Source organism: Girardinichthys multiradiatus, chromosome 6 (genome assembly GCF_021462225.1).
Source record: "Girardinichthys multiradiatus isolate DD_20200921_A chromosome 6, DD_fGirMul_XY1, whole genome shotgun sequence".
Lineage (NCBI taxonomy): Eukaryota > Metazoa > Chordata > Actinopteri > Cyprinodontiformes > Goodeidae > Girardinichthys > Girardinichthys multiradiatus.
The window spans coordinates 20,647,901-20,871,987 of NC_061799.1; the positions used below are offsets into that span (position 1 = coordinate 20,647,901).

The following is a 224,087-nucleotide window of genomic DNA, read 5'->3' on the forward strand; positions in this document are numbered from 1 at the left end:
TTGAGCTCCCTGACAATAGTCAAGGAGAAGCATCACGTCTGCAAGGGTCTTTAACTGGTCAATGTTGTTAATCAGATCCCTGACTGCAACGATCCCCTTCACCGCCATTACATGCACATTAAACATCACTAGATCAATAACTACATTCACATAAAATAGCAATGACATAGGTTTGATTGAAAAGATGTTGGAAAAAGTTTTATTTTGTAATGCAGTAATTTGTTTTTTATAAATCTTTCAATATACATGCCAAATTTTGAATTATTTTTCAACGCATAAAAGAGAACATAATAAAATATTTCAAACATTTTCTTTATGTTAACTCTATAATGATATACCAGCGCTGTATGAATATCTGCAGTATAATCTCTGTCCTTCAGCCAGTTGAGGGCAGATGCATCCAAAATATCCGCCTCTGATCATATCTGACACGCAGCGGAATGGGATAACCTCCCTAAACGGACAGGATTCAAGCATACATATTTGCATTCATCATTCAGAAGTCAAAAACTGAGAATTATGTTTTTAATTTTCTTATGCAGTTTGTTTGTGTTACACAATTTGATGTGATACAGATAAGTAGCTGTTTGAGGAGTTTAACAAAAATGGAAGACATTCTCACTTTTGTCTATTTGAAATTTTGTTTTCTCAAGGGTTATTAATTGTCAGTTTTCATTTGTGTAATCACATGCTCCTTTCACAATCTTCCAGGGTCTGAACAGATTGTTTTTCATCTGGAGAGATCACCATAGGTATGAAAAACTGATAAATATGGCTACTTGTACTAAAAGTATTTTTTGTGTAGCTTTTGTTTTCACAAATATATTTAAAAAAAAACACTAATATTTTCTTGTGGCAATATACTTCCTTTTGAGCTGGGAAAAAGCACAGAAAGGTTGATAGTGTTGATTCCTAGACAGCACTATATCCAGTGAACTGAAACAGGAGTATGATTACATAAAGAGATTTTGCTTCATTACTAACAAGCTGCAGATGATTTGCAAACACTGACATCTAGTGTTGCTGCTACTGCTTTCACTCGTTTTGGGAGATTCATCATTTGCTGAAAATTGCAATGTCACACAACTGATTTTCCAGCTGGCAAAATGAAATATAGAACTGAGCATCTAGAACAATATAATCTACCTTAAAAACTAAAACAGTTTAATTTTTATCTTATCTACATCTTTAGAATAGGACTTACTGTGTGTATTTACAGTATTTTATTCTTTATATTTACACTGACTATAAAACATTGATTCAAAGGAACATGTTGGCTTTCTTTGCAACCTTTCTCCAAACTGACTTTTGATAATATCTTACAGAATGAGACTGCTGTTAATTACATTGATTTTGATTTAAATCAAACTGTAAGAAAATTGCTTTAACCATCACAAATTGAAAAACACTTTACTGGATTTGAATCTGAATCTCAGTACTTGAAATGTTTTTTGGCTTGTGTAATTATAAAAGATGAACTTAGAATTAAAAAAAATAGAAAACCTTATTCAGCAGCTGTAATTGAAAGCAGTCAATAATAAATCCAGAAGTGTTACTATTCAGATTAAACTTTGAAAACCTAATTCATTCTTTAATATTCTTTTTAGAGAATAAGGACTTTCTGGTGGTGTCTGTTTCATATAAGTCAGACATAGTTATCCTGCCATGAACTTTACAATTTAACATTAAACTTCAAGTAATGCCCAGTTTATTCAGGCTGAAATACAGGAAAACAAATTACAATTCAAAAGGAACCCAGAAAGCAGAAAAAATAAAAAAATAAAAAAAATAAAAAAAGGCCACATGGTGGCAGAATGGGACTGAGATTGGAAATATTAATGACTGTCAAACACAGTCACTTAAATACAGATAATTTATTAATGGGTGCATTTATGCTACATCCAAATTACCTCATACTTATTCAAGTGCAAAAAATGTAACAAACTTAAAACAGTGACACCATATAACTGTAGCTCAAAACAAAACAACCAGGACATCAAAACAGAAGCTTGAGTGCTTCACTGAGGGATGTCTTCCATTATTCTGACCTTTTCTGGCCCTTTTTCTCTTTGTATCCGTCTGCCTTACTCAGGCACAGGACACACCTGCAGGAGTCACAGGAAACAAATCAAATGGATAAATATGGTGCAAAATGTCCTGTTTTAAAAGAAAACATTGTTTTTGTATGAAATAAGCAACAAAATACAATTCTACAATAAATAACAAGGACAATTTATACATGCGTTTATAAATATCTAAAATTAGTCAAAAATCAACCTGCAGCCAAACAAAGTGTAGAATTTCTTCCCACAACTGTTACTGTACATGTCATGATGCGGTTTAGGGTCGGACCAAAGTGCAGACAAGAACTTGGGAGGCGCATCTGAATTTATCCTCGTTTTATTTAGAGGTTGCAAGGTGAGAGCAAAAACGTAGCAAAACACACTGCAGGTGCAAGACTACAGTCCAAACTTACAAGAACTCTGCAGGTTACTCAAGGCAAAAACGTAGCATAGTTTCCAAACGAAGCATAGACATGGTAGGGAACAGGGTATGACAAACAGGAACCAGCCACAAACAATGACACAAAACCAACTAATATACTGAGGGATAACAAAGGGCAGGTAATCAAAGAAACAGGGAACAGGTGTGACATGGAGGCAGAATGGAACAGGTGAAACAAATACAAAGACTGAGGATGGGCAAAGTAACTAATAAACAGAAACACAGACCAAGCAAACCTATAGGCAAAAATAAATAATCAAATGGGGAATAAGGAAACTAGAATAATCATGAACTAAAGTAAACAGAGAAACTAGAGGGAACATAGGAACAACAATAACAACCTAAGAACAAACAAAGATCCCATAAAGAAAACCTGAATACAAAAGTAAACAAACTTAACCACACTGAATGAATTAACTGGAAAGGAAACAGAAAATAAACTAGTAAACAAGAAGAGTGCAAAGGAACAATTTACCAAAACATAATGAAACACACAGATACCAAAAGAGAGATTAAACTAGAGAATACAAGGAAGACAATTAACTATAATAATTACCATAACAATAATACTAATAATGAACCATACTAGGCCATAAGAAAAACATAAAGAAACCTAAGAGGAAAAACACTAGGAGGCGGTAGAAGGAGCAAAGGAACTAAACAAACATGACTACAAAAACCCAAATAGAAACATCTAGACAAAATAAACCATCACATGAGGCAATAAAACAAAGTCCAAAATGTCACACCGTGACAATACATTTTCATTGCACTGTGCTGTTTTGGAGCTATTAAAGAGGACCCAAGAGGTCTAAAATGCTATTGGTTACACCTACCCCTGCCTCCTGCTGTCTAACTGACCTGTTGGAAGAGGCTTAACACCCCACCCTACCCGCCCCCCTTCTCTCCTCTCTGTAGCCAAGCCATTAGCCATGAATTATGGTGCTGCTACCATCACGGCCAATTGTCTGGATGAGAAGCAGACTCTGCCTCACTTACCGTTGTGTGTTAGCTTGTGCCTGAACAGCAGGTTCAGGATCATAGTTTTTTAACCGCTCGTTGGTTCAGGACAGATGCAGGTAAGCAGATTACTTTTCTTAAGAAAAAAAGTAGGTTTATGTATAGCTGCCTATGGATTACAGTCAGTTTTCCATTTGTCAGATTGCCCTTACCTGCAAGCAAATTTTGTGTGGTTTCCATTGATAGAAGATAGATATTAATCTAATTTGCCTCATGTGAACTGGAAGAAAGCTTATGTGCATGCAAATTATGTTTTACACTCAAGCCTATAGATTTGCTTTGTGAATTGACTTTCCTAATACAGGACAACTGGTAAATTTGTAGAGGGAAGGGAACATCAAAAGAGAGAGAGGAGAGAGCAGCATCATTTAGCAGAAAAACTCATCTAACATATAACTGGGATGCAGATGTGATGGTGGGGTGGTGCGGAGACTGGACTCTGGGACACATTTTCTGACACTGCACTGACCAGTGGAGTAAGTGTTCACCAATGATTATTTTGCTTCTTATCTGGTAGTTGTAACTAACATTAGGCAGCTGCAGAGTTTTTCAGCCCTAACTGTTTGGTCAGCTATGTAAGGCAAACAGACAAATTAATTAAAGCTCCCAGTGCAAATACAGAATATTTACTCTGTGGGGCCTGGTTGTAATCTAATTGCTTACAGTTTGCATATGTGTATTACATTTTGGGAACATATATTTTGTTATAAACATGATCAATTAGAATGATGTGAGAACGTAAATGCATAACAAGATTTTTATTTTTGCTATGGTCACATTTAAAAGTTTCAGATCATCAAACAAAACAAACGATGATAAACAGAGTAAATACAAAGAGTTGTTTTCGAATGATGAATTAATTTATTAAAAGAAGAAAATTCAAACCAACCTGGGACAATGTGAAAATATAATTGCCCCTGTTGTTAATGCATAAATTAACTTTAATTAACTACATTTTTTGGTTCAGTTCTAAAGTCCACACCCAGGCCTGATTATTGCTTTAGCTTTAGAATCATTAGATCCATTAAACAATTCTTGTATGACAACATGAAGTAAGCTAAAATATCTTGAAAAGCAACACATCAGATATCAGTCCGGGAAGGGTTACAAAGCCATTTCTAAGGATTTCAGACTCCAGCAAACACATTATCCAGAAATGGAGAAAATAAAATGGTGGTGAACCTCACCTGTAACATCGATAACTGATTGAATTAAACTGAATTTAGTTTCATATAGCGCCAACTTACAACAAATCCCCAACACTTTGGGAAAATATTCTGTGGACCAACGAGACAAAAGTGGAAGTTTTTGCAAGCAAGTGTCCCATTACATTCGGTAACAAACTAAGACAGTATTTGAGGAAAAAAAAAACATCACACTGGCAGCCAAACTTGGTGGTGGTAGCATGATGGTCTGGGGCAGCTTTCCTTTATATATATATATATATATATATATATAAATACTTGAAATAGATGGTTTTGGAGTGGCCTAGTCAAAGTTTAGTGTTGAATCCGACTAAGATACTTTGTTTTGAAATAAAAAAGAATGTTGCAAATTCAAAACCCACCCATGAGCCTGAATTAAAACAATTTTGCATGGTAAGCTGGGCTACAATAATGCAAAGCTATCTTAAAGACTCATCGCCAGTTATTGCAAACACTGGATGGCAGCCTTGTCGCCAGGAGGCAAACTCATTATTAGGTTTAGGGGGCAATCACTTTTTCACAAAGTGCTAGGTATGCTTGGATAGCTTTTTCCCCTGATAAATGAAATCATTTAAAAACTGATGTTTCTGTTTACTCGGTTTATCTTTGTCTGATATTAAAATTTATCTGATGATCTGAAACTAGTACATGGAAAAAAAGGACAAAGGAAAAATTGGCAAGGGAGCAAATACATGTTTCACTGCACGGTAAGTAGAATTTATTAAAATGTGTAGTGGAACTGGTCACAATCCTGTCACTATTTTATGTGTTCAATAATCTTCCACATGATCACAACCACTTTAGGATCTAATTATCTTTGTCTTACAAATACTCATTACTTCATCATGTAACCCAGAGGGTTGAGACTAAGCACCTTACATCATGGAGTTGTCCATTGTAACTTGCATTTATTCTAATAGCAACAGTTCACCTCACTTTAACAAATCAGGCATTTATTAGCTTGTTATGAGCTGAGAGAGCAGTAGCCAGATGGTTACTGTTGATCTTGTTAGAAAGGTAGATGTGAGAAGACCATTACCTGGATCACAGCAAACACACACACACCACTAGGCAGGTGATCTATACACCCATCTCAGCATCTGTTGCTGCTGAAGATCTTAAGTGGTAGATAATCCTGAATAATTCTGTACACCATGACAAAAATGGAAACTTCGTGTCAATAGGAGTGAAGAGTGAAGTTGAGACCATAGTTGCAGGCACACATGGGTTTGCATACTAACTGGCCAATGATTGCAAAGCTGATGCATAGGGTAATAAGTGAAGACGTTAATGATTGACCAAACCTGTTTTACACACTCTGTCAGAGCTGGTTGCTAAGAGCTGCAGAACAGGAGACAGCATGGTTGCATGTCCAATAGCTGATGTGTACCTATATAAACCACCCTGGCCTTCATAATCATGTCAAAAGTGAGCTTGTTTATTTTTATGCTCTTAACCAATGCAGCAAAAGCCTGGTTCAGATGAACAAAGATCATCATGATTGTTTATTAAATGGAAAATTACATATTTTAAATGAACGCTCACATCGTTCTCATCCTGTATCCTTACTGAGCTTTGTGGCTGTGTTTCAGTGCTCTCAGCAAATTGAAGGTTTTCTGGCACTGAAAAACATGGTTGGACTGAGAAACCGTTCTACGTGGGAACCATTGTTACTAAAGGCCTCCCACATCAAGTCCTGTGCCAATGGCTGCTCCATGGGCATAACTGCACACCTCACATATGCCAATGCTTACACAGAATCTGTGGAAGGTGAGTTTTTGGTACAGGTCTCAGAGCCAAGGTTAGTGTTGCAGTAACCATTTCTAGGTTTTGTGGTGCAATGAGATGTTTTTGTTTTTTTGTTTAAAAAAAGACTCTTCTAGAAATATGAGGAGGAACTTAGTAGAGATACAAAGATTGATCCTTGAGGAACACCTCAGATATGATCTGCCCTATAACGGATGTTACAGTATATCATTTAAGTACAAAACATTGAAGTAAACATGCTTTACAGAAAAATGAATAACCTTTTTACTTTCAAACTGATACGTTTTTACATCATGTAAAAATTTGCCTGGAGATCCTTTCACAATCTAGCGTTGCTGTCCCTCTTTATTCAGGTGTGTTTGTGTACCCTCTCGAGGAAAAAGAGGTTGTGGTGGGCTTTGAGGCCACGATTGCGGGACGGCTGGTGGGAGTGCATATCCAGAACAGAGGGAAGCTGAAGGACTGCTGTTTGGAGTGCTGCCCTGGATCTGTTCTTGATGGACTCTGCGGGAGCAGCCAGGAGTGGAGCTGCTGCTGCGGGATGTCTGGTCTGGACATACAATGCACCAACGGTGAGGACGTTGGAGGATAAGAGGAGACAGTAAAAGACAAATTTATTCTGGAGGTTGTCATATATTTATCTAAAAAGCTTCATGCAGGTCAGGGAACCTTTGAAGATGTTCTTTGGTCAACCGACACCATGCTGAAGAATCAAATTAATTTTCAAACATTACTAACAGATATGAGAACATTTTCATAAGTAATTCAACCTCATATAAATCAAGACCTGATAAGAAGATCCAAACAAACTTTTTTTAATGCCTCCAGCTATAACTGGTATCTCTGCTGGGCTTTGCAATGCACTGAAATAATCTGTAATTATTTCTAAGGAGTGTAAAAATGTCTTGTGTTCCTGTGAAACTGTAATTCCACCTTAAATCACCTTGAGTTCTGAGTTGTTCTGTCTGCTGCTGTCAGTTATTCACAACAATAGCTCTGAAGACCAATTCACAGCATATCTTTAGTGTCCTGATGAGGGAAGAAGATTTTTGTTCATGACTTTATTGTTTATTGGCCCCTCAATGTGGTGAAACCCTCCTGTACTTTTATAAGAAAAACAGTCCCAAAGCATAATGTTTCCATCTCCGTGCTTGGCTGTGGATATGGTGTTCTTTGGGTCATGTTGATGCCAAAGAGCTCAATTTTTCTCCTTTGATCACAATATTTTATCTCTAAATCATTTAGATGTTCACTTGCAAACATGCCAGGACATGCAGTCTCTATAGCTAGGGGCTTTGAGATTTCAATTCTTCAAGCATACTAATATGTTTCAAATGGATTGTTTGGTGACTGTAGTCCAAACTGCCTTTGGATCATTACCAAGCTCCTCATTTGTGATTGTTGACTGATCCCTTACCCCACTTGGCAAGATCTTGCAAGGGCCATTGATTGCCATTTTAAAATTTTTCTGTTTTCTAGTAACCACACCAACAAATGTCACTTTCTTACAAAGCTTCTTGCTGTTTGGTTTTGCAGCCCATTCCAGTGTTGTCCAGATCTTGCTCTAGAAATCATTTAACAACTCTTTGGTCTTGGTGGTGGAGAGGATAAATAGGAAGGAACCATTTCTGTGGACAGTTGTTCACATCTATATCTATCTATATTTGAGTGACTGATTAATAACTTTAATCTTACTGCCACACTGGCAAATAACCCAATATGTGGAAGCCAGAATCCTGGCTTGTTGATAGGAGATCAAATATTTATTCCACTTTAAGACATACAAATCAAATGTTCACTTTTATGTGTTCTTCCACAATATGTAGTTGAAATTAAATCTCTCCACATTCATTTTAAAACATACAAATTTGTGTTTGCTCATTTTTTAATAGGTGAGCTAACCTAAAATAGCAGCAGGGTGTCTAGAACATTTTAATAATTTGAGTTTTGTGATTTAAGGACACCTGATTTTGGATGAAGACATGGAAAGAACCACCTTCATTGTGGGCTGTGGAGTCATTGGCCCCATGGACATAGTGTCTGTTATCATCAGCACCACACTAGAACTCCCCACTATGGAAAATGGAGCAATCCGCATTGTCTACCCGAAGCTGCTTACTCCGGTGGTGACTGGCCAGATGACCACAAGCAAGATTGAAAATGGGGGAAAGTCAGAGGAAACTGGGTAACCATGATTACTTGTTTCTACACTATAAATGAACAAAAACCTAACAGATTTATCATGGATTGATAGTTTCCTATAAGTCATTTCTCTTCTTAGGCCGACCAGCTGCTTTGGTGCTACCTCAGGAAAACAGGATCGGCCTTTAGACCCTGAGCAGCAGTGCTCTCATGGCCTCTTTACCAGTCCTGCAGTCAACCTGGCACCGTATGAACTCAACTTCCAGCTGCTGGTTAGAGGCGCCTGTCTACTGGCAGGTACTGTCTGTCTTTGGAAATAAGTCTGATTCTGTAGTTATTGACTAAATTATTTTAAAATGCTGGAACAGGAGGCAGTCCCTAGGAAAAACCTGAGTCTCAACATAGCCAGAGCAAAAATTCTTATACTTAAAATGGAAAAAAATAGTCAATATAACATTGCCCTTCAAATTCTGACTTAAAACTAAAAAGAGAGGTTGAGCAAATTATTGAAAGAAAGAAGGCCCACACTAACTCTGGAGGAGGGGCTGAGATCCACGGCTCAGAATCTGTTAACAGGATAGTTATTAGTGATCCACTCCACATATCTGGCTTTTATGGAAGAGTGGCAAGGCACCGGGCCACAGTTACAGGCCATGTTGGGGACACAGCAAACGTGGAAAAAGGTGCTCTGCTCAGATGAGGCCAAAGATAAATGTTTGGCCTTCATACAAAATGTGTTATATGTGTTGATGATGCACATCCACCCTGACAACTCCGTGGTGGTAGCTGTATTACACTTCAGAACAAATCCATAAAACCTGGTAGAACTTGTGGTGGAGGTTAACTTTCCTGCAGGACAACAACCATAAGCATAAATCCAGAGCTATTATGGAATAGTTGAGTTCAAAGGATAGTCATGTTTTAGAATGACCAACTCACACTGCAGATCAACATACAATTGAGAATAAGTGGCAAGTCTTAAAAGCTGATGTTCACACATGTTTTGCATCCAATCGGACTGAGCAAGAGCAATGTAGCGAAGACAAGTGGACAAAAAATATTTCACTCTCTAGATGTGCAGAGATGGTAGAGGCAAAGGTTTGTAACAGTAAATTCAGTGAACTGTCCTTTTACAAAGTAGTGACTCAAGGTGACTGAATGCAACATTTTCGGGTTTTTATTTGTCAAACAAAATTTAAACTCATGTACAGTATGTGCTTCCTTCCATTTCTTTATTTTTAGTTGGTCTATCACATAAAATCCTCCCACCCCCCTCCTATGTCGTATGAATATTTTGGTATGGCACTGTATATCCCCCTAAAATTCTGATCATGATAACCATTTCCTCCTTGCTGACACCTATTTTAGGTTTGGAGAGTCCTACACACGCTCTGAGAGCAGACGCAGATCCTAGTGCCCAAAGTGCATCTGCCACCTACATTACTTTGGCTCAGGAGCATCCATATGACAGACACATAGAGATCATTTTACACCTCAGTGGTGAGCTGCCAGTGAAATGTTTTCAAACACATCCAGATAAATAGGCAATGGCTGATCCTTTTTAAGTGTGTGACCATTCCACAGAACCTCACAGTCCACTGGTAATCATCGAGAAAGGTCGACTATCCTTCAGACAGTATAAAGAGCAGATCGGCTCTCGCCGTGATTACATTCGATACACCCGCAAAGATTTAGAGCCCGAGAGAAGGGTAAAATATCCTCTCTGCTACCTACTTTTGTTTTTTTTACTTCTCATTTATGCATTTCATTTATATTTATATAAATCTATCCAAACTCTACCTCTGTGTACTAATGTTACGGTTCTGAAGCTGGAGTATATTCGGAGACGATACCACAAGGACATTCTCTGCAGCCCTGTCCTCATGCTCAACTTCTGTCCTGACTTACTGTCTGAACCTCTGGAGCTGCACAAAGCTACCAGAGAGTTGCTGTTCCTGATCGATCGCAGCGGCAGTATGAGTGGTACCAACATACATCGCGTGAAGGTGAAATGCTCTGAAAAGGGCTACAAAAATAATTTATTTTAAATGATGAAGCAGAACGTGTCTTGATCTGACTCCAAGCTGTCTGCAATTTGTTGTTTCCTTAGGAAGCCATGGCGGTGGCCCTGAAGAGTCTACCCTCTGGTACGATGCTCAACATAGTTGGCTTTGGGACCACCATCAAGCCTCTGTTTACCTCCAGCAAGCTCTGCACTGATGTTAGTTTTATACAGTGATGTTTGTTAGGAATGTTTCCTCGCTGTGTCTTATTTACTCGGTCGATAACATTAATTGGCATCTCTGGTGAAAATATGTAAAAAGTCTTCAAATAAATTAATATTATATTGTTGTTATGCCATTATATCAGCTGTCACTATCTACATGTTTGGGAGTGATGTCACAAAAAAAGCCCACTGTTAGGTACGGAGGACGACTTCTTATGATGTGAGCCTTTCTCCTCCAAAGGTATTCGAAACCTTGTAATCATGCATAGTAACAGGAATTATTGGAAATACCAGAACATTTTAAATAAAAATTTGGTGACTTCTGTGAGAAACCTGAAAACCGTCATTGGTTCATTCAACAGGATATGCATAGTAATCTATGAACCATAGACCTAAACCCTATAGCAACCTGTGGGCTTAGCTGAAGAGAAAAGACCACAACAGAAGACTCAGGACTATGGATGAACTAGAGAGATTGTGCAAAGAGGAATGATTAAAGATCCCTCTCTTTGTGAGCTCCAACCTAGTGAAGTGTTATAGAAGAGGACAGTACGCTTTCCTATTGGCAAAAGGGGTTTGTACAAACTATGCACAGTAGAAGTACCAATAAATCTGGCACTGGCGACTCTGTGAAATATAGATATTTGCCCCATTGAAGAAATGTGCCAGAATTACAGTTTGGTTTATTTCTAAAATTTTCAGTGTGAGATTATGCAACTGCAGCAATATATGAACAAACTTTTCTTTACCAGAGATTCCAAGAAACATCACAGACACTGCAACAACCTTTACTGTAAGCCCATAAGAGGTCACAAGATTGCAAATGCATTATTTGTAAAAACATGCTGTAAATTCTTGTTTTTTGTGAGAGAACATACATGCATCATTTGGTTCATGTATCCTGAATGTCAATGTTGTTTAACCACGCTGGACTATCTGTTCTACTCTCCAATCTGGCCACAGAGCTTCTTCTTTGGTTGCCTTAGTAGCAGAGTATCAGGTTTTATCCAGACCAGGGACTGGAGGGACAAACAGTCTTTGCACATTCTCCACACCATATGGTGGCCTTTCATGCATTTTTGCTCAGGCAGGAGATGTCCTTCTGTCTCCTGTCCTAGCAGAGATGTTTTTCCATAGTCTGAACTTAAGCAGGTGCTCACATATATATGTTTGGGCTGTCTTTATTAGAGAACTGACTGAATTATTTTCTCACAGGTTATTTGGAGCATTTAACATCAAACAATAAACCAATCTCATGTGCTGTTTGTTCTGGCAGTGTAGTGGAACAGGTGTCGTTTACTTCTTTACAGCAGATCTGATTACATCCATATTTTAATGTACTATATGCATCCAGGTAACGCTAATGCAGGCCTATGAGTACATCCAGAGGATGAGAGCAGATATGCGTGGCACCAACCTTCAGGGAGCGCTGTCCTGGCTCTACCAGCAGCCCATGCAGCGTTCATATCCACGGCAGGTCTTTATCATCACTGATGGATCCATCAGCAATGTGGCAAAGGTGCTGGAGTTGGTTCGCAGAAACACATGTGCTGGCAGGTATGTAAACCATGTAGGAACGAGAAAGGGAAAACAATGATTGAATGAGGGTAGAGTCAAAAATTCACAGTGGACCACAGGGGAAATTGATAATTTATTGTGGAGATTAAAAAAAAGGTGGAACACAAGCAAATATATTTACTAAAGCTGAGCAGAGGAACCATGTGGAAAAAGAGAAAAATGGGTTGAGACATTTTTCAGCCCTGCCCAGCAATCTCGTTAAGTGCTCTGCTCTGCAGTAACAGTCACTCCCATCAGTTTTCCCCTTGCAGAATAGCTCCATTTATTCCTCATTAGTATTCTCCTGGTGGACTGACTTTCTCCAAGGCATCTCAACTGTCTCACTTTAGCCTATGCACTTGTTTGTTGTTCTTTATTCTCATATTTGATTTCAGTAAATGCTGCTGATTCAAGCAGAGTGAGTTGTTTTAAAATCCAACTCTTAAATATCCGTATCACCCCTGTAGATGCTTTGGCCTTGGCCTTGGTCCCCGAGCCTGCAGGAGACTCCTGCAGGGAATTGCCAAACTGACTGGAGGGACTACAGAGTTCCTTTATGATGAAGAGAGATTTCAGCCCAAGGTCAGCACCCACACAGCACTGCCATCTACTGGAGAAATATGACCAAACACAGCAGTTACAGTTAAATCCTTGCTATTTTCAGTAATTATTTTGGACTTTTACAAGACATTTTAATTTAACATCTTCATATTAGCAGTTAAATATTTTAGGTGAGAACTCATTAAAATGTCTCAAAACTCCTGACTTTGCTTTAAATTTGAAAATACAGGTAACCATAATAATAATAATAATAAGAAAAACTTATAAACAGAAGTAACAAAATGCTTTACAAGAGATCATTGAAAAATAATGAAACATTTGAGAAGGAAACAAAAAGCAAGAACAAAATTATGTTAAAAGACAGGGCGAAGAGATTAAAAGTAATAACACATCATTGAATGCAAAAATAGAAGCAGGTAGTGAAAAAATCAGTGGAGATCATTCTAGAGAACTGCTCTGTGGCTGAAAAGGCTTGATCACCCTTAGCTCTCAGCTGACTATGTTCAAATACCAGTAGACTTTTAACTGAGGACCTCAGGCGGTGGCTAGGGTCATACGGTGTCAGGAGATATACAGGTCCTTCTCAAAATATTAGCATATTGTGATAAAGTTCATTATTTTCCATAATGTAATGATGAAAATTTAACATTTATATATTTTAGGTTCATTGCACACTAACTGAAATATTTCAGGTCTTTTATTGTCTTAATACGGATGATTTTGGCATACAGCTCATGAAAACCCAAAATTCCTATCTCACAAAATTAGCATATCATTAAAAGGGTCTCTAAACGAGCTATGAACCTAATCATCTGAATCAACGAGTTAACTCTAAACACCTGCAAAAGATTCCTGAGGCCTTTAAAACTCCCAGCCTGGTTCATCACTCAAAACCCCAATCATGGGTAAGACTGCCGACCTGACTGCTGTCCAGAAGGCCACTATTGACACCCTCAAGCAAGAGGGTAAGACACAGAAAGAAATTTCTGAACGAATAGGCTGTTCCCAGAGTGCTGTATCAAGGCACCTCAGTGGGAAGTCTGTGGGAAGGAAAAAGTGTGGCAGAAAACGCTGCACAACGAGAAGAGGTGACCGGACCCTGAGGAAGATTGTGGAGAAGGGCCGATTCCAGACCTTGGGGGACCTGTGGAAGCAGTGGACTGAGTCTGGAGTAGAAACATCCAGAGCCACCGTGCACAGGCGTGTGCAGGAAATGGGCTACAGGTGCCGCATTCCCCAGGTCAAGCCACTTTTGAACCAGAAACAGCGGCAGAAGCGCCTGACCTGGGCTACAGAGAAGCAGCACTGGACTGTTGCTCAGTGGTCCAAAGTACTTTTTTCGGATGAAAGCAAATTCTGCATGTCATTCGGTAATCAAGGTGCCAGAGTCTGGAGGAAGACTGGGGAGAAGGAAATGCCAAAATGCCAGAAGTCCAGTGTCAAGTACCCACAGTCAGGGATGGTCTGGGGTGCCGTGTCAGCTGCTGGTGTTGGTCCACTGTGTTTTATCAAGGGCAGGGTCAATGCAGCTAGCTATCAGGAGATTTTGGAGCACTTCATGCTTCCATCTGCTAAAAAGCTTTATGGAGATGAAGATTTGATTTTTCAGCACGACCTGGCACCTGCTCACAGTGCCAAAACCACTGGTAAATGGTTTACTGACCATGGTATCACTGTGCTCAATTGGCCTGCCAACTCTCCTGACCTGAACCCCATAGAGAATCTGTGGGATATTGTGAAGAGAACGTTGAGAGACTCAAGACCCAACACTCTGGATGAGCTAAAGGCCGCTATCGAAGCATCCTGGGCCTCCATAAGACCTCAGCAGTGCCACAGGCTGATTGCCTCCATGCCACGCCGCATTGAAGCAGTCATTTCTGCAAAAGGATTCCCGACCAAGTATTGAGTGCATAACTGTACATGATTATTTGAAGGTTGACGTTTTTTGTATTAAAAACACTTTTCTTTTATTGGTCGGATGAAATATGTTAATTTTGTGAGATAGGAATTTTGGGTTTTCATGAGCTGTATGCCAAAATCATCCATATTAAGACAATAAAAGACCTGAAATATTTCAGTTAGTGTGCAATGAATCTAAAATATATGAATGTTAAATTTTCATCATGACATTATGGAAAATAATAAACTTTATCACAATATGCTAATATTTTGAGAAGGACCAGTATCTTGGTGCAGTGGCCAGAACCAACTGAGGAGCATATTGTGACTAGCTTCTCAACTCTGCTGCAGCTAATCAAGTCTCTTAAGAAGGCCTTTGAACCTGTCCTGACCGATGTTCGGATTGACTGGTACCTGCCAGAGAACATGGAGGCCCTTCTTTCACCCAATGAAATTCCTCCTCTGTACCCTGGGGATCGACTTGTTGGATACTGCACTCTTTATGACATGACAGACTTCAAAGTAAAGAAAACAGAGGTATGTTGTGTGATTTAAAGTTTCCTTGAATATTGTCTGCATGAATTCTCCAAGGCCTTGCAAAAGCATTTCTACTTCTTTCATTGGGATTTTACGTGACAGACAAAGGCAGAGTAGTGTATAACTGTGGAGAGGAAGTAAAAGGATAAATGGGTTTCAAAAATGTAAAAATCTGAAAAGTCTGGTGAGCATTTCTGTTAAGCCTCCTTTATCCGGATACGCTTCAATAAAAGCCCTGGGTCAATACTTTGTAGAACCAACTATAATCGCAATAACACAGTAGTTTGTGTTGGTTTCACATAAAATCTAAATAAAATCCATAAAAGCTTGTGGTTGTAAGGCTACACAATGGTGAAAATGTCCAAGAGCTACAAATGTGGTATACACATTTTATTGTCCAGTGCATAGGACGGGACGGCAGAGGTGTGCACCGTGACTCCATGGGTTCTGTTTTCACCCATTCAAATGATGAGCCTTCACCTCCACCTTCCTCTGAGCTCATGCCTGTGATGATCCATGCAGACAGAACCGAGCTGGAGGAGGCTCTGAGAGAAATTTCTAGAGAGATTTCATCTGAGTTTTCCTGTGCCAAAGACACTGACCTTGGAGTTAGCCCAGGTGATGCACTGGATCACTAAACTGATTTAGATCTGGAAACATTGTTGCCATGGAGTTTCACAGCTGTTTTTTTCTCCAAACCAGGTGTAGAGCTGGACTGGTCCAGCGATATAAGGCGGAGGATACAGCAGAGCTCCTACATTCAGGAGCAGTACGTTCTCACTCACTGCTCCCTGAGCAGCGAGCGAAGTCTTCAAACACAGGGTCACGTACACATTCATGCCTCAAGCTCTGACTCTGCATGTGGGAGCTTTCTTTCCGACGCCCACTCCTCAGGTCCGGCGTTGGAAACAGGGTCCTTACCACAAGGCCTTGAGAGGATGGCCCCTCCAGAACCATCATCCTTATCTCGCTGGGCAGATCCACCATGGCAACAAAACCTTTCAGCGGAAACTCCTGAAAATGTAGCCAAAAATGTAAGAACAATAAAATACGTTTAACCCAGTTAATTTAGAACAATAGTCTGAACTTCTTTTGGACACCTTTCATTTTTGCTCTTGTGCCACTAGAACGGGCGCCTGGATGGAGGCCAAGAGTCTCGAAGGAGACAGAAAGTGTTGGCTCGTTCAACCATGGCAGCGCGGAGTTTTTCATCACCACAGGGGGAACTGGAAATGCATCGCCTCCGAAGAGCTCTTGAGAGGGTCTCCTTTGACCAGACTCTTGGGGGAAGGTTGGATGAAAGTGATGGAGAAACGAGGCCTCCATCAAGAGGTGCGGTTTCCCACAGAAGCCTGACTGACTCCAGTGAGTACGAAAGAGCACAAACAAAACTTTCCTAATTCAGTTTCATCACATGGAGTTTAAACCAGATATCTAGCAGACTTGTGGAGGTCCACAGTTCTCTTCCTGATATCTTTTTTTTTTTTTTTTCATCTTACCATGATGTTACACAAGGAAACTGTGGGTTTAGGTGACACCTTAAAAACCACCCACAGGAGTGCCTACATTTCCATCAAGTGTTGTGAATTAACCTATCAGAAGCTTACAAAGCAATAACATCATGTAACTCTTCATGCATAGGAATCTTATTATACATGAACTTCTGTCCTTGAACAAATTAAAATTCTCTTTTTCGTTACCCTGTATTTGGGAAATTATGGATATGTTTAGCCTGATTTAATGACAGACTGTGAGAAAAAAAACCCCACTGTGTGTCTTTTTATACAGTGTATTTAAATATATGGTTTTCAAAGGTATCTGTCCACTTTCTCCATTGGATCCTCCAGACGGACTCCTGTTCCCTGCCTCGCCCCTGGAGTGGGACAGCCTCACTGACCCGGAGTATCTCTTCACCGCTTCCCAGCCTGAAGATCCTCCCCGAGGTCAGTGTCGCTCCATCATTCACGGCCTCCTGTGTGGCAAGCCAGTGTCCTGGGAGGTTACTGTAGACGTAGGGCATCTCTGGCCAACGGAGGACCAGGACATCACAGGGGTCAATGAATGTGGAATTGGTGGGGAAGATGTAGGAAAGCCATGGGAAGAGATCATTCACCACTTGACGGCTCGTTCAGTAATAAGGGACTTTGAAAAACTGGCAGAAAAAGAGTGCGACACTGGACATGGTATTGCCCGTTAACACATACTATCAATGGTGTCTTTATTTTTGTGTTGTCATTTACATGTGTTTTCTTTTAGGCTCCGGTAAAAGGTATCGTATGAAGGCTATCCAGACAAGCAAGCACTGTAACATCATATGCATGTACACGGCCTTCACCATTACAGATGGCAGCACAAACAAAAGCCTGTCAGAGAGCACAGACGCCCTAAACACAGGTACATTACCTATTTACACTGGCTGTAAAAAGCTTCACAGGTTCATTTTTCAGTTTTTTCCAATGAGTAGGTCATAGGAAATATACTGAAGTATACAGAAGTCCATTTTGTATTGTAACTTACATCACTCACAAAAAAGATCTGACCAGCCAATAAAAAGTTGTCTGAAAATATTTGATTAAGATTGAAATGCTCACCTTTTTCATTGGGACAAGTGAATTGTAGATTAAAAAAACAATTTTGTAGTTTAAATCATCTGGTGTGCAGCTGCCTTTAAAAGAAAATCCTTAATAATGAGAGGTCGGTTGATGTTCATCATATAAAATCTATAAGTAACAATGTATTTTGTTAGGAGCTCTTGATCAACACAAATGAGTGCATAATTGTTAGGTGGAAACATAGTTCATGCATAGTTTCATTTTTTTTTAAAGCAAGTCCTAAAAACTGTGGCATTCATATGTATTCAACCCCTTTACTCTGAAGCCCCTAAATAGAATCGAGTGAAACAAAATAGTTGTGGAGTTTAAACCACGGTTAGGTTACAAAACAATTGTCATATATGCATTGAGCACCTTTCTATCCATCATCCTAAAATGTAATGAGTACGCGCAACTGCAAACCTACTAAGATATGGCCATCCATCTAATCTAACAAGGCAGGGAAAGAATCAATGATAAAAGCAGCCAAGAGGCCCATGGTAACCCTGGAGGCCTACAGAGATCCCCAGTTCAGGAGGAGAAACATCTGTTGACTCGACAACTATTTGTCGAGCTGGCATGCCACAAATTTGGCCTTTATGGAGGAGCGGCAAGAAAAAAAGCCCTTGTTAAAAGAAGTTCCGTTTGGAGTTTGCTACAAAGCCATGGAAGGGACACAGCAAACGTGTGAAGAAGGTCTTCAAAGTCCAAACCTCAACACAACTGAGAATCTGTGGTGAGACTTAAAAATTGCCGTTTTCTCCATTCCAATCTGTAAAGAGACACATCCAAAAAGGCCTGCAGCTGAAATTGTAGACGACGGCTGTTCTACAAAGTATTGGCTTTGCTTCCTTTTTCTTCCACTATATAATTATGAGCTACGTGTTATTGGTCTATCACATAAAGTCCCACTAAACAAAACCTGAGAAAGTCTAAGAATTATTAATACTTTGCAAGACACTTTATTTACCCCGACTACTCTCATTCATGTGTGAGTACATGTAACATTAAGATAAAGATAAAAACACAACAAACTCATCTCAGTTCACCCCCCTCTTCATTTGTGTTACCAAACCCTTGATGAGATGTTTAAACAGGGGTTGAGATAAAAGTATAGATTCATTACTTGAAATATTTCAAGCTTTTATTTCTTGCAATTTCGATGATTATGTCTTAAACAAAATGAAAATGCAAAATTCAGTGTCTCTGAAAATCATAATATTACATAAAATCAAATTAACAAAAGTTAAGCTAAATTAAATGTTATGTAATTGGCCATATTATGAACATCACAATCAGGGGGACAACCTCTGAACTAGAATGAAGCTGACCCCCATAGAGAATCTATGGAGTATTGTCAAGAGGAAGATGAGAGACACTAGACCCAACAATGCAGCTGACCCGAAGGCCGCTATTAAAGCAACCTGGGCTTCTATTGCACTGTAGCAGAACCACAGGTTGATCGCCTCCATCCCACATCACATTCACGCAGTATTTCATGCAAAAGGAGCCCCAGTGAAGTCCTGAGTGCATAGGAGTGAAAATACTTTTCAGAACCTTGATATTTTTCTCACAATATCTTTTTTATTGATCCAATGTGATATTCAAATTTTCTGAAACAGTGAATTTTGCATTTTCTTTATCTGTAAACCATTCTCATCAAACGTACAAGAAATGAAGGCTTGAAACAATTCACTCTATGTGGAATGAACTGATATAATACGTGGGTTTTACTTTACAAAAATTATTGAACTTTTTTACGATATTCAAATTTTTTGAGGTGTACCTGTACATGCAGGGATTCATACAGGGAACAGGCAAACGTCCCAGCCCAGCGGTCGCAGGCAGAGGATCTATTCTGCCGGTTTGGGAAGACGGCGGATCAGCGGAGAAAGGGAAGGGGCAGAAGACACCTGGAACTTTATAGGTAGACCACACCAAAATGACACCAGCTCCTACTCCTGTTAGCCAGACTTTAAATCAATCTTTGTGTTTTTCTCAGATAGAACTCTTGTAAGCTTTCATCCTGGAATATTATTGAATATTTTTATCTGCTCAATGAAAATACTCCAGGGACCACACCTCTCTTATCTCACTTAACATTCGGTTCAAGAAAATAGCATAATACAGGTCCTTCTCAAAATATTAGCATATTGTGATAAAGTTCATTATTTTCCATAAAGTCATGATGAAAATTTAACATTCATATATTTTAGATTCATTGCACATTAACTGAAATATTTCAGGTCTTTTATTGTCTTAATACGGATGATATTGGCATACAGCTCATGAAAACCCAAAATTCCTATCTCACAAAATTAGCATATTTCATCCGACCAATAAAAGAAAAGTGTTTTTAATACAAAAAACGTCAACCTTCAAATAATCATGTACAGTTATGCACTCAATACTTGGTTGGGAATCCTTTTGCAGAAATGACTGCTTCTATGCGGCGTGGCATGGAGGCAATCAGCCTGTGGCACTGCTGAGGTCTTATGGAGGACCAGGATGCTTCGATAGCGGCCTTTAGCTCATCCAGAGTGTTGGGTCTTGAGTCTCTCAACGTTCTCTTCACAATATTCCACAGATTCTCTATGGGGTTCAGGTCAGGAGAGTTGGCAGGCCAATTGAGCACAGTGATACCATGGTCAGTAAACCATTTACCAGTGGTTTTGGCACTGTGAGCAGGTGCCAGGTTGTGCTGAAAAGTGAAATCTTCATCTCCATAAAGCTTTTCAGCAGATGGAAGCATGAAGTGCTCCAAAATCTCCTGATAGCTAGCTGCATTGACCCTGCCCTTGATAAAACACAGTGGACCAACACCAGCAGCTGACACGGCACCCCAGACCATCACTGACTGTGGGTACTTGACACTGGACTTCTGGCATTTTGGCATTTCCTTCTCCCCAGTCTTCCTCCAGACTCTGGCACCTTGATTTCCGAATGACATGCAGAATTTGCTTTCATCTAAAAAAAGTACTTTGGACCACTGAGCAACAGTCCAGTGCTGCTTCTCTGTAGCCCAGGTCAGGCGCTTCTGCCGCTGTTTCTGGTTCAAAAGTGGCTTGACCTGGGGAATGCGGCACCTGTAGCCCATTTCCTGCACACGCCTGTGCACGGTGGCTCTGGATGTTTCTACTCCAGACTCAGTCCACTGCTTCCGCAGGTCCTCCAAGGTCTGGAATCGGCCCTTCTCCACAATCTTCCTCAGGGTCCGGTCACCTCTTCTCGTTGTGCAGCGTTTTCTGCCACACTTTTTTCTTCCCACAGACTTCCCACTGAGGTGCCTTGATACAGCACTCTGGGAACAGCCTATTCGTTCAGAAATTTCTTTCTGTGTCTTACCCTCTTGCTTGAGGGTGTCAATAGTGGCCTTCTGGACAGCAGTCAGGTCAGCAGTCTTACCCATGATTGGGGTTTTGAGTGATGAACCAGGCTGGGAGTTTTAAAGGCCTCAGGAATCTTTTGCAGGTGTTTAGAGTTAACTCGTTGATTCAGATGATTAGGTTCATAGCTCGTTTAGAGACCCTTTTAATGATATGCTAATTTTGTGAGATAGGAATTTTGGGTTTTCATGAGCTGTATGCCAAAATCATCCGTATTAAGACAATAAAAGACCTGAAATATTTCAGTTAATGTGCAATGAATCTAAAATATATGAATGTTAAATTTTCATCATGACATTATGGAAAATAATGAACTTTATCACAATATGCTAATATTTTGAGAAGGACCTGTACATGCAAGATCTTTCATTCCATTCAGCAGTTTTATCCGTTTTTATTCTATCTGGACCTTAAAGAGGCAAGCTTGGTATCATGAAAATATTGTCATGAATGCTCAGGAAAAACCCACAAAATATCCTGTAAATCAATTTTATTCATTTTTTCACATAACTTATTTGTATTTTAGAAAATATCCAATGATCACAGCACCAATGGAACATTCTAGTTTAATATTTTCCCTCAACAATCATGTCTCAGATGCAGGTGGATACTGTTCCATGGCTCCTGTAACAACAGGGATGTCATGCAATCGCTCGCAGCGATCTATAGAAAGCAAGTCAATGGAGAGCTTCTTTAGTACCAGGTAAAGGTTACACTCATCTCTCTGTGAAATGTACACAATTTACTGTGAAGGTGGGTGAAAAAAGACTGATAAATGTGGATCCTAAAAGGACTCCAGCACAATTATCTTGGTTTCTTTAAACGTTTACCATCGAAACCCTGTTTGCACTCGCATCATTTTCAATGTTTATTTTTCTTACATATCCAGGTTCCAGCTGGGTCGTCTCAGGTCCTCAATTTCTTCTGGAAAGCAGGTTCCCCTCAAGTCTCACTGTTTATCTGCAGAGACCGACAAACAACCTGAGAGTGAAACTCCAGACTACCAGCCCCTGGTGAGATCAAACAGCATCCAGCACAAGCCTCAATATTTCAGCGTTCATTTTCATTTTTACACATGATGTAATTGATAACATATTGATGGCTTTGCATTCAGATTTTTTCTATATTGTTATATACTATATCTTCGTAAATAAGAATATCATTGAAATGTTAATTTATGTAGTAATTAAATTCACAGAATTAAACTACTAATATATAGTCTTTACAACCAGATTTATTTGTCTTAAAGATGTTTATCTCTATTAAATTTAATGGTTAGGGCTTACATCTAATGAAAACCTAAAATTCAGTTCCTCAGAAAATCATAATATATGTGACCAATGAAAAAAGTTTTTAATGTAGCAATGCTGTGTTATGGCCATATCGTGACCTACACAATCATGGAGAAGGCTGCAGACAGGTGGTCCAACAGACAGACCCTTAACAAACTGGCTTTTTACAGAATGCTATGTCTGAGCATATTAATGGAGAGTTGAGTGGAAGGAAAAAGTGCTGCGTAAAAAGGTGCACAAGTTAGAGGGATAACTTAAGATGAGTGTGAAGCAAAGTCCATTCAAGAGACTATCATCAGAGCTTGAAGAGCCACCACACACTGACATATCTTGGAAACAATCCTTACACACCTTGTGTTAAGCCACTGCTGAGCCAGAGACAACATCAGAAGCATCTTAGCTAGGCTAAGAAGGAAAAGAACTGGACTGGTACTCTTTGGTATAAAGTCTTTTTTTCAGATGAAAGCAAATATTGTGCTTCATTTGGAAATCAAATGCTGTGATGTTTACACAATAGTTGATGATTTGCAGAGCCATATCTGGTTGTGATGATATCCTCTGTTTTATCAAGTCCAAGGTCAGTGCAGCTGTCTACTAGGAACGTTTAGATTAGACCCGCTCTGCTGACAAACTTTATGAAGATATAGATTCATGTTCCATCAGGTTTTGACTTCTGTCAGCCCTACTAAAAGTACCAATACCTGATTAAAGAGTATGATATCACTGTGCTTGATTGGTCAGCAAACATTCCTGACCTGAACCCGGGTGGACTCTGTGAACTACTGTCAAGAGGAAGATAAGAGACATAGAAACCAACAATGCAAATGAGCTGAAGGCTGCAATTAAAGCAATCTTTGCTTCTTTAACACCTCAGCAGAGCCACAGGCTGATCACCTCCATACTACGTCACATTGATACAGGAATTCATGCAAAAGGAGCCCCAACCAAGTATTGAGTGCATATACTTTGTAGTGTGTCCATATTTCTGGATAGAAAATCCTTTTCTATCGATCTTAACACTAATTTATGCTCCTTTCTTAGGTGCATTTACAGCTAGCATCAGGAGCTTTTCTTCTGACGGAGATCTACTCAGAATGTGTCCAAATCCCCCTGGACCGCCTTAAGAGAGCATCACCTTACAGTCTTCACCGACGTAGCCTCAGCCCAGCCTTCCGCTGCACCTCTCCCAGCGCTCCCTCTTTATCCACATCTGCCAAGCCTCCAGGTGCTCCCACTATTCACCATGTCACCTTTTCTCCTTCGTCATGCTCTCTGGCCAAACCAGCTGCTCCTCCTTTCCACCACACTCCAGTCGACAACCCCTTGATTTTGGAGTCAAGGCTACTTCAAAGGCACTTGTCGGAGCGAGACCCTGTCACCTCACCCCCTGACCTCCCGAGCTCCGAGGAGGGTTCCCTAGAGCTGTCTATTGGCCCCTCTCACAGTCAGAGCCTCGGACAAGCAGATAGCGGCCGTGGTTCAGAGACAGATATATGCGAGGGGTCCTCAGCAGAGCCAGCAGACCTTCAGGGCAGCAGCCAGTTGGCCCATGAGGATCTAGAAGGTTCGACCTGGGCCACCGCTGTAGCTCTGGCGTGGCTTGAACACCGATGTGCTGGCTACTTCATGGAGTGGGAGCTGGTGGCAGCAAAAGCAGATTTTTGGCTGCGCTGTCAGATGCTGCCAGAGGGGGTTGATGTCGCAGGGTTAAGAGGAGCAGCCAGGCAGCTGTTTCTGCTGCTGCGCCACTGGGATGAAAACATCAAACTCAATATGCTGTGTTATAACCCCAATAATATGTGAGACAATCAGCTCAGAGGTGCAAAATCAGATGTACAGTCGTGGAGAAAAATTAGGACACCCCATTAAGTATTTACTTTGGTATCAGGAAATGTTCACATGGCAATTTGTAATCAGGTTTTTTTAATATCTGGAAAAGAAAGTGTTTACATTACAAGTAAACACCAAAAAGTAAATTTGTTTTGCTAATTAAACAAAAGACATTAACAACGAGCAAAAAATTGGGCTTTGACTTAGCCCTAGACTTTAATTATGGTATTAAATATCCAAATGTCCACATTTCCAAGTTTGTTAGAAAACGACATGCTTTCTCTCACAAACCACTGCTTAAGAAAAGCTGTACTTTATTAACTGATACTGTAAACCAGTGCCAAAACAATACTAATTTAACAGAAGTGACCTTTTATTCTAACTTTGCTTTATGCAAACACAGGAATGCCTTGACCATCTGAATAAGTGTTTCGTAGTTTAGAAAGTAGCTTAAAGTCCGTGTTATGTATACTATGCCAAACGAAGAATCAGTCAATGATTGTCAGGTTGGTTGTTTGATAAACTGATGAAAGATTTGCTTAAATATTCTATACAATAAAATTGAATGAAAAAAAAACAACGTTAATCTGTGTTTATTTTAAGTTGTCTGGATTCAGTCAGCCACATATTGCCCATGTAGAACAAAGCTCAAAGAAACTGAAAATTATTTGATTTAGTAAAACAAATTTGTTTTAGCTTTAACCATTTAATTTCCAGCAGATGAAGAAACAAACATAAAAACTAGAACTTACCAGTCTAAACCTTCTGCTTTGACTGTTCAGTTTGCTCCTTTACCAGTCTGGTCTATTGTCACAACACACCCTCATTTAGTACCTATGTACTTAAACCATTGTGTATCAGACCTTTTTCCATTAAATTAGTTTTATAAAATATTGAGATAGTTACAAAAAGGTTTCCATTTCAAAATGTCATACTTTTCCAGACTAAAACGTGAATTTCTGGACATTTGAGTGTATATAAAAAAAAAAAACTTTGTTGGGTTTTATTATCTGTATGTTCTGCAGATGGTTGGCTCCGAATTAACCAGTGTTAAGGGGTTGGTTTATCATTTTCTTTGGGAAGTTAAATCATCCCCTTATTGATAATACGTGCTTATCCTTGAAGGGTTGTGTGGGGGCCTGGGGGTCTTCCTGCATGGAGTTTGCATGTTCTCCGTGTGAATTCTTCCTCCCACAGTCCAAAAACATGCCTGTTAGGCTACTTGGTTACTCTATATTTGCCCTCAGGTCTGAGTCTGAGCGTGCATGGTCCTTTATTTCTGTGTTGACCTGTGATGGACTGGAGACCTGTCCAAGGTGTACCCTGGAGAGGGGCACCAGGCCCCCCAACAACCCTGGGTGGGTAAACTGATAGTGACAATGGATGGACATTTTATTTTTTCCATACTTATCTAGACCTGGAAAATTAGAGAGCAAGTTTTATACTTGACTGCATAGGAACCCTACATCAAAATGCTGAGATCTTACATAAAATGTATTTGTTATTTTCTGAATACATTTACTTTGATTTTGGTTACCCATTTAGAGTGGACCTTTATGAAATATGACAATTAGGACTCCCGATCAGACCAAATTAGCTCAGAATAACCTCCTGCTGGTATTTATTGAAATCATATTACCATAATTCCCTACAGTACACAATAAGTAGACTAAGAAAAATAACTTTTAAGTAAAGCTGGTGGGACTTCTTGCACATCTGGTCTGAAACCTGAGCCCCGTACCCTCTGGTTCACAAAAACATTGGGTGTAAAATGAACAAAGTCATAAAGGCCAAAGGTCTAAATGATATATTTTCAAATCATTACTAATAGTTTTAGAGTCCTGAATAATGTAAAAGTAATGTGTTAATTACAAATCCAGACAAGTAACCATTACTGTTAACAGTTTATTTGTAGAACTGCATAAATATACAAAACAAATATGCAGGCCTTCAACATATATCAGATTTATGTTGATATGCGGGTAATTTAATGCTTTTGGATCTAACTTTAGCTCTTTGGGTCTTCTCTTCAATCCATCACATTCATGCACAAATGCTCATCTATGCAAATAAATATGGACAGAGACCTTTTTTTTTTTTTTAACAGAATCAGGAAAGTTTTTTTCCATAAACTAATTATTTCAAAACAGCCATGACTTTCACACCGCACTTTAAAACTTCCAAATATGTAACAAGAAAAAGACGACTGAAAATCCATCGTTCCTGTTGTCATCTCTGACGGCAAGCCACAGCAGTGTGCACATTTCTGTGTGCATCAGCAGCTGAGCTGGAAAGAAGTAACGCAGGAAACAAAGATGAGAAGCATCGAAGGTTTCCCTGTAACCACCTAGAAGCAGTCTTTCACAGTGACTTCCCTCAGCATGGACGCTGTGCCGATCAAAGAGAAGAGGAGGATGGAGGCTGTTCAGAAATCCGATCAAACATTCTGTTCTGTCAGGTTCAGTGACGATGGTCCTTATCAGTTGTATGTTCTTGCTTATCTGTCAGGGGTGGAGCCAGCCACAGACAGAGGAGGATGATGAGGTGACAGACGTGGAGGGCTGCAGAACTACTGTTAGTCGAGGGATAGGTGTTCCATGAAAGCTCAATCAGTCCCAGGATCAGTACTCTGCACAGCAGAATAAAACAGATCATTGTTCCCAAGCAACTCCGGCACAAACTTTGGGCTGCAGTGTAAAAGTAAAACCTCTGATCTATAAAGACTTCATCCTACCTGAGCAGATGGGCCAGCTTCTTGACGCCTCCACTCCACAGCAGGTAAGGCAGCGTGTGGAAGTACCACACGTAGAACTGGTAGTGCAGTGAACGGCTGAAGCACATGCCGATGAAGTTAGACGTAAAGAGTATCAGCACTATCTGTAGCTCGCTGTTAAGGACTAACAGTACAAAGGAAATGATTTAATGACCAGCATCATGCAAACACTTTCAGGTATTCTAAAGTAAAAATATTTACTTCAAATCAAGCAGAGTTTGTAGTACAAATTGATTTTAAATCTCAAGTAATGGCCTGAGTTGAGAGCGGTGAAAGTGATGGAGTAACTATGCAGGATGGTCTTTATACGATTTGTTAAGCTGTAGAGGCAAGAGGTTGAATGTCAGAAATCCAGGCTAGCAATTGAGCTGCGTGTATTAAAAAAATCTTGCAAGAAAATCCTGTTAATGTTCTAGCAGGTTTCTGACAAAATTCATTTTATCCTGAATTGTTTCTTATAAAAACAATTCAGAGGTGTTTGAGTTTGGTGGGGTTTGTAAGATGTTGGGCTTTAAAAAAAGCTGAATATTTCCCCTTAGAAAAGAGAAAGGTTTAAGTAAAAAGTCGGTCTATTTCCCATACATCCTTTTGTGCCTGACAGACATTTGCTAATTTCCTTAAGACGTCTGTCAGTCAGACTAAACAACACCACAGGAATTAAAAAACATCATTTAAGTATTTGTGAACATTTTGTTAGAGAAAAAAGTAAATTGTCCTTTAAAGCAAGTCATAGGATGTGCTGACATCTAGTGGTAATATTGCAAACTGCAGCTGAAACCAATCATCTTTTTTTCTGTGATGGTGCAATGTAGAAATTATGGTGACGACTTAAAAAACTAAAGTTGTCCTGGGCTGATATGAAAATATCACAGACTCTGAGAAGCTGTTTGCAGATAGCAAAAAACAGCTTTTAAGTTAAGAAAAAAACAACCATGAGCATTTTCCATTACAAAAAAGCTAAATATATTAAATTTGTATTAAAAGATTTAAGAATAGATACTGTAACATTAAGGATATGATCCACAGTGATGTTCTGAGCAGGGAGTTTCCTCTGGCTTGGTTCCTTAAGAAGCTCAAATATGCTTTCTCCTGGTCTGGTGAGAGAAAACACAAATGGAGAGTTTACAGCAACATATTTACCTCTAAAATAAAAGTAGTTAAAAGTGGACTAAATACTGAAATCCAGTTGACTTGTATTTTAGTGTTATAGGTAGCCACATAATTTAAGTGTTGTACTGCTTCATGCTTCAAAGATCAAAATACAGACTAATGAACATGTTAAAAGTTAAATCACATTAAAGAACATTTATTTTAACATTACAGCCCAAAGCTTGATGTTACTGATTTTCGGTTTTTTTGCCAGCTCCACTCTACTTGCGACAGTTTTCATTACTGGCTTTTCCGACCCAGTACTGTTTTTGTTTGGTACCTGCTCGGAAGCAGATCCCATTGGGGCTGAGCAGGGTCGAAATGTGACATAAACAGACTGCTTTTCAATGATTGGCCATTTGAGTGTTCGACTGTGTTGCGAGCTCGACTGCAACAACGTAAAAAAAAAAAATGATTGAAAAACCTGATTCTTTTCTGATAAATGAACACACTATTAGTAAAGTCGTGCTGACAACACTGTTCTGTGTAGATGCTGTTACAGAGGGAAGACTCAACATTAACTATTGCTAGTTGTAGATAGGTATTTAAACATGTAGTCAGAGGACACATAAAAGACTTTTTAAAAGATAACTTTTTTTTCTACAAAAAGGATATCGGCTGCTCACTCAGGCTGTTACTTCTAGTTTTGGTATTTTCACTCCTAACATGTTAAGTTAGGAAAAGGAGTCATCTAGCCCAGGGAATGACTATACTACCCTTCGTTGATCTGGCAAAGCAGCAAAGTTTTTGCAGATACCATGAAAAACAATTAAGTTACTCTTTTTTTTCCTGCAAATCCCTCATCTGTCATGGAACGTGCTGGATTTGGAAACGCTGGCGGTCTTCTAGAAATCTCCAAGTTAAGAGAAGGGTCAAAAACAAGATCTATGAAATCAAATCCTCTCTCCTGGATTAACTTGGCTGCAGAATTACAGAACGGACAGGTCTGTCTCACCTCTTCCAGCGGCGGAAAGCAAAGAGCAGCAGGATGAGGAGGTGAGCAGCCAGCAGGAGCAAGTGGAAGTAGCGATTCAAGAAGAGCCACTCTGGTAGGAAGCGCCAGTTCACCGTCCACTTAAACATAAACTGACGGCCGAGATCAAAGGCCCGGCTCAAATAACCAACAGGATTGTCCAATAGGAAAGGTAAGCCCAGGAGAAGCTATAGTAAGCAAGCAAAATATTCAGATTAATGTTGCTGAAATTTATAAGTCTTTTTTTTTTCCAGGTTGTATGTTAAAAGCAGTGTTTACCTGTATGGCTGCACATAGAGAGAGTTTAGGGATCGTTCTGATGAGGCCAAATTCCCACACAAGGAGGAAAAGTAATCCAGGGGCAAAAAGGAGCACGTTCATCTTCACAGACACTGCTAAACTGTCAGAAAGAGGGAACGATTAACATATAATTTCATCACCTCACTTGATAGAGGAATATGGTGACTCTGAATACATTTTAATGGTGAAGTCTTATCTTAAAATAAACTGCTGAATTCACACTTGCCTGTAGACACCACAGCCAAGGGTCCAGTATCCATCCATAAAGAGATTAATGGCTGCAAACAGCAGCATCATGGCGACTGGATCATTAAAGAGACGCAGCACAAAGATGGAATGGATCCGATATGAGGCACAGCACACAAAGAAGAACACATAAGGAGGAACCTGGCAACAAAGATTGGGAGATAAAAAAATTCACACAGATGTACCATTGTTGCTTCGCTGTTTATATTCTAGATGACAAATTGAAGTATTAAGATGCAGCCAATGATTATGCCAGAACCCCGACGGACCTTCTTGGTGCGGTTGTATATTCTGAAGACGAGCAGCAGTGTAACGAGATAGAAAAATGCAAAAATGTACTGGCCCAGGCGGATGTTCACCCCGTGGCTGGTGATGTAGTACAGAGCTGTGAAGATGTAGACAAATCCGGCAGGGTACCTACAGCCACAGGAGGATCAATTTATCAGCATGTTCTGAACTGAAACCGCAAAAAAGTCTGCGTACAACTCACACCAGAGGGCCGGTGTCTCCTTTAAGCTTAGTGTAGTCGTAGGTACCGTTGATGACCCCCTCCACCTCATCCATGTAAGCCTTCCAGTCGATCTCTGTGTCTTCAAAACAAGAAATATTAATTTATCATTAATATAAAAAGTATTAGTAATACTAACTTAGTTTTCTTTAAAAATAGCAATCTACAGGTAATAATAGTAATGTGAATATCCAAAAACCAGTTAATAATGAAAACATTCATCTTTAGGATATTGAGTAAAATTATAACTTTTATCTATATTGACACCTATGACCTATTTTCAGGTCTTAAACTGGCATGAGACTTTTACAGCAGAGCTGAACAATATATCCAGTTTCTATTGCAATGCCACCATGTCCAATATAGCAATCATTATCTAATTGCTTTTATGAAAAGAAAAATAGCAAACAATATTCCTTCTGATAGCCAAATAATATTAAATAGTACAGTTACAATCATATTATTTGTAACAGTGGATCCCAACTCCTTTAGCGGTAGCCTCACTGGTTTACCTGCAAAAAGTCATTCCCCAAAGATCAGAATTAAACTTTTGTTGAAAATTAAGAAATATTTGTTCATTTTTGGATCACAACCTTTCAGAGGCTTCAATGTAAAACAGATTTTAAAATGATATAACCGATTTTTTTTTAAAGTTCTTTGAGTGTTAATGCAGATTCAATTGGGTTTTTTTATAACTCTTTTGAGAATGTTAATATACATCCTAAAAGGAAGAATAGTTTAGATACCTCCGGGTCATCTGGAAATCATACAATCAAAGAAATTTTTATTTAAAATTAAGTCTTCCAAACATTTAAATTGTTCTCAAATACAGCATATCAAATATGAAAACTGGCTGTTTATTAGGAGCTTTTGCGTTTTATTTTTTCGACTAATCTAGTGAAATAAGGTATTTTTGTTCACTCGTTATTCTATTTATTGTGCATTACAATTATTGCTGTGAATACAAAATTCGACAATTTATGCCTAATTTATAAATCAAAACAGCGTTTTTTGCATCCAGTAGACATAGTGCTCGCATTTAAAAATGTAATTTTGTAAAAACAATTTTATAAATGTACAATCAACTGTTACTTAAAAAAACATTCCCGTTTGGCACAAAGAGATAACTGAGTGTAATCCAGTGACAGGTGGTAGAGTTCAGTTATTGCTTTGCTAATGCTAGCCACTTAGCATCCAGGCTCCTTCAGAAACACGGACTCACACAGGAGCATGCTAGCTAGCAGCGCGGCTACTTACATGCCACTTTCTGTATGACCCAAAAGTTAATTCCGATTTCCAGGATCCATAACACTGAAACAACCATTAACGTATGCTCCGTTTTGAACAGGACCAAATGCTTGTCCTGCCAAAGTGTGTGAAGTTTTCTCCACATCGGGGACGGAGAAGCGGGAGTCTTTCTCCGCACACCTCCAGCCATTTCGGCGCTTAGAAGCGACGTGGAGAGGAGGCAGGGACTGACGTAGGTGACGTGACGACGGCGTCGTCTACGTCATGTGACATGGTAGCGCAGCTCCCGCAGAGGTGTCAGCTTGACAGCTTTCATTTTCTCCTCCAGGTAACAAAAAGTCGACAATAACTGATTAAACTAGATGATTTATAAATGCGTGCTTGTATTTCGTAAATATTGTGACTCATATTGTTATTTTGCGTTATAAAGTAACTAAATTTGCTGAGGTCACTGTTGGTTCTTGGCAGCGTTAACAGGCTAGCAGCTAGCAAGATGAGGTATTGGCATTTAAAGTCAAGTTACTTTAAGACGACAAAGCCTAAAAGATAAGGACAAGCTCACAAGACAGCAATTTAAAAAAATAGTGCGACCCATTTCTTGAAGTTTTAGGGAAACTGAATCTCAGAACTAACTGACTCGCAGATAACAGGTGTGCAGTTTACTGGCAGTCAGCACAGCTGCTATTTTAAATGTTTACACCGAGTTCTGATAGCAACTAGGAAAAACCTCTGTGGTTTTTTATAAACGTGAACACGGTACGTTATTATGTTTTGCATAAGTGTTTTAGATCTTTCACAGGCATGGTAAAAAAACAAAACAAAAAAAACTACACTGTCAATTGTAGGGTTTTCATTTATAAATGATTTGGACTTTACAAACATGGGCTGGTAAGAGAATCTCACTGCATAGCCATGAATACAAATACCACAGTTTAAGGTATTTAGACAAACATTTAAAACAAGCGCTAATACTGCAATCAAAGTGATTTTATGTAAAACGCAAGAGCTGCAATTATTCCTAATGCTTCCTGATTGTTACTAGTATTCCTTCTTCGGCTTCTGAATAGTAGTAGTGATATGAGTTGTTCTATCTGCTCAGTTAGCCAACCTGCAGTCTGCTCCTTTACAGACATGCCACATGTAGTTTATTAGCTACAGTTTCCAACCATTACCTGGAGTGATGGATGGCATTCCTTTTGTTTTTATGCCATGACTGTTTGTGTTTTTTTGTGACTTGAAACATTTCCAAATAGCTCAAATGGGCTTTCTTGTTAGTGAGGGAAAAGTTTATGAGCCTTATTTTAGCCAGTTGACCGGCAGTGCACAGCAACATGTGGATGAGGGGCAGCACTTTATACTTCATACAGCTGCTGAAAACAAAATATATCTCTAAACATAAGAACAATACATTATTAAACTTTTAGCAGCTTTGAAGCCTTTGAGAACCTTGGTATAACTTGATGAAGCCCAAATCTAGGCCTTTACAAAGCTCTAAAATAATTTCAATTTAAAAAGTGTATCACAACCCACTCCACAGATTCCATTCTGTTATTTGCGAATGGAAAAGGTTAATGAAAAACTACGTACACCCAAAAAAACGCAGTTACAAAATACGTAAAAGTCTCAAATTTGAATGGGGTGGGCTTTTTTAACTATGGCTGTAGATTTTAAATTGCAACTAGTCGACATCCATGTTTCCATCATCTGAAATGCTAAAGAAAAGAAAGAAAATCCAAATGTTGTAAAAGGCTGCATCATTATTTCTCTGTTATTGTTCACTCAGACAAAAATTCAGTCCCTGTAAGTCTTGCAAGGCCTTTTGGCTGTAGGTAGTTGTTGTTGCATGTTACATGTGCTTCCTTTTGTGGTTTCAGGGCTGTGATAGGACACCCAGAGAGAATGGATGGTTTTTCTCTGACCCTTCCAGAGGCAGTGTGCCTTGGAGCCAGCTTGGGCCTCTCGGGCATCTTTTACTATCTACACAAACAAAGCCGGAAAGCTGTTAAAAAACTTGATGTTAGTTATTTTATTTTAAAATAAATATGCTTAAAAATTTGTATTCTGGAAATGTATTCATCCAATATTTGACTGCTTATGCCTAAAGAGTGTTTGAACCTTTGAGTTGTTGATTGCAAGTGATCAAGGTTTTCTGAAGCTTCAGTGTCTATTATCAGTGACTCATCACATGCAAAGCTTGAAATAAAATATAATCTTCATGATTTAGTATGTTGACCATAACAGTAGGTAATACTAGAAAAAACAATTTAAAAAAGTTAAAGTGCATTTGACTTTTTTATACTTCTGTTGAAATTTGCTGAAAGTACAGCCTTTGCTGGAAAGTTGCACTAGTTAACAATTTTACTGTACGGCGTACAAATCTGTGAATGTGTCATTAAATGCATAATTTACCAATTCTTTTGTCTTTTTTCCAGAATGCTCCACACGTTAGTATAGATGGGAAACTCAAAGACCTTTTGAAAGTTACTCCTGGAGCCCGCCTACAGTATGCTGTGGTTGAAGGTGATCATTGATTTGATACGGACAAGAGCTAAGTTCACTGTTTTAGTGCAGTAAAATACATTTATGGCTGATATTCTGTGTTCCTGAATGTGTCTATGTACATGCAGGTACGGTAAAACCAGTGGATGAGCCTCTAACGAGCCAGTTCCACAAAGACATTTCTGGCGTGTTGCAAAAATTTACAATAAAGGAGCACAGGCTGGTGTGGAGCAGCATTTCCCGGACATGGTGAGAGTCAGATTCACAAACAGAATGTTTTAGTAGGACATAAACTTTCAAAATGTTGCTTCAAATGCCGTTCAGGCACTCCTCTATTTTTCTCTGCGCTATTTTTAGTTTATTATTTTATTTGACCCAGTTCCACAGAGTTTGGATTACTTCAAAGAGAAATAAACTCAAAGTTATATAAAGGTTACCTTCTGACCAGCTTCCCTGTGCCTGCTGAAGAAAAGTATCCCCACAGCATGATACTGCCATCTCCATGGGTCAGAGTGGGGATGGTGTATGCAGGGTGATGTGTGGCGATAGTTTTCCACCACACATAGCGTTTCTCATCTGACCAAAGGTATTGCTTTCACACCTTTCCAGTCTTCACTAAATGGCTTATGGCAAACTGCAGCACAATGTCTGAATGTTTTCTTTCAAAACTGGCCACTCGTCCAATAAAGATAGCTAGATTTGTGAAGTCCACTGTTGTTAACAGAATTTCCCACCTGAGCTGTGCCTCTCAGGAGTTTCTCCATCTTCCCATCAACTCTGGCCAGCTTCATGTCCCCTGCTGAAGAAGGCATCCACCCAGCAGGATGCTGCCACCATTTTAACCCCCTGCTAATGGGGCAGTGGTAGTTTTTATTATTTTGAAGTGACACTACTCTTACTTGAATACAATTTCTGGCTTCTCTACCCCCCTCTAATTACATCACTGTGTAAAGAACAAATATGTTTTAACCAAATGCAGCACACACAGAAACATACCACATATTTTATGTTAAAGTGAGACTTTATTGATTTAATGTCATTTTCTGTCTGCATATACAGTTAATACCATTTATTCTCACTGGAGGAATATTTACAAAGAAATTACTTACCCTTAAGTATTGGTGTCAAAAGCTTTATGTTATAAAAAAAATAATTAGGAAATTCTGCTATTTTACATTTTATGTTTTAAAATAGCAGAAATTGCTCATAACTTTATATTTTTGTCTGTCTGATTACATCATTTTGTACATTTTACATCAGACGTTGAGTAAAATATTCAGCCATTTTTCAAATATGGGATACTATATACCATAATAAATACAAATGAAGTCAGCAATATAGCATACTTTAACATTCTATATTGAACAAAACACCAAATTCTTCATTTATTAAAAAAAAATAACAAAGAATTATGAAGAAATAACATACAAAATAAGGAAACAAGTCATATTTAGGCCTAATAAGAAATAAGATCTAGTTATTTCAACCACACAAATTCTTTATATTTTAGTGCAACTGCTAAAAGATTTAAAGAGTAATTTTAATTTTGTAAAAATATATTTAACAAACTCTGACATCATGTTTTTTGTTTGCCAAACGCTGCTGCGATTGCAGGTGTTGGTCATACTTCTCTCATACCTTTCCAGTGTTGGTCATTTCTTCCATCCATCCACTGTCTGTACCTGCGAAAATGGTGCCGTCTACAGCGAGACATGTCGTACTGACCGTGTCAATAAATGCCCCAGGGGGACATTTCTCTACTGTTTTCTCCTCTTTCTGCCATTTATCTTGTGCTAAGTTGTCAAACCAACACTGCAAGAAGCCTGTCGTCAGCCTTCAAAGGGGTGGAAGGACACATCTTTCAGGAGACATTATTAAACAAGAGCATATTTTCAAAGCGGATTACGTTAACACTCTATAATATAAAATCCCAATAGAATACGTTGACGTTTTTGGCTGTGAAGCAATAAAAAGTGTGGAAAAAGTTCAAGTGTTGACCTTGCAGGTGTAAGCTCATTAAAACCTACTTGATACCATCAAACATATTTAAAAACTTTAGTTTATTTGTGCTAAAGAAAACCTCGTCCTTTATCTGTCCATGTTACAGGATGGACTCAGAGCGCATCTTGCACCAAAGAGTGAATATGGTTCCCTTTGCTCTGGTTGGATCAGACAAGGCTGCAGTCAAAGTCCAGTCCCCTCTGCAAGCAGAGGGAATGTACACAGAGACCACCAATGAGAAATTTCACCCGGCCAGTTATGGTTTTGGGGAGCTTGTAGGACTTTACCTCAGTGGGGAAAAGTCCAAAGGTCACTTGGAGATTGAAGAAATGCTTAAGGTCAGTTGTTAGATGAATCTAACAAGTCTTACATTTAGACGTTGCACAGTGTTGATGCTTCCTACTGAACCAGATGTTTTTGACAGTAATGTTGAACTCTTTCATAGGTTGGTACGACTCTTATTGGCGTGGGCGAGTTGATCCTAGACACAGACGGCACTCTGACTCTTCGACCTCCTTCTGATAATTCACAGTATTTCTTGAGCTTGAAAGACTTTGAAACCCTGCGAAATGAAACGGACACCATGGCTGTTTGGTGGAAGGCGCTGACTGTTGTCTCTGCCTTGGCAGGGACAGCAGTCCTCCTCTGGGTGTGCCTACGATTCTACCGCACTGTCCAAGTGCGATGGGAGCAGGAGCAAGAACGCAAGGAGTTTGCACGGCTGCAGGCTGAAGCTGCAAGACTGCGTGCAAACAGAGCAAACGCAGAGGGTACTCAGGATGGAGCCAACAGCAATCATATGGAAAGTGTCTGTGTGATTTGTCTCAACGAACCAAGGGACTGCATCCTGTTAGACTGTGCACACGTGTGCTGCTGCTATGTCTGCTTCCAGGCCCTCCCGCAAAAAACCTGTCCCATCTGTCGACAGAACATTGTCCGGGTTCTGCCATTCTACCAGTCATAAGGCACTTGTGTGACCATTTAACCTCAGTGCACCAAGGCTCTAAAATAAATCAGTTAAAAAGACTTTGGAAACGGTTTTCTAGTAAGCGAGGTACCATGTGAAACTGCTTGTGACTAGAAAAAAGTGACAAATGTGTGAATTCTTTAGCAATACAGATGTTTATGTTTGGTAAATGTGCCTTATGGCTGCTGCTGTATCAGAAGGGTACAACTGTATGGTGTATGTTTGCTCAGAAACGTTTGGTTTTAGTCTCATTTAAAAGAAAACGTTTTACTGTTGTAGTTTAAATCACGCACTACAGACAGAATGTTTTACATACTTGTTTGTTGCATCAGATTTAGTAAAGCATCACTCTGAAGACAATTATTACCTAACATATAGAAAAGATGTGACTAATTTATTAAAAACATTTTACATCACACTATGTTTGAAAATTAATTTTAAGCAGATAAATAAGTAGTCTGGAAGGGAGGGGATGGAAGCAGGAAAACCTCTCAGTGCATCTTCCTCCATTTAAAGTACCAACCTGAGATCAAAACAAATTTGCCTTTATTTTTTAAAATAAATTCAATAAGTTCAGTGTTTCAGGTGCTTCTCCTTGTATTTTCTCATTTAACCATTCACATGATTATTGGGTTCATTTATTTCACGAGGTACTGAGCTATTTATAAGGAAACTGTGATAAATTGGCATGTGAAAACAGACCAAAGTACTCATGTTTTAAATGTACCATGTAAACATGATACATTGGACCACATGAAACGGGGATATTACTTCTAAATAAATGAGTAGTTCAAATACAGTCATTGGCCAGTTTATTAGGCTCATTACCAAAGATACTACCTGGAACTGCCTCAAATCTTTCTTGCCGAGATTTAACAAGATGCTGGAACACTGACAAGATGGCTTTGCACAGTTGCTGCTGAAGGTCTGGCTTCTATAACCCAAAGGTGCTCTTCTAAACTGAGATCTGGAGGCTGGAAACCATTGGAGTTCAGTAAACTCATTTTCATATAAATACAAAAAAAAACTGAGATAATTTTAGTTTTGTGACACAGTGCATTATTCTGCAAAAATGGCAATCAATAGATCAGAATACCGGGCAGATGAAAAAGCAGGACATAGTCCGCAACTATACTCAGGAAGGCTGTGATATATAATTACATTTAGCTGGTACTAAGTGGCCCAAAGTATACCAAACTTCCCATACATTTACGCTACCATCACCCAGGTGAAGAGTTGCACAAAATTCAGTCCCTATCATCCGAATGATGCAGCTGACATTGAGACATGTTGACCAGGCAACTATTTTTTTTTATTTCAGCGAGCTGCTGGATATCATTTTTATTTTTTGAGTTATATTGTCCCCATATCTGTGCCACCCTGGGCAGAAAGCCACATCACCCATATCAAAAACTGCCACTGCTTGCAATAACCCATGAGATACTGGATTAATTACAGAGAACTTTAAGTTAACCTAAACATTTATGCTAAGAAAAATCTGATATACATATAAATGATAATATATATATTGCCTATGAAGTAAAATCACTAAGTTGAAATTTTCACATAAATTAGAAAAAAAAGGTCTGGAAACACAGGTGGCTCAAAAATTATATATCTGCATTGTTTCTATGCTTGCTGACAATGTAGTGAGTCACTGAGCGTACTATTTCTGCCTCGTCCAACAAGCAGTCAGTTAACTGTGATAGCAGTGGGAAGATGAGACGCCATCTTCAAATATGTATTCAGACATAATAAAGACACACATAAAAAGTAAATTGAAAGAAAAAGTTCATATATTTGAGCCTGTTGTTTGAGCAGACAAACAGTGAAGCAACGAGACAGAGTAAAATATAAACAGGTGGAAGACTCAATCTGACAAATTCTCTTAAGAAGCAGCCGTGAAGAAGACTGTTATCCATGCAGTTACAGAGGTCACAGGGCACGAAAAAGAAAAATATTCTTCCCACTGGTCGTCTCATTCAGGGTAGGTTTTCAGGGTAAATTGATAGTATCGAGTGCTTAAAGAGATGTGGTAAAATGTTGCTTCATCTCTGAATTAAATAATTACATTTTATTGCAAACACATTATTTTCCAAATTTGCTGTTTCTACCACTAGGTGTCCATCTTTGTTTACTTTCGATGGAACAGTCCTGTACAGGCTGGCAGGAGGGGAGACTCTTGACTCCAGTGGACGTTCCCACATCACATGCAATTATCACACACAGTGATGTCCAGTTTAATCTGCCCTGATAGCTGTCAAACTAGGTAGATAACATGATTATTCCCTAATTGGCTTTGCTTAATATGAGCAGACTATGAATTGTGATCATAAGGTTGTAGAGCACTATTTAAAACTTATTACACTGCTTTGTATTAGTTAAGATTTCAAATGTTATGTTGTGTGCATTTTTAAAATAAACTTGTAAAATTGCTTTGGTTAAACAACAGTCCTTGTTTGTCAAAGTATTTTGCATCCAGACAGAGTTAGACCATCAGCCAAAGGCACAGCAGATGGAGGCTAATTCTGTGTTTAGCAGCACAATAGAGCTTTAAATATACATGGCACGGGTCCATCTCTGCAGAGAAAAGTTCTGATAAATCTTTGAAAATCCCGACACTTCATGACCTCATGTGCTTTTGCTCCTCACAGTTAAGGCCAGCACGGGGAGCTGTTTCCTTTTACTTTGGCTCTGCTCGCCAGGTTTTTCACAGCCACCCCTGCAGAGATGCATTATCTCAGGAGACAGAGCCATCACTGCACGCCTCGGCCCCTGATGCCAATTACCGCTGTCACCCATCTGCTTTGGGCATGCAGTGAAATGTGGGATAGGTTGACCTACTTTGTGACAGCAGTGTGACTGCAGTGCTTCTCTTCTCACCAACAGACGGAGAGCTCTTTCCCTGGGGAAAGCGAGACGGAGAGGATCAGGGGAAATACACTTTGGTTATAAAACAATGATTATGTTTTCTGGATCCTTGATTCAAATAGATAAAAATATTATATTCTTACTTTTACATAATGGATTACATTGTTTCCCTTAAGGCACTGATGCAGCTTTTGTTCATTTGGGTCTACCGTTGTGACTTTTGCCCCTGAATTCTGTTGCCCTTCCAGAACATTATAAACAAATACATTCTGACAGTGAGCCACTCAGTAGTTAATCAAATGAAAGTAAAACAAAATATACTAATGTTTAAGAATTCAAGAGCTATATTCTGTTAGCTTTTTTTATTTGACTCATACTTGAAAAAGAACTTTTGAGAATACTAACACACATTATATGTCTGTAAACTTTGATATATTTTGTTCAAATTTACGATGCAGGATAAACAGCTGCACTGTATTATTGTAGATATTTGCATGACGTTCATGAAGGTTTTAAGATATAAACAACACTATTATGGATCCTCAAATTTATCCATAGTTAATTTCCAATAAAACATGATTTTAGATTGAACTGGTTTATATATTTATTCATCGATGCCGAATTAAAAATCTCCCTTCTGTTTATTGATAATACATGGGCTTTATTGCATTAAAAAACTACAACTCAGTCTTAAATTGATAGTTTCAACAGAAATGTAAAAAAAGCATCTTACTGAAATTTTACTTATTCTCAATTAACAGCAAGGAAATAAAAGAAAAGAAAGTTGATTTTATTGGTTACTACTAATTGATATCAGATTAGAGTTATTTTATAGCTAAACAACTTTTAGTTAGATAGGGTGTCCTTGCAAATCACCAGATAATAACCTAATCAGATTTAATTCCATATAATTTCAAGTGAACTTGCAAACAGTGCATAGTGGCAACAATTATGTGATTCCTTAGCTTTGGTTGAATCCCCCTCTACCTTGGGCCTTAGCTTAAAGCCGTGAGGGTTAAGGTAATAATTTTTGATGCTGAAATGGGGTAAAGAAGCTGATACAAGAAGCTGATTCAACAGTTGTTGATGGTTCATATTACATAAAAACTTTTAAGCTCTTTTCAGATAAAAGGTGAGCCACTTCATAGCAGTGAATTACCAAATGAGATGTACTTCCTCCTTTCTTCATCACCCACAAGTATTTGTGCACTGGTGTACATTCAATTGCTCCGTAATTGGAAACCAAAGTTGTGCTCATTTAAGTGACCAGTTGTGCTTTGTGTTAGAGGCGATGCTGTGGTCTGCACATGTCTGCTGTCCAGAGATAGCTCTCTGTTGTTTGTTCCCCCTGCTGATCAGCTCCGCCTCAACCACGAGGCTGTGCATCCACACAAACAGGCAACCTCACCCCTGTATGCCTCCCTTAATCATCCTGCATACTTCAGCTTCCATCAGCAAGTAGGAAAACTGTTATTTTATGCCATGCACAACCAGTCTTTCAGAAATGGAAAGATTTGTTTTTTTAATTGTAAAAACTAATATGGCGTGATCTCATTTACTTAGACATATATATTCTAAGTAGTGTGGATGTAAAAAAAAAGTCATAATAGTTAATAAGTCTTTTGCTCAGAACCTTTAGAGTTTTTAAGATATTTTGGCTTTCTTAAACTATTTCTCCCCATAGAAATGACCTCACCAGGCTCCTGCTGCCAAAGCTTTAACAATACATAAAAAATGTGTAGATGATAACATAAGACAATTAAAACAACATAAGACAAACATCCCCATCCACTTCTCCATAGAACCCTGTGTCGAAGTCAGAGCCGAAAAATATGAAAGCCAGACTAATGTTTGCCTGACAAAGACCAAAGCTTAGTTATTTGGACAGTCTAAAATGTTATTTTTGGACTACAGAACAGATGAAATGTTTGCTATAAACAAAGTGTCAAAAGCAAATTCCACTTAAGGTTTAAGCAAAACCTTGACCCAAAACATGAGGGTAAATTAATGATTGGCTGAAAACTAAGAAATGGAAAGTCCGGGAATGGCCTAGTCAAAGCTCAGATCTTGATTTCATTTAAATCCTCGGGGGTGAATTGAAATGGGCTGAACATGCAAGAAACCCCCTAAATATCTTAAAGTTAAAAGTGAGTGGGGCTAACCTTCCTCAGGAAGATTTTAGAGATTTGTAGATGGCTACAGGAAGCGCCTCACTGAACTTATTTTAGCTATATGGGATACGTCTAGTTTTAAGTGGGTACGTTGTCTTAATTGACTCCCCAATTGAAGTTGAACATAAAGTTTGGTTTACATCTTTTATTTATTGAGTAAAACAAGCTTTTTTTGGAGTATAATTAAATCACTTTATGTTCCAGAGATAAGTACAAAATGATTTGACATCAATTTGTAAACATTTATTTTACATTAATATTTAATGGAGTGTCCTGATATATATTTGTTAAAAGAAAACAATTCAAACCCTGCATGTAGAGATTAAGCCATGTTAGTTTCAATAACAGGTGCACAAAAATAAGTGTAAAAATTAATGCCAGCTATGGACAGGACTCTGCAGAGAAGCATCAGCTTTCATAAACAATAGAAAGAAATTGATGCAGTAGTGAATGATCAGTGCAGTCACTCCTCATTAACATTTCATTCAAAGTTAAGACCCCTTATAGCAAAGCACCAGTCTTCAAATTGCTCCTGTAGCAGACCACAGCTTTAAGTCCCACAAGTGCAAACTCTTGAGCACAGATTTAGTTCAGCTTTGTAGATTTTGTCCAGATGCAGTGGAGCATGCACTGTGGCTCCAGTGTAGCTTTAGTGTGCCGCAAACTCTCGCTGTGAGCATTTCTAATTCAGCTGCATGCTCGCTGATCCAAGAGCAGGATTTGTGCCAATGCCCCCACAATCAACTGGAGAATGTTCCTGCCAGAGAACCAACAGCAATAATCCTCATGACAGGAGGTGAAGACGCATAGCATGCTGTCTACTTCGTCAGTGACTGCAGAGGGCATGTGTGTCTCTTGTTTATGTGTGGGCATTTTTAATTTCCCTAAAATATAAACGCTGCATTTATCGCTCCTCCCCAAATGCACAAACACACACAGACAACAAAAAGTCATATATTCACGCCTCATTGATTACAGCTATTTCCCAGAAAGTAATTCTAAATCTAAATACAATCACCGCTTGCCAAAGAGGTCTTGCTATATGTGCCTAATACACACACACACACACACACACACACACTCTGTGTGTAAACACATCAAGATCCTCCTGGAGGAACACTATAGCTGAGGAAAAACACCAATAACAAGCCCAGAGCTAAGAGCCAGGATCAATTTGTGTGTGTGTGTGTGTGTGTGTGTGTGTGTGTGTGTGTGTGTGTGTGTGTGTGTGTGTGTGTGTTTGTAGTTTAGTGCTCGGTCTGCTCCTGGAGAGATACAGGGAGCGGGTAAGTGACTCAGCACAATGATTCATTTGTAATTGGGAGCAGTGCTTTGAGAGCACACACACGCACAGGTGTGCACACACTGTCTTCTTCAGGGTGGCTGACCTTGTCAGAGATTATGGGGCCCATTGAGTGAGGCGGATCATTAACAAATGCTGCCTGCTATCACAGCAAAGAAGGAGAAACACAGAGAATGGGACAAAGGAGGAGAAACATCGGCTCTGCCCAGATGTGAAATGCATAAAGCAGTGCATCATTGAAGGTAAAGGTAAGAAAGAGAAGCTTCCACTTGGTACAGCATATGCACATACGAAGCTGCATCTGGTAGCATCCCGGGCAGCAGGTTGAACTTTACCCATCAGCGCTGAAATCTGTCACAAAAGAGAAAAAGTCTTTGCTTGAAAGAGCCCCAACCTCAGCTCATTTATGGCAGAGAGCGGCAGATTATGAAGGAGCAGTTTTGTGACTCATCACAGAATAAGAACATTCTGCTGCAGAGGAAGATTTGTAATATCTGATGATAGTTTATGAAAGGAATGACTATGTTTTAGTAAAATCAGATAGATTAAATTTTACAACTGTAATAGCTCCAATTAATCCTTTTTGACAGCATTTTTCTTCAGGGAAGAGCCTATTTTCCCACATCTCATCCCACAGGAAATCCAGATACTCTTCAGAAAACACAGATCTGAATATTTCTGAAATGTAAACCAATGAATATATGCCATAATGAAACAAAAGTGGTCAAAATTTGGATTTTGTTTCTTCTTGTGTCTGGAGAGGATTCTGAAACATGCAGGAAAGAGGGATGATGTTTTCAAACAAACTAATATACTCACTGTGCTCATAACCTTCCAATCACTGCAGAAAACATATACTTGTGTAGCTTTTGCTGTGAAGACAATAAAAAACATGTCTTGATTATGTGATTATAAACTCCTTTTTTCTTGTTCAACCAGAGGTTCTAGTTATTAATAATGCATAAATTACAAAAAATGTTTTCCTCCAGCAGTCAGGGTAACAAGCTATGTTTAGTGCTTAAATGCAGTGTTCTTTACAGCTTAATTGTAATCAGTTTTGGTACCATGTTTTACTTATTTTGTATTGGAATTTTTTTATTTAAAAGTTGGATTTAATTGATTTTTGATGTATTTTGTAAAAACTTTTTTGCTTTCTGGTTGATATATATGTTTACTATTAAATATTATAACAAAATCAGCTCAGGTTGTTTTTACCTTAAAGTAATATACATCTTAACTGACTGATTTCTTAAATCCCTCGCTCACTACCTGAAAGAAATTTCTCCATATATATTCATTCAATTTATGTTCATCATTTGATAGTTTCTTTAGAAAAGAAAATTCATTATTTAAGAAATGTGTCAATTAGAAACCTGGGGATTGTATTTATCAAACTACAAACATTCCAGAAGAAATTGTAATGTGTGCCACCTAGTGCATACCATCCAACACCAAAAAACCCTTTTTCACTATTGATCTACATTCAACATACCTCAGCTTTGGGTTTAAAGTTAAAATCTGAATTGTATTTTCATTATCTCTTTCCATTCACAACAATGAGATTTCACGGTGTGTCTCTGGGATAAAGCCACCAGAAAAAAGCCCACATCTCCTTGACATGCATGGCGCCATCAAGGGGCCAACTGGCCCCATCCGACCAGACAGTCTTATGTGCACAGCATTTTTATCCATGAACTTAAGAGCTCAATGGATGAGCTTCAATGAGTTGCAACATTAATTTATTTATAGGACTGAAATCCGCTTTCTTTTTTGTCCTTCATAGTGCACCATTTTGTACCTTTCACTGGAACAAATGTCTAAACGTCTAAAAAACAGTCCCACACTATAATCCCCTCTGCGCTGAACTGGTTTTTAAACAACGCCGTCAGCCAAGTGCTGTTCTCCGGTTTACTGCCAAACTCAGACTGATCCAGTGGAGGCAGGATTCATCACTCAAGAGACCACTTGTACACATCACTAGAGTCCAGTGGCAGCTTGCAATAGACCACTGCATGGCTTGGATGCTGCCTCTCAGCCATGGAGACCAACTCCAAGATGCCCACTCTGTGATTTTACATACCAGTCAGTATCTGAGCTGCTGTCACTCCCAATTGTTTCTATTTCATTATAATTCCACTATCAGTCGACAGTGGAATATTTTGTAATGAGGATATCTCATGAATGGAATGATTGTACAGATGGCATCATATTAGTGTATCATGCTGGATGTTGTTGAGCTCTTTAGGGCGATGTGTGCTGGATTTTATACATCTATGGCCAAGTGATTGAAAATCAATGATTAGAGAGATGACTGAATATTTTTGGCAATGCATGTGTATCAACTCATTTGGCATCAGAAATGGTGTTTCCCCTGCTTGCACAACGGCCTGCATTGACCAACTGGCCCCCATCTTCACTCAGACCTTTAAGAAGTCTCTGGAGCTGTATGAGTCTCCCTCCTCCTTCAAATGCTCCACCATCATCCCAAGAAACTCACCATCACAGGATTAAGTGACTACAGGCCTGTTGCTCTGACATCTGGGGTCATAAAATCCTCTGAGCAACTGATGTTAAACCATCTGAAAGACATCACAGGCCCCCTGCTGAAGTGACTGCAGAGTGGCAAATGATGCAGTCAACATGGGACTACACTTCATCCTCCCCCATCTCGTCATTGGTGTTGATCTTCCCTCCATGCAGGACTAGTACAGGTTCTACAGTCAGAAAACGGGCAGCTGACATCTCTGCATACCTCACACATCCAACTTACATTCTGCTTGAACTTCTACCTGCAGGCAGGCGATACAGAGCTCTGTTTGCAAAACGCAACCCTGCCATGGAGGTAAGTCTTTTCTCCCTGGCTGTCACACCTAGGAACACGATGAACACTTAGAGTATGCAGCTACTCTGGATAGAAGTCTTCCTTTGTATTATCTATCTATCTATCTATCTATCTATCTATCTATCTATCTATCTATCTATCTATCTATCTATCTATCTATCTATCTATCTATCTATCTATCTATCTATCTATCTATCTATCTATCTATCTATCTATCTATCTATCTATCTATCTATCTATCTATCTATCTATCTATCTATCTATCTATCTATCTATCTATCTATCTATCTATCTATCTATCTATCTATCTATCTATCTATCTATCTATCTATCTATCTATCTATCATCTATCAAGGTGTAAGAGTAAAATGTGCGTTGAATGTTAGTTATGTAATACACTGTTGTCCACTTATTTCTATGGCTGACATCTATGAATATGCAGAAGCATCTAAATGGAGGGTCTTTTAATGCTGCCTAATGTGCAAAACAATGCATACTGCTGGTCAAAAGTCATCCAGAACAAAAAGATGAACATACGTTTTCAGGCCTGATCTGTGCCTCAGCCATTTCGTCTGTGGCCTGTTGGTGTCACTCTTGGTACTCGATCACTATGAGTCTCCTTGCACCCCCCAGCTCCCATACAAGCACGCGCACGCTCTCGCGCCTCAACCCCGGATGGATGACTTCACCGCTCTGCCTGGGTTTCCTTTATGATCCCGGGATCTCCCACATCCCTCGCCAGACATCAGCCAGCAGCACAACAGAACGAAGCTCCCCCTTTTTCTCTCTGTCTCTCTCCTTCACGTACAAACACAATCTCTGGCTGCAGCTGCATCGCATCCAGAGACATCAACGCACCAGGTTCCACTCTAAGAGAAGACCCCCTGCGGGAGACAAGCGGCCACAATTTGCGCGAACAGGGATCTAAATCTTCCCAGGAAGGAAGATTACTTTGTGTTGCTGTTTTTTCTTTTATACGCGGGTCTCTCTTCTATACGTGCCACAATGTCCGAGGTGCTGCCATACAGCGAGGGCAAAATGAGCGGCTACGGAGCGGACAGCGAGGTCAGCCAGATGTCCTTTAGCTGCGGACTGCAGGACACAAGCGCCTTCTTCGCTGCGTCGCAGGCGAAAAGACCCCCAAAGCTGGGACAGATCGGCAGAGCCAAGCACGGTAAATGACGCATTACATGATAAGTTCATTATAAATTGAGGAAAAAATGCAAAATGAGCAAAACAATTAGAGGTGTTGCTACGTCTGGACTATTCCAGCCACCTCGATAAGTGCGCAAAGCAAAAACCTCTTTGTGATAGGTGATATTCTGTTTACATTCATAGACAGGAGATTATCTCCGTGCAGGCAGGGACACACCCTGTAGGCACTCTTTATTAAACCGTAAGGATAAAAAGGCTGGCTCTGTGCATTTAAAGATGCGCCTTTAACCACATTATCTGCCAGCATTTGCTGGGTACTTCGTGCGCCACTAATAGACATGGATAGGGGGAAACAAACGTGTGCTGGGTTATTGTCATAATCTTATACTGAAGCTGAGTTGCTTTAATCTAAACATCTTCATCCATTTTCCCTCCCCCACATCCACAGTGGTCATCGAGGACGATCGAATAGACGAGGTCCTGAAGGGGATGACGGACAAGTCCTCACCTGGCGTTTAAAGCGTCTCCGATGGCCTTGCAGACTTTTTTAATTTTCGGTCACCCGATTTGAAGCACTTGTCGGCTGTGCATGTTCGAGGATTGCAGGAGAGAGATTAAGGAAAAAACACGGCAGCTCTGAGCAAGGCTGGGGATGATGAAAGGAAGAGAGTGAAAAAAACAAGGGGAATGGACAAGGCTTTAAGGGTGGTGGTGGGGGGGGGGGGGGGGGGGGGGGGGGATCTGAAGGAAGAGTCGAAGAAAGACTGATGGACTCTAGAGGAGGGAGAAAAATAAAGACCAAGATTTATTGTGGGATTGCTGGCAATTCTCCAAAAAGAATCCCGATTTTAACTACCTGCGCACCGCAGCAGGATGTTGAGATGGCTGCTGTGTATCTCAACCTCTGCTGACTTATAATGATGGATGAAGATGAGATTTTCCTTCACGGTCATCTCTTTTTTGTTTATACATCTATGGCCAGCGCTTTAAGCAACAACACTGCAACTATCGAGGGCGAAGCCCTATTTCAATAAGTTGTACAGTAGGTAAAGCTATAGGCTCTTAAACGCCCCCTCCCCCTTCCTTCCTCAGTCCTTTAGGCTTTGCTTTGTTGATCCAGTCAGCCACGGTGCATTTTAAGGGAGCTGTCCTTTCAGCACTGACCCAATGCATCCCCTGTTGCTGCTAATGCTTTCACAAAAAAAAAAAAAAGAACAGATCAACCAAACTTTATTAAACAAAGGAGACTCATTGTATGTATAAAGACATATTATCCGAGGATGGTGCAATGTTGATATCATCTGTAGTAGAACCATCTCCCTGTTTGTTTTAGCATCTAAACAGCAGAGAAACAGGCCATCTGGCATTACCCCTCGGTGGTGAATGGTGCAGGATGGCACCTCCATGTAGCTGATTTAAACCTGCACATATCTCTCTATTTTCTTCTTCCTCATCTTTTTTTTTTGTTTGTTTTGCATTTCTTCAGATATCTACAGAGGCCTGCAGAAATGTGGAGATCCCAGGAAATGATTTAAATATTAGTCATGAAAATGATGGGGAAAATGCAGTTTGAAAACGTAATTTTGCAATTTTAAGTGGAATTAGCTTTTTATTTTTGCCTCCATCTATTTTGCATGAACTGTCTCATTCTGGTAACAACGCAGGTGCCGCAACTCGTAACCCTGGCACGTTTCTTTTTAACGACAACAAAAAAAAGTAATATTTGTATTTTTATATCTAAATATTTGTTATTTGAATTATATGCTAGTCTATCGTCTTACAGTTCATCAACTACGATATTTGTACTTCAGAGAGGGTTTGATTAATGGGACTAGGCCTCACACTGGTAAATCTCAGAGTTTAGTAGACTGGTCTCGTTCTATATCAAAGGTCAGGCATTTTTTAAAGACTTACTGAATGTGTCTGGGGTTTTGCACACATCAATGTTAAACTATTATTACGAAATCGTATACTGTGAGTTCAGCTTCGTTGATGAATTTGTTAGAAAAATATGGCAGTTTTAGAGTATATTACACTGTTTACGAGTATCCACAAATAACGCGTTGTTATTTGACCTATTTTGAACATGACAAGTTTTTTTGTTTGTTTTGTTTGACTTGTTTTATTTTGTACCATACTTTTCAACAAATGGTTGGTCGTGCATGAAACCTTAATATTTTCAAATATAGAAAAACATTGTTTTATGAAGCAAAAAAGCAACAAAAATGTCATGACATTCTAAGAATGAGTCATTGTATATTAAGATGCCATTTTCACTGTATTTGGTGAATTAATAAATGGTGACAGAAAATGTTAATGCGATTCCTCGAAGTGCCTTTTGTTCAGAGACATTTAGTGACAAACAATGAACCAGCACTTTGAAGAACTGGACTTGTTTTGTGAATGAAACTGAAGGAAAAAATAAAAGGTCACATCATCTTTTAAAAACTAACCGTTGCAGGTGAATGTTACATCCCCCAGGCAGACAGAGCTCGCGTCCTTGCAGGTTTGGGCCTCTGCAGCTTCTAGAATGATTAGCTATGGTTCTAGTGACCGAAAATACTGATCCTTAATTAAAGAGACGGACTGAATCAGTGATCCAAGTGTTGAGCTGTTAAACAGCTCTGTGCTGGCCTACACAAATGAATCCATTAAATCACAAATCCCCGGTGAGCCACAACTAGCCACATAATCACATACAGGCATGTGTGTGCTCACTTTACACAACTATCTCCCATATCCATTGCAACAAAACAAGGTAGAGGCACTTGCCAGGTTCTTAAAATGAATGTTTTAAACATTCTGTCACTTATTACGGGGATAGGCCTAATCGCCTAGTTTTATTAGGTATATCCTTCTGGAAGATTGAATTTATTGCTCAGCAGCATTAAATGGAAGACAAAGGACAGGATCTGTGATGACAGGGAAGTCTTTCATTTATTTGGATGAAGTTTGTCAACATAAGACAGCCAGCCAAATTACGTGGCAGAAAATGAACCATTCACCAAAACTAGTATCGGTTTCTGACTCTAATGTATTTTTATCCACATTATTTGAGCTCTGCAAACTCATTTTCTCTGGTGACTTGAGAAATATCAAGGCTCAGGTTGAGAACAGTTACCTTGTCACCATAAAACATCTGTGAATTCACTTAGCCTTAAAAAATATTGATCCTCTTTCAATTTTTCACATTTTGCCATGTTTCAGCTTCATCTTCAGTGTATTTTAATTCAGGATTTTATGGCATAGAAAAATGAAAAGCAATGAATACTTACTTGGTTCATGGTTCTCATTCTTTTAAAAAAAATAAATCTGAAAAGTGTGGCATATGTTTGCATTTAGCCCTCTTTACTCTGACATCCAAAGAAAATCCAGTGCAATCAATCGCCATCTAATTAGTAACTAAAAGTTTAAAACAGAATGAGGTTATAAAAACACATCCCAAGCTTTGAAAATCTCATGGAGTGCTGTTCAATTTCCCGTCCCACACTGGAAAGAAACTACACTCCTGTCAAGACACAGTTGTCCTCCTAAATTGACAAGTTGGGCAAGAAGATCATACATTTCATAAGCACAAAAGATAATCATGGTAACTCTGGAGGAACTGTAAATATCCACAGCTCAGGTATGAGACCGCTGTTTGTGCTCTCCACAAATCTGGCCACAAATTAGGGGGATGCAGGGGGACTCAGTAAACATGTGGAAGGAGGTGCTCTGTCAGATGAAACCAAAACCATACTTTTTGGGCGATGGCATCATCATGCTGTGAGGAAGCTTTTCTGCAGCAGGGACAGGAAATCTGGTCAGAGTTGAAGATGGATGGAGCTAAATAAAAAGCAATACTGGTAGATGGCTGCACAATACTACTGAAGTAGAGGTTCAGTCCAGTGGAAAGCTGAAATGATTTAAGGATGTTTTGGTTTTTATTTGGGTTTAGGTTATTCTTGTTTCCAGTTTACATTTTTGGATCTTGCTTCTGTTTTCCTGGCTGTGCTTTAGTTTCTTAGTATTGTTCATGTTCTGTACGTTATGTTTTCCCGATTGGTTAGTCTCATAGAATTTCTGTTTTATCCCTGTCATGTTTCATTCTCACTCCCTGCATCTGTCAGTCATAGCAATCAGCTCCATTCGGTCCACCTGCATCATGTAATCATTCTCCTCATTGCACCTATGTCACGCTCCAAATATACACCATCTGTTAACCCATTGCAGAAACATTACTCCTTGTTTGCTTCTGTCACAGTTACCTGTTTTGTTCTTGCCTCTACCTGAGAGCGATTTTTGTTTTTCTAAAAAAAAAAAATACATTCTTTACTTACCATGCCACGCTGCATCCTGCCTGTCAGCATCCTGGGGTCCACCACCGCACCACGCCTGACAGAAAGTTTTAGATCAAAACTTATTCATGTCTTAGAATGGCCCAGTCAGTGTTCAGACTTAAATCCAATTAGAAAATCTATGACAACACTTAAAAATTGATGTGCACAAGTGATCTCCATCCAGTCTGATTGAGTTTTGAGTAATTTTACAAAGAATCTGTAAAACATGTTAGCGTCTAGAAGTGCAAGGTTAGCAGATAATCCAGAAGATGTGCTGCTTGAAAATACAAATGCATGCCACACTTTTCAAAAATATTTACATGTTAAAAAACCTATTTTCTTTACCTTTCACGTCACAGTTATGCACCAATTCATGTTGTTGTGTCACATAAAACCCCAATAAAATACATACAAGTTTGTGGGTGTAATGGTCAAAAAGTGTCTAGATACTTCTGCAAGGCACTATCGCCAGAAATATCTGATGCTTGATAGTAGTTTCAAGCAGAATATTAGGTGCTGGTAGCACCTCTCTTCCACCTGTAGAAGATAAAAATGACTGATAGCGACCTGCACCAGAATGTTCCTGGAAACAGGCTGGTTAGATTAGCCTTTATTGGTTTAAAGCAGCAGCTACAGATCCAGGAAACATCTATAAACAGCTGCATGTACTGACAACAACACATGCACAGATATCTGTGCACTGTTCCCAATTTCTCTTTGAAAGACATAAACAAAGCATCACTAGTGTAACACTTCCACATTCCCATCAGCATGATTATCGACTTCTCTGATAACACCAGCACTGCGCTGAATGAACAAATGGTGCTATTGATCATGTTGTTGTGGATGCTGTGGATGAACTGCTTGTATGCATGTGTCTGTTTGGTGCCAGGAACAATTACACTTTAACGGTAATGGGCAGCCGCCATACACCGGAACCGCACTGACATATTTGGGCAGATATTGGATTGTGCTAGCTCGGTTTCAAGCTGTTCTTCCTGTCATGTGAGTGTTTGTTTACAAACGAGTTTTACTGCAATTCATGTTGGTTAACAAACATTTCTAAGACAGATCAGTCAGTATCCAGGCATAAAGACCCAATAGATCCACAGATTGAATTTCCAACAAGATAGTAGGACTGACCCTATATCCATTCAACTCTGTGAAATTATGCTTACATAACTAAAGAGTTTGGACGTTATTATGGTGCCCTCATTCAGACAGAAGTGTGCAAATTTAGGACATAGACAGAAAACACCAAAGGTGACTGGGTGACAGACAATTGATGAGGTCAGAAGAAAACAAAGTGTAATGTCCGAGGATACAAAGGCCTCTTTGAGTTTGACCTTTCCTTATGTTCCCCTGTCAAGAGAACACTGATGATCTGTGAGTTTGCAAGGCTGCCAAAAGAAATCAAAGCTCTTTAAAATCAACATTGCTCTCTGTTTTTACACTATTATGGACCACATGGCTATACCAGGAGACTGTTGGAGACTGACACAAAGTACAAGAAGAATTTGTTTGAAAAACAAGAACACTTCATTTCAGTGTGAGAAGCATTTAGCGTTTGAACCACAGTGGTGGTAGCTATTGCTACACAAGGGGTCCAAAGAGGAATAAATAACGTTGGTAACTAACATGTTCATTGTCTTGAACGTTTTCATATTTTGCACCATAACAACCACAAACATACAAAGCTTAGGATGATCCTTGTTTCCCTTTTCTGAGTTGCCGAACAGTTCTGTGGAGGTTCTAAACATGGTCCATTCAGATTTCATGTCCCTAACCTCCCTCAGGGCATATGAGAAATTCACCTGGAGATGTGAACTGAAGATCACTCAAACTGGTTCCTCCACCAGACACTCCCAGCTCACCACCCATTGGGTTTACCAGGTTTGTCTGGCAGCCTCCCCTGCCACCCAATATAGTTCACTACCAGGTGGTGATCGTTTGACAGCTCTGTCCCTCTCTTCACCTGAGTGTCCAAGACGTAACACCTCAGACGTAACATCTGATTACAAAATCGATCCAAGGTGGCCTGGTACACCTGATGAACCACTTTGTGTTCGAACGTAGTGTTTAATATGCACATTTCGTGCCTCGCACAGAAGTCTAATACAAAAACACCCCTTGGGCTCAGATAGGGGAGGTCGTTCTTCCCAATTACACCCCTCCAGGTAATGGTACTGTTGCCCACATGGGCATTGAAGTCCCTCCAGAGACTGCAATGCCCGCTAAAACCCCAGGTAGCACCCCTGTCAGGGCACCATACAGAGACTCCTAGAATGCCAGATAATCTGAACTGCTGTTTAGTGCATAGGCACAGATAACAGGCAGATCCCTTCCTCTTGCAACCTGAAGATGCAAGACTGGAAAAAAACTCCAAAATGGAGGCACTTGGCCCAAGAATTGTGAGTATCCCAACCTCCGTCTAACGCTTTTCTCCCTGGGCAACTCTGGAGTAGGAGAGAGTCCAGCCCATCTCCAAGCTTTGGGTTCCAGAGCCCAAGCTCTGCTTAGAGGTGAGTCCAACTATTTCTTGCTGGTACCGCTCAACCTCACAACCAATGTCCATTTTTGTTGTGGACCCTACATAGAGTAGATGCATCCATTATTGTGCTACTTTCTTCTCTAATTTTCTCTAAGAAGCCTCTGAGGCCTTTACAGAACAACTGCTTCTATACTGAGATTAAATTATACACAGATGGACTCTGCTTACTAATTAGGTGACTTTTGAAGGGAATTGGCTGGATTGAATTTTGTTTAGGTGTATTAAAGGAGATTGAATATAAATGGTTACCACACTTGAGCCTGGTTCTGCTGGAGGTTTCTTCCTGTTAAAAGGGAGTTTTTCCTCTCCACTGTTGCTACATGCATGCTCAGTATGAGGGATTGCTACAAAGTCAACGCCAGTGACTGTCCACTGTCTCTACATGCTCATCCGGGAGGAGGGAATGCTGCAAGTCACTGACTGGATGCAATCTGCTGGGTTTCCTTAGACAGAAAAACTTTTTATCCAATTTGAATAAATAACTGAATCTGACTGCACTGTTCAATGGTTAGGATAAATTGGAATGAATGTACCTGACTGTTGTGAAGTGCCTTGAGACAACATTAGTTGTGAATTGGCGCTATATAAATAAAACTGAACTAAATTGAATTGAACTTTACAGATCTTATTATAAAAGAAACAAAACCATATATCCTTTTCCTTTCACTACACAATTATCACTGCTTTGTGTTGCTTATCATGTAAAATCAACATGAAATAAATTTAGCTGTAACACAATAAAATGGGGATAACATGGCTTCTCAGTCTTAATTTTCAGAACTTACGTGACAATCTGTTGATGCTTTATGCCATTTTCAAAGTATATCAAGGGGTTCATAAACATTTCTGCATACCCCAGCCAACTCTCACACAATGCGAAGACCATATAAACAAGAATGGTTTTGCGGTGGAGGTCACAGACATTTTTTCCCTCCTCATTTCTTATGACTGCTTTCAGTAGTTTTGCATTTGACCAGGGTCAGTGTCACTACCGGTAGCATGAAGTGAAACCTGGATCTTACAGAGGTTGCATAGGCAGTCCAACTCCACCAGGATGGGAGATCAAAACGTGCCATTGTCCAAAGGAATTGCTGTGTCTCCCAGCAAAGTCTCAAGAGCATGAAGGAGATTCCAGGAGACAGGCAGTTACTCTAGGAGAGCCGGACAGGGCTGTCAGAGGTCCTTAACCCATCAGCAGGACCAGTACCTGCTCCTCGGTTTAAGCAGGAACAGGATGAGAACTGCCAGTGCCCTACAAAGTGACCTCCAGTAGGCCACTGGCGTGAATGTCTTTGAACAAACCATTAGAAACAGGCTTCATGAGGGTGGCCTAAGGGGCTGACGTCCTCTAGTAGGCATTTGCCAGAGAATACCAGAAGTGGCAGGATCAGCACTGATGCCCTGTTCTTTTCACAGATAAGAACAGGTTCACTCTGAGCAAATGTAACAGGCGTGAAAGGGTCTAGAGAAGCTGCGTTGAACATTATGCTGCCTGCAACATTGTTCAGCATGATCGGTTTGGTAGTGGGTCAGTGTTGGTCTGGGGAGGCATATCCATGTAGGGTATAAATCTTTAAATTATAAACAACGGGACCCTGATGGGCATTAGGTATTGGGATGCAATGTTTAGACCTATTGTTAGATCCTTTATTGGTATAGTGGGTCCTGGGTTCCTCCTGATACATGATAATACCTGGCCTCACGTGGCAAGAGCATACAGGCAGTTCCTGGAAGATGAAGGAATTGATACTGTTCACTGACCTACATGCTCCCCTGACCAAAATCCAATAGAACATCATGTTTAGGTCCATCCAACGCCACCAGGTTGCCCCTCACACTGCTGAGGAGCTCAGTGATACCCTGGTCAGGATCTGAGAGGAGATACCCCATGACACCATCCAACTACCAAGTACCATTTTGAGTTCCTGCAATGAAATTTCAGCATATTGGACTAGTCTGCTGCATCAGGTTTTCAATTTATATTTCTTGGTTATTTCGAATTAAGCCTTCTGTAGGTTGATAATTTTCATCAAATGATGTGGCATCCTTTAGTTCCTAACACATTACCCATTCTATATCAGGATGGATATCCAGCATGACTATTTTTTCAATTGAGATCTGGTGTGTTTTTAAAGTGTTCCTTTAACTTTCTGAGCAGATTATGTACCAGTCTCATCATTGTAAAAACTGTGTGTAAAAAGTGTTTGTTGCAGAATTAGAATTTATGAAAATAAAAACAATTATTCTGTAATCCAATAATGTTTGCATGGAAACAGACACACTTTAAATGTTTATTCACTAAATGCTTTTTATTAAATGGCAAACCTCTCCTGTTTATCAGTTTTTGAAGCTCAACAATTTTTTTGTGTGAAAACAAAATCTGTGTTCCATCTTATTAATTTAATGATATTTGCTGAAGAAAATAAAGGCATACAGACGGTTTTAAACTCTGATGAATGATGGGAATCTAGCAGATTGTCTGGGTGTACTGCTCACATGGGGGTAAAAAAACCCCACTGTGTGTGCCTCCCAAATGAACAGCCTGCTCCAAGGTAGACTGGATGGAAACGAGTCTGAAGATACAGGACAGGGTTCAAAGCAGGGTAAATCCCACACCACACAACAGACAGACCAGACAGACCAGTGTAAAAGTCATTGTAACCTCTAGTGTCATCACTGAAGTACGCAAAACACCAGTTTCCATCTGTACTGGACATCCATTAATATTCCTCCTCTTGTTACATAAGTCCGCTATTCAATACGCAGTATTATACCATTGTGCTGCCTCAGGAGACATTGGCAGATTCACAATGATGTTTGTCTTTTCCCACAATGCATCTGGTGTAATTTGCTGTACCCTTCTGATACTGCTGAGAAGCTGCAGGTCGAAGGAAATTTAAATCAAAGATTTGTTTTTACCATCTAGGAGTACTAGAAATTATTGAGAGCTTTTGAAAAGATACATTTTGTTATTAGGATGGGAATAAATGCTCCAACCAATGGTGCTGTAACAATAATGCATGTAAACCAATTTTGCTGAACCAGTGGGTCTGGAACCTGCAGGTCTCCAACAACAGTTGATGATTGCTGCTGGAGGGAGCTGACAGTTCACACCGATGCAAAAGAGCTGTGTCGTTACTCATATCAATTGCAAATTGAGCAGAATGGGCTCTCAGCATTTTTATAAAAGCATACAGTTGACCTTTTAAGTCGCATGATCTGCCACAGAACACCCATAAAACTGATGGCCAAATGATGCTTCCAGAGGACAGGGGGGTGGTGGTGCTTGAGAAGAGAAGTTATTGAAAAAGTTAAACAGAGAGAGAGAAGCACTGAGCATGCAATAGATTAATGCTGTGGGCAACAAAGCATGGAGGATAATTAGCATTGGGAGGAAAAGGAAAAATCTGGGCTCTGTTTTCTCACCTATATAAAAGCACATGACGGAAGAAACGAAAGATGAGAGAAAAATGAACAAATATCTGAAAGACAGGATTTGTGTGTAAATGATGACAAACCTCTCCTGCGTGAGGCTTGCGCTTTGCTCAGTGGTTACATAACCTAAGTCCAGGCAAGTTAAATCTCACAGTGGGGTCTCTGCCACTGCACATCCGTCAGTCCCTCCGAGGACGCTGGAAACCTAATTTAAATCACATTTCATTTTTAATACATTCATATAAGCACAGAACACAAACTGAGATACAATTAAACTGAAAGAAAGTGTCAGGGCTCAGAGGTGTTATAAAAGGGAGTGGAAAACCTCTTCTTGTGTGCAGACATATTTAGCCTCCATCCATCCACAAAGTAATGAATCCATCAAATATTTTTACGTCCCAGAGCAGCAGCACTGCTGCAGGCTCTCTAGTCAATATAAAAGCTGTGGCCATTTTTGACTTACATAAGCTCACTCCCTGTTGTCCAGGTCAGATAGATTCTAGACTGTTCTTAAACCCTCTTCCTTAGGCAGCCAGGCCATTACACCTTGTTTTGTCACCATGGAACCCAGTTGGTAGCAAGACAACCATCCAACATGCTAGAAACACAGTCTGTGTGTGTCAAACCTTGAAAGGAGAAGTTTCTGGAAACTTCTACTTAGTAATCCACAACTTTTTGTTTTGGTATAAATATGATCTGAAGCAGAGGCCAATTTCTTTTAGCCACAAGTCACAAGACTGAACAAAGGCCCATATTTATATTGGCACCAAACATAGTGAGTAGAATGTTGAGGGGGTTAAAAATATTTTTCAAGGAGCTGCATTAAAGAGCAGCATTTTAAAATCACCATGTCTCCATTTCAACCAGTTGACACCATCTACAAACTAATTGGTTGAGAATTATGCAAAAAAAAAGAAAATCACAAATGTAAACCTAAATATGTGAAGTTAGCTAAACTCTACTTGCACTTTAACTAGAACAGGTTAGATGAAAACTGGTTGGATAAAACTGATATTGAGCTTTTCTGCAACAAACCCTTCAGTTTGTTTTATTTGGCATAAAACAATGAATGACTATGTGGAAAAGCAACTCATTCCCATTGTTAAGTGTGATGGAGGATCTGTGATGCTGAGGGCTTGATTCTTTTCCACAGCCTCTGGGAACCTTGTTAGAGTGCATTGGCGTGGACTCTTTGTAAAACCCGGACGTTTAAAGTATAAATCTGGTAGACTATCAGAAAACTGAACATAGGTAATCAGCAGGTGTTTCAGTGGTGTAATGATCCAAAACATGTCCAAATCAGCACAGGAATGATTAAAATCAGTCCTCTTCCAAGCTTCTTCTAAATTCTGTAGGAACATAAGTACTTAATGTTCTGTAAACATTTTGTTCATTAATCACAAAGGCCAAACCTGAACAGCTGCTAGGGGAACTTGCAGATAATACAGTCTCAAGATGTCATCTAAGAAGGTAGACTATAAAGTCAGATTGTTTTGTTAAATAAGGCTAAAGCTGACCAAACTTGATGTTGCTCCAGCAGCAAACTGTAAGAAGAAAGACGAGCCTTCAGAAAAATCACATCTTTTTTTTCCTAAGTTTTAAAAATAGGCGTTAATTAGATCTCAGTGGAGGATTAAAAATAAATGATTTCTACTTTATTAATGTGATCCCCTCCCCTCCAGTCAGAAGTCCTCCTCCCTGTCTGCACGCATGGCTGTGTGTGCTGTTATTGGGCTATATTTAAGCAGCACAGAGCACTTGAACCGACACCCAGTATCATGTGTCTTGAACAAATAACATGCAGGCCGAGCAGTTTCTTGTAGGTGCAAGCGTATGTGCATAAATGCTGTTTGACAGCTGTGTGAAACATGGGGTGAAGCTCCTTGAAGCTTTTGTGTGGAATATAAAGCAGACTCCAGCAGCAAGTGAGAAGAGGACATGGAGACATACTGATTGAGTTTTACACCCACTGAACATGCAGACTGGTGCAGCTCTCAGGTTTTGGATCAAGACGTGATGGTTTGTTTGGCAAATTGCTTCAAAGAGACAAACTCAAATTGCACTTCAGAACCACAGACGTCTACAAATTTAAGGCAGAACATTTGACCCGGATGTAAACATGCAAGTAGAACCAAAGATGTAGCAGAGCAAGAACAAAACCTTTTGAGACATACAGGAGGGGATCCACAATGGATCATAAATAACCGGTTCTGTCTCATTGGTGCTGGATGGTTATTTTTTTGTGTTTTCTAGCATTTTCACTACCAGAGACAGTTAGAACATGAGTTGAAACATTTACAGTTTACAGTAACAGTCGGTCCTTTTATGTATTTATAGAGCACTTTGCATACCATAAGGCAACCAAAGTGCTGCACAGCAAAATACAAAATATCAGCTAAAATCCTAATATAAGCAGTAAACAATAACAACACAATAAAGATAGTAATCCAGGAAGACGTGAAAAGATTCAAAAGGCATGAATACCTTCATGCCTTTTGAACCTTTTCACGTCTTCCCATTAAAACCGCAGTGTAATTCACTGAGATTTTATGTGATGTACCACCATACCAGTGTAGATCATAATTGTGAAGTGGAAGGAAAAGAATGGATTTCATGATATTCTACAAGTAAAATTCAAAAATGTAGTGCCCCTATGCCAATACTTTGTAGAACCACCTTCTGTTCCAGTTAAAGCTGCTAGCCTTTTGGAGTGTTACTACCAGCTTTACAAATCTTTGCCGGATAGCTCAAACTTTTAGATTGGGTGGCAAGCACCTTTAAACAGCGACTTTTAAGTTTTGTCCATATTCTAATTAGATTTCTGCACTTTGACTGGACCATTCTAATACATTAATATGTTTGATCTAAACCATTCCACTGTTGGTCTGTACCGCTGTCTCAAGTGATTTGAAGCCTCCCACAGTTTTCCTTCCAGGATTGCCCCATATTTAGATCAATCCATCCTCTCATTCACTCTGACCATCCTCCCTGCACTTGCTGAAGAAAAGCATCCCCACAGCATGATATTGCCACTACCATATTTTATAGTGGGGATTCTGTGTTCAGGGTAATGTGTAGTGCTAGTTTTTTGCCGCATATAGTTTAGAATATAGCCCATAAAGTAAAATGGTCTGAGCTAACCAGGGCGGCTTCTTCCAACTTAATTTGGGGGTATCAGAGTAAATGGGATGATACACATGCATACGACATGTTTCTGGTCTTATTTTTAAAACGTTTAAAACCCATGCATTTGCTTCTCAAATATGCATTAAAAACTTGAATATGGTGGTGTGAATGTGTGAATTATGTAAAAGTTTAAAAGCATTTATCATAACAGCTCATAAATTGTTGATGATATACAATTTCAATGCTGGATTAACAATTTTATGATTCATGGTTTCCCTGACCTGTTCTTTTTAATCGAATACCAGTGTCTCATGTGCCTCCCCGACTTGCAGAAATATTTGCATCAGGAGGAGAACATAATTCCTCAAAAAGCTGCCTGTTTGTCCAGTTTTTACTAACTCTAACCCAAAATTATGTTTAGGGCATCCACTTGGTTCATAGTTGGTGAGATTCAGTTTATTTTTGCTAATTTATGTTGGTAAAAAAGTACAAAAAGCAGGTAATGAAATTGCAAAGTAAAAACATTTTTTAGTAGCAATAGTATTTATTAAGTTCACAAAATCTAAAATGTTGCAGTACTAAAAAATAAGATAAAATTCAGTTTAAATCATTTTTAAAGGCTGAAAATTATAATCTGTCTCTTTGCCAAAACGTCTGCTTCTGAAGGCTAAGACATAATAGCTATAGATCAGACTGTCTACATTCCAGCAACATCACAAGGTAATATTGCACAGGAAATCATTATTCTCTTCATTTTGTCGGGTGGGAATGCCGGATGGTTGGGATTTAGGTTCCTCCAGGAGCTTCTTTTCCAGAGCTGCATCTTCTGGGCTGAGCTGCTCTCCTTTGGTCATTACATAAACAAAATATTCAAAGCCCTCTCCGTAACTGCCATGTCTGACTGACCAGTTGTACTCCGTGCGGGCGTAGAGGCGTTTCCTGAAGAAGGGCTGGGCGAATGTAATAGAGATGAATCGGCCTCCGGGTTTCAAGCAGCGACTTATCTAAGGGAAGAACAGAGAAAGGAAAGGAAAAAAAATAGGATAGATTGATAATGGTATTCTGCAGTAAGGCAAACTTTATTCAAAATATTCAGACCAGAAATGTGCAGAGAGAGGAGGGAAGAAGACGTGCAGCCCAAGGTCGGGAACTTAACCCAGCATGGCCGAGTAAGGACCCATGCCTTCTCCATATGGGGTACACACTCTACCGCTATACTGTGGGTCACCCCAACCAAGAAGGGACACAAGAACAACAGGAAGACAAAAATGATATGAATATATGCAGACTTTTGTTTGAATATCTGTCTTTCTTTTATTTTCCTTTTATGGCAGCATTAATGGATTTTTCACTTAGACATTAAAACTGCAAAGCAAGAGAAGCTTGTAAGAAAATTGAAGTTTTTTTTTGGCATTTTGCTGCAGCGAGCAACAATGTAACATGGTGTTTTTTATGTGGGTGCTCAACCATGTACTGGATGGGTGGACTCCCGTCTGGTGGCCTATGGCTCCTGAGGATGTGTTGGGCTGGTCATCGGCCACATCGGCTGTGCTCTGGTGGGCATCCCTCTCAATTGACCACTGAGGCGCTAGCTCATCAGACTGGATGGCAATGTTGCCTCCATACCTTGGTTCTTCTGAGTTCCGGCTGCTTCAGTGGGCTGGTACCTGCCTGGCGTGTTAGAGACTTTGAGTGTCTTCCCTACTGGGTGCTGGGTAGTCTTGCTGCTGGGGGTTGGTGCGGGCCCTTGGCCACCAAGGGAAACAGCATGGCAGGAGATGGTGATGTGGCTGGGTTGGAGGGGTGGGATGGTTTGATGCCCTACGTCTTACCATGTGCCATTTGGCCTGCTGGCTGCTGCCCCTGTGCTTCACTGACAAACTATCTTTGTGAAGGGCGTTTAGCTGCCCTGGGGTGATGCCTTGTGTCTGTCTGCCTGAGGCTGCTGCAGCCTCCCTGAACTGAGTCCACCTGCCATTTGCTGCTCTTGGGTGCTCTGTTTTGCAGGTCTTCTACCGTTCCCGCCACTCTAACAACTGTGCAACCCCAGGTGACAAACTCACTCACATACATCCACCCAACACAAACAAACAAACACACACACACACACACACACACACACACACACACACACAAATAATCCAGATGGTCGAAGGCCATACAAACACAGGATAGTACTACATCATTGTGGTCTGCCTACTTTGATGCCAGATCCAGCCTTGATCAAATAAAATCCATTATGCAATTAGGATTCTGTCTTGTGAGAGCAAATCTGCACATGTAGGCAACCAGCTTCTCTATATGGTATGCTTGAAATACCGCAACAGTATGTTTGAACAAAAAAGAACGCTGTAGCTCAGGCTGCATGGACATACAACATGAACATGAAAGTGCAAGCAAATGAAGGAAACGGACAATGTGAAAAAAGATGAAAACGACAGTAATCAGTACAAACATACTACATTTTCAATTAAACCACTAAAGTGCAAATTGTACAACATTTAACAGCTAATGCAACTTTCAACGTCTATCACAAGAGTTGTCAGAGAGTGCTTGCATGTTTTGACATTTGCAAGATTTCTGTTCCTCTAGGTTGAGGTCCAAATTATCCATTTGGTGCAGCAGTATGACCCCTGAGGTAAGTTGGAATTTACCATTATTATCGTCATGGGCCATCAGTGTTTTTAAAAATGTGACCTCAGTCAGAATAAATCATTGGTTTGTTCTTTAGTGAGACCGTGAGAGAATAAATCCTGTCATCCAGATCTGATTCATCTTGTTACTTTGCTTAAAATAAAATCAACAAACTGCATCCATTGATATCCAAACTGCCTTTGCCAAATGTCACGTTATTTAAAACTCTGACCTCTTAAAACTGGTACAGGTGCAATGTAATTGTCCTAGTTTAAGGTACAAACAGGCCATCCTGAGAAGACACTTCAACCACTAATCTGCTGCTTAGTCATGGATACAATTAAGTAACTGTGAGAGCACAAAACAATTATGTGTTTAAACAAATGCACAAGCTTCTTGAAGGAACTCCAGAGCTAAAAACAGGATTACAATATACAAACACAGTTGCATTCACACACAGTGTTTAAACACCAACAGATCCAATAAATTAGTCAGACTTTGGCAGCAAGTGAGTGTGAGTGGGAGTGAGGGGACGGGATATGAAGAACACTGAGCCATGTGCAACAAAGTTTTTATATTCCATAAACGGTTTTCACTCACTAACTCCTACTAATGTCCACACAAACAGATCAGAATATTATGTAGAATTGCTCTATAAAACATTTACCAACTCACAGAAAACTGCCCATGTGAGAAACTTACCAACTGTCATATTGTTAGTTAGCTGCCAGAGTGGCAGAGCAGACTGGAGACATTTCACCACAAGACTGATGGGGAATGAGATGGGAGAGCTGATCTGGAGGACGGATCAGTCTGTGGATGGCTTTAGGGTTCTGTTCATAGCTGTTTGTAAACTAGGATGTGAGGACTTGTGTTAAAACACTCTCCATGCCAACCCAAACTTCCTGTGCTGTCTCAGATGGTACAGGTGCTTTGTTGTTTAGGTTTGGATGTGTTCAGTCAATGAAAGGTCCTCAAAGATGACAACCAGGAATTTATGGCTATTCATCCTCTCTACCACAACCCTGTTGATGTTGAGGGTATGTAGAAGAACTACTTCCTGTGTGATATATTTTTTTAATTGGCTGCTTAAAGATCTATACTGTGTATAAGCAGTCCTTGACCGTATCTTTGCAGAGGGAGAAAAACCAAACAAGTGTAAGCAAAGCACAGGACTTTATTTTTTTTATTTTAATTTTGTGTCACCAGTGGCCTTTTTGTAAGTTATTTTGTAAGTTAACCAATAGGAAATAGTGTGGACAAAGAGAAAACACATGCAGCAAAGGTCAACAGGGCTGTAGCCTTCATATATGGGTCGTGTTTTACCTCTGCACCACCGCCACGCCCAGGACTTTCTCATTTATTAAAAGGAATAACAAAGTACATATAACAAGACACGGTCAATAAATATCCCTCCCTCATCTAGAGCCTGTCCCTGGGATTGGTTAACATTAGTCACAAAGCAATAATCTTATCTGCTCAGCAACCTAGTCAAACATAGTGTGTCGTATACTCTGTATTCTATTTACCAATGTTGGGGTCACAGAATATAATATAGGGGGTGAGTTAATCAAATATATCTATGTCATTCTGTGGGAGGAACAGCATAGTGCCATAAACAGGCTTTATGATATATAGAGAACATCTGCATTTTTATCTGTTAAACTCAGGTTTTCCTCCCTTGTTCATCCGGCCATATAACAATGAATGAAAATGCAACAAGAATGAAAAAAGACAACATTTCCCAGTATTACAACCTGCTGAAGTCCACCATCAGCTCTGGGGTTTTCTTAATATTCATTTGGATACAGCTGTTCTAACTTCATGAAGCCGGGTTGTTCATTTCTTTCAGACAGATAGTCTCATCATTCCTTGAGATACAAATCTGTGTTATTAGCAGATTTCATAAGGAGTCAGAGCTGTGTGAGGCTTTACAGTCAAAAGTGTACAAGGAGTACTGCAGCAGACTGAGTACACACCCAGGGGGGGGCTCTGGTGTTGAAGGTGACGGGGTTAAGGATGAAGCTGCCAGCATTGACAGGTTGTGACCAGCCTGCGAGAAATAGAAAATACATGCACCTAAGCTGTTTTTCACTCAGCTTTTTAAACAGTCTCTTGTGACTGGTGGTTTTGAATGTTGACCAGTTAGTAGAGATCAGACAGCTAGCCAGGAAACCAACACAGTCTGAGGGCCGGGGTTCTGGGCCAGACGACATTTCCTGCAGTCTCTGCAAAACCAACTGCTCTCCTGTCAGGATGGTTTCAAATAACATTAGCTGTATAGTTATCATTATGATTAACTACAAGAAACACAAAATGTGATTAGATCATTTACAAAGATCACTACACCAATCATGTTAGGAGGGTCAACATGTCATATGTCAATGAAAGCCTTAGGACTAGAGCTACACCTATAATTGTATACATAGGTAGTGACACATAATCTGTAACATGTCCCATGATGTAATCACAACCTGGTAAAGTTAATGTGGTAAGAAAAGGTTTCTACATGCTTAAACTACTACAGTGATTTTTCATTTTACTCTGTTGCATCTGTATTTATGCAAGTTTTCCATTCAGAGCTGAAAATTCAGGGAAGGGATCATTTAAATGAATTAGAAACATATTTATTAAGCCTTGTTATTACCTTTAAAACATTTACATTTGGAAAAGGATTGCCTTAACTCTGAACACTGGTGCAAAGACGAGCTACAGAATTTTTTTAACCCTCAAGAAAACTGAGCGTGCAAAGGAAAAGCTGCTATATTATTGTACTTTTTATTGCAAATAGAAAGTACAACACACATGAGAGCATGTTGACTTCAGAGCTATGTGATTCCTAATAGATATGTTTTGACCAAGGCCAGAGTGATGGGGCACAAATTTAAATTCACATATTTGTCTTCTGAAATAAAATATATTGATGGCATGTACACGATAAGTTCACATAGATAAGATTATTATTACAGCAGACTCAACAAACAGCCTTTCTGACATACACCAAAGAGTGCACCTTAAAAATGTAACTCACCAAGTAAACATGTTACAGGTTGTACACACCCAGTATATGTTGGCACAACAAACTGGTTTAAATGGAAATTTACTTGGTCATCACTAGCCAATTTTGTGTTTGTGATCTCGATTTGTAATGGTGATCATTTGCAAACACATGGGTATTTTAACCAGTTTAGTAAATATGAGCTTTATCTGAAATCCAGACAACGCAACTTGAACGCCAAATGACAACACTAAGTTTCTGGAATAACTTCATAGTAAAACCATCATGGTGAAGTATTGAGGCCAGAATGAAGAGGCAGACCGTCTTTCTGAAGAAAGATGTGGTGAGGTAGAGCAGCTTCTACTTTGCCATTTTGAATGTGTCTTTGGAGTGAAGAGTCACTCTTAAATGAACACATGTATTCTGCTCTTCTTGAGTGATTCATTTCCACCAGCAAGAAGGCTGATCATTAATTATTTACCTTCCACTGCAACACAGAAGTAATGCAGGAGGAAGCTTAAGGAAGCTGTGGATAAGGGATAAGAGAAATTAATTTATAACAGAGAAACAGGAAAACGATGAGCCATCCAGCTTGATCGATTCTTTTCACTGAAAATATTCAGTGTCAATTCAGTGATTTTCATCTCTGCTGAAAGTCACTAATGATATTCTCCTAGTCTCAGATAATGGACTTGTCTCTGTACTTGTCCCGTTAGATCTCAGTGCTGCATTTGATACAGTCGATCACAATATTTTCTTAGAAAGGCTAGATGTTGTCGTCCTTGGACCGGAGTCTTTGAAACAAAAACTGCTTAGTCAATCACTTAACCTGGTTGGCATTAAATTGACCTCTGGTAATAAAGTAAAAAACCTTGGTGTTACTTTTGACCAGGAAATGTCATTTAAATCCCATATTAAACAGGTTTCTAGGATTTCTTTCTTTCATCTCCGGAACATTGCCAAAATTAGAAATATTCTATCCAGGAGTGATGCTGAAAAACTAGTCCATGCATTTGTTACTTATTAAAATTATTTTTAACTTTATGTTCTCCCTCTTTTCTCTTCCTAGAAGCTACACCTGGCCTGACTCTGTGTCTACCTGTGACACCTTTCTGGAGGGGGGCATCGTCCGAGCTTTTGCTGGCAACAACTTAATGCTCACCTTCTACAGATGATCCACATAGCCCTGTCTTTCAGTGTTTAACCCTTTCTCTCTCCTAGATATAGCAATTAACTGAGCTTTTACTGTAACTAACTCTATGTGCTCTCTTTCAGACTCTAACCTTGAAAACTGGCTCAGAGTTTATCTGTTCTTTCTTCCTAGATGAAATGACTAAAGGAGCTACATCCATTAACATTTACTTTTCCTTCCCATAGAAAGTACTCCTGGATCAGTGCTTCTGTGTTCTTTTTGTGTCTCTGCTCTGTTCTGTCAAACCCCCAGTCAGTCGTGGCAGATGGCCGCTCACACTGAGCCTGGTTCTGCTGGAGGTTTCTTCCTGTTAAAAGGGAGTTTTTCCTCTCCGCTGTCGCTACATGCATGCTCAGTATGAGGGATTGCTGCTAAGTCAACGCCAGTGACTGTCCACTGGATGCAATCTGCTGGGTTTCCTTAGACAGAAAAACATTTTATCCAATTTGAATAAATTACTGAATCTGCCTGCACTGTTCAATAGTTAGGATTAATTGGAATATATGTACTTGAATTGAATTCTATAAGATTCCATTCGAATTGACTTAGCCCATTTTAAAGTTACCCACCTTTCACACAGTGCAACAGGAAACAACACTCTCCAATTATTTTTACCTCTGCGTTCTTCCCTCCCTGTTGGATAGAGTAATTGGGAGTCAGGTTTAGCCCAAACCGGCTCAGTTATGTTGAGGTGAAAACACACCCTCTATTTCTGCTACATATGCGACCGCTTCTCTTTTCCAATGGTTATAATCAGTCTGACAGAGAGGTGTTTAGTATAACAATGGCCACCAGTGGGCTCTACATGTACAAACTTTATTTTAGTTAGTACCCCTACACATAGCCCATTCTAAAATGGCCAAACTTTAACACTCAGTAGTTTAATCTAACCTCCCCAACAACCCTACACCATTCCAAACCCTTGTGAAGTGCCTTGAGACGACGTGTTGTGAATTGGCGCTATATAAATAAACTGAATTGAATTGAATATTGAGGCTGATAATGCCATACTTACAAATACTGAAGTCACAGCAAAGACATGCATATCTTCAAACATTAAATATTCCACTGCGTTAAACCAAGAAAACGAACATTTTCTCAAATTTGCATGAATTTCTGTGCAGAGTAAAGTCGGGTGCAGCATGTCTTGCGTGAAGCTTCATTCAAGAGTAATCAATATAAACGTTTGATCCACCTTTATAGAATTCTCTTTATGAACAAACATGGATTCATAGTTAAGATAAACAAATCTTCATTGAATCAGCAAATATAAAGACAGCCAAAGCACACCATTCTGACTTCATGACTCAGTCATTATTCATGAATTTGATGTGTTGTATGCGCTTCTTGTTACCGTCTTACTTCACTGGTGAGCCGAAGAATATTATCACTGGAACTGATCAACACACTCGACCACCGTAAACAAATCAGCTGGAGGGGGGGCTCAGTGCTCAGTACATGTATAAGTTGTATAAACCTCTCTGAAAATATAGATATCATCAAATCTATATACTGAAATAAATTGGTGAAACAAAGCCTGTTTTCAATCTGACCTTTGCTGAATTATTCAGCGTGGTGTCGGAAGCCAGTGTCGAAGTGACCTCACCTATCTTGGATGTAACACAAAACAGAGGAAACTTTAGATCTGGTGTTAAGTTTCACATCAGAATTCCCTGGTGATCCAATTAACACTGATGTTAAGGGAAGTCTGAGAGACAATTTTTAACTTTGTTTTCTCCCAGGAAGACAGCTGAGAAGCTGACACCCCACCCACATAAAAAATTCAGGCAAATTGGTTGAGCGGTTAGTACTTCATTTGTGCTGGTTTGTGTCATTAAAATTTTCATTTGTGCTGTTATGGTTTCTGAGATATTACAACTATTAATTTCAGATGCTCACATGACTTGGTTATGTGTGTGGTCTACACCAGACATCAACACTGCCATCTGTGGCAATGGAGTTTACCAGCTGGAGCCAGGGTTTCCAGATATGGATGACAAGTTACAGTCCAAACACAACGTAAAACCCGCCCACCTCAATAAAAACCAGCCGAAATTTCAATTTGCCTTGAACCTGATAATAAAGAATGCAGCGCCATGTTTTATTAAATCATCAAGTTGCCCTTTGTTTTCTATATAACAATACTTGCAACAAGCTTTCGAATCACCCACACGGGCAATCCACAATTTTAGCTCCAGATAAGCCTCCCATTCCTTTCTGTACGTTTCTTTGTAGTTTCCCCTTTCAGCATGATGCTGTCTCTCAACATCAAGTCAGGAGAGCTTTAAGCTAATGCACCTCAGTGTAGCTTAGTTCAACTCTTAACCCCATGAGGGCCGTTTACAATTGAGATTACCCATTATAGTTTACAGTGGCACTTGATTAACCCATGACTATCACTGATTGATGATGTCAAGTTCGTTAGATTCTTAACTCAATGTTCATATATTTTATAATAACTAAAAATGTCGAACTTAAAAATAATTTTAACGGCACAAACATCCCCCCAGTATGCTCCAAAACTGGGGGGGATGGACATTATTAGTTCTTACCTCTGAATGACCTAAAAAGTAATCTATAATATCTCATAAACTGTAGCAGCACAAACAATAATTTCAATGGCACAAAGCATTAACCACTCAGCCTGTATGACTGAATTTTTCATGTTGATGGGGTGTCAGCTTCACTCAGCTCAGGAAGACAAGTTAGTTTTTCTGCTTTCTCCGACGCTTTATTATTCTAACAAACTAAAATATGGTAACCACATATGGAAATTGCTGCTGCATGACCTAGCTCTATGGACAGCATTGTCCTTGGCCGTCAGAGGATAAGTCCTGTTCACTTTGGTGATAAACAACCCACAGTCCTACTCAGGAAATTAAAGGCTCTCTGATGGTGAGCAACCGACCTGATTTAAGATGGTGGAGAAAACCCTAAAGTGACTGTAGTTCCCTCTGTCTGTATGAGGCATAAAGGAATGCGATGCTGCTCCTCCCCCACCTGTTGCCGCACACTTTCAGTTATCTAGCCTAACCAAGGCTATTACACATTTCCCTTGCTTACGAGAAAGAGTAATTGCTGTTTGGAAACTTTTCCAGGCACTTTTAATGTTACTTTATAAAGATGTTATTCTGCACATAAAGCATTTGTAACAAAACAGTGCTGGTTTTATATTTTTACTAAATGTGTATGAAAATTTAAAATGCTAATAAATGAGTGCCAAACAAAACATTACTATAACTGTAATATACAGTATTTTAGATAATATTAATTATTACAGTATTATTACTATGAAAGTAATAGGAATACTTGCTATGTTTATGTTTTCAACAAAAGCCTGCAGATCATGTTAAACATTTTTGTACGAAATATGTCAGTAAATGCCATAATACCATGAAACTTGTTTATTTTACTTAAAGTTATCATGCCGTGGGAACCTTATATGACCACATGCCCAGTTCTGTCCAGGATTGTTACTTTGATGCAGATGGGTGGCAAAAATGTGCATAAAAGTTTATTTGAAATGTTGTTTTAGATTAAATATAAAGTAGTAACTGAACCTGTTGAATTTAATTGATTTATTGTTATTTAATGTTTTTATCACTTCTTCAGGGTTAAATAAATACATAATCAAAAAGGATTGTGATATTACAATTTTAAAATCTAAAGCAGCTTTTACAACATGAGGCCATTTATATATTGAGAGAATTAGACAAACTTGAAACAACTCTGTTTTGATCTTAACTCTGTATATGTCAGCTTAATGTCCCGGAACGACCTTTCTACATCAGTCGTAGAGAAGATAACCCATCCGAGGAGACTGACATTTTATTTTCTCGGCAGGTGGAGTTTCTCCAGGGCTTCGTCCTTATTTCTCCCTTTCACTGCTTAGACTTTCGGTCCACCGTGGACCAGATTATTGCAGTTTTATCTTCATATCCTCCTCTTTCTACTATGAGCTCAGGTTTCCTTGAAAACACTTCAGGACATGAGATCCCCAATTGTCCCTGGAGGACAAATGAGGACACAGTGAGGGGTGGCCACAACAGTGCCATTTCACTCCATCTCATCCTTGAGTTACATAATCTGGGCTCACCTTAGAATGCAAAAGTAAATCTGTGGCTGCTAATGTGAAAATATTGTCTTTATCTCTAATTCTTGAGCTTTAGAAACAATTTCTCAGCAACATTTGACATTTCATATGATTGGAATAAAAAACAACTTGCATCTGAACTTGAACTACCTGTTAAGAGCCCCTTCTACCACGTTTGCTGTGTCTCCTTACCAAAAGTTGTCCTGATTGCCCTACCTGAGCTGTGGATCTCTGCAGCTGTTCCAGAGTTAAGATGGGCCTTCCCTTCTGATGAATGCACTCCTTATCCGACTTGCCATTTTAGAAGATTAGCCATGTCTTGTTAGGTTTGTAGCTATTCCACACTGGTTTTAGTTTGATATGATGCCTGATGTCTTCACAAAACAGCTGTATTAATAATGAGTTTAAAAACAGTTAATTTAATTTAATATACTTGCTGTTGTAACATGATGAAAGTCACACATAAAATACTAAAGCAGACACTGGTTTGCAGTCTTCATTTTTTGATCCACAAATTAAAAAGAAGAATTTCTGTATCAAACTACTTTTAAAGACTGGATTAAAAAATGATTATTGGAAGATTTTTTTGATCCAACCTGATGATCGATGCTGAAATTTGTAGGAAGATAAAATGTGAGGCACGCAGGGGTGGGTTTGGCACCTTCCGTATAGGCAGTGGGTGAGGCGGAGGGTAAAGCTGTATTTAGACATCAGACCTGTGCAAACTACAGCTACGAAACCAGAGATACTGTACACCCACAGAGATGCACACACACACAGGCACTGCAAAACAACATACTCACACTAGCACGCAACACAGAGGCTTGGTTTCATGCATGAATGCTGCTCTTAAGTGTGCACGAGCGCTCAAATACTTGAAGTGGGGCGAAGAGAAAAAGAAAAAAGAAGGGAGGAGGTGTAGTTTTTATCTAGGTCATGTTTTCATATATTTCTGAAATTCTCTCGCAATTCTGAACTTGTTTACTGGTATCATCTAGCACTGCAGACCCCCTCATTGAAGCCCCCTCCATCCTCTCTCTAAAGCAATGAGCATCCTTGATCAAATGCCCCCCTTTCCTTTCCATATCACCTCACCCATTAGCCTGCAGCCAAGCATGTGGATGGCAAAAACGTGTAAATGTCTCGTGGAGACGGCGAAGTGATGAGGCAGTGGGTGATGGTAGCTTGGTGAAACAAGAGAAAGGAGTAAAAATTTGGAAATGGGGGGGATTATCGCAGGTCCCCTAACAAAGGATATCTGCTCTTCTTCTTCTCCCTCCAGGGGTGCAACAGCCTGCTTTGTTTCCTTCATTCCTGTTCTATCTCTCTCTTTCACCCTGTTTTCCTTCAGAGCTGTGTCTTATCAGAACCAAATGTGAGAATGCTCTAAGGCACCCTGTGTCCAAAAAGCATATTAATTGTAACTTATTAATTGCACTTTTAGGTATAAATTATCTTCAGTTTGTTGCTTCTTTTTCTTTTCCTGTAGAAAAAATATGTTGTTTCTTAAGAACTGTGAATAAAAAGGAAAAAAATAGACTTTTAAAGAACAAATCTTCACATGACTGCGTACACCTGTGACAGGTGCAAAACAGAGCCATATTCCCCCTGGAGGACTTACACAACTCAGAGTGGTAATGAAAATTATGCAGAACGCGAGCATGCTATATTTCTTGTCCTCAGCTCCTACTCCTGGCCCACCGGCCCACCTCCCGTTTTTTCCTCCACCCACCTTTCCTCCCCTGAATTTCCCTCTTCTCATCCCTTCTCGTCCACCCACGGACTTCACATATGAATTATACATAAGAAAGCTTCACTTCCTTTCTCCTCACTCTTCCAACACTGAGACAAAACTGCTTCTTTGCGAATACATGCGCGGGCATAAAGCCTTCTTAAAGGAGCAAACGTCGACTCGTGACAGTTATTTCTAGGCTGAACTGCCTCCTTTAACTCTGACCTGATCCGAGTCTGAGAGGGAACTGTGTGGGCTTGCATGAAGTCGACATTATTGTGCCTTTCGATTAGGTTCTTCTTTCCTGCTTTGGTTGCCATGGAGAGAAAAAAAAAAAAGTTTTGCATTGGTCACAGTAACATATGAAGGACGGAGCTGGACACTGCTCAAAAGCAGCACAAAGGTCCAACTTAAAAGTTCAGTTCTGAAGGTGTGATGTGGAGTACAGCAGCAGACTGAGTGATAGTTATCAGATCTGAAGCCTGACAACTATGTCTGAAATCTTTCTCTGCTGCCTTATTAGTAGCTAATGTTTAGGTGAATGTGAGGGTTAATAAAAGAACAAATTACTATTTTAGACAGCTAACAACCAGTGCTGTGAAGAAGCATTTAATCTCTTCTATTTTTTTTTTTTTCTCCCCACACTTAAATATTACAGACAACTCTAATATCCAATGTAATATAAGACAAAGAGAACCTGAGTAAATACAAACAGTAATTTTAATATGAAGATTTCATTTATTAAGGAAAAAAACCTACCCAATTCTACCTATGTGAAAAATCGAAAATCTAATTACTGGTCGTTCTGCCCTTGGCAGCAATAACTACCATCAGGTTCATCAACCAGTATCTGTGTAGGAGAGGCAGAGTCGTTGGTGTGCTTTGGATGCTTTGTCACACTTTTAGATCACACTTTTAGATCATCAAACAAGAATGAAGGCAAAGATAATTACAAATACAAAAATGCAGCTTAAAACGAAACTCCAGACTTTGACTTGGTCAATTCAAGCATTTATTTTGTTCACAAACTGATAGGCATTTTGGGATTTTCCTGCAAGATCCTGTGGTTGAGAGCAGAATTCATTATTTAATCAATTATGACAAGTTGGTCAGGTCTTTCGTAAGCAAAGTAGTCCCAGACCTTCAAACTACCATCACCATAATGGACTGTCGGTATTATTTTCTTTTTCTGAAATATATATTTACTGCAACCCACACCTTTGAAACATTTCCATAGTGTCTCATCAGTCCACAGGGCGTTTTTATAAAGTATGGAGTTCCATCAAAATGTTTCTTTTAAATAAGTGAACTGGGGCGTTCTTTCTCCACCTTGGAACTCTCTCATATATGCCATTTTTTTCTCTTTCTTGTTGTTGAATCAGGAACACTGACAGTGCTTCAGGTGTTCTTGGTTCTTTTGTGATCTTCTAGATGAGTTGTTGATGCACTCTTGGAGTAATTTTGATAGGTCGCCCACTCCAGGGAAGGATCATTTCATGTGGATAAACCCCTTTTCCAACAACGCTGTTCGGAGCCCGTCCCGGTTTCCCAACGTGATTTTGAACTGGTGACGTGTGTTTTCACCAACGAAAATAGGTTCAAGTGCGCAAACTCTGGTTCAACACAGGCCCCGCAGCACACTTGGTTTTTCTGCAATCGTAACATCATCTGTGGGCAGGTCGAAGATGCAGACAATAGAAGCAACAAGTATGGTGGAAAAGCAAAAGAACGTACTGTATAAACATTATTTATATATTTGCAAAAACACACTAAACACTCGTGGATTGTGTTCAGTATCCATTACACTCGTGGATACTGAAAATATGCACATAAAAACATTGTACATACCATTGCTCTTACACGGAGTTGCCGTTTCCTTTTCCATATTAACTGTTGTTCATAGATGCCCTCTTTTTACATTAAAATGAACACTGCGTGCAACTCAGCAAGGTACGCTATTCGCTTTTGCTGTGACTATGAATCTGAGAATATTATTTAATATTTAATATTAATATTTTATTAAATAATATTTTGGTCTGTTAAGGGTTGTCCTGTGAATACCAGCCCAGTAAGGCGATGGTAATAGGACAAAATAGAAAGGTGTGAGACGAGCTCTGACATTATTGAACAGCAAAACTCTGCACACACATGGAATGAATTCACACAGTTTCTTAAAATACAAGAATTTATTAACAAAAATAAATCAACTCAAAGTCAAACATATTTCAACAACAAACTCTTCACTATGCTAAAACAATCCAACTAAACTACCAAGCAGAATTAAAGAATAAGGAAGACTAATGGGCTACGTACAATATAAACAAGTTGATTAAAGATGATTGAAAATCATGACCGAAAGAGTGATACAACATTACCATGCAATGTTTATGTTTGAGAACCAAGGATTATCTTGAAGAATCTGGAAGTGAAGTGAAGCTAGTCTTGGAACCAACTTAGGCAATAATCAGCAATTGTTTAGACAATCATTCACAGTGCAAGATCAGATAAAATATTATTTTATTAAAATAATGTTTTAAATAATGATCTGCTGAATAAAACCAACCTTTTGGATGACTAATTCTCAACGGTGTCTCCTTATTTAAGGAAATATTATTAAGGAAATGTTCAAATATTTAGGGAGGTATTTTGGAAAAGAACCAAATCTTTCTGGAGAAATGGGATTTAGTATGCAAGCATGTGTCCTTACCTGTTAGCAGTGAAAGCTAACAAAAGCAGCTGATAGCTTAGCACCAGAATCAAACACACACCTTTAAAATACCATCAATAAAAGGGTTAAAATGCATAAGCGCAGACGGCGCGTTATGATCAATCTTCTGTGTTTAAAATTACCCTTCAAGTAAAGTTTGTCTTAACTTTAAAAACACACAAACACAGAACACAAGACTGAGCACGTGTGCTGCAGATAGCCTGCTAGCACTAAGATAGCTGACTTTCACACAAACAAAACCAAACTTCATAAAATGAAAAACGTTCAGATCATTTCATCCTAAATCTTTCTCTGCCCAAACCCTAACCTCGTATGTGAACCATGGTGAGGAGAAGTTGTCCGGGGGTCGACAAAGTTTGAAGAAAGCTCTGTGAACAAAAGTGTTAGCTTCAGCTAACCTCCGTAGCTGTTTGATGGCGTGGCTCGCTCTGTCCGCTGACCAAACGGCAAGTTATTGGTGACCACGGTGATGCATCTGTTGTCCTCCTTCGGGAATCTGCTCCAATCGGAGTCGTAGAGACAGCATCTCTGCCGGGAACTCTCTATAACACAGCTTGATTCTGTAGGCCTCAGAGAGAAAAGTCAAGCCAGGCTTGTACCTTAATTCCTGTTCATGAATGAATCTACCGAATACATGAACAGTGATTCATTTGTACTTATCTAAGTGCATATGATCGATGATTGTATGCCAGCAGAGACATTAGCACGCTGTGCCTCCCCTATCCCGGTCCCACAGAGGAGCAGCGGAAGAGAAAGGACCATTGGAAAGGTGGGGGTTTTATACGGGCAGTGGCATCATGGGAAGTACACTGCTACCCCCTTTTCCCCTTCTGAAGTTGTGCTGGAAGTCGGTTAAATGCAATTTATTTTGAAAGTTCCAGAAAAGTTTGTAACGGAGTTTTCATGTTGAAATCCATGGCTGTGGTCCCAACACTTTCCCCCTGCATTGTGTAACACCCACTGTTAATGACTCAGGCTTGGTTCCTAAAACTGGTGGAAACGTGCGTCAGTGCTAAACAAAACACCAAAGTTCGAAGGCACCCAAACTGAACTGGGTCAAGAACAAGTACTTTTGATGGAGAATGCTGACTATGGCCTGCTGGGGTGCCAAACCTTGAAAATGTTTTTTTTTTTCTTCTTGATTTTATGTAGAGCATGGCATCTTTTGCTTTTTGAGATCTTGTAGCCTACTTCATGTTGTTAGGCAGATTGTGTGGAAGTGATGTCTTGATTCTATTGGTGTGGAAATAATCAGTCCTGGGTGTGGCTGGTGAAAAGTAACAAAAAAGCAGTGTATAATTCACAAGGTGGACAATTACTACACATAGGGCCTGGTTGGTCAAGAAAGCTATTTTCCCCTTATTAAATAAATTCACATTTTGAAAACCTTTTGTGCTTATATTGATTATCTTTATCTGACATTTAAGTTAGCTTCATGATCTGAAAGATTTAAGTGTAACAATAAAGCAAAAACAGACATATCTGTTGGGGAGGCAAATACTTTTCATGACTCTACAGCTCTAAACTGGGTCACTGCTGATGCATTCACAAAGCGCCTGTTCAACTGGGATAAAAAAGGATGAACGCTCCCGTGAGTTAGTTGTCTCCATTTAAAATGGGGGAAACACTTGTCTTCAGGCTAATCGAGAACAACAGACTCATGCTGTGAGATGTAATGTCACCGTGTGTGTTTTGGGTCCAAGAAAGGACTCCTGCCTTAGCAATCAGCATCTTCATATTTAGTCACCATGTTCTCCACTAATGGCAGTCTGGCAGGCCAAGCTAAAAATAAAACCTCCCTTTTCATAAAAAATAATATCTCTTTTGCCTTTATCTCTGTCATTCTTCTATTTCTCTCACACTTTCCCCTCGTGATCTTTTTGCACCAGGGGAGCAGTAACAGGTCTGCTTTAAATGCTGAGCTACTTTTCACGCCGGCCAAGAAAGACAGAAATGCACTTCAGACACCCACATTTATGCTTCCCAACACAGCTTTTCATGCATTTACTCCCTGGTGAGCAGACAATTATAAATGTGTGTGTGTGATTAAATTCCTCAGTACTGCTTTAAACATTCAACTGTGGTCAAATATGCTGAATTAATTAAGCAGTGCTTGCTATTTTTGGGTGAGTATGGTAAAAAAAACTGTTGTAGACTTTGTGAAAAACCTTGTCATGCTGGGAAGGCACAAAGTCAGCGAATGTGTAATTAATAAACTCATCTGCCTTTCAGAGCAGTTGGGGGAAAAAAAGTAATACTCTGAGGAGTAGGAGCTGCAGAGAAACTAGGATAAAACATGAGCGGCTGGTTCACTGACACCCATCTCTTTAAAGAAAGTAGAAAGAGATGAAACAAGGTGTTCCCCTCTGTTCTTGCTTGTTCTCTTTTATATCCTTTAGAGCTCTGTTTTCTAAGTCTCTAAATTCAGTGCTACCCCAATTAATAGGAGTTAGGATTTTAAATCTAAGTCCCTAGACCTTAATGCATTTCAACCTGGAAAGACTCACAAATGAGAGAAACACAGAGATGGCAATTAGATAAGTTTATTAGCTGGTGGTTCATTTCTTTTGGCGCTCGGACCCTGGTGGAATGCTGATAATGACATGAGCTTGAATGAACATCTTAGGGTTAGAATTAGAGAAGTCTTCTCCCGGGATGCTGATACTGGTGGTGGAGTGGAGGCCTGAGGAGATAAGGGAGTCAGAAGGAGCTTGAAGCCTGATGGTGGAGATGGGGTGGAGGAGGGTCGAAGCTCAGCTGAAGAGCAGGAAATTCTGCGTATGAAGGTCTTTTAAAGCAAAGCCTGGAGGGATGATTGGCTGAAGATGAATGTGGATCAGGAGCTCATTGGTTGGAGCGGAGAACGTGGTGGAGTAATTAGATGGAGCTGGAAGTGGAGGTGAGTCTTCCAAGTTGAATTTTTGTCAAAACTCCATTTTAACGTGATGTTTCTTAGATTTTCTTTTAGGTCTCTTAAAACATACAAAACAGATTCAGTCGTTGAGAAAAGTGACAAACGCCTGTAATGCTTTAGGATTAGTTGTTTTTTAAAGATGAAATTAAATACAGGTGTTTTCAGTGCATAGGTAAGAGTTGGAATTATGTTGAGCTAAACGCTTTTCGATATCTGCTAGTTTGTGAGCTTGTACTCCACCAACATTAAGTTGTACCACAGTCAAATTTCCTGTGGTACTCCACAATGTACCTGTGGTGTACCACAGTGCTCAGTGCTTGGGACAATTCTTTTAACTATATATATTATATATATATATATATATATCAGTCAGTCAGTCATTTTCTACCGCTTATTCCATAGTGGGTCACGGGGGAGCTGGTGCCTATCTCCAGCAGTCTATGGGCAAGAGGCGGGGTACACCCTGGACAGGTCGCCAGTCCATCGCAGGGCAACACACAAACAACCACACACACACTCATTCATTCATACACCTAAGGGCAATTTAGAGTCACCAATTAACCTAACAGGCATGTCTTTGGACTGTGGGAGGAAGCCGGAGTACCCGGTGAGAACTCACGCATGCACGGGGAGAACATGCAAACTCCATGCAGCATGGGATAGATATATTTCCACTGTTATACTGATTACTCATCTTTATTTATCAATAAATCCTGATGCATCCAATAAGTTAGGCAGACTACAGGCCTGTATTGAAGACATAAAAACCTGGATGACTTAAAATTTTGGACCCGCGTCTTTAAAAAAGAAAATGCTTCATCAATCAATTGTGGATGGCATTAAATTGACCCACCGGTTATAAAGTAAAAAACCAGGACATGTTATTTAAATCCCATCTTAAAACAGGTTCCTAGGATTTCCTTCTTTCACCTCTGGAACATTGCCAAAATTAGAAATATCCTGCCCAGGAGTGACGCTGATAACTAGTCCATGCATTTGTTACTTCAAGGCTGGACTACTGTAATTTTTCATTATCAGGATGTCCACAAAATGCTGTTAAAAGCCTTCAGCTGATCCAAAATGCTGCAGCAAGTGATGAAAATTAAAGAGAGCTCATATTTCCCCTATTTTAGCTTCCCTTCATTGGCTCCCTGTTAAATCCAGAATAGATTTTAAAATTCTCCTTCTCACTTAAAGAGCCCTTAATGATCTACAGGGGTTGGACAATGAAACTGAAACACCTGGTTTCAGACCACAATAATTTATTAGTATGGTGTTGGGCCTCCTTTGGCGGCCAATATAGCGTCAATTCGTCTTGGGAATGACATATACAAGTCCTGCACAGTGGTCAGAGGGATTTTAAGCCATTCTTCTTGCAGGATAGTGGTCCGGTCACTACATGATACTGGTGGAGGAAAACGTTTCCTGACTCTCTCCTCCAAAACACCCCAAAGTGGCTCAATAATATTTAGATCTGGTGACTGTGCAGGCCATGGGAGATGTTCAACTTCACTTTCATGTTCATCAAACCAATCTTTCACCAGTCTTGCTGTGTGTATTGGTGCATTGTCATCCTGATACACGGCACCGCCTTCAGGATACAATGTTTGAACCATTGGATGCACATGGTCCTCAAGAATGGTTCAGTAGTCCTTGGCAGTGACGCGCCCATCTAGCACAAGTATTGGGCCAAGGGAATGCCATGATATGGCAGCCCAGACCATCACTGATTCACCCCCATGCTTCACTCTAAGCATGCAACAGTCTGGGTGGTACGCTTCTTTGGGGCTTCTCCACACCGTAACTCTCCCGGATGTGGGGAAAACAGTAAAGGTGGACTCATCAGAGAATAATACATGTTTCACATTGTCCACAGACCAAGATTTGCGCTCCTTGCACCATTGAAACCGACGTTTGGCATTGGCATGAGTGACCAAAGGTTTGGCTATAGCAACCCGGCCGTGTATATTGACCCTGTGGAGCTCCCGACGGACAGTTCTGGTGGAAACAGGAGAGTTGAGGTGCACATTTAATTCTGCTGTGATTTGGGCAGCCGTGGTTTTATGTTTTTTGGATACAATCTGGGTTAGCACCCAAACACCCCTTTCAGACAGCTTCCTCTTGCGTCCACAGTTAATCCTGTTGGATGTGGTTCTTCCTTCTTAGTGGTATGCTGACAATACCCTGGATACTGTGGCTCTTGATACATCACAAAGACTTGCTGTCTTGGTCACAGATGCGCCAGCAAGACGTGCACCAACAATTTGTCCTCTTTTGAACTCTGGTATGTCACCCATAATGTTGTGTGCATTTCAATATTTTGAGAAAAACTGTGCTCTTACCCTGCTAATTGAACTTTCACACTCTGCTCTTACTGGTGCAATGTGCAATCAGTGAAGACTGGCAACCAGGCTGGTCCAATTTAGCCATGAAACCTCCCACACTAAAATGACAGGTGTTTCAGTTTCATTGTCCTACCCCTGTAGCTTCATCATACATCAGAGATCTGATTGTTCAATACGTTCCTAACAGAGCATTTTGTTCTCAGACTGCAGGTTTAGTGGTGGTTCCTAGTCTCTAGAAGTAGAATGGGAGGTAGATCCTTTAGTTATCAGGCTCCTCTCCTGTGGAACTATGGAGGTAAATTTGTCTCAATATTATTCAATCACGGTGGGCTGCATGGTGGCGCAGTTGGTAGCACTGTTGCCTTGCAGCAAGAAGGTCCTAGGTTTGATTCCCGGCTGGCGCTCTTTCTGCATGGAGTTTGCATGTTCTCCCCGTGCATGTGTGGGTTCTCACCGGGTACTCCAGCTTCCTCCCACAGTCCAAAGACATGCCTATTAGGTTAATCAGTTTCTCAAAATTGCCCTTAGGTGTATGAATGAGTGTGTGCATGGTTGTTTGTGTGCTGCCCCCGTCTCCCCTGCGATGGACTGGCGACCTGTCCATGTTGTACCCTGCCGCCTCTTGCCCATAGACTGCTGGAGATAGGCACCAGCTCCCCCGCAACCCACTATGGAATGAGCGGTAGAAAATGACTGACTGACTGATTATTCAATCAAACAAAAAACTAATCTCGGTTTTGACGTAGATGACCCTCTAATATAATCTGAAGAGATTGTGTTGTCAAGGTATTTCTCCAAAACTGTACAGTAAAATATTAAATATTTACTCTTTTACATAAAACATTTATGTGAAAGTTGTAAAAATGTAATTAATATAAATGTGTCTGTTTTCCTCTTATTTTCTCAACCGTTGCCAGGATCGGCATCCGTTCTGCTCCATTACCGTAATGAACCTTGTATGCGCTATGCTAATCCTTAAGAGAGAGCTAGTGTCGGCTGGCGTGACCGCATATTTCTGACTGTTGGCTCACTTGACCGCAGTTTTCTTGGCCCTGTCCCAATACTCGCACTTCCACCCTTGTGTCCCTGAATTGCACGTTCCCGTTGATGGGTTCGAGTGCGTAGTGTGTCCCAATTCTCCAGAGTGGTCCTTAGCCCCTCCCCCTTTGTGCCCTCAATCCGCCCTTCGGCGAAGACCGCATCTAAGCGGACTTCGCCGAAGTATATTACCCACAATTCACTGCTGCAGATGACGTTCTGAGCAAAAACCAATCACAACCGTCAACGTAACCAGCCATCAAATCAGAATAATAAGAACTGCGTAAACATTAGACAGCAAGCCAACACATATTTTTTATTACTGGTTTTCCAGGCTCAACACTGTAAGATACCACTGAGTTCAGAGTGAGTCTGGGCAGTCAGTAGCCCATAACACTGAAGTTACCTTTCAAACAAACACTGGCGTGGCGAGAGTCTGGTGTATAAGCCTCCTTCGCTTCCTGCACTTTATTCTCCTCAAAACAATTGCTTGTTGCAGTTTTAAATAGTTTTTTTTCAGTTACGGTGCAGAGGTGCAAGTCAAAGATGTAACCCCTACTGTCCCAATTCTCCAATTCTGCACGCTTGTAATCTGTGCACTTCAATCCCTACATGCACTTGTCATGATTCCAGCCCTTCAGCTCACCTTGACTGTGCTGATTACTCATTGCCTTCACCTGCACTGGGCTGCAGTGCGAGATCGTCTGTTGCCTCTGTCACAGCTTTCAAGCCTTGATTCATGTTTCAAGAGAGTTTTTTCTGGTTATCTGATCCTGCCTGTTTTTTGACCACAGATTTCTGCCTTGTCCTTCTGCTGTTCGGAAAAGTCCTGACCTCACGTTGCTGAAACCTGCCTGTCTCTGACTCTGTCTCTGGATTACTGGACTATCCCTGCCTGAAACCCTCCAGTGCTTACCTTGGATTGTCTCCCGCTTCTGCATCTGGTTGGTGGAAATATTCTCTGTCTCCTGTTTGTTCCTGGAACCCCCAAGACCTCCTGTTGTCCACTTCCCCTTCCTCCCCGGCTGGATTTCAATTCCCTGATAAACCTCCATTCCTGTCCTTCCTGTCTGACCGCTTCAGTGGAACCTCTTCTACCCAATTTTTATTATTATTTTTTATATTAAAACTTTTGGTTAACCATTCTCTTGTCTGGCTGCGTTTTGGGTTCTGGTTGAGTTCATCATCGTTACAGCACTTGTACAAAGTAAACACTTCAGAGGGGCATAGGGTGTAGTGTGGGTATTGGGACAGGGCCCTTCTGTACAGTCTCCTCAATGAAGCGACGCTGCAAGCCCTGCAGTTCGAGCGGAAGTTCAGAGGTGGGGGGATCAGAGTCTGCTGCTTTCATCAGCGCTAACCAATAGGGAAACGTCTCACATCGTTCGTCTTTAGGCCCCGCCCAGGATGTTCATGTTCCCAACACTCAAAATTCTTTGAGTTCAACCAAAAACAGAGAGCGTCAAAACCAAAAGAGCGAGAGTCATAACCAAAGCTTGGTGACATGCGCAAATAAAAGTTTATGTTTTTCAAATAACTTTTTTCTTTTTGTGACAAAAAATTTGTCATTTTAATCAAAAAAGTTTTTTTCAAACATTTTTTTTTCTCCCCAAAATAAAATATTCCATAAAAATAAAAAAATCGTTACAATTCTGAAAGTTTTGATCACAACTTCATATTTTTGATTGAGATTAGTTTTTTGTTTGATTGAAAATATTGAGACAAATTTACCTCCATATGGAACCAGCTCCCAATTTTAGTCCGTGAGGCAGACACCCTGTATACTTTTAAGACTAGGCTTAAAACTTTCCTTTTTGATAAAGTTTATAGATAGAGTGGCTTAGGTTATCCTGAGCTATCTCTGTAGTTATCAGGGTTCTCGCCAGAGCATTTCAACGCTGAAAGTTGCCACAGCTACGCTGAAACTGGGCCCATAAGCTCATTTTTTATGAAAGAAGAATGGCACAACTTCCACTACAAGAGATCATTAATAAGAGAAGCAGCCAAGATGCCCATGGTAACTCTGGAGGAGCTGCAGAGATCCACAACTGAGGTAGAAAAATCTGTCTAAAGGACAACTAATAGTTATCCATTCTACTGATCTTGATGTAGGAGTAGCATGAAGAAAGCTACAATAAGTCTTCTTTGCAGTTTACCCCAAGCCATGTAGGTGAGACCAAAATTGAACTTTTTGCTCTATGTGCAAAATTGCTATGAGTGGTGAAAAACAAGCCTGATGAACACACCATCACCACTATGAAACATGGGGGTGGCAGCATCATCCTGTGGAGATTACCATTCTAAAAGATAGAGGCTACAAAAGATTTAAGCCTGGGGTGGAGGTTCACCATGACCCTAAACATATAGCCAGAGCTCCAGTGGAATGGTTTAGATTAAGGTATATATTCATGTGTCAAGTACATGAATATATACCTTAATCTTGGTACAGACTTTGACTGAGCCTTAATATATGGCTCAGTAAAAGTCCAGACCTATCCAATCCAATTAACAATTTCAGGTAAACCTTATAACAGCTGTTCACAGATGCTTTTTATCCATTATGACTTAACGTCAGATATTTTGTGCAGAAGGATGTGCCAAATGTCCGTTTGTAGATGTGCAAAACAGGTAAAGACAAAGCCCAATACATGGCTGTACAAAGTATTGGCTCAGACAGGCACTTTTCAGATTTTTATTTGCACATTTTCTTTCACTTTACAATTTTTACTAGTTTATTTTGGTAAAATCTCAACAAAATACACTGAAGTTTGTCGTTGTACAAGGTCAGAAGCTACACAGGCTTGTAATGAAGTCATGTTTTGTGCCTATCTGTCCATAATTTGAATCTCAAGAAACAGGGAGTCGCGATGGACTGGCGACTTGTCCAGGGTGTACCCTCTCGCCCGTAGATTGCTGGAAATAGGCACCAGCTTCCCCGTGACCCGCTATGGAATAAGCGGTAGAAAATGACTGACTGACTGACTGACTGAGACAGGGAGTCATGCAAATAAACAACATGCCAACAGAGAAAACCTCAGTTTACATTGGGTGTACAATAATCGATCACTTCTTGAATAATTTAGGATTCTTCTCTTTATACCTAATTTATTTTATGCTTTTAGAAGTTATGTAAAGGTCAGATCTTGCTTGATACACAAATGTAGGAAACTCAAAAGTCAGTCAGTCAGTCATTTTCTACCGCTTATTCCATAGTGGGTCGCGGGGAAGCTGGTGCCTATCTCCAGCAGTCTATGGGCGAGAGGCGGGGTACACCCTGGACAGGTCGCCAGTCCATTGCAGGGCAACACACAGACAAACATGCACACACTCATTCATACACCTAAGGGCAATTTAGAGTGATCAATTAACCTAACAGGCATGTTTTTGGACTGTGGGAGGAAGCTGGAGTACCCGGTGAAAACCCACGCATGCACGGGGAGAACATGCAAACTAACATGCAAACTCTATCCCCCGGCCGGGGAACCTTCTTGCTGCAAGGCAACAGTGCTACTAACTGCGCCACCGTGCAGCCCTGATTTATGAATTAATTTCAGTATTATTTTAATGGTTTTTAAGACCTCCTAATAGTTGTGCTCCATTTTACTTTTTTTACTTTGGTGATCCGTGTTGTTGTTTTCTAAGTTCTGTATTAATAAAGTAGCATGTTATGTTATATGCAGGATGATGCTGTGAGGAAACTCAAAAGCTCCAATGCAATTGGCCTTTGTGTGTGGGTAGACTTCCATCATAATAGCTGGCTGATGTTTCATAGCCGCTCTTTTTGGCAACATGGTACCTCATACTTAACTACTTTATCTAACTGACCACTTGTTTTTTTGCCATAAGCAAAAACTAGCAAAGATAAAAAGCCAATCAACACTGACACTTTCTGTGAAAAGACTAAGAGCCAAAAGGGAAACAACATCAATAAAATGTGTTTGTCCTTTTTAATTGGGATCCAGATATAAAAAGCCTGGCAGCAGCTGGAGGAGGGAAGAGATACGGCAAAAGCAGAAAGTAAAAATGGGCCACTGTGTCTAGCTGCCGAAGGGTTTCTCCCGTGGGACGGGGAAGGGGGACAGGATAGCCGGGTGGAGGTTCCCACAGTAGCACACTAACACACTCCAGTATTTTTATTGGGCCAATAGCACAGGGAAACCTCTAACAACTGAAGTTAACATTATGCAATAATTCAGTCCTGTACCACCTTGGTTATTCCTTTACATTATAATAAAAGTGATCCTCAATAAATTAGAATAACATCAAAAAGACTGCGATGGATTGGCGACCTGTCCAGGGTGTACCCTGTCTCTCGCCCGCAGACTGCTGGAGCTAGGCACCAGCTCCCCAGTCACCCACTATGGAATAAGTTGTATAGATGAATGAATAATTGAATAAACATCAAAAAGGTCATTTATTTTACTAATTCAGTTCAATAACAGGAACTCATTTTACATTAACACTGAAGTGTCAGATAGGGTGATGAGTCTGAAGCTAGAAATAGTGGGTTTGATGTTAGATGTTGTTAGTGGTTATGCCCCACAGGCAGGATGGGAGTTAGTGGAGAAGGATCAATTCTGGAGTAAATGAGATGAAGTGATGCCAAATACTCCCAGAGGTGAGACTGATGATTGGTGCAGAGTTCAATGGACATGTTGGTGCAGGGAACAGAGGTGGCAAGGAAGTGATGGGTAGGTTTTGTATCCAGAACAAGAATGCAGAGGGACAGATGGTGGTAGACTTTGCAAAGAAGATGAAACAGGCTGTAGTGAATACTTTCTTCCTGAAGAGGCAGAAACACAGGGTGACTTACAAGAGCGGGGGTAGGACCACACAGGTGGATTACATCTTATGTAGATGATGTAATCTGAAGGAACTCAGAGACTGCAAGATAGTGGCAGGTAAGAGTATCGCCAGACAGCACAGGATGGTCGTACTGATGAGAAGGAAGATGAAGAAGACAGAGACAGTGCAGAGGACTAAGTGGTGGAAGCTGAAAAAGGAAGAAAGCAGTATGGCTTTCAGGGAGGAGTTGAGACTGGCTCTGGGTGGTCAGGAGGTGTTTACAGATGACTGGACAACTACAGCTAATGCTGTCAGAGAGACATATAGGAGAGTACTTGGTATGTCTTCTGGAAGGAAAGTTGATAAGGAGACATGTGGTTGAATGAGGAAGTACAGAAGTGTGTACGGAGAAAGAGATCAGTTAAAAAAAGTGGGACACTTTGGTGAAGCAGAGAGACAAAGATGGGTAGGATAGTCAGCAGTTTAGGGTGATTAAGGATCACACTGGAAATGTACTGACAACAAGTGTAATAGCAAGATGAAAGGAGTACTTGATAAATGAGGAAAATGAGACAACAAAGAGCACAAGTGACCATTATGGATGAGAAGGTAGCAATGATCATAAGAATGAAGTAAGGAAGTCATTAAAAAGGATGAAGAGTGGAAAAACAGTAGGTTCTGATGATTTACCTGTGGAGGAATGGAAGTGTGGAAGGAGACACAGCAGTAGAGTTTTTGACTAGGCTGTTTAATGAGATCTTAAACAGTGAGAAGATGCCTGAGGAATAAAGGAGATGTGTGCTAGTACCAATTTTCAAGAACAAGGGAGACGTGCAGAGTTGTGGCAACAACAGATGAATAAACCTGATGAGTCATACAATGAAGTTATGGGAAAGAGTAATGGTAGCTAGACTAAGGTCGGAAGTGAGCATGAGTGAGCAGAAATAGGTTCATATAAAAAACAGTACTACAGATGCAATATTTGCTTTGAGGATGTTGACAGTTTTTGTACATCTAGAGAAAATACAGTGGCTTGCGAAAGTATTCGGCACCTTTGAACTTTTCAACCTCTTGCCACATTTCAGGCTTCAAACATAAAGATATAAAATGAAAATTGTTTGTGAAGAATCAAAAACAAGTGGGACACAATCGTGAAGTGGAATGAAATTTATTGGATGTGTCAAACTTTTTTAACAAATAAAAAACTGAAAAGTGGAGCGTGCAATATTATTTAGCCCCTTTACTTTCAGTGCAGCAAACTCAGCAAACTCCAGAAGTTCAGTGAAGATCTCTTCATGATCCAATGTTGTCCCAAATGACTGATGATGATAAATAGAATCCACCTGTGTGTAATCAAGTCTCCGTATAAATGCACCTGCTCTGTGATAGTCTCAGGGTTCTGTTCAAAGCGCAGAAAGCATCATGAAGACCAAAGAACACACCAGGCAGGTCTGAGATACTGTTGTGGAGAGGTTTAAAGCTGGATTTGGATACAAAAAGATTTCCCAAGCTTTTAACATCCCAAGGAGCACTGTGCAAGCAATCATATTGAAATGGAAGGAGTATCAGACCACTGCAAATCTACCAAGACCCGACCGTCCCTCTAAACCTTCATCTCAAACAAGGAGAAGACTGATCAGAGATGCAGCCAAGAGGCCCATGATCAATCTGGATGAACTGCAGAGATCTACAGCTGAGGTGGGAGAGTCTGTCCATAGGACAACAATCAGTCGTACACTGCAAAAATCTGGCCTTTATGGAAGAGTGGCAAGAAGAAAGCCATTTCTCAAAGATATCTATAAAAAGACTCGTTTAAAGTTTGCCACAAGCCACCTGGGAGACACACCAAACATGTAGAAGAAGGTGCTCTGGTCAGATGAAACCAAAATCGAACTGTTTGGCCACAATGCAAAACGATGTGTTTGGTGTAAAAGCAACACAGCTCATCACCCTGAACACACCATCCCCACTGTCAAACATGGTGGTGGCAGCATCATGGTTTGGGCCTGCTTTTCATCAGCAGGGACAGGGAAGATGGTCAAAATTGATGGGAAGATGGATGGGGCCAAATACAGGACCATTCTGGAAGAAACCCTGTTGGAGTCTGCAAGAGACCTGAGACTGGGATGGAGATTTATCTTCCAACAAGACAATGATCCAAAACATAAAGCCAAATCTACAATGGAATGGTTCACAAATAAACGTATCCAGGTGTTGGAATGGCCAAGTCAAAGTCCAGACCTGAATCCAATTGAGAATCTGTGGAAAGAGCTGAAGACTGCTGTTCACAAATGCTCTCCATCCGACCTCACTGAGCTTGAGCTGTTATGCAAGGAAGAATGGGCAAGAATTTCAGTCTCTCGATGTGCAAAACTGATAGAGACATACCCTAAGTGACTTGCAGCTGTAATTGCAGCAAAGGGTGGCGCTACAAAGTATTAACGCAAGGTGGCCAGATAATATTGCACGCCCCACTTTTCAGTTTGTTATTTGTTAAAAAAGTTTGATACATCCAATAAATTTCATTCCACTTCACGATTGTGTCCCACTTGTTGTTGATTCTTCTCAAATAATTTGAATTCTATATCTTTATGTTTGAAGCCTGAAATGTGTGACCAGTTCAAGGGGGCCGAGTAATTTCGCAAGGCACTGTATATGACAGGGTGCCGAGAGAAGAGTTGTAGTATTGTTTGAGTAAGTCTGGAGTAGCAGAGAGGTATGTTAGAGTGGTGCAGGACATGTATGAGAGCTGTGACAGTGGTGAGGTGTGCTGTAGGTGTGAAAGGGGAGTTCAAGGTGGTAGTGGGACTGCATCAAGGATTGGCTCTGAGCTCCATCTTCTTTACTGTGGTGATAGACAGGTTAACAAATGAGGTTAGAAAAGAATCTCCATGGCAATGATGTTTGCAGAGGACATTGTGATCTGTGGTGAGAGCAGGGAACAGGTGTATGAAAATCTAGATAGATGGAGGTTTACCCTGTAAAGGACAGGAATGAAGGTTCGCTGGAGCAAGACAAAATGTGTGTGAATGAGTGGGATCCAAGGGATGAGATCACAGGGAACAAAGATAAGGAAGGTGGAGAAAGTACTAGGGTCATTAGTCCAGAGCAACAGTGAGTGTGGAAAAGAGGTGAAGACACATGTCCAAGTAGGATGGAACAGGTGGAAAAAAGTGTCAGGTGTGTTTTGTAATAAGAGTGTCAGCAAGAATGAAAGGAAAGGTGTACAAGACAGTGGTGAGACCAGTGATGTTGTATGCTTTAGAGACAGCGGCACTGAGGAAGAGACAGGAGGCAGAGCTGGATGTAGCAGAAATAAAGATGTTGAGGTTCTCTTTGGGAGTGACAGGGATGGATAGGATGAGGAATGAGAGAGACAGCTGTCAGAGAGACAGCTCATATAGATGTGTTGGAGATAAAGGCAGAGAGGCCAGACTGAGACGTTTGGACATGTAAGCAGGAGGAATAGTGAGTACATTGGTAGAAGGATGCTGAGGCTGGAACTGCTAGGCAGGAGGCCTAAAGGAAGCCAAATAAGTGATTTATGGATGGAGTGAAGGAGGACATAAAGTTAGTGGGATGTGAGAGAAGAAGATGCAGGAGATAGGGTTAGAAGCAGACTAATTACTTGCTGTGGTGACACCAGAAAGGGAAAATCTGAAAGAAAACCAAAAAGTCCTTTGTGCAATGAGGTCCTTTATAGTTATTCTAACCTATCTACAAACTATGGCTTCAGCTAAAGGATGCAAGTTAACAAATGTCAAAATCCTGCTAGGACTGCATTTCAGGTAAAACAGATTCACAATAATTCATGGCAGCTTTGAACTCTAGAAGAGCGAATGGTAAAATCACATCAAAAGAACCTGGTTATTGCACATTGTTAGTTTTTTATATTCTCCTCCTCACATATTTGTTTGTCTTTAAGATGTATTGTACAGGATATATGTCACATTAAAGGCGGAAAAGGTTTAAAATTGATTTATGATCAACTTTTAGGTGGTGTGTGCACTTTTGAGATTTTCAGCTTCTCATGAAACATATTACATTTATTATTCGTGTTTCATGTTTCAGCGCCTATTGCAGCCAAGCAGATTCTTACCTCTTTCATAGCTTTAAATATTGTCTTGGCATGCAGAGCTGAAAATAAACATTACAGGTCAGTTCCATTCCTCCTCTGCTGAAGATACCATTTTTTTTTTTTTCATTTTGAAAAACATTAAGAAAAAATGTGCTACATTTGTATTAAGCAGAGAATGTGTCTTTAACCTGTGTGTCACATGAATTTGAAGTTTTCAGGTTTTATGCAAATAGAAATGTCGATTATCCTAAACTTGATACGTTGCATAGTCAACTTACAAGGCATTTTCTTAAAGGATGAGAAGCAATAGTTTGATAAAGCCTAACAAGCTCTCTGAGTAAAACCAGCTCTTTTGATATGTGCTGAAAAAAAACCCCAAAGCCACAGGTCAATTTGCCATATTTGGTGAAAGGACAATGACACACTAACTCTATAGACTGACTCACAGACAGGATTGGTTCTTTTAAAGAGCTTTGAAGTGCATTGAACCTTTTTGATAAGTAACAAAACTGCAGCTTGGTTCTTATGGTGGTGGTGTTGTGATTTTTTGTTGTATACGTGTTGTGCTGGATTTGGTGGATTTAATACCTGCTACTGAGTGAGTATATGAAGCATTAGCTGGAGGGAACTTGTATACAGCACAGGGAGGCTGCAGCCGTGGGCAGGCCAGTTTCCATACCAACAGAAAAAAAGAAACTTAAAATAATCCAAACAACTTCAGCTAGTTTATTCTTAAGAATCGAGTGCCGGAGAGCCAGTCTATTTAACCAGTTCTTCTTAGAGTGCCTGTGACACGCTTTCCCCACAAATGTGCACAAAATCTGCATATTTCATTGTTATATTTTGCAAGTCCAAAGTCACCCGTAAATGACGTGAAAGTGGAAGTCTGGTCATTCATTATGTGGGCGTCAATGATAAACTGTTTCAGCAAAATGCACTGGAGAGAACCCTGGAACGTGCATGTTGTGGTGAGAGATAATACACGTAACATGACTAAGGCAATGATGGATTGAGGTGTGTCAGGTTTGCCATGCATGGCACACAGCTTGCTGTGGATGAAGGTGTGCTGTCTCAGCGCAGCATTGCAGATGTTGTGGCCGTGGCAAAGAAAATATTCAGACACCTCAAACAGTTACAACTTGTCTGCACTCAACTTGAAGATGTATAGAATGATCTTGGGATGCTCATTAAAAGACTACAAGAAGACATGTCTACCAGGTGAACTCCACTCTTTATATGATACAGAGCCTGGTGGAGCAGCAGAGGACTTTGGGCACGTATGTGACCTCCCAGTGACTCTAACAGCAAACCAGTGGGGAATTATGAATGCCCCGCCAGAGCCCTTCACGACGTAAATCATAGAGGGGAATGTTTTCCAGGAACATGCCTCCACAAGCGAGACAGCATCACTGTGACTAATACTAATAAACATTTTGTAGCACTTTTTGTAGCACTTTTTATTTTTTGCAACTTAAAGTGCCATACATATACTCGTACTCGTCGTTTTCCGCTTATCCGGGACTGGGTCGCGGGGGCGGCAGACTCAGCAGAGACACCCAGACGTCCCTCTCCCCAGACACCTCCTCCAGCTCCTCCGGGGGGAGCCCAAGGCGTTCCCAGGCCAGCCGAGAGACATAGTCCCTCCAGCGTGTCCTGGGCCGTCCCCTGGGCCTCCTCCTGGTGGGACGTGCCTGGAACACCTCCCGAGGAAGGCGTTCAGGAGGCATCTGGTATAAATGCCCAAGCCACCTCAACTAGCTCCTCTCGATGTGGAGGAGCAGCGGCTCTACTCCGAGCTCCTCCGGGATGGTCGAGCTCCTCACCCTATCTCTAAGGGAGTGCCCGTCCACCCGACAGAGGAAGATCATTTCAGACGCTTGTATCCGGGATCTCGTTCTTTCGGTCATGACCCAAAGTTCATGGCCATAGGTGAGGGCAGGAACGTAGACCGACCAGTAAATCGAGAGCTTTGCTTTTCGGCTCAGCTCTCTCTTCACCACAACGGACCGGCACAGTGACCCCATTACTGCAGCAGCCGCACCGATCCATCTGTCAATCTCCCGCTCCATTCGTCCCTCAATCGTGAACAAGACCCCGAGATACTTGAACTCCTCTACTTGAGGCAGGAACTCCCTTCCAACCTGAAGAGGACAAGCCACCCTCTTCCGGTTGAGTACCTTGGCCTCTGACTTGGAGGAACTGATCTTCATCCCAGCCGCTTCACCCTAGGCTGCGAACCGCCACAGCGCATGCTGTAGGTCTTGGCTAGAGGGGGCCAGCAGGACCACGTCATCTGCAAAAAGAAGAGACGAAATCCACTGGTCCCCAAACCAGATCCCTTCCAGCCCTTGGCTGTGTCTAGAAATCCTGTCCATAAAAGTTATGAGCAGGACCGGTGACAAAAGGCAGCCCTGCCAGAGTCCAGGACCGAATGGCCCCTAATAAAGGGCCCCCGATTCCATACTCCTGGAGCACCCCCCACAGGGCACCATGATGGACACAGTGGAATGCTTTCTCCAGGTCCACAAAACACATGTAAACCAGTTGGGCAAACTCCCATGAATCCTCGAGTACCCTGTAGAGGGTATAGAGCTGGTCCAGTGTTCCACGGCCGGGACGAAAACCACACTGCTCCTCCTGAAGCTGAGGTTCGACTATCGGCCGGACTCTCCTCTCCAATACCCTGGCGTAGGCCTTAGCAAGGAGGCTGAGGAGTGTGATCCCCCTGTAGTTGGAACACACCCTCCGGTCACCCTTCTTATGAAGGGGGACCACCACCCCAGGCTGCCAGTCCGGAGGCACTGTCCCCGACCGCCACAAAATTTTGAAGAGGCGTGTCAACCATGACAGCCCTACGACATCCAGAGATTTGAGGTACTCATGGCGGATCTCATCCACCCCCGAAGCCTTGCCACCGCAGAGCTTTTTAATTACCTCGGTGACTTCAGCCTGGGTGATGAAAGAGTCCAACACCGAGTCCCAAGCCTCTGTTTCCACCAGGGAATGCGTGATGGCAGGATTGAGGAGATCCTCGAAGTACTCCTTCCACCGCCCGATAATGTCCTCAGTCGAGGTCAGCAGCCTCCCACCCCCACTATAAACAGTGTTGGCGAAGCACTGCTTCCCCCTCCTGAGGCGCCGGACGGTTTGCCAGAATTGCTTCGAGGCCAACCGGTAGTCCTACTCCATGGCCTCACCAAACTCCTCCCAGGCCCGTGTTTTTGCCTCTGCCACAGCCCGGGCCACAGCACGCTTGGCATCACGGTACCCGTCAGCCGCCTCAGGAGTCCCACAAGCCAACCACAGCCGATAGGACTCCTTCTTCAGCTTGACAGCATCCCTTACTGCCGGTGTCCACCACCGAGTTCTGGGATTGCCGCCGCGACAGGCACCACAGACCTTACGGCCGCAGCATCGACAATAGATGCGGAGAACATGGTCCACTCGGACTCTATGTCTCCAACATCCCCCGGAATCTGGTCAAAGCTCTCCCGGAGGTGGGAGTTGAATACATCCCTGGCCGAGGGCTCCGCCAGGCATTCCCAGCAGACCCTCACTATGCGCTTGGGCCTGCCAAGTCTGTCCGGCTTTCTCCTCCTCCAGCGGATCCAACTCACCACCAGGTGGTGATCAGTGGACAGCTCAGCCCCTCTCTTCACCCGAGTGTCCAAAACATGTGGCCGATAGTCTGATGATACGACAACAAAGTCGATCATCGATGGACACCCTTATGTTTGAACATGGTGTTCATTATGGGCAATCCGTGACTAGCACAGAAGTCTAATAACAAAACACCACTCGGATTCAGATCGGGGAGGCCATTCCTCCTGATCACACCTCTCCAGGTGTCACTGTCGTTCCCCACGTGGGCGTTGAAGTCCCCCAGCAGAATAATGGAGTCCCCGGGAGGGGCACTATCTAGCTTCCCCGACAGGGACACCAAGAAGGCCAGGTACTCCACACTACTGCTCGGCCCATAGGCCGAAATGACAGTCAGAGACCTATCCCCAACCCGAAGGCGCAGGGATGTGACCCTCTCATCCACTGGGGTAAACCCCAACACGAGACAGCTGAGCTGGGGGGCAACAAGCAAACCCACACCAGCCTGCCGCCTCTCCCCGTGGGCCACTCCAGAGTAGAAGAGAGTCCAACCCCTCTCAAGGAGATGGGTTCCAGAGCCCACGCTGTGCGTGGAGGTGAGCCCGACTATTTCTAGTCGATAGTTCTCAACCTCCCGCACAAGCTCAGGCTCCTTCCCCCCCAGCGAGGTGACATTCCACATCCCTAGAGCCAGCCTAAGCATCCGGGGATTGGGCCGCTGAGGTCTCCACCTTCGTCCGCCATCCAATCCTCTTTGCACCGGTCCCTCACGGTTCCCCCTGCAGGTGGTGGGCCCACTGGGGGATGGCCTCGCGTCTCTCGTTCGGGCTTGGCCCGGCCGGGTCCCGCGAAGAGCAACCTGGCCACCAGGCGCTCTCCGGCAAGTCCCGACCCCAGGCCTGGCTCCAGGGTGGGACCCCGGCTCCGCCGTACTGGGCGACGTCACGTGATATATTAGTCCTCATGAAGGATTCTTGAACCGCTCTTCGTCTGACCCGTCACCTAGAGCCTGTTTGCCATGGGAGACCCTACCCGGGGCATTTAAGCCCCAGACAACATAGCCTCTAGGATCATTTGAGCACTCAAACCCCTCCACCACATTAAGGTGGCGGTTCAAGGAGGGCCATACATGTAGTTGTCACTAAATATAAATTAGCGGCTCTATCAGTGGTGCATGCAACTATTGATTAACTTATTCAAAATTTTAAAATTTTTTATATTTACAGTAGGCTACGGTAGACAAAATAAAACTATACTTTTTGTTAGACTGTTGTGCTTACAGAAAAAAATTTCATAGGCTACTCTTTTTCTTTTTTTTTCATTAAGGTACCCATATACCTGGGTGAACCGAACATTTCTCAAGCTGTCAGTCCTTTGGAGTACTGGAAACTCAACCAAACCTGATTCCCTGCTCTTGCGCATGTAGCATGCAAGTACCTCAGTGCACCCAGCAATAGTATTGACAGTGAATGGCTGTTCAGTGCTGTCGCCCATTTCATAGACAAAAAAAGAAATCGCATAGCTTGCGAAAAGGCAGACATGCTAAGTTTTGTCCAAAAACACCTGCCTCAAACACTAGACTAATAAGCTGGACTTACATATGTATGTCGGTCAATCTTTCAGCCTTGTTTACTAGAGTTTAAGGGTAGGCTTGATTTTGTTTGCACAGAGAAGATTTAATTGAGAGTTGAGTTGAGTTGATTGATATACATGGTGTGTACTTTGTATAGCTTCTATATAGTATGTAAAAGCTATACAGTGTCTTCTTTTGGAAAAAAATAACTTTAACATTTAGGAATTTTTGTAACACAAAATGACTTTGCTTATCAAAAACCATAAAAACAAATCCTGGCTAAAACCAGAGACTTTAACATAGTATCTCTCATTTTCACTAAGATTAATCTGCTAAGCCATCTAAGCCCTAGGGATAACAAATAAATATCTGTAAAAATACCGGTCTTGTACAGCTGAGTTTATCATTTGGATTTAAATAAACTCAGGGAGAAAGAGACTGATATATTGTCATTGTGTTGTACTAATTTAGATCTTACCTTTCAAATTTAAAATAATAGCCATGAGGTTGAGATACTTCTCATAAAACCCATAAAGATGCAATTATAGCTCCTTATAAACCTCTCAGGTGAGAAGAAGTGTACTAATGATGTGAAACTTACATTAGAGAAAATATATCTCCAACCACAGTCTGTAGTCTTGCATAAAAATAAGGTGTCTTAAAATCTCTTCTAATCTGAGCATGACTGCAATTATCTCTTAGTTCTCTCTGGATCCACGTTGTTGGGAGCCAGCCATGGATTTCAACATTAAACTCCGGTACGAACTCTTCTGGAACTTTTCAAAATAAAGTGCATTAATCTTCTTCCAGCACAGCCAGGAAACGGGATAACTGCGGACTTTCTGTGACGCCACAGCCCACATAAAAGCACAGCTGTTGCTACATCCGCCCTCTTCCACACGGCCTTCGAAAGGGACCGGATAGGGGAGACAATCACGCTGATGTCTCTTTGCTGGCAAAAAGACATAACTCTTCAACTGGATCCAAGAGTGTCATAAGATCACGCGATCAAATGCACAAGTTAAGTATGAGTGAATAACTGTTTGTGTACCCAGTATTCATTCATAAAAACGGGAATTAAGGTACATGCCTGGCTTGACTTTCTCTCTCTGAGGCCTGCAGAAGCAAACTGTCCTAGAGAAGTTCCCTACAGAGAAGCGGTCTCTATGAAGCCAAGCGGAGCGGTCTCCCAGTCTGGAAGGAAGACAGCAGAGACCCCATCACCGTGGTAACGGTAACATGCAGTGTGGTTAGCGGACAGAACGGGCCGTCTTTCATCCACAGCCACGGAGGTTAGCTAGAAGCTAACAGTTTGTTCACAGAGCTCTCTTCAAACTTCATCGTTGCTTGGACAACGTTCCTCACCACAGTTCATGAGGTTAAGTGTTTGGGCAGAAAAACATAGAAGTGATTTAGGTTGAAATGATCTAAACGTTTTTCATTTTATGAAGCTTGGTTTTGTTTGTGTTGAACTCAGCTATCTTGGTGCTAGCAGACTATCTGCAGCACACATGCTCAGGTTGTGTTCTTTGTGTGTTTTTAAAGTTAAGACAAACTTTATTAAAGGATGATTTTAAACAGAAGATTGATCATAACGCGCCGTCCGTGCTTATGCATTTTAACCCTTTTATTAATGGTATTTTTAAAGGTGTGTGTTTGAATCTGGTGCTAAGCTAGCAGCTTCTTTGTTAGTTTAATTGCTAACAGCTAAGGACATGATCTTCCTGCTAAATAATATTTACCCAGAAAGGTTTAGTTTTCAATCCAGTAAATAATGTGTCCCTAACATCAATTTACTAAATTTGATAACTAAGTAAACACCATTAAACCACAAGATTTGGCTCTTTCCAAAATATTCCCTTAATATTTCTTCAAATATTATTTTAATAACTAAAGGCAGCTAATTAGACACCGTTGAGAATTATTCATCCAGAAGGTTGGTTTTATTCAGCACATCGTTATTTAAAACATTATTTTATTAAAATAATATTTTATTTGATCTTGCATTGTGAATGGTTGTCTAAACGTTTGCTGATTATTGCCTAAGGTGGTTCCAAGACTAACTTCACTTCATTTCCAGATTCTTCAAGATAATCCTTGGTTCTCAAACATAAACATTGCATGATAATGTTGTATCACTCTTTTGGTCATGATTTTCAATCATCTTTCATCCACTTGTTTATATTGTACATAGCCCATTAGTCTTTGTTATTCTTTAATTGGTAGTTTAGTTGAATTGTTTTAGCATAGTAGAGTTTGTTGATTGAAATATGTTTGACTTTGAGTTGACTTATTTTTGTTAATAAATTCTTGTATTTTAAGAAATTGTGTGAATTCATTACATATATGTGTAGAGTTTTGCTGTTCAATAATGTCAGAGCTCGTCTCACACCTTTCTATTTTGTCCTAATACCATCACCTTACTGGGCTGGTATTCACAGGACAACCCTTAACAGACCGAAATATTATTTGATAAAATATTAATATTAAATAATCTCAGATTCATAATCCCAACAACGTGACACAAAACTATTTTCTTTTAAATGTAGCAGCTCCTCTTGCCACACCGGCCTGAGACTCATTAAGTGTTAAATCACAAAACTGTTTCAGAGCAACGCCTCTACTGTCTCATTATAGAGCAAGAACAGAAGACAAGTGTTGGAGCCTTCACAGCCAGGCAGTCATAGCTGCACAGGGTAACGGGTGATGGGCTGGAACTCAGTGTAGTGTGACTCTACTGTATGTGAGGGAGGAGATGAGCAACTGAAAACTCATTAGGCGCCAATAACTACAGAAAGCAAGAAGCCGAAAATAGTGGAACTGCAGATTACAAAAAGGGTTTTATAGAGGAATAGAAAGAAGTAATCATGCCTTTGTCTCTTACTATGCAGGTTCATATGCAAATGTTCCAGCTTTTTTGACCATATGGATGCATACCTCTCTATTTAATGTTTGACATGAATGTTTTTATACAGAAAACGTGCATGCTGATACATTTGTTAAGGAAACCAAAAGTGCCATATTGGGGAGTTAGGACATTAACACACTATACCCGTAAACCTACAACTCCTATTTTTCAATGTTGTTTGGTCAGCTTTCATCCATGGATTACATTTACTTTACAAGCACCTTTCCCTGAAGTTATTATCTTGGCAGAGATTAGAGAATAGATTTTTTTACTAGAGATGTGTGAATAACTGAGAAAGTACTCAACCACCCAGTCATAAATTCAAAAATCACAACAAAATTAGTGTAGTGCTCACAATAACACTCTTCATTGTGGATGTCATTACTGAGTGAAGAAGATTTGAAGTTAACAGTGAGGTGTTTAAAAATAAAGTCAGAAAGAAGTACAAACATGCAAGTAGTAGAGGTGTAACAGTATATGGCTGGAAGGATTGTACCCAATCCTTCCAGGTTTTGTGTAACCTACATGAAACGTTGGGCTACTAAACCCATACATGTAATTGAAGTTGTAATACCTGGAGTGTCCACGAGAGTGCTGCTGATCTCTTCTGTAGGCTTGAGGTTGACACGTGTGGTTTAGTCTTTTTTTTTTTACCAATTTCCTGAGACACGCTCTTCATATGTGCATTGACCAGAGTGAACTGTTAACTTTGTGAGTCGTCTGTGAGCGGCAGACCACTTGTTGAGAAATATCTTTGGAAACTCCGGAGTGTGTAACTCAGCTGAGCTCACTTAGCTTACAACAATGTTTAGATAAATTACACTGTTAACTGCCAGATACTAAAATATCCATACAAATAAACAAATCAGGAGTTTGTCGGACTTTGTTCTAATGTTTTAAATACTTTGGTGTGTTTTACATCATTTTAATGATACAGAATACAGAAATGCTAAGTGTGCCAATGCTCCTGCTAGTGCTAATGATAGTCATGAGTGCTTTTGCTAACAGCCTATATCCTTTTATAAGGTCAGAATTAGCCTTACAATGAAAGAGAATGTGCTTTTTGGCACTCTAAATTGTATTGGGTTGGAAAAAAATATCTACAGTTCATAATAGAAGCCATGTTAAAGCTAAGTTGGTTTAGTTAAAAGAATAAATGATTACAGTGTTATGAATTCATTATGTTATAGAGATTTGTTAGAAGCATTTGAAAGGTAAAATGTTTAAAAGGACTGATTTATAATTCAACCCACTAAAATAATTTTGATTTCCAAATTGTACAATAAATGTTGAAGTTGTCAATGTGTTACTGGTTTAGCACCAGAAATGTTACTGCCAATTACTGCTGATTTCATTATATGGTAATTCACCGTAAACTCATGTTGACTAAGTTGAAATCTAAAATGAGAAATATGTGAATTACCTGAGCTCCTTTGTGAGTAAATAAGCACAGGGAATCTTATAATGATTGAACCAGAACAAATGATTTACTTTCTGCAGTTTATGCAGATTGGTTTATTGTGACTCTGGATTCCTGACTCTTGATGGTGAGACAAGCCCATATGGACTGCAAACAGGTGTAAATGGTGTAGCCAGCTGGGACATCACTTTTGCAGAAGAACCATTACAAACCTGATAATCTGGTTCTGGAGAACAGATAAGATGCAAAACACTACACTACCCATAGAACTGAACCCAAATTTTAATTTTTTTTTATTTTTTATTTGTGAAAAGAGCTCTATTTTATTTGAGCATTGTAAATGAAAGCATTTGCTATTTCTGGTGGGGAAGCAATAAAATAATCAGTTCAGTGCTCAGTTGGTCTGACATTTCCTTATTCCTGGTAGAACCTAGCAGAGTGCCTGTTTCATACTGTTCCACTTTAAGTGTGCTACATTAGGTACAACCCCTTCAGTTTAAAACACATGTACCAAATTAATACAGTATTGTTCGAAACAATTCACATGTAAAAGGTTTATGTGCGCAACTCTATGTTCTGCCAAACAACTTAAAAAATCGACTCCCAGTTATCACCAAGTCTGCAATGTGGGAATTTCACGCTTTCTTCTTCAGAGGCGATGGAGAAAGAAAGGTGGATCGACCAGAAGACTTACCTCAGTGTTTTTCATCAGTAATAAAGTATGTAGCTCGCTCTGAACCATAATATACTGTTACATCACAAAAAAAATGTGTTTTTTAAAAGAAAACTGTATTTCTTAGGACATGGCATCACATTGAAGAGATGCCTGCAGGCTGCAAGACAGCAAGAAAGAGTAAAACAGGACGGCTGACCAAAGTCTAGCAAAGTTGCTTTGTTTTACCCTTTTGGGTTTTTAACCTTCCTCTGTGATGAACGAAAAGTTGGAAGCCTTTGGGATATCTCAGAATTATGGTAAGGATACATGAAAGTATACAAGTGTATGAATGTGTGCGTATTTTTGAGTGCAATTGGGTGAATTTATAGTGTGAAGAGCTCTGAGTGGTCAGTATGACTGAAAAAGCGCTAAATAGGTTTAGTTCATTCACTATTTAAGTCAATGTGTCTATTCTGTAGCAGTGAGCATATGTAAATGGCCTGTACTTATATAGCGCTTCAAGTCCCACCCCAGACCCCGACCCAGACCGCAAAGAACTCTCCCATCTCCCCACTAAGCACGCTTTTTGCTTTACTTGATTCTGATAACATGAAAGGAGCTCTTAAAATCGGGACCCAAATGGCTCTGACATCTTCTCCATTCAACACCCCCCGTGGCCGAGGCCCTGCTACTAAACCAACATCTTCCAAATGCCGCAGACCTCCACCACCTCCTAATCTATCTCTTCCTAATCAGGACCTTCAAATCACTTCTCTGTGATACAGTCTGGACCCCAGTGGTAACTCTATCAGAAATGAGCATGTCCAGGAAAAACTTGGGCCCCTAATAGGAGATAGTTGTAAAATCTCTGTGCTTATACGTGACAGAAAGAACAAAGCCAAAAGGATAAGAGACGGTAATAAACAATCAACAAAAGCCATAAGCTGTCAGGTACAACCACACACAGAGTTAATATCAACAACTAAGTCATATAAACTGACTTTACTGAACATTAGATCTCTGTCAGGAAAATCATTTTTAATCAATGACTTCATTACTGACCACGATCTTGATGTTATGTTTTTAACAAAAACATGGTTACATGAATTTAATGAAGCTCCCATTCTGATAGAATCGACGCCTCCGAACTACAATTTTCTTTGTGAGAGCAGACAGTAAAGAAAAGGTGGAGGGGTGGCCACTTTGTTTAAAGATTTATTAGAGTGTAAAAAAGTATTTCTGGGCAAATTTGACTCTTTTGAATATTTGGCTCTCCAGGTAAAGAGCCCGGTCCAAACCATGTTCTTGATTATTTACAGGCCTCCTAAGTCCAAAACAAACTTTATCAGTGATTTTAATGAGCTTTTATCTGTGATTTGTGTTGATTATGGCTGTTTAATTATTGTGGGAGACTTCAACATTCACATGGACAATCCTGAAGACAGAAGTACAATAGATCTATGTGACACTCTTAGAAATGTTGGTTTGACTCAACATGTTAAACAGCAAACGCACAAACAGGGACATATTTTGGACTTGATCATCACTAAGGGTCTAAACATTTCCAAGGTGTCTGTAACTGATGTTGCTCTATCTGACCACTTTTCTGTTATTTTTGAAAGCATCATCTGCAATGACTCAGTTTGCCAAAGAGACATGATAAGAAAACGCATCTTTAAGGACGGTGCTGCTGAAACCTTTAACCAGATTTACTCTTCTACCTCCACTTTGCCCTGTAACACTGTAGATGAGCTGGTAGATAACTTTCATTCTAAAATCTCGGACATCATTGATTCAATTGCTCCAATTAAAGTGAAAGTCGTTTCTGGGAAGATAATGTCTCCGTGGAGAAGTGCTCCACCAGTCAGAAGTGAAAAAAAGGAGTGTCGAAAAGCTGAACGCAGGTGGCGAAAGACTGGACTCCAGGTTCGCTATATTATCTATAAAGAGAGACTACACAGATATAACCTACAACTGAAAAATGCAAGGGAATCTTTCTTTTCTGAGATCATCAGCCAAAACATTAACAATGCTCGTGCATTATTTGCCACGGTCGACAGGTTAACAAACCCTCCTGTAACTGTAGCATCTGAACTTCACTTTACCAGGGCCTGCAATGAATTTGCTAAATTCTTCACTGAAAAAACCCAAAAGATCAGAGAGGCAGTCAGCACATCCACATCAACTCCAGTGCCAATGTTGTCTCCAACTAGAACTGATTTTGACAAAATTTCCCAATTTCACCAAATAAACTGCAAAAACTTAGAAGAAATCATACAGCAACTAAGCTCTTCTTCCTGCTGTCTCGATGTTTTACCCACAGCTTTGCCTGTAATAACATCTGATTTAACACAAATAATAAACACGTCCCTTTTGTCAGGTGTTTTCCCCCAGGCCCTAAAAACAGCAATTATCAAACCTCTGTCGAAAAAGAGCAACTTGGACAAGCAGCTACTACAGAACTACATGCCTATATCAAACCTCCCCTTCATCAACAAGATAATTGAAAAAGCTGTGTTTCAGCAGTTAAACAACTTCCTAACAACGACCAACCGCTTCAATGTCTTCCAGTCAGGCTTCCATGCTCACCACAGTACAGAGACTGCTCTTGTCAAGGTGTTCAATGACATCCGTATAAATGCAGACTGTGGAAGAACCACAGTGCTGGTATTATTGGACCTTAGTGCAGCATTCAACACTGTTGATCACTCCATTTTATTAGAGCGCCTGGAAAACTGGGTCGGCCTTTCTGGTACAGCACTCAATTGGTTTAAATCCTACTTGAAGGACAGGGACTTTTTTGTGTCAGTAGGTAACTTTACATCAGAGACCACAAACATTACATGTGGCGTTCCCCAAGGGTCCATCTTAGGGCCTCTCCTATTCAATATCTACATGCTCCCCCTAACTCAGATTTTAATAAACAACAACGTAAGTTATCATAACTATGCAGACGACACAGAGCTATACGTTACGATGTCACCAGGTGACCATGAACCCATTCAAACGCCGGGTAAATGCTTAAAAGAAATCAATGCCTGGATGGGCCTAAATGTTCTTCAGCTGAATCAAAACAAAACTGAAGTAATAATCTTTGGACCAAAGAAGAAGAGTGTTTAAAAGTTAGCACACAGCTTCAGTTAATACAGCTAGAAACCACCTGTCAGGCTCGAAACCTGGGTGTAGGGATGGACTCAGACCTGAACCTTCAGAGGCACATAAAGGTAGTAACTAGGTCAGCCTTCTATAGCCTAAAGAACATCTTCAGAATTAAAGGACTAATGTCTCAGCAGGACCTTGAAAAACTAATTCATGCCTTCATCTTTAGTAGAATTGATTACTGCAACAGTGTCTTCACAGGTCTGAAAAAGTCGATCAGACAGCTGCAGTTGATCCAGAACGCTGCTGCCCGCGTCCTCACTAGAACTAAGAAAGTGGAGCACATCACCCCAGTTCTAAAGTCCCTACACTGGGTCCCTGTAGCTCAGAGAATAGAGTTTAAAATACTTCTGTTAGTCTATAAATCACTGAATGGCTTAGCACCAAAATACATTACAGACTTGTTGTCAGTGTATCAGCCATCCACACCTCTCAGGTCTTCTGGCTCAAATCTACTCTGCATACCTAGAACCAGAACCAAACATGGAGAAGCAGCTTTTAGTTCTTATGCTCCACTAATCTGGAATAAACTCCCAGAAAACTGTAAAAGTGCCAAAACCCTAAATTGCTTTAAATTAAGATTAAAAACATATTTGTTTAGATTGGCCTTTGACTGTGCCATCTAGGCATGATTAGTTGCGTTTTCAGTCCAATTTTCCTTTCATGTTCTTGTCCATCATTATATTTTCTTTATTTTATTTAACTTTTTTAAATTACCTCTGTTGTTTGATTTTATCATTTGATTTGTTTTTCTGTGTCTGTATCTGTGTTTATTTGCTTTGTGATTGTATTGTAATTGTATGTACAGCGTTTGAGTGTCTCATTGCTGAAAGGCACTATATAAATAAACTTACCTTACTTTATCTTACCTTACCTTACCTTAAATATACATCAACTGTAGCAGCTAAATAGCACCCACAGGGTGACACAAAGAACCAATTAAAAAGTACGTTCTATACGTTGTTGTGGTAAGACACATATCTGGTGTCTGGCCAATGGGGGAGTCTATGGATTGTGTGCCCAAAGGTAAACAGCATTCACTAGCAGGTGGATCTTAATAAGAGTTGGAATCATTCTCACGTTTGAAGGCTTTGCTGGCAGTGCCGAGGCCTAACTGTCTGGGATGCTCCTGTTTAAACACGTCTTTTGGTGTCAGTAAAGACACCTAAGATTTAGTGCTGAATCCTGCCAAGAACTTGAACTGGATTTATGAGGTGCAGCTGCAGCAGGCCTGTGCTGATGGAGGGACTCCAGGATACAGTTCACAGGTGTTTTCTATTTCCCCACGGCTGGACTGGACTCCCATAGTGATTTAAGTAGCTGAAGCTGATCTTGGAGTAACTTAAGTGAGACTGAGTCACCGGTTAGAAAGCTTTAACACACATTTAACAGAAAAAAAGAGTTTCCCCAAGTACACTGCACTGCTGCAGCAGGACGGGAAAGATTGACCAACGTCTAAAACGTGGCCCAATCACTGATTGTACTCATTATATTAAAACTATTGAAAGTGTTTTAATGGTTTGCAGAATTTGATGAGTGCTGATGATTGTTTAGTTAATTAAGTAATGAATATAAGGCTACAGTAAGGTCGAAATCAATATGCCGAGAAAAAGGAAACCTCCTTATTTACAGATATTGCTCTTTTCCAGAAAAAATCTGAATGCTAAAATTTGCTCCAAACTTCTAATTTGGGTCTCACAGAAGTACAGGTTTGAATTATCTTCACTGCAGATTATGGCGGTGTCATTGGAAATCCTACTCAGATGTTTTCAGAAAAGCTGTTTGGCTCTGAAGCTTCAGTTGTGTAAAGCAGAATCGACAAAGCACATTTGCTGCTGTATTTTGTAATAATAAAATCATTAAAGCACCTGCATATGCTATAATTTACAAAGCAAACCTTCAAAATAAACAAAAAACCATATATATTATTGTACCAAGCATGTTATCAAGAATGTCCTGAGTCTTTTTCACAACATTTTAGGTGTATAACAATAAATCCAGCTTATGTAATTACATGAAATATGATTTTGGCTTCACAAGATCAATATTTTGTAAATATTTTTAGGACAGCTAAGAATCCCTATTTTTAGTTTTTACAAATGGAGTAAAGCCTTTAGAAAAAGTATTATAAAGAATTTGAAATAGAATAATCGGTGAGAAGCAATCCAGTCCAGCTTTTCTTGTATAATTACATGTTGGTCCTAACACAAGAAAAAAACACTGAAGACTTCCTGCAAACATTTCCTTTTTCCCCATGTACCCAACTGATGCCAAACAGACAAAATAATATTGTCGGGCCTTTGCCTATGGTAGGTCAGTGTTGCTAGCCAGCCCAATCAGGAGTCCTTATTAGCTGACACAGAAACAAACTGTTAAATAGCCTGTTTAGTTTAGTGCGGTTAGGAAACCACAAAGAAGTTCCTCTTGTTTGTCACAATTTCACCTTTCCTTTTTTCTACCAGTTACCAAAATGCTCCCAATCAAACAATTTAAAAGTGGTGACCATTGTTTGTATTGCTTCTGTAACAGTGTTGTCAGCACGACCAAACAAGAAGTCTTTGATAGCAAATTACCTCAAAACAAGAGGAAACACAAAAACTACTTCCTTTTTTGCATAAAAATAAGAGTCTCAAACATTGAAATGTGGTGTTAAGCATAGGGCACACACCTATAATTGATGAGAAAGATTGTAGAATATTAATAATGTGGGATCACATTACATCCCTACTATAGCCTCAATAAAAAATGAGTATTGGATATTTAATCAGTTATAAGGAGAGTGATTAACATTAACATCAAATGAAGTTCTCACACCCTATCTCAAAGAAAACCTGTGCTACCTGCCACATCCATCGAAACAGAAAATACTAATCATCAAATTTTTAAAAATGCTTTAAAAAATAACCAGACCTTGGAATGTCTTACTATTTTAAGACCCTCCAGGAGCAAAACAAACACTGTGTTGTGAGCTGTCCAACCTGAGAAATGTCAAATCCAATTCAACAAATAGACCATTCTGGGAGCTATTTTTGTGTCAGCCGTCGATCCTACAGGCAGGGAACACAGCTTGGAGACTGCTTCAGCAGCCTCCAATCACGTGTGTAAACCAGGTCAGCAGCAGAGAGTGGGTTGCAACTCGCCCACTGAGGTCTCCTTAGAACCTCCACCATTTACTAAACTCCTTAAAACTGGGACATGATAAAAACTTTTAATGTTTTTTAATCATTGCTGAAAAAAGAAGGGGTTTTGCAAAGTTTATACATGATTTGTATATTGTCACGATACAAAACACATTTTATAGCTGCTGGAAATGATGCCACATCAGCAGCACTCTGTCACTCCATCACACATCCTTAGTTTGTTTGTTCTCCTGCTTATCTGTTATTCTCTCCATCCCCCCACATCTCTCTCCATCTGACAAAGGGCTACACGGTTTGGAGAAGCCGTGGTTGCTGTGTGAGAAGTCGGTGCACCCCGAGGTTGTTTTTCATATTTAATTACTTGGAGCATTAATCTGGCTACAAACAAAACCCACAACAGACCGGGACAGTTACACTGCTGAGCTGCGTCCAAAAAATGTCTCATTTTAAAATCCATTCACAACATGGCAGAACAAACTGACTGCATAAAGTTGTCCCCAAAGGCTTTTAAGAAAGTGGAGAGACTTCAGAGTAATATTATCTGTTCTGAGCATGTAAGACTGTACAGCGACCCCCACTGCCCTGAGCCCCCATCTCTGCTCCCTTCACACGTGAGAAGCTTCGTCTTTAAAAATTTCTGCTGTTAGTTCTTTCTAGGCGTCTATTTCTAAATTAGAACTGACATAAAAGCCCGGTCCATTTTTGTTGTTACTGTTTCTGTATAATTGCATTATTTGTCAAGTGGTGCAGTTATTTTAGGCATAAATATTTCTCTTAATTTCTGGATATTTCTCTGTAGAGAGCGAGAAGAGTACACAGGATAGACTTCATGATATATTCTGACCGGGAAAACATTGAGGTAAGAAAGTGCATATTTCATGCATGTGCAAAAAGGCAAATGGGTCAGTAAACACTTTTATGCTTGATGTAGCAAAAAGGCATGTTTTTAATGTTTAACAAAAATGTATTTATTTAAAAATGACATGAAATTATAAAGTTGTAATTTTTTCTGCTTTACTAAGCCTTCTCAAAAAGCTTAGTAAAACATGCATAAATATATGTATAAATGGAATAGAGAGAGAGAGACACACACACATACATGTACAAATAAGTATATACACATAGGTACATGTAACTATATATATACACATACATGCACATATACAGGGGTTGGACAATGAAACTGAAACACCTGTCATTTTAGTGTGGGAGGTTTCATGGTTAAATTGGACCAGCCTGGTAGCCAGTCTTCATTGATTGCACATTGCACCAGTAAGAGCAGAGTGTGAAGGTTCAATTAGCAGGGTAAGAGCACAGTTTTGCTCAAAATATTGAAATGCACACAACATTATGGGTGACATACCAGAGTTCAAAAGAGGACAAATTGTTGGTGCACGTCTTGCTGGCGCATCTGTGACCAAGACAGCAAGTCTTTGTGATGTATCAAGATCCACGGTATCCAGGGTAATGTCAGAATACCACCAAGAAGGACGAACCACATCCAACAGGATTAACTGTGGACGCAAGAAGAAGCTGTCTGAAAGGGATGTTTGGGTGCTAACCCGGATTGTATCCAAAAAACATAAAACCACGGCTGCCCAAATCACGGCAGAATTAAATGTGCACCTCAACTCTCCTGTTTCCACCAGAACTGTCCGTCGGGAGCTCCACAGGGTCAATATACACGGCCGGGTTGCTATAGCCAAACCTTTGGTCACTCATGCCAATGCCAAACGTCGGTTTCAATGGTGCAAGGAGCGCAAATCTTGGTCTGTGGACAATGTGAAACATGTATTATTCTCTGATGAGTCCACCTTTACTGTTTTCCCCACATCCGGGAGAGTTACGGTGTAGACAAGCCCCAAAGAAGCGTACCACCCAGACTGTTGCATGTCCAGAGTGAAGCATGGGTGTGGATCAGTGATGGTTTGGGCTGCCATATCATGGCATTCCCTTGGCCCAATACTTGTGCTAGATGAGCGCGTCACTGCCAAGGACTACCGAACCATTCTTGAGGACCATGTGCATCCAATGGTTCAAACATTGTATCCTGAAGGCGGTGCCGTGTATCAGGATGACAATGCACCAATACACACAGCCAGACTGGTGAAAGATTGGTTTGATGAACATGAAAGTGAAGTTGAACATCTCCCATGGCCTGCACAGTCACCAGATCTAAATATTATTGAGCCACTTTGGGGTGTTTTGGAGGAGCGAGTCAGGAAACATTTTCCTCCACCAGTATCACGTAGTGACCTGCCACTATCCTGCAAGAAGAATGGCTTAAAATCCCTCTGACCACTGTGCAGGACTTGTATACGTCATTCCCAAGACGAATTGACGCTGTATTGGCCGCAAAAGGAGGCCCTACACCATACTAATAAATTATTGTGGTCTAAAACCAGTTGTTTCAGTTTCATTGTCCAACCCCTGTATAATGCTGCATTGGAACAAGCTCTGCATGTTTCAAGCAACACAGCTTTTGTTCGCGTTTCCTCTTGTTCTGCTGGGAGCACTAGCAGCCAGCCAGTAGCACACTCCATTTCCTAATTTAAATAGAGCGGTCTGCATCTCTTTTGACCTTGTTATCAATTGTACGCGCAATCTTTGAAAATCGCATACAACACACCCACTTCCTGCACGTGGAATTATTATTTTGTACAAGCAATTTAGCACCCCTATTTGGGATCTTTGGAAATCTGGCCCTTATTGTTAAAAAGGACTCCCCAAATGCACGGAGGAAGGTGCTCTGGTCAGATGACACTAAAATTTAACTTTTCAGCCAACAAGGAAAACGCTATTTCTGGTGCTAACCTAGCACATCCCATCACCCCAAAAACACCATCTTCATGGTGAAACATGGTAGTGGCAGCATCATGCTGTGGGATATTTTTCAGCAGCAGGAATTAAGAAACTGGTCCGAGTCGAGGGAAACATAGTTGGTGCTAAATACAGGAATATTCTTGAACAAAACCTTTGTAATTCTGCTTGTGTTTTGAGATTGGGACGGAGGTCCACCTTCCAGCAGGACAACGACCTGAAACATACTGCTAAAGCAACACTCAAGAGGTTTAAAGAGAAACATTTAAAAGTGTAGGAATGGCCTAGTCAAAGTCCAGACCTCAATCCAATTGAGAATCTGTGGTTAGGCTTGAAGATTGTGGTTCACAAGCAAAAACCATCCAACATGAAGGAGCTAGAGCAGTTTTACCTTGGAGAATGAGCAAAAATCCCAGTGACAAGATAAGGCAAGCTCATAAAGACATTTTCAAAGCAATTAGTAGCTGTAATTGCCATAAAAGGTGGCTCTACAAAGTACTGACTTTAGTGGGGGTAAACAGTTATGCACGCTAAGGTTTTCTATGATTTTTTCCAATTTGTTGCTTGCTTTACAATAAAAAAAAGAAAACATTTTCAAAATCATAGGCATGTTCTGTAATTTAAATGATGTACACTCTCAAACAAGCCATTATAATTCCAGCTTGTGAGGCAGCAAAACATTAAAAATGCCAAGCAGTATGAATACTTTTGCAAGGCACTGTACTTGATATATCAAGTAAAAATGAGGCTACACAACAACCAGAGAGAGAGACAACTTTCCCTCTCTCCAAACACTTCTTGCATGGTGAGAGCAGGGTGGGATGGGATGGGAGGCTCTGCATTGTCACCTAGTTTCCATGGTGACCTGTTGCTATAGAAACAGGCCCTGCAAGATACTCGGGAGTCAGACTGGGAAAGAGGCAAAAAATGGAAAAGGAGGTGAGGAAAGACTTAAGAGTAGCCAAATCACTGGAAAATATTGAGGAGCGTTAGGTGCAAAAAAAGGTGCAAACTCATATTTTAAAATTCTGAGCAATAGCAGAACTTTTTCCTAAACTACATCATGAACTCGGAGTTGGGGAGTTTGATGCCAAGTTTTTTCAGTACAGAATATGTTACATAGAGGGTAAGAGGAGATCAACTTCATTTTACTCTTCATTACATAATCACCAGAGTAGCTCGCAATAGGAGCAGTGTTTTGAGACATTTAGGAGGACAATGTTTCTGTTTGAGTTTTTGTTAATGTGCAAATAAGAGGTAATGAAAGGAGCAAGTGTGCAAGCCTTATGGTCTATGGGTTTTGGTTCTGTTTGTTATAATGCTTTCCTTCCATATAGCTGTATATCTTGTATAATTAGTCTTTTTTGTTCAAACATCAGTGTTAGTGAGGCTTTCAAATCGTGACTGCACCAGAACATGCCTTGAAGTTCAGTAGATCAGCTGTATTTAGATGCGTATCTAGAGAGATGCTCCTGGTAAAGAGGCAATGCTGTTATCATCTATCATTAACGCAGTTACAAACATCATAAACAGCGGAAAGAGGCAAGAAGCTTGATTTGTTTGTGACTTAGAAAATTACAAGGAGGGAGTGCAGCCTGCCAGCAGGTAAATCAAGTTATAACACACTCATTTGCAGCTGTCCATAGAGAAGGTTTGCTCCCCAGAAATTACAGACCAACCAGTCTTGATTATCGGTAATGTCTCCTTCCACTTGAACTACCACCTCCTCCTCAACTCCATCTAGCCCGCTAATCTTTTACTGGCCAAATCTCAGCTGCTACATTTTTTGCTGTTGTCACATAAAGAGCCTGGGAACATGAACGTGTAATACAGTCGGGGATATGCAATATGCAAAGCAACTGGCAGGCAGCTTTACAGGACAGATGGATGCATACCCACAAACACATTCAGGCTGCCAGTTATTTATGCAGTATAAGGTTTATGTGTTCTGTTACTGTGACAAACTGCCCTGCAAAGTTCAGTCACACTCATTCACACTCACTCAGTCACACTCAGTCACACTCACCTCATTATGGCTGTAGCCCAAACATGAGTCCCTGGAACATAAACAGCAGGCAGCAAAGATGTGCAAAAGGTACATAATAGACATGCATCACAATCCTTTCTATGCGTAAGCTTGAAGTTGCTTATTGGATGTTTCAAATCAAATCAATGAAAAAGAGCATCTCAGAAGGTCAGTGTTATGGACTCTTAACCCTTGAACTTTGTCACATTCTGTCACATTATGTTTACTAAGGTTTTGTGTGAAAAACCAACGCAAAGTACCACCTAACTGTAGTGTGGAAGATGAAGGATATATGATTTTCAAAAATTTTTAAATGCTTGAGGTAAATTTTTATTCTAACCCTTGTACTCTGATACCCCCAAATTAACTCCAGTGCAACCAACTGCATTAAGAAGTCTTCAGCTTAATGAAAAGAATATTAGTGAACAACCAAAGGAACACAACAGACAGGTCAGACAAAGTTGTGTGGAAGTTTAAAGCAGAATTAGGTTATAAAATAAAATCTCAAACTTTTAAATGTTTAATCCATCATCTGAAAATGGAGAGAGTGTGGCACAATTGCACACATGCCAGAACATTGTCGCCCGCATGAACTGACAGGCCAGGCAAAGGGAGAAATAACCAGAGAACCAGCTAAGAGGATAATGGAAATGCTGGTACTCCACAAATCTGCCTTGTATTTAGGAGAGGCAGCAAAAATTAAATGTTGAAAAGAGCCAAAGTGAAGGCCAATTTGCAGTTTGCAACAAGTCATGTAAGGGAAAGAGCAAACATGTGAAAGAGGGAGTTTTTTGGCCTATTTGTAAAACCCTGTATGAGAGAAAACTAACACTGCATATTATCCTGAACACACCATTCCTGCTGTAACACATAGTGGTGACAGCATTATGCCGTGGGGTGTTTTTGTTTTGCAAGCAGGGAAAGGGAACTAGGTTAGAGTTGTCTAAAATACAGATGGAGTTTAATACAGAGAAAAGCTAATTTAGAATCTGTGGCAGATCTCAAAGTTGCTGTTCATAGAAGCTCTGCATTCAACCCTAGCTTGAGCTATTTTCCAAAGAGGAATAGGCAAAAGTTTTTGTCTCTGTATCATAAATGTTCCAGATCACCTCTGTAGACACACACCGCCAGCTGTAGTTGCAGCAAAAAGTGGTTCAAGGTACTGACTAGCAGGGGCTAAATACAAATAAATACAAGTTTCAAAATTTTAGCTGAGAGCTCTAGGATCCAACTCTTGTGCTCATTCAATTCCATTCAATTCAATTCAAAGATCCCCGAGGGGAAATTATATCATGAGGTATGCATCACGAATGGATGAACAAGATGCCAAATGAAACTTACTGAAATGTGTGTCCCTCAAAGTGTAGCTCTGCTCAGTGACAAAGACATGGTGGTAAGCTCCATCAACAAGTAGGGACTCAAAGTTGATCTGCTTCACCCCCACATAGAAAAGGGGCTGAGGTAGATTGGATATTTGGACATGCCCCCCCTATTTTAAGGTGTTTCGAGGAAACCTACCCATAGTAACGCAATCTATAACCTGATTTAGGATATATATTTCCCCTCTGGTCTTGTAACTCTGTGTAAAACATTCGATAAGGAGTACTGCTAATCACTTCAAAACAACCTCCTCCTCCTCCAGCTTTACATCATCTTCATTATATCAGTCCCCACTCCTTAACCAAGTACACGTCTTGCCAAAATGTTGTCAATTGCCTTTCTTTTTTAGTACTGCTTCTTTAAAAATTAAACTTACAAAGCTTATTGCAAATAATGGTATTGCAGTCAAGATCAGCTAACCTGAGACCGAGTCAATAACAGAACCAAGACAATTTTCAAGACCATTGGAGGAGTTGTAATATTGTAGTTGTTGCTGCAAATGTTTATAAAATCTACCTGTGGCAGTTTGTTAGCAAGGTCTCCAGTAACAGGGCTCCACTTACTGCCTTCACTGGTGCTCAGCTTTCTATCTTTCTTGACATGTTTTGACATATACTGTTGGACTGAATACTCAATAAGAGACTATATGTTTATTAGATGCCAATACGATCAAGTAACTGACGTTTGTAAGTATTTCCATTAAGACTCTTTGGCTGTTTTATCATAATATTATTTAAACATTAATACAAATAAATACGTAAAATGAAGAGCGGACATTAAAACACGAAGGAGGTAAAAGTGGTTTGAAAATAACATTTGCAGAGATATACCGTCTTTAGAATGACCCATGGTCGATCCAACCAGGGTGTGGTCAACATAGCGTTAAAAAAATAAGAAAAAGAGCTTCTTGGACATATTTCATAATTTTACTGTAGATTTTTGGAGAAATAACGGGTCATACATAGAGAAGAGCATGTTCAGTCCTACTGGACCTCCAGTAATCCACTGACCACCACTGTCAGATGTTGGATACTGGATGAGCATTTTGAGGTACTTTAATCTGTTATTTCTCCAAAACTCTGCAGTAAAATTATGAAATATTGATTCTGGTTACAGTATAGATGCCCCTTTTATATAATATTGAGAGACTGTGTTGTCACCTCTCATGAGTTTGGAGAAATACATTCCTGAAAGTGACACAAATGACTATACTGGTGAGCATTAGTAGGTATTATTTCACCAAACATCCTCAGTGAAATTATTGAATTTTTCTTTTTTTTTTACATAAAATATGTATGTGAAAGTTGTAAAAATATAATTAATATAAATGTTCTGAAGGTTACTTTCCTGTTTTTCTGTTAATTTCTCAACTAATTGCCAGGATCAGCATCCTTTCTGCTCCATTACCGTAATGCACCTTGTATGCCCGAAGCTAATCTTTAAGAGAGAGCTAGCGTCGGCTGGCGTGACCGCGTATTTCTGACTGTTTGCTCACTTGACCGCAGTAACAGGTAGCAGGAGGATTAAACATAGTGGTCAAAATACATAAACAGAGACTGTAAAGGGCAACTTTTAAAGAGAGAACAGGAGGAAGGAGGGTTCTGGGCTCTAGCCCCAAATATATCAAGACCCTAAAAACGCCCCTTAAGTACGCACCAACATTATAGTGTGACAAAATTGAGTATGTGCGATGCAACACCACCACGGCCCCCCCACCTCGAAAATGAATCCGGCGCCGCTGATGTTATTACAGAACAGCTTACTGTTTTGTTGGGGGAAAGTGTTCTTCACACAAAATGTGTTGTAGACTGTAATGCACTCCGTCAAGCTGTGAACATTCTTCATATTTGTCTCACAGAAATGCTGTTCACATATGGTATGATATTGCATCCAGCCTGATCTGCTGACAAATGGACAGAGCCAAATACATGTTTGAATTCACTCCAATGAACTTGTGGATACATTCAAATCTAATTGCTCAGGCCGCATACAGAGGTGATCTGGGACATTTATGATCATGTGTCTTTGGCGGTGTGAATGGAAATGTGTGCTGAGTCACAGCAAAGGTTTTATTTGGCAAGACACGATTCCACACAAGCTGTGGAGTAACAGCTGGGAGATGTTTCCTTCCAGTGAGAAGCAGTGACAAACTCAGGAACAGCACCACGTGCAATTTCCAGTGAAACGTTGAAAAGACATATTTTGTATTTATGGACAAAATAGTTTAGCTGAACGAGATTTGTCATGAAACCTATCAATGTAAATGTAATGTTTTGATACAGTATATATGATATATAGAGATTTATCTCACTTGACCTATTAAAATGACGAAATATAGCTATAAACTTTCATAGCAAGGTTTGCGTCTAATTTCTTGAAAGCCTAGTTTTTCCTAATACCCTTGAATGCATCAATAATTGCTTTCCCCCAGAAACTCTGAGCACAGTCTGTTTCATCAGGTGAGAAGAAGTATCATGGTGACAGCAGAACAAATTAAACTGCTCAACAAGATTTACCAAGTGCTCAGAGTGTTACATTAATAAAAAATAATTATTTGCAAACATTTTTGCGAAGAAAAAAAGTTCTATATTGAAGAGTGATAATAAGGAAGAAAGGAAGAGAGCTACAGTTTAATGATAATCTGACATTGAGAAGAAGAAATGTTAGCAAACTCAGGATGCTGCGAGTTGCTGCGGCCAACAGAGAAGCAAAGTTGCCCTTGAGTTTAACAAAGATGAAATTGTTAATGGACAAACAGGTTGAATGATGAACTTTGGAGTTATTAACACCTTTGAAAAAAACTAATTTGGCTACCCCAAGTGCTTTTAACCTTTCAATTTGGGCCCTCGTGACAAACGTTTGGGCCCCAGAGGTGCAAACTATCTTTCTGGTGCCATTCATGCTGTGCTGCAGCATTATTTTCTCAACAGCGACGAGTTGTGTTTACGAGTGTGACTGCAGTGAGTGTAGGGTTAGGTGTAAAAGAAGGCTACAATTTGCTCCAGTGCACGGCTAACAATGAGCAGCTGCATTCGGCATGTGCTTACAAAACTGTTTTTATTAATATAACTTCTATAAATTACAAATCCTACAAGAATATGTCGCTGCATTTAACTCATACAAGAAGAACCCAAAGTCAATGTGAAGCTGCAACAAAAAACACTCATGTGGAGGAAGCAGAAAAATAACAAAAAGAAGCAAAAGCATGATGAAATATATCAATCTTTCTGTGAGTGCACCATGCATGTCTTAGAGTGAATCAGTATTGCTTTGGAAAGTTTGTGGCCTGGTGAAGAGAAGAAGGATGTCACCTGAGCTAAATCCTGGCAGGGCAATGCTTCTATGTTACAAAGAAACCTTGGGAGCAACATGGGAGCAGAAAAATAAGGCTCAAATGGATATTTGTCCTACCATTATTGAGACACCTCGCCTTATCATTTACAGAAACATTAAAAGCAGACTCACAATTCTCATGGACATTTACAGAACCTTCCTCAATTTCTACAGCAACAAAATCAAAATAGCCAAATCCAACCACTACTCCAACTTAATAAACAGAAATCTTGGCAATTCTATTATCCTCTTTTCTCTCTTTAATAAGATAATCAAACCTTTGAACTCTCTCCCCACCTGTATTCCAGCGACACCTGCAACTCTCTGCCTCCTCAATCCCCTTCCCACGTTCTTTGTCAAATACTGCCTTTCCTCTCTACTCCCTTCCATTATCACTATTATCCTCCCTGACAACTGGAACTGTTTCTACTTTCTTCAAAGTTGCAGCCATTTCTCTTATTTAAAAAATATCTGGCTCGGACCCCAATAATTTCAATAACCTTTGCCCCATATCCAACCTTACATTATATTGAAAATCCTTGAAAAAAACATATATTAGCAGTTACAGTCTAGTTTTCGCTCCTGCCATAGCACTGAAACGTCCATAATTAAAATCACCAACAACCTCCTCTTGTTAGCTGACTCCGATCTCCTCTCCCTCCCCATCCTCCTGGATCTGAGTGTGACCTTTGACACCATCTCAGACTCCCCTCTCCTGGTTCCATTCATACCTCTCTGGCCACACTTAGTTAATTCAACTGAAAACGTTCTATTTCCACCCTTCTCCTTTCACTTCTGGCATCTCCCAGGGCTCTGTCCTTCCTCTCGTTTTTTTTTTCTAAAACCAGTAACTTTTCTCTGTCCGACAGTTCCTCAATCTCCCCCTCCATTCAGACAAAGAGTCTGGGTGTCCTTATCAACAGCACTCTCTCCTTTCAGTTTCATATTTATAATTATCCGATCTGCTTATTTCCACAATCACTCCATAAACTGTCTTCGTCCCTACCCCACGTCCACTCCACTTCTGTCCTCATTCATTGCCTGGTCACCTCCCGTCTTGACTACTGCAATTCTCTTCCACAAAAATCCCTCCATGAACCTCAAATGGTTCAGAGCTCTCACCCAAGCCCCTCCTTCCACCATATCACTCACATTTTACAACAGCTACACTGGCTGCCCATGAAACCCACAAATCTATTTAAACTACTTCTCATTTCATTTTAAGCCATCCATAAGTTTGCAATGACAGGCACCCGGTCTTTTACATCGCTGTGGAGGAACTCTGGCCCACTCTTCTTTTTACAATTCTTTTAATTCAGCCACAAAGGAGGGATTTTCGAGCATGTATTGCCTGTTTAGGGTCATGCAATGGTATCTCAAAGGAATTAAAGTCCAGGCTTTGGATAGGCCATTCCAAAGCATTTATTTCTTTATTTTATTCCATTCTTATTTTCAACCATTCAGTGTTTAGTTTGATTTGGATCAAGAACTTTTGAACATACGGCTATAAACTGATGGCTCCTTCTGGATTTTCTGGTAGAGAGCAGAATTCATGGTTCCATCAATTACAGGACGTCAGTCATGTCCTGAAGAAGCAAATAAACTCCAAACCATCACACAACCACCACCAAATTTGACTGCTAGTGTGAGTTTTTTTTGTTTTTTACTATGAATGTTTGTTAACTTTACACCAGATGTAACTGGATACACCTTTTAAACGATCATCTTTTTTATCATAGGTCAACAGAATATTTTCCCCAAATTCCATAAAATGTTTTTTGGAAGTCTTCCTGCTTCTTGGTCATCAAGAAACATGAAAGGTGCTGCCCCCTACCAAACATGCTGTTTGATTGCCGACACCTGAATGAAGATCCCACTTTATATATTTCATCTAAACCGCTGAATGTTGTCACTATATTTTCAATCAGTAGCAATTTATACTCAAAAAGCCCCGTATCTGCATGTATCTGGGCCCTGAACGATGGGTTTTTATTAAGTAATAACTCCAGCCAACTTTCTGTACAACACAAAATAACAAAATGTTTAAGAGTCAAAAGGTGCTGGTTCAAATTGACAGCTGCTGTGTTGCAAATACATATGTTACTATCAGCATCTGTAAAAACATAAGATGAATTGAATGCTTTTATGAAGCAATTTGGTGCTGCACATTCCTGCCAATCTATGTTTCTTTGCAGAGCAAAAATAAAAAAAACCTCTACTCCTACATTTGGAGCTTTAGACCACAGGGCTACATCTGTGTGCGTACCAAAACAGGATTTTTTCCTGTGTTTGTGTGTGTGTGTGTCTTTAGCAGCAAAACATTTAGCTGTAACATTTGGCAACCTGGAGTCGAGAGGGTATTCGCCATGCAGCAATGATGAGAGAACAGAGGACGAGATTAAAGAGAGAAGAAAAAAAATAAGTAATGGATTTATGTTAAAACAAGAAAATTGAGTTATAGCAAGACACTAACATGAATTATGCAGAGATTAAGCTCCCCAAGGAGGGAGCTTGGGATAAATTTATTCTCCAATGCTTCTTTAAAGTAACATGCGACATGTTAACTCTGATGAATGATCTAAAATGTCCAGAATAAGGACAGATAACTGTGCCTGGAAGATCAGAAAACAGCAACACTAAGTGGAAGATGTGTCTGCACACTGCAGTAACAGAAAAAAAACACAGGTCTTCAAACCAAAAAAGAGTTTTCTGTCGGGTCTGGAAACAGCAGAGGTGAAAACAACACATTCAGATGTGAAACTGGGCCTTGCTTTTCCATTTCCAAGTCATTTATTCCTGTTTGAACATGTTGAATTGAAAACAATCAAGCAGTGATACTGTTCTCACATAAAGAACTTCGGAGTTTTATAAAAGAGCTCCAGATCAGTATTCCCACTCTCTACCAGTTGGGTAGAGAGTGGGAATACTCTTAAATTTATTTTAATAAATTAAAAAAACAAAATGTATTTAATAAATTAGAATCTGTGTTCCAATGATAATGCATCAGATTGAAAGCAGGTTTAAAACTGTATTAAAATGTTTTATGTAATATTCCAATCCTGAATGGTGAATTTTCATTAGCTGCAAGTGGAAAATCATCATAATAAACTGAAATAATATTTTTTAAAACAACAGCCAACAGAAATCTATATAAAGTGTTTCACTTACTAAACTGAGTTACTAAAATAAATGACCTTTTCAATAATATTCTAATTTATTGAATATGACTTAATACACTTTTAGTGCCCACAGAGGGATTTACTTCAAAGCTACAGTAATTACATTAGTTACAGATAATGAAAACCTAATATTCTTTCTTGGTAAATTGCAATCATGGGCAAGATAACTGACTTAACAGTTTTCCAGCAGTAAACCACAAAAGATCATTGGTAAAAGTAAATGCTGGCTAGTCATAAAGTGCTGTATATACCACATTAATGGAAAGTTGAGTTAAAAGAAAAAATGCTGTGGAGATTTAGGCAACAGGGATAACCACCTTTGAAAGAGTTACGAAGCAAATCCAATTCAAGAGTGTGAAGGAAATTCATGAAGCCTGGACTGGTGCTTCAGGAGCCAACACACACAACCCCAATAAACGACATAATATACAACTGTTGCTTTCCTTGTGCCACTACTGAACTAGAGAAAATGCCAGGACTGTTTTACTAATGCTAAAGAAAGGCTTAAACAGTGGAAATAAACTTTCCACTGTTTTATCAAGTCTAAAGTCAGTGCATCAGTTTACAAGTATCCCTATATATCTTTACTAGCATGTATCAGCTCTAATTTAACCAAGTTTAAATTAAAGGACTTAAAGGACTGAGTTTAATGTGTCCAATAAATGCTCTATACCTGCTTTGTGCGCTTTATTAAGCAGCTAATATCTTTTAGGTGCTTTCTTTGGTCCATTACCTCACATCTGAGGAGGTCATTTTGTTCACTTGATCCTGAGCCAACATAACGTTCAACAGACCTCTGCTAACAGAAAAAAGCTATTTCTTAAGTGTCTCTTGACTGACCACTGAGAGAATAGGGGGTGCACATAAAGAAGAACACAAAGATCAACCATCAACCCAAACTAGTTTCCAGTGAACGGTGAAAGGTCTTGCCAGCTGAGGGAGAGGAAAATGAGAACAGAGAAGAAAAAGGTACTCAGTTGAATGATCTGCTGTGTGAAAGGAGAGGAGTTTTCACAGTTGGCTGGGTTTGATCAATCCAGAAAGACTTCATATGCACGCACTCACCCTCGCAAACAAACAAAAGCAAGCCAATGCACAATGTAGGAATGAACAGATGCTCTCTTTTGGACACACAAAGCTAGTTCATTTAGTTTGACAAAACACTAACAAATCCAACCACCCATGAAGTATAAAATACCTAGTTTTTCCTACTGAGTCTTGTAAAAGAGGAAGGCTATATCATCGCTACCATGGGATGTGTGGCAGACCAAGGAAATGCAAGGTGCAGACAGAAGGGTTCTAGCTAACCCACAAATTCCAGGGATCACTTTGATAGAAACCACACTAAAAAACCCTTCTATATACTTCTTAGATGATTGTTTATTGTTCTTCATTAAGATGGTTAGATTTTTCTGATCTTCTTCATCTATGATGCCCATTTTATACACTGTAGAGTCATAATATTAAACGAATATAAGCCAGGATATTTGCTTTTATTCCTGATTGTGTTTTTATCCAGTAGAGTTAAAGACTTTACCACACATTGATTTTATAAGGAGTCCCCCAAGGCCGATAGCGTACAGGCTGATATTCACTGAGTGGCCATGGGCGTGGTCATCTGTGTGAGTCTGACTGCAATATTCAATGGGAGCTCCATGGGACGAGGAGAAATGAGAAGGTGTTCAGAAAAAGTAAAAGAAAACTGAACTCCGGCCTTAACGAGCAATATTACATGCTCAAAGGATCCTTTTAGGTTTCCGGAAGTTCAAGAATATGCACTACCAATGAAGCGTTTTATATACACTTTCTCACCTATTAGGTCTCTTTCTTTTCATGACTATTTACATTGTAGATTCTCACTAAAGGCAAAAAAACTATTAATGAACACACATGAAATTATGTAGTAAACAAAAAGTGTGAAATAACTCTAAACATTTTAATATTTTAGATTCTTCAAAATAGCCACCCTTTCCTCTGATTACTGCTTTGCTCTCTTAGCATTCTCTCCATGAGCTTCATGAGGTGGTCATCCGAAATGGTTTTCCAAAGAGTCTTGAAAGAACTTCCGAGAGGTTCATTGAGAGATGGCCAAAAGTTAATATTTCGGTCATTACAGCAAAGTGCGGCTACTAAGGAATCTAATTGATGCCTTCAGTGAGTATCTATGGACAATGTAAATAGACATAAAAATAAGGAAAACCAGTAAATGAGAAATTGTGTCTAAAACGTTTGACTGGTAGTGAAATTTTACCATTTTACAAATGATAAACCATGCCTGAAGGCATCCTAAATCAGCTGATCACATACATTCCCCCAAAATACACAAAACAATACCACCATGAAACTGCTCATGGAACAGTTCATATAGAAAAAAGAAAGTGTCTTTGGAATAAATCCTCCCACAATCTCACCATGCGGGATCTCTCAAAAACAAATAGAGAAGTCCAGCAAAAGCCAGCGGTTTTGTGCTTTAAAGTCTGCTCAGAAGCGTTTAAAAATATTGCAAGAAAAACAATGTCGAGGCTCAAATAAATCAGTCTTGGTACATCCCGAAAAAAAGAGAAGGTAACAGTAAGGAAACGTTTTACCAAGTTGGTATTTCTGTTACAGTGGTTTTCTTCTCCAGGCCCGGTGCGTACTCCACTGAAGATGCATTGATGAATTGAGTCAAATAAAGAAGTATATCTGGCACATTTCTCTGTTTGCTCTACTCTCAGGCAAACGGTTGATGAGCATTAAATTGTCATTCAGCTTCTGAAAGCAATACTGTAAGCCTCAAAGTTTGTTCTTAATGAGAAAAACCTAAATTTAATGCGGTTTTGCAGAAACCACTCTTATGCCATATGGCAGATACAGTTAGGAGTATTATCCTACAAAAACAAAAGCCTGAAGGTTGGACTATCCTGTTCTTATCCTTTTCTTTTTATTGTATAAATAACAAATGTCTTATTGTATAAGTCAAGAAAACAATTGTAAAGGCTACATGTTTTACCGTTTTTGACAACTCGGGGAAAGCCGAACCCACACTTAAGCTAGACTTTACTATAATGAACTTGACTTGTTTTATTTGTTTATGTCTTGTTAATAACTTCAGCTTGTAGCTTGTGTATGTTTCCACAGTTTACCCTTAAAAAAGGAATGTTAATCTCAAAGGGCTTTAAGGATAAATACAGGGGTTGGACAATGAAACTGAAACACCTGTCATTTTAGTGTGGGAGGTTTCATGGCTAAATTGGACCAGCCTGGTAGCCAGTCTTCATTGATTGCACATTGCACCAGTAAGAGCAGAGTGTGAAGGTTCAATTAGCAGGGTAAGAGCACAGTTTTGCTCAAAATGTTGAAATGCACACAACATTATGGGTGACATACCAGAGTTCAAAAGAGGACAAATTGTTGGTGCACGTCTTGCTGGTGCATCTGTGACCAAGACAGCAAGTTTTTGTGATGTATCAAGAGCCACGGTATCCAGGGTAATGTCAGCATACCACCAAGAAGGACGAACCACATCCAACAGGATTAACTGTGTGGACACAAGAGGAAGCTGTCTGAAAGGGATGTTTGGGTGCTAACCTGGATTGTATCCAAAAAACATAAAACCACGGCTGCCCAAATCACGGCAGAATTAAATGTGCACCTCAACTCTCCTGTTTCCACCAGAACTGTCCGTCGGGAGATCCACAGGGTCAATATACACGGCTGGGCTGCTATAGCCAAACCTTTGGTCACTCATGCCAATGCCAAACGTCGGTTTCAATGGTGCAAGGAGCGCAAATCTTGGGCGGTGGACAATGTGAAACATGTATTGTTCTCTGATGAGTCCACCTTTACTGTTTTCCCCACATCCGGGAGAGTTACTGTGTGGAGAAGCCCCAAAGAAGCGTACCACCCAGACTGTTGCATGCCCAGAGTGAAGCATGGGGGTGGATCAGTGATGGTTTGGGCTGCTATATCATGGCATTCCCTTGGCCCAATACTTGTGCTAGACGGGCACGTCACTGCCAAGGAGTACCGAACCATTCTTGAGGACCATGTGCATCCAATGGTTCAAACATTGTATCCTGAAGGCGGTGCCGTGTATCAGGATGACAATGCACCAATACACACAGCAAGACTGGTGAAAGATTGGTTTGATGAACATGAAAGTGAAGTTGAACATCTCCCATGGCCTGCACAGTCACCAGATCTAAATATTATTGACCCACTTTGGGGTGTTTTGGAGGAGCAAGTCAGGAAACGTTTTCCTCCACCAGTATCACGTAGTGACCTGACCACTATCCTGCAATAAGAATGGCTTAAAACCACTGTGCAGGACTTGTATATGTCATTCCCAAGATGAATTGACGCTGTATTGGCCGCAAAAGGAGGCCCTACACCATACTAATAAATTATTGTGGTCTAAAACCAGGTGTTTCAGTTTCATTGTCCAACCCCTGTATATAATAACACCAACAGGCTCCACCAAGTATTTTCTGACCTAATCACTTCCAATAGAACAAAAAACATATTTTTCTCTCTCTTCCTAATCTCTGACTCTGAGAAGCTTTAATGTGAGAAAACTGTACGTATTGATTTACCTGAATTTTTATTTAGAACTACAAAAGGGTGGAATAACCTGGATGGAGGTAGATGGAGGGAAGGGGAGTTTATCCTATTCTGAAACTTACAGACATAGCAGGTAAAGCAGACTTTTCACAGTTTTAGTAAAACCGAAGAAGGTAAGTAGACAAAATTGTGATTGATTATCCACCTTTGTAAAGCCATAAATATTAATTTGTATGTGTGTGATAATTGGAAAAAAGAATGCAGAAATAACATTACAGATACCATGCTTGACCCTTTTTGACAGAGCTTTAGAGATGTGACACAAAAACTCTCTGCAGTAAAGATTTATGGTTTAGTAGACAAGACTGGGAAATACACAAACCCGTCTCAGAAAGGAAGATTTGTGTGGTCTACTAACCTTCAGGATATTTCCTCCACCTGCCTTTGGCCTACATTGTTTTCCACAAGTTTACCTTAAATATGGATTAACCTCTTTTTTCTCTCACTGGGCGTGTATCTATCTTATGTCGCCAGGATAAGGAAAGTAATGCGCAGAACAGATAACAGCCATAATTTGCAGATAGACAACAGTTTTAAAAATTGGTTAAAAGTTTATTTTCACCCTCCCCCTCCCCCGTCTCCCTCATCTGTTCCCCTGCACTCTCTTTTTCCAATTAACTCTCCTTCTCCTTGAGGCATCTGCTGTTTCCATAGGAACAGTGCTCTGTAGTCGATGCTGGTAGTCCTGGTAACAGTGAACTGGGCAGGCCAAGTGTGTGTGTGTGTGTGCGCTGCATATTTGGGTGATTGAGTCCACATGTGTCATGTTTACAGTGATCGGGCTTCCCCGTCTCTCTGCAAAAGGTGTTTAGTTGTTTTAATGACTTTTAGGCAAAGTTTTTTTCACATTTAATTAATAATTCAGGCACTTCTCTCGCAATATATGTGAAAGCAGCAAGAGAATGAAAAATCCAAACATTTATAGGACAGTAAATTTGTTATTTTGTATTTTATGACCGATCCTACATTTGAATTACATGAAAACATTTTCACACTCATGTGCGCTACATATTTTAATGCTAACTGTATACAGTAAAGAAAGTATTCTGACATATTTTTAAAAACAAGGTAAAGATCTTATTATAAATTATTTATTTCCCTAGCAGATTTAGGTTTAAAGTAATCTTCTAATTGTACCATTGATGATTGAGAATGTCATTTCAGACATGCCATTATTCCTTAAAGGGAACATGTCATGCTTTTAAATCCTTCCTTTTCACACTAAAATAAAGTTTGTTGTCATTCTAGTGTTATTTGCAGCTTACCACTTTGCTGTGTCTGTGGTTTCCACAGACAGAAGAAACTGACCTGTAGTTGTGTTCTGCATGTGAAAATAATGTCTTATATTATCCGTGTTTTTGTGCAAAGGAGCAGGGTCGCGAGACAGAGAAAACATTTCTTGTAGAGAAAACATCCAGGCCTAGCTCCAATCTCGCAAACCCTTATGAATGTGTTGTGGTGTGATAAAATCAAACCCAAAATTTCAAAGGTGGGTTTTACTCAAAAACCCCATTTCACAACACCAAAAGACCACCGTGCCCACAGTGAAATATGGTGGTGACAGCATCATGCACTGGAATTTTTTATTTATTTAGTTGGAACTTGTGTTTTTGTCGAGGTTTTCACTGAAAACCTTCAGGTGTCTGCTAAAATGTTTAAGAGGAAATTTATTTTCAGCCTCAGGTCTCCTGGAACTTTTTCAGGAGTGTGTTCACATTTGAGAGTCACTAACTATATGCTGAAACTCAGGGAAATATGGAGTTAATCAGGCTACGCATTATCTCGCACAGTAAGTGAAACAGAACTACTAGACTGAGTTTGGAAAATGTTTGTGGAGTTATAAACGACTTATAAACATAATAGTAGTACTTGCCCAGACACCACTGGTCGCACTATTAATGTAAAGGGTCATGAAGTAGACATTTGTGTTTGTTTGTGGAACTTTGTGTGTGTGTTAAGGATTAAAAAGCTTGAAGACAAGTGACTATTTATGAAAACAGGAACAGAGGTCCAGCACTGCATCTGACTCTGTGGTGCTCACCGTTCACAGCTGAGACACACTTCAGTGCAAAGACAGTGATGATATGAAGATTGGTTTCTGTTGAGCCTAAACAGAAGACATTGAGGAATATGTGGAGGAAGTAAAGTGCTTTAGCAGATGTGATTATACACCCGAAACAAGTTTAGAGTAAAACACGCAGCCAATCTACTGATCTATTTATATTCTGAGTCAAAATGGCATTCTTATTTACCTCTGAAATCTATCTGTGTTCAGTGTATTTTAGTGCACTGATGTTATTGACACACTAAATATAACCTAAATTGAGTAAACAACAATACATTTCATACCATTTTGGTGTTGGTATTTGTGTGTGCTGGGCAGGCCATCTGCCCATGTAAGCGGCAGGCCGGGATATGAACAAACACGTGCAATGAACCATTCTATGGCCAGGAAAACATCTCTGGAGCGCAGAGGGTTTCAGCTCAGCAGACAATGCCCTCACACAGTCATATAAATATTGTTCCATACATGTAAAAAACATGCCAGCACTCATGATGATGCACACATAAGAAAATGTATTAAAACATCATGCTACCTCGATGTCAAAGCAGAGACACACAAGCAAAGATAGACTAAAACACATGCATGAACAAATTAATATAGAAACATCGCAAGCATACACAAACACACTTTGTTTCTGATTCCGACCCTGTATCCCTACACATGCGCAGCTACATTTGCAATCACACACGCTCTCTCTACCTCATGTGTGCTCCAGTGCTCTACTTTCCTTCTGCCGGAACTGGAAGGGAGGGGCTTCTCGGGCCAGCATCCTCACACGCTCTCCCACACACACATGGACAAGTGTGAAGAGAGTAGGTATACAAAAGGATTCATGCACAGAAACACAGCTGTACAGACAAAACTGGAGGCATGCAAATTTAAGGGTACTGACAGAAACAGAAAAGCATGCACACCCAGTTTTGCATTATGGAATGCATATGCACGGATGTTGAAACTGTGTGGAAAACCACAAAAGTAATTGTTCACACGTGTATAAAAAGAGCTGTTCATATATGAAAAAGAGATGGAAGAAGAGCAGAAGGACAGAAAGTAATCCAGGATAGTTAGTGAGGAGTTCTTTATTTGAAAACCAAGAAGGAAGTTTCAGATTTACATCCGGGCCTTTCTGTGTGGATGTATGTGTCTTCCAATTGCCTCCCACAGTCTAGAATCATTCACATCAGCTAAACTAGAGATTCTAAATTGCTCTTAAGAAGTTTGTCCTCCTTGTGGCTTGCTCAGCCCATAACACATAATTTGAAAAGTGCTCATGAAAATCTATTTTTAGTTGCCAAACAGAGAAAAAATATTTTTAAAGAGATTTTTTTTATCTTTGTAAATCACTGGTCTGAAAGTGAAATCAGCTAAATTGACAGTGGCGGGTCAAATCTTCAAAAACAGGAGATCAAGCCAAATAATTGTGATATGGGGGTCTCTAATTAAAATAAGCTGAATAAACCTGCAGATCAACTGCCAACAAATTCAGAATATCAGTTCAATGTCAGCTCCCTAGAGCAAAGTGTGACTTGCTTTGCAGGCTCAGGGTAGTTTGTGGTACAGAAGATAAGTTTCTTTGTGTTTCTTAAATGCACGAGAGATGCTAAACTAGTGTTCACCTGGAAACTTGATTTAATTGCACACATGCATGTCCAGTGTCTGACTTAACTCCCAAAGGACTGTTTCAGGTAGCAGGCACAAATTACAGCTTCTAACCTCACTTACAGCTACATCTCTAAGGGAAGAGACTGAAGTGAGCCAAGGGCCATAGACACACCCAACTAAGAAGGGATTGAACAGTCTTCTATGCCAGGCTGCATCCATGAGGGCAGGGAAATACATTCCACACGTGTCTGAGAATAACACTGCATAAATCGTTTCACTATATTTACCTTGCATTATAGTTTTTAAGAAACATTCAAATTATATGCAGCAAAACAAAGATGCACTAGAATCACCGATAAACATGATAATAATTATTACTAATTTAATAATTATTAAATCAAAAAGAATTGTACGCACAGACTGGGCAGCATTTCCCTAATCCCTTTTTGAGCTTCACCTTTTACACAAATATGGAAGGAAATCATATGGAGAAGGAAAAGTGTGAGCGGAGAGGAGGAATAAAACGGATTAGCGTAATCCAATTTATTCTGGAACAAAAGGTTCAAACAGCAAACATGCAGAAACAGAAACACTCGAAGCACACACTATGAAGCAATGCACGTTCCTCAATCTTCCTGGTGTTCTCTACTGCTTTATCTCTGCACCATACTAACAAGGCAGATCACATTAAATCAGTGATTCTCAAAGTGTGGAGCACAAGAACCTTCCTGATATTTATACAACTATTTTGCTAGTGGAACTTCTCTAGTCTTTCAACCTGTAACATTTCCATGTTACACATTCAACAAATGTGTTTTTCCATGGAGACAGGACAAGGGGTAACAATAATCAAGAGCACCTGGTAGCTCACACAAGGCTAGTCCTTCCGTCCTACTTCATACTGGTCTGCTGCAAAATAAGGAACCGCGTAGAACTATGTTCCTTCACTAAATTTGTAGCTAAGTGTTTCATGATGTAAAATAGTATGCCTTGAATAAAGTACAGCACCTGTCTTACTAATAAAGACCGTGTGTTAATGGTGCTGTATATACATACGAACCCACCGAGAGATGAGGACTGAAAAGATGAGAAATGGAGGCATAGGGACAGAAACTGCACTGTTGAAGTCTCTGTGAATGGTAAGAAATAAACAAAGACCTGTCATTCTGTTGTGTCTAACAGCTGAAAGCATGAATCTAAAAAAAAATCATAATACAGCTCATGAAAGCCACCACTGTTTAAGGAGAAAAGCTGAGGTCAACTCAAAGCAGGGAAATTACTTAAAAAAGAGCCTTGGAAAGAACCATCAATGATGAAGTGACATCACCAGCTCACTGAAAGGAGATATTTATCACAAAGCATTGCTCTGAACTCTGAGAGTGCAAGTTTTTTGAATGAATATATTCAGAAATCAGTTTCCCTGCAGCCAGTTAAACTGCTATACTGAGTTTGTTGGGTTTCCCTCCTCGAACTAAATTGATGTTTTTTTTTTTTAAAGATAACACATTAGGCTTCACCTCAATATTTGTATTATTAAAAACTGATTGGGTGGTTTCTTTTTTTGTGTTAGAAAACTGCAGTTCATAAGTCAGTCAGTCATTTTCTACCACTTATTCCATAGTGGGTCACGGGGGAGCTGGTGCCTATCTCCAGCAGTCTATGGGCGAGAGGCAGGGTACACCCTGGACAGGTCGCCAGTCCATCGCAGGGCAACACACAAACAACCATGCACACACTCATTCATACACCTAAGGGCAATTTAGAGAGAACAATTAACCTAACAGGCATGTCTTTGGACTGTGGGAGGAAGCCGGAGTATCCGGTGAGAACCCACGCATGCACGGGGAGAACATGCAAACTCCATGCAGAAAGACGCCTGGCCAGGAGGTGAACTGAGGACCTTCTTTCTTTATAAATACTTACATTTTTTCTAACAAATTAAAATAATAAGAGATAGCAAAGTCAAAGTAGTGTAACTACCATTATTATTTTTTTCTTTTTTGAAATAATCAAAATGGGCCTGGGCTGTTTTTCTCTCTCAACAGTGGCACTACTTATGAAGTGAAGATCAACCACTTTGTAGTAATTCGCAAATATGCAAATGTACGACATGGGTATATCCGTAGAGCTGTTGTGACTAGATGAAATCTAGATGCATTGCTCTTTTAATGTTTACCTATGTGAAATCTGATCTGCTTAGATGAAAGATGGGAGTTGTTTTTTACAATAAAGTCCAGCAGAGCTCTTCTTTTGCTGTCTTTCCTGATGTGATGTGGTGTGGTCATTCTTTTCTCCGTAGCGGCTCCTGTTGTTTGGAAAGATAATTACAGGCAGTGTGGCAAAATAAACACTAAAATAATATTTTTAGGACCTTGTCTTTTTGGCATATCTTAAAAAAAATCTTCTGAAATGCAGATTATTCATATGGCTCTGAATATCTTACTGGAACTATCATGCAAAGTCTTCTTGTGAAAGAAGTTGATAAAACCTGGTTGTCAGGCTTTGGTTTGTTAAGCTCAGCTGAGCCCAGCCCAGAAAGCAACATCTTCACACAGACCAGATGTTGGGGGAAATACCAAGATCGGGTATAGTGTAAGCTGGACGGGAGGTAAGGGCAGAAGCTTGACTGTGCCAACTCCTGGCATCAAAATCTGGCTCAGGATCAGTAGAATGTCACCTTACTGGCAGTAAAGAAGCAAAGGCTGGTGAGGATACTTGTGCAATAACAACAAAGCATAGCTGGGCTCACTTCCCAAATCCTATAGATGGGCTCAACTCTCTCCAACTTGACTTGTAACTAAGTGGTGGAAAAGCAGGCAGAATTCCTCAGGGGACATGTCAAAGACATGTTGAAAGTTACAGCTAATGACTGCAAGCTGTTATCCAGCAAAAACGATACATAAATAACTAATAGAATCAGGGCAGATAATAATTTTGACCACAGTGTAATAATTTTGGTTCTGAGTAAAGGGTAAAATTGTGTAAGCATTAAAAATTAACCTAGGATTTCTGTCCTCAACTGTATTCACACAACAATAGGAAATTTAATGCCCTGAAAAAAATAGATTCAAGGCCTTGGAATACAATATAAATGTCACTAATATCAGTCCAACAGCTGTTTAGCTCTTCCAGAGTGGCTGAACAATTTCAAAGACAGACTGACATAACCAGGCTGCATGCATGGATAAAAACTCCGCGTGGAGAAATTAGGAAAAACATTTGCAATATCTTCTGCACACAACAGGGACTTCACTGCTCTAATTTAGATTATCATCTGTAAATATGAACACTGGAACCATACTGTCAAATAAGCAAATTAGGACATATTTTCATTTGCACTGGAATAAACCTCTTGACCTTGCATAATCTATCTTTCAGTCACTTCCAAGGAAAATACTTCTTTGCAAAATCCCCTAACAGGCAGGGAACAGGATATACATTGTATCAGCAAAAGTATTGGGTTACTTGCCTTTGCACACACATTGATCTTAATGACATCCCGTTTTTATTTAAACAAAGCCTTTCACATGGTGTTAGCCCACCCTTTGCAGCTACAACAGCTTTATCTCCTTTCACAAAGATGTCTATGAGGTTTAGAAGTGTGTTTATAGGAATATCTAAGGAACTATTCTTCCAGGAGAGCATTTGAACTATAGTTGGACAAAATGGCCTGGCTTGCAGTCTCCACTCATTCATGTCTTTAAAGACCATGCTTGTGAACTGGTGTGTAATCATGTTGGAACTGAATGGGGACATATTTCAAACTGCCAAACCCAGACTCATCAACTGGACTGCCAGACAGAGGCAGGATTCGTCACTCCAGAGAACATGCCCCCATCTCCTTTGAGCCCACTGGTGCCATGCTTTAAACCACTGCATCTGAAGCTTTGCATTGCTCTCAATGATGTAAAGCCATGAAAATCTGTTCCACAAAGCACCGTGTACTGTTCTTGAGCTAATCTGAAGGCCACATGGAGTTGGGCGGTCTGTAGCTACCGCCTCTGCAGAAGGTTGGTGACCTCTGCGCAGTAGATGGCTTAGCACTCACTGACCACACTTATTTTAGGTGGCCTACCGCTTTGTGGCAGAGTTACTGTTGTCCCAAATTGCATCCACTTTGTTATAATTACACTAACAGTTGACTGCAGAATATTTAGGAAACTGAATTTACTGCACAGATGGCATCCTATCAAGGTACAATGCTGGAATTAACTGAGCTCCTGAAAGGGATCCATTCCTTCACAATGTCTCTAGAAGTAGTCATTGTCACAGGTGGCCATGGAAGGGATCTTAAAACCTAAATTCAATAATTTGGATGGATGACCCACTACCTTTGGCAATACAGTGTAAATCCTTACATTATTCATTATTAATTCAAGACAAATCAAAACCAAGTATCTTCAGGTAAACCTTTCTCTTAGAACAAGTCCAAGGACTACTCTGTACATTTTAAACAGGACAAAGGTTAGCAATTAAAAGTGTTAGTCTGAAATGATATCCAATGAGTCTCCATAGCAACAGCTAGAATGATTCATAGAGCATGTCAGTCTGTGAAATAAATTTCACACTTCAATGAACCACGATCTCTGCAGCAAGAATTTGTTTGCTTGTACGAGTGAAGTGTGCAGGTTAGAAAGAAAAATAAACAATAAAATCTATTGTTCAGCAATCCTGTGTTGAGATTGTCAGTTCTTAAAATCACAGATGACAGGTGAGAATGATTTACAGTTGTTTTGCTTCTTTTTTTGGCAGCAATTTCTGCAGTATTGATTTGATTTTTGTTTTCCAAGTACTGGCAAATGTAAATCTGCACCATTTGTCATTTATCAGCGTGTTTCTACAGCTGAAGTAATTGCTGGGAAAAAGCCTTAAAGCAGATTTTATTTTCAACTCTGCTCTGTCTAATTGGCCTCATACTGACACTCTGCTCAATAGCTTTCTGTAGAGTTTTCTTTCTTTTGTCCCCTGTCCACACTAACGTTCTCTCATTTGCTATCATGCAGCTTCTTCATTCTTGTTTTGCTCTCATTTAATCAATTTCTTTTCTGCAGTTCCTTGGTAATGGAAGACCTTTCAGGGGTCCCCACCCTCCTTATTCCTCCATCCTTCCATTTTCTTGCTTCATCTAAGCTTTTTTTCTCTTGCCTTTCGTTGCATCTCTCTGTCCTCTTTTTCATTGTGAGAATATTTTCTATAAAAAAGCAAATTCACAACAGACCTCCTACATTCCTGCAAAACACACATACTCAAAAAGGAGCATAAATCTTGACTGTCGTAGCCACATAAGCCACTGTGCCATGGAAAAGACCTTCAATCATAAGGAACACAAATGCACTCAAACACCATTAAAAGACACTGCAAAGACCACTTTTCCATCAGCCCACAGCCCAAGAACAGAGCAAGTGAAAACAGGTTGTGAATCAGAGGTAAGGAGATGTGATGGCGATAAAGAATGAAAAGGGACTCAAAAGTCACTGTACTGTCTTCTGAACAAGTTGCAGGCTGCTTTATGAGTTTGGTTTTACTACTTCTGAAGGAGTCAAATCCACCCATCTGTGCAGCAACCAAACCACATTGCTGATCCTTCTTTAAAACCTCCTTCTGTTGGAGGAAAATACCCAGAGAACTGCCTCTTTTCCTGCATGCGTGTCTGTTGCCTGTTTGCCTTTGTTTACTTGAGTTAGGATTTTACCCGATGAAGCTTATAACCTTAAAGCCTTAGTTAATTTGGTAATAGCAAACATTTCCAAAAATACTTGATAGAGACAAAAATGTGGGACTCCCAAGTCCTTCAGGGATGACTGACTTACAATTTAATTCATCATACTACAGAGCAGTGCATTCTGCCCCTTTGCTTTCTTGTCACCCTTAAATGTTTCAGATCAACAAACCAATTTCAAAATCAGACGAAGAAAGTCTGACTAAATAATTACATTTCATTAGCCTCATCCTGGCCTGATTACTGGCACCGTAATAACAGTACTTCAATAAAACCGGCCTGACAACATGAAGTAGGCTTAAATGTGTCAAAAAGCCACACATCATGCTCTGACCTAAAATAATTCAAACAAAACCAAATCCTGACACTTATCAGTCTGGAAATGTTTATAAAATAATTTCTAAAACTTTGGGGCTCCAGTGAACCACAGTGAACAATGGTGAACTTTCCCAGAAGTTGTCAGCCTACCAAAATTACTCCAAGAATGCATCAAAGAGTCAACCAGAAGAACCCAGAACAACATGTAAAGCCTTGCAGGCCTCACAAAACACAGAGACTGGGCAAAAATGTCATCCATGGCAAGTTCCAAGGCCAAAACCACTGCTGACCAAAAAGAGCACAAAGACCTGGTTCACATTTTCTCAAAACATCTTGATGATCTAAAAGACTTCTGGAAATCTATTCTGTGGATAGATGAGAAAAGTGGAGATAGCAGTGGTAGTGCGATGGGTCTGGGTCTGGTTGGCTGGTTCAGGACATGGACGTAAAAGAAAATGTCCTTCTGCTTGTCACCTATTTTTAAGCACGCATGGGTTGTACAGCAGGATAATAATGCGAAACAAGTCCACCTGTGAATGTCTCTAAAAAAATATAAATGACAGAGTTGGTGTGACCTTTTCAAAGTCCAGACTTATATTCAATGGAAAACCAAAGACATGACAGTTCATGCATGAAAACCCTACAATGTGCCAGAAATAAAGGAATTCTGCCAGGAAGATTGGGCCAGAATCCCTGCACAGCATGGGCGGTTCTAGACAGAGGCAATGCCCCTATAGAACTGGTCCTGGCCCTTGCACTGAAGACATAATACTAAATCAATTTCCTATGATATGCGCTGGCACAGAAACCAAAATGGACCAATTTTGTTTTTTACCTTTACAGTTTTAGTTTAACAGTGAATTAAAAATTATGGTGTGCACTTTTAGCTTCAGCTGTATTAAGACAAGATCGCAGTTTTCATTTGCTGGATCAGGGGTCTGCACCCTGCAGCTGCAGAGCCGCAAGTGGCTCTGCAGCTCACTTAATATATGAAACAATGAAATATTGTCTTTTTTTTTTCATTCTTTTGCACTCTGCCCCCATGAAAAAACACTGCTCCCACCCTGGCCCCCTTGGTAAATTTGTTATAGAACCGCCACTGTGATGGAAATTGCTCACTTCCAGTTGACAGAGATGGCAGTTGTTTCCGGCAATGGTGGAGCAAGCATTTGCTAGGTTTAGGGGCAATTACTTTTTCACATAGGGCCAGGTTGTTCTGTTGTTTTTTTTCTCTTAAAAAATATAATCATCATTCGTACTTCGACTAGGATTCATAGTTAACTGTATAAACAGATGAATTTGAAAACTTAATTTTGAATTGAGACTCCTCAAGCAGCACCTTGAACAATTCAGTGAGTGTATCTTGACCTGTTCTTCTCCATTTAAAAAACTTGAGCTACCTACTTCAGTTAATAGTGGTGTTCTCTTGTCTTAGTGTGTCAAGGTCTAGCATGGCTAATGGCCAAAACATTGTCATTGTCAAATTGTTGTCACGGTTAGTGCAGCAGCCAACAGCTGAGAGTGCTCAGCGTCTTGTCAGTACTCTTACAGGCAGTGGAGCGGAAATGTTAAGTGCCACTATTACTGATTTCACTGTCAGGGAGTAATTTGCAGATATGCCATTGTTAGAGCAGGGCATTCAAATTATCCCAGTAATGACACTCACTGTTTGAACAACATTAAAAGGTAAAAGACAAGGAAACGTGTCAATCTACGGTGCAGACATTTGCTCTTTTGTTTTGTGTACAACTGCAATTAAAGTAAATAAATGCCTCATTTACAAGTAAACTGAGCTGTGAAGGATGTTGAGTTAAAGGTGTAGTTCAGGATTTTTTAATGGAGGTTTTGTTAAAAGGTTATAAGCTGTTATTATCTTACCTGCAGTTTATAACTCTGTCATTTTCATGAAGAATAAATCCAGATTAGTTAGTCACAGTGGTTGAAGCTAACGACTAATCATAAAGGGGCTAAGACCAAAGCAGACTTCTATAATCTTAAAACATCTCCAGTCACAAAAATGTCAGAGTGATATATGCAAACCTTTAAAACTATAATCATCTTTGCATTAGGTAAGCATGGCAAGAATATCTCACCCTTTGTTTTATAAGTAGCTAGAAACAATTATTCAGAATCAGGATGCGCTTTATTCAGCTATAATCAGCTCTCAATGAAGACATTTTTAATGTAAATAAAAGAAGACAAATAAAAATAAATGTTTTTTATGTAAATATATAGTAGTATTGTAGTATATGCACTATATTGCCCAACGTATTAGTCTGTCTACTTTTACATGTACCTGAACTTTGCTGACATCCTATTTTTAATCTATAAGGTCCAGTTTATTGTTGGACCCACTGTTGCCAGCAAGAATAACTATTCTTTAAACATCTTCCACAAGGTTTCAGGAGTGTGTTCATAGTTAGATGAGAAAACCCGAATTACAGTGTTGTGTTGAAGAAGGATGAGGTCAGGACTCTGGGCAGGCACCTGCAGCCATGGAAGTGATTGTAGCATCAAAATTCATTGATGTGGTGGTCTGACCAGTGCTTTTGGTAATATAGTGTAGATATACTGTGTTTTTACGAAAGAGAAAGTGCAAATATGCATGGTATCAATCTGGGCACTCTGACTGTTAAGTGTTCATCAGAGAGTCAGCCTGACTGTTTCTTTGGCAGCTAGTTTTTGGCAGCTCTGTGGCACCGACCTGAAGGTAAAAGTCTAAACAATCTGTGTCTAGGATGTGTGGGGTCTGCACAGATGTTAACTGTCCTTTTCCTCACCCTAAACCTGTACAAGTCCTGCTTTTATCTGTAGTGCCTAGACTATTGCAGCCTCTGTATTCCTGCTTAAGTCTAGATTTAGTCTCCTGCTTACAGATGGTCCAAGCCTTTGGTGTGTCTGATACTTCTTAATTCCTGTGTGTATTAGTTATATATTATCGGGGTTTTTTTATGGAAGTATTTTTGGAAAGTACTCTAGAATAAACCTTTATCTTTTTACTTATTTGCACAGAAACCAACTGTTCATTATTTACATGGAAAATGGAGGTAGGAGTAAGATCACCAATGATCTTCTTATATGAAACACTAATAATGGACCATGTAAAGTGTTTCTGTGCTAATAGAAATGTAAAGCAGTGACTGAATTCAGCTACATTTTCTTGATCAGCTGGTTCCAATGTTTGCCACATGAAATACTGAACAATCAGATTTTTTTACTGTTCATTAAATGCATCAAAAATGAAAGCCTCCACTGTTATCAGCCTGTAAATGCCTTAAAAAACAAAATGTTCTTTGATTAAATTATTATTATTTTCCTTTTTTTGGTTTAACAAAAAAAAAAATGTTTGGGACATAAATGGGGATAATCTTGTAAACCCTTTTATTTCTGTTTCATTCAGATGTACCTCTCCAACTTGCAGCTGTTTTTTTTATATTGTAAGTTCGTTAAATTTAATTGGTGTAATAAAACAAAGATTACAAAATGTTAACCAGAGGTTAAACCTCAATGAAACCGAAATGCTAGAATTTGCCAACATGTGCTTGATTGATGCATTTTAAGTGTGCTGTGATAAGATCTTAGCCTGGGACCTTAAGTAGTTGCTTAAGTTGGGCATTTAATTATATACCATATGGATGAAGTGGTGCCCTGTTTTATTTTCTCGATGTTAAAGCATTTGTGCAGCTGGTTTATCTTGGATTCTCTGGAGTAAAACAAATCTTACATGACACTCTTGTCATTTTTTAGATCAAACAAAGCCATTTCTATATCCGCTTTTTTGGTATTTTCTACAATTTTGAGTAAATTAATCAGTTTCAGAGAGGAACTCTTCGAACTAGGAGTTTTGCACCCTGAAATAGTTATTTAAAGTACAAATGTTTTTACAGCTACCTCTGTGAGAGCTTGATGAATGAAAGAGGAAGTTTCAGGAGACACCTCCCACGGCGACTTCTCCTCAACCATGATGGCATCCAGCGTCGCCTTCTCAAGGATAACATCAAAGGATGCATCGGAGAAGGAGAGCTGGCGCACGTCCATCTGGTGCCAGGTCATACCAGGACAGCTGCTGTACCTGGCACTCATGACGCTGATGCAAACAGAGGAGTAATCCATGTTGGTGATCGCATGGTAACCAGCACTGTACATGTCTCCACTCAAATTGCTGTTTCCACAACCTGAGGGAGCAGGTAAAAACAAGAGATGAGCCACGAAAGGGAAATGCATGCAACCCCAAACATAGAGAAAAGTGCAGGTTATTAACTGAGGAGAGGAGAAATATTTAAATAGGATGGAAAGCTGAATATAAATACTGAAAGGCTAAAGTGTTTTTAGTATTAAAAAAGAAATGAGATGACTACAGTGTACCATTAAAAAAACTAGCTACTCTTATGATTGGCTGTTATGAGGTGCAGACCTCTGCAGGACTCTCTTGTATCTGATGAAAAAGACATTTGCTTTAATTGATTCTCAGTCACAATTGAACATGGACCAGTTTCCAGTTTAAAGGTAAAGCACAGTTTTAAAATGTCACACCTTCAGAATCAATGAATTGCCTGTTCCTGCAGTTGCATCATTTGCATCATTCCTGGAGTTCTAAATTATTTAATGAGTTTTCAGAGACAGTGACAGGATCCCCCAAGTTAACCTCCCCCTCAGGTTGGTCCTGCCAGTGGTCAGTAGGCAGGGTATGATGGCCAGCAAGATAAACCTTTTACAGTAACAAAAGACAATGCTGACTTTTTTAGGTAAAGCCGTTTCTTTTCTTGCCAGGTATGCTGGCACTTTGAATATTAAGTATTACATGGGTCTATACATTAGGGAATCAACAGGAAATTTGTGACACAATGCTCTGTCATGTTTGAACTACATGTGTCTAGTTGGAATTCGCAGTGTTCCGCGGTGACGTTACCTTTCACTGACATCACTGTCTAATTTATTTTTTTAAATAAAGGATCCACCAATCACCAAGATTATGTGTTGTTTCTACAGTGTTATCTGAGTTGCAGCTGTGTTAATTTTGTACCAGCAGTGAAAATGTGTAGTGTACATAGCATATGTGAGTTTTGGCAGTCATGTGGTGGAATTTTTACATCAAAAAATATGTGGCAGGCTAACATGCAACACACAAGACAGACCACCACAGGTGGTACTTAGGTGCTAGAGGTGATGTTACACATATCTGGAAGCACAATTGTGGTTACACTGCCTTGCAACAAGATACATGAGTTAGTTTTTGAGTACATTTAATGAGGCTTGACTCAGTGTCTTTACTCAATACATTTACTTGTATCTAAAAGGTTGTGAGGCTTTAAAAAGATCAGCATGATTGAAACTTATAGTTTAGGGCTGGATGACTTGAAAGCTATGGACTGGAAGAAACAAAATAAAAGAAAATTGAAAAACGTTTCAGATGAAGATGAAAATAACCAACAGAATGCAGCATCTCACCTTTTTGATACAATGACTCAGACTGTGTAAGTGGAGGAGGAGGAGGAGGAGGAGGAAGAGGAGGAGGAGGACGTGGAAAAGAGGCAAAGGAAAACCAGAAAACAGGAGTAGGAGGAATAGTTTGGTGGACATACAGTCTTTTTATGCACAAATTAAAAAAGTGTAAAGAGTCTCATTGGGAAGTATTTTGTTGAACTTATTCCAGCTTGGATGCATGTGCATGTATGTAAAAGAATTTGTCTGGGGACGTGAGAGAGGGTGCGATCGGTGTGGCTGTGACTTTCAGCGACATGCTGGCACCGACACCTCAGCTGCAAACGTGTGGCTCCTGCTTGTTATCACTTTCCTCTTTCCACTAATTACCACCCTGCAACAGCTTCACAAATGTGTGTGTGCCAGCGAATCCAGGGTGATTCAGTTTGCAGTCTCACACTAAACAACACGTTACTAAACTATTTAGATGTGTGTTTGCTTGCCTGTGCGCTGTACATGTCGAAACCTTATGTTGCGCAATCACAGGTGGCACGAGCTCCTGCGCACAGACCTTAATGCATCAGGAAAGTAGAACATGTAAAAAAAATCTGATAAAGGAGTGATTTAATATGACAAAAAGAGAGAAATTGAAGCCACACATACAATGATGCACCAATCACCCAATTTTCAATCAATCCACTCTGACTGGTAATCTGCATTTCAAATGATTGAGAAAGATAAGTGATTTTCTTTAAATACAGGAGAACTGCAGACTCTCAATGTTTTGATTAAAGAAAATAAAAGTAACGTTTTTGCCTTAGGAGAATACCTATATGTGCACAATTACTGGGTACCTATTAGTGCACAGAATTTATATGTAACTAAATAAAAATAAAAAACTTTTCCAATACACTTGTTTTTATCTGTTAACGTTAGAATAATGAACAAACACGCTTTTGCATGAACCAAATGCAACTTAACAAATAGCGTATGAGTAGGAGACCTCCTTCCTACTTTGTTATTTCACCATCTCAAGCCCGCATGGCTTGGTTTCCATACCCGGTTGAACCCCCCAGTATGTCGGACGTTCTCTCCAAAGGGTTTTCCCCATAACCACAACTATGTGAGTGTGTGTTATTTTTTTCCAGGCACGTTGCTCTGAGGAAGGGCTGTCACACGATGCCTCATTCCTGGGGGTCGTCAGGATAAGTTTACTTGCCACACGCTCCTCAAGGTCGCAGCTCTTATTCAGTTCCAACGTTTGCATTTTCCTCCAGGACACAGTTGCAAAGAAGAACCCTAAAAATCAGAGCTGTAATTTTACATTGTACCTTTTTTTTTCTTTCTTTCTTTTTTTAGGTACAATGGCCCTCAAATGTATACAAACCCCTGTTAAAATAGCAGGTTTTGGTGATTTCAAGAAATTTGACCATGGTCATCATCAATCTTTCTATATATAATTTTACATTTATCCAGTACATTTCAACTGTAAAACAAATATGTTAGAATAAATAAATAATTAATACATTTTCATGCTGCAAAAGTGAGCACAGCCATAAACTAATATTTTTGAAGCACCATTTGATTCAATTTCAGCATGCAGTCTTTCTTTGAATCTGAATTCCACATACTCACATGTCAATATTTGCCCACAATGTCTTGCTAAAATCCTCTAAATAATCAGTCTGACAGAGGGAGGTATCCCAATCCTTGTGATTTTTAGTATAACAATGACCATCAGTGGGACCCTTTGTGGGGTTCCTTGAGACGACATTGTTGTAAATAAGCGCCGTTTAACTAAATAATCTGAACTGAAACTATCTGTGTAGTTATGCTGCTATAGGCTTAGGCTGCTGGAGGACATAATGACCACTTTCACTCTCTTCACTACATTCTCACACTACTCTCCAATTCTCCATTATTTGTTGTTATTTCAGCTTTTAACCTTGTTCTCTCTTTTCTCTTCCTAGAAGCTACACCTGGCCTGGCTCTGTGTCTACCTGTGACACCTTTCTGGAGAGGGGAATCGTCCGAGCTTCTGCTGGCAACAACTTAATACTCACCCTCTACTGATGATCCACATGGCCCCGTCTTTTAGTGTTTAACCATTTCTCTCTCCTAGACATGGCGATTGACTGAGTTTTTACTGTAACTAATTATATGTGCTCTCTTTCAGACTCTAACCTTGAAAACTGTCTCAGAGTTTATCTGTTCTTTCTTTCTAGGTGAAACAACTAAAGGAGCTACATCCATTAACATTTACTTTTCCTTCCCATAGAAAGGACTCCTGGATCAGCGCTTCTTTGTGTGTCTGCTCTGTTCTCTCAAACCCCAGTCGGTCGTGGCAGATGGCCGCTCACACTGAGCCTGGTTCTGCTGGAGGTTTCTTCCTGTTAAAAGGGAGTTTTTCCTCTCCACTGTCGCTACATGCATGCTCAGTATGAGAGATTGCTGCAAAGTCAACGCCAGTAACTGTCCACTGTCTCTACATGCTCATCCAGGAGGAGTGAATGCTGCAAGTCACTGACTGGATGCAATCTGCTGGGTTTCCATAGATAGAAAAACTTTTTATCCAATTTGAATAAATAACTGAATCTGACTGCACTGTTCAATGGTTAGGACTAATTGGAATGTATGTACCTGACTGTTGTGAAGTGCCTTGAGACAACATGTGTTGTGAATTGGCGCTATATAAATAAAACTGAATTGAATTGAATTAAATCTGTCAGATTGTGAGGACATCTCCTCAACACCGCCCTCTTCAGGTGACCCAAAAACATTTTCTGTTGAATTTAGTTCTTGTCTGTTGAGGTCATTCCAAAGTTTTAATTTTCCTCTCATGAATCATTCTTTGGTCGATTTTGACATAAGCTTGGACCAACTGTGATGCGGAAAAATAAGAGGTTTGGGGTCAAAACGTATGAGCATTTGTATCTGGTCTTAAATTCATCCACATTGTTGAAAACAAAATCTAGAAAAGTCAGAAAAAAACAACAACTGTGAAAGCTAACCTTAATGTCAGATTAACCAGATTAAATTTAACTGTAGGTATAACCTGGCAAAATTGAATGCTCATAATGCTCAAACTCATGTTGTTACAACATAAGAACCTGACAATTTAACAGGGGTGTAGACACTTTTGCAGCTCTGCAGTGCATCAAGTGAAGTTCCTACCTTGCCTGATGTGGTTAAGTACATCCTGGTCTTATATGCATTTGTGAGACAGAATATCCAGCTTATTACCTCCAGGTAAAAATTAGGGGTCTATAAATTCCTAATAAACACAGACTAGCTGGATTATTCAAAGTAGAAGAGAAGAAGACACTAAAGTTAGAGTTGTCTTATAACCTTGTTTTCCAGATGCCTGTGTGAGTGTGTGATGGAAACCCTTATCTTGCTCTTAAAATATCTCGTAACACACATAATAATTCTGCAAAAACAAACTAGGAAACACTCAGTTATCAGGTAGATGCATGAGTAAAGATATTGTTTTTGTGTTTGCTTTTCTGTTTCCATTAATATAGGAAATTCTACAAGGCTTATTTTATAGGTTTTTAAAGACAGCTGCCAGCGTCCATGTGATGGCCAAAGATGGAGATGGTATTAATGGTGGGGTTGGGGTGTGGGGGGTCGTTTGGTCTGATGTCTGACCCGACAAATCCTTTGATATTTAAGAACCAGCTCAACCTGTGAGTGACAGCTGTGGAAACCTCTGAGGTAATCCCCAGGAATAACCCAGGATTACTCCGCTGATGGGACACACATGGAGATGGGCCTAAAAAAAAAAAAAAAAAAACATCCACAAACAACTTTTAAAACAAATCAAATCACTTTGCTCTATTCCGATATAAAGATGGATGTCTGAATCGATCCATAAAAAAAAAAAAACTGTATATACAGATTACTTTTCATGGAGTCAAATGTAAAATAAAGTGCTTCACAGAGGTTAAAAACAGACAGACATCTAACCCCTGCAAATAAATACAATGAAATGATTAAAATGACCAAATCAAGTAAATATATAAAACAAGCTATTGGTAATAAAACAATTAGGTATTCAAAGTGAGAGAAATCAATCAATTACAGAGAATGGGGAACTGTAGAAATGGATTCGTGTAGATTGGAGGGGAAACAATAGAGATATACAGTACACTATGTATGCTGTTTGAGGAGAAAGGTAAAATGATTAAATAAAATAAATAAAAACACTATAGTTAAGACCATACATAAACATAAATAACAAATGGTAAAAGCTAAAATAGTAAAGAACAATATTCTTAGAACATACACTACCGGTCAAACGTTTTAGATAGATTTTCTCACTAAATGGTTCTCGTTGTTTTCATGACTATTTACATTGTTGATTCTCACCAAAGGCAACAAAACTGAATGAACACATATGGAATTATATAGTAAACAAAAAGTGTGAAATAACTAAGCATTTTTATATTTTCGATTATGACAAAATAGCCACCCTTTGCTTTGATTACTGCTTTGCTCTATTGGCGTTCTCTCCAAGAGCTTTGTGAGGTGGTCACCTGAAATGGTTTCCCAGAGAGTCTTGAAAGAACTTCCCAGAGGTTCATTGATAGATGACCAGAGGTTAATATTTCAGTCATTACAGCAAAGGGTGGCTACTTTAAGGAATCTAAAATATAAAACATATTTAAAGTCCTTTTACAGTTTTTTGTTTGCTACATAACTCCATATGTGTTCATTTTAATGTCTTCATACCTTCAGTGAAAATCTACGTACAATGTAAAAAGTCATAAACATAAAGAAAACCAATAAATGAGAAACGGGTTCTAAAACTTTTGACCAGTAGTGTATAACTGTGCATTCCACAATAACTCACACAGCAATAAAATACAAATAAATAAAAGATGCTATAATTTAAAGAACGTAATACATAATAAATAACCAAAAACTTCAAGTAAGTCAGAACTGACTAGTTATAGTCATGGGTAATAACATAATCTATTGCACTTTTGTTTAGACTTCTTCTAAAAGAGATTCAAAGTTCTAATGACAAAAAACTATTAGGTGTTGCAGCACTATTAGTACTTGGGCTTCTTCTATTGATACTTTCTCCTGTTTACTTCCTGGACTCTTACATGATGTGAATGGACCTTTCAGGTGTAAGATGACATCCTTCCAAATAAACAGCAGATCTGGACAACATGTACGGTTAAAAGTGGGACGGGTGGGTGGGGAACCCCCTGTGAAACATCCAAGCCGCTAGCCATGAGCTGAGCTGAACCGAGCGCAGCAGTGGAAACTCCATGATGTCAGAGGCATCTGTGGTATTCGTTCACAGGCCAGATTGGTTTTGACACATTAAGGATGGCGACCAAGGCCCGTGCTGATGAAAGGTGATGTTCATAAGCGACACCGAGCTCAACCAACAACCCGCCCACAAGGTTCTGGGCAAGCCCGAGGTAAACTGATGCCCTAATGACACTTGGCTAAGTTTAGCTGTGACTGTTGTAAATGTAGACATATGGAAAGATCACATGTGGAGCGTATTTGTTTTTGTGTCACACGGTGTGTGCATGCACATTAACTCTGAACCCTCGTGTAAGTGCGTATTTGAGCCAGAGTTTATATAACTCATATTAACCCACATCAAATAAAGATAAGAAAGGAGAGGAATTCTCCAGCATGTACACAGATGTAAAGCCACCTGAAGCAGTATTTTGTCTAAGGTCACATTTCAGAAAGGTGCACCAAGATAATAATACTGGTTTCGAACCAGTTACAGGACCTCTTCTCTTTCTCTTAAGTCACTAACAGTGTCCATGCTTATTTAGTTTGTTAAGAATAACTACTTATGCCTCAGACAAACAGCAACAGCTCTTTGCTGCAGTCCCTGCTGTAAAAGACACACTAATTTGTGATATGTATACATTTATTGAATTTATGGACATGTGCTGCGAAAATGGCTGGTGATTGTAAATTGACCATTTTTAGCTTGATTGACCCATAACAGGTAGGATCTGGACAGAGAATCAAAAACCTGATATTTTCTAATGAGTAAATAAAATAAATAAAAAGCACCATATTGCTAGATCACAGTAACAAGACTCTTCAGTCACTGTTTAGTCAAGTTAGTTGTTTTCAGCATCTAGCTTTCAGCAGGTAATCTGTGTCATCAAAGTGAACACAGTAAGAGAGCTTTTGCTTCAGGTAAGATATTTCATAACCTCCAAAACAAAAAGGTACTATTTCTGTTATCAAATGTGCAAAGGATGGGGATGTGGAAAGTCTATCATCTATGAGGTGTTAGGGACCAATTTGTTTCCCAGACACTGCTTAGACAGATCTTACGCCTCTTTCCAGCAGGCTGTCTCTGTCACCAGAAATCAAGACAAATATTTAAGTCTTACCAACAAATGTCTCCAAGGTGTCTGTTTAGTAAATTAGGATGCAATCATGTGTAAAAGAAGGAAAATGTCAGACTCAATCTGAAGTGTCTGCATGCTGACAGTTAAACACTCAACATTTCTCTAGAAAAGAGGCATTTGTGAGTTAAGGTGAGAATGTTTGCACACCAAAACAATAATAAATGATCTCAAGGTTACAGTCCATTAACAAAATCCACATACATTTGCCTGGTGCTTCATGGTAGCAATTTAAAGTGGAAAAGAAAATGGATAATCTGTTTGTGCTGTATTTATGAAATGGGGGTTTTAATGTTTATTACTATTAGTCTACAAAGCCAGCTGGTGAAACCTTTTATAGCGCAAGTGGCCGGCCATTTAATGGTTGCATGTAAACATTAGGTGGGTATGTCTCATCATTTTGGATTGCAAAACAGCCAACAAAATGTTAGCTAAAAATCTGTTTCTGTTGACAGTGATGTCCCAGCTCGGGTTTAGGTGACCCTCTATAGTTTTGTGTCAACTTTAACCAATATCTTGTTTTCTCAAGGCTTACCTTAACCAATCTACCTGCAACTTGAAATGATAATTTTGGGTTTTTAAAGTGAGGTTCTGTTAAAAGATTTTAAGCCGTTAATATGGCGCCTCTAGTAAAACTCTCGTAGCGTCTTTATTTAGTATAAATCCAGAATAATTGGAGGCTGAACCTAACAACAAGTCCAACAGGAGCTAAGACCAACAGCTCCAATCTCAAAAACAAAATGGCAAATGATATTTCATAAACATTTAAAACATCGCAAACATAACATTTCCATTGAGTGGTTATTTACACAGAGCCCAATGAATAATTAAACCTATAACTACTTTATGGAGAATTAAGGAACTGTAAAAAACAAAAAACAAAACTGCAGCTATTCAGACTAGAAAACCTCAACTGTCTGATCTCGGCAATACACACCTCTTTTCAGTTTCTTGTGTAATGTTGGAAATAGAAGATGATTGATAGTTGCTAAACATACAGCGCAATGATTTTTGTTTTTTAAAAAAAGGTCATTTACACTATATGCTCATGCTAACAAACTCCCATCAGGTGGCCTTAGAGGAGAGGGTGTCACAGTGCTGTGTGCAAATTTAACAAAAATGGGCAGAAAATGATTATTATAGTTAATAAGTTTATTAGCAGAATTATAGAACTGGATAAACAATCTATTTGGCAATATAGTGGTTAACCAGGCGCAGCTTAGAGTACAGAACAGATACAGCACTGCTTTTGCCTGCTCATGTGCCTCATGCACATCTGTGTGGCATGGATCTTTTGGGACATCTCTCAGCTAAAACACAACTGACACTGAGTGGTGCTGCTTTGACATCAGGAGATGTGGTAGATACTGCTTTTTATACTCACACCACCCATTTAGTTTGTTTGCACTAAACTTGGAAGCTAAACGTGGCAGCACAATGTTTTGTCAGGTAAAATAAATGCTGTAAAAAATAGGTTTTATTCTAAGATGCCATGAAAATTGCATTTCTGGATAATTTTGTGAGGCAACAACAGGTGTCATAGGAGTCTACTCACATCAGTAACAAAGGCAGCAGACAAAGTTTGTCATATGAAGGTTTTCTACATCTAAACAGAGTCAGCATAGATCAGAATTGGGGAGACTCAAATTTGCTAATGCCACGGCCAAAGTCTGTTAAGATTACCAAGGTTTACAAGGGTGTTGGTAAATTTGCTCATGCTTTGGAACATAACTGCCGTAAAACTATCAGTAAATTCAATTCTAACTGTTTTGCCCCGCTGGGGCTGGCTTAACCACTGCAGATTACCCATACTGTATTCTCATCTGACTGAAGCAGGCATGGAGGGTTGAGTTTAAATTTTGTGCTTACAAGTAGTAACAACTAATGCCATAAAATAAAAACACCAAGCTTAGAGATTTTAAGAGCGGCGGTTCAGGTTAAACATCTGATGAGGGAATAGTGAGGGGGGTGGGAAGCAAAACTAACATGCTGGGAATATTCATCCGAGAACTGTTCAATGCTGCAAAGAAAGAAATTTCATGGAAATTAAAATAATTCTCAAAACTACTAACTCCCCTCCCCCTTAGGAAAATTAAGGGGGTAAAAATATCTTCCTAATAGGTCTGTTTAGATTTATCTTAAGTAAATATAAGATGTACAGAAAAAGGGTTCCATGAGGTTGACATGTAGCATAACAAAAATTCACAAACAGGGATTCAACTAAGATGTTGAGTAAAGGACAGCTTTCTATTTTTCCACAATGTGATTTCAAAAAGGTAAGGTATGCAAATGGATGAAGAAGCAGTTTACAGTTTAAATGACTAAGCAAGAAAAAAATGAAGAAGGCAGCTTTCTCCCCATGGAGCTGAGAATCCCCCGCCTGATATATTCCAAGTCACTTTTGTGTTTACTCGCCAATTTTGAAAAATTAGGACACCATATGAAAACCTGTGTATCTTTCCAACATATTAGGACTTCAATGTATTTAGTTTAAACTTGAACAATACTAAGAAATTCAAATAATTTACCTAAACAACTAAAACTGAAGAAAGGAAATTTATAAATCTTTAGTAAAATCTGAAAAAACAAATTGCCATTACTAGGAGGTTGCACTGTTTAAACATCAGACATTTCATGTTTGATCATTTAGATACCAGAACAGAGGACATGTTTGGTATTAATCAAACGCGGCATGCCAGGAAAAGAATCTCATGCCAAATGTAAGCATGGAGGTAAAAGTGTCATGGTTTAGAGATCCTTTGCTGCAGGAGAACCTGGCCAGCTCACCATCATAGAATCCACCATGAGATCTACCTGTATCATAGGGGACTGTAAAAAATGAAAGCTATAGATGAAGCTGGACCCTGCAACAAGACAATGACCCAAAACACACCAGTAAGTCCAGGAAGGACTGGCTGAGAATTAAGAAAAGGATAGTCCCGGACTGGCAGAGTCAAAGCCCTCATCTTGACTGGTAATGGGCTGTACATTTAAGAAACCCCTCAAACATCTGCTAGCTGAAAGTGAGAGGCGATTAGAAGGTAGGTCTTAACTTATCCTTATATAGATATTTTATTTAATGAGTAAAACAAGGTTGTTAAAGTGTAATTATATCATTTTCGTTTCTAGAGATAATTAAAAAGATTTGACATCAATATATTTCTAAATAAATTGCAGAATATATAAAGAGGGTCTTAATTTTTCACATGACATCACCAGTTTCTATCCACACATTCAGAAGGAGGAATATTTACAACCACAGTTTGCATGTTTGTGTTTTTCCCCTTTCTGTTCCAAATTTAGATATTCCTTAAATTAAATGTTATTCAAGCAGTTTCCAAAGCTTCAGCAAAGTTGCATCAGCACATTGGCCAGATTAAACTTTCAAAAGCTCGTTTTTCCGGCAACCTCTCCTCACAAGCGTCTTCTTCCCTCCCCTTACAAAAGCCACCTCGGTTATGTAAGCGGTTGCAGAGATAATTAGTGACTGAAAAATTAAGCATGTGGCTGTGACTGTTTGATGGAGGGTGTGTGTTTGTGTGTGTGTGTTTGTGTGTGTGTGTTCCTGTCTTGGCATCGCAGTGAGAACCATTTTCCTGATTTCACCATCAAATTGAGGACCATTTGTACCAAAGTGAGGACATTTTGCTGGTCCTCACGACCTATTTTGCTAACGGTTAGGTTTAGAACTAAGATGTGAATTGAGTTTAGGTTAAGGTTAGGGTTAGGCATGCACTGGTAATGGTTAGGTTTAAGGTTATTGTCAGGGTTAGGGCATAGAAAGGGTTGAAAATGACTGAAAATCAATGGAAGTCAATGGGAGTCACCACATGGTCCTCACAACATATAGCAAAACAAGAGTGTGTGTGTGTGTGTGTGTGTGTGTGTGTGAGAGAGAGAGAGAGATGGAGGACTTTTGGAAGGACTCCACTGTAAGAATCTGCCTCTGTGCTGTGGTATGAAGACTGAAGCCTCTCTTTTTGATCCAAAACACCAATAGCCACTAGGAGTTAGAGCAAAGTAAACTGCAACAAGAGCGGAGAGTCATCATTTCTCGCTTTGTTTGCCAGAACCAACAGTTACTGAAAGCCACCCACGCCCCTCTTTATATTACAATGTATTTCTTGTGGCTAGTTGAGCATTTGCTGAGCATCTTTTCTTTTTCAAAACTAATTGCCTTAGTGCATTAGAGTATGCTCGTTGCAGATACATTCATTTATGGAAGCTGGAGGACTGTGTTATGCATTTAAACCATCTTTTTTTCTCAGTATTGGCAAAAAGAGATTGATAAACTTATGGGCTGTGGCAAAAAACAAAAAATCAAAATAGTGGATGAAGCAGTAATGTAAAGGGCAACTGTCAGATAAAGTGGGTGAGGTCAACAGCAGTGGCTCTATACTTGGATCTCTTCTTTTTTCTTTGTAGCAGCAGCCACATGGTGCTATTTTCTGCAAACATAACATTTTCTTGCATTTCTATGCAGAAGACTAGAACGCTGACTGCTCTGTCCAGCTCTCACTGTCTATCTGGTAGAAATCAGGAGTGTGTAATGAGAACAAGTTTTGTTGTTTAAGCCCAACGGCACATGCAGGGCCCCTGTGTTGACCTTTCCATTCTAAACCTTAATAAAAAAATATTACAAACGTGGGTGTAAGAATGGAATTCGTCAGCCTGACATTTCTGATATTCAACTGATATAAAATCTTCCTGCATGATTTTTAAGTGGTACAAACAAACCAGAGTGCATCTTGTTTGTTTTAGTATCCTTTCACTGGCTACCTGTTGATTTATGAATTCAGTCAGTCATTTTCTACCGCTTATTCCATAGTGGGTCGCGGGGAAGCTGGTGCCTATCTCCAGCAGTCTATGGGCGAGAGGCAGGGTACACCCTGGACAGATTGCCAGTCCATCGCAGGGCAACACACAAACAACCACGCACACACTCATTCATACATACACCTAAGGGCAATTTAGAGAGACCTATTAACCTAACAGGCATGTCTTTTGGACTGTGGGAGGAAGCCGGAGTACCCGGTGAAAACCCACGCATGCACGGGGAGAACATACAAACTAACATGCAAACTCTATCCCCCGGCCAGGGAACCTTCTTGCTGCAAGGCAACAGTGCTACTAACTGCGCCACCGTGCAGCCCTGATTTATGAATTAATTTCAGTATTATTTTAATGGTTTTTAAGACCTCCTAATAGTTGTGCTCCATTTTGCTTTTTTTACTTTGGTGATCCGTGTTGTTGTTTTCTAAGTTCTGTATTAATAAAGTAGCATGTTATGTTATATGCAGGATGATGCTGTGACCTGTTATAATTCAGGAAACAACAACTATAACCATCCCCCCATCAAATTCTCACTGACATTGAAAAAGATATATCATGAAAATGAACTATTTATACAACTATTGTTTCCATCTATCCATAACAGGAAATTGTCATTGTATTAAAGTGGACACACATAATAATATTATTCAACAATTTCAACAAAGAATATGTAAATTCATTCATCTTCACATTATCACATCCGTTGTCAAAGACACAACAATGACAGATTACATTCTTTGAATATCCTGTGGAGGGATTATTTTATTTTATCTTTGTTTTTAGGGTTGTACATATTAGAGATAATACTGGCTGTTACATGGTCAAACAAGTTCTTGTTTTATATTAAACCCACACAACCTTTCTAGGAATGTCAATGTAAGTCTCTCACATGGTCCATCTGATTATTAAAGTCTCAAGGGGTTATAGAAAACACTGTGAATGTACATGCATTTTTCTATTCCAGGATTCTTCTTTGTACCAAATTCTTGGAAACTAATCCCAATGACAAAAGTAAAAATCAATTTTTATGGAGAACAACTAAGACCTCTTTCAAACATTCAGCAACTTCCATAAACAGCATCTCGTTCATTAACCTAGTATGTTCTAAAGGTCTTTGGGGCAATTTGGAGAATAAGAGATTATTTCAGCTCAATTGAATGTAATGGCATCAATGACATCTGTAATTGTACAATGGTCTTTTAGTTTCAGAACACATGCATAGCAACTGTCTTCTCTACTTCTTTAACACGGCATTATTATTCTCTGCAATGGATAAATCTAAGTTGACTGAACATGTTCATCTCATACTATCTGCACGAACAAAATATATATATAATCTTGCCAGGGCAGGGCTGCCCTTTGTCACCGGTCCTCTTCATAACTTTTATGGACAGGATTTCTAGGCACAGCCAAGGGCCGGAGGGGGTCTGGTTTGGGGACCAGTGGGTTTTGTCTCTTCTTTTGGCGGATGACGTGGTCCTGCTGGCCCCCTCTAGCCAAGACCTACAGCATGCATTGGGGTGATTTGCAGCTGAGTGTGAAGCGGCTGAGATGAAGAACAGCTCCTCCAAGTCCGAGGACATGGTTCTCGACCGGAAAAGGGTGGCTGGCCTCTTCAGGTTGGAGGGGAGTTCCTGCCTCAAGTGGAGGAGTTTAAGTATCTCGGGGTCTTGTTCACCATTGAGGGAAGAATGGAGCGGGAGATCGACAAACGGATCGGTGCGGCTGCCTGCTGCAGTAATGGGGGCGCTGTGCCGGTCCATTGTGGTGAAGAGAGAGCTGAGCCGAAAAGCGAAGCTCTCAATTTACCGGTCGGTCTACGTTCCTACCCTCACCTATGGCCAGGAACTTTGGGTCATGACCGAAAGAACGAGATCCAAGCGGCTGAAATGAGCTTCTTCCGTAGGGTGGCCGGGCACTCCCTTAGAAATAGGGTGAGGAGCTCGGCCATCCGGGAGAGGCTCGGAGTAGAGCCGCTGCTTCTCCACATAGAGAGGAGCCAGTTGAGGTGGCTCGGGCATCTATGCCGGATGCCTCCTGGACGCCTTCCTTGTGAGGTGTTACAGGCACGTCCCACCGGGAGGAGGCTCAGGGGACGGCCCAGGACACGCTGGAGGGACTATGTCTCTCGGCTGGCCTGAGAATGCCTTGGGCTTCCCCCGGAGGAGCTGGAGGAGGTGTCTGGGCAGAGGGACGTCTGGGTGTCTGTGCTGAGTCTGCTGCCCCTGCGACCCGGTCCCGGATAAAGCAGAAGATGACGAGTACGAGTACGATCTTTGTATTATTTTCTTTAAATACCAAATCAAGAACAATGTTAGCAAATTAGCAATGGCTAGAAGGGTAGATTTTTAGGAGGTACACTGAATGAACTGACCCGTTAGCAAAGCACGAAGTGGATAAATAAGCAAGGCTGTTAGTGACAGCTGTGCCTTCGAGCCCGTTTGCCCTCTTGCTCACCTTTATGTTCATTTCAAATAGGCTGGGTCTTTAGAAGAGATAGCCATATTTATTTTTTATCAGGCTGCACCAGAAGGAAAAAATGTGTTTTAATCGACGTGCCTCCTCCTGTGCTGTTTGAGTGGTGTTGTTTTAATCCGTCAATGGCTCATTGGTGTAGCAGGAGCAAGGAAGGTCATGATTCAGCAATAAAGGGAGTGTTGGAGTGTGTGTGGGTAAAAGATCAGAGTCAGAGGACTTGATTATTCCATCTCACCTAACTGTAGAGAAATAGAAACACAGCATACACATTAGAATCAAACCACAAACAAAAGGGTCAAAAAATTAGTAATACAAATGTCAAATTTCTTTAATCAAGATTTAACTAAAGCTCAAAATATAATTTGTTACAATTTGGATGTAGTAATCACATTTAATCTTTAAGGTATCCACTCTTTTATGAGTGAATACCTTAAAGAGGATAAAGCCAAAACAAGAGCAGGTGATGTTGGTGAATTGCCTGGCTCATACTATAAAGAAGACCCAAACACACAAAGAAAGACATGCAAAGAAATAGAGGGTGACAGCAGTATAGGTAATTTCAATTAGCCTCCAACTAAATCTACGTTTGTGCCAAAATGAAATAGCAGAAAAGATGCAGGTATTCCATTTAAAGGCACACACATACACCCAAACTTGACTTGACTGGGAAATTTTATGCCTGGTTGGCAGGCAAGTTTGTCAGTTCAAGGTGCCTGCAGTAGTATGCAAATAGATCTCTTACTGACCTTGGTGTAATTATGCACTATGGATCAGGTTTGAAGGGGGGCAGTCCACTGTGGGAGCTTTCTGGCTGACACAGCATATTGATCCTTCTAGGAAGAAATTGTATGTCTTCCTGCAGTGTCGTGTCTTAACATGATGTGAATACAGACACTAAGCCAATTGCGCTTCCAGAAATAAGGTGTTGTGTGACAGCATCTTTTGGCAGGTGAATGTAAAATCATACTCTTAAAAAGAAAGTTAGCACAATTATTGCTATGTGCTTAAAGATTAATAACAGCTAGTTAGGACGTAGATATAGTAATAAAACAGCTGACCGGTTGGTCAAGTCTCACTGATGCATGGCGCACAGATTAAAGACTGCCATCGGTTCTCTGCTCACATAGTACATCTCAAATCTCTACCAGAGAATGAAGAAGATAAGCTGTATGTTGGAACTGTTGTATAAATCATGTTTAAATCTGAAACAAAAAAATACTTTAAGTATTTAAAGCAGCGTATATGAGTGGCTTTCCCTCAGGGAACCCATTTGAGGGAGTCTTTGAGGGGAGATTAGGAAAACATTGAGTGAAGTGGTGGTTGGCTGTTTTCCAATTACATGTTTAATCTTAAATTATGTGATGGATCTGCACAAAACAGTCTAAGTTGGTGAAGTGAAAAGAGAAAAATATATGAAAAAATGGCCCAAAACAGTTTTGGTGCGACTAATTACCTTCAAAAGTCACATAATGAGTGAAATGAAATCCACCTGTGTGCAATCCAAGTGTCATATGTCAGTATAAACACACATGAAAGGCCCCGGGGGCCGCAACACCACTAAGCAAGTGTGGTCATCAAACCATGAAGACCAAGGAGCTCTGCAAACAAGTCAGGGTGGGGTTATACAAAATATCAAAATCTTTTATGCACATGGCACCACAAACAAACCTGGCAAAAAAGAGCTGTCCACCAAAACTCAGGCTGTGCAAGGAGGGCATTAATCAGAGAGGCAGCACAGAGACCAAAGGTAACCCTGAAGGAGTTCCACAGCAGAGACTGGAGTATCTGTCCATGGGACCACAATAAGCCGTACACTTCATAGAGCTGGGCTTTATGGAAGAGTGGTCAGAAAAAAGCCATTACTTATTGTTAAAAATGAGAAGGCACGTTTTAAGTTTACGAAATGGCATGTGGGCAACCCCAAAATGTACGGAGGAAGGTGCTCCGGTCAGATGAGACTAAAATCTAAACTTTTCAGCCAGAAGGAAAAAGCTGTGTTGGGTTTGTGCCCGACACAGCTTTTTCCCATCAGCCCAAGAACACTGTGATGTTTTTCAGTAGCAGGGACTGGGAAACTTGTCAGAGACGAGGGAAAGATGGATGGTGCTAAATACAGGAATATTATTGATCAAAGCCTGTGTCAGTGTGCCTGTGATTTGAGACTGGGATGGAGGTTCACCCTCCAGCAGGACAATGACCCAAAGCATACTCTGAAAGCAACACTCGAGTGGTTAAAAGGAACACATTAAAATGTGTTGGGATGTCCTAGTCAAGGTCCAGACCTTAATCCAATTGAGAATCGGTGGTTAGACTCGAAGATTGTGGTTAACAGGAGAAAACTATCAAACATGAAGGAGCTGGAGCAGTTTTACCTTGAAGAATGGGTAAAAATCCCAGTGGTAAGATGTGGCTGGCAATAGAGACTTATCCAAAGTGACTTGCAGCTGTAATTGCAGCAAAAGGTAGCTCTACAAAAGGTGGAGTGAACATTTATGCACGCTGAAGTTTTCTGTAATTTTGTCATATTTGTTGTTTGCCTTACAATAAAACATACAACAAAGTTGTAGGGATGTTCTGTAAATGAAATGGCGCAAACTCTCAAACAATTCACTTTAATTTCAGATTGTGCGGCAACAAAATATGAAAAAACAGTTGACAGCGCTCAAGAAGCCTCCAGTTGAAGACACTCTGTTGTTGTATGACAGTCTGTTGAAGAGGATGCTCAGGTGCGTCCATAACGTACTCACTTTATGAAGAATCCTTCTTTGCACAATCATATCCAGAGGTTCTAGAGGATAACTAGGAACAAAATGGAATGTAATAGACTTTGAAACTGTCTGTATGATTGAACTGAATTTTTATTTTTTGTTTGTAAAGAACCTTGTGGCAATATTTGTTTTGAATTTGAATTTACATATAAGCTGAATCGAAAATTGAATGAAGATGGTGATTAATGCTGCAAGCTTCGTCCCCTCCTCTGGTGTGCTGCCACATGCAATATGTCGGTGAGTCAACGTTACTCTCCACTGCACACATCCAGCTGCTCGTCTGATACTCTACAGGGAAGGTGTGATTCGGTTAACGCTTGTGATTCAGATCTGTCGACCTTTCTTTGCATCTCAAAAGGTGCATCAGAGGGTTGGAAAAGACATTAACTCTGCATCATGATAAAAACACATTTGGACACTGAACGGTTTTTATTGAATCATGATCATATCCTGTTTGACAAGAACTGGGTGTTCTTGTCTGTGAGGAAAGCAGGAGAGATAAGGTTGAGGCAGTGGAAAAAGGACAAGACAAGTCAGAGAGGATGACTGTGAAACAATTATGTTGCGGGTATTTCCCAAATGGCACCACATAGTACAAACACCATCTGATCTACACCAGCTTCACACTGATGTTACACACTTGGCAAGTAGGAAGTACAAATATGGGCATGCTAACAGGAACTCAAAGAGGCTGTGTCTGTCACAGTGGTGATATCTGTGATGTGATGTGGCTACCTGCAGTGTAGGAATGGCTGCTGAAACTCTGAATATCAGTCTTTCAGGCTGCAGAGGACTGAAAGAGAGGAATGAATAACATTCAATTTGGTGGAAATGAGAGAGCATGGGATGTGAATGGTTGAAGAAATGAATGAGGATGAGAGCCGGGGAATTTAGGGGCTGGAGAGTGAAAAGGAAGAGATGCGGAAGAGAAGCAGGCTGAGATAGATAAGTGTGAAAAGGCATAATTGGCAAGTGCAAAGATAAAGAAGAGAGCATAGGAGCTGGATGAGAGCTGGGGGTATGACGTAGTCGCAGTCTTTCTCAAACTCTCTCTTTTCTCTGCTGCTTTCTCTATTAGGCATCTCTGCTGCAGCGTCAACTCCAACAGCATACTTGAAGGAGACAAGACAGGTCCCAAAACCTAATGGTCTACTGATGAAAAGATTGGAAACAAATCCTTAAACATGTCATCCTGCATGAGTACTGCAAAATTACTTCAAGATAAGTAGTTTTCCTAAAAACCTGATGCTTTTTAATGAAGAGAAGATTACTTCATTAAAACAAAATCCTTTTCTGGAAAGGACTGTAAAATGGATTTTACAGCCAATGCATAAGTAGAATTGGAATGCCAGAACAAGTGCCCACCCCTTCACACCTATAGCCTTAAATAAAAAAATAAAAAAAACAATTTGACTCAATGGGGAGATAGGCAAAGGCATAATGTAAAGATTGTCAATCTCTGCTTGATCATTGAGAGTTGTTTCAGCAACAGCACCTGTAGTTAAGCAATGATAGCAAGGTATGCCAAATGTCAAAAAATGTTACGGTTACAAAAATTCTTAAAATATAGTCCTTTACGGTTCCTACTGGTTACGTTGTTGTTAATGGGAAGTGCTGGAGTGACTGTATTTTTCTACATTGAGCATAGAGTAAGGCAGTGCTGCCCCTCCCAGCAGTTACTGAACACTACCAGTGTTTCACTTTTACCCAAGCGAGCACCTGGTTGTCGACCTTTTGCTCCAGGAGCTCGGCCAGGCTTAGACCCCCCTCTATGTGGGTCAGGTGCTATGCAAGTTGGGTGACAGGCGATGGCTGGAGTCTTGGCATGCTAATTCCTGGCAACATAATCTGGCTTTAGGGACATTGAATGTCACCTGACTGGCAGGTAAGAAGTCAGAGCTGTTGTGTGAGGTTCAGCTGTACCAGTTAGAAACAGTTGGACCAACCTCTACAGGCATCTCGGGCACTGGAGCCCAACTCCTGGAGAGGGGCTAGACTCTCTCCTACTCCGGAGTTGCCCAGGGAGAGAGGTGTCGGGCAGGGATTGGGGATACTCACTAGTCCCTGGCTGAGGGCCTCAATTTTGGAGTTTTCTCTGGTGAGCAAAAGGGTCACCTCTTTGCGACTGTAGAGTTGCAAGAAAGAAGGTTCTGACGGTTGTCTGTGCTTATGCACCAAACAGCAGTTCAGATTACCCAGTGTTCTTGGAGTCTCTGAATGGTGTCCTGGAAGGGGTGCCATCTAGAGATTCAGTGATGCTCCTGGTGACGTCAATGCCCATGTGAGCAATGACGATGTTACCTGGAGGTCTGTGATCAGGAAGAATGACCTCCCCAATCTAAACCTGAGCGGTGTTTTGTTGTTATTCTGTGCGAGCCATGTAAGACCATAACAAACACCATGTTGGACCACAAGGTTCTTCAAAGGTATACTTGGTACCAAGGTTGTAATCATATCAAACCCAAACCTGCGTCGTTATGTCTTCGACAATCGGGTGAAGAGAGGGCCAAAGCTGTCAACCAATGATACAGTGTTCTCTGATCACATCTCTGTTCCCTGTTTGGTTTTAGTGCTTTCTCGGGATTCTCTCAAATGTTCAACCGTTTCATTGCTGTTTGGTTCTTGTTTGTTTTTAATGATAACAATGCGTTTGCATGTTCTGATACTAAAGAATTGATGTCAAAGTTTTATTCAGCCTGTGTTTTGTCATATATCATGGTAGCTTCATTAAAACCAAGGCGCCCAAAATGGACACGTCAGCAATGGCGTAATGGTGTCACTCATTCTGCCAGACAGACCTGCAGGAGAGCTGAGCTCAGGTGGAAGAGGGACGAGCTTCATGTCCTTTGACATGTTAAAGTTTAGTTGGCATATTTATCAGGCCCCTGTAAAAGTGGAAAAACAAAAACATTTTACAGAAATGACTTCATCACATTGTCACAAGACACATTTTTCCGTCAACACTATAAACTCCATCCTTAATGTGCCCTAGTCTGTGAGCTTTGAAGCATCATCTAAAATCTGTAAGAATTTTCTCAGTTTCTTTGTTGAAAAGGTTTCCTTGATTAGATCACTCATTTCACCTCATTCAAATGAGTCCTCCATTTCAGTCTTTTAACCAGTTTGAGCCTGTGTCTCTCACAGTTCTGAAGAAGCTTACTGATGAGATAAACCTTCTGGTTCCCCCAGTGATCCTATTCCCTCTTGCCTCCTAAAATATGTTTTGTTACCATAGGATCTTCTGTCCAGTTGCTGATGCAGGTAATTATGTTGTCCTTGTGCTTTCACTGCTTGAGGGTGCCTTTGACACAGTGGATCACATTTAATTTCTTGACTTAAGTACTGTGTTGGTATTAAAAGTGCAGCCTTGTAGTGGTTTTGGTCATACCTGACTGACAGAACTTTTTGTGTCAGCATAAATGAGTTTTTGTCGTCTACAGTATCTGTTGCCTATTGGGTGCACCAGGGTTCTATATTAGGACCCCTTTTTTTCCCTCTGTATCTCCTGCTCTTGTGGTCCTTTTAGAGGAAAGTTGGAATTTAATTTCATTGCTATGTAGATGACTGTCAAGTCTATATTTCTTTGAAAAAATATGATGCTCACTCTGTTCGTCTTTTGTTGGAAATGCCTAAATGAAATCAAAGCTTCGATGGCCATGATTTTTTCGGGATTTGATGATAAAAGACTGAGGTCAGATTATTCTGCCGCAGTGTCCCTTGTGACACCCGCCATGTGAATCTTCACCTCTGTCTGCCTGCTCTGTGCTGCAGCTTTTAGGAGGATATGTTTCACCTGCTCCTTCCCAGCCAGCACCCTAATTACTCCTCATCTGCTCCACCTGTGATCCTGCCTTTATATACAGCTCTCTGACAGACAACCAGTGCCAGATTACCGAAAGCCTTGTGTGAGTAAATGTCCAGCGCTCCTTCCTTGCCTGCCTGATTCTGATCTCGTTTTTGCCCCCTGGATTTCTCTGCTTTGCTCTGCCCACGTCTGACATTCTCTTGGCTTCTGATTTCTGGACATCAACCTTGCTTCTGCCTCCTGACTACCACCCTCTGCCTAATACCTGGATCCGTCTGCCTCAATCTGCCTTCCCGTTCATGACCTTGCTTCTGTGCCCTGACCAATGATTCAAGCCTCTCCCTCAAATCCTGTCGCCTAATTCTGTCCTTCCAGCTCTGACCCTGTTTATGTCTCCTGACCACTGCATTCCGTATTTTCATTGAGTTTGACCTTATATTTCATGCACAAGTCAGTTCTTTAGTAAAAACAAGCTTTTTCCAGCTGCGACAAATTGTTAAAATCAAGACCATTTTGTCCAAGCCGTCTACATTTAAATTTTTTTTTTCAAGGCTCATCTTTGATCCCTGGTGTCCTTTTGTGTGAGTTGTGTTGTCATTTCCCTAAAGAATAGGGCTACACAATATATTACAAATGTATTGATCACAGAGTTCCTCTGTACGCATGCAATGGTCATATTGCAAAGAAATGCCTGAATTGCAATAAATGTTAACTAATAACTTAAGCATCGTGCATTCAGGCTTTCTATGTCTGTGGAATCTTTATGCGTCATACCATGTGTTTCATGCAGCATAATACGTTTTAAAAGATAAAGAGGTGGCCCAGTCATTAAGAAACTACAACCAAGTTGTTTCAATGTCAAAACATCAAACAGCGGCCAATATCAACTTTTTCAGTAACTTCCACACTAAAGAGTGTTGTAAGTGTGACCTGTTAGCACCGACTGATAACTGCATTTGCTAATCAAAATTAAGATAGGATTTTTTAGTTTCTAACCAGTCACATCACCCAATTCTGGTACTAGCCAATTTCTCAAGGCATCTCTATTTGTTTAGTGTGAAGAAATAAACTTAAAAACAAAAGGCAAAACTTGAGCCAAATTAAAAAATTTATTTATTATTCTCATTTAATCTAAAAGTTTGTTTATGAAAAAAATATTTCTGTTTTTATTTACATTATATTTTATCATTAAACCTTTATTTATACTCATTTAGGTAAGGTAAGGTAAGGTAAGTTTATTTATATAGCGCTTTTCAGCAACGAGACACTCAAAGCGCTTACAAGAGAGATCTTTTATTTGTTCTTATGTATATAAAAACTCATACAGAACAATACATGACTTACTAAAATAGAGTGTCACAATGTTTAAAATACAAAATAATTAAGAAAAAATAAAACTACAAATAAAAAAAACAAGATCAAGAACTTTCTGACACTGTTGCAAGAACAATAAATAAAATCACCCAGAGAAATTTAATCTGACAGTTTCAGTTCCTGTCGAAGATGATTCCTGGTTGAAGGTGCAGAGTATGAGAAGGGTGTTTTTCCTAACTCTGTACGGACTGAGGAAACACAGATAGTAATCACACCCGGGGATCGTAGACTGTAACTGTATGAGGACAAATTCAGAGGCAATATACCAAGAATGGGTTTATAGATTAAAATGTACCAATGAAAAACTCTGCGCAAAGACGATGATGACCAACTAACTAAAGAATACAAAGTGATGGGTAAGATATCTGCATCCAGTTATGAATCTCTGAGCTTCATGAAAAGCTGAATATAATAAATTAAGAGAATTTAGTTAGAAATTCATGTATAAAATGACAGCATAGTCCAAGAGAGGCAAAAGGTGGTAGGAACAAGACATATCCTGCCAATGAAAGAATAACATGACATGTTTCTAAAAAAGAAGCCTAATTTCCGCACCAGCTTCTTCAAAAGATTATTAATGTGAGCTTTATTATAACAAGAAATCAGAAGGAGGACACAAGCTCAGTAGAAGAACCTTCTAAAGACTCTTCTGAAGGTAAAACAGCAGGCATTCTCTTTAATATAAAGCCATAAAAATACTTGCAGAAGTAGGTCAAATTAAAAGATTTACCTAAATCTGCCAGGGCTACGAGTAATTCTCATTGATTTCCATTCATTTTCAACCCTTTCTATGGCCTAACCCTGACTCTACGCTTAAACCTAATCATTACCAGTACATACCTATCCCTAAGCCTAACCTTAAATCAATTTACACCTTAGTTCTAAACCTAACCCCTAGAAAAATACCAAGAGAAGACCATGAAAATGTCCTCACTTTACAACACACGGTCCTCACTTTGATGGTGAAATAAAATAAATGGTCCTCACTCAGCCGCAAAAACAGGAGCACACAAACACATGCTAGATTACATTGCCTTCAACGTATGTTGTCAAAAACAACTAACTACATACAAAGAGTAACACTGGATTGAAATTCAGATTTAAATCAGTACTGGTGGATTTGTTTTTTCTCTGCTCTCAAACAACCATTCATGAATCATGACAAATGTTATAGCTTGCGAGATATAGGACCCCAGAATGCAGACGAGCAGGCAGTGTGATGGTAAGTGAAAAAGGTTTAATAACAAAAACTCACTCACAGCAGGAGGCAGGAACAAAACAACAAACGGGCAGGCGAGACTGGCATGGCATGATCAAAAAACAAGACTTGGTTTGAGAAAACAAAAACAAAGTTCCGGTGGGGGCCTAGGTAGGAGTGCCAAAAACAAAAACAAAGTTCCGGCGGGCGACCAGGAGGTCGTCCCCAGCAGGCACAGAGTTCAGGCGGGCGACCAGACCTGCACCAGAGTTCTGGGCGGTCGGCGGCGAAGCCGTGGAGACCTACGACAAAGACGTGGAGGCCGACAGAAGCATAGAGACTGTGGCGGCCTGCGACAGGAACCTGCAGGTAGGTCAGGAGGCCGACCGAGCAGAGTAGAGGACCCCCAGAAACTCTGTGGAACTCCGGAGGCGTGGAGCCTGGCGAACCCTCACAGGCAGAAGCAGAGCCTGGCAAACCCTCAGAGGCAGAAGCAGAGCCTGGCGAACCCTCGTCTCTGGGTTCAAAGGACAGAACGAGGACAAACCGTTCCTTGAACCCCTCATGAACAGGGTCCGATGGCACTTCCTCCTCGAACCCCTCATCTCTGTGTTCAGAGGCCAGAACAAGGACAAAATGTTCCTTAAACCCCTCAGGAACAGGGTTCAGCGGTGCTTCCTCCTCGAACCCCTCGTCGCAGGGTTCAGAAGCCAGAACATGGACAAGTTGCTCCTTGAACCCTTCAGGAACAGGGTCCGGCGGCGCTTCCTCCTCGAACCCCTCGGCGCAGGGTTCAGAAGCCAGAACGAGGACCAGTTCCTCACTGAACCCCTGCAGACTAGGAACAGGAGCTGAGGCGTCGGTGGGACCCTCATTGGCGTGCGCAGGCGCTGAGGCGTCGCCGAGACCCTCATTGGCGTGCGCAGGCGCTGGGGCCTGCGCAGGCGCTGAGGCGTCGCCGAGACCCTCATTGGCGTGCGCAGGCGCTGGGGCGTCGCCGAGATCCTCATTGGTGACGCCTCAGCGCCTGCTCAGGAGCTGAGGCGTCGCCGGGGCCCTCATTGGCGTGCGCAGGAGCTGAGGCGTCGCCGGGACCCTCAGTGGCGTGAGCAGGCGCTGAGGCGTCGCCGAGACCCTCAGTGGCGTGAGTAGGGGCTGAGGCGTTGCCGAGACCCTCAGTGGCGTGCGCAGAGGCATCGCCGGGGCCCCCGATGACTTGAGCCGGGGCGTCCCTCTTACAACATCCTCTGCGCCGTGTGGAGGGGGTTGAGGCTGACTTAGGGTCTGGCCTGGAGTCAGGCTGTGGTGTGCTGGGCTGCTCTGCAGCAGCAGCAGCTCCCTGGAGTCCTGGCGTGGAAGGAGGTGGACGGCAGTAAAACTGCCTTACTGCGGTCTCATAGTCCCTCTCCATCTGCCTGATCCTCTCCATCAGCTCCGGAGAGGAATACATGAGACTGGTCCTCCTAAAGCTCTTTATTTGGCGTGCGTAGAACCTTAGCCGCTCCTCCAGTTCATCAGGCAAAGACTCAGTGCTATGGGCTGGAGTGTGCGAAGACGGCATGGGCGGATCTGCAGCGAGCCTGGCAGACCGTGCTGTGCCAGGCGAGGATGCGGGACTACTAGCTGCAGCGAGCCTGGGAGACAGTGCTGTGGCAGGCGAAGATGCGGGCTTACTTGCCGCAGCCCCCACGTCCGCTGACAGGGAAACCACCTCCTCGCCAGCCGACCGGCTGGGAACCCCTGCACATCAGCGTTTCTTGCGGCGGGAGGACGTGGCCCTCACTGCCAGACCAGAGTGCGCAGCCAGGGGAGCAGGCGGAAAACGGCGACGAACATGGACATGGACATGGACATGGAATCACCAACCTGCGGCACAACTGCGGCACTGACAGCCCCGCAGAATGGCGCAACAACTTCTCCGCCTCCCGAGACAGGAAAGTAAAGAGGTCCATGGAGCTAGCCTGATGCTCATCCGCGAGGTCCATTGTTGGCGGAAACATTCTGTTATAGTTTGCGAGATAGAGGACCCAAGAATGCAAACGAGCAGGCAGCGTGATGGAAAGTGAAAAAGGTTTAATAACAAAAACTCACTCACAGCAGGAGTCAGGAACAAAACAACAAACGGGCAGGCGAGACTGGCATGGCATGATCAAAAAACAAGACTTGGTTTGAGAAATGTTTCCGCGCTGAATGACAGAACAGGTGTGTATTTATGGAGTGTGACCAGGTGAAACAAGAAGACAGATTAATAGGTGCGGGTGATCCGAATTAACAGAACAAAACGTGGCTGGAGCAAAACAGAGACTCTTGAACACAAACTAACAGAAACTAGAAAAACATTAAGCAAAAGCATAACCAGATCCGAAAATCAAACTTGACAAAACATGAACAAGACGACAAAACTAAAGCATGACCAGGAAAATAAACAGAAACATGATTCAAACTTGAACTGTGAAAAACATATAAGGAAAAAACCAAAAACTGAACAAGACTAAATCATAACACAAAGACTACCAAGAGAGAAAGCTGTCTGGCAACCCGCTGCAATGATAATAAGAGCCAAAAGTAAAATGTACTGGTCCTTCTCAAAATATTAGCATATTGTGATAAAGTTCATTATTTTCCATAATGCAATGATGTAAATTTAACATTCATATATTTTAGATTCATTGCACACTAACTGAAATATTTCAGGTCTTTTATTGTCTTAATACGGATGATTTTGGCATACAGCTCATGAAAACCCAAAATTCATATCTCACAAAATTAGCATATTTCATCCGACCAATAAAAGAAAAGTGTTTTTAATACAAAAAACGTCAACCTTCAAATAATCATGTACAGTTATGCACTCAATACTTGTTTGGGAATCCTTTGGCAGAAATGACTGCTTCAATGCGGCGTGGCATGGAGGCAATCAGCCTGTGGCACTGCTGAGGTCTTATGGAGGCCCAGGATGCTTCGATAGCGGCCTTTAGCTCATCCAGAGTGTTGGGTCTTGAGTCTCTCAACGTTCTCTTCACAATATCCCACAGATTCTCTATGGGGTTCAGGTCAGGAGAGTTGGCAGGCCAATTGAGCACAGTGATATCATGGTCAGTAAACCATTTACCAGTGGTTTTGGCACTGTGAGCAGGTGCCAGGTCGTGCTGAAAAATGAAATCTTCATCTCCATAAAGCTTTTCAGCAGATGGAAGCATGAAGTGCTCCAAAATCTCCTGATAGCTAGCTGCATTGACCCTGCCCTTGATAAAACACAGTGGACCAACACCAGCAGCTGACACGGCACCCCAGACCATCACTGACTGTGGGTACTTGACACTGGACTTCTGGCATTTTGGCATTTCCTTTTCCCCAGTCTTCCTCCAGACTCTGGCACCTTGATTTCCGAATGACATGCAGAATTTGCTTTCATCCGAAAAAAGTACTTTGGACCACTGAGCAACAGTCCAGTGCTGCTTCTCTGTAGCCCAGGTCAGGCACTTCTGCCGCTGTTTCTGGTTCAAAAGTGGCTTGACCTGGGGAATGCGGCACCTGTAGCCCATTTCCTGCACACGCCTGTGCACGGTGGCTCTGGATGTTTCTACTCCAGACTCAGTCCACTGCTTCCGCAGGTCCCCCAAGGTCTGGAATCGGCCCTTCTCCACAATCTTCCTCAGGGTCCGGTCACCTCTTCTCATTGTGCAGCGTTTTCTGCCACACTTTTTCCTTCCCACAGACTTCCCACTGAGGTGCCTTGATACAGCACTCTGGGAACAGCCTATTCGTTCAGATATTTCTTTCTGTGTCTTACCCTCTTGCTTGAGGGTGTCAATAGTGGCCTTCTGGACAGCAGTCAGGTCGGCAGTCTTACCCATGATTGGGGTTTTGAGTGATGAACCAGGCTGGGAGTTTTAAAGGCCTCAGGAATCTTTTGCAGGTGTTTAGAGTTAACTCGTTGATTCAGATGATTAGGTTCATAGCTCGTTTAGAGACCCTTTTAATGATATGCTAATTTTGTGAGATAGGAATTTTGGGTTTTCATGAGCTGTATGACAAAATCATCCGTATTAAGACAATAAAAGACCTGAAATATTTCAGTTAATGTGCAATGAATGTAAAATATATGAATGTTAAATTTTCATCATTGCATTATGGAAAATAATGAACTTTATCACAATATGCTAATATTTTGAGAAGGACCTGTACTCTAGGACAGCAAGTGTGATCAAACGATGATGTCATGCCACAGTGTCCCTGTGAGGAGGTTTCAACATCAGAGTCCGGCAATGACATGGAGCCTCATTTCCTGAATCGAGAGGCCAATGCTTTGAATGTAAACGAGGACTGTCTCTGGATTGGGTTTCTCAGACTGCTGGGGAATAGAATTACAAGGCCTCAAGTTATCAAAGGGAATCTACAAAAATACTTCAGGGACAAGGCTAAAGAGTCTTGAATTTATATTTTCATACAGCTGATACAAATTTTGCTATTTAAAAATAACAAGTAAGGGTATAAAGATGAGGAAAGGATAAATCGTGACAAACCATGAGCACACAGCACACCTGCCTTTCCATTGTAATCATATCAAAGTAAATCTGTTATAACCTTTATACTATTCATTATAATATTCTAAATACAAATATATATATTATGTGTCTCTGTCTCACCCATATAAACATGATTCAAATACCCAAATGTTTAATAGTAAATGACTGGAAATGTTCAAGTTCCCTCATTTGATAACACTGAAATGCACACTCCAGCCTGTTAGGTGATAGTAATTCATCTAGGATTTGTTTTTCAGCTGTGAAAAGGATGCATTGGTTGAGTTCTGGTGAAGAATGATGGGCATCAAGGCAGCACTGCTGGGCTTGTTGAGCGGCAAGTTTAAACCAAACAAAACATCTTTACAATGGCAGCTTATTTAAGAGCATGAATGTGTACGAATTATCCAGAAAGAGTTGGTGTAACAGGAGAGTATCACCTCTCAATGTTAAACATGTCAATGTAAGCATGGACACCAGGGCTAATATTATGAGAGGGGTGGGGTGCAACCAAACGTTGTTGGCATATTTTAGCTCAACAGTTCTGTCATCTGGTCTGTTGAGCTTAAACAAGTAAATCTGCATCAGATGTGACTGCTTAAGTTTACGTATGTTTATTCATTGATTTTGTCAAACTAAAGTTTGTTTTATTTTAAACAAAAAAACGTTCTGTTGCAATACTGCTACCTTTAAAAACAATCATTATCTGAGATCAATGAATTAAAGATCATTAATAATTTGGACTATTTTCTTTATCTGTGAACCACCACTAGTTCTCAGCAAACTTACTGACATTCTTTTTTAATGCACACCATTTACCTATGACTGAATTTATATATGATGGCATCTTTAACTAACAAATACATTCTTTTTTTGAAGGAACAGAACATTATACAGGTAATATTGATATATTTAAGGCATATTAGGCATTATATAGAGTATTATGGTAATTATCAGAATCAGAATCAGCTTTATTGCCAAGTTCGTGCATACAAACAAGGAATTTGCCTCCGGTACACTTTGCTCTTTTGTTCTGTTTTTGCATTACAGAATGTACAAATTTACAATTTACAATGTACAATATACACATATCTAATAAAACAGGTGCATTTGCAACATCTGTATGCTGTTGTTCTGTACTCTATTGAATGTTCAACAGAGAAACAGCCTGGGGGAAGAAACTGTGTCTGTGGCGGCTGGTTTTAGTAAACAGTGCTCTGTAGCGGCGGCCTGAAGGTAAAACTCTAAACAGTTTATGTGCAGGGTGTGTGGGGTCGGCAGAGATTTTGGCAGCTCTTTTCTTGACCCTAGACCTGTATAAGTCCTGGATGGAGGGAAGGTCAGCCCTGATTATTCTCTCTGCAGTCCTGATTATTCGTTGCAGTCTGGACCTGTCCTGTTTTGTGGATGAGCCAAACCACACTGAGATGGATGAAGACAGGACAGACTGTATGATGACAGTGTAGAAGATGACCAGCAGCTCCTGTGGAAGGTTGAACTTCTTGAGTTGCCTCAGGAAGTACAGTCTCTGCTGGGCCTTCTTTCGAACAGTGTCTATGTGTGAAGACCATCTCAGGTCCTCCCCCCTGGGGGGCTCCAGTACTTATTGATCTGGATCGGGAGAAGATGTTCCCCAGTCTCACCTGCTGCTGTCGGTCTGTCAGGAAGCTGTTGATCCACTGACAGATGGAGGCTGGAACGTTGAGCTGGGTGAGCTTCTGGTGGAGGATGTCTGGTATGATGGTGTTGAAGGCCGAGCTGAAGTCTACAAACAGGATCCTGGCGTACGTCCCTGGACAATCGAGGTGTTGCAGGATGAAGTGTAGACTTAAGATAACAGCTTCATCTGCCGACCTGTTTACTCAGTAACCAAACTGCAGGGGGTCCAGCAGGGGGCCTGTGATGTCTTTCATGTGCTTCAACACCAGCCGCTCAATGGATTTCATGACCACAGACGTCAGGGCTACAGGCCTGTAGTCATTTAATGCTAGGATGGTGGGTTTCTTGGGCACTGGGATGATGGTGGATTGTTTGAGGCAGGAGGGGACCTCACACGTCTCCAGTGACTTGTTGAAGATCCGGGTCAAGATCGGGGCGAGTTGATTTGCACAGGCTTTCAGGCATGATGGGGAGACGTTATCAGGTCCTCCAGCTTTCTTTGTTTTCATGTGCTGAAAGAGCCTATTTACATCTTCCTCGGAGATCTTTAGTGCAGGCAGAGGATCTGAAGGTAGGTATTTTCCCTGATTTCTCACATTCTCTGAATACTGTCAACAGCAGGTATGATACTCTACCAATATTTACCCATATTTACTCTGGAGGGGTATCAAGGAAAATCGATGTTTAAAGAGTGACACATTCTGTTGTTACACTTTAAGAGTCCTTTCTGTGAGATTCCAGAGAAATTGCCAGCGTGACTAGAGTTTCTAAACATAGAATGACAAACCTATGCCGCTCTTCCACCTGTTTTTACACACTGCTCATCAGCTGGCGGAAAGGTTACTGCACTTTCACGCGCTTATGAGCTTATATTTCTGAATGCAAAAAACAATGAACATTCATGGTTTGGAAACTAAAAGTGTGTCACACATCACTCCTAAAGGTACACTGTATTGCAAGAAAGCAATAAATAGCAGCTAACCAAAGGCTAGCTACCCAAGCAGATAGCCTCACTAATTAACCAGTTAATACCATCTTGTTATATCAGCTTGTTATACTTGTGTTAGAAGAACAGCAAAAAGGGATACAATTATGTTCAATAAGCACATTTACTTCGAAATTTAGAAAAATATTAAATTTTGAAGTCTGGGTCCAGACCATAAACCTTCAGCTAAAAAGTTTTTTAAAAATGCTTTTGAATTGAGGATGATCAATAGGGATTTCAATATTGTGTGGCATTCCTTGCGAATAATGATAAAATAAATTTAACGGTTGAACGGTTGTGGAATTGGATGGTTGGTCTAGGCTTCACAATCTGTTCCCGCCCTTGCCTCTCTTAGCAACCATGACAACATGGAGCAGAGAGGTGTGAAGTCATAAAAACAGTACAGTTGTACAGGAGTCAGGCAGTCTTTCGGGCATAGCGAGCTTCGACCACTATCAGCTGACAGGTTGCGAGGTGAGCCAGCTGTTAGTACAGCGGGAACAGACATCTTAGAAAACGTTGGAGCTATTAAATATCTTGACAAACCAAGGAGATATTTCAGGTTTACACTGCTACATTCTCGCCTAAAAACATTGTAAACTCTTATTTTATGTCACAAAAATGTAATATATTAAAGCATGTGTCCCCAAACACCAGACTCCAGTCCAAATCCGGACCCAGAGAGTGTTTTATCCAGACAGCAAAGTATTGTCTCATTTACTATGTAGATATAGACATTTTATTCCTGCTGGCTGCTGCGTCTGACTTTTGAACAGGCGTGATGGGCAGCTATGTTGGTCAACGACATTCTGGTCCACACTCCAAGCCAGCTGGTGGCAGTAATTTACCACATCATTGTATGCCAACCGCCAGAAAACAGAGCAGAAGAAGCTATGCGGGGAATTAAGAAACAAAAACTCTAGTGTTATATACATTTTAAATAAAAATTTAAAAAATATTCTTGTCAGTTGATTTAAAATGTTTGGACCCAAAGTGTTTGGATGATGGAGGAAGTGGACCTCCTGCTATTTTACTTGGGGGTCCCTGCATGTAAGTTTTTGCCGCTCTCCTCCGCCATTGCCGCTAGCGTATGGGTAATTCGCTTCACCCCACAATGAATCATGGGATAGGGTGCCCCACCAAGGATACACAGGATCCACCGGACCTATCCTTCACGTCAGCCACATTTGGAGAAACCTTCGAATTTGAACAGCCCTTGTGGCCTTCGAAGAATGCTGCAGTGACATCATTGCAAACACCCAACTGATATTTATTAATGCTCTCATAGAACCAACAGCGAAAAAAAATTTCACAAGGCAAAAGCAACCATCCCAACAGCACTGTCACTTTTCAAGGTTTGCATAAATAATTAGCTACAGTTTATCATGCTAAATTATTTTTCTTACCATCTTTTTTTTTTAATAGTGAGGATCGATAAAATTGTCCCTATTCTGAATAATCTCACAAGGCGTTCCAAACAGAAAACACTGAACTCTGTGATCAGATGCTGATTTTGTAATCACATTTTCAGTTAGAAAAACAGATAGTTGTGTGTTTTATTGTTGTACATATGGAGAATCAAATCATGTGGGAACTTTTCTACATTCGAATCTCATTTTCCCAACTCATGTGAACCTATTGCTGGGAAATAAATTGCAGACAAGATTAAGACCTGAAAATACTGTCCTGAGAGAGAGGAGTGGGAGGCAGAGACGGAGAGTAGTGAGTGCTCTGAAAGATGGGACAATATAGTGCTTGGCAAGGGTGAAGTCTGCTGCCAAAGTGTAGTTACATCATTGCAGGTCAGCGAGGCAAAGCGTAATCATGATTGAGATGAGCAGGGGATAAAAAAAAAGTGAGAGAAAGAGGGGGAAGAGGAAAAGAGGACTAGCGGACAGGCAACCCAGATGTCAGGTCCTGAAAATGAAAATGAGCTAGTCTGGCAGAAAAGGCTTCATCCTCTTAAAAATATGCCATGTAAAGCTAAGAAAGAGGAGGAATTCAGAGAGGAAAAAAGGAGAAAATCCTAAAGAAGGAAAAAAGTGAAAGTAAATTACAGTCAACAAATGCTCAAAGTACAGACAAACAGCAACCGCTCAGGTCTGAAATCTCATTTGTCAGATGTAGCGTTGTCATGATACTAAAATTTCCAATTCAATACCTAGAAAAATATTCTATACTCTCTCAAACATCAGTACTATAGCCCTACCTTGTAGCATTAGCGCAGCTAGCATCTGGCAACCTTTGGCATTTCGTTTTTGCCTGTCGGTCTGCCTCACAGGAAAAGTTCCCACTGAACAAGGCTTTTGTGTTTGCCTTATCAGCTATAAAGGGTTGCAAATGTTTTATTTTGGTTATACTACCCATGTTAGCAGAGTTTAAAACTTCCAGCAGCAGCTCATTGTTCTGGTCAGGTGGGCGGCTGCAGGGAGGGGACAGGCTGAGTGTCTCTGATATATAGCAGTGCTGCTGCTGGGACAAGCGTGACAATTTAGCCAAATGAGAATGAGTCAGTTTGTATCGATTTTGAGTATCTCTGAATAATTCATTTATCTACTATTGATTATATTGAAATATTGATTATTTTGACAACCCTAATCAGGTGACAAACAGCGCAACTTCTTTCTTACTTCAATTCATTTAACTCTCTGGCTTTCACCGTTGCTCCCCTAAGATCTCACTAATACACATTATGTAACCTAGAATACAGGCTCTCGAGGAGAGGCGCTGGGGATGAGGGAAACGACTGCGAAACAAGGGTGAAGGCAGAAAGGCAAATGTGTGAAGACGAGCGTAGAGACATGAAATCGGGAAAATGTACAGAAGAGAAAGAACAGAGGTATGAAGGATGAGAGGAGCTGCACCGTCTTGTGAGGACCCACAGGAGGCAGAGGAGAGTCAGTGGGTAAAGTTAAAAAAGCTGTTTCAGGAAATGACCTTAAGGATTTTTTTTATAGAAGAAGATCGGAGCCTGTATTTTCTAATTCTAACTACCCACTGTATAAAAATCTGAGAGACTTATAGATTCTCTGATCATCAAATAGTCATGGCCCTGGCACCATTTGGCTTTCATGAAGCCTCACAGGCAGCACATATTGACAGAAAACACATTCATCATCCAAGAATAATGCACAGAAGGCAAGCAGGGCTCAGACACTCTAAACTAAGCTATGCCTTGTTAGAGGGCTTCAGGTAATTAGCTGAAGTTTGCACTGATTCACCACCTGAAACACAACATGACAGCTTTTGTCATAACACAGCGCTCAAAAGAGTACAGTTTAAAGGGGGGTGCAGTTTAAATGTGTGTATTTTGTGAATGTGGTTGTGTGTATTCCTGTGGAGGTTCTATGTGTGTGTGTGTTGGATTTAATCAGTATAGGAACATGAGGTTTGGAAGGACTCCCATATGTGGGATTTGTAAAAATCTGAAGCTCAGTACTTTTTTATCTCCAAATCTCTCTTCTTGCTCTCTTTTTCCTTTTTTCATGGACCCAATAATGAGAACACTGCAGTTAATCAAGTTCCTTCCCTTATCAGGAGGAGTCATACCTCTTTTTATCATCTCCTAAATAAAAGTTTATATGCAGTTTTGTGCAAGTTTCCTAAGTGGTAACTTCTTCTTAAGATTTTTAAGACATTCTTGGGATTGGGATCTAATAATAATAATATTATGAAGGTTGTTTATAATGCACTTTTAATTCCAATGAATATCAGAGTGCTAAAATTAAAACACAAGAATAAAAACACTAGAGTAAGATACATATTTATCAGTTAAAAGCTTTCCTAAACACAGATGTCCAACTTTAAAAGAATCCAGACTCTGCACTTCTCTCAACGCTGGAGGGAGGCTATATCCGGGGTGCAGCACAACAAAAGGCTATGTCCTCCATGGTTCTGAGCCTGGTAGAGAGGACCTGGAGGAGCCGACCGCTGTCGACCTGATAGTGCGGTTGGAGGTTTGAAGTGGAATGAGTTCTCGTAGATTAGATGTACCATGGCTGCTGATGCATTTATGGGTGAGCAGAAGAATTTTAAATTGAATGCAAAATGGGACTGGGAGCCAGTGGAGGAAGTAAAGGATGGCTGTGATATGCTCATACTTGCATGAGGACTCTTGCAGCACTGTTCTGGAAATACTGTAATTTTTGAATGTTTTTGGAGGAGATCCCCGTAAAAAGTCTATTGCAGTAATCCAGTCCAGGAGGAAACAAAGGCATGGAAAGGTTTTTCTGTTTCAGAGCGGAAAAGAAGTGAACAGATCTTGGAGATGTTGTGAAGGTGGTGGAACGAGGTTTTTGAAACATTCTTTATGTGGATGTCAAAGGTGAGTTGTTGGTCAAACCTGACACCTAGATTAGTTACTGAGGGGGAGAGAGCAATGACCTGGCTGTCAAAAGAGAGCTGGGATATTGAGGAGTTGGTGATCTGCTGAGTTGTGCCAACAAGTAGTGCCTTGGTTTTACAACTGTTGAGCTGAAGAAAGTTGCTGTTCATCCGCGCCTTAATCTCCTCAAGACTGGCAGCAACATGTGACAGGGCTATTGAAGGGTTCGAAGCAGGTCTGATGTATAATTGTGTGTCATCAGCGTAGCAGTGAAATTACAAATTGTGTCTGCTGATGACACAACCGAGTGGAAGCATGTAAGTGACAAAAAGCAGGGGCCCCAAGACTGATCGCCTGGGGACACCACACATAACAGGGAGGGGTCTGGACCTACATGATTCCAACAAAACATATTTGATTCTGTCAAAGAGGTATGATTTAAACCACGCTAAGGTGCTGCCTGACAGTCCGGAAGTGTCACGGAGGCAGTCCAGGAGGATAGTCTGGTCCACTGTGTCAAAAGCAGCTCAGCTGACAGATCAAGTAGAATGAGGAGTGATGGTGACCTAACATCAGCTGCCATCAGCAAGTCAATTGTCACCGTTAGCAAAGCTGTTTCTGTGCTATGTCTTGAACGAAAACTTGACTGGAATTTTTCAAATTAGTTGTTCTTCAGATGGAGTTGGAGCTGGGAGGAAACAACTTTCTCGAGGAGCTTGGACAAAAAAAGCAAGGTTGGAAAGAAAACTATAGTTCGCATGGTCATTTGGATCCAGACTAGGTTTTTTTGAGTACAGGGCGGATGACGGCTGTTTTCAGTGCAGTTGGAACTTGTGCAGATTGAAGAGAGAGATTAACCAATTGGGTGATGACTGGACTAATAATGGAAGTCAGCGATTTAAAAAAAAAACGTTGGAATGAGGTCTAACATGCATGATGAAGCTTTCACTGCCTGCAAGATTTCCTCAATGGGGTTGCGTCCGACCTCAGTGAACATTTGGAAAGATGGCAGAGTCCCAGATGAGGGTTTCAAGGCAGGGGGAGACAAATTTAAGACCTACACGAATTACAATAAATCCTGACCATGTTATATATCCGGTCTCTTCCTGAAAGAGCTGGTATTGGATAAAATTATAAAATAATTTTCATTTTAATTCCCTTACCCAGATATGTTAAACTCAAGGCCAACAGGCCAAATTTGGCCCACAATGTGAATATATTCTATGTTCTTCAAAGTAGCCACCTTTTGCTTTGATTACTACTCCACACACTCTTGGCATTCTGTTGATGAGCTTCAAGAGGTAGTCACCTGAAATGGTTTTCACTTCACAGGTGTGCCCTGTCAGGTTTAATAAGTGGGATTTCAAGTCTTATAAATGGGGTTGGGACCATCAGTTGTGTTGTGCAGGAGGTGGATACAGTACACAGCTGATAGTCCTACTGAATAGACTGTTAGAATTTGTATTATGGCCAGAAAAAAGTAGCTAAGTAAAGAAAAACGAGTGGCCATCATTACTTTAAGAAATGAAGATCAGTCAGTCCGAACAATTGGGAAAACTTTGAAAGTGTCCCCAAGTGCAGTCGCAAAAACAATCAAGCGCTACAGAGAAACTGGCTCACATGAGGACCGCCCAAGGAAAGGAAGACCAAGAGTCACCTCTGCTGCGGACGATAAGTTCATCCGAGTCACCAGCCTCAGAAATCGCAGGTTAACAGCAGCTCAGATTAGAGAACAGGTCAATGCCACACAGAGTTCTAGCAGCAGACACATCTCTAGAACAACTGTTAAGAGGAGACTGTGTGAATCAGGCCTTCATGGTAAAATAGCTGCTAGGAAACCACTGCTGAGGACAGGCAACAGGCAGAAGAGACTTGTTTGGAGAACACAAGGAATGGACAAGGAATGGACATTAGACCAGTGGAAATCTGTGCTTTGGTCTGATGAGTCCAAGTTTGAGATCTTTGGTTCCAACCACCGTGTCTTTGTACGGTGCCCGTGAAGCATGGAGGAGGAGGTGTGATGGTGTGGGGGTGCTTTGCTGGTGATACTGTTGGAAATTTATTCAAAATGAAGGCATACTGAACCAGCATGGCTACCACAGCATCTTGCAGCGGCATGCTATTCCATCCGGTTTGTGTTTAGTTGGACCATCATTTATTTTTCAACAGGACAATGACCAAAACACACCTCCAGGCTGTGTAAGGGTTATTTGACCAAGAAGGAGAGTGATGGGGTGCTGCACCAGATGACCTGGTCTCCACAGTCACCGGACCTGAACCCAATCGAGATGGTTTGGGGGGAGCTAGACCGCAAAGTGAAGGCAAAAGGGCCAACAAGTGCTAAGCATCTCTGGGAACTCCTTCAAGACTGTTGGAAATCCATTTCAGGTGACTACCTCTTGAAGCTCATCAACAGAATGCCAAGAGTGTGCGGAGCAGTAATCAAAGCAAAACGTGGCTACTTTGAAGAACCTAGAATATAAGAGATATTTGTGAAGCTACAATATTCATAGTCATGAAAATAAAGAAAACTCTTTGAATGAGAAGGTGTGTCCAAACTTTTGGTCTGTACTGTATTCTTCATTTGACATATTATTGGTGTTATTTAGAAACAAGAAAATCTTTTTTTCAGTGCAGAAGGAGGAAACTAATGCATGACAGTGTCTTTTTAAAATGTTTCTAAATAGGAAGAGGCCAAGGAAAAATATGTTTCATTTGTAATTTTTTTTGTTTTGTCTCTTTATATTCTTGCAAATTCTAACACAATTCAATGGTGCACAGAGGTATTAATCAAGTGAGTGGGATAAAAAGGGACGTGTAAAAAATACTTTTTTCCATGCATAATTTGGGAGTCTAAGGTCACTGGAAAGTCAGAAATTCTGAAAAACCAAAACCTAAGGTCTTTCTTGTTGGAGTCTGGGAGTCTTCATGTATTGTTTTTTGCCTGCTGCTAACACTTACTCACCACTAGATGCCACCAAGATCCTCCGGTGTGGAGGGCAGCAGGTGTTCCTCATTTCCATCAACCTGGGGGAGTATAAGAAGGTGGAGCTGTCAGCACTCCAGTGCCTGAGTATTAACCTCTGTGGTAACTCCAAATGGTCAAGCTATGAGATCTCAGCCTAAGTTAAAGTTCATAGTCTCTTACCTCTCTTGTGCTCCATCCTAGGAAACCTCAAGTCCTGGTCTCAAGTCCCTGCAACCTTCAGCTATGGCTCTAAGTCCTCAGTTTGGATCCTAACTCAGCCTAAGTATTCAAGCCTCAAAAGAAACCCATTTTGGATCAAGCTCCGGCTGACAGTTCAATACCGACATCTCCAGGCAAGCGAACCCTGCTCACCCTCCACCAATTGCTTCACCGAATCCTCACCAGGTAACCTCAAATCAGTAATATCGATCTGGATAATTCAACTGCCAAATACTCACCCAAAGCCTCAGTAGAGTACTCACCATCTTCCTGGATAACTCACCGTTTCCGCATCAGCGTCTATTCAGTCCTCCCAGGCTCTGCATCATTCCTCCACTCTAACCACCTTTCATTTCAAAGATCTTGATCCAGTTCCCAGTAATCCCCATTTGTTTCCAGAGTACTTACCTGTCCTCCTTTCCCGTACAGTGCTGTGCCTCCAGTCCCGGTTCCAGTTCAATATCCACTACCTGCCAAAATAAACTTGCTAAACTTTTCTCCTGCCTCCTGAGTGATATTCTGCATGTGGGTCAAATCAGTGAAGAAAACAATGACATTTCTTTTGATATCCCTTAAGTTAAAGGTGAGTCATTCCCTTAGCTATTGTTGGTTCTGATCCAACAAATAAGAAAGTCAGAATTAAGACATTAAGAGAAAAACCTATTTTACAAAACATGTGTTTTGCCATAGTTCTGAGTTTTCAAAAATATAGCAGGCAGTGCAGGAGAACAGGAAGTTTGGTGCAGAACTGACGTCGGCGCTATGAATAAAATCTGCGTTGGCACTCACCCCAAACTGTTTTTTTCAGAACAATTATAGCTCAGTGCTTGTTGGCTGAACAAATGTTTGCAAATTGAATGATATATCTGACATGGCTGGCTCTGTTCTGGGGACTCCTCTGGAACCTCTGGAGATCATTGTGGAAAGACGGATTCTTCATAAAATGAAGAACATTATGGAGAACTCTGAGCATCCTCTTCATGAGACTGTCCTACAGTAACAGAGTGTCTTCAGTCAGAGGCTTCTTCAGATCTGCTGTAAGACAGAGCGCTACAGGAGATCCTTCCTGCCCGCAGCCATCAGCATCTACAACGGCTCTTTGAAGAAACCTACATAATATGAGCTATAACAACATTTAATTTCCCTTTGGGATTAATAAAGTATTTTTGAATTGAATTGAATTGACATTCTTACTCTTCTTGTCAGGCCTGTTACTACCCTGGTGGTTAGTCAGCGGAGGACCAGAGGTAGGCTGACTTCTACCCTCCTATCAAGGTATCAGTCCTTTCGCAAAACAGATCGAGATAGCAAATAGGTGCCTTTATCCCCCCCCCCTTGAAGTGTATTGTGAAAGTGGCTATGGGTTACATAGTACCAACCTTGGTACGAAACATCCCGCAGTAGAGCCGCAGGCACCATTTCACACCTTAAATAGGTTAGGCATAAGAAGACCACCAACGACAAAAGTAGCAGCAGCAGCATTTAGCAGACAAAAACGGTATGTTCAGTTCTGATCCCTCCCTCCCTCCCTCTCTCCCTTCCTTCCTTCCGAAATTATTGCAATGTTTAGTATTGGGCATTTTAAAATCATCATGAAGGACTAAAAAACCTCTAGAAAATTAAGTCTGGAAAAGACTGGATTTTACATTCAAACTGTGCTGGGACCATAGAGAATGACACTGCAGGTGAACATCAAGGTCATGAACAGCGGGTGAACGCTGGCGTGACTGGCTGCTCGCCGGTAAATCAAATCAATTTTTGAGGCCGGTAACCATCAATTAAACTCAACTTTTTGAAGCTTTAAAGCATTCTTAGACTATGATCTAAGCAATCGCTTAAATCTGGACAAAGAAATACTTAATCTGTACTGTCAAGACTGGCGTGTTAGCCTCACAGATTTCACTGCATAAACCTCTGCTTACCTGTCCAAACTGCCCTGTGGTTTTTATCTACAATGCTCACCGGAAAGATACATATCTGGTCGGTGTTTCTCTGGGCTTCTGTGGCATTCATTCACCAACCTGTGACGGGTCTGCTCCAGTACTCTGCTGCTGAGCTCCTTCGGTTGCGTTTCCACCTGTCTGCACCTCCGCCGCCTTCACTACTACATCAATCAGATATAACATTTCTGCCACGCCAGAGATATATTCACCGTGGGTCTCGTCGGAATGTCCAGGAAGTCTCCTCGAAGGCAATAAAATCCATCTGGTCCACTTCTTGCCGCCCTCAACGTAAGACTGGCCGGATTGCTAACCACAGTGTGCTAGCCGGCTTAGCTAGGTTGGCTAACACCTGCGACAACTCCACCGTCAACTTTGGTTTGCTCAACATCCGTTCACTCACAAACAAGGGACATCTCATTCAGGATCTCGTCACGGACCGTAAGTTTGACTTTTTCTGCTTAACTAAAACCTGGCAACAACCCAATGACTTTTCTCAACTCAATGATTCTACCCCTCCTGGGTTTGTCTACATCTGCCAAACCATGGAGTACCAGCCGGGGAGGAGGTCTTGCCATAATTCATAACGAGAAGTGGAAAGTGTCGTCGTTGACTGTTCCTACCTTCTCTTTTGAATCAACCGTGTGCAAACTGTCTGGATCTACTCCCACCATCATTACAGTTATCTATTGCCCTCCAGAACCAAACAGTGAATTTTTCATTGATTTTGCTACTCTGCTCACTCACCTGTCCACTCTTTCTTCAAATAACATTGTGCTGGGTGATTTTAAAATTCATATGGACAATATTAATAACCCTTTCACCAGAGACCTCATGTGTTGTCTTGAAGGCTTTGGACTCCAGCAGTACACTGACATTCCCACTCACTCTAAGGGTCACATTTTGGATTGAATATGCTGCTCTGGAATAAACAAGAATAAACAAGATGGCGCCGACGATGGCAGCCTCGGAGCTTCGCTCTCTCTTTGTTTTTGTATTTTGTGTGTTTTTATGTTTTTCGAGCCACAGTTCTGTGGTGTCGGGCCACAATCCTGTGGTCTCATTCAGTAGAGAGGAACTTCTCAACATCAAAGAGTCCTCTCTTGGGATTTTTTCACCATCTTTCATCGATCCCAGGTTCACCGAGCTCCTGGCAAGCGGAGCTGCGGCACTATACGGGATTCTGCGCCGGAAGCGTCGAAGGGGAAAGCGTGCTGGCGCGCTGGTAAAGCTCCGCAAAAGAGGACTTCGCACACCACTGCCTTCAATCCACCTGGCAAATGTCCGCTCTCTAAACAACAAGATGGACGAGCTGCTTCTCCTCACCAGTAAAAACACGGACCTCCGTGGATCAGCGGTTCTCTGCTTCACCGAGACATGGCTGAGTGAAAACATCCCGAACCGCGCAATGCTGATGCCGGACTTCCAGCTGCTCAGAGCGGATCGCAGCGCGGAGCTATCGAGAAAGAAGCGAGGAGGCGGAATCTGCTTTTATATAAATGAAGGTTGGTGCAGAGACGTAAAAGTGCTGGGAAAAACATGTAGCCCGGATCTGGAGTCCTTTTCCATAATCTGTAAACCGTTTTATTCACCGAGAGAGTTTTCCTCGTTTATAATAATCGGCTCATATTTTCCACCGCATGGCTGCACTTCTGCCGCTGAAAAACATCTCGCTGAGCTGATTACAGACGTGGAGAAAAAATACACGGACTCTTTCATCATAATACTGGGAGATTTTAACAGAGCAAACCTCTCCCATGAACTCCCCAAATACAGACAGCATATTAAGTGTCCCACCAGAGACAAAAACACACTGGACCATTGTTACACAGCTTTAAAGGACTCATATCATGCTGTTACCAGGGCTGCTCTGGGTTTTTCGGATCATTATCTAATCCACCTCATCCCAACCTACAGACAGAGACTAAGAGCTTCCAAACCCAAGGTTCACACTGTTAAGAAGTGGACTGAGGAATCAAAGCAGATGCTACAGGCCTGCTTTGAATGCACAGACTGGACTGTTTTTGAAACTTCAGCCACTGACTTAAACCAACTAACTGATGTGGTGACATCATACATCAGTTTCTGTCAGGACATGTGTGTACAGACCAAGACCTTCGGCACCTTTGGGAACAATAAGCCATGGTGTACTCCACACCTCAGGAATCTGCACAGGGAAAAGGAAGAAGCTCACAGCAGTGGAGATTGGACGTGGTACAGGCAGGCCAGGAACAAACTAACAAAAGAAATCAAAGCAGCTAAGAGAAGCTACAGTGAGAAGCTTAAGAACAGCCTTTCTACTGGTGATACTTCGGCTGTATGGACCGGTCTGAGAAACCTGACTGCCTACAAGAGCCCCTCCACCCATCCTGAACAGTCGTCTCCTGGCCAACCGTCTGAATGGCTTCTACTGCAGACATGACAAGAAGCCATTAACACCTCAAATCATCCTCTCCACATCCCATTCAAGAACAAATTTGACCCGTAAAACAACCAACCCCCCACCATCAGATCCTCTGCTTGCACTAAAGATCTCCAAGGAAGAGGTAAACAGGCTCTTTCAGCGCATGAAAACAAAGAAAGCTGGAGGACCTGATAACGTCTCCCCGTCATGCCTGAAAGCCTGTGCAAATCAACTTGCTCCGATCTTCACAAGGATCTTCAACAAGTCACTGGAGAAATGGGAGGTCCCCCCCTGCCTCAAATGATCCACCATCATCCCGGTGCCCAAGAAACCCACCTTCGTAGAATTAAATGACTACAGGCCTGTAGCCCTGACGTCTGTGATCATGAAGTCCTTTGAGCGGCTGGTGTTGAAGCACCTGAAAGACATTACAGGCCCCCTGCTGGACCCCCTGCAATTTGCTTACCGAGCAAACAGGTCGGCAGATGATGCTGTTAAGTTAGGTCTACACTTCATCCTGCAACACCTCGACCACCCAGGGACGTACGCCAGGATCCTGTTTGTTGACTTCAGCTCGGCCTTCAACACCATCATACCTGACATCCTCCACCAGAAGCTCACCCAGCTCAACGTCCCAGCCTCCACCTGTCAGTGGATCAACAGCTTCCTGACGGACCGACAGCAACAGGGGAGACTGGGGAACATCTTCTCCCGATCCAGATCAATAAGTACTGGTGCCCCCCAGGGGTGTGTTCTATCCCCACTCCTCTTCTCTCTGTACACAAATGACTGCACCTCATCGGACTCGTCCGTGAAACTCCTTAAGTTTGCAGATGACACCACTGGCATTGGACTGATCCAGGACGGTGATGAGTCTGCATACAGACAGCAGGTGGATCGGCTGGTACACTGGTGCGGTCAGAACTACCTTGAACTGAACCCACTCAAGACTGTGGAAATGGTGGTGGACTTTCGGAGAACACCACCCCCATACACCCCCCTCACCATCCTCAACAACACTGTATCGGCCGTGGACCACTTCAGGTTCTTAGGAACCACCATCTCTGAGGACCTGAGATGGTCTTCACACATAGACACTGTTCGAAAGAAGGCCCAGCAGAGACTGTACTTCCTGAGGCAACTCAAGAAGTTCAACCTTCCACAGGAGCTGCTGGTTATCTTCTACACTGCCATCATTCAGTCTGTCCTGTCTTCATCCATCTCAGTGTGGTTTGGCTCATCCACAAAACAGGACAGGTCCAGACTGCAACGAATAATCAGGACTGCAGAGAGAATAATCAGGGCTGACCTTCCCTCCATCCAGGACTTATACAGGTCTAGGGTCAGGAAAAGAGCTGCTAAAATCTCTGTCGACCCCACACACCCTGCACATAAACTGTTTAGAGTTTTACCTTCAGGCCGCCGCTACAGAGCACTGTTTACTAAAACCTGCCGCCACAGAGACAGTTTCTTCCCCCAGGCTGTTTCTCTGATGAACATTCAATAGAGTACAAAACAACTGCATACAAATGTTGCAAATGCACCTTTTTTGTTAGATATGTGTACAGGTCCTTCTCAAAATATTAGCATATTGTGATAAAGTTCATTATTTTCCATAATGTCATGATGAAAATTTAACATTCATATATTTTAGATTCATTGCACACTAACTGAAATATTTCAGGTCTTTTATTGTCTTAATACGGATGATTTTGTCATACAGCTCATGAAAACCCAAAATTCCTATCTCACAAAATTAGCATATCATTAAAAGGGTCTCAAAACGAGCTATGAAGCTAATCATCTGAATCAACGAGTTAACTCTAAACACCTGCAAAAGATTCCTGAGGCCTTTAAAACTCCCAGCCTGGTTCATCACTCAAAACCCCAATCATGGGTAAGACTGCCGACCTGACTGCTGTCCAGAAGGCCACTATTGACACCCTAAGGCAAGAGGCTAAGACACAGAAAGAGATTTCTGAACGGATAGGCTGTTCCCAGAGTGCTGTATCAAGGCACCTCAGTGGGAAGTCTGTGGGAAGGAAAAGGTGTGGCAGAAAATGCTGCACAACGAGAAGAGGTGACCGGACCCTGAGGAAGATTGTGGAGAAGGGCCGATTCCAGACCTTGGGGGACCTGCGGAAGCAGTGGACTGAGTCTGGAGTAGAAACATCCAGAGCCACCGTGCACAGGCATGTGCAGAAATGGGCTAGAGGTGCCGCATTCCCCAGGTCAAGCCACTTTTGAACCAGAAACAGCGGCAGAAGCGCCTGACCTGGGCTACAGAGAAGCAGCACTGGACTGTTGCTCAGTGGTCCAAAGTACTTTTTTCAGATGAAAGCAAATTCTGCATGTCATTCGGAAATCAAGGTGCCAGAGTCTGGAGGAAGACTGGGGAGAAGGAAATGCCAAAATGCCAGAAGTCCAGTGTCAAGTACCCACAGTCAGTGATGGTCTGGGGTGCCGTGTCAGCTGCTGGTGTTGGTCCACTGTGTTTTATCAAGGGCAGGGTCAATGCAGCTAGCTATCAGGAGATTTTGGAGCACTTCATGCTTCCATCTGCTGAAAAGCTTTATGGAGATGAAGATTTCATTTTTCAGCACGACCTGGCACCTGCTCACAGTGCCAAAACCACTGGTAAATGGTTTACTGACCATGGTATCACTGTGCTCAATTGGCCTGCCAACTCTCCTGACCTGAACCCCATAGAGAATGTGTGGGATATTGTGAAGAGAACGTTGAGAGACTCAAGACCCAACACTCTGGATGAGCTAAAGGCCGCTATCGAAGCATCCTGGGCCTCCATAAGACCTCAGCAGTGCCACAGGCTGATTGCCTCCATGCCACGCCGCATTGAAGCAGTCATTTCTGCAAAAGGATTCCCGACCAAGTATTGAGTGCATAACTGTACATGATTATTTGAAGGTTGACGTTTTTTGTATTAAAAACACTTTTCTTTTATTGGTCGGATGAAATATGCTAATTTTGTGAGATAGGAATTTTGGGTTTTCATGAGCTGTATGCCAAAATCATCCGTATTAAGACAACAAAAGACCTGAAATATTTCAGTTAGTGTGCAATGAATCTAAAATATATGAATGTTAAATTTTCATTATGACATTATGGAAAATAATTAACTTTATCACAATATGCTAATATTTTGAGAAGGACCTGTATATTGTACATTGTAAATTGTAAATTTGTATATTCTGTAATGCAAAAACAGAACAAAAGAGCAAAGTGTACCGGAGGCAAATTCCTTGTTTGTATGTACAAACTTGGCAATAAAGCTGATTCTGATTCTGGTGTCTAAATCTGTCTCATTCTCCCGTTCTGCCCCCTGGTTTACGTCTGAACTTCGACTCATGAAGGCCAAAGGATGGCAACTTGAGCGGCTTCAAAAGAAAACTGGACTTTCTGTTCATTTAGAGATGCACAAAAAACACATGCTGCACTACAAGGACTGTATTACTCAAACAAAATCCAATTACTACACTAATATCATCTGCTCTAATGAACAAAATTCAAAGTCACTATTCTCATTATATAAGAATATTACTCAAGCCCTGGACTTTTTTCCTCCTGATCTGTACTCAACTAACTTTTGTAACTCACTCATGTCTTTCTTTAATGAAAAAATCCAGAAAATTTACCATCATCTTAGTTTACAACCGACTTCCAATGTTACCTCTGAACTCTCTCCTCCCGCTTATTTCTTTTCTTTCTTTCATCTCCCTTCCATCCCGGAAATCTCAGATACCATCCAGAAGCTTAAACCATCCACCTGTCAGTTAGACCCTCTCCCCTCAGTGCTAGTGAAAGCCTGTCTTCCCTCACTGGTTTCTATCATTTCTATTATAAATTCCTCTGCTTCATTCAAAACTGCAGTAATCAGTCCTATTCTGAAAAAACCTGGTGCAGATCCCACTAACTTCAATAATCTTTGACCAATTTCTAATCTAGCCTTCATCTCCAAAATTCTAGAAAAAGTAGTAGCAACTCAACTTCATACATACTTATCTCATAATAACCTGTATGAACAGTTCCAATCTGGTTTCTGCCCGATCCATAGTACAGAAACTGCTCTCATAAAAGTCACCAATGACCTCCTCGTGGCAGCTGACTCAGGCTTACTTTCCATCCTTATCCTCCTTGACCTAAGTGCAGCATTTGACACCATTTGTCACGCCACCCTCCTCAATAGACTTTCCTCCATTGGTATTACTCAGACCCCTCTAAATTGGTTTAAATCATATCTCTCCCATCGCTCTCAATTTATTCAGCTAAAAACATTTTCTTCTCAGTCTTCTGTCATTTCCGGTGTGCCCCAAGGCTCTGTCCTGGGGCCCCTTCTTTTCATAATCTACCTCCTCCCCCTTGGCCATATCTTTCGGAAACACTATATTACTTTTCACTGTTATGCGGAAGATACCCAGCTCTATTTTTCCTGCAAACCCATTCCCAACGTTCCGTCTACCTCCTTTACTGACTGTATGGCTGAAATAAAATCATGGTTTTCCACCAATCTACTCAAATTAAACAGTGAAAAAACTGAGGTTCTCCTAATTGGCACAAAAACCACATTATCCAAAACAAACAGTTTCTCCATTGATATTGACAACTGCTCTGTTTCCCCTTCGCCTCAGGTAAAGAGTTTGGGTGTCATCCTTGACAGTACTCTCTCTTTCCAATCTCACATCAATAACATGACCCGGTCCGCCTATTTTCATCTGCGAAATATCAGTTGTCTTCGGCCCTCCCTCACTTCACATACTACTGCCATCCTCGTTCATAGCCTCGTCACTTCTCGTCTTGATTACTGCAATTCCCTCCTTTTTGGTCTTCCACACAAATCTCTTCATAAGCTTCAACTAGTTCAAAACTCAGCTGCCCGTATCATCTCTAGAACCCCTTCCTTCCATCACATCACTCCTTTTCTGTCAGAGCTCCACTGGCTTCCCATCAAGTTCCATATAGACTTTAAAATCATTCTTCTCACTTTCAAGGTTGTCCATAATCTCGCTCCACCTTATTTATTCCATCTTCTCAACATTGCTACTCCCTCTCACACTCTCAGATCGTCCTCCTCTATTCACCTGATTGTTCCCTCTGCCCGTCTCACCACCATGGGGGGTAGAGCTTTCAGCTGCTCTGCTCCTCGGCTCTGGAACTCTCTACCCCCTGATTTAAGGAACATAATTCACTTTCACAATTCAAATCTTCACTAAAGACTCACTTGTTTAGGACTGCCTTCTGCACTTGATTATTTCGCACTGTTACATTTTAACTGCTTGATTGCTGTGTTTTTATTTTATTTTTTATTTGTTCTTGTTTTAATGTTGATTTGCATTCATTGTAAGGTGACCTTGAGTGCCAGAAAGGCGCCTATTAAATAAATTGAATTATTATTATTATTATTATTATGAAAAACAAAAAATAATCAATCAGATAAAATAATATCAAACAATATAAAACTAGACACTTTCAGAATACATAGGACATTGTTATACTTTTTTATAGTAAATAAAACTGTTATTACAATTTCAACACTTGTATTCATTTGTGCAAAGGTATCTATATAGATCTGCACAGAAGACAAAGGAGGCTGCAAAGGCAAATGGAGAGTTACATAAGAAAATCACAACCAAGCTAAACTATCTCTGTTCTGCATGTCATAACAGCTGTGGGAGATGGAGAGAAAAGATACCAGCCACTGAGCAAAGAAAGCATTCACTGAAGTCTGAACAAAGCAGAATGAAGGACACTTGAAGAAGATTTGCAAATCACAAGTAGAAATTTAGGGTGCAAACCTGAGAGTATAGAGGCATGTTGGCAGAAGTCAGAGTGTTAACAGAAATAAAAAAAATGCATTAATACACAGGAGTCACACTACACAGTGGTCCAAAAGTCTGGAAGCTTAAAGAAGCAAACAGAGAAGCTTTAAGATCCAGAAGTAGAAGTGCAGGATTCTGTGCCTGCAGCATTACAAGCATCGTTATGTAAGAGTGCTGGGGTCCGCATCGCAGAGAGCCAGCACTCTTCTAACAAAAATCTAATTGGACAGACAGACACACATACACATCACCCAAACGCAAGAGAAAATATAGTATTTAAAGATTAGCTGCAAGAACAGCCTTAGAGAGGACAATGAGGGCATCTAGAGAAATAAGTGGAAAACAGAAATAAGAAAAGACTGAGTAAAAGATACTGTAAGCTGGCTCCAGAGTGAGAAAAGACATTAGGTCAGCCTAATTTATTATGTATTGTGTTGTGTATTAAACAGCAGCTGACACCCTGGCAAAATCAGAAAACATATAATACATGAGAAAGATAACATGAAAACCGTGGACAGCCAAAAAAACGTTTACATGATTCAGAAGACAGAGATATCACTTGTTGGCAACGCAGTACTCCAACAAATGTATATGCTGACAAAAAGCTACTAAGTCTATTTTTCATATATTTTATTTAGCTTTACATAGTCCTTCTGTCCTAAATTTTGACTGCATTTAGCTCAAAGCCTTGCACATTTTAACACATACAGGTCCTTCTCAAAATATTTGCATATTGTGATAAAGTTCATTATTTTCCATAATGTCATGATGAAAATTTAACATTCATATATTTCATTGCACACTAACTGAAATATTTCAGGTCTTTTATTGTCTTAATACGGATGATTTTGGCATACAGCTCATGAAAACCCAAAATTCCTATCTCACAAAATTAGCATATTTCATCCGACCAATAAAAGAAAAGTGTTTTTAATACAAAAAACGCCAACCTTCAAATAATCATGTACAGTTATGCACTCAATACTTGGTCAGGAATCCTTTTGCAGAAATGACTGCTTCAATGCGGCGTGGCATGGAGGCAATCAGCCTGTGGCACTGCTGAGGTCTTATGGAGGCCCAGGATGCTTCGATAGCGGCCTTTAGCTCATCCAGAGTGTTGGGTCTTGAGTCTCTCAACGTTCTCTTCACAATATCCCACAGATTCTCTATGGGGTTCAGGTCAGGAGAGTTGGCAGGCCAATTGAGCACAATGATACCATGGTCAGTAAACCCTTTACCAGTGGTTTTGGCACTGTGAGCAGGTGCCAGGTTGTGCTGAAAAATGAAATCTTCATCTCCATAAAGCTTTTCAGCAGATGGAAGCATGAAGTGCTCCAAAATCTCCTGATAGCTAGCTGCATTGACCCTGCCCTTGATAAAACACAGTGGACCAACACCAGCAGCTGACACAGCACCCCAGACCATCACTGACTGTGGGTACTTGACACTGGACTTCTGGCATTTTGGCATTTCCTTCTCCCCAGTCTTCCTCCAGACTCTGGCACCTTGATTTCCGAATGACATGCAGAATTTGCTTTCATCCGAAAAAAGTACTTTGGACCACTGAGCAACAGTCCAGTGCTGCTTCTCTGTAGCCCAGGTCAGGCGCTTCTGCCGCTGTTTCTGGTTCAAAAGTGGCTTGACCTGGGGAATGCGGCACCTGTAGCCCATTTCCTGCACACGCCTGTGCATGTTGGCTCTCGATGTTTCTACTCCAGACTCAGTCCACTCCTTCCGCGGGTCCCCCAAGGTCTGGAATCGGCCCTTCTCCACAATCTTCCTCAGGGTCCGGTCACCTCTTCTCGTTGTGCAGCGTTTTCTGCCACACTTTTTCCTTCCCACAGACTTCCCACTGAGGTGCCTTTATACAGCACTGGGAACAGCCTATTCGTTCAGAAATTTCTTTCTGTGTCTTACCCTCTTGCTTGAGGGTGTCAATAGTGGCCTTCTGGACAGCAGTCAGGTCGGCAGTCTTACCCATGATTGGGGTTTTGAGTGATGAACCAGGCTGGGAGTTTTAAAGGCCTCAGGAATCTTTTGCAGGTGTTTAGAGTTAACTCGTTGATTCAGATGATTAGGTTCATAGCTCGTTTAGAGACCCTTTTAATGATATGCTAATTTTGTGAGATAGGAATTTTGGGTTTTCATGAGCTGTATGCCAAAATCATCCGTATTAAGACAATAAAAGACCTGAAATATTTCAGTTAGTGTGCAATGAATCTAAAATATATGAATGTTAAATTTTCATCATGACATTATGGAAAATAATTAACTTTATCACAATATGCTAATATTTTGAGAAGGACCTGTAAATACTTTTTAATTTTTTATTTATTCATCCCAAGTCATATAGTTACCGCAACATTCACTAATATAATTGCATATTGTATGTTTTCCCAATATCATGCAGCCCTAGTGTTACGGCGCACAAAATCAGTTTCTTACTTACCTTGGTTTTAAAGTCACTAGCAAGTACATTTAAATCAAGAAGAAAAAAAACGAATCAAAATGCACCTTTTTCAAATTTATTCTGTAGGTTGGACGTTATATACCGGACATTTTAGAACGATGTTTTGTGATGCTTATTGCTGCCAGAGTTCGGTCCAATGTCAGGATCATATCACACCAATTCTTGAATTACTGCACCGGGTCCCTGTATGTAAAAGGAAAAATTTTGAAATATTGGGAATGGTCTATAAAAGCATGGAATGGTTTTGTGCCAAAATACTGCACATTTCTAAGTTGCTTGTAAAGGATAAACCACGTAGACCCCTCAGATCTTGAGAGACATGCTTAATTTGTTATGATTCCTGTCTGATCATTGTTCTTGACCTTGCCTTGCCTTTTGGATTTATGCCTCTGCCTGCTCCCTGTCGGACTATTTGGATTTTGGTTGTCGACCTTGTTTCCTGCATCTGGTGTATGCCTCTGCTTGCCCCTTGCCTGACGCCTCTTGTTCCGATCGTTGACGCTGTTTCTGTCCTTGGATTATTGAGCCAGCCTAGCCCTCGGATTATTCGGCCTGGAGTCACTTCTTACCTGTGCTGTGGAGATCACTGCCTGCCACCCACTGAGGTTTCCCCTCTGGGTTTGAAGTTCCACTCAAGACAATAGCAGGTTAGTGACTTTTCTGATCCCTGCAAAATCTGGAGAGACTACAAGTCACTAATCCCTCTTTCTGCCTCAGTGATTCCTGGAAACTGTGAGGAGTGTTACCTGTGTGACGTTTTCATGGTTTACTGCAGTTTTTAAAAAAAAGAGTCTCAATGATGAACTGTTTGGCCAGTCACAGATGAGGGATTTAAGTGTGAGATTTAAAATTACATTGTATTTTAACAAGTATTACTTTTTATTCAATGCTTTCAAAGTTTGGAGTTTTTTATTTTAATATTGTTCCTTTGATTCTGTGTTCTGTTTGATTACCTGGTGTAAAAATGATTCTATATATTTAAACTTACCTTGTGATAACGATTGAAGTAACAATAAAAAGTATTTTACCATTCAATGTTTTTGGCAATATATCTATCTCTGCATACAAAGACCCACATTTACAAATGATGCTCAAAAGATTATACATGCCTGTTAACAAATACACTACCCCAGTACAGTAGTCCAATTCTAATGCTAAACAGCACATAGTTGTCATGTTCAATTATAATTTCAAATATATTAATATCTAATGCTCTCATGGCTCTCATGGCACAGTAGGCCATGAGAGCCATGACAGTAGGGGGGAAAGAAAGTCTAGCAAAAGTAACGATGCCAAGCATACGGTCAGTTTAGTTTATTGTTTTATCACAACCACAGTTTTTAATTTTCTTTTTTTTCCCCCTGATAACAATAAATGATTTAACTGCCTATCCCTATAATTATTATATTCTCTCATTTCAAAATGTGAGTTTTGTGAGTCAGATTTTTTAAATCAATAAAATACGTATACAACCATAAAACCATTCAAAATGGTCAATGTTGTTTTTTAAGAAATTTCTTGAAGATTGCAAAAATTTGATGATAAAAAACAATCGTTTCAATTGTTTTTTTTGTTGTTTTTTTTTAATACAGACAATCCTGTGTGCGAGCTTACTTAATTGCACCGTGGACTTAAAACAAAATAAGTACACCCAGCAGCGAAACACTTCTCGATGTAGGGACCATACCAGTGATTTCAGCAGAGTATGGCAGTATGTCTGCTGCTATACAGAATGCCACGTGCAGCTGAGGTGTGCATTGCTGCTTTATTTTTGCTTTAACAATAGAACATTAAAATTAAAATTGAGAAAATTCATACCGCATGACATGCATTAACCATTTAACACCTCACCTAACAGGAAGCACAAAAGCTGCTGCTGCACATAATCACTTATCAAAAGTCATGCACAGATTCCTAAAAACACAAAATTCTGTCACAGCTTTTGGAAGCGTATAACTCTCCATTATCATACAAGGCTTGATGCAACAGTGCGTCACCAGCGGTAACTAGATGCTATGGGACAACAATGACGCACTTGCAGCACTATTACCTAGCTGATAGGGCTTTCCCTGCTCATGGCTCAGAGATAAAACAGGGATGATGCCACTGATGTCTCACACACACACTGCCATCCATCAGCACTAATACATGCCTTTTCTTGGTTGTTCAAGAAAATAACAAGTGGAAGTTGGAGCTGATGTCATTTGAAGCAGATAATCTTTCAGCTGTTTATTAACAATGTGTTAAGTGCTCTGTCTTTTGGGCTGAGTGTTCTTCCTCTTTAATGTGCATATTTACGTCCAATATTATTCATCATCATTTTCACTGTAGATTTTATAGGATTTCTGTGTCCAATGTCAGTTTTTTTAGACATTTTCCTACAATAGCAGTTATCACAGGGAGAAAAACATAGCTTTTGGTATTTACCGTGAGTCTGAATTAACTCAAATGACCCTTCTCTTAGGCTGACATGATATCTTTGTGAACAAAGCACAGCGAGCTCCAGGGTGGAACATCAACTCCTGAGGAGAGAGCTGACTGCAGCAGCCACACTTCCTTCTTACCCATCCTCTCTACTAGAAAGAGGCTAATCAGAGAGGAGACCTCCGAGGAAGGGAGGAGGTGAGAAAGAGCAAGAAAAGGGAGCAAGGCTAATGTGAGTCCGGAAGAGAATGGATCTTAGGAATGCCGATCAAAAATACTTGTCGAGTTTAGTTACACCATGGTGCTGAAACCATTATACTAGCACATAATCTGTTAGTAGAAAATGTGCACAGGCTGCTGGATGTAGAATATTGTGCCATGCAGCGACATCAGCAGATCATGAGCCAGGATGGACTCCGAGTTTGAATTCATACACATCAACACATACACCAGTAACACTTCAGCAAACATCTGCGGGCACTTGAGTTGAGCCATGCTGGGACTCAAATTAGACTGTTACGTGTGTGTCTTAGTTGGAGCTTACTGTGAATGGTCGGCAATTGAATTCTGACTTGCTACCACCACCAATACCGTGTTTCACTAGCTATTGTCCCATTGGTTTCAAACATTTATTCCATAGATTTATTTAACCTTAACATGTGTGTTTGGTGGCTTATCAATTTTGCATGTTGCCTCTGTGCTGTCTGTAGTAATAATAATAATAATAATACTGGAGTCAGCGTGAACAGCGTTAAAAGCTTGCGATATTGTGATTAAATTTTTTATTTTTACATCACTAACACAAAGGTCATTGTTTGCTTCTTCGAAATTTGGTAAAAATTCATTATTTTTCCAGTACAATAGATCCCAAACTTAATATTGTTTATAATAATCGTGATTTCAGTATTGGCCAAATAATTGTGATTACACTTTTTCCCCATAATCAAGGAGCCTAGGTGCACAACACACTGGACAGCAGTTTTGTGGATCTCTTACCAAAGAACATATAACCAAGCAACAGAGGAGATGCTAAATAGAGAAATGGAGACACTCTTTCATGTTAATTTCATTCTAAATACCAATGAAGAACACAGAGACGAAGGTTTGTTTTGCTGAGTCGTCTCAGAGCTGCGTCACAGAAACCGTGACTTCAGAGAGGAAGAAAGTTGCTCATTTCAAGCAATTCAGACTTCTGTAAAACTACCAAGGTGTCTTATACACCGCGCTGATTTTAATCTTGATCAGGACATCCCTATAAAATATATAACTATAACAAACAAGAAAAGGCAACATTTTGAAATCCTGGTTAATATTTTTCAATAAGGTTTCATATTCAATAAGACTTTTGATGATGTTAAGAAATAAGTGCAAGAGTAGATGTTTGGTTTCAGCCTGTAAAATAAGCTGGTTGATGAAAAGGCACGAGTAAATGTTTGCACAAGCCTTCATAAACACACCCCGATCCTCCCAGGAAAATCTTAATGGACGCAGGAAACTAAAACTACTGGAATGCAGTCCATCACTGTGTTTAGAGGCAACAAAAATAAAGCTCATATAAGGTAAAGACCAGCCCAAAGAAAGTAAAACATTGTGTTGACAGATGGACAGATGTAGAGCTGACTTTGCTGACTCTGAGCCCTGTTCCATTGAATGCAGCAAATGGAATGATTAAATCATAAGACAACCAAAGAATTTCATTAAGAAAGCTGGACAATATTTTAGCAATTTAACAACATCAGAACAAAACTTATAAACGGAACATGTTTGTTACCTAAATGCAATTTTTAGGTGAGAACGGAAACGTCATGTAAACCTAAAAAGAATGTGCAGAAGCAGATGAATGGCAGAAACTATCAAATGAATGTCTACAAGACACTTCTAATGGATGAGACAATCTATAGAGACTTTTCTGACAAGAAGAGAAAGGAGACTGGCTACCTATATACTGGGGTTGTGTATACATGATGCAAAACAGGTGAGTTCAATTACTGGATAAGGGACCGCTGAGGGAGAGCAATGAGATGGGGATATAACAAAAAGGAGAAGCATTTATTGATGTCAGCCATCAGATCAATTGGGTAGAAGTGATGGTGAGACAATGTGGACACGTCTTAAATGAAATCAAAACTTGTGTTGCTGAAGCAAAGTCAGGCGCTATCTGTGAAAGCAATTTAAGTTCATTGCATTATCAACCACCGTCAAAGTAAATTTTCACCAATAAGATATTTAAGCACTGGGATCACACACATACAGCCTAAAATCTATCATATTATCCTAGTTTATTAGTTCATTATTTGGACTTTATGTTTTAACTGCGTACCCCAAAACCTCTGATGTTTCTATCAATAACATGGTTGAAATGTGCATCACAAACACCAAGGCCCTAAACATACTCTGAACAGAGACTTGAAATGTTTGTCGTTATGACACAGAGAGACGCATGAGGACTTCCCAGGAGTTCTGTACTTGAGCTATTGTGAAGTATGAAATGTCCTGGCCAGATATAAATAATTTCATTGTTCTTGTGGAGTATGTAAAGAGCTTTAGAGTAGACTAAACTCCAAACCAAACCTATCATGACAACTTCAGTCCTCTTCCAGTCTAGGTGAGTCTGGCTGTCCTGGCTGCAGGTGTTTGGTTAGCATTGCCAGCATTAAGTCGGACCTCTTCCTGGTGCATGTTGGACTCTGGTAGGGCTGCCCTTTGTCACCAGTCTTGTTCATAACTTTCATGGACAGGTTTTCTAGGTGCAGCTAAAGGCCAGAGCAGTCTGGTTTGGGGACCAGAGGATCTCTCCTTTTTGCAGATGACATAGTTCTGCTGGCTCTCTTTAGCCAAAACCTACAGCATCCACTGGGGTGCTTTGCAGCCAATTGCGATTAGGAAGAGGATCCTCCAAGTCTGATTCCATGGTTATCAACCAGAAAAGGGTGGCTTGCCCTCTTAAGGTTGGATGAGAGTTCTTGCATCAAGTTGAGGAGTTTAAGTATCTCGGTGTCTTGCTTACAAGTGAGGGGAGAATGAATTGGAGGATCAACAAATGGATTGATGCGCCTGCCACAGTAATCTGCACACTGCGCCGGTTCGTTGTGGTGAAGAGAGACCTGAGCCGAAAGGCTAAGCACTCAATTTATCTATGGTCATGAACTTTGGGTTACGACTGAAAGAGATGATCCCACATACAAGCAGCTGAAATGAGCTTCCTCCGTAGGGTGCCCGGGCAATCCCTTAGAGATAAGGTGAGGAGCTCAGCCATCCGGATGGAGGAGATAGGAGTAGAGCCATTGCTCCTAAACATCAAGAGGAGTCACCTGAAGTGGCTCGGGCACCTATTCCGGGTGCCTCCAGGACAACTCCCTCAGGAGATGTTCCAAGCATGTCCCACCGGGAGGAGGCACAACACAAGATGAAGCAGGGCATACTGGAAGGACTATGTCTCTTGGCTGGCCTGGGAACGCATTGGGCTTCCCCCAGAGGAGCTGAAGGAGGTGTCAGGGGAGAGGGAAGTCTGTGCATCTCTGCTGAGACTGCTGCCGAGCGACCTGGTCCTAGATAATCGAAAGACGATAAGTACGAGTTTTTCTCATCCATCTTTACCATGGCTGGCCATAAATGTGGACAGAGCAGAGCAGTACATGACATCAAAAAGAGAAGCACTTGCCTTTTTGTCATTTAACACTCACTATTAACCATCCAATCTTCAATCCTCCACAAAATTCCCAACATTTTCTTAAATATGCTGCCTTCGCCTAACGAAAGTATTTCTCATTCATTTAGGTTATTCAATATCCCCAGTGATTGCCTGTATGATTTGCACTCTTGAGTGTGAGTAACAGCCATGCAGCCTTTTAGCTACAAGTGGTAGTGTGAATGAGTCAGGATAGTGTGTTCACCCCACTGATAAGAGGAGTGGTTGACCGCATACATCCTCTACACGCCTCATCAAGGACTTTCACTGTCACTTAAATTAAATACACACATATAATCAAGGGTTGGGAGAGATTTCACATCTTTTCTACTTGTAGTAGGAACAAAGAAACTCCCTCTGCAACATCACACAAAAACACATGCACACAATAACGCAACCCCTCTGTGCTGTTTATCAGGGACAGGACCATCGATCACACTTGCCTGGTTGCCCGGGTAACCCTGTTATTATTCAGAACACGGAGCAGCAGCTTGCAGAGAGGGCTGAGGGTACTGTGAATGTGCTGATTAGGTGGTGGAGGTTCCCATTGGCTCACAGGCCCCTTCCTGAGCATCTGCTTTCCCTGCATTCTACCTGATCTGCATACCTATAAGGGAAGACATTATTCCACACACACACACCTGCAGTGGAGTGGTATCTCAGTGCACTGTGAATGAAGCATATCCATCGCTCAAAAATGCACTTTTCTACCAGCAGCAATACAACATTTTCCTGCTCCCCACCTGCTGTATTTTCATTTAGCATCTTTCTGTCATTTTCATAGTCTCTTTCTCTATTTTGCGGTACTTCATTCAGCTTGCAACACTATCTGCTGCTCACTCCCTCCCTTTGTTAATTCACATTCTGCGGCTACAAGGCTCATTCATAAACAGCACCTCTCCTTACAGCGACAAAAAGACGAGAAGGGCTGATTGGAGGAAGGGTTACCCCAACTGACTATTGACTGCTGCATGGTGAGGGCTCCCTGAATGCTGCGGCAGCCAATGAGGACCCAAAGAAGAGAGGGGAGGAAGACGATGGGGGAGTTTGATTTTATCAACACACCAACCACCCCTCCCACCCCTCCTTCATTCATTCATTCATTTATTCCAGCCCACCATTCATCTACTCAAACCCTTGCTCATTCACACATCATTTGTCAGCTTTGTACAGAACCTGCTGCAGATGTTTTAGCTGATATCTACAGAACACTGCAGTGGTGTGCAGAATTTTCTGTGCAAGGGCAGTAAACGTATAGGTATTAAGGTGTTCTGAGTGTACGATTTTCCACAAGGAGAGGCTGCAGGACACTGCATACAAAACAACCCTTACAGCTTTTACCCAAATGGTCCCCACACATTTTCATGGCACAATCCCATGCCAATCTCCAGACTTAAATGTATCAGTCCTTTTTAACCCACAGTATAAAGGACAGATGTAAAAGTTACCCAAGAACTTGTGCAGTTAGTGGCAGATGTTTTTTTGGCAGTCAGACTTCAAAGGAAGGACGACATGACAGTTAGTTCTATACTGACCACTTTTTAAAATGGTAGAACATATGGATAAAATCAAATTAGTGTCAGAAAATGCTCACCATCTGTTTATTGTTGAATAAGGTAAAAATAAATATGCATCCCATCAAGCAAAGAGCTTATAAATAAAAAATGAATACATAAACATTTTTATAGTCTAAGCAGTAAGGTCCTAATGCATGTTCAAAATTTAAAACATGCATTAAAGATGTTCAACATTAATTTTCCTATTAATCATTAAGCAAAAATCCTGCAGGCAGATGTGTAAACAAAGTGTATGCACCTTGTTCTGAGAAATTGAATCACTCTTTACAGTTTCCATGAAAAGTATTTGCCTCCTTACTGACTTCTTGTGTTTTTGCTTTTTTGCACACTTACTTCAGATCATAAAACACATTTTAACACACTGTACATAGCCTGACTAAATCTAAAAAAAATAAATTAAATTATGATTGTACTTCTTAAAAGCAAAAAAAGTTATCTAAACCAACCTATCCCTATGTGAACAAGCAGTTACCATCTAAACCTAACATGACTGCCATCAAGTGTTTGCATCACCTTGCAGTGAGTCTTTTACATCGCTGTTGAGGAAATTTAGCCCAACCCCTCTTTGCACAATTATTTTATTTCTGCCACATTGATGTTTTTTTAAATATGAATGCATCTTTAGGATAATGCCAAAGCATCTTTATTGGATTTAGGTCTAGAATTTGACTTTGACTAGGCCACTTCAAAGCCATCTTTTTTTTTTTTTTTTTTATTCAGAGGTGGACTAGCCTGCTTGTAACCCCAGTGTGTTTGACCTTAAGGTAAAAGAGAGCAAATGGTTTCATCAATTACAGAAAGTCGTCCAGGTTTCGAAGTACAAATGCTGCTCAAAACTATCCCACTAACTTCACAAAGTTGAAATGCCAAGTGGATAATCAAGATGTTTTTTGACAGGCGTGAGACGAGTCTTTGTTCCTTTTTAGTTGGCCTTGAAACTACCTTGAATGCTATTTTTGCCCCAACTTTCTTATTGCTGAGTCATGAATATCCTTGGCTAGTGCAAGTGAGGACAGCAATGCTTTAACTGTAGGTCTGTGTTCTTTTGTCACATCCTAAATGAGTCATAGATGTGCTCCTGGAGTAATTTAGGGAGGTTGAGTTTGATGATTGTTCCCTGTTTTCTCCATTTGTGGATAGTGCCTATCACGATGAATTGCTGGAGTTCCAAAGCCTTAGAAGTAGCTTTCCAAACCTTTCCACACTGATAGATGTCAACGATTTCATTTATAACCTGCTCTTGGATTTCTTTAGATCGGATCATTATGTGCTGCTTTTTGAGATATTTTAGCCTACTTCATGTTGTCAAACAGGTTTTGTTTAAGTAAACAGCCGTTTTGATTCTACTGCTCTCCCAGTAATCAGGCCTGCATGTGGTTGGCAAAACTGCTCAGCTTTTGTAATTATCCATGGCTTCAAAAAGATGTTGCAACTATGTTTTCGACATAGGTCCAGGTTGATTTGTTTACCTTTTCACAATTAATAAACAAAATCATTAACCATTTTTTGCATTTACTCAGGTTATCTTTGATATTAAAATGTGCTTAATGATTAAAGCATGACAAAAAAAAGCATAAATCCAAGAAATTTGTAAAGGGGAATCACTTTTTCACAACTCTGTATGAGCAAAGAAGTCTGGAAAAAGCCTGGGATTCCTTTGGATTCTTTAAACATAAACGTCTTTAAAACATCTTATGCCTGATATGGTGAAGGGGAAAAATAAGGCATTAGAAAAGTTGCGCATAACCATAAAGTGCAACAATTAGGTGACTTTAGAAAGCTCTTATTTGGGGTATCATAGTCAAAAGGGGAGAGTACAAATGTACACCACACATTTCAGATTTTTATTAGTTTAATTTAAAAACTGTGTATTCTTTATTCTTTCTTGTATTTCTAATTTGATAATTATACATTATTATACATTATTTTGTGTTGGTCTATCACTTAAAATACTATTAAAATACATTGAAGTCTGTAATGGACTGACCCTTCCACATATCAGTAAGCCACATAGGGTTAAGTGCCTTGCCCAAAGGGGGTTAAACATGTAGCACCGGAGAAAAGTGAAACTAAACCCACATTTTTCTGAATCCATGTGAAATAAGTTGCATTTGCAGTTTTCTAGATTGGATCAAAATGTCCCACATTGTGTACAAATGTTTGTCTCGAGATGTTTAAACTAATGAGTCTGGCAGAAGAAGGACCAGCCCACCTACCTGCTTTTAATGAAACTTATCACATTAAGCAGTCATTATATGCTGAGGATTGTGGTGGGATGCAGTTGAAAGGTTAACAAAAAACCTTTATTCATTAATGCAGTAATGGATTTGTTTATCTGTTCAGTGAGGTGATGTTGGTGTCAGCAAAACAACCTGGGAAATGATTTACTTTAAGAATTAACTTATAAACAATATAACAGGAATGGCTCAACAGTTTTGTCTTTTATTCAAAATTATTACACTAAAACTGACAATATGTTGGAGGTACAAATCTTACACATATGTGTAGAAAGTAAGCATCAATGAACATCTAATGCCCTTGTGATCAAGAATGTTTTAACTAACGCATGTTGCAACCAAACCTTCAAACAAGTTCTTATTTATTTTTCCTTTTTTGCTTTCAAGGTACCAGACTTATTCCAGGGTTTCCCCTAAATGTAATTCATTGTGGCGCACCGTCACGACAAAATAAAAGCCACAACACCTTCAGAATAGTTTTTTTTTAAAGTTTTTTATATATATATATATATATATAGTATATGCATCTATATATATATATATATATATATAGATAGATATATATCCATCTCTCTCTCTCTCTCTCTCTCTCTCTCTCTCTCTCTCTCTCTCTCTATATATATATATATATATATATATATATATATATATATATATACAGTACAGACCAAAAGTTTGGACACACCTTCTCATTCAAAGAGTTCATGACTATGAATATTGTAGCTTCACACTGAAGGCATCCAAACTATGAATTAACACATGTGGAATTATATGCTGAACAAAAAAGTGTGAAACAACTGAAAATATGTCTTATATTCTAGGTTCTTCAAAGTAGCCACCTTTTCCTTTGATTACTGCTCTGCACACTCTTGGTATTCTGTTGATGATCTTCAAGAGGTAGTCACCTGAAATGGTTTTCCAACAGTCTTGAAGGAGTTCCCAGAGATGCTTAGCACTTGTTGGCCCTTTTGCCTTCACTCTGTGGTCCAGCTCACCCCAAACCATCTCGATTGGGTTCAGGTCTGGTGACTGTGGAGGCCAGGTCATCTGGCGCAGCACCCCATCACTATCCTTCTTGGTCAAATAGCCCTTACACAGCCTGGAGGTGTGTTTGGGGTCATTGTCCTGTTGAAAAATAAATGATGGTCCAACTAAACGCAAACCAGATGGAATAGCATGCCGCTGCAAGATGCTGTAGTAGCCATGCTGGTTCAGTATGCCTTCAATTTTGAATAAATTCCCAACAGTGTCACCAGCAAAGCACCCCAACACCATCACACCTCCTCCTCCATGCTTCATGGTGGGAACCAGGCATGTAGAGTCCATCCGTTCACCTCTTCTGTGCCGCACAAAGACACGGTGGTTGGAACCAAAGATCTCAAACTTGGACTCATCAGACCAAAGCACAGATTTCCACTGGTCTAATGTCCATTCCTTGTGTTCTTTAGCCCAAACAAGTCTCTTCTGCTTGTTGCCTGTCCTCAGCAGTGGTTTCCTAGCAGCTATTTTACCATGAAGGCCTGATTCACACAGTCTCCTCTTAACAGTTGTTCTAGAGATGTGTCTGCTGCTAGAACTCTGTGTGGTATTGACCTGTTCTCTAATCTGAGCTGCTGTTAACCTGCGATTTCTGAGGCTGGTGACTCGGATGAACTTATCGTCCGCAGCAGAGGTGACTCTTGGTCTTCCTTTCCTGGGGCGGTCCTCATGTGAGTCAGTTTTTTTGTAGCGCTTGATGGTTTTTGCGACTGCACTTGTGGACACTTTCAAAGTTTTCCTAATTGTTCAGACTGACTGACCTTCATTTCTTAAAGTAATGAGGGCCACTCATTTTTCTTTACTTAGCTGCTTTTTTCTTGCCATAATACAAATTCTAACAGTCTATTCAGAAGGATTATCAGCTGTGTACTGTATCCACCTCCTGCACAACACAACTGATGGTCCCAACCCCATTTATAAGGCTTGAAATCCTACTTATTAAACCTGACAGGGCACACCTGTGAGGTGAAAACCATTTCAGGTGACTACCTCTTGAAGCTCATCAACAGAATACCAAGAGTGTGCAGAGCAGTAATCAAAGCAAAAGGTGGCTACTTTGAAGAACCTAGAATATAAGACATATTTTCAGTTGTTTCACACTTTTTTGTTCAGTATATAATTCCACATGTGTTAATTCATAGTTTTGATGCCTTCAGTGTGAAGCTACAATATTCATAGTCATAAAAATAAAGAAAACTCTTTGAATGAGAAGGTGTGTCCAAACCTTTGGTCTGTACTATATATATAGATATATACATGTATATATCTATATATATATAAACATATATATATGTTTTGTTATGTTAATTTTTATTTACGCACTTATACTAACCATAAATATTGCTACAGTTGTTTGTAGAGGGAGACAAAGGAGCTCCACATCCTCCGTTCCTGCTCTCCTAGAAGAAACCCTGTATTCTATTCGGCTCATTATTATCCGAACTAACAGCTTTATCCAAGTTGTTAAGTCAAAGTCAAGTTTGCTTCCAGTAGGTCTTGGACTCTACCAGGGCTTCCACATGTCACTGATCGGGTTTGAGGTATTCCTGAACATGATCTTAAGGTGTAGTTGTGTAGTGAAGGATATTCAGTTTGGAAACCAGGGGGTTTGATCTTATCTTTTTGCAGATGATGTGATTCTGCCAGAATCTTTAGTCCTTGATCTTCACCATACACTGGAGCAGTTAGCAGCAGAGTGAAAACCAGTATGGCTAAGAATCAGCTTCTCTTAGTCTGAAACCATCATTCTTAACTGGACAAAGACGGACTGTTCCCTCTGGATTAGGAGTCAGGCTAACCTTAAACCAGAGGAGTTCAAGTATCTTGATGACTTGCTTACAAATGATAGGTGGATGGAGTAGCAGATGGATAGACAGATTAGAACATTGTCAGCAGTAATGTTCTGGTCTCATGAGATCGACTTTATGACCAAAAGTAGAAGATCTTCAATAAAAGGAGCTACCCCATAGGGTAGCAACGATCAGACTTGGGGATAAAGTGAGAAATCCATTATGTAGGGGTGAGCTGTGGCTCAGAGCAAAGCCACTGCTTGTTTTAAGGATGGGGTTGTTCAGATATCATATTAGGATCTCTCCCAGGTGCATCCTATTGGAGTTTTTTTTAAAATCATTTTCCACTGGGTGACGTCCCTGGACATTTCCAGAACCTGCTGGAGAAACAACACTTCTGGCACATTAGGATCTCCCATAATCAGCTGGGAATAAGTGGGCATAGACGGGCGGATGTACATTGTTTGTACCCATTAGACTCTTTCACAAATCAATTCCATCATAAATCCGTACAGAAGAGCGCCTCTCTTAAATGCCTTTGGATTCATAAATCACTTCAAGCCATGTACAGGATATCAAGGTGATATCTTGTACATACATGTGAGATATTTAAAAAAAATCAAGTCAGAATGATACCAACGGAGGCGTGGACTAAAGCTCAGCCGGAAGGTTGTTTAAGAGCCTTACAGATTAAATAAGTGTCAGAAAACTCTTGAAAGGTTAAACACATAAGTAGCATGAACCCTTTTTATTTCTATTTTCAAGCAAAACTGCTTGCGTAAGTAACTAGTTTGCTGAGATGTAGTGATCTGTTATGACTTGGCGCATTTCAACAAGACTCATCTTGAGACTTAAAATGCCTGTTATTGGCAAGTAAAGATGTGTGTGAAATACGCACCGGACAGACGTAGTCTCTGTGTGTTTTTGCCTTACATCCCATGGACAATTTGCTGCACAGACTGTCTGTAAATGCTGCATTACACTCTCCAGGTTTATTGCCAGTTTACCCCTTCACAGGTTGGCTAATATGAAGCTGTGACTACCTCACTTGGCGAGTCAGGGGCATAACAGTGGCGGGTTGACTTCAACCCCCCTCACCACCTTGGTCCTTTTAGAAAGCACATGGAGACAGCCCAAACACACCTTAATCCCACCTTGAAGTGTTTTGTAAAAGGTCTTATACTTAGTCTGGTCTGTATCTGATCATGCCAGCAAAATGAGCGTTGTGTGCCTAAAAGAACTAGGAAAGGGCAAAAGAAAAACTAAGCACCGCAGATGAACAGTATCTAAAAGTCATCTCTTTAAGCAATGGGGGAAAACAACTCAAGAAACAACATAGCAAAGTGACTACAGTCAAGTAACGTAAAGTTATTTAAAGATAGGCTTTATTTTTTATAATTTTTTTTTTACTAAAGAGATTTACAATCATTCAGTTGAGCATTTCTCCTGTATGCTACCTTTTCAGCTAAAATATTATTTTAGGGACAGTCAGATTGCATTATCGCCGCTACGATTTAAAGATACAAAAAAACAAAAAAGCATGCAAGAGACTGGTTTATTGGAAACAAAATAGAAAGAAATGACATTCTACTGTGCACCTTTTGCACAGTACTGAACCTGAAGCTAAAAGTCTCCCACATACATATTTGATTTGCCCTGGTGACCTTCTAGCTGTGGAGACTGCGTCATGCACTCCTTGTACGAGGTGCACTGAACTCAGATGCTCGTAGCATACAACCACACAGGCATTAGGATCAAAGTGCCATTACATCATCGCACATCGCCATGGGGAACAAACATGAGCGTTGACCACTGGGAGACACGGGATCATTACATCAGTGGTAGCTGGGCAGGCGATGCACGAATGAGCTAGAAGGAAGTGGGCCATGAACAAAATGATCAATGTTAATTCTGGGTAATAATGGAAACGTACAGACTGGTCCCGGAGACTGCTTGATGCCATTATGTGACACACACCTTTCCACAACGTCTGATGTGCATGTAGTCAGAGAAGAGAAAGCAGCAAAGAACACAAAAAAGCTGCTTTATTTATTTTAATATAAGATAATTGTACCTTGATTGTCTGCAGCATAATTATAATATATTTATTACAATTTGAGAATAATCTAAAAAAAAATGTTAACGAAATCTTCCCACAGCCTGAATATAAAAGCATAAACAACACTGACTAAATGTCAAAGAGAACGAGGTGGGTGTCTAGAGTAGGCAGCGGACCTTCTGTGCAAGATATGCTATTATGAATGAGTTTACCGCTCTGCTGAAAGATGGGGGATTAGAAAATCAATACTGCATTTAGAGAATGCATCCTTTTATAAATTAAACAAAAGGACGCTGTTTGTTCGGTCTAATTGTAAATGCTGGTAATGCTGAGGACCACCTACAGTGAGAAACGAATACAGTGAAAACATTAAATCATCGAGAAAAGTCTTTTAAAGAAGAAACAAACAGAGAAATGGCTGTAGGGTTTTTTTTTTTTTTTACTCTTACCTAGGAGAAAGAAAAACTGCAAGGAAGATTCCTTTATGTATTTTACTTAAAACCCTGATCCCACCCATATGCACACCTGAAAAATATACAGATGCATCAGATCAAATTAATATATAGTGAAAAATGTTTTTTTTTTCAGTAATTGTGTTCTAAAAACTTTTATTTAAGGTGCTAATGAAGCACAAGCAGCTTTAAACATGGTGTGTGTAATAAATCATTGAGTTTCACTTTGAACGTTTTTGAACTGAAATACTAAAACAAACACTTTTCAATGGTATTCTAATATATTGAGATGCACCTGAACAATGTACTTTGCCCACATGATACAACACTGATACAGTAAAGTTTTATAGTTAAAAAAAAACAATAAAACTACAATAAAACTATAAAACCGATATGGAGATAGTTGAAACATGAACCAAAACTTTCTGAATGCTGATGACATTGTGTTGGGGTCGCCGGCCCAGATGCAAAAACAACTGCCGATCAAGCTGAGGAACGTCACGACACTTTACAGGAAAATATAGATTCACAAATTAATTCAGCAAATGTTGCCCTTAATGGTGAAGGGAAAATGTTTGTGTAAGAGCTCTGGTTTTAGTACTTGAAGTGAAGTTCTACAATTTTAGTGTTGGTCACATAAAATCCAAATAAAATCAAACATTGAAGTTGGTGTTTGCAATGTGATGAAATCACAAACACAAAAAATGAACATGTAAATGATTTTGATTTACAAACCTATAAAATTTTCCATCACACCACTCCTACATTTTAAAGCCATTTTAATAAAAAGTCTGACACAGTTTCAGACAAGCCACGTTTTCTCCTTCTGTATGAGCGGAAACGCTTCATCCTAGCCCCTTCCTTACTTGTTTCAATTTTAGTATAAACTTGATGTTTTTTTATCTAGTAAATCTTGTAACGACCTTGATTTGCTTCCAAAGAGACAGACTTGACTGTGCTTTCAAAAAAACAACTTCGACTGATGCTTCTCTTTTTTAAACTAATTTTAAGTTCTTGTACCCAAACATTTTGAGTGAACACTTGTTTCAAGACTCACGATGTTTGTGTGAACAATACAATTTTATGCCTGTCAAATAGATTAATCTTAAGCATTTTTCAAAGTTAGACAGCTAAAACAGAATAGAAACAAAACAGAATTGCAACAGAAGTAAGTTAAATATAGTGCAAAGATACAATTAAACATAATTTCTTTGGAAATCTCTGCTATGCCCTGACACAACACTGCTCTGTCCTTGAGATAAGTAGAATTTTTTACTTGCATGGTTCATAGGTCAGTGTTAAGTATCAATGCATAAAAAACAAAACTGTCAGAAAAACAGTAACGCTACCTAACTGGGAACAAAAACAAAAAACCACTAAGGCAAGGCAAGTAAAGTTTGTTTATCTGGTACCATTCTTGCATAAGGTAAATCAAAATGCTAGGATATTATATAAACAAAAATATATATTTACGAGGTTTAAATGCCCAGCCTAAAGAAAACAGATGTTTACATACAGAACCTCTTGCACTTGCTGTAAAGAAGGAAATAAACACAATAAATTGTAACTACAACATTTGAGTGACATCTGTAGCCAGTCTGGTGTCAACACAACAAGCAATTAAAAAGTTATACATGTTTAGACTGAAACAAATCCAGGCGGACCCCTACTGTGCCAATTTGACACACTTTGGCACAGTTTGTCACAATTATTTAAATTTGTTCTTGAAATTTAAAATGTGGGTTGCTATTATATAAATAATAATTATATACATTTTATATATATAAAACTACAGTTTTTCCACAAAAAACACACAATTTTTTATTTTTTCAGCACCCTTTATTTGCTCACACTAATTCCAAACTTTATATACAAACAAACTATAATGAAAAAGGGTGAATAGAGAAAATAGAAAACAGTTCATTTTGAATCATGCAAAACAGTTCTTTATCATAAGTTGCATTTTGGCTATCTGAGTTTTTTTGCATGGCGTTTGAGCTGTGGTCAGTGGATATAAGAATGAAGTAGATACTTTTGTAGAGGAGTCTCAGATGAAACTCATGACATATGACAAGTGTGTGTCAGTCTCAAAGTTAGTCAGCTATGGGCTAAAGAGGCCATGTCCCCCATGCAAAGGGTGCGCTGGTCATTGCACCACTGCAACATTTGTTGCTAATAGTTAGTTGCTCATTTTAAAGAGATACAGTAATAATAACTTATTCTGTCTGGCATGTTTACTCCTTCACTGTTGCCGATACAGGAGTGTTACTGACCATTTTGAATCCCTCTCAAACATCCGAGTTTCAGTATGAAAGATGCTCCCCCAGGGTTGTAGCTGTCAGCTTTGTAACCCTGCTGCGCAGCACAGCTAGCATCAGCAAAACAGGCATCCTGTAATTTTTCCTGATAGCCTGCCTCATAGCAGGGGGAGAGAGGGGATGAGTGTCTGTGTGACTGCAGAACCACTGTCCAAACTTGTGTGCAAACTTAGGGAGATGAAAATGGCTCGGTTTATATCAATTCTGACACAAGAGTATTTTTAAAGGATTACCGTTTGGAATTTCGATAATCTTGACAACCCCAGGGGGGATAGACATTAAATAAAAGTGGTCTAAAAGTGGAGCTTTGTGGGACCCCACATCTGTCTTTTTTAGTAGTTTTGTAAATGCCAAATAACACACTGTGATCCTATCTATCAAATTCAATTCAATTCAAAAATACCTAAATAATCCCAAAGGGAAATTAAATGTTGTTGTAGCTCATATTTTACAGGTATCTTCAAAGAGCCGTTGTAGATGCTGATGGCTGTGGGCAGGAAGGATCTCCTGTAACGGTCCGTCTTACAGCAGATCTGAAGAAGCCTCTGGCTGAAGACACTCTGTTGTTGTAGGACAGTCTCATGAAGAGGATGCTCAGGGTTCTCTATAATGTTCATTTTATGAAGAATCTGTCACGTTCTGTGTTCGGATTGGACCAAAGCGCAGACAAGAGCTTGTGAGCAGCATGTTTGTAAGAGTCTTCAGAATTTATTTCCAGAGGTATTTACAAACACGTAGCGAGTAACTGCAGGTACTACAAGAATCCAGACAAAACTTACATGAGTTCTCTGTAGGAAAATGTAGAGAAAACAGAACCAGGAATAGTGACGGAGGAACCAGCGGGGAACAAAGAACACAGACCAACTAATATACAGGGAGAAAACAAAGGCAGGTAATCACAAGAACTAAGAACAGGTGTGGCAAGGAGACATGGAGGCATAAGGGACAGGTGGAACTAATTAACAATAAAATAAACCTAAGCACAGTTAACACAAAAACACAAACCAAGTCCAAGGATGTCATACCATGACAGAATCCGTCTTTCACCAATGATCTCCAGATGTTCAAGAGGAGTCCCCAGAACAGAGCCAGCCTTCTTTATCAGCTTGTTGAGCTTTTGTAAGTCCCTGGTTCTGATGCTGCTTCCCCAGCAGATGATGGTAGAAGAGATCAAACTCTCCACAACAGACTTATAGAAGAGATGCAGCATCTTGCTGCAAACACCAAAGGACCTAAGCTTCCTCAAGAAGTACAGTCTGCTCTGTCCCTTCTTGTAGATGGCTTCACAGTTGCATCTCCACTCTAGTCTGTTGTCCAGGAGAACACAGAAGTATTTATACTCCTCCACCACCTCCACTTCTTCTCCCATGATGGAAATTGTGTTTGACCCATTCCTGTTTGTCCTAAAATCTACAATAATCTCCTTTGTTTTATTCATGTTCAAGATGAGATGAACCGATTTAGCACAATACAAGAAAATCGTATCCACTTTTCCAGTCTTCCATTCACTATGCTGTGATCAACTGTGTCAAATGCCAAAATAGTCTGAAGTGATTCAAGTCTTTTGCACAGTTCTGTGGGCTCTTTGTCCACTGGGGGCATTGCCGAGGAAGTAGTTTTTGCAGGTTTGCAGATCATTTGCACACTGTGATGTTTTTCATTCTTCTTTTCTCAATGTGCACATAAAAAGTGCTTTTTTCTTTATTGAAGAAAAAAGATATGGTTGCATTGCTCTTACAGATTTTTCTTCTAAATGACTTAGTTGGTGCAAAAGAGCCTCCTAAGTTTATGTTTGAGCGGAGGTGGAACTTGGGAAGTACTCTGTCAGAGAGAAGCATGTTCTATTCACACTTCTGCTATTAAACTCCAAATTACTTACTTTAATAAATGTGTTAAAAATGTTTATTCCTAACAACACATTTCAGCTGTGGTACCCTTAGTTGACATCTAAACTGTATTAACCAAATTTCCGATTTAGGAAATTTAGGGGGTACTAAGGAGATGGACAGTGAAAACTGTGGGTAAGGCGACCTTAAATAGAAAAAGTGCATTGACTCAGTACAGTAAAACTCTGAAAGGTGTAGCTACTTTCTCTCTGTTTAAGACAATGCAAATATGACAAACTAATGCAGGCAGTTAGATATACGGCAGGCATTTACTTGCTCTGAAAAGCTTTTGGTTTCTACACAACATGCGATCCCTCCTACATCTTTGGTTCCCTCTAGAGCACACCATGGGAGCTGTCGGTTGTTAAAAAGCACAAACTGCTCACAAGAAAGCATGACTCCATGTTTCAGGTCTGAGCATTATCATGGCTTTCACTCGAGTTTAAACCAGTATGTACAGTATAAAGAGGTCAAGGTAGCTGCCTGGTGCTGTGTTGTGTACAGGATTCCTAATCATTATCCTTATTTAAAAAAATAAAAATCATACTTTTCCAGACTTCTCAGTCCTTTTACAGTCACTTAAAAGTCTAAGTAACACAATAAAAGGACAGAAGGAATGGAAATAAGAAGGACATAAGGAAATGGATGCAGGACACAATTAGGTAAAGGAGGGGGGGGAAAGAGAGAGTGAGGAAAGAGGACAAAAGGAAGAATTAACTAAAGAAAGGGCATGAGGAAGAAAAGGAAGGATACCAGAAAAAGAAAGGAAGGAAACAAAGAAGGAAGGACACTGGACAACTCAATTGGGAATAAAGCCTGAAAATACAGCTATTTTTCTATAGTTTCTACACTTATCCAGACATTTCCAGACTGCATAGGAACCCTGACTGCAGGAGGAAAGCAAGAGAAGCAATCTAACTTACAAGCCTCCGGAGTCTCTGAGCCTGCTCTGCTGTTGGTGCGCCAGAGATGCACACAAAAAAGAAACTGCATACTTCCTAAGTTTATCTGTATTCCATCTTTACATCATACATACAAATAAAACTAGCCCAGAGCTAGAAAAACGGTGGGCAATCTTAAAAAGGACTTTCAAACAGCTTTAAAACAGAGACCTCCTGTCATTCCCTGATGGATATAACAACCACCGATGACACACACACAGTCAAAACCACCACTGCACACACAGAAACAAGGCTTACATCAGAGAGAAGTAAGTCTCGCTAAAAATGAATGCAATTTTAGCATTATTAACCTGTGTATAAAAGAGATCATTATTATTAAAAAAACACACAATTAAAACCAACACAACACAGCAACTTGTGATCATATATAAAAACAAAATCAGTGAAAGGTGACTAACATACGGCAGAATAATTACTTTATAAATAATAGGAATGGAAAGATTAATTTCAAACCACAATCTTTATTTTGTGTGGCTCTATTGCATTCAACATTAAGCAGACGACATGCACGCTTCATGATTAAAATGTTCAACTGTGGTGTGTCTTTAGAGAGAAGCAGCACCATAGAGAACATAAAGAATGTAAGGCAATGGTGCAAAGGACTCAAATATATTTTAATCCAACAGTGACACCTTGTGGAATTGTGAAGCAATGTCAATAAGTCAAAACGTTCAATAGTGAAGCCAGGGCCAAACTTTGCAGTTACACTAAAATGCAGCTGTATGAAATCCACAGTAAGTTTTTGTCCATATTATTCACCCAGAGAGTTCTCCAGTGTTATTTTGTCAACAATTTATATTCCACGTTTAGATGTTGCTAAAACTGCATGTGATGTCATCAGCTCGGTTGTTGCTAAGCTACAGACATAACACCGCAATGTGTTTGTGGCAGTATCTGGTGATTTTAACCATGCTTCACTTTCTGCTACACTTCCAATGTTTCAAAAGTTTGTCAGCTGCTCTACCAGAGAAAACAAAATGTTGGATTTGTTTTATGCAATTTCTAAGGACTCATATATGTCTAAAGCAAGAACTCCTCTTGGGAAATCAGATCACAATCTTGTTTTTCTCTGCTCGAAATATAAGCCCCTTGTTTAGAGGCAACCTGTAATAAAGAGGACTGTGAGAAGATGGTCACAGGAAGGTGAAGAAGCTCTGCAAGGTTGCTTTGAGGCTACAGACTGGGACGCACTGTGCCAGCCACATGGAGAGGATATCAATGCCATGACTGAGTGTGTAACCGACTATATAAACTTCTGTGTGGATAACATCATCCCCACTAAAATGGTAAGATGCTTCTCCAATAAACCCTGGATCACTAGTGACCTCAAGGACCTGCTTAACAAAAAAAGACTCTTCAGAGAGGGAGTCAGGAAATTATTCAGGAGTATACAGAAGCAACCTAAAGTCAAGATAAGAGACAGCTAGGAGGTGTACAAGAAGAAGCTGAAGAGGAAGCTCCAGCAAAACAACATCAGAGATGTGTGGACAGGGATGAAGAAGATCACAGGCTTCAAGCAGAAGGACGATCGGACCGATGGCTGTCTGCACAAAGCCAGTGAACTAAACACATTCTTCAATAGGTTCAGGTCAGAAACAAGCTCAGCAGACATCTCACCCTTCTTTGACCCAGTTTTCCTGTCACACCAGATCAGACGATGCTGATGCTCCATTTGCCTCCACCTTCCACCTGTGTTTCTCAAGAAGTCAGGTGAAGAGACAACTGGAGAGACTGAACTGGAATAAGGCTGCAGATCCAGATCATGTCGGCCCTAGAGTCCTGAAGGCCTGTGCAGAGCAGCTTTCTGAGATTCTGCAGCACCTCTTCAACCTCAGCCTGGCCCAGATGAAGGTTCCAGTGTTGTGGAAGACCTCCTGTCTTGTTCCGGTACCAAAGAAAACTCACCCATCAGTCCTCAATGACTATAGACCTGTTGCCCTGACATCTCACATCATGAAAGCCCTAGAGAGACTCCTGTTGGCCCACCTGAGTAAGCAAACAAGAACCTATCAGGACCCCCTTCAGTTTGCTTATTTATCTCTTGGAGTTGGAGTTGAAGATGCCATCATACACCTGCTTCAACAAACCCACTGTCATCTGGACAAAGCCAGCAGCACTGTGAGGATCATGTTCTTTGATTTCTCCAGTGTATTTAATACAATCCAACCTGATTTGCTTTGTCAGAAACTCCAGAAGACTCAGGTGGAGGCCTCAACAATCTCCTGGATCAAAGACTACCTGACAAACAGACCACAGTTTGTGAGACTGAAGGGTTGTGAGTCTAACCAGGTAGTCAGCAGCACAGGAGCACCACAGGGGACTGTACTCTCACCATTCCTTTTCACTCTGTACACCTCAGACTTCCAGTACAAGACAGACTCCTGTCATCTGCAGAAATACTCGGATGATTCTGCAGTCATGGGGTGGATCAGAGATGGACAAGAAGCTGAGTACAGGAAGGTGGTGGACCGCTTTGTGGCATGGTGTGGAAACAATCATCTCATCTTGAACGTGACTAAAACAAAGGAGATGATTGTAGATTTTAAGAGAAACAAGAATAAGTCAAAAACTATTTCTATCATGGGAGAAGAAGTGGAGGTGGTGGAGGAGTATAAATACCTCGGTGTTCACCTGGACAACAGACTGGAGTGGAGATGCAACTGTGAAGCCATCTACAAGAAGGGACAGAGCAGACTGTACTTCTTGAGGAAGCTTAGGTCCTTTGGTGTTTGCAGCAAGATGCTGCATATCTTCTATAAGTCTGTTGTGGAGAGTTTGATCTCTTCTACCATCATCTGCTGGGGAAGCAGCATCAGAGCCAGGGACTTAAAAAAACTCAACAAGCTGATAAAAAAGGCTGGTTCTGTTCTGGGGACTCCTCTGGAACCTCTGGAGATCATTGTGGAAAGACAGATTCTTCATAAAATGAAGAACATTAAGGAGAACTCTGAGCATCCTCTTCATGAGACTGTCCTACAACAACAGTGTGTCTTCAGTCAGAGGCTTCTTCAGATCTGCTGTAAGATGGAGCGCTACAGGAGATCCTTCCTGCCCACAGCCATCAGCATCTACAACGGCTCTTTGAGGAAACCTTCATAATATGAGCTATAACAACATTTAATTTCCCTTTGGGATTAATAAAGTATTTTTTTAATTTAATTTAATTTAATTTTGGGGTGACCGATTATACTGCTTTTAAATTTTTGTGTATTGTGATCAGATGCATTCCCAAGAACTTTTCTTTAGCAAATACATTTTTGCTGCATTTTACCCTGGTACAAAATAATCACCTAACTAAGATATGCTAGAAATAATTATCTTCTTTTGTAAGCATTAGTTGCACAACCACTGTTTATTTGAATTAAAATGGCCTTACACACACACAGATTGCTGCTAGGTGTTGCACCAACTAGTCGACTATTAGACTAGTAGATTCTAGTGCTCGGCAATGACTTTTCACATCAGCTAGTCACAATCACATTGTTTAATGTGACAAAACAGTTTTTTTCCAAGAAGATGAAAGGTGAGGCACTGGGTTTGGGAATGTCAAAAAGTTTAAAATGTATCAACAATGTGTTAGTATTTTACCAAAGGGGCACTGCAAACCCTGGCAAAGGTTACTGAAATAATGTGCCGACATGACTTGTCGGGCTGTCTCGCATCCGTCCAGCTGATTTTCAACACGATCAGCACCATTCTGCACGATGAGGTATCTGAACTGGCAGCTCTATGCTCTTTTAAAAACACTGTCCATTAAGTGACTTATTCGTAATATGGTGTTAAACTGTAAGTGCCAACACAGGCTACCTGTGTTTTGTTGTTCTGTTTTCTTTTTATTCTGCATACCAGACTTCTGTCTAAGCTGTCTGTTGTCAGTGCTTGCTATAGGTAATAAACCCCATCAGTTGCTATAAAACCCTTTTCTCCTACGTTTCTATGATGTCACAGTGACTAGTGGACTCAACCTTTATCATGTTAAACTTGACTTTAAAAAATATTGAGTCATGCCACCCTTAATTCCTGCTAAAAAATAATGAGAATAAATAAATAATGAAGAACTACAAAGTGAGACGTTTAACAGCATTGAGGAATGTTTCGGGGCTTAAAATAGTGTCAGAACCATCTCCTACTTTGGACTGAGCTATTGTTTTTTGTGTTGCCACCAGTGCAGAGTTTCCTGAACACTGGCAGCAGGTGGGTGGGAACATCTGCACGCACAATAAGGCAAAGACCTTGAGCACAACAGCCTTGTGATAAGAAGAGCAACAAAGAAGCAAAATCACCAAGGAAAGACAGAAACTCTGCAGGTGGTAGAAGGATAGATAGCAGAACTCTCATGTAAAAAAAAATTCTGAAGAATCCCTATTTTGAAAAAAAAGAAAAAAAATGTAATCATAATCTGGAGACAAAATTGGGAGCACTAACATGGTTCCTATGTGCTCGAAACAATTAAGCATGTGAAGACAATTCATATGAATTTGCTTGTCATCCAAGCGACTGTTTTAGCTAAATGCACTGCCGGCAATCTAGTCTGGTATCAAAGTGTTGTCCAGTAGCAACGTCTTCCAACAATCCAGGGACAATTTCTTGATAACTGTGTATTTTCCTTACAGATGGAGTACAAGGTATATGGCAAAGTACAATGATTATGGAGTTACAAAGCGAGAGTGGTATTGGAGTAGCTTAAAGATCCTAACAGAGATATGCTGGACCTGTATTCAGTTCCCAACAAGCCGATGGATAAGCAGGATCCCAACAAAATTTTATCAACTCTAAACACTGATAAAAACAAGAATGGGTCACCACTAGGGCTGCATGATATACTGTGAATATATCTTCATCACAATATCAGTGTGTGCAATGTCACAGAGAACTGTTTGCAATCCAAGTGTCATGAGCTCATATTTTGAATGCTATGTAATATATAGACTGTTGGATGGAGATGCACAGTCCAAACCTTACATAGAAAATGGTGCCCAACATGAGGTTACAGAAAGGACTGGAGGCACAGATGAAAAGGGAGAATGACGTACATTGTGGATTTGTCTCAACTGATAATATTTTCTAATATCCTGCAGGCATACATGAGGATTTGGCCTTGACGTTGATGATTCATTAAATAAATTTAATATAATTAGTATGAATCATTCTTAATTGGTTGTCAGCATACCACAGAAGTTGTTTTTTTATCAAAATGTAGAAGCCACAAAACACAACCTCTGAAGAGCATCCCCACAGCATTGTGCTGCCACCACCATCCTCCAACACTGGAATGGTGTGTTCAGGGGGATGTGCAGTATTAATTTTCGACCACACCCATCATCCTCAGCATGTAGGCTAAAACATTCAGGCCATCTGAGCTCCTCCATCCAGAAAGGTTCCCCTAGATGGCAAGTAGCAAACTGCAAACAGAACTCCTCAAGACCTTCCCTCAACAGTCTTTCTCATCAGTAGAAGCAAAACTTGTGGGGTTAACACTTTCATGCATGTTTGCATGTTTTTTGCCTATTGTATGTCTGGTCTTTACTTGTTAGCTTACTGATGAGGTGAGTAAGGCAACAATAGTTTGCAAATAACCGATTTACACCATTTCTCCTCATTAACTACAGTTTTCAGTGTGTAGTATACTTGAGTGGTGCTGCGAGAACCGTATACTAGCATAACAAGAGTAACATATTCTATTATAATGACAAGAATGCATTAATGTGACAGGACATAAAAACTCTAGGTTTAAAAACATTTTGTTTGCATTTTTTTAAACATTCCTATCAGCTGGTGTTATCACAATTAACATGAAAATTATTTGGGCTCATTTTCTTTAACAAGAATTTAGTCTTTTGCCCAATTAACAATATCAGAAATATTTGGTGAGCAGATGTAACAGAAACCTTCAGATTTGTTTAATATTAAAGATTTCGGATCACTTCTAGTATATCAGCAAACAGGGACGATCATATGCCGATGACTGGGAAGGTTTTATGACCATTTTCGTTCATAATGACAGGAAGTGAAACCATATAAATGATGTGTGACAGATATAGTGACACAGAGTGCCATGGATTTCCTCTTTAATTTGACAGCAGGCAGAGGAGAGGTGACAGGAACGGCTGAGTGAGAAAGAAGCCTTGACGCCTGAAACAGTCACCCAAACCCAAAGCAGGGGACACAAACAATCAGAGGCCATCAAATATCCAGGATGCACCTCAAACGTTAACAAGATGCTACAAATACTTTATTTAACCAGCTAAGAATTCTCATCGAGAATTAAATATCTGGCAAGACAGCAGATCGACTTATAATAAAAACATGTTCATTAATACATACAATAAGTAATTAAATAAGCCAAGATCAAAACTAAAATAAGTTAATATAAGACTGTATAAGTCTGTCCTGTTTCTGGTCTTTTAACTTGACTTGAATTTCCTGTTCAGTCAGTTTTCATTCAGTTTAGAGAGCATTCCAGGCAGAGGAGGCGGCATATTTTAAAGCTTTCTTACCCAGTTCTGTTCTCACTCTTGGAACAGATAAATTATAAAAAAGCCTGAGAGCGCAGTCCATAATGATTGTGGGGCCTTATAATAAAGGTCGTCTGATAAAAAGGAGGTAGCCTCAATATACATTTATAGAAGAAATGCATCCAGTAACGAACGTACAAAAGACAATGGTGGCAGCTGTGACCACAGCCAGTGATAAAACGTAGTGCACAGTGATATTCAATTAAATTCAAAAATACATATAATTACATATAAAGAGTCTAGGTTCTTAAAATACTGCTCCGATGCATCAAAAAACAACAAGTCTCCATAATTCAGTAGGGGCAGGAATGCTGATGAAAATAAATAATCTCTAATCTCGTTTAGAAAAACAAGTTTCTAAAGAAGAAACCAAGTTTCAGTTTTGATTTAGACTCAACAGCATTTATGTGCCCTTTGAATGAGAGATTATCGTCAATGATGATACCTAGATACTTATAAGTATATAAGGATTATATAATGATTTCAATTGGTACCCCATGTACTGTTGTAATTCTAGGAGCAGTCGATGGTGAAGATTTACCTTCAGAAATCAACATGAGCTTGGTCTGTTCAGCATTCAGCACCAATTTCAGTTGCATCAAATGTAAATTCTTATTATTAAAACTTCCTTTTGCTCATAAAACTTGTTTGTGCAAAAGGTTGGAGCTTTGGACATGTTTTCAGTCAGACAGACAAAAAAACAACTTTGTGTGCATCTTCCATTTTTACAGCAAATTATCTAGAGATCGGGATGAAAAGATAAAAGCTACTAACCCAATATGAGAATAGAATCTTCTTTCTTGATGTTTTTCTCCAGAAGGTGCTGAAAGTTGGAGAAACTACCCAACCAGTCATAGTGCTGCTCCGTCCTGTACCTCTCATCCCAGTACTCAACGTCTTTATAACTGGAGTTTTTATCCGGCAGGTACTCCATATTGTCTGTTACATGACAAGAGAAACAACTTTTCACTCACGTTTATACCAAGAACGTCTTTATAGCACATCACCCAAAACGTTCTGCAAGCTCTATTTAGGAGACAATTTAAAGAATTTCTGTAGTTTTATGATTAAAAACTGACTAGAATGTATAAACATTCTTCAACATTTCCAACAAGTAAATTAAACACCAATAAATAACTGAACAGAAGCACTGCTGGTTTCTATTAATGTGTCAAATCCACATAAGAATTCAAGTTAATAAGTCAGTGAGGGAGAGTGTAGGAATTACTTTCTAAATGAAAATCCTTATAAGTGATAGGCACTCAACTTATTTCTTACAGTACTTTGGCTGTGTTTATTTACCGTTATTGAATGGTTGTATATTTGCACATGCAATAATATGTTATTAATGTTTTTACTTGCAATCTGCAGGTTATGGCACCAATGTGATGACATTTCATAAACGTTTGCATTTTACAAACAGGGCTGTTCTTTCCCTTTACTTCGGTAACACCAACCTTTTATTTTTATAATTTTAACCTGGGATGGTGTAGCAGTGGTTTAATGAAAGGTGTCACCTTTAACTCCATCAATAAACAACGCGCTGCGGGCAGACAACAGTCACACAGCGCATGCGTGGCAGAGCATACAGCGGAGGAGCAGAAGCAGAGAGCCAGCACCGCTTCCTGCATGTCCATCGTAACTATTTAAAGCTTACAACGTCACTTACACACAGTTGACTTTGAGCTGGGCGTGTAGTGGTATCTATAAACTCCTCGACTGCTTCCGTTCCTCCGTTTAACCTGGAAAATATGAAGCTTTTCCTAATTGCGATGAATCCACGTGTTGCCGCTGGAGCAAATAGTCCCCGGACTCCGTGGGTTAATTCAGAACAAGGACGTGTCTTCAACACCATAAAAGCCTAAAGATGAACTTCAGTTAATGTGGTCTAAAATTTAGCCTTTTTCAAAGGATGCACTTACAACAGCCACACATTTCCCAAAGTCTGTAAACTGGGTGTTGTAGAGGCGGAGCATGTGTTTTACACGTGGGTGTCCTGCAGTAATGAGGCTTTCAAATGCGGCTTGAAAAGTTGTTCAATCTCAGTGCTTTATTTTAATAAAAGAAGCTCAAATTTGAAGTGAATGAATCAGGTTTTTTATAGTTTGTTTCGTTTTTTGAAACATGGCTGAAATACCTACATTATTGCGAAAAAGTGTTTGCCTCTACAGATTTTTCAATTTTTTATTTGTTGTTCTGCCTAACTGTTTCAGATCATCAAACCACCTTTTATTATCACCCAAGTATACAAAAGCTATCCGAAGGAATGTAATATCCCACCAAAAAAGTAGTTGCCCTCAGAGCGTCATACCTGGTTTTGTTGTGCCACCTTTGGCGGCCCTAAAACGTTGTGATAACTTGACGAATTCTGGCTTACTCTTTACAGTATTGTTTTATTTTAGTCACATTAGAATATTTTTGAGCATAACCAGTTTGTTTAAGGTCATACCACAGCATCCAAATTGGATTCAGTTGAAACTTTGACTAGCTCACTCTCACTCATTGAGAGGTGGATATGCTGGTGTGAATTGGATGTATGTTCTTTTGTATAAACCACATACACTTGAGCTAAAATCATCAACTGGTGGCCAGGCATTCCAGGTCCTAAAATAGCAAAGCAGACCCATACCATCACACTACCACCATCATGTTTGGCTGTTGTATAATGTTCTTTTTTGTCAAATTCAGTGTTGATTTTTACCCTAGATGGAACAGGTTGCACACCTAAAACAAACCGTTTTTTGCTCCATAGAATATTTTTCCTTGGGGTTCAAAGTGCGTTTTTTTATTGGGAAGTGTGAGATGGCCACACCCTCAAGATTTTTGCCTTGAAACTTTCCCATAGATGCGATTTTTGCTCAGTTTCTGTCTTATTATTAAATTATGAACACTGACCTTAACTAATGCAAAGAAAATCTGCAGAGCTTTAGATGTGGCTCTGTGTTGTTTTGTGAACCTCTTGGTGAGTCGTCGGTCCGCTCTCGGAGGGATTTTGATATCCTGGCCACCCCTAGGAAGGTTCGCCACTCTCCTATGTTTTCTCTATTTGTGGATAATGGTTCTCACTGTGATTCATTGTCTCAAAGCCTTAGAAAGGGCTTTATAAGCCTTCCCAGACAGATAGGTGTGCAAGGTTTAGTTTTTCAAATGTTCTTTAGTTTTTTTCTTTACCAAATTAAAGCTTTATTTAAAAACTGCTTTTGTATTTGCACAAGTTATCTTTGTCTCATATTTAAACTTGTTTATTGATCTGAAACATGTGAGGAGACAACAGCAAAAACTTTCAATCTGTGAGGAGCAAATACTGCTTCACAGCACTGTTAGTAGTTTAAAAATGTACAAGGAGGAGACAATGTGTTTTAGGGTAGAAACCTGAAACACTCAAAAAGGGATACACTACATAATTTACACAAAAAATAAAAAATGTTCAAACTAATAAGAATGCAACAAATCCACCACAGGCATACCCCACTCCTACAAAATAAAAACAAACATATATTAGTGTGGAAAGTTGGATATAGCTCAAATTTAGCCTATAGGTCTGTTTTATCACAAAATGAGCATCTTGAGAAGTATTTCAGCTTCTCATTTTTACTTCAAGGAAAAAAACTAAATTTTGCAGACAGGCAGCAAACCAGGATTAGCTGCTGGATCTACATATGCTCCTTTCCACCATCTCCACTTAGGCCAGCTCCACTCCGCCAGCACAGTACCTGCTTTTTTGGGCCCTTCTCAGTAGCGGGTATGATCGGCGCTGAATAGGCACTACATGTGAAGTGAACAGACTGCTGTTCACTCATTGGCCATAGGACAGGGAGAAATGATAAGGTTTTCATAGAGGTAGTGCAATGAAAAGCTAGTAAAACTCAAAAGTGACTGCAATTATATTAAGGACCACAATGGCCTGAGCGGGTCAAACTGAAATATAACTTTGCTATTTACTAATCATAAAGTATGTCTAAGGGCTGAAAGATAAGAAAAAGGACACATCAGCTTTTTTAATTACATGTAGGCTGGGCACATTGTATTTAATAGCATCCTAAATCAGCTGATCACACATAAAATCAACGGCACATACCGCTCCCCCAAAACACACAAAACGGTGCCACCATGAAACAGCTCATGCAACAGTCCATATAGAAAAAAGAAAGTGTCTAAAATAAATCTTCCTGCAAATGCAAGGTCAAAAGCACTAAAATATATCACAGTCCTGATATATACGCAAAAAAAAATAATTAAAAAAGAAAATGTCTCATGGGGTTGGCGTTTCTGTTTGGTGGTTTCCTTTTCCAGGCCTTTTACAAACTCCAGTCAGCAAGTCTGCGTTGCTCCGTATGGCAATGAATTACAGAGAGGTCCTTGTCCTTGTTCTCACCATGGCTGAGACAAAATAATTCCTCACAAAGCCCAAAACTGTAACTTCTTCAAGCAATATTTGAGCTTCACTAGAACAGACAGCAGCGTCTCTCCTTTCCGCTTCACCTGCCACACCCCCCCTCACATTAAAACCCCTTATTTTATAAGTTTGGGCTGGACTCTGTTTCAGGTAATTATCCCAGTGTATCATTTTATGTTTTTATTTTCTATTTTTTACTTTTTCACAGAACCGTCAATGGAAAAGGGGCAATAGACTCCAGTTCCCTAATATTTTCTGTGTCATATTAGCTGCCAGAGAACCTGTGCTTGATAGTCTAAGTATTGCTTTGTCGTATTCCAATTGTTATGTTATGTTATGTTATTTGTTATGTTATTGTTATTTTATGTTATTATTATGTTATGTTGTGTTATTTGTTTTGTTTTGTTATATTATGTTATGTTATGTTATGTTATGTTATTTGTTATGTTATGTTATTTGTTATGTTATTGTTATGTTATATTATTGTTATGTTATTGTTATGTTATGTTATGTTATGTTATGTTATTTGTTATGTTATGTTATTGTTATGTTATATTATGTTATTGTTATTGTTATGTTATTTGTTATGTTATGTTATTGTTGTGTTATTTGTTATGTTATTGTTATGTTATTGTTATGTTATTGTTATGTTATTTGTTATGTTATGTTATTGTTGTGTTATTGTTATGTTATTTGTTATGTTATGTTATTGTTGTGTTATTGTTATTTGTTATGTTATTGTTATGTTATTATTATTGTTATGTTATGTTATGTTATTTGTTATTGTTATGTTATTGTTATGTTATATTATGTTATTGTTATGTTATTTGTTATGTTATGTTATTGTTGTGTTATTGTTATTTGTTATGTTATTGTTATATTATTGTTATGTTATTTGTTATGTTATGTTATTGTTGTGTTATTGTTATTTGTTATGTTATTGTTATGTTATTGTTGTGTTATTGTTATTTGTTATGTTATTGTTATATTATTGTTATGTTATTGTTATGTTATTGTTATTGTTATGTTATTTGTTATGTTATGTTATTGTTGTGTTATTGTTATTTGTTATGTTATTGTTATGTTATTGTGTATTGTTAGTTGTGTATTGTTGTGTTATTGTTATGTTATGTTATGTTGGTTATTGTATTGTTGTGTTATTGTTATGTTATTTGTTATTGTTATGTTATTGTTATGTTATATTATGTTATTGTTATGTTATTTGTTATGTTATGTTATTGTTGTGTTATTGTTATTTGTTATGTTATTGTTATATTATTGTTATGTTATTTGTTATGTTATGTTATTGTTGTGTTATTGTTATGTTATTTGTTATGTTATGTTATTGTTGTGTTATTGTTATTTGTTATGTTATTGTTATATTATTGTTATGTTATTGTTATGTTATTGTTATTGTTATGTTATTTGTTATGTTATGTTATTGTTGTGTTATTGTTATTTGTTATGTTATTGTTATGTTATTGTTATGTTATTTGTTATTGTTGTGTTATTGTTATGTTATTTGTTATGTTATGTTATTGTTGTGTTATTGTTATTTGTTATGTTATTGTTATGTTATTGTTATTGTTATTGTTATGTTGTGTTATGACTCTCTGAACTGCCACTGAACAGAGCTGAGAGCAGCTGAAAATGTTAATGGTTTTAAAAGCTAATTAATCTGGTTTTTAGTTTAACTTCAATAGTTATAAATTTTTAGAAAATATTTATTTATTTAAGAAGTTTTTTAAACTTAACATTTTGATTGTCACACTCGCCATTGTTTTAGATTTTCTAAAAAAGATTTATATCTTTTACATTTTCTAAAATATATACAATTTGTAGTTTAGGTTTTAGAATTTTATTTCTTTATAAATCTTTATATTTATTCCCTGTGTTTTCTCAGTTTCTTACATTAGGTTTTTGACAAAAGTGAAGCTGTGAAGCTCTTCTTCAAACGAGGTTCTGTTTCAAAGACTGTTTTGAAGAAAAAACTGTCTAAAAAATATTTAGATATTGATCTGAACAATAAATATAGATTATCTTTGCTATCACATATGCAAAACGTAATTGAACCCCGAAAATTATACATTTTCTTGGCTTTTTGGGAATAACTATCTGAAAAAAACACATCAAAATGCAAGAGTAA

General features: G+C 40.2%; 5 protein-coding genes and 1 long non-coding RNA gene across 7 annotated transcripts; 3 read left to right on the forward strand and 3 right to left on the reverse strand.

Moving 5' to 3' along the window:
* Positions 1 to 245: 245 nt before the first annotated feature.
* On the reverse strand, positions 246 to 2,635 carry LOC124869626. Its single transcript, XR_007038624.1, has 3 exons — positions 2,477 to 2,635; positions 2,049 to 2,105; positions 246 to 454 (listed from the first exon to the last, which is right to left on the reverse strand). It is a non-coding gene; the product is annotated as an uncharacterized LOC124869626 (long non-coding RNA).
* An 817-nt stretch (positions 2,636 to 3,452) lies between these two features.
* Positions 3,453 to 26,644, forward strand: vwa5b2 (von Willebrand factor A domain containing 5B2). Its single transcript, XM_047368457.1, has 21 exons — positions 3,453 to 3,584; positions 6,323 to 6,500; positions 6,851 to 7,069; positions 8,457 to 8,682; positions 8,779 to 8,936; positions 10,008 to 10,139; positions 10,224 to 10,348; positions 10,469 to 10,645; positions 10,750 to 10,860; positions 12,221 to 12,423; positions 12,891 to 13,005; positions 15,235 to 15,420; positions 15,822 to 16,038; positions 16,123 to 16,454; positions 16,548 to 16,785; positions 17,268 to 17,603; positions 17,677 to 17,814; positions 19,810 to 19,938; positions 21,995 to 22,100; positions 22,287 to 22,410; positions 23,731 to 26,644. The coding sequence occupies exons 1-21, from the start codon at positions 3,579 to 3,581 to the stop codon at positions 24,490 to 24,492; spliced, it is 4,218 nt and encodes a 1,405-aa protein (XP_047224413.1). The 5' UTR covers positions 3,453 to 3,578; the 3' UTR covers positions 24,493 to 26,644.
* On the reverse strand, positions 26,411 to 31,985 carry alg3 (ALG3 alpha-1,3- mannosyltransferase). 2 transcript variants are annotated; one of them, XM_047368458.1, is made up of 9 exons: positions 31,726 to 31,985; positions 30,451 to 30,550; positions 30,230 to 30,377; positions 29,941 to 30,101; positions 29,694 to 29,814; positions 29,397 to 29,602; positions 28,310 to 28,386; positions 27,254 to 27,398; positions 26,411 to 27,148 (listed from the first exon to the last, which is right to left on the reverse strand). In XM_047368458.1, the coding sequence occupies exons 1-9, from the start codon at positions 31,904 to 31,906 to the stop codon at positions 26,980 to 26,982; spliced, it is 1,308 nt and encodes a 435-aa protein (XP_047224414.1). In that variant the 5' UTR covers positions 31,907 to 31,985; the 3' UTR covers positions 26,411 to 26,979. The 2 variants fall into 2 exon arrangements, with proteins under 2 accessions (XP_047224414.1, XP_047224415.1); XM_047368459.1 differs by having other exon boundaries at positions 30,451 to 30,544; positions 31,726 to 31,863.
* Positions 31,909 to 37,601, forward strand: mul1a (mitochondrial E3 ubiquitin protein ligase 1a). The gene is made up of 6 exons (XM_047368460.1): positions 31,909 to 32,044; positions 33,591 to 33,732; positions 34,149 to 34,236; positions 34,344 to 34,464; positions 36,323 to 36,554; positions 36,662 to 37,601. Exons 2-6 carry the CDS (start codon positions 33,616 to 33,618, stop codon positions 37,178 to 37,180), a joined length of 1,077 nt encoding a protein of 358 aa, XP_047224416.1. The 5' UTR covers positions 31,909 to 32,044; positions 33,591 to 33,615; the 3' UTR covers positions 37,181 to 37,601.
* Positions 37,602 to 47,039: 9,438 nt separating this feature from the next.
* On the forward strand, positions 47,040 to 48,192 carry camk2n1a (calcium/calmodulin-dependent protein kinase II inhibitor 1a). The gene is made up of 2 exons (XM_047367054.1): positions 47,040 to 47,544; positions 47,974 to 48,192. Exons 1-2 carry the CDS (start codon positions 47,376 to 47,378, stop codon positions 48,042 to 48,044), a joined length of 240 nt encoding a protein of 79 aa, XP_047223010.1. The 5' UTR covers positions 47,040 to 47,375; the 3' UTR covers positions 48,045 to 48,192.
* A 13,288-nt stretch (positions 48,193 to 61,480) lies between these two features.
* On the reverse strand, positions 61,481 to 219,518 carry ece2a (endothelin converting enzyme 2a). The gene is made up of 4 exons (XM_047367507.1): positions 219,215 to 219,518; positions 218,320 to 218,484; positions 138,884 to 139,167; positions 61,481 to 61,960 (listed from the first exon to the last, which is right to left on the reverse strand). The coding sequence occupies exons 2-4, from the start codon at positions 218,477 to 218,479 to the stop codon at positions 61,670 to 61,672; spliced, it is 735 nt and encodes a 244-aa protein (XP_047223463.1). The 5' UTR covers positions 218,480 to 218,484; positions 219,215 to 219,518; the 3' UTR covers positions 61,481 to 61,669.
* Positions 219,519 to 224,087: the final 4,569 nt, after the last annotated feature.

Bases quoted from the DNA above. Each gene is read 5' to 3' on its own strand.
- ece2a (XM_047367507.1), bottom strand. From the start codon at position 218,479: ATGGAGTACCTGCCGGATAAAAACTCCAGTTATAAAGACGTTGAGTAC. The intron at 139,168-218,319 runs GTTAGTAGCTTT...CTGCTCCCTCAG, and splicing joins AGATTCTATTCTCATATTGG to GTTGTGGAAACAGCAATTTG. The intron at 61,961-138,883 runs GTAGCTGTAAAA...TTCTTCCCTTAG, and splicing joins TTCATCAAGCTCTCACAGAG to ATAAGTCGCTGCTTGAAACC.
- vwa5b2 (XM_047368457.1), top strand. The intron at 8,683-8,778 runs GTAACCATGATT...TTCTCTTCTTAG, and splicing joins GGAAAGTCAGAGGAAACTGG to GCCGACCAGCTGCTTTGGTG. The intron at 17,815-19,809 runs GTACATTACCTA...CTGTACATGCAG, and splicing joins CACAGACGCCCTAAACACAG to GGATTCATACAGGGAACAGG.
- camk2n1a (XM_047367054.1), top strand. From the start codon at position 47,376: ATGTCCGAGGTGCTGCCATACAGCGAGGGCAAAATGAGCGGCTACGGA. The intron at 47,545-47,973 runs GTAAATGACGCA...CCACATCCACAG, and splicing joins GATCGGCAGAGCCAAGCACG to TGGTCATCGAGGACGATCGA.
- mul1a (XM_047368460.1), top strand. From the start codon at position 33,616: ATGGATGGTTTTTCTCTGACCCTTCCAGAGGCAGTGTGCCTTGGAGCC. The intron at 34,465-36,322 runs GTGAGAGTCAGA...TCCATGTTACAG, and splicing joins AGCAGCATTTCCCGGACATG to GATGGACTCAGAGCGCATCT. The intron at 36,555-36,661 runs GTCAGTTGTTAG...ACTCTTTCATAG, and splicing joins AGATTGAAGAAATGCTTAAG to GTTGGTACGACTCTTATTGG.
- alg3 (XM_047368458.1), bottom strand. From the start codon at position 31,906: ATGGCTGGAGGTGTGCGGAGAAAGACTCCCGCTTCTCCGTCCCCGATG. The intron at 30,551-31,725 runs GTAAGTAGCCGC...CTTGTTTTGAAG, and splicing joins GGTCATACAGAAAGTGGCAT to ACACAGAGATCGACTGGAAG. The intron at 27,149-27,253 runs GTAGGATGAAGT...TCTGCTGTGCAG, and splicing joins AAGCTGGCCCATCTGCTCAG to AGTACTGATCCTGGGACTGA.